We start from the raw sequence: 269,829 nt of genomic DNA, 5'->3' as shown, positions 1-269,829 counted from the left end.
TGTCAGGACGAAGGCCCACCTACTACATTCTACTTTAATCGGAAAATACTTATTGGGAGCATGTTTTCTAATACACCAGATGGAAGTGATGTCTGGACTACGATCCTGTGTATTCCCCAGTAATGTGTATATTACAGAAGCCCAGATGTCCTTGGACAGTCACATCACATACAAATACCCGCAGATTTGGGCTGTTCCCCATTCAGAGACAGACATTGCCCAGTAGCCCCATAATATTAATACAAGCCCCAGTATGCACAGTAAAAATACAGGGACATAATGAAATAACTGCTAATCCCCGGGAAATACATAGACACAGGACCATGATCACACACAATACATGTCACCCAGGTAGGGGTAGATGGACATTTATAGAGAAATGGAAGGGGGGGACATCAAGGAACAAGTGGAAAGACCACTAAATGACCCCATAGCAAATCCTGAATACGTAATAACGGCACAGCCAATATATAGTGTCTGCGACACAAGGAATTCTGGATTTACGTTCTTAAAATGTGTTTTCTCGGTGCGGCTTTCTTTTTGCAAGTTTAGGCTAAGTTCACACGTACCGGAACTGTCGCAGAAATTACCGCGAGAATTCCCGGAATTCCATTCCGCGGGAAAATCGCATTTTAAATTCCCGCGATTTTCCCGCGGAAAAATTAGAATTTTGCAAGCGTATTTAGCTTGCAAAATGCTAGCGTTTTCCAAGCGATCTGTAGCATCGCTTGGAGAACTGATTGACAGGTTGATCACACTCGTCAAACACAGTGTTTGACGAGTGTGACCAACTTTTTACTACTGAGGCCGCCTATGCAGCATCAGTAGTAAAAGATAAAATGTAAAAAAAAATAAAAAATATTGTTATTCTCACCTTCCGACGTCCCGCGCAGCCGTTCCCAGTAATCCTTTGCGAAAATGCCCGCGATGACGTCGCACGAATGACCGCGAGACTTCGCGATCCCGCGAGAACGGACGTCATCGCGGGCATTTTCGCAAAGGATTACTGGGACCGGGAGCGTGGAGAGGCGGGAAGGCTGCGCGGGACGTCGGAAGGTGACAATAACAATATTTTTTATTTTAAATTCTATTTTTTTACAGGGATATGGTACCCAGAGCTCGGAGGACAATCTCCTCTCCTCCGGACCGTGGGTACCATCCACAATTGTTCTGCTTACTTTCCGCATGTTGTGCACAGCCACATGCGGGAAGTAAGCGGAACAATGCATTCCTATGGGTGCGGGATCGCCGCGATTCCGCAAAATTAATGAGCATGCTGCGGTTTTTACCGCAAAGCAATTCCGCCGCGGTAAAAACCGCAGCATTAGCACAGCATTGCGGAATCCCATAGGAATGCATGGGATGCTTATTTTTCGCGGCAAAATCGCGCAGTTAAAACCGCCACGGAAACACAAAAAAAAGCCACGTGTGAACTCAGCCTTAGGGTCAGTGAGGGCAAGCCGACGTTGAGCGAGGGTGCCATGTCATTTTCTAGGTGCTAACCTCCGAGACAAGGTAGGGTAACTGCTAGGCCGAAATTAGAGCCAGTACCCCTATTGCTCATATCTGGGACCTATCCTTGCTTCATTATTTAACCCCCTTCCTTTTTAAATAGTTTTCTATTAAAGTTGTATATAGTGGATGCGTCTTTTTTGTGCAGTTCATTTATTTGGGACCTGTTTAGGTATTTTGATTCTTGTGCTTTTTTTTTTTAAATCTCAGACCCCATGAATTAGTGCATGAATCCAGCAGTGACAATCCCACTGGCGCCCACCACTGAGTGTCCTCTGCTGAGCCCCCCAAATGCTCTACTTCTGGAGCCACAAGTCTAAGATGTGGAACAGAGTAAGACACGGACAGATCTGACCAAAACCTACAAACCACAGGGCCAATCAAAAGTCCGCAACAACTTCAAGTACTGGAGACACTGAAGATCCATCCATGGAATAAGTAAAGAACCATCAAGATCAGATCAGCAGGATCACCATCACCTCCACCTGTGAGTGTGGCACCCCAGGGTCCGGTTGCCACGGTGATGTTGCCTCCCTCGCAGGAGGGGTATGTCATGCCTGGAAGCAGGAGGAGGTTCCCATGTCAGGTAATATACAGCATGCAACACAATTCCTACTCCAGGCCAGAAGAGGGAGCTCTACAACCCGACTGTAGGGAGCTGCTCTCTCTGGTCTGGAGAAGGTTGCTGTCATGATCCAAGGTGGATCTGACAAGTAAATGGACAAAGTGAACTTTTTTTCCTTTGGCTTGGTGCCAAAGCGGGTTGATTACCCCCCGGTGGCCATTAGAATTATTACACGTGGTGTAGTTTGTTCTAAGTTGCCCCGGTGGTGGTGAGTGGTATTACACTTTAGTTTTAATGTGGACGTATTACAAATCAGGTGCGAGGCTCTATTAAAGAGTTTCAGGTGTGTTTGATTATCGTTGGTGATATTGATAGTTCGTCATTTGGGCAGCCCAGCCAGAGGGGTTGAGTCAGCTATGGAGTCTGCATGGAGTGCTGGCATGGATTGGTGGAGTCCAACGATGGGGTCTGCAAGAAGGGCTGACATGGCGTAGTGGAGTCGCAGTTTATGGTGTCAGCAGGAAGTGCTTGCATGGCTTGGTGGAGTGGCGACTATGGTGAGAGTTGCACTCAGCATGCTGGACTTGGTTGCTGAAAGCTGGACTCAAGCATGCTTGACTTCTTGGCAGAAAAGTTGGACTCAAGCATGCTGGACTTATTGGCAGAAGCTGGACTCATCTTTGGGACTCTGTTTACTGGGCAGCTGCAACTGGTGGTGGACTCTGCTCCAAGGCTGCACTAGGGTGATGGATCCGGTTATGGTGATGGATCCGGTTGGAGAAGATGCACGCAGGTGGTGGGCTCTGTTGCTAGGAGCATACGCAACAGAGCAAAGCTAAGTGGTCCCCCTGTATTGTCATTTTCCCTTATGTGTGTTTAGTGCAGTGGTGGGATTAGTTTCTGCACCGACCAATTCCCTAGTGAGGGTTTAGGTGCAGGGCGAGTCAGGGTTTGAGGTACGCGTGCGTCGCCCGGTGCGGAACCGGCATAGGGAACAGGGAACGGCAGAAGTGCAGGGACACTGGCTCAGGGGAGTACAGGAGGTCTCCACCTCCATATTCCCTATCACAAGGCCCACCATTGTTATTGTTACCCAGGTTTCACCTTTATTATTTAAATTCGCCTTACTGGAGGCGGGGTTTCCAGACTACTGTATATATAATGTGTATTACCTAAATTCGCCAGTTGGAGGCGGTGTATCCAGCTGCATGTTTTATTATTTAAATTCGCCCTACTGGAGGCGGTGTATCCAGGGTCATGCGTGTCATGGGTTTGCCTTGTGGTACTCGCTGCGTCCAGACACACGTGACCGTGACAGTGGCAGTTCGGTCAGTTAGAGGAGTTGGTTGAAGGTGAGAGAGGAGGTGAGACAAGGGCTCTGGGGAATTCGAGTGGTGTCTGAACCGACCCCAGAGTGGAGCTCTGAACAAGAAGGATGCCAAAGTGTTAGGCTGTGTGGGTGCTGTACGCCCCGCCAGCTGAATCTGGAGGGCAGGGCCCAGGGGGCTGCAAGCCCTGTGGCCACACCGTACATCCGGAGGCATCACAGCAGATGAAGAGTCCGGGGCTGCCAGTGGTAAAGCCGTGCCCATGAGGGCTGTCTGCCATACAGGTCAGAATCAACATGCAGGAGAGGGCCGCTGTGATGACGAACAACAGCGCAAAGCACACCCTGTGCCACTAATATGTCACGATCCCACCACTGACCCAGGTGTGTCAGTGGACGGAGGGACGTGACGCACTGCCGGCACACGGCTATCACAGGCACAGTGGGGGCTTATCTTAGTTATCCCGCAACTTGTACCATGTGACAAAAATATACAGCAAGCTAATCTTGCTCTAACAATTTACTGCAGGGGGGTTATTTTTGATGCCCCACCACTACTAACAACCTTCCAAGAACTGCAGGGATTTATGTATGTCCCACTTTCTCAGCTCCACTTTGGAACTCGCAGCTCTCCGGCGCCCCCTTATCCTCAGGTCAGTCAGGGAACTGCACCTAGGATATTTAGTCGCCGGATGGGCTGCTTGTTATGCACGGGCAATTAGACTACTGCAGTAAGGGAATTATCACTGCTCTTGGCCGCGGCCACTCATCCAGCAATATAAGACCCTTCCGGACGGCCAACTAGCCTAACCAACCGCACACACCACGCTACCTCCAGCCACACTTCACTTAATCAAAGAGTTAATTAAGAGGGTCTGTGGCAAACCCCAAAATTAGTAGCGATTATCTAAAAAAGGCGCATAGTTCGTTTCTTAGAGCATGAAGGCAGACTGATAATTTTATCATTTATTCCCAAAAAGGTGGGCAGTGATTACATAAAGTTGCTATAAATTGAGACATTAAATATGTACATTACAGTATAAAACAAGAAGGATTAAGAAAACAGAGATTAACACTTACATGTGCTTAGTTGGTATTAGGCAGACCATGTGGCTGGGGGGATGGGCCGCTTAGCCAGACATCTCCAGACATTTGATCTTTCTAGCATGGAATCTGCAGCTCCAACTGAAGCACTGTAAGTGAGGGGTACCTTATAGCCCAGGGTCGGTTACATCACAAAAGGGGCAGACTGCAGAAGTTCAGCCCCCCTTTCTCCAAGTTGCCAATTAACTAAAAACTTATGATAGCCATATCTTAACGAGGGAAGCTCGTATCAATACACTGAGGGCCTCATTGGTTGTAGTTTATCAAATACAATAAAACAACATCACACATGCCATAATTAGGACACTCCATTTGGGAGCAATCCATATCTCAGTTTCTGGAGGGATCAGAGCCGTGAAAATTAGAGATTAGACAAGCTGGTTTCGTGCCCGTCGCAGAAATGTGATTATTATATCTCTGTGGTGTATGATTTTTGCAATATGACTTGTTTTAATACTTCCCATATACTTGCATCCAGCCTCGTGGCCAGAACAAAGGAATCCTTTCCCTTAACTAATTAACATTCTTTTCTGTGGCGAGGCCAAATGCTCGTAGCAGGAAGTGTCCTATTACCAATGTGGACACAGAGCTGTTAAGGCGGGGGGATGCTGCAAGCTATGTGACAAGATTTTCTCCTAGAATGGAGGACTCTGGAAGGTTCCAACAGAATCATACCTTACAGCACATTTTACATTATGGGAAGATTCTAGAAGTCATATCTTACAGACATTTTACATTACAGCCGCAGTGTAGCAACAGGCCGCAGCGTCCTGAAGAGAGTGCGCATAAGGAAGGCCTCCAATCCCACCTGACGAAGTGGACCCCAAATGCTTCCAGGTTAGCCGGACTCCTTTTATCATCTGTAACTAGTGTCCCGGATAATCATTTGCCACGAAGTAAAAAGTAAAGAAAACTGCCCTATTTTGTATCCCTTGCTTATTCACCCTCGGTCCAGCACCTCAATAGCCACCACCTGAAAGAAACTGTGCCTCTTGCCCTGGAGCACCCGCTCCACCTGTAGGGAGCCAAAACATTCTTGATGCATCACCAACTGCTCCAGCGGTCTTAGCCTGCAGCATCGGCCATTTAGGGTGAGATTCCACGTCTCGTAATTCATCCGAATATGCTGCGGTGTGACGAGTGTCAGCATACGCTGAGTCGTTTCTTCTTTGAATGAGTGGACCCTCTGGGCCGTGGCACCCATCCACCTAGGGTGAGCTGACCTAGTGAGAACCACCCCCTATACAGGGAGTGTCAGGGGCAAGACCAAGGGGGTGAGCCACCACGGCAGCTGGACCAGACGGCCGGCTCAGGGAAACAAGACAAGGCGAGATGAGGCGTTAGTTCAAAGAAAGTTCATTTAAGGAAGGCTTCAGGGATAACATCAGGTACAAACATAACCAGAACAACATAGCAAGGTGCGTGCAAGGGCACGCCAAGGTCCAAGCATGGTACGTGCAGATGGAAGGCGTAGGCACAATGACTTCAGACTCCGGACAGCAAGCGAAGATAAACCGGGATATCAGATTCTGAGGCTCTGTAGGCAATCATCAGGATCCGGACATCCGAGAGTCAGCCAGGGTTCCATGCAAGGAAACAAGACAGGGTTAACGACATGATGTGTGTCAACGGACACGCCAGGTTCGGGTTCACAGGACGAGGCCTGCGCATGCCAAGGGGCATGCCAGGGAGAGACACAAGGACGGTGGCCTGCGCGTGCGAGGGCACGCCAGGGAGAGACACAAGGACGGTGGCCTGCGCGTGCGAGGGCACGCCAGGGACAGGTACAATGGCATCGGAAACCGAGGTACTGGCATCGACAGACAGGGTCCAGGTATCTGGCTACGGACATCAGCTCCGGACATCAGGCCGCAGTCATCTAGGTCCGGACCTCTGGCAGCGGTCGGCAGGTTACAGAATCCGGCAGGCAAACTAGGGTTAAGAGCAGAGCAAAAGAGGCAAAAGGCTTTGTGCAAGAGTAGCACAAAAAGGCACAGTGTGAGAACCAGCGTGCGTGCAAGAGAGCACGGAGAACACGGCAGGGGCACTGGCAGGTGGTACCGACGATGGCAGTTGCAGGCGGGCACGACTAGAGGCGACACCGCTGCGGGGCCACACAGCCGGGAACCACTTTAGCACTGGACGGGGGCACGGTTTAGGCACATAGGCGAGCACGGCTGAGGCACACCAGGCAGGCCCAGGCACGAGGCACGGAGCCACAAGGCAGGGCTAGGCAAAGGTACAGGACAGAGACGTGTGCGATACCATACGGCAAAGCCTAGTATGAAAAGTGCAAGAGCGCACGAAACATCAGGGAAAAGACAAAGAACGAGGCAGAGACCTGCGCATGCAGAGAGCATGCCAGGGACAGTCTAGCAGTGGAGCGAAGGCCGAAGCCCAGAGCCGGGCCAAGGCAGGGCCTTGGGACTAGACAGGGTACAAAGCGAGGCCTGCACGTGTAGAGACACGCCAGGGAGAGGTTCAGAGCGGAGGCCTGCACGTGTAGAGACATGTGTTATGAATGAGTCACCGTAGGAGGAAAAAACAGAAATACAAGCTAAGTCCAGAAAACCAGAGAAGTTGGCAGCTATCGGATTGCAGACCCCTGAACCTATCAACAAAAACTAGCAGTAGCTGTGGGGGGTTCCTACGGTGCCCTAGACCCCTCGATCACAGCCGGAGAGCTAAATAGCCTAAAGACAGAAAGGGAAATCTAAACTGCCCCAGAGCAGACCCCAAAGCAATAGGCAGCCCCCAACATATAATGACGGTGAAGCAAGATGAAAAAACACTCACACAGATAGAAAGATAGGCTGAGCAAATGATGGGGCCCAAGCTAACTAAATAGGACAGGATAGAAAAGCTGCTGTCTGCAATCCGCACAAAAACCCTATCAAAACATGAGCCAACAGACTGACAGGGAAAAAAGCCCTGAAGACGCTAGGCTTCAAAAAGATTATATCAGTACTCAGGTATTTTCTGAAGACAGAGCAAAAAAGGCAAAAAGGAATTCAGCTCACCCCAGCAGGGAATGGCAGAAATCCAGAAAAACAATGCAAAACAAAACCAAAACACAAATGCAAAAAGCAGAGCAGAAAACTTAGCTTTTGAGGAGCAGGAATCAGACTGGTCTCCTAGAATCCCTCAGAGAAATCACCAGCCAGGCAGAAGGGCGTCGGCAGCCTTATATCCAGTCAGCAATTCCCGTCACCCAGTCATCATCATCCAGCTCAGGTGCTTGGTAATCAGCCTCACTACCTTCCTTCACCAGAAGAGGGAGTTCATCAGACCTCAATGGTGAAGGGGAAAATGAACTCACAACAGACATGCCAGGGAGAGGTTCAGAGTCTAGCAGTGGAGCGTAGGCCGAAGCCCAGAGCCGGGTCAAGGGAGAACCTTGGGACTAGACAGGGTACAGAGACTGAGGCCTGCACGTGTAGAGAGACACGTCAGGGACAGGGTACAGAGACGGAGGCCTGCACGTGTAAGGAGAAATGTCAGGGACAGGGTACAGAGACAGGGTACCTGAAGCCACAAAGCAAAGCGAAACAGGAAACATGGAAAGAAACACGGAACAGAATCAGAGCAAACAAGGACTACAAGGCAAAGACAAAAGATGGCACGAAGGACAAACACTAGACAAGGCACGAGACAAGAGACGGAATACGAGCACGGAGCGTGTGCAGAGACGCACGACAGGGCAGAGTGCAAGGGCACAGAATAGAGGGAGCGCCCCACAGACCAAGCAGCCATGCAGGGACACAACACAATACTCAGGCCCTGAACATAGGAAGGGGAGGTCTGATATAGGGCACATCACCTCCTCTTCCAGGTCAGGACCAGGGGAGAACTTCCTAGTTCAGATGCTCCAGGAACACAGAGCGCAGTCACATGATCAGGGTTTCAGACATGACGAGATGATCACCGAACCAGACAGTGCAGGATCCTAGGAAGGACACATGATCAGGGATTCTAGACATGATGAGATGATCACCGAACCAGACAGTGCAGGATCCTAAGAAGACACATGATCAGGGATTCTAGACATGACGAGATGATCACCGAACCAGACAGTGCAGGATCCTAGGAAGGACACATGATCGGGGATTCTAGACATGACGAGATGATTGCAGAACCAGACAGTGCAGGATCCTAGGAAAGGTCACATGATCAAGGTTTCAGACATGACGAGAAGATCACAGAAGGCAAAGCAGAAACGCAGGCATCTTGCAGCTCAGCAGACATGAGGTGAGTGTGCACACTGCTCAAGGGAACAAGCAGGATAGCAGACAAGATATGCGCATGCACATCGCTCCAGGAGTTCTTGAGACAAAACAGACATGGCAGACATGACAGACATGGCGGACATGACATGCGGATTGGATGCTGCAAACAGCCACAGCATTTAATCTGCAGCATCCAGATGGTACAGCATGCGTGCAAGAACGCGGGTGACACACCCGAAATTACGGACATGCGGCGCGTCTTTATAGACTGCAGCATGTCTATTTATCCTGCATAGACGCTCCGTCTACACAAGATAAATTACACAGTCTATGGATATGATGCGGCGATACCTCACGGTTCAATGAGCACATGTGTCATCACCGCACGTAGAAAGGGGGGCGGAGAGGGGTTTCCGCAGTGTCCAAAGTTCTGGCAATCCTGAACGTGGAAACATTCCCTACTTTTTTTATTTTTGGGGGCCGAAAACCACAGGTGGTGTCACGGTATTCTCTGTAAATAAGTGAGCTGCAGTACTGAGAACGGCCACTACGCGGTGCACAGAGCTGTGAGGAGCTGCAGTACTGAGAACGGCCACTACACAGTGTACGGAGCTGTGAGGAGCTGCACTACTGAGAACGGCCACTGCACGGTGTACGGAGCTGTGAGGAGCTGCAGTGCTGAGAACGGCCACTACACGGTGTATGGAGCTGCGAGGAGCTGCAGTACTGAGAACGGCCACAACACGGTGTATGGAGCTGTGAGGAGCTGCAGTACTGAGAACGGCCAGTACACGGTGTACGGAGCTGTGAGGAGCTGCAGTACTGAGAACATCCACTACACGGTGTATGTAGCTGCGAGGAGCTGCAGTACTGAGAACATCCACAACACGGTGTATGGAGCTGCGAGGAGCTGCTGTACTGAGAACGGCCACTACACGGTATATGGAGCTGTGAGGAGCTGCAGTACTGAGAACATCCACTACACGGTGTATGGAGCTGCGAGGAGCTGCAGTACTGAGAACGGCCACTACACGGTGTACGGAGCTGTGAGGAGCTGCAGTACTGAGAATGGCCACTGCACGGTGTACAGAGCTGTGAGGAGCTACGGTACTGAGAACAGCCACTACACGGTGTATGGAGCTGTGAGGAGCTGCAGTACTGAGAAAGGCCACTACACGGTGTACGGAGCTGTGAGGCGCAGCAGTACTGAGAACGGCCACTACACGGTGTACGGAGCTGTGAGGAGCTGCAGTACTGAGAACGGCCACTACACGGTGTACGGAGCTGTGAGGAGCTGCAGTACTGAGAACGGCCACTACATGTTGTACAGAGCTGTGAGGAGCTGCAGTACTGAGAACGGCCACTACACGGTGTACGGAGCTGTGAGGAGCTGCAGTACTGAGAATGGGCACTACACGGTGTACAGAGCTGTGAGGAGCTGCAGTACTGAGAACGGCCACTACACGGTGTACGGAGCTGTGCAGAGCTGCAGTACTGAGAACATCCACTACACGGTGTACGGAGCTGTGAGGAGCTGCAGTACTGAGAACGGCCACTACACGGTGTACGGAGCTGTGAGGAGCTGCAGTACCGAGAACGGCCACTACACGGTGTACGGAGCTGTGAGGAGCTGCAGTACTGAGAACGGCCACTACACGGTGTACAGAGCTGTGAGGAGCTGCAGTACTGAGAAAGGCCACTACACGGTGTACGGAGCTGTGAGGAGCAGCAGTACTGAGAACGGCCACTACACGGTGTACGGAGCTGTGAGGAGCTGCAGTACTGAGAACGGCCACTACACGGTGTACGGAGCTGTGAGGAGCTGCAGTACTGAGAACGGACACCACATGTTGTACAGAGCTGTGAGGAGCTGCAGTACTGAGAACGGCCACTACACGGTGTACGGAGCTGTGAGGAGCTGCAGTACTGAGAATGGCCACTACACGGTGTACAGAGCTGTGAGGAGCTGCAGTACTGAGAACGGCCACTACACGGTGTACGGAGCTGTGCAGAGCTGCAGTACTGAGAACATCCACTACACGGTGTACGGAGCTGTGAGGAGCTGCAGTACCGAGAACGGCCACTACACGGTGTACGGAGCTGTGAGGAGCTGCAGTACCGAGAACGGCCACTACACGGTGTACGGAGCTGTGAGGAGCTGCAGTACTGAGAACGGCCACTACACGGTGTACAGAGCTGTGAGGAGCTGCAGTACTGAGAACGGCCACTACACGGTGTACGGAGCTGTGAGGAGCTGCAGTACTGAGAACATCCACTACACGGTGTACGGAGCTGTGAGGAGCTGCAGTACTGAGAACATCCACTACACGGTGTACGGAGCTGTGAGGAGCTGCAGTACTGAGAACGGCCAATACATGGCGTACGGAGCTGTGAGGAGCTGCAGTACTGAGAACGGCCATTACATGGTGTATGGAGCCGTGAGGAGCTGCAGAACTGAGAACGGCCACTACACGGTGAACGGAGCTGTGAGGAGCTGCAGTACCGAGAACGGCCACTACACTGTGTGCGGAGCTGTGAGGAGCTGCAGTACTGAGAACGGCCACTACACGGTGTACAGAGCTGTGAGGAGCTGCAGTACTGAGAACGGCCACTACATGGTGTACGGAGCTGTGAGGAGCTGCAGTACTGAGAATGGCCACTACACGGTGTACGGAGCTGTGAGGAGCTGCAGTACTGAGAACGGCCACTACACGGTGTACGGAGCTGTGCAGAGCTGCAGTACTGAGAACATCCACTACACGGTGTACGGAGCTGTGAGGAGCTGCAGTACTGAGAACGGCCACTACACGGTGTACGGAGCTGTGAGGAGCTGCAGTACCGAGAACGGCCACTACACGGTGTACGGAGCTGTGAGGAGCTGCAGTACTGAGAACGGCCACTACACGGTGTACAGAGCTGTGAGGAGCTGCAGTACTGAGAAAGGCCACTACACGGTGTACGGAGCTGTGAGGAGCAGCAGTACTGAGAACGGCCACTACACGGTGTACGGAGCTGTGAGGAGCTGCAGTACTGAGAACGGCCACTACACGGTGTACGGAGCTGTGAGGAGCTGCAGTACTGAGAACGGCCACTACATGTTGTACAGAGCTGTGAGGAGCTGCAGTACTGAGAACGGCCACTACACGGTGTACGGAGCTGTGAGGAGCTGCAGTACTGAGAATGGCCACTACACGGTGTACAGAGCTGTGAGGAGCTGCAGTACTGAGAACGGCCACTACACGGTGTACGGAACTGTGCAGAGCTGCAGTACTGAGAACATCCACTACACGGTGTACGGAGCTGTGAGGAGCTGCAGTACTGAGAACGGCCACTACACGGTGTATGGAGCTGTGGGGAGCTGCAGTACCGAGAACGGCCACTACACGGTGTACGGAGCTGTGAGGAGCTGCAGTACTGAGAACGGCCACTACACGGTGTACAGAGCTGTGAGGAGCTGCAGTACTGAGAACGGCCACTACACGGTGTACGGAGCTGTGAGGAGCTGCAGTACTGAGAACATCCACTACACGGTGCATGGAGATGTGAGGAGCTGCAGTACTGAGAACATCCACTACACGGTGTACGGAGCTGTGAGGAGCTGCAGTACTGAGAACGGCCAATACACGGCGTACGGAGCTGTGAGGAGCTGCAGTACTGAGAACGGCCATTACATGGTGTATGGAGCCGTGAGGAGCTGCAGAACTGAGAACGGCCACTACACGGTGAACGGAGCTGTGAGGAGCTGCAGTACCGAGAATGGCCACTACACTGTGTGCGGAGCTGTGAGGAGCTGCAGTACTGAGAACGGCCACTACACGGTGTACGGAGCTGTGAGGAGCTGCAGTATTGAGAACGGCCACTACACGGTGTAAGGAGCTGTGAGGAACTGCAGTACTGAGAACGGCCACTACACGGTGTACGGAGCTGTGAGGAGCTGCAGTACCGAGAACGGCCACTACACTGTGTGCGGAGCTGTGAGGAGCTGCAGTACTGAGAACGGCCACTACACGGTGTACGGAGCTGTGAGGAGCTGCAGTACTGAGAACGGCCACTACACGGTGTACGGAGCTGTGAGGAGCTGCAGTACTGAGAACGGCCACTACATGGTGTAAGGAGCTGTGAGGAGCTGCAGTACTGAGAACGGCCACTACACGGTGTAAGGAGCTGTGAGGAGCTGCAGTACTTAGAACGGCCACGACACGGTGTACGGAGCTGTGAGGAGCTGCAGTACTGAGAACGGCCACTACACGGTGTACGGAGCTGCGAGGAGCTGCAGTACTGAGAACGGCCACAACACGGTGTATGGAGCTGTGTGGAGCTGCAGTACTGAGAACGGCCACTACACGGTGTATGGAGCTGTGAGGAGCTGCAGTAGTGAGAACGGCCACTGCACGGTGTAAGGAGCTGTGAGGAGCTGCAGTACTGAGAACGGCCACAACACAGTGTATGGAGCTGTGAGGAGCTGCAGTACTGAGAACGGCCACAACACAATGTATGGAGCTGTGAGGAGCTGCAGTACTGAGAACGGCCAGTACACGGTGTATGGAGCTGTGAGGAGCTGCAGTACTGAGAACATCCACTACACGGTGTATGTAGCTGCAAGGAGCTGCAGTACTGAGAACATCCACTACACGGTGTATGGAGCTGTGAGGAGCTGCTGTACTGAAAACGGCCACTACACGGTATATGGAGCTGTGAGGAGCTGCAGTACTGAAACATCCACTACACGGTGTATGGAGCTGGGAGGAGCTGCAGTACTGAGAACGGCCACTACACAGTGTACGGAGCTGTGAGGAGCTGCAGTACTGAGAACGGCCACTGCACGGTGTATGGAACTGTGAGGAGCTGCAGTACTGAGAACGGCCACTACATGGTGTATGGAGCCGTGAGGAGCTGCAGAACTGAGAACGGCCACTACACGGTGTACGGAGCCGTGAGGAACTGCAGTACCGAGAACGGCCACTACACTGTGGGCGGAGCTGTGAGGAGCTGCAGTACTGAGAACGGCCACTACACGGAGTACGGAGCTGTGAGGAGCTGCAGTACTGAGAACGGCCACTACACGGTGTACGGAGCTGTGAGGAGCTGCAGTACTGAGAACGGCCACTACACGGTGTACGGAGCTGTGAGGAGCTGCAGTACTGAGAACGGCCACTACACGGTGTACGGAGCTGTGAGGAGCTGCAGTACTGAGAACGGCCACTACACGGTGTAAGGAGCTGTGAGGAGCTGCAGTACTGAGAACGGCCACTACACGGTGCACGGAGCTGTGAGGAGATGCAGTACTTAGAATGGCCACTACACGGTGTACGGAGCTGTGAGGAGCTGCAGTACTGAGAACGGCCACTACACGGTGTACGGAGCTGCGAGGAGCTGCAGTACTGAGAACGGCCACAACACGGTGTATGGAGCTGTGTGGAGCTGCAGCACTGAGAACGGCCACAACACGGTGTACGGAGCTGTGAGGAGCTGCAGTAGTGAGAACGGCCACTGCACGGTGTAAGGAGCTGTGAGGAGCTGCAGTACTGAGAACGGCCACTACACGGAGTACGGAGCTGTGAGGAGCTGCAGTGCTGAGAACGGCCACTACACGGTGTATGGAGCTGCGAGGAGCTGCAGTACTAAGAACGGCCACAACACGGCGTATGGAGCTGCGAGTAGCTGCAGTACTGAGAACGGCCACAACACGGTGTACGGAGCTGTGAGGAGCTGCAGTACTGAGAACATCCACTACACGGTGTATGTAGCTGCGAGGAGCTGCAGTACTGAGAACATCCACTACACGGTGTATGGAGCTGCGAGGAGCTGCTGTACTGAGAACGGCCACTACACGGTATATGGAGCTGTGAGGAGCTGCAGTACTGAAACATCCACTACACGGTGTATGGAGCTGCGAGGAGCTGCAGTACTGAGAACGGCCACTACACGGTGTACGGAGCTGTGAGGAGCTGCAGTACTGAGAACGGCCACTGCACGGTGTACAGAGCTGTGAGGAGCTACAGTACTGAGAACAGCCACTACACGGTGTATGGAGCTGTGAGGAGCTGCAGTACTGAGAACGGCCACTACACGGTGTATGGAGCTGTGAGGAGCTGCAGTACTGAGAACGGCCACTACACGGTGTACGGAGCTGTGCGGAGCTGCAGTACTGAGAACGGCCACTACACGGTGTACGGAGCTGTGAGGAGCTGCAGTACTGAGAACGGCCACTACACGGTGTACGGAGCAGTGAGGAGCTGCAGTACTGTAAACGGCCACTACACGGTGTACGGAGCTGTGAGGAGCTGCAGTACTGAGAACAGCCACTACACGGTGTACGGAGCTGTGAGGAGCTGCAGTACTGAGAACGGCCACTACACGGTGTACGGAGCTGTGAGGAGCTGCAGTACTGAGAACGGCCACTACATGGTGTATGGAGCCGTGAGGAGCTGCAGAACTGAGAACGGCCACTACACGGTGTACGGAGCTGTGAGGAGCTGCAGTACCGAGAACGGCTACTACACTGTGTGCGGAGCTGTGAGGAGCTGCAGTACTGAGAACGGCCACTACACGGTGTACGGAGCTGTGAGGAGCTGCAGTAATGAGAACGTCCACTACACGGTGTAAGGAGCTGTGAGGAGCTGCAGTACTGAGAACGGCCACTACACGGTGTACGGAGCTGTGAGGAGCTGCAGTACCGAGAACGGCCACTACACTGTGTGCGGAGCTGTGAGGAGCTGCAGTACTGAGAACGGCCACTACACGGTGTACGGAGCTGTGAGGAGCTGCAGTACTGAGAACGGCCACAACACGGTGTACGGAGCTGTGAGGAGCGGCAGTACTGAGAACGGCCACTACACGGTGTACGGAGCTGTGAGGAGCTGCAGTACTGAGAACGGCCACTACACGGTGTAAGGAGCTGTGAGGAGCTGCAGTACTGAGAACGGCCACTACACGGTGTAAGGAGCTGTGAGGAGCTGCAGTACTTAGAATGGCCACTACACGGTGTACAGAGCTGAGGAGCTGCAGTACTGAGAACGGCCACTACACGGTGTACGGAGCTGCGAGGAGCTGCAGTACTGAGAACGGCCACAACACGGTGTATGGAGCTGTGTGGAGCTGCAGTACTGAGAACGGCCACTACACGGTGTACGGAGCTGTGAAGAGCTGCAGTAGTGAGAACGGCCACTGCACGGTGTAAGGAGCTGTGAGGAGCTGCAGTACTGAGAACGGCCACTACATGGAGTACGGAGCTGTGAGGTGCTGCAGTGCTGAGAACGGCCACTACACGGTGTATGGAGCTGCGAGGAGCTGCAGTACTGAGAACGGCCACAACACGGCGTATGGAGCTGCGAGTAGCTGCAGTACTGAGAACGGCCACAACACAGTGTATGGAGCTGTGAGGAGCTGCAGTACTGAGAACGGCTAGTACACGGTGTAAGGAGCTGTGAGGAGCTGCAGTACTGAGAACATCCACTACACGGTGTATGTAGCTGCGAGGAGCTGCAGTACTGAGAACATCCACTACACGGTGTATGGAGCTGCGAGGAGCTGCTGTACTGAGAACGGCCACTACACGGTGTACAGAGCTGTGAGGAGCTGCAGTACTGAAACATCCATTACACGGTGTATGGAGCTGCGAGGAGCTGCAGTACTGAGAACGGCCACTACACGGTGTACGGAGCTGTGAGGAGCTGCAGTAATGAGAACGTCCACTACACGGTGTAAGGAGCTGTGAGGAGCTGCAGTACTGAGAACGGCCACTACACGGTGTACGGAGCTGTGAGGAGCTGTAGTACCGAGAACGGCCACTACACTGTGTGCGGAGCTGTGAGGAGCTGCAGTACTGAGAACGGCCACTACACGGTGTACGGAGCTGTGAGGAGCTGCAGTACTGAGAACGGCCACAACACGGTGTACGGAGCTGTGAGGAGCGGCAGTACTGAGAACGGCCACTACACGGTGTACGGAGCTGTGAGGAGCTGCAGTACTGAGAACGGCCACTACACGGTGTAAGGAGCTGTGAGGAGCTGCAGTACTGAGAACGGCCACTACACGGTGTAAGGAGCTGTGAGGAGCTGCAGTACTTAGAATGGCCACTACACGGTGTACAGAGCTGAGGAGCTGCAGTACTGAGAACGGCCACTACACGGTGTACGGAGCTGCGAGGAGCTGCAGTACTGAGAACGGCCACAACACGGTGTATGGAGCTGTGTGGAGCTGCAGTACTGAGAACGGCCACTACACGGTGTACGGAGCTGTGAAGAGCTGCAGTAGTGAGAACGGCCACTGCACAGTGTAAAGAGCTCTGAGGAGCTGCAGTACTGAGAACGGCCACTACACGGAGTACGGAGCTGTGAGGAGCTGCAGTGCTGAGAACGGCCACTACACGGTGTATGGAGCTGCGAGGAGCTGCAGTACTGAGAACGGCCACAACACGGCGTATGGAGCTGCGAGTAGCTGCAGTACTGAGAACGGCCACAACACAGTGTATGGAGCTGTGAGGAGCTGCAGTACTGAGAACGGCTAGTACACGGTGTACGGAGCTGTGAGGAGCTGCAGTACTGAGAACATCCACTACACGGTGTATGTAGCTGCGAGGACCTGCAGTACTGAGAACATCCACTACACGGTGTATGGAGCTGCGAGGAGCTGCTGTACTGAGAACGGCCACTACACGGTATATGGAGCTGTGAGGAGCTGCAGTACTGAAACATCCATTACACGGTGTATGGAGCTGCGAGGAGCTGCAGTACTGAGAACGGCCACTACACGGTGTACGGAGCTGTGAGGAGCTGCAGTACTGAGAACGGCCACTGCACGGTGTACAGAGCTGTGAGGAGCTACAGTACTGAGAACAGCTACTACACGGTGTATGGAGCTGTGAGGAGCTGCAGTACTTAGAATGGTCACTACATGGTGTACGGAGCTGTGAGGAGCTGCAGTACTGAGAACGGCCAATACACGGCGTACGGAGCTGTGAGGAGCTGCAGTACTGAGAACAGCCACTACATGGTGTATGGAGCCGTGAGGAGCTGCAGAACTGAGAACGGCCACTACACGGTGTACGGAGCCGTGAGGAGCTACAGTACCGAGAACGGCCACTACACTGTGTGCGGAGCTGGGAGGAGCTGCAGTACTGAGAACGGCCACTACACGGAGTACGGAGCTGTGAGGAGCTGCAGTACTGAGAACGGCCACTACACGGTGTACGGAGCTGTGAGGAGCTGCAGTACTGAGAACGGCCACTACACGGTGTACGGAGCTGTGAGGAGCTGCAGTTCTGAGAACGGCCACTACACGGTGTACGGAGCTGTGAGGAGCTGCAATACTGAGAACGGCCACTACACGGTGTAAGGAGCTGTGAGGAGCTGCAGTACTGAGAACGGCCACTACACAGTGCACGGAGCTGTGAGGAGATGCAGTACTTAGAATGGCCACTACACGGTGTACGGAGCTGTGAGGAGCTGCAGTACTGAGAACGGCCACTACACGGTGTATGGAGCTGCGAGGAGCTTCAGTACTGAGAACGGCCACAACACGGTGTATGGAGCTGTGTGGAGCTGCAGCACTGAGAACGGCCACTACACGGTGTACGGAGCTGTGAGGAGCTGCAGTAGTGAGAACGGCCACTGCACGGTGTAAGGAGCTATGAGGAGCTGCAGTACTGAGAACGGCCACTACACGGAGTACGGAGCTGTGAGGAGCTGCAGTGCTGAGAACGGCCACTACACGGTGTATGGAGATGCGAGGAGCTGCAGTACTGAGAACGGCCACAACACGGCGTATGGAGCTGCGAGTAGCTGCAGTACTGAGAACGGCCACAACACGGTGTACGGAGCTGTGAGGAGCTGCAGTACTGAGAACATCCACTACACGGTGTATGTAGCTGCGAGGAGCTGCAGTACTGAGAACATCCACTACACGGTGTATGGAGCTGCGAGGAGCTGCTGTACTGAGAACGGCCACTACACGGTGTACGGAGCTGTGAGGAGCTGCAGTACCGAGAACGGCCACTACACGGTGTACGGAGCTGTGAGGAGCTGCAGTACTGAGGAGCTGCAGTACTGAGAACGGCCACTACACGGTGTACGGAGCTGTGAGGAGCTGCAGTACCGAGAACGGCCACTACACGGTGTACGGAGCTGTGAGGAGCTGCAGTACCGAGAATGGCCACTACACGGTGTATGGAGCTGTGAGGAGCTGCAGTACTGAGAACGGCCACTACACGGTGTACGGAGCTGTGAGGAGCTGCAGTACCGAGAACGGCCGCTACACGGTGTACGGAGCTGTGAGGAGCTGCAGTACTGAGGAGCTGCAGTACTGAGAACGGCCACTACACGGTGTACGGAGCTGTGAGGAGCTGCAGTACCGAGAACGGCCGCTACACGGTGTACGGAGCTGTGAGGAGTTGCAGTACTGAGAATGGCCACTACACGGTGTATGGAGCTGTGAGGAGTTGCAGTACTGAGAACATCCACTACACGGTGAACGGAGCTGTGAGGAGCTGCAGTACTTAGAATGACCACTACACAGTGTACGGAGCTGTGAGGAGTTGCAGTACTGAGAACGGCCAATACACGGCGTACGGAGCTGTGAGGAGCTGCAGTACTGAGAACGGCCACTACATGGTGTATGGAGCTGTGAGGAGCTGCAGTAATGAGAACGGCCACTACATGTTGTACGGAGCTGTGAGGAGCTGCAGTACTGAGAACGGCCACTACACGGTGTACGGAGCTGTGAGGAGCTGCAGTACTGAGACCGGCCACTACACGGTGTAAGGAGCTGTGAGGAGCTGCAGTACTGAGAACGGCCACTACACGGTGCACGGAGCTGTGAGGAGCTGCAGTACTGAGAACGGCCACTACACGGTGTACGGAGCTGTGAGGAGCTGCAGTAGTGAGAACGGCCACTGCACGGTGTAAGGAGCTGTGAGGAGCTGCAGTACTGAGAACGGCCACTACACGGTGTACGGAGCTGTGAGGAGCTGCAGTGCTGAGAACGGCCACTACACGGTGTATGGAGCTGCGAGGAGCTGCAGTACTGAGAACGGCCACAACACGGCGTATGGAGCTGCGAGTAGCTGCAGTACTGAGAACGGCCACAACACGGTGTATGGAGCTATGAGGAGCTGCAGTACTGAGAACGGCCAGTACACGGTGTATGTAGCTGCGAGGAGCTGCAGTACTGAGAACATCCACTACACGGTGTATGGAGCTGCGAGGAGCTGCTGTACTGAGAACGGCCACTACACAGTATATGGAGCTGTGAGGAGCTGCAGTACTGAAACATCCACTACACGGTGTATGGAGCTGCGAGGAGCTGCAGTACTGAGAACGGCCACTACACGGTGTACGGAGCTGTGAGGAGCTGCAGTACTGAGAATGGCCACTACACGGTGTACGGAGCTGTGAGGAGCTGCAGTACTTAGAATGGCCACTACACGGTGTACAGAGCTGTGAGGAGCTGCAGTACTGAGAACGGCCACTACACGGTGTACGGAGCTGCAAGGAGCTGCAGTACTGAGAACGGCCACAACACGGTGTATGGAGCTGTGTGGAGCTGCAGTACTGAGAACGGCCACTGCACGGTGTAAGGAGCTGTGAGGAGCTGCAGTACTGAGAACGGCCACTACACGGAGTACGGAGCTGTGAGGAGCTGCAGTGCTGAGAACGGCCACTACACGGTGTATGGAGCTGCAAGGAGCTGCAGTACTGAGAACGGCCACAACACGGTGTATGGAGCTGCGAGTAGCTGCAGTACTGAGAACGGCCACAACACGGTGTATGGACCTGTGAGGAGCTGCAGTACTGAGAACGGCCAGTACACGGTGTACGGAGCTGTGAGGAGCTGCAGTACTGAGAACATCCACTACACGGTGTATGTAGCTGCGAGGAGCTGCAGTACTGAGAACATCCACTACACGGTGTATGGAGCTGCGAGGAGCTGCTGTACTGAGAACGGCCACTACACAGTATATGGAGCTGTGAGGAGCTGCAGTACTGAAACATCCACTACACGGTGTATGTAGCTGCGAGGAGCTGCAGTACTGAGAACATCCACTACACGGTGTATGGAGCTGCGAGGAGCTGCTGTACTGAGAACGGCCACTACACAGTATATGGAGCTGTGAGGAGCTGCAGTACTGAAACATCCACTACACGGTGTATGTAGCTGCGAGGAGCTGCAGTACTGAGAACATCCACTACACGGTGTATGGAGCTGCGCGGAGCTGCTGTACTGAGAACGGCCACTACACGGTATATGGAGCTGTGAGGAGCTGCAGTACTGAAACATCCACTACACGGTGTATGGAGCTGCGAGGAGCTATAGTACTGAGAACGGCCACTACACGGTGTACGGAGCTGTGAGGAGCTGCAGTACTGAGAACGGCCACTGCACGGTGTACAGAGCTGTGAGGAGCTACAGTACTGAGAACAGCCACTACACTGTGTATGGAGCTGTGAGGAGCTGCAGTACTGAGAACGGCCACTACACCGTGTACTGAGCTGTGAGGAGCTGCAGTACTGAGAACGGCCACTCCACGGTGTACGGAGCTGTGAGGAGCTGCAGTACTGAGAACGGCCACTACACGGTGTACGGAGCTGTGAGGAGCTGCAGTACTGAGAACATCCACTACACGGTGTACGGAGCTGTGAGGAGCTGCAGTACTGAGAACGGCCACTACACGGTGTACGTAGCTGTGAGGAGCTGCAGTACCGAGAACGGCCACTACACGGTGTACGGAGCTGTGAGGTGCTGCAGTACTGAGAACGGCCACTACACGGTGTATGGAGCTGTGAGGAGCTGCAGTACTGAGAACGGTCACTACACGGTGTACGGAGCTGTGAGGAGCTGCAGTACTGAGAACATCCACTACACGGTGTACGGAGCTGTGAGGAGCTGCAGTACTTAGAATGACCACTACACGGTGTACGGAGCTGTGAGGAGCTGCAGTACTGAGAACGGCCAATACACGGCGTACGGAGCAGTGAGGAGCTGCAGTACTGAGAACGGCCACTACATGGTGTATGGAGCTGTGAGGAGCTGCAGTACTGAGAACGGCCACTACATGGTGTACAGAGCTGTGAGGAGCTGCAGTACTGAGAACGACCACTACACGGTGTACGGAGCTGTGAGGAGCTGCAGTACTGAGAACGGCCACTACACGGTGTACGGAGCAGTGAGGAGCTGCAGTACTGAGAACATCCACTACACGGTGTACGGAGCTGTGAGGAGCTGCAGTACTGAGAACGGCCACTACACGGTGTACGGAGCTGTGAGGAGCTGCAGTACCGAGAACGGCCACTACACGGTGTACGGAGCTGTGAGGAGCTGCAGTACTGAGAACGGCCACTACACGGTGTACGGAGCTGTGAGGAGCTGCAGTACTGAGAACGGCCACTACACGGTGCAAGGAGCTGTGAGGAGCTGCAGTACTGAGAATGGCCACTACACGGTGTAGGGAGCTGTAAGGAGCTGCAGTACTTAGAATAGCCACTACACGGTGTACGGAGCTGTGAGGAGCTGCAGTACTGAGAACGGCCACTACACGGTGTACGGAACTGTGAGGAGCTGCAGTACTGAGAACGGCCACTACACGGTGTACGGAGCTGTGAGGAGCTGCAGTACTGAGAACATCCACTACACGGTGTACGGAGCTGTGAGGAGCTGCAGTACTTAGAATGGCCACTACACGGTGTACGGAGCTGTGAGGAGCTGCAGTACTGAGAACGGCCAATATACGGCGTACGGAGCTGTGAGGAGCTGCAGTACTGAGAACGGCCACTACACGGTGTACGGAGCTGTGAGGAGCTGCAGTACCGAGAACGGCCACTACACGGTGTACGGAGCTGTGAGGAGCTGCAGTACTGAGAATGGCCACTACACGGTGTATGGAGCTGTGAGGAGTTGCAGTACTGAGAACATCCACTACACGGTGTACGGAGCTGTGAGGAGCTGCAGTACTTAGAATGACCACTACACAGTGTACGGAGCTGTGAGGAGTTGCAGTACTGAGAACGGCCAATACACGGCGTACGGAGCTGTGAGGAGCTGCAGTACTGAGAACGGCCACTACATGGTGTATGGAGCTGTGAGGAGCTGCAGTAATGAGAACGGCCACTACATGTTGTACGGAGCTGTGAGGAGCTGCAGTACTGAGAACGGCCACTACACGGTGTACGGAGCTGTGAGGAGCTGCAGTACTGAGAACGGCCACTACACGGTGTAAGGAGCTGTGAGGAGCTGCAGTACTGAGAACGGCCACTACACGGTGCACGGAGCTGTGAGGAGCTGCAGTACTGAGAACGGCCACTACACGGTGTACGGAGCTGTGAGGAGCTGCAGTAGTGAGAACGGCCACTGCACGGTGTAAGGAGCTGTGAGGAGCTGCAGTACTGAGAACGGCCACTACACGGTGTACGGAGCTGTGAGGAGCTGCAGTGCTGAGAACGGCCACTACACGGTGTACTGAGCTGCGAGGAGCTGCAGTACTGAGAACGGCCACAACACGGCGTATGGAGCTGCGAGTAGCTGCAGTACTGAGAACGGCCACAACACGGTTTATGGAGCTATGAGGAGCTGCAGTACTGAGAACGGCCAGTACACGGTGTGCGGAGCTGTGAGGAGCTGCAGTACTGAGAACATCCAATACACGGTGTATGTATCTGCGAGGAGCTGCAGTACTGAGAACATCCACTACACGGTGTATGGAGCTGCGAGGAGCTGCTGTACTGAGAACGGCCACTACACGGTATATGGAGCTGTGAGGAGCTGCAGTACTGAAACATCCACTACACGGTGTATGGAGCTGCGAGGAGCTGCAGTACTGAGAACGGCCACTACACGGTGTACGGAGCTGTGAGGAGCTGCAGTACTGAGAATGGCCACTACACGGTGTACGGAGCTGTGAGGAGCTGCAGTACTGAGAATGGCCACTACACGGTGCACGGAGCTGTGAGGAGCTGCAGTACTTAGAATGGCCACTACACGGTGTACAGAGCTGTGAGGAGCTGCAGTACTGAGAACGGCCACTACACGGTGTACGGAGCTGCAAGGAGCTGCAGTACTGAGAACGGCCACAACACGGTGTATGGAGCTGTGTGGAGCTGCAGTACTGAGAACGGCCACTGCACGGTGTAAGGAGCTGTGAGGAGCTGCAGTACTGAGAACGGCCACTACACGGAGTACGGAGCTGTGAGGAGCTGCAGTGCTGAGAACGGCCACTACACGGTGTATGGAGCTGCAAGGAGCTGCAGTACTGAGAACGGCCACAACACGGTGTATGGAGCTGCGAGTAGCTGCAGTACTGAGAACGGCCACAACACGGTGTATGGAGCTGTGAGGAGCTGCAGTACTGAGAACGGCCAGTACACGGTGTACGGAGCTGTGAGGAGCTGCAGTACTGAGAACATCCAGTACACGGTGTATGTAGCTGCGAGGAGCTGCAGTACTGAGAATATCCACTACACGGTGTATGGAGCTGCGAGGAGCTGCTGTACTGAGAACGGCCACTACACAGTATATGGAGCTGTGAGGAGCTGCAGTACTGAAACATCCACTACACGGTGTATGTAGCTGCGAGGAGCTGCAGTACTGAGAACATCCACTACACGGTGTATGGAGCTGCGAGGAGCTGCTGTACTGAGAACGGTCACTACACGGTATATGGAGCTGTGTGGAGCTGCAGTACTGAAACATCCACTACACGGTGTATGGAGCTGCGAGGAGCTGTAGTACTGAGAACGGCCACTACACGGTGTACGGAGCTGTGAGGAGCTGCAGTACTGAGAACGGCCACTGCACGGTGTACAGAGCTGTGAGGAGCTGCAGTACTGAGAACAGCCACTACACGGTGTATGGAGCTGTGAGGAGCTGCAGTACTGAGAACGGCCACTACACCATGTACGGAGCTGTGAGGAGCTGCAGTACTGAGAACGGCCACTCCACGGTGTACGGAGCTGTGAGGAGCTGCAGTACTGAGAACGGCCACTACACGGTGTACGGAGCTGTGAGGAGCTGCAGTACTGAGAACGGCCATTACACGGTGTACGGAGCTGTGAGGAGCTGCAGTACTGAGAACGGCCACTACACGGTGTACGGAGCTGTGAGGAGTTGCAGTACTGAGAACGGCCACTCCACGGTGTACGGAGCTGTGAGGAGCTGCAGTACTGAGAACGGCCACTACACGGTGTACGGAGCTGTGAGGAGCTGCAGTACTGAGAACGGCCATTACACGGTGTACGGAGCTGTGAGGAGCTGCAGTACTGAGAACGGCCACTACACGGTGTACGGAGCTGTGAGGAGCTGCAGTACTGAGAACGGCCACTACACGGTGTACGTAGCTGTGAGGAGCTGCAGTACCGAGAATGGCCACTACACGGTGTACGGAGCTGTGAGGTGCTGCAGTACTGAGAACGGCCACTACACGGTGTATGGAGTTGTGAGGAGCTGCAGTACTGAGAACGGTCACTACACGGTGTACGGAGCTGTGAGGAGCTGCAGTACTGAGAACATCCACTACACGGTGTACGGAGCTGTGAGGAGCTGCAGTACTTAGAATGACCACTACACGGTGTACGGAGCTGTGAGGAGCTGCAGTACTGAGAACGGCCAATACACGGCGTACGGAGCAGTGAGGAGCTGCAGTACTGAGAACGGCCACTACATGGTGTATGGAGCTGTGAGGAGCTGCAGTACTGAGAACGGCCACTACACGGTGTACAGAGCTGTGAGGAGCTGCAGTACTGAGAACGACCACTACACGGTGTACGGAGCTGTGAGGAGCTGCAGTACTGAGAACGGCCACTACACGGTGTACGGAGCAGTGAGGAGCTGCAGTACTGAGAACATCCACTACACGGTGTACAGAGCTGTGAGGAGCTGCAGTACTGAGAACGGCCACTACACGGTGTACGGAGCTGTGAGGAGCTGCAGTACCGAGAACGGCCACTACACGGTGTACGGAGCTGTGAGGAGCTGCAGTACTGAGAACGGCCACTACACGGTGTACGGAGCTGTGAGGAGCTGCAGTACTGAGAACGGCCACTACACGGTGCAAGGAGCTGTGAGGAGCTGCAGTACTGAGAACGGCCACTACACGGTGTAGGGAGCTGTAAGGAGCTGCAGTACTTAGAATGGCCACTACACGGTGTACGGAGCTGTGAGGAGCTGCAGTACTGAGAACGGCCACTACACGGTGTACGGAGCTGTGAGGAGCTGCAGTACTGAGAACGGCCACTACACGGTGTACGGAGCTGTGAGGAGCTGCAGTACTGAGAACATCCACTACACGGTGTACGGAGCTGTGAGGAGCTGCAGTACTTAGAATGGCCACTACACGGTGTACGGAGCTGTGAGGAGCTGCAGTACTGAGAACGGCCAATATACGGCGTACGGAGCTGTGAGGAGCTGCAGTACTGAGAACGGCCACTACATGGTGTATGGAGCCGTGAGGAGCTGCAGAAATGAGAATGGCCACTACACGGTGTACGGAGCTGTGAGGAGCTGCAGTACCGAGAACGGCCACTACACTGTGTGCGGAGCTGTGAGGAGCTGCAGTACTGAGAACGGCCACTACACGGAGTACGGAGCTGTGAGGAGCTGCAGTACTGAGAACGGCCACTACACTGTGTACGGAGCTGTAAGGAGCTGCAGTACTTAGAACGGCCACTACACGGTGTACGGAGCTGTGAGGAGCTGCAGTACTGAGAACATCCACTACACGGTCTACGGAGCTGTGAGGAGCTGCAGTACTGAGAACGGCCACTACACGGTGTACGGAGCTGTGAGGAGCTGCAGTACCGAGAACGGCCGGTACACGGTGTACAGAGCTGTGAGGAGCTGCATTACTGAGAACGGCCACTACACGTTGTACGGAGCTGTGAGGAGCTCCAGTATCGAGAACGGCCACTACACGGTGTACGGAGCTGTGAGGAGCTGCAGTACCGAGAACGGCCGGTACACGGTGTACAGAGCTGTGAGGAGCTGCATTACTGAGAACGGCCACTACACGGTGTACGGAGCTGTGAGGAGCTTTAGTACTGAGAACGGCCACTACACGGTGTACGGAGCTGTGAGGAGCTGCAGTACCGAGAACGGCCACTACACGGTGTACAGAGCTGTGAGGAGCTGCAGTACTGAGAACGGCCACTACACGGTGTACGGAGCTGTGAGGAGCTGCAGTACCGAGAACGGCCGGTACACGGTGTACGGAGCTGTGAGGAGCTGCAGTACTGAGAACGGCCACTACACGGTGTACGGAGCTGTGAGGAGCTGCAGTACTGAGAACATCCACTACACGGTGTACGGAGCTGTGAGGAGCTGCAGTACTGAGAATGGCCGGTACACGGTGTACGGAGCTGTGAGGAGCTGCAGTACTGAGAACGGCCACTACACGGTGTACGGAGCTGTGAGGAGCTGCAGTAATGAGAACATCCACTACACGCAGTACAGAGCTGTGAGGAGCTGCAGTATTGAGAACGGCCACTACACGGTGTACGTAGCTGTGAGGAGCTGCAGTACTGAGAACGGCCACTACACGGTGTACGGAGCTGTGAGGAGCTGCAGTACTGAGAACATCCACTACACGGTGTACAGAGCTGTGAGGAGCTGCAGTACTGAGAGCGGTCACTACATGTTGTACAGAGCTGTGAGGAGCTGCATTACTGAGAACGGCCACTACACGGTGTATGGAGCTGCGAGGAGCTGCAGAACTGAGAACGGCCACTACACGGTGTATGGAGCTGTGAGGAGCTGCAGTACTAAGAACGGCCACTACACAGAGTACAGAACTGTGAGGAGCTGCAGTACTGAGAGCGGCCACTACACGTTGTACAGAGCTGTGAGGAGCTGCAGTACTGAGAACAGCCACTACACGGTGTACGGAGCTGTGAGGAGCTGCAGTACTGAGAACGGCCACTACACGGTGTATGGAGCTGTGAGGATCTGCAGTACTGAGAACGGCCACTACACAGAGTACATAGCTGTGAGGAGCTGCATTACTGAGAACGGCCACTACACGGTGTATGGAGCTGTGAGGAGCTGCAGAACTGAGAACGGCCACTACACGGTGTATGGAGCTGTGAGGAGCTGCAGTACTGAGAACGGCCACTACACAGAGTACAGAGCTGTGAGGAGCTGCAGTACTGAGAACTGCCACTACACGGTGTACGGAGCTGTGAGGAGCTGCAGTACCGAGAACGGCCTCTACACGGTGTACGGAGCTGTGAGGAGCTGCAGTACTGAGAACGGCCACTACACGGTGTACGGAGTGAAAAAAAGTTAAATGTTCATTTTTTTTCGATTATTCAAAAAATTCCTGTGACGCACCTAAAGGGTTAATAAACTTCTTGAATGTGGTTTTGAGCACCTTAAGGGGTGCAGTTTTTAGAATGGTGTCACTTTTGGGTATTTTCTATCATATAGACCCCTCAAAATGGCTTCAAATGTGATGTGGTCCGTAAAAATAAAATGGTGTTGCAAAAATGAGAAATCGCTGGTCAATTTTTAACCCTTATAACTTCCTAACAAAAAAAAATTTTGGTTTCAAAATTCTGCTGATGTAAAGTAAACATGTGGGAAATGTTAGTTATTAGGTTTTTTGTGTGCCGTATCTCTGTGATTTAAGGGCATAAAAATTCAAAGTTGGAAAATTGCTAAATTTTCAAAATTTTCGCCAAATTTCCGTTTTTTTTCACAAATAAACACAAGTTATTTGAATGAAATTTTACCACTAACATGAAGTACAATATGTCACGAGAAAACAATGTCAGAATCACCGGGATCCATGGAAGCTCCAGAGTTATTACCTCATAAAGGGACAGTGGTCAGAATTGTAAAAATTGGCCTGGTCATTAACGTGCAAACCACCCTTGGGGCTTAAGGGGTTAAGGACAAAAATGTCCAGGAAGGATGGGAAATCTTGAAAAATGAGATTCTCAAAGCACAATTGTTAACAATTCAGAAAAGAGGGAAGAATAGGAAGCATTTAAGGAAACCAGGATGGATGAACACAGAACTTAAGCACATGCTAAAAAGGAAGAAAGAAATGTTTATAAAATGGAAAGAGGGAGGCATATCTAAAGAAGAATATAATGCTGTCTGCAGAACCTGCAGGGCACAAATCAGATTATCTAAAGCTGACAATGAATTGAGGATTGCAAGAGTTGTCAAAAGCAATAATAAAGGATTTTGGGGATATGTCAAAAGTAAAAGAAAAGTCAAAGATGCTATAGGATTTTTACAGGATGAAAATGATGAAATGGTAAGACAGGACGCTGAGAAGGCCGAACTTTTAAATTCCTATTTTGCATCTGTTTTCTCTCAGAAAGGAAATGTAACATCAACTGTTATTCACTGTCCTATTAAGGGAATAGAAGAATCCAGGATATCTCTAAACAGAAAGATAGTGAGGAAACACTTAGCTAACCTAAATGAATTCAAGTCTCCAGGTCCAGATGAATTACACCCCAGAGTACTGAAGGAGATAGCAGAAGAAATTTTTGAACCCCTCTCCATAATCTTTGAAAATTCTTGGAGAACAGGAGAAGTCCCAGAAGACTGGAGAAGAGCAAATGTTGTTCCTATCTTCAAAAAGGGGAAGAAGGTGGACCCAGGCAACTATAGGCCGGTGAGTCTGACTTCTATACCAGGAAAGATCTTTGAACAAATTATTAAACAACATGTATGTCAATACCTGGATAAGAATGAAGTGATTAAACAGAGTCAGCATGGGTTTGTAACTAATAAGTCATGTCAGACTAACTTAATTTCCTTCTATGACGGAATCACTGATTGGGTGGATCAAGGAAATGCTGTAGATATAGTATATCTTGACTTCAGCAAAGCTTTTGACAAAGTATCTCATACAATCCTTATTGAAAAAATGACTAAGTATGGAATGGACAAGGCAACTGTTAGGTGGATTCATAACTGGCTTAGTGATCGGACCCAAAGAGTGGTCGTAAATGGCTGCACATCCAGTTGGAAGAATGTCTCAAGTGGGGTACCACAGGGCTCTGTCCTGGGCCCTGTATTGTTCAACATCTTTATCAATGATTTAGATGAAGGAATTGAGGGTAAACTGATTAAATTTGCTGATGACACAAAGCTAGGAGGGATAGCTAATACTAGAGAAGAGAGAGAGAGGATTCAAAAAGATTTAAATAAACTGGATAAGTGGGCAGCAACTAACAGAATGGTTTTTAACAGGGAGAAATGCAAAGTACTACATCTGGGCAATAAAAATGATAAAAGCATATACAGAATGGGAGGAATAGGGCTAAGTGACAGCACATGTGAAAAAGACTTGGGTATACTAATAGATCACAGACTGAATATGAGTCAACAGTGTGATGCAGCAGCAAAAAAGGCAAATGCAATTCTAGGATGTATTAACAGAAGCATACAGTCTAGATCACGTGAAGTCATTATTGCCCTCTACTCCTCTTTGGTCAGACCTCATCTGGAATATTGTGTCCAGTTTTGGGCACCACATTTTAAAAAAGACATCAACAAACTGGAGCAAGTTCAGAAAAGAGCGACCAGAATGGTGACCGGTCTGCAAACCCTGTCTTATGAGGAAAGGTTGCAGGATTTGGGAATGTTTAGTTTGCAAAAGAGAAGACTGAGAGGAGACTTAATAGCTGTCTACAAATATCTAAAGGGCTGTCACATTGTAGAAGGATCAACTTTATTCTCATTTGCACAAGGAAAGACTAGAAGCAATGGGATGAAACTGAATGGGAGGAGACACAGATTAGATATTAGAAAAAACTTTTTGACAGAGTGATCAATGAGTGGAACAGGCTGCCACGAGAAGTGGTGAGTTCTCCTTCAATGGAAGTCTTCAAACAGAGGCTGGACAGACATCTGACTGGGATGATTTAGCGAATCCTGCTTTGAGCAGGGGGTTGGACCAGATGGCCCAGGAGGTCCCTTCCAACTCTACAATTCTATGATTCTACGATTCAATTTGTAGCTCACAGCTTAATTATTGGATTGAAGAGAAGCTGTGGTGCATTATATTAGGTATTGGAGGTAACAATTAGGTCATGTGAAATCTGATGACACGGTGTTTAGCTGTTTGCTGATGTGACTAGGTACACGCGGTCTATGAAGTTGCTTGCTGATTGAGTTTTCGCCTCTTCTAATGCCATGCTCTTGGGTTTATGTATTTATGGAACAGCACTGCCACCTAGTGGTTTTATAAATTATTTAGCTTCATTAGAGAAATAATTTCTCTTAGCGATATAATGTATATAATGGCACTATGCACTTTAATGAATTTTTCTGAGATAAATTTCTATGACTAAATTTAGCATACTTTGCACTTTATTATTCCACAATATAAATATACAAGAAAGTATGGTGTCATTCCAATTGTCAGTTCCGATTCCTAAAGGCTTCAATATTGTTATTATTATTATTATTATTATTATTATTATTATTATGTATTATTGTAGCGTCATTTATTCCATGGCGCTTTACATGTGAGGAGGGGTATACATAATAAAAACAAGTACAATAATGTTAAACAATACAAGTCATAACTGGTCCAGGAGGAGAGAGGACCCTGCCCGCGAGGGCTCACAATCTTCAAGGGATGGGTGAGAATACAGTAGGCGAGGGTAGAGCTGGTCGTGCAGCGGTTTGGTCGATCGGTGGTTACTGCAGGTTATAGGCTTGTCGGAAGAGGTGGGTCTTCAGGCTCTTTTTGAAGGTTTCGATGGTAGGTGAGAGTCTGATATGTTGTGGTAGAGCGTTCCAGAGTAGGGGGGAAGCACGAGAGAAATCTTGTATGCGATTGTGGGAAGAGGAGATAAGAGGGGAGTAGAGAAGGAGATCTTGTGAGGATCGGAGGTTGCGTGCAGGAAAGTACCGGGAGACGAGGTCACAGATGTATGGAGGAGACAGGTTGTGGATGGCTTTGTATGTCATGGTTAGGGTTTTGTACTGGAGTCTCTGGGCAATGGGGAGCCAGTGCAGGGATTGACAGAGGGGAGAAGCTGGGGAATAGCGGGGGGACAGGTGGATTAGTCGTGCAGCAGAGTTTAGAATAGATTGGAGGGGTGCGAGAGTGTTTGAGGGGAGGCCACAGAGCATGAGGTTGCAGTAGTCAAGGCGAGAGATGATGAGGGCATGGACTAGGGTTTTTGCAGATTTTTGGGTGAGGAATGAACGGATTCGTGAAATATTTTTGAGTTGAAGTCGGCAGGAAGTGGAAAGGGCTTGGATATGTGGTTTGAAGGAGAGATCAGTGTCAACGATCACCCTGAGGCAGCGAGCTTGTGGGACTGGGGAGAGTGGGCAGCTGTTTACTGTAATTGATAGGTTCGTAGGGGGGGTCACGTGAGATGGGGGAAAGATGATGAATTCTGTTTTGTCCATGTTGAGTTTCACAAATCTAGTGGAGAAGAAGGATGAAATAGTGGACAGACATTGAGGGATTCTGGTTAGTAGGGAGGTGATATCTGGTCCAGAGATGTAGATCTGTGTGTCATCAGCACAGAGGTGATACTGAAAGCCGTGAGATTTTATGAGCTGTCCCAGGCCAAAGGTGTAAACGGAGAAGAGCAGGGGCCCTAGGACTGAACCTTGTGGGACTCCGACAGATAGGGGGCGAGGTGAGGAGGTGGTGTGTGAGTGGGAGACGCTGAATGTCCGGTCTGTTAGGTATGATGAGATCCAGGATAGGGCCAAGTCTGTGATGCCAAGAGATGAGAGGGTCTGTAATAATAGGGAATGGTCCACTGTGTCAAAGGCAGAGGACAGGTCCAGGAGGAGGAGGACAGAGTAGTGTCGCTTGGCCTTGGCGGTTAAGAGGTCATTGGTGACCTTAGTAAGGGCAGTTTCAGTGGAGTGGTGTGACCGGAAGCCAGATTGTTCAATACCTTTTCCTGTAAAAAAATATTTTTTGAAAAAATGCTTTTAATAATTAATCAATAAACTTGTTTTATATGAAATATTTTCTTGTCACTTCAAATTATTTCTTTGTCTCAGTTTTTGAGATTTACCCAAAGAAATAGGAGGTATAATTGTCATGTGAAGTAAGTGCGGCCTGTCGATTATAGGCAATGTTTGACTATGAAGGACCTTGTGTAAAATAATCCGATTGTTGACTGGAATCGGAAAGATATTGTTACATGGGTCCTTACTGTATTGAGAAATGTCTGAAAGCTGTGCGTGTTTGCTCCGCTAGTCTGGAGGGCCTTTGTAACAATTGTGTAGGTGCTGAGGAATCTGATAGTGTGGGCTAAAACCAGTCTGAGACCAAAGCTGCAGCAAAAAGATGTATTTAGACAAAGCAGGAATGCAAACAGAACTAACACCGATATTCCTGCAATTGTAACGAGGTGCTCAGCACAGAAAATCACAGCAAACTGAAGAGCGGGACGCGACCGCTAATACGAACCAGTCCAGCAAGGATATGACGCCCCTGGGGGCGCCGCTGATCGCGATGACGTACTATCCGGTCTCCGGTCATAGGGGCCCGGGTACCGTGGACGGGATAGTACGTCAGATTTCAGAAATGGGTTAATGAAGTCTACAAAAAGGTCATATTCGCCCTTCCTCATCGCCGGCAGATGCCGGATTCTTTTTTGTTAAAAAGAAAGATGGAGGTCTCCGTCCATGCCTCGATTTCTGAGAATGAAACAAAATAGCGGTTAAAAATACTTGTCTGCTTCCACTTATCCATGATCTTTGTAATCAGCTTTCCGGGGAAAAATGGTTTTCCAAACTGGATCTTAGAGGGGCATATAATCTGATACAGATTCGTGAAGGTGATGAGTGGAAGACAGCATTTTTAATGTCTGAAGGTCTCTTTAAAAATCTCGCCATGCCTTTTGGTCTAACCAATGCACCCGCGGTTTTTCAAAATCTTATGAATGATGTTTTCTCTGATTATATCGGGAGATTTATTGCGGTTTATTTGGATGATATTCTAATTTTCTCACCTAACCTGGATTCACATTATAAACATGTTCGTTCGGTTCTTCAAAGGTTGAGAGATAATGTTTGTTTGCTAAAATTGAAAAATGTACCTTTCCTGTTCCAGAAATATAATTTTTGGGTTTCATTGTGTCAGCCTCTGGGTTTAAGTTGGATCGTGGGAAAGTTCAGGCCATCACTGATTGGGTTCAGCCCAGCGACCTCAAGGCTCTGCACCGCTTGTTAGGGTTCACAAACTTTTATAGAAAATTTATTAAAGGATTTTCTCAGATTGTCAAGCCTCTTATGGACCTCACTCTTAAAGGGGCGGAGCTACAGGTTTGGTCACCGAGAGCGGTTGGGGCATTTGAAAATTTGAAGAAATGTTTTATGTCTGCTCCTGTTCTTGTGCAACCAGACCTCCAGAGGCCGTTTATTGTGGAGGTAGATGACTCTGAGGTCGGAGTGGGGGCTGTAATGTCTCAAGGTCCTGAGACTTTAACTAACCTGCTGCCATGCGCCTTCTTCTCTAAAAAAAATTCTCTTACTGAAAGAAACTATGATGTGGGTAATCGGGAGTTACTTGCTGTCTAGTTGGCTTTTGAAGAGTGGAGACATTTTTTGGAGGGAGCCGTACATCCAGTCACCATGGTGACAGATCACAAAAATCTAGCTTATATTGAATCTGACAAGCGGTTGACACCTAGACAGGCCTGATGGGCTTTATTTTTTCACAATTTAAGTTTTCCATTACGTTCAGACCGGAGTCTAAGAACGTGAGGGCGGATGCCCTGTCTCATAGTCTTGATTCTGTGTCTCCTCCAGAACCTCCTTCCTCCATTCTTCCTCAGGGTATTGTTGTGGCTTTGGTTTCCTCGGAGCTGGAAGCTGAGATCCGTACTGCTCAGTCTTTGGCTCCTTCCAATACCCCTGAATGTAAGCTGTTTGTCCATGTGTATCTCAGATTATGCCTTACACAAGAATTCCATGATTCTGTACTGAGTGGTCATCCTGGGGTCACTGCCACCCAGAAGGCAGTTGCTAGTCTCTTTTGGTGGTCTGCTTTGCATAAGGATATTAGAGATTTTGTGTCTACTTGTGAAACATGTGCACGCACTAAAGTGCAGCATTGCCGGCAGGGGAATTGGCTCCTTTGCCAGTTCCGGAAAGACCATGGACTAATTTGTCCATGGATTTCATTTCAGACTTACCATTATCTGGGGGATGACTGCTATTTGGGTGGTAGTCGATCACTGAAACTCTCTCCAAACTGTTTATTATTAGTCATGTGGTACGTTTGCATGGGATTCAGCTAAATATTTTATCAGATAGGGGTGTACAATTCGTCTCTAGATTTTGGAGGGCTTTCTGCAAAAGATTGAGGATTGATTTGTCCTTCTCTGCTTATCACCCTGAAACTAATGGTCAGACAGAGAGGACAAATCAGTCTTTGGAGCAACTTTTAAGATGATTTGTTGCTGATCAGCAGGAGAATTGGTCATCATTTCTTCCTCTGGCTGAGTTTGCCTTTAACAGTCGGGTTAATCAGTCCATGGGGACCTCGCCATTTTTCTGTAATTAAGGGTTTCATCCTCATTTTGGTGAGTTCTTCAGGATAAGTTCTGGGTGTCCTGGGGTAGATGTCACCATTCAAGAGCTGGGGGATGTCTGGCGGAGGGTTAAAAAGAACATTGGGGTGGCTCAGCATCAGCAGAAGCCGAAGGACAATAGAAGGTGTTCATCAGGGGTCGCCTTCAAAGTGAGAGAAAAGGTATGGATATCCTCTAAGAATATTAGATTGAAGATTCCCTCGCTGAAGTTGGGTCCTAGATTCATAGGTCCGTATGAAATTCTGAAGGTGGTCAATCTAGTTGCCTTCCGGTTAAAGCTCCCTCGGTCTTTCCGTATTCCTAATGTGTTCCACAAGTCGTTGTTGAAGGAGTTTATTCCCCCTGTTTTGTCTTCTTCACCCTCGCCTCCTCCAGTGTCTATTGAGGGAAACTTGGAAGGTACAAAGGATCATTTTCCTGAATGGTCTGGAATTTCCTTCAATATCTGGTACATTGGAAGGGGTATAGACCTGATGAATGGTCCTGGGTCCCAGCTCTTTCTGTAAGGGCTGATCAGTTGGTCCAGACCTTTCATCTGAGGTTTCCTGGGAAACCTGGGGTTCCGGTGGCCCACCCTTGTAGAGGGGGTACTGTCACGATCTCCACTGTGTTTCTGTGTGATATGTTAATTTGTGTAGGGGTTGTGCTGGGTTTGTGCTGCATCAGCTGTGTTCACTTTCCATGCTAGCTACTTCCCTCTGTCAATCGTACACTTGCTGTTGCCTGTGTAACATTGACCCCTCTGCGCTCTGTGCCTGTGTGCTGTTCTACCTGGACTCTGCCCATGGGGTGAACCCAATCGTCTCAAAGCTGCCACATAGTCTGCAAGAGAAGTGGGCAGTGTGCGTTTCCAGGTACAAAAGATCACATGATGTCACCTTTCCTCCGTTCGATCAGTTCTGCAAGTTTTTCGACGAACAGGCCCAAATGAGGAAAGACCCTAGCCTAGACTTCCTGGAGTCTAACACTACAGCTCCAGCAACACCGTCATCAAGGTATGAAAGCGTCTCACATAGACACAAGGACTTGAGGAGCAGTGTAAGTGTCAGAAAGACTAACCTGCCACCACCTGCAGTAACTACCAATAAACAGTACACTATTCCATCGAGAGATAAGTCTTTCAATCATCAGTGTCCCATTCACAAAAAAACGCACTCACTGAATAAATGTAGAGGATTCAGGTCCAAAACCATGCAGGAGCGCATGAAAATCCTCAGCGAACTTGGGGTATGTTTCAAGTGCTGCGCCTCATTAGAACACATGGCCAAGGACTGTAAATCTGCCATTAAGTGTGAAGAGTGCCATAGTGACAAACACCCTTCAGCTTTGCATCCAACCTCAGCCACCAGTGATCCAGCAAGTCGCAGTTACCTCTAGTCCGGCTACAAGCCATGGCGGGGAGCCACAGAATAACGCCAAGTCTACCACGGCTGACTCCTGCTCATGCTCAGAGGTATGTGGGGAGAGCCAAAGTGATAAATGCTGTGCCAGGATATGCCTAATCAGAGTTTATCCAGAAGGGCATCCAGAGAAGGCAGTAAAAATGTATGTCATCATTGACGATCAGAGCAATCGATCCCTAGCTGGACATAAGTTCTTTGAAGCCTTTGGAATCAAGGGACCAGCAACGCCCTATACTCTGAACACTTGCTCAGGCCGCATAGAGACCAGCGGCAGGAGGGCACGAGGTTTCATTGCTTCTCCTGTCAATGGAGGCGTAGAAATTCCCTTACCTACGTTAATCGAATGCGATCAAATACCCGACCAAAGGAATGAGATTCCTACCCCGGAAGCTGCGTTCCACCAACCCCATCTAAGGCACCTAGTCAGTGTCATCCCACCTATGGACTCATGCTGAAATCCTACTTCTGCAAGGCAGAGAAAATGTAAGGATACATAAGGTCCGCCAACCGTGTAATAGTCCTGACTACACCCCCTACGCACAGAGACTCGACTTGGGGTGGGTAATCATAGGAAATGTGTGCTTGGACCGAACAAGAGTCGATTCCTTTAAGACCTATGTGCGCAGAGACGGACGAGCTACTTTCTGCAAACCATGCCCTCATCACTATGAGGTGAAAGAGAAGCCTCCAGATCCCGTACAGCTGCCTGATGTCATTCCTTCTTCCTATGCAGATGACTTGGGAAGATCGGTGTTTCATACATCTAAGGATGACAAGAATGTAGCCCCGTCAATGGAAGATAAGGAATTTGTCAGGATAATGGACAATTAGTTTTTTAAGGACGAGACCTGTTATGAATGAGTCACCGTAGGAGGCAAAAACAGAAATACTAGCTAAGTCAAGAAAACCAGAGAAGTTTGCAGCTATCGGATTGCAGACCCCTGAACCTATCAACAACAACTAGCAGTAGCCGTGGGGGGTTCCTACGGTGCCCTAGACCCCTCGATCACAGCCGGAGAACTACATAGCCTAAAGACAGAAAGGGAAATCTAAACTGCCCCAGAGCAGACCCCAAAGCAATAGGCAGCCCCCAACATATAATGACAGTGAAGCAAGATGAAAAAACACTAACACAGGCAGAAAGATAGACTAAGCAAAGACGGGGCCCAAGCTAACTAAATAGGACAGAATAGAAAAGCTGCTGTCTGCAATCCGCCAAAACCCTCTCAAAACAAGGGACAACAGGCTGATAGGGAAAAAGGCCCTGAAGACGCTAGGCTTCAAAAAGACTATATCAGCACTCAGGTATTTTCTGAAGACAGAGCAAAAAGGAATTCAACTCACCCCAGCAGCGAATGGCAGAAATTCAGAAAAACAAGGCAAAACAAAACAAAACACAAATGCAAAAAGCAGTGCAGAAAACTTAGCTTTTGAGGAGCAGGAATCAGACTGGTCTCTGTTATGAATGAGTCACCGTAGGAGGCAAATGCAGAAATACAAGCTAAGTCCAGAAAACCAGAGAAGTTGGCAACTATCAGATTGCAGACCCCTGAACCTATCAACACAACTAGCAGTAGCCGTGGGGGGTTCCTACGATGCCCTAGACCCCTCGATCACAGCCGGAGAATTACATAGGCCTAAAGAAAGAAAGGAGAAATCTAAACTGCCCCAGAGCAGACCCCAAAGCAATAGGCAGCCCCCAACATATAATGGCGGTGAAGCAAGATGAAAATACTAACACAGACAGAAAGATAGACTGAGCAAAGACGGGGCCCAAAACTACCTAGATAGGAAAGGACAGGAAGGCTGCTGTCTGCAATCTGCCAAAACCCTATCAAAGACATAAGCCAACAAGCTGATATGAAAAAGGCCCTGAAGCAGCTAGGCTTCAAAAACTAAATCAGCACTCAGGTATTTTTAGAAGACAGAGCTAAAAGAATTCAGCACACCCCAGCAGGGAATGGCAGAAATCCAGAAAAACAAAGCAAAACAAAGTCAAAGCACCAAAGCAAAAGGCCGAGCAGCAAACTTAGCTTTAGAGGAGCAGGAATTCAGACTGGTCTCCAAGGATCCCACAGAGAAATCACCCACAGGGCAGAAGGGCATTGGCAGCCTTATATCCAGTCAGTAACTCCACTCAGCCAGTCATCATCATCAGCCTCAGGTGTTTGATAATCAGGCTCACTACCTTTCTTTACCAGAAGAGGGAGTTCCTCGGGCCTCAGTAATGAAGGGGAAAATTAACTCACAACAGTACCTCCCCCTTGAGGAGGGGTCACCGAACCCTCAACTACGCCGCCAGTGCGATCAGGGTGAGCCCGATGAAAGGCACGCACCAGTCTTTTGGCATGAATATCAGAGGCAGAGACCCAGGAATTATCCTCCTGACCATAACCCTTCCACTTAACCAAATACTGGAGTCTCCGTCTAGCCAGACGAGAATCCAGTACTTTCTCTACCTCATATTCTATGTTACCTTCAACCAATACAGGGTCTGGAGGTGCCACCCCCGGAACAACAGGTTCAACAAACCTCTTCAACAAAGATTTATGGAACACATTATGGATTTTAAATGTGACAGGAAGAGCCAAACGAAAAGAGACCGGATTAATAATCTCCACAATCTTGTAAGGTCCAATAAATCTAGGTTTAAACTTAGGAGAAGCCACCTTCATAGCAATATTTTTTGATGATAACCACACCATATCACCAACCTTAAACTGGGGACCAATGGTCCTATGTCGGTTGGAAAACCGCTGGGCCTTTTCCTGGGAGAGAGATAACTTATCCACCACTTGGTCCCAGATCTGGTGCATTCTCTCCACCACAGTGTCAACACCTGGGCAGGCAGAGGGCTCCACCTGCCCTGAAGAAAATCGAGGATGAAACCCAAAGTTACAAAAAAAAGGTGACATCAAAGTGGCAGAACTAGCTCTATTATTTAAAGCAAATTCGGCCAAGGGCAAAAATGAAACCCAATCATCCTGATCAGCAGAAATAAAACATCTCAAATATGACTCCAAGGTCTGGTTTGTTCACTCTGTCTGCCCATTGGTCTGAGGGTGAAAAGCAGAGGAGAAGGACAACTGAATTCCCAGCCTGGAACAGAAAGTTCTCCAAAATCTAGACACAAACTGGACTCCTCTGTCAGATACAATGTTCTCAGGAATCCCGTGCAAACGAACCACCTGTTGTAAAAACAGGGGCACCAACTCAGAGGAAGACGGCAACTTAGGGAGTGGTACAAGATGAACCATCTTAGAGAACCTATCACAAATCACCCAAATAACAGTCATCCTCTGAGAGACAGGCATATCAGAGATGAAATCCATTGAAATATGGGTCCATGGCCTCTTGGGGACAGGCAAAGGCATCAACAACCCACTAGAGCGAGAACACGATTTAGACCGGGAGCACGTCCCACAGGACTGCACAAAATTCCTGACATCACGAGACAAGGAGGGCCACCAAAAAAACCGACTCACCAGATCTCTAGTACCAAAAATACCTGGATGACCAGCCAAAGCAGAGCAATGAACTTCAGATATCACTCTCTTCTTCCACTGGTCAGGAACATACAACTTTCCACTGGGACAACGCTCAGGTTTGTCCTCCTGGAACTCTTCCAGAGCACGTCTCAAATCGGGCGAGATGGCAGAAAGAACTACCCCTTCGCCTAAGATGGTAGCAGGCTTGGTCACCACAGGAGAATCAGCAAAGAAGCTCCTAGAGAGGGCGTCTGCCTTGACATTCTTTGTTCCAGGAAGAAAAGAAACCACAAAATCAAAACGTGTAAAAAACAAGGCCCACCTAGCCTGTCTAGGGTTCAAGCGCTTAGCCGACTCTAGGTAAATCAAATTTTTGTGGTCAGTGAGGACCACGACTTGATGCTTAGCTCCCTCCAACCAATGTCTCCACTCCTCAAATGCCCATTTCATGGCCAACAGTTCCCGATTCCCCACATCATAGTTACGTTCAGATGGAGAGAACTTTCGGGAAAAGAAAGCACAGGGATTCATTTTAGATGTTACAGGATCCTTTTGGGACAAAACAGCTCCTGCACCAATCTCAGAAGCATCCACCTCTACCTGGAATGGAAGTGAGACATCAGGTTGCCGCAAAACCGGGGCGGAGGTGAATCTTCGCTTCAGCTCCTGAAAGGAAGAAACAGCCTCCGGAGACCAATTCAACACATCAGCACCCTTTTTAGTCAAATTAGTCAATGGCTTGGCAATACTAGAAAATTTTGCTATAAATTTCCGATAAAAATTAGCAAAACCCAAAAACTTCTGGAGGGCCTTCAAAGAAGTGGGCTGAACCCAATCGTGAATGGCCTGTACCTTGGCCGGGTCCATTTCAATAGTTGACGGGGACAAAATAAATCCAAAAAATGAAATCCTCTGTACTCCAAAAAGGCATTTAGATTTGACATACAGGGAATTCTCCCTCAAGATCCGGAACACAGTCCGAATATGTTTCACATGAGAATCCCAATCCTTGGAGAAGATCAAAATATCATCCAGATAGATAATCAAAAATTTATCGACAAAATCTCGGAAAATATCGTTCATGAAGCACTGGAAGACAGAAGGGGCATTAGTGAGCCCAAAAGGCATCACCAGGTACTCAAAATGTCCCTCCGGAGTATTAAACGCCGTCTTCCATTCATCCCCATGCTTAATGCGAATAAGATTATACGCCCCCCTGAGGTCAAGCTTGGTAAACCAGCAAGCACCTTTAACTCTGGAGAATAGATCAGAAATCAGGGGTAACGGATACTGATATTTAACAGTAATTTTGTTGAGGGCACGATAATCAATACAAGGTCTTAATGATCCATCCTTTTTGGCTACAAAAAAAAAAAACGGCACCTAAGGGTGATGAGGATGGTCTAATATGACCCTTCTCCAACGCCTCCTTAATATAGGATCGCATAGCCTCGTGCTCGGGTACAGATAAATTGAAGAGCCGACCCTTGGGAAATTTACACCCCGGGCTCAGTTCAATTGCACAGTCATAACTCCTATGAGGAGGCAGAGACGCAGACTCATTCTCACTAAATACATCATAAAAGTCCGCCAAATAATCAGGAACATCATGCAAATGAGGAGAGGTGGAAAACACCGGAGCCTCACTAAAGGCACACCGACAACCCCAACTCACCACAGACACAGATTTCCAATCCAAAACTGGATTATGAATCTGTAACCAGGGAAACCCCAGAACAATAGTATCATGCAGATTATGTAACACCAAAAATCTGCAATTTTCTTGATGGTCTGTTGTGACCCGCATAACCACCTGGGTCCAAAACTGGGGTTTATTTTTAGCCAAAGGAGTAGCATCAATCCCCTCAAAGGGATAGGCGTCTGCAGAGGTGTCATCGGAAATCCACAACGTTTAGCAAAATCCAAGTCCATTAGGTTTAGGGCTGCTCCCGAATCCACAAAAGCCTTGGCGGAAAATGTGGACAGGGAGCAGATCAGAGTAATAGCCAGAAGAAACTTAGGTTGAACACCCCCAACAGAAAACGTGTGTGCAAAGCGTTTCTCTCGTTTAGGACAGACAGAAATAATATGTGAGGCATCTCCACAGAAAAAACACAACTTATTACGCCTTCTGAACTCCTGACGCTGCTCTCTGGAAAAAACTCTATCACATTGCATAGGTTCAGACATTTGTTCAACAGGTGGCAACACCTCTCGTGCAGCTTTGCGTTCGCGCAAACGCCGATCAACCTGAATGGCTAATGACATAGAATCGTCAAGACCAGAGGGAACAGGAAATCCCACCATAGTATCTTTTACGGCTTCTGACAACCCCTTCCGAAAGAGAGCAGCCAAGGCATTATCATTCCAGGTAGTAAGTACTGCCCACTTTCGGAATTTTTGACAGTACAATTCTGCAGAATCTCGACCCTGGCTCAATGCCAGCAGGGTCTTTTCAGCCTGATCAATAGCATTAGGTTCGAATCGTCATACAACAACCCCAAGGCCTGAAAAAATGCGTTCACATTAGTCAGAATAGGATCATCTGGTTTCAAAGAAAACGCCCAATCCTGGGGATCGCCACGCAGCAAAGAGATGACAATTTTAACCTGCTGCGCGGAGCTCCCTGATGAGTTAGGCTTCAAGGCAAAAAATAATTTACAATTATTTTTGAAATTCAAAAATTTAGACCGATCCCCAAAAAATACATCAGGTGTAGGAATCTTTGGTTCAGCAGCATGTGAATGAGCAAGGTAGGCGGAAATTCCCCGCACTTCCGCAGCGAGCTGCTCCACACGATCAGACAATTGCTTTATCTCCATTGAGAGAAAAAAAAATCCCCCCTACGGCCTCAGAGATATAGAGGAAAAAATATACACTTTTTGTTTTTTTTTTTTTTACAATTCTTTCCTGCTATTGAGTACCCTAGAATCTGCAGTATGGCGGGTGATTCTGTTATGAATGAGTCACCGTAGGAGGCAAAAGCAGAAATACAAGCTAAGTCCAGAAAACCAGAGAAGTTGGCAACTATCAGATTGCAGACCGCTGAACCTATCAACACAACTAGCAGTAGCCGTGGGGGGTTCCTACGATGCCCTAGACCCCTCGATCACAGCCGGAGAATTACATAGGCCTAAAGAAAGAAAGGGGAAATCTAAACTGCCCCAGAGCAGACCCCAAACCAATAGGCAGCCCCCAACATATAATGACGGTGAAGCAAGATGAAAATACTAACACAGACAGAAAGATAGACTGAGCAAAGACGGGGCCCAAAACTACCTAGATAGGAAAGGACAGGAAGGCTGCTGTCTGCAATCTGCCAAAACCCTATCAAAGACATAAGCCAACAAGCTGATATGAAAAAGGCCCTGAAGCAGCTAGGCTTCAAAAACTAAATCAGCACTCAGGTATTTTCAGAAGACAGAGCTAAAAGAATTCAGCACACCCCAGCAGGGAATGGCAGAAATCCAGAAAAACAAAGCAAAACAAAGTCAAAGCACCAAAGCAAAAGGCCGAGCAGCAAACTTAGCTTTAGAGGAGCAGGAATTCAGACTGGTCTCCAAGGATCCCACAGAGAAATCACCCGCAGGGCAGAAGGGCGTCAGCAGCCTTATATCCAGTCAGTAACTCCACTCAGCCAGTCATCATCATCAGCCTCAGGTGTTTGATAATCAGGCTCACTACCTTTCTTTACCAGAAGAGGGAGTTCCTCGGGCCTCAGTAATGAAGGGGAAAATGAACTCACAACAGGTCTCCTAGAATCCCTCAGAGAGATCACCAGCAAGGCAGAAGGGCGTCGGCTGCCTTATATCCAGTCAGCAATTCCCGTCACCCAGTCATCATCATCCTACCCAGGTGCTTGGTAATCAGCCTCACTAGCTTCCTTCACCAGAAGAGGGAGTTCATCAGACCTCAGTGGTGAAGGGGAAAATGAACTCACAACAGAGACCAATCACTGGGTTTTTCCCCTACCCTTCCAAGCTACCAGGGTAAGACTCCCGAACAATCGTGAACAAGCCTTGTCCAGATTCAACTCTCTCCAGCGCACACTTAGCAATAAACCACAGATAAAAGAACACATTGTCACCTTCATGCGCAAGATATTCCGGAATAATCATGCGGAGCCAGCGCCTCCCTTAAAGGAAAAAGAGGAGTGCTGGTACCTACCCTCATTCGGAGTATATCACCCACGGAAACCAAAGCAAATTAGAGTTGTCTTTGATTCAAGCGCCAAACATCAAGGTGTATCTCTCAACGATGTCCTCCTCATGGGTCCTAATCTTACAAACAACCTAGTAGGAATGATGATGAGGTTCCGGAAAGAGCCCATTGCCATCACCGCCGACACTGAACAGATGTTCCACTGTTTCATAGTCAGAGAGGACCATAGGAATTTCCTCAGGTTCCTGTGGTACAAGGACAATGACCCCAGCAAAGAGATGGTGGAGTATCGCATGAGGGTGCACGTATTCGGGAACAGCCCTTCCCCAGCAGTGGCAACCTATGGCCTGCGGAGAACCACACAAGAAGGAGAGGCCGAATATGGAACAGATGCCAGAGACTTTGTAGAGAAAGACTTCTAGGTAGATGATGCACTAAAATCTCTACCCACAGAAGAAGCAGCTATCGATCTACTCAAGAGGACCCAAGGTATGCTGTACCAAGCTAAGCTTAGATTGTACAAAATTGCTTCAAACAGCACAGTTGTCATGAGAGCCTTTGATTCAAGTGACCACATACCAGGATTCAAGGACATAGACCTGGGACCAGACTGTCTCCGCCTGTGCAGAGAAGCTTAGGCTTGAGGTGGAACCTGTCAGTCGACACCTTCAGTTTCCAAATAAACTGTGCAGACAAACCATTCACTAAACGAGGTGTCCTGTCAGTGGTGAATAGCTTATACGACCCACTGGGGTCCGTAGCACCAATTACCATACAAGGTAAAACCCTTCTGAGACAGCTTTCCGAAATCGTCAAGGACTGGGATGCCCCACTCCCTCCTGAGAAGGAACCGAAATGGGAAACCTGGAAGCAGTCTTTGTGTGCCTTGGATGAGATCCACATACCGAGATGCTACGCCAGAACCTCACTTGCTGCTAGCACTAGGAAGTAACTCCATGTGTTCTCGGATGCATCCACGGAGGCCATTGCAGCAGTTGCCTATCTGAAGGTGACAGGACCCGACAATCAAGATCACGTTGGATTCGTCTTCGGCAAGGTCAAGTTGGCTCCCAAGTCTGATCACGCTATTCCCAGGCTTGAACTCTGTGCGACCGTGCTTGCGGTAGAACTCGCAGACTTTATACAGCACGAGATGGACACCAACATAGATGACGTGCAATACTAAAGTGACAGTGAGGTTGTCTTAGGTTACATCTACAGCCAAACAAGGCGCTTCTACGTGTATGTCAGTAACCGCATCGAGAGAATAAGGAGGTCTTCCAAGCCTCAACAATGGCACTATGTCCCATCTGAACTTAATCCAGCTGACCATGCCACCAGACCTATGTCTATAAGGTCCTTTGATAACTATTCTTGGCTTTCAGGTCCTAAGTTTCTGTTGGAACAGAAGGGAAGTGAACGTGTCCAGGATGTCTTCAGCATCCAGGAACCGGATGGCGATCCAGAAGTCCGCTCCGAGGTCAGTGCTTTGGTGACGAACAATAAACCAACCTCCAGCCTCGGTTGCCAGCGCTTCAAATACTTCTCCAATGGGATGAAACTTCTTAAGACTGTAGCAAGGTTAGTCCACATTGCGATATCTTATCTCAGCTCATGTGGAGACAAAGACTGTCAAGTGTTATGAATGAGTCGTCGAGGAGGAAACACAAAAACAAGCTAAGCCCCAGAAAACCAGAGAGGTTGGTAACTAAGTGGATTGCAGACCCCTGATCCTATCCACACAACTAGCAGTAGCCGTGGAGCGTACCCACGATGATTCTAGACGCCTCGTCACAGTCAGAGAACTAAATAAGCCTAAAGCAAGAAAAGGGGAAATCTAAACTGCCCCAGAGCAGACCCCAAAGCAATAGACAGCCCCCAAACATGTATTGTCGGTGAGACAAGATGAAAACACAAACACAGATAGAAAAATAGGCTGAGCAAACGATGGGGCCCACACTAACTAGAAAGGACAGGAAAGGAAAGATGCTGTCTGCAATCACGCACAAAACCCTGCCAAAAAATGTCCAACACTTTCTGATAACAAAAACCCTGAAGTCGCTAGACTTCAATTCCCTATATCAGCACTCTGGTATATTCTGAAGACAGAGCAAAAAGAGACCAATCTGATCAGGGACAAAAAGCAAACTGGCATAAACAGAGACATAAGAATGGAAATTCAGCACAGCCCCAGCAGGGGCTGGCTGACCACAAAAACTGAGTAAACCAGACCAAATCTCATGTGAAAAATAGCAGAGCACACTTAGCTTGAGAAGGCAGGAACAGAACTGAAAACAAGAACCTCAGGGCAGGAGAAAATCACCAGCACAAAATTAGGGAGTCGGCTGTCTTAAATCCAGTCAGAGACTCCTGATGTCGACTCACAGTCCTCCTCAGGTGGCAGGTCTCTGCCATTTAGATCAGCTTCATTACCTGCTGTCACCACCAGAGGGAGCCCGGATGGAGAACTCACGACTCCTCTGTCAACACAGCCATCTCCACCACCCTCACCAGAAGCCAGAGGTAAACCAGAAAATGAGTTCACAGCAGTCACGGTTGGCACGTTTGCCATAAATCACTACCATTTGAGAATATTCCGGTAGGATGAATCACGAACAGAACACTGCCCTAGTGCTTCGTCCATTGGATTACCGTTGGGTCGGAGACAGTCTGGCCTAGTGTGGCTTCTCCAATCCGAAGATGGGTACCATTGGATTGTCTCAGGAACTGACTGTCATCTACCTTGCTTTGAAGTTGTTATTATTGCATGCATATTTGTGTTTCCTTTCTAGGTTATTGAACTTTATTTAAGCAAAAAACATTAATATAGTGAAATCTGTTGTGAGTTCATTTTCCCCTTCACCGTCGATGTCTGATGAACTCCCTCTTCTGGTGAAGGAAGGTAGTGAGGCTGATTACCAAACACCTGATCTTGTAGATGATGACTGGGTAACAGGAACTTCTGACTGGATATAAGGCAGCCGACGCCCTTCTGAGTCGCTGGTGATTTCTCTGCTGGATTCTTGGAGACCAGTCTGATTCCTGCTTCCCAAAGATAAGTTTTTGCTCTGCTATTGAACTTATTAGTTTTGCTTTGTTTACCTTGTTTTTTTCGAGTTCAGCCATCCCCGGTCGGGGGTGTGCTGAGTTCCATTTTTGTCTCTGATCAGTTTGTCTTTTTGCTCTGTCTTCAGAACTTACCTGAGTGCTGATATAGTATTTTTGAAGTCCTAGCGACTTCAGGGCCTGTTTTTCCTATCAGTCGGTTGGGACATTTTTTGGTAGGGTTTTTTACGGATTGCAGACAGCAGCTTTTCTTTCCTGTCCTTTTTAGTTAGCTTGGGCCCCATCGTTTGCTCAACCTATCTTTCTATCTGTGTTAGTGTTTTCATCTTGCTTCACCGTCATTATATGTTGGGGGCTGCCTATTGCTTTGGGGTCTGCTCTGGGGCAGTTTAGATTTCCCCTTTCATTCTTTAGGCCTATTTCGTTCTCCGGCTGTGATCGAGGGGTCTAGGGCACCGTAGGAACCCCCCACGGCTACTGTTAGTTGTTGTGGATAGGATCAGGGGTCTGCAGATGGGGAGTGTGCTGTTCCATCTAAGGTTATGATTGTATGCTTATATAATTGTGTTATGTTACCTTTCTTTGTATTCAGTTTTGCATTTGGTCTGCTGCCATCTGCTGTCCTTTTCTGTATAGCAGACGGCAGCTAATTAATTCTAGTACATGCCTCCCACTTCCAGGTTAGGTGACTTCTTCTCTTCCTGCCGGTGGCCATTACTAGTTTCTTTTTCACCCGGGAGAGACACGCTTACCAGGCTGTGGAAGGCATCAGGTTTTTGACCACACACAATTTGCTAACTTTGCTGAATCATCTTGCTGCATTCCTTGCTGCACACATCTTGCTGTACCACCTGGGTTGTTACACCTGCATTTCTGGAGAAGTACTGCATTACCAATCACACGCTGTATGTCCAGATTTCCTATAAACAAGTCTGGACTTCACAATATCTGGTGTATATCATCTCTCCGGACGCATGAACAGCAAAACAGCAACAATGGTCCTGTCAGCTCTGGAGGAAAACGGAAGGTAGGAATCTCTCCCAGCCCCAATCAGCTACACCTCCATTCGCCTCATGTGGGGACAGAACAGCCTGACCCAGCTTGACTAGATTCTCTTCCCGGACTCAGACCCTTTGCTTGTGACCTGACTTCTCTTGTGCCTGCTCCTTGTAATCTGTTTTGTCTCTCTGGCTTTCCTGACCTCAACTCGCGTATTGAATTTCGTCTCTGACTTGCCTTTGTCGTACTACGTCATTTCCTGGACCTGACCTAGGATTGTTTGACCTCCCTTTATTTTCAGTAAGTAATACATATTTTTATTATCTGTCATTATAGTTTTTTCTTCTCCACTTCTGGGACTATTATTTACTTTAGTGACTTGCCGTCACACTTGTACAAGATCGTGATCTTCAGCCCGGATTGGGTAAGTCACCTGCAGGAGGTGCAGGTGGTACTGGATGCTTTGATGAGGGCAGCTTTTACCATAAACTCAAAGAAGTGCACTCTTGGGAAAGAAGAGGCAAAGTACTTGGGCTATGTCGTTGGAAGGGGCGAGATAAGGCCACAAAAAGACAAGGTGGAGGTTATCCAAAAGTGGCCTCAGCCAGTCTCCAAAAAGCAGGTTAGGGTGTTTCTGGGAAGTGTTGGTTATTATCCGACATTTATCCCGAATTTCGCCATGATAGCCGCCTCCCTGACGGATCTTCTCAAAGGCACAAAATCGTCGATAGTCAAATGGTTCTCTGAAGCTGAGATGCCATTCCAGGGGTTGAAGCTAGTCCTGTGCAGACAGTCGGTCTGGGTTGCACCAGACGTCACTTAGGAATTCGTGCTTTGGACGGACGCCTCCCAGGTCGATTTGAGAGCTGTGCTATCCCAGGAAATAGATGGGGACGAACATCCAGTCCTATACTGGAGTAGGAAACTCTTCTGTGAGAAGAACTATGCCATTGTGGAGAAAGAGTGCTTGGCCATCAAGTGGGCAATCGACATCCTGACATACTTTTTGCACCACGCCAAATCCCTGCTCTGACAGGCAGGGTCTCCGGCGTGTCATTTCACTCTCCCACGCTGTGGTCGATTCCTCTCTTCCTCATGCTCTGCATGCTCCCAGCAGCACTGCCAGCTGTGTCCTTAGGGCACGTGCGCCCGCTCCCGCCCTCTTAAAGCACCAGGTCGTGCACTTGCTATTTCCTCCCCAGCCAATGGTTGATAGGAATGTATATATTGCTTCCTCTCCACTGCTGAGGTGCCTGAGCAACCTTCCTGTTTTGTAGTCTAACAGCAACAGTGCGGTCATCTGCTGAGGTTTTCCTACATCCACTATTAGGGTGCGTCACCGAGCCAAGGTTACCTGTTTAGGGGTCCACTCAGAAGAAGTTTCAACCCCCCCAAAACAAAACCCTAGCTAAGCCTCTGCTCTCCCCCTACTCCCAATTCATCACTTGCTGTCCCCAAGACCATTTAATTAATTCTATTAGAAAAATAAAGTTTGATACACTTACCTTTTATGCAATTGCCTGCAGCTCCAATTCTGGACTGGCATCTTGGCGCTCTTTCATGATGACACCTATGATGTCATAGTGTAAGCATCTTCAGCAGCACGTCACAGAAGAGTCGGAGGGACTCTCTTTAAGCTGCATGCACAGCCGTGAGAGCTCCAAGCCTCCCTGTGCCAACATGTACACTGCAGGTGGTGGCACACCGCCACATGATACCTTGGGGCCCGGTGGGCTTAAGCACAAGAGGGGAGGTCCACACCGGGTCCCCGCTATTTACTTTTATTCCCAGGCCACATACAGCAGTAAGGGCAGTAATGCCCCGACGGCGGCCCTGTTGGTCAGGCCTCATCTGGAATACGGTGTCTGTGACGAACAGCCCACGGCCGTTCGTCCACTTACGGGCGACACTAACGGGGGTCCCGCTGCCACCAAAACGCGACGGACAGCGGACCCTGTGTCACCACTATGTCACGATCCCACCACTGACACCGGTGTATCAGCGGACGGAGGGACGTGACACAATGCCGGCACACGGCTATCACAGGCGCAGTGGGGCTTATCTTAGTTATCCCACCACTGGCACCATGTGACAAAAATATCCAGCAAGCTAATCTCGCTCTACAATTTGCCGCAGGGGGAGTTTAATTTGGATGCCCCACCACTGCTATCAATCTTCCAAGTACTGCGGGGATTTATGTATATCCCACTTTCTCAGTTCCACTTTGGAACTCGCAGCTCTCCGGCGCCCCCCCTTACCCTCAGGTCAGTCAGGGAACTGCACCTAGGATAATTAGTCGCCGGACGGGCTGCCTGTTGTGAACCGGCAATTAGGCTTCTGCAGTAAGGGAATTATCAATGCTGTGGCTGAAGCCCCTTACTCAGCAATATAAGACCCTTCTAGACTGCCAGCAAGCCGTAATAGCCGTACACAACGCGCTGCCACCAGTCACGGTTACTTAATTCACAGTGTTAAATTAAGAGGGTCCGTGGCAAACCCCTTGAATTAGTAGCGATTATCTATCAAAGGCGTATAGTTCGATTCTTAGAGCATGGAGACAGATCTAAATAATTTCATTTATTTTCCGAAAGAGGACAGTGATTACAGATAAAAGTTGCTATAAAATTGAGACATAAAATATGTACAGTACAGGTATAAAATAAAAGTGGAGAAAACAAAGAGATTACACTCACAGTTCCATATTGTTCCTTAGGCAGACCATGCGGCTTTAAGGGGGGAGGAGCCACACGTCTCCATTCATCTGGAGTTCTTGTCAGCACCGACTCTGCAGCTGTTCTGAGCTGGTTTGCCCAGGAAATGCCTTATAGACTTTCCTATGTGACATCACAGAGAGGTGCATTCTGGGTTGATCCCACCTCTCTTATCCAAGTTATGTTTTGGCTACAAAACTTAGATTAGCTATAACTTTATGGGAGAAGCTGGTATGGACTCATCAGTGGTATCATGTTTCCCAGCGTAATGAGCCCATCAAGAAAACATCAAACATCTATGCGATATGACCGTCCATTTGGGCGCAAATCATATCTCAGGTTCTGGACAGGGTAGAACTTCGAAACATACGTGGTCTCGAAGCTGGGACCGCTCAGGTTACAAAAATATGATTTTCATATCTCTAGGGGGTATGGTTTTCGTAATATGACTTTTATGTTTCCCATATACCGGCATACAGCCTGTGTTTTTCCGAACAAAGGGATCCCTTCCCCCTGCTCTTCGAGAGGAAGTTGGTTTAAGGTTTCAGAGCTAGCCCAGGCAGGGGGGCACTGGTCAGTGTGTGAGTGAGCCATGGGCGAAAAGAGGAGGGGGGAAGGTGCTGCATGAGCTGACAGCCTGCATTGGCATAGAGGGCTGGATTTTTCTGGAAAGTTACAACAGAAAACATCATATTTTGTAGACAAAACCCCATACCTCACAGACATTGTACATCACACCTCCCCCCTTAAGAGGGCGCTAAGGAGGCATTACCTCTCGGTAATCGGCCATGCGCACCTCAGCGGGTTCGCCCCGGCGGGACAACCCATCGGCATTGCCGTTTTCGCTGCCCTTCCTGTGTTTTACAGTAAAATCGTACTGTTGAAGGGCAAGGCTCCAGCGGAGCAATCTTCCATTGGTTCCGGACACTGTGTGCAACCAGCTCAGAGGGTTGTGGTCGGTTACCACCGTGAAGGCGCGCCCGTACAGGTAGGGCTGCAAACGTTGCAGTGCCCACACCATGGCCAGACACTCCTTCTCGATGGTCGAGTATGCCACTTCCCTCGGCAAAAGTTTCCGGCTCAGGTACAACACGGGGTGCTCTTGGTCCCCCGAGTCGACCTGGCTAAGCACAGCACCGAGGCCAAACTCGCTGGCGTCGGTCTGTACCAGAAACGGGCGACTGCTGTCGACTGCTCTCAACACTGGAGAGTTGCACAGGGCTGCTTTCAAAGCTTGGAAAGCCGCCTCACAGTCATCTGTCCAGTTGACTGTTTGGGGTAGCCTCTGCTTGGTGAGGTCAGTCAAGGGTTTGGCAAGGGCGCTATAGTCCTGTACGAACCGCCTATAGTACCCTGCAGTGCCCAAGAAGGACTTCACCTGTTTCTTGGTCCTGGGGGTGGGCCAGGACACGATTGCGTCCACTTTTTCTGGCTCCGGACTCATGGAACCCCCGCCTACCCGGTGCTCCAGGTAGTGGACCTTGCGCATGCCTATCTGGCACTTCCCCGGCTTGATGGTCAGGCCTGCCTGGTGAAGACGCTTGAGCACCTCCTGGAGGTGCTGAAGGTGTTCCTCCCAGGTGGAACTGAAGACGGCAATATCGTCTAAGTACGCCACGGCGTACTCCTCCAGTCCCCGAAGCAGGTGGTTGACCATCCGCTGGAAAGTGGCAGGGGCATTCTTCATGCCGAAGGGCATGACCGTGGACTCGTACAGTCCAAAGGGGGTGATAAAGGCGGATTTCTCCTGCGCCTCAGGGCTCAGGGGAATCTGCCAGTATCCCCGACTCAAATCCATGATGGATATGTAGTTGGCGTTTGTCAACCGCTCGAGCAGATCCTCGATGCGCGGCATCGGGTGGGCATCAGAGGTTGTGATGGCATTGAGCCCCCTGTAGTCCACGCAGAACCGGGTGGTTCGATCCTTTTTAGGCACGAGGACTACAGGTGAAGCCCACGCACCTTTTGACCGTCGAATCACTCCCAGCCTTAACATCTCATCGACCTCTTGGCGCATGACTTGTTGCACCGTTTCAGAGATCCGATAAGGTGTTCGCCGTAATGGGGCATGATTCCCGGTGTCCACCTCATGAACCGCTAACTCCGTCCTCCCAGGACGGTTGGTGAACACGGGCCGGAAGAGTTCCAGGGTGGCCATCAACTGCAACCGCTGGGACACGGTGAGCGAACCACTTATCTCCATGTCCTCAATGGACCCATTGGCCTTGGCCTGGGCCAGCATGTCCAGGAGGGAATCTTCCTCCCCATCCTCTGGCAGATTGCAGACCGGTAGGACGCAAGCTTCACGTTCGTAGTGCGCCTTCAGCATGTTGACGTGAAAGGCCTTGCGCCTACCCCGAGCATGGTCAAGCGTGACCACGTAGGTGACCGGGTTGAGCTGTTGGTGGACGACGTACGGGCCTTCCCAGGCTGCCTGAAGCTTATCCGTTGGTACAGGGACCAGCGCCCACACCTTTTGACCCACCTGGTAGGTCCGCTCCCGGGCGTTCTGGTCGTACCAGTGCTTCTGGTCAGCCTGAGCCTGCGTCATGTTGTCATGCACCAACTGCGTCAAGGTCTGCATCTTGTCACGGAAGCGCATGACATAATCCACGATGGACACTTCTGTGGGGTTTGGCTCATCTTCCCAGGATTCTCTTATCAACCCAAGGGGTCCCCGGACTCGCCTGCCATACAGGAGCTCGAAGGGGGAGAACCCGGTCGAAGCCTGCGGAACTTCTCTGTAAGCGAACAGCAGGTGTGGGAGGTACCGCTCCCAGTCGCGCCCTTGGGTCTCAACCAGTATGCGGAGCATCTGTTTGAGGGTACCGTTGAAACGTTCACACAAACCATTAGTCTGTGGGTGATACGGACTCGATACCAGCTGCGTCACCTGCATTTTCTCACAGAGAGCCTCCATTAGGCGAGACATGAATTGGGGCCCTTGATCGGTAAGCATCTCCCTGGGAAATCCTACCCTTGAAAAGATGGTCACCAGTGCGTCAGCCACCTTTTCTGCCCTGGTTGAAGACAGAGCTACTGCCTCTGGGTACCGGGTAGCGTAGTCTACCACGGTGAGAATGTATCGCTTTCCGGAGCTGCTGGGGACGGACAGCGGTCCTACAATGTCCACCGCGATTCTCTGGAAAGGCTCCTCTATCACCGGCAAAGGAATAAGGGGAGCCTTAAGAGCAGGCCCCGCCTTACCCACTTTTTGACAGGTGGCACAGGAGCGGCAGTAGTGTGTTACATCTGTCCCCATCTTGGGCCAATAGAAGTGTTGAGACAGCCGTGCCTTTGTTTTGCTGATCCCCAAGTGTCCAGCGAGTGGAATCTCATGGGCAATCCGCAACAACTCAGTTCTGAACTGATAGGGGACGACCAGCTGTCTTTCCCTCAACCACTCCTTTTTAGGATCTCCGGGTACTGTCTCCCGGTACAACCTTCCTCGTTCCCAGAACACCCTCTCCTTATCAGACTTGGAGGTGGGCGTCTCGGCGAGACCTCTCAATTTCTCCAGGCTGGCATCTGAGTGCAGAGCAGCCTGGAACTCCATGCTGGAGGCTGCCAGAAGTGACGTCAGGGTCCCCTCTTTACTGGGACCCTCTGGAACCGGCTCTGGGTTCACCTCTGGTTCAGTCTCTCCTGTAGCAGCAGAGGGTCCAGAAGACAGTGCGTTACCTGCGATCTGGGCACTCTGACTGCGTGTGACAGTTGCTATGTATGCTGTCTCCCTGGGGATTTCTGCAGACCCACCAGCTGGTGCTGCCCTGGGCTCTACCTCCCCATCCACCCCCAACACTTTAGGAGCAGTGCTACTTATGGGCCAGTTACCTTCCTCGGTGGCACTGGTCAGCTGCATGGCATTACCTTCCTCTTGGTCCCCATGCACCTCCCCATTCTCTTGAGCACCGTTGCTTGCTCCTGCCAGGGGTTCCTCAGCCGTCTCACTCCGCAGAGTGACGGGGCTGAGCACCTCGGTACCTGTGGACACATCTACCGTTTCAAAGAAAGGGTTAACGGGTTCAGTCGGCACAGATACATCAACATCATCATTCCTAGGAAAAGAATGGTTATCAGTTTGCTTTGGTACAATCACATCAGCATCATACCTTGGGAAAGAATGGTTGTTAGTTGCATCATTACTCATCAAGGCATTAGCAGGTAACACATTCAGTTTCCCATCATCAACATCATCAGGGTTAACGTTACCCTTATTATCAGTTTGGGGAAGGGTGTCAGGGACATAGTATGCAACCATCCTCCCCAAGTCAGTCCCCAATAAAACATCAGTGGGCAAATTTTCAGACACTCCCACCTCCCTCAACCCGCTCCCAGCACCCCAATCGAGATAAACTTGTGCCACTGGCAAGGGACAACGGGTGCCTCCAATCCCGGTGACAGTCAGGGTTTTCCCCTCAACAAACTCTTCAGGGGCCGCCAGTCCAGGACGGATGAGGGTTCGTTCAGCCCCGGTGTCCTTGAGGCCTGTAGCAAGACGGGCCCCCACCTGAACAGGTTGAACGTTGTCGTCAGCCCTCCCAACCACACCTCCCACCAAAAGAACAGAGGCGTTGGGCCCGGGGGCCTTGGCTGGGGGGTTCTTCGGCCTATTCGGACAGGTGTAAGAGAAGTGACCAGGCCGCTGGCAGTGGTGACACAGGCGACTGTCAGTAGCCGGCCTGTTGTTGGCAACAGGGACAGGGCCTCCGGAGGGACGGCTAGCTGGGGCATTGGGGTTGGTTGCTGGCTTACCCCCTTTCCAGCTGGTGGTGACTGGCCTCCGCGTCTCGGGCTTCCGGTTGGCCTCGTGGTTGTCGGCGATCTGCGCCGCTTTGTCCGCGTTCGTTGGTTCGCGGTCCAGGATGAACTGTCGGACCTCAGCTGGGCAGAGATGCAGGAACTGGTCTTTGATCATCAGGTCCCGTAGCTGCTCAAAGGTTTCAACGGACAGTCCATGGATCCACTGGTCAAAGTGGGTCCTGAGTCCTTGCACCACATCACTGTAGCTATCGTGTGGGCCACGTTGGAGGTGTCGGAACTTCTTTCGGTATACCTCAGGTGTCAGCCGGTATTTGGCGATCAGCGCCTGCTTTATGGCGTCATAGTCGTCATCGGCTTCTGGCGGAAGAGAAGCAAATGCCTCCAGGGCTTTGCCCTTTAGCCCTGGGGTCAAGTACCTTGCCCATTGGTCTCTAGGCAGCTGGTACTGTCTGCAGGCTTTCTCAAAGGCTCGCAGGAACGTGTCCAAGTCCCCATCCTTTTCCATCACGGGAAAATGCTCTGGCCGGGGTTTAGGAGTCTGGACGCTGCTGGGCTCACGGCTTCGGGCTGTGGGGGCATTCCACCCCCGCTGGAGCATCTCCAGCTCATGGGCCCTCTGAGCTTCTGCATGGCGCTCAGCTCTCTCAGCCTGGGCTTGACGCTCGACCCTCTCAGCCTCAGCTTGGCGCTCACGTTCGGCTTGGGCCTCCTGCCGATATTGCTGGATCAGCCTCACCCGCCCATCCCTGTCTTCGGCGGGGAGTTCGTCCAAGGCCATTTGCAGATAGGGGTCCACCCCGTTCTGGTTGAATGTGGGGCCAGCGCTCAGGAGTGGAGCCTCTGCTGCAGCCCCATGGCAACTTGGGCCAACTTCTGCGCTCGCTGGATTCTGGTCGTTGTCCAGCTGCACTAGAGCCGCGATCATTTGATCTTTGGTTCCGCCTGCGGCGTCTATGCCTCGGTACGTGCATAACCCAGCAAGGGTGTCCTTTTTCTGCTTCTGATACCACTCCACTGTCATCGCCGCCATGGTTGCCAAATAAAAGATAGAAAAAGAAAAACGAAGAAACGGGAGGGGGATACTTGCAAGTACACACTAATGTCTCAGGACTAGTAACCACTGAGTCTGTTCTCCAAAACCTATGATGCAGGATTCCCGCAGGAACCGTGCAGGTCTTTAGTGAGAGGAATGATTGCTCAAACCAAATCACTAATGCTCTAGGATTATCCCACCGCTCTGCCACCAATATGTGACGAACAGCCCACGGCCGTTCGTCCACTTACGGGCGACACTAACGGGGGTCCCGCTGCCACCAAAACGCGACGGACAGCGGACCCTGTGTCACCACTATGTCACGATCCCACCACTGACACCGGTGTATCAGCGGACGGAGGGACGTGACACAATGCCGGCACACGGCTATCACAGGCGCAGTGGGGCTTATCTTAGTTATCCCACCACTGGCACCATGTGACAAAAATATCCAGCAAGCTAATCTCGCTCTACAATTTGCCGCAGGGGGAGTTTAATTTGGATGCCCCACCACTGCTATCAATCTTCCAAGTACTGCGGGGATTTATGTATATCCCACTTTCTCAGTTCCACTTTGGAACTCGCAGCTCTCCGGCGCCCCCCCTTACCCTCAGGTCAGTCAGGGAACTGCACCTAGGATAATTAGTCGCCGGACGGGCTGCCTGTTGTGAACCGGCAATTAGGCTTCTGCAGTAAGGGAATTATCAATGCTGTGGCTGAAGCCCCTTACTCAGCAATATAAGACCCTTCTAGACTGCCAGCAAGCCGTAATAGCCGTACACAACGCGCTGCCACCAGTCACGGTTACTTAATTCACAGTGTTAAATTAAGAGGGTCCGTGGCAAACCCCTTGAATTAGTAGCGATTATCTATCAAAGGCGTATAGTTCGATTCTTAGAGCATGGAGACAGATCTAAATAATTTCATTTATTTTCCGAAAGAGGACAGTGATTACAGATAAAAGTTGCTATAAAATTGAGACATAAAATATGTACAGTACAGGTATAAAATAAAAGTGGAGAAAACAAAGAGATTACACTCACAGTTCCATATTGTTCCTTAGGCAGACCATGCGGCTTTAAGGGGGGAGGAGCCACACGTCTCCATTCATCTGGAGTTCTTGTCAGCACCGACTCTGCAGCTGTTCTGAGCTGGTTTGCCCAGGAAATGCCTTATAGACTTTCCTATGTGACATCACAGAGAGGTGCATTCTGGGTTGATCCCACCTCTCTTATCCAAGTTATGTTTTGGCTACAAAACTTAGATTAGCTATAACTTTATGGGAGAAGCTGGTATGGACTCATCAGTGGTATCATGTTTCCCAGCGTAATGAGCCCATCAAGAAAACATCAAACATCTATGCGATATGACCGTCCATTTGGGCGCAAATCATATCTCAGGTTCTGGACAGGGTAGAACTTCGAAACATACGCGGTCTCGAAGCTGGGACCGCTCAGGTTACAAAAATATGATTTTCATATCTCTAGGGGGTATGGTTTTCGTAATATGACTTTTATGTTTCCCATATACCGGCATACAGCCTGTGTTTTTCCGAACAAAGGGATCCCTTCCCCCTGCTCTTCGAGAGGAAGTTGGTTTAAGGTTTCAGAGCTAGCCCAGGCAGGGGGGCACTGGTCAGTGTGTGAGTGAGCCATGGGCGAAAAGAGGAGGGGGGAAGGTGCTGCATGAGCTGACAGCCTGCATTGGCATAGAGGGCTGGATTTTTCTGGAAAGTTACAACAGAAAACATCATATTTTGTAGACAAAACCCCATACCTCACAGACATTGTACATCACAGTGTCCAGTTCTGGGCTCCACATTTTAAAAAAGACATCAACAAAACGGAACAAGTTCAGAAAAGAGCGACCAGAATGGTGAGCGGACTGCAAAGTATGTCCTACAAGGAACCGGTAAAGGATCTGGGAATGTTTAGCTTGCCAAATAGAAGGCTAAGAGGAGACTTAATAGTGGTCTACAAATATCTGAAGGGCTGTCACATTGTGGAATGGTCATCTTTATTCTCACATTATTCTCATCTACACATGGAAATACGAGAATCAATGGAAAATGAAATGGAGAAGATACAGATTAGATATTAGAATAAACTTTTTGACAGTGAGGGTGATCAATGAGTGGAACAGGCTGCCACGAGAGGTGGTGAGTTCTCCTTCAATGGAAGTCTTCACACAGAGGCTGGACAGACATCTGACTGAGATGGTTTAGTGATTCCTGCATTGAGCGAGGGGTTGTACATGATGACCCTTTAGGTTCCTTCCAGCTCTAACATTCTAAGATTCTATGATTCCATTATCTGGAAAAAATAATGTGGTATTGACCCAACTGTAGGACAAGAACCAAGGTGTGTGATGCAGAAGAAATAGGACAGTCTGAAAGTTTAGGTGGCTGTTGACCTGTCTGGCCTGCATTGCTGCTGGCGTTGGCTGTCACCATGTTTGCTGACACCTTGTCACAGCAGAGTTTTGTGCTGTTGACTGACAACCATCCTCAATGCATTTGTGCAGTATCTATAGACATTCATCAACATTGAAATTGGACTAAACCTGCTCCTGTGGCTTCAGTGTCTGCAGACGTCCCCAATGTGCTCGCTGAAGACATTATTGGTCAGTGATCACACGGGAGCTGCAGGCAATGTCTCCGGACGTGTCTCCTTTGAGCACATTGGGGATGCCATTAGTCGGTGATTGCGCAGGAGCTGCTGGCAGCGTTCATGATGACTTGTACATTCAGCGACAGGTAGCCCAGGTATCCAGCAGAAACAGTTCAGGTTAGGAAAGTTCCTGAAATCCAGATGACGAATCTCTAAACCGTAGCAGGGGGATCCAGCCCAGCCGGCAACCGATCTCCAAAACTCCATAGGTCATCCATCCATGGCTCTAGGACGTCATCCTTGATTCTCTCTCTTCAACGTCACTCCAGAAACTCCCTTCCAGTTAAACATTTGCTTTTAGCTCGAAGAATGAAGCATATTCTAGCATCCCATCACTTGGGATTGTATGTGAGACCCCCTGTGGTGACGGCTCCCCTAGGTCTACAATGTCCATCCACATAATGGGCAAATGGCTGGGAGAACAATGGAATGATAGAGTTCTTGGGTTTGGCCTTATACAGTATATATCTAGCCTGCATGTCTTCTTCTGCTTACTGTCACTGAATGGAAACATTGATTGCTGAGGCTAAACTGACGAGCAAGAAAACCACTAGTGAAATACAAAAATATTGACGCAACCGGTGCTCCGTGCTGGAAAAAGGCTGTGTCCCATAGAGCAGGTGGCTAACAATGCAGGAAAGCTTCCAGGAGCTCTCAACTGAGAAGGTTAACCCCTGCACTGCTAAAAGAAGCTTACACAGTTTAATATGAAGGTGAAGTGCTTCTAGTCCGTGCAGGAGTTGGAGAATTTTAAGCGCCCCTCCCCCAGCCACATGGTCTGTCTAATACCAACTACGCGCATGTGAGTGTTACTTTCTGTTCTTTCATCCACGTTGTTTTATATTTGTATTTGTAGATATGTAATGTCTCAATTTATTACAACTTTTGTATTTGTAATCACTGCCTGACTTTGGGGAATAAATCGTAAAATTATCAGTTTGACTCCATGCTCTAAGAAACGAACTATGCGCCTTTTTTAGATAATCGCTACTAATTTGGGATTTGACGCGGACCCTCTTAATTAACTCTTTGACTAAGTAAAGCGTGGCTGGTGGCAGAGTGGTGTGCGCGGCTGGCGAGGCTAGCTGGCAGTACAGAAGGGTCTTATATTGCTGAATGAGTGGTTGAGGCCACAGCATTGATAATTCCCTTGCTGCCGTAGTCTAGTTGCCCGTGCACAACAAGCAGCCCGTCCGTCGACTAATTATCCTAGGTGCAGTTCCCTGACTGACCTGAGGGTAAGGGGGGCGCTGGAGAGCTGCGAGTTCCAAAGTGGAACTGAGAAAGTGGGATATACATAAATCCCCGCAGTTCTTGGAAGGATGTTAGCAGTGGTGGGGCATCCAAAATACCCCCCTGCGGTAAATTGTTAGAGCAAGATTAGCTTGCTGCATTTTTGTCAGGTGGTGCCGGAGGTGGGATAACTAAGGTAAGCCCCCACTGTGCCTGTGATAGCCGTGTGCCGGCAGTGCGTCATGTCCCTCCGTCCGCTGACAAACCTGTGCCGGTGGTGGGATCGTGACGTTTTGGTGGCACCAGCCGCGCCGATCGTCACAATTTGGTGGCAACGGCGTGCCTCCTGCTTGCGTTCATCACATATTGATATTCCCACATGCTTTATGCATCCATTAGCCCTCTGCGTCTGTACTGTTACACACTTAACATTATGGCTGGTCCATACAATCAGGGCAACTGTTACCACCCACCTTTCGTGTCTACCTCTTTCCTCATAGACTGTAAGCTTGCGAGCAGGGCCCTCACTCCTCTTGGTATCTGTTATGATCTATGTGATTATTGTTATGCTGTAATGTCTATTGTCTGTACAAATCCCTCTGAAATGTAAAGTGCTGCGGAATATGTCGGCGCTATAGAAATAACATTTATTATTACTATTATTATTACCCTGCGGTCTTCTGGCTTCTCTCTGTAATGGTAAACCCGTGACAATACTCCCCATTCTTCGAGGGACCTCAGGACCAGGTGTATCATGGTGTGCCACATCAGATGATGGTACATGTCACAGGGTTACCGCAACAGAGAGAGGAGCCAGAAGATCGCAGCGTCTGATTGCTCATACTCCTGCACTGAAAAAAAGCACTTCATCTTCTTTTTAAATGTTAATTTCTTTTGGCAGAACTGGGGTTAATTAGCCATTTTGAGAGCTCTGGGAGTCTGAACTCTCATCTGCGCAAAGTTAGCCACTCCTATCCGGTATATACTATCTGGGTCCTGAAACACATGTTAGAGCTAGTTTATGCTGCATGGCTTGGAGCAGAGTTGTTTGGAGGTTATATGAGAAGGAGTTTGGAGGAAGTTGTCTGTGACTGTTGTGTGGGTTTGTAAGTTTATAAGGTTTGTAAGGTTTATTCCTGTTCCTTCACTCCCTGGTGCATTCATCTGTTATATGTGAGTGAATATTTGTATTTCTGGTATTTTCAGTTGCCCTTGTTCATGCTGCCTTGTTTGATTGGTGTACTGCAGTGATTGGTTGCTCCACTCTTCCCTGGGTGGGGGAAGGGAGCAGCCAGAGGGTGGATACAGGAGATATAGCAAGGTTGGTGGCCCTGGCATATTCACCTTCAGAAGTAACCTGGGTAATAGGGTGAGCTAGGGCGCCCCCTAGTGTTAGGGACAAGGTAGGAGCCCATGGTCCCGGGTCACCTGACAACCAAGTCGTGACATTAGCTCTGACCAAAACCATTTTTGATCCATTATGGATCCTATCACTGCTCTGACAGGGCCACTACAGCAGCTCAGTCTGCAGGTGGCAGATCTACGCACGGTTGTTTTGCAGTACCCTAATACTTCAAGTGTAGGAATCATGTGTCCCATGCAACCCTTAGTGGAGCCCAAGATCGCTTTGCCTGACAGGTTCTCTGGAGGCATGACAAGTTTGTTGTTTTCAGGGATAATATCAAGAAAACAGCCCTAGGTGGATCAAAAGCCACAAATCTCTCACATATACAAGATGTCAGCAATCGAGATAATATTAAAACATAACTTTTAATGTTATAGTTAATAAAAGCTAGGTTAACTCACCAAACCCTGACTAATGCACTAGCAGGATGCAGCAGACCTCCACTGATAAAGACCGGGGTAGCACAGGTGCAAACCACTGATGAGAACAGCCAGTAACCCAATATGGTCTGCCTGCCTAGTGGAAAAGATGCACAGAAATAGGGCTTGCATAGGACATCAGTCACACAGATAAGGGTGGTGCAAAGCGTCTGAACAGCCTATTAATGACGCCCATAGTATTACCAGGCGGGCTGCTCAGCACTGTATATATGCATCACACAGAAAAAACCAAGCCAACATGAAGAGGTCTAGCCGCATCCTGCAAAAATGATAAAAAGTGCAAAAAGATAAAGATATGGGGTATTAGTTACTATTTTGGCCAAAGCAGATAGGCTCGCAACACAACGTCAAGGGTCCTCAAATTTTGCGAGTCCCTAACACTAAATTTGAACAGCGCACATAAGGAAAAAAATTCCCAAAAATTAAATAACTAATACCCGATATCTTTATCTTTTTGCACTTTTTATCATTTTTGCTGGATGCAGCTAGACCTCTTCATGTTGGCTTGGTTTTCTCTGTGTGATGCATATATACAGTGCTGAGCAGCCCGCCTGCTAATACTATGGGCGTCATTAATAGGCTGTTCAGACGCTTTGCACCACCCTTATCTGTGTGACTGATGTCCTATGCAAGCCCTATTTGTGTGCATTTTTTTCCGCTAGGCAGGCAGACCATATTGGGTTACTGGCTGTTCTCATCAGTGGTTTGCACCAGTGCTGCCCCAGCCTTTATCAATGGAGGTCTGCTGCATCCTGCTAGTGCATTAGTCAGGGTTTGGTGAGATACCTTTCAAATGTGTTTTTTTGAATTTTTGGGAATTTTTTCCTTATCTGCGCTGTTCAGTTGATAAAAGCTACCAAAAGATAACGTGAAAAAGTGCAAAATATAAAACTCACTAAATCCAATTGTCACAGAGTATACGTAAAGGTGTCTGTATACAGTATATCCCACAACAGACTCCAAAACATATCTACATGAAATGACCGGACAAAAAATGTGGTCCACATAGATTAGACTGTGACCACAAAATGCCAAGGAATAACCTTCTTGTTAGAGGATATAGTAAGCCAAGATTCTAGATCTACAGGGAAAACGACCTCTGCCCTCTATGGGTCATCAAGAAGTATGAAATATTCATGCACCTTATAATGACGTCAGAAATATGAAATAAAATCCATCTGCACATACAGCTGAATGTAAAATGGAATAATCTCACCAATGTGTGTAGAAGACGTCCGCTGTCAGACGTCCCATCTCTAGAGTCAAGTTCCGTCAGGAAAAGAAGGGGAGAACAAGTCACCCTATTCAGCCCTGTCAGAGCCAACATATCCTCACCCCCATGACTCCAGCACTTACAAGGGCAGTCCACATCTGACCCTCAATTGAACAAGCCCTGTTATGTCCCTATGCATCCCAACGCGTTTCGTCACTACATGACTCTTCAGGGGACCTATTAGCACCAAATGGGCATTCTGCAAAGAAATGAGACCTCACGGGCTATCTCTATGATAGCAATCCAACCTCTTCCAGAGTGCTCTGGACCGCAGACTTGGCCAAAGGGTCACCTTTCAACAAGACAATGACCCTAACCACACAGCTAAAATAACAAAGGAGTGGCTTCAGAACAACTCTGTGACCATTCTTGACTGGCCCAGCCAGAGCCCTGACCTAAACCCAATGGAGCATCTCTGGAGAGACCGGAAAATGGCTGTCCACCAACGTTCACCATCCAACCTGACGGAACTGGAGAGGATCTGCAAGGAAGAATGGCCGAGGATCCCCAAACCCAGGGGTGAAAAACTTGTGGCATCATTCCCAAGAAGACTCATGGCTGTACTAGCTCAAAAGGTGCGTCTACTCAATACTGAGCAAAGGGGCTGAATACTTATGACCATGTGAGATTTCAGTTTTTTGTTTTAAGAAATTTGCAAAAATTTCTACATTTCTGTTTTTTCTGGCCAGAGAGGGAGAGGACACAGGGCTAAAAAATGGGGGACCATCTTGCCATGGGGAGAGAACACAGGGCTGAATAATGGGGGATCGTCCGGCCAGAGGGGGAGGACTCAGGGCTGAATAATGGGGGACCATGCGGCCAGGGGGAGGGGAAACAGGGCTGGATAATGGGGGATCATCCGGCCAGGGGGAGAGGACACTGGGCTGAATAATGTGGGATCGTCTGACCGGGGGAGAGGACACAGGGTTGGATAATGGGGGATCATCCGGCCAGGGGGAGAGGACACAGGGCTGGATAATGGGGAATCATCCGGCCAGAGGGAGAGGACACAGGGCTGAATAAAGGGGGATCATCCGGCCAGAGGGAGAGGACACAGGGCTGGATAATGGGGGATCATCCGGCCAGGGGGAAAGGACACAGGGCTGGATAATGGGGGATCATCCGGCCAAGGGGAGAGGACACAGGTTTGGATAATGGGGGATCATCCGGCCAGAGGGAGAGGACACAGGGCTGGATAATGGAGGATCATCCGGCCAGGGGGAGAGGACACAGGGCTGGATAATGGGGGATCATCTGGCCAGGGGGAGAGGACACGGGGCTGGATAATGGGGGATCATCCAGCCAGGGGGAGAGGACACAGGGCTGGATAATGGGGAATCATCCGGCCAGGGGGAGAGGACACAGGGCTGGATAATGGGGGATCATCCGGCCAGGGGGAGAGGACACAGGGCTGGATAATGGGGAATCATCCGGCCAGGGGGAGAGGACACAGGGCTGGATAATGGGGAATCATCCGGCCAGGGGGAGAGGACACAGGGCTGGATAATGGGGAATCATCCGGCCAGGGGGAGAGGACACAGGGCTGAATAATGGGGGATCGTCTGGCCAGGGAGAGAGGACACAGGGCTGGATAATGGGGGATCATCTGGCCAGGGAGAGAGGACACAGGGCTGGATAATGGGGGATCGTCTGACCAGGGGGAGAGGACACAGGGCTGGATAATGGGGGATCATCCGGCCAGGGGGAGAGGACACAGGTCTGGATAATGGGGAATCATCCGGACAGGGGAAGAGGACACAGGGCTGGATAATGGGGGATCGTCTGACCAGGGGGAGAGGACACAGGGCTGGATAATGTGGGATCGTCTCACCGGGGGAGAGGACACAGGGTTGGATAATGGGGGATCATCCGGCCAGGGGGAGAGGACACAGGGCTGGATAATGGGGAATCATCCGGCCAGAGGGAGAGGACACAGGGCTGAATAAAGGGGAATCATCCGGCCAGAGGGAGAGGACACAGGGCTGGATAATGGGGGATCATCCGGCCAGGGGGAAAGGACACAGGGCTGGATAATGGGGGATCATCCGGCCAAGGGGAGAGGACACAGGTTTGGATAATGGGGGATCATCCGGCCAGAGGGAGAGGACACAGGGCTGGATAATGGAGGATCATCCGGCCAGGGGGAGAGGACACAGGGCTGGATAATGGGGGATCATCCGGCCAGGGGGAGAGGACACGGGGCTGGATAATGGGGGATCATCCAGCCAGGGGGAGAGGACACAGGTCTGGATAATGGGGAATCATCCGGCCAGGGGGAGAGGACACAGGGCTGAATAATGGGGGATCGTCTGACCAGGGAGAGAGGACACAGGGCTGGATAATGGGGGATCATCTGGCCAGGGAGAGAGGACACAGGGCTGGATAATGGGGGATCGTCTGACCAGGGGGAGAGGACACAGGGCTGGATAATGGGGGATCATCCGGCCAGGGGGAGAGGACACAGGTCTGGATAATGGGGAATCATCCAGCCAGGGGGGAGAGGACACAGGGCTGGATAATGGAGGATCATCCGGCCAGGGGAAGAGGACACAGGGCTGGATAATGGGGGATCGTCTGACCAGGGGGAGAGGACACAGGGCTGGATAATGGGGGATCGTCTGACCAGGGGGAGAGGACACAGGGCTGGATAATGGGGGATCATCCAGCCAGAGGGAGAGGACACAGGTCTGGATATTGGGGGTTGTCTGGCCAGGGGGAGAGGACACAGGGCTGGATAATGGGGGATCATCCGGCCAGGGGGAGAGGACACAGGGCTGGATAATGGGTGATCATCCGGCCAGGGGGAGAGGACACTGGGCTGGATAATGGGGGATCATCCGGCAAGGGGGAGAGGACACAGGGCTGGATAATGGGGAATCATCCGGCCAGAGGGAGAGGACACAGGTCTGGATATTGGGGGGTTGTCTGGCCAGGGGGAGAGGACACAGGGCTGGATAATGGGGGATCGTCTGACCAGGGGGAGAGGACACAGGGCTGGATAATGGGGGATCATCCAGCCAGAGGGAGAGGACACAGGTCTGGATATTGGGGGTTGTCTGGCCAGGGGGAGAGGACACAGGGCTGGATAATGGGGGATCATCCGGCCAGGGGGAGAGGACACAGGGCTGGATAATGGGTGATCATCCGGTCAGGGGGAGAGGACACTGGGCTGGATAATGGGGAATCATCCGGCCAGGGGGAGAGGACACAGGGCTGGATAATGGGGGATCATCCGGCCAGAGGGAGAGGACACAGGTCTGGATATTGGGGGGTTGTCTGGCCAGGGGGAGAGGACACAGGGCTGGATAATGGGGGATCATCCGGCCAGAGGGAGAGGACACAGGGCTGGATATTGGGGGGTTGTCTGGCCAGGGGGAGAGGACACATGAATAAATGACAAAGGATCACTGAGGATGCCCATTAATGGTTCACTGTTAGTTTATTAAATCTTCCAATAAATCCCTGTAGCCTCCATTGTCATCACCGCAGTCTTACACTTCAGTGCTGGGGTTGCTGATTTTGTCGTTATTTATCTTGGGTGTCTGGGTCTTCGTGTGCCAAACCATAACCTGAAAACGAGTAGCAAAATGGAGTGAAGTGTTATTATTAACCCTCCGTCAGGCGCAATAGATCTGACAGGCACACAGTAATTAGTTTCACTTCTCTCTCCTTGCCCACTTATCAGAAAACCCCACCCCTCCTAGTTATCTCCTGACTCTACAGGCTCTGTGAAACCTGATATCACAGTGACTCAGCAGACCTTCTAGTGAGCAGATATCAACACTTTGGCTTCTCAGGCACATTGCGCCTGATTTCAACACAAATTGAAAGGTTAGTATTTTCTTTTTTTATTCATCACGATTGTGTATTTAGCTTGTTTTATGAAGGATTAATGCTAAGTTAGTGTACATAAGTACTGTTTTCTTAGACAAAAGGAGGGTGGCTTCTAAGGCACATTGCGCCCTAACACATACTCTTTCTCTCTTGCTTCAGATTTTCTGCTGCAATGGCCAGAAAACAGTATGATTCATCTAAACCCCTTCATTTAGAAGAAATGAAGATTTTTTTGTTAGAAGATGATGAGGAAGAACCAGCAGTAACTGAGGATTTAGAGGAATCTAGTGACATTTCATCTGAAGATGAGGTAGCAGAATGTAACACTGATTCTAGAACAGAGCAGGATGGTGATGACACTGATACAGAGGAAACAGACACAGATCTAGCTTATTATTTGGGCAAAGATAAAAATACAAAGGACGTCCCAAGGACGTTCCAGAACAAACACCGACTCTACCACCTTCTAAAAGACGCAGTTGTACTACCTGCTCATTTGTATCTGGTTTCAGAAGGCTTTCTAAATATGACTGCAAAATATGTAAAGAATCAATCTGCCTTTCCCATGCAACTTTCGTCTGCCAGCCTTGCTTTTCTAAGTGTACCTGTGCTGCTTCTGCTGCAATTGAAACCACTGAAGATGAGTAGAAAATAATTAAGTAACATCTAAGTGCAATATCCTTTAAGTTTTTTTCCATAATTTTATATTTAAGCAATAGTTAAGTAAAGATAACTGGAGCCTATTTGGCGGTACTACCGAAAAGTGGTACTTTTAGTTTTAATAAGTTTATGGTTAATAAATGTTTTTTTTTGCATCTGATTTGGTGTAATCTCTTTTAATACATTCCTATGAAGGTCACTGACTACTTCTATAGTCCTGAAATTGAAATATGTAGCTACTATAGGTGGTTTTCTGACCTGTGCTTGTCAGGCACATTGCGCATGAACTGAGGAGAATCTATATTGCGCCTGACGGAGGGTTAATAATAATAATGTTATTTCTACAGCGCCGACATATTCCGCAGCACTTTACATTTCAGAGGGGATTTGTACAGACAATAGACATTACAGCATAACAATAATCACATAGATCATAACAGATACCAAGAGGAGTGAGGGCCCTGCTCGCAAGCTTACAGTCTATGAGGAAAGAGGTAGACACGAAAGGTGGGTGGTAACTGTTGCCCTGATTGTATGGACCAGCCATAGTGTAAGAATCGGGTGTTCCTGTAATGCTGCATGAACCGGTTATCAGCCAGAATATGTAACAGTACAGACACAGAGGGCTATTAAATGCATAGTGCATGTGAGGACATGATACGAGGAACCTGGTTATAGTAAAAGATTTTGAATGTGTGTCGGGGGGGTCGACGAGGCAGAGGGTACCTGCTTGCTGGGTCTGGAACTAGAAACACTGCATCCACTGTTCCCGGGGAAAGCCTGAGGGAGGCGGATCCTGCTTTGAGCAGGGGGTTGGACCAGATGGCCCAGGAGGTCCCTTCCAACTCTACCATTCTATGATTCTATGATTCTATGATTCCCTATTGCCTGGGGGAAGCTCTAGAGAGGAGAGGCTTCCTGCTGTCGGAGGGGGGGGGGCGAAGAGTAAAAAGAAAAAGTGCAAAGCAAGAGAGTTTGATGCCCGGGCAGAGCAGTACAGAGCAGAGCCGTGCAAGCAAAGCAGAGCCATGCCAGCAGAGCGAGCCATACAGAGCAGAGCCATGCCAGTGGAGCAGAGCCATGCCAGCAGAGCAGAGCCGTGCACAGCCATGACAGCAGAGCAGAGATGTGCAGATCCGAGCCGTGCCCGTAGAGCAGAACTGTGCCAGCAGAGCAGATCCGAGCCGCGTGTTGTTTCAGCCAAAGAGAGGAGTGCTCCAGCCGGGAGCACCAGCATCAATCAGATCAGCGTCGCCAGCCGACAACAGCGGGAACCAGGGAGAGCGGGACGTGCAGTGTGTGTCCAGTGATGACAAGAGAACCAGGTGCCATATACTACGTGACTGTGGGTACCGCACATGCGCTGCCTAAGGAACACCGCACACGAGACCGACACTTGCACCCTGACGTTGCCAGCTGTTAGTTTCCCTGACCCTTGTGGCCTGACTTCATGAGCTAGGATAGTTAAGGAGCAACATTGGGCTCGTACAGGACTGTGGCCCTCAGCGTTGTTTAGCCACTACAGTATAAGGACTAGGGACAGTGGAAGATACCGGAGACCGACCACTGCCACAAGAAGACGGACCAACGACTACAGTTCCATCCTGGAGAAGGCGCTGTACCCGCCGTTGCTGGCACTATTGAGTTTGCAGCAGGAGCAGCAGTGTTAGGACTTCCTGATACGCTTGTTACCGAATTGCCGTTATTTGAACCGTTGTATTTCACTTCACTATTTATACTGTTCAACCCTTCACCTCCCTGCGTGGAGTATTCTCCTGTAAATAAACCTGTTATCCCTTGCTCTGCCTCCCGCGCCTCACTGCATCCCACATTCCTACGATTTCTACATGTGCAACACAGGGATAGTTAGGTTAATGCGTTGAGACGGTAGGCCAGTCTGAACAAATGCGTTTTTAGGGCACGCTTAAAAGTTGGGATTGGGGATTAATCATATTAACCTGGGTAGTGCATTCCAAAGAATTGGCGCAGCACATGTATAGTCTTGGAGACGGGAGAGGGAGGTTCCGATTATTGAGGATGCTAACCTCAGGTCATCAGCAGAACGGAGGGCGTGGGTAGGATGGTATACTGAAACAAGGGAGGAGATGTAGGGTGGTGCTGAGCCATGGAGAGCTTTGTGGGTGAGGGTAATAAGTTTATACTGAATTCTGGAGTGGATGGGTAGCCAGTGTAATGACTGGCACAAGGTAGAGGCATCGGTGTAACGATTGGCGAGGAATATGATCCTGGCTGCAGCATTCAAGACAGATTGGAGGGGGGAGAGTTTGGTAAGAGGGAGACCGATTAGAAGAGAGTTACAATAGTCCAGACGAGAATGAATAAGAGAAGCAGTAAGAGTTTTTGCAGACTCAAAAGTAAGAAAAGGTCGAATTCTAGAAATGTTTTTGAGGTGCAGATGACAACAGCGACCAAGTGATCGGATGTGTGTGGGGGGGGGGGTGAATGAAAGCTCGGAATCAAGTATGACCCCAAGACAGCGGGCATGTTGCTGGGGAGTAATGGTGGAACCACACATGGGAATGGCAATGTCGGGTATAGGTACATTAGTAGCGGGAGGAAACACAAGGAGTTCAGTTTTTGACAGGTTGAGTGTCAGATATAGTGAGGACATGATGTTGGACACAGCGTTTAGACAATCGCCGGTGTTTTCTAGAAAGGCTGGCGTGATGTCAGGAGAAGAAGCGTATAATTGGATGTCATCATTATAGAGATGGTACTGGAAACCAAATCTACTGATTGTTTGACCAATAGGGGCAGTATACAAAGAGAAGAGGAGGGGGCCTAGAACCGATCCTTGAGGAACCCCAACAGTAAGGGGAAGATGAGAGGAGGAGGAACCGGCAAAAGATACAGTAAAGGAGCTGTCAGAGAGATAGGAGGAGAACCAGGAGAGAACGGTGTCCTTGATGCCGATGGAGCGGAGCATAGTGAGGAGGAGCTGCTGATCCACAGTGTCGAATGCTGCAGAGAGATCCAAGAGAATTAGCATGGAGTAATGACCATTAGATTTAGCTGTTAGTAGATCATTAGAGACTTTAGTGAGGGCAGTTTCAGTGGAGTGTAAAGAGCGGAAACATGATTGGAGCAGGTTGAGAAGAGAGTAGTCAGAGAGATAGTGGATCAGACGGGAGTGGACCAGGCGTTCCAGGAGTTTAGAGATGAAGGGAAGATTAGAGACAGGTCTATAGTTAGCGGCACAGTTTTGTCCGAGGGATGGTTTTCAAAGTAGTGGATGTATGATGACATGCTTAAATGAGGAGGGAAAGATACCAGAAGAGAGAGAGCAGGGGAAAGGGACTGGAGGAGATGTGACCGAATGGGGTCACTGGTGCAAGTGGTTGGGCGAGAAGACGCAAGGAGCCTGACTACTTCTTCTGTGACTGGTTCAAAAACAGAGAGTGAGCTAGATGCAGTGGGGGAGGGAGGACAGTGCATGGTATGAGGGGATTGGGAGATAATTTCCTGCCTGATTTGGTAATTTTTTTCTTTGAAGTAATTGGCCAGATCGTCAGGGTGGAGATCTGTAGTTGGGGCCTGCACTCTTGTGTTAAGTAGTGAATAAAAAGTGTCAAAGAGACGTTTCGGGTTATTGGACAGTGAGGTGATGAGGGTGGTGAAATAGGTTTGTTTGGAGAGGTGAAGGGCAGTGTTCTATGTTTTAAGCATAAACTTATAATGGATGAAATCTTCGGGTATATTGGATTATTAAGAGGAACTCGCAGCTCAGCCTCATATCTATGCTTGTCCCTGCAGGGGTGAGTCCTAGACTACAAGTCTTTTTCTGTGGGAAAATGGGGGCTTAGAAAAGTTTAAGGTTATCCAGTGTGTATGGCGGACTTCACCCTAACCAGGACAGGAACAGCTCCGCCATAAGATGCCACTACATGAGGGGAACCCTATGATACGAGGAACGCACAGGGGCAGAACCAAGAGTCTTCTCCAGGGTAAAACCGCTAAAATTCTCGGGCACTCATCCAACGAGCTGCAGTGCGTGCAGCACCCCACTAGCAGCATCCAGGGACAATCACAGGGTCCTTTACTACAGGAAGCCTGTGAACTATATATCCCAGGAGTAGGAAGGTGATTGGTTTATTATGTGCGAGCTCTGGGGCTAGGCAGAGTGATCCATCATCTGAAGAAAATAGAGGGAGCTGAGCACCAGCATGGAGACCTTCCAGGACTACTGGAAAAGACAGCACCATCCATAAATCCTTGGTAACCGTCTACCTGCTGCAGCCTGTTCTCTAGAGCTGCAGTCATAATGCAGACAAGACAGTGCCAAGAATTAACCAAATCCAAGCCACTGGGCTCGACTCTGCACCAGGACTCTATAAGGAGGTGTTGGGGAACCTCATGTGCCTTCTCTCTCCTGGTCACTGCTCGCAAGTTTGCATGTGGCATCTCCTGGTTTATTAATGTTATATACTGTGATTACATGTACTGTAATGCAAGTGTACTATGTGTTGCTGTAATGTGTACTGCATAACATAAGAGTCAAGATAGGATCTTAGATAGTATAGAGTTAAGGGATTGAACACTTTAAAGTGATAATAGAGTACAGACGGCACAGGGGTTAATTAAATGGGAGGAACAGCAAAGAGCAGGGAAGTATAGTGAGGATACTTCCTGATTAGAGGGAGAAGTAGTGATGGGAAGTTCGGCTCTTTTTGGTGATCCGGCTCATTTGGCTCCGCTCACCATAAAGAGCCGGCTCTTTTGGCTCTTTAAACGGCTCTTTTTTTAAAATAGAAATCTGTTTTCCACAGTCCTCGTTCTAGGTCTTTGCCTGTGAAGTGAGGGCCTCATTCTCCCCCTGTGTGACACAGTGTAGACTGTTATTCAGCATTGCTGCTTCCTCAGATTGTCAGCTCTTGTGATCAAGCCCCGGCTCCTCCTCGGGTGTAGTCTTACCATGTATTGTGGCATTTTTCGTTAATGTCCTTTGTGAATTAGTGCTGTGATATGTGTCGGTGCACCTGATGCATCCTGATCCTGATGCAAACGCAGGTCCGTGCATCCCTATGTTAAGTATAGGGATCTAATCTGGATCAGGATGCATCAGGATTGCTACACATCACAACGCACCGTACCAAAACACTAGTGGGCTGTATCATACCATGCTGGGGGGGCTATATACCATGCTGGGGGGGCTATATACCATGCTGGGGGGCTATATACCATGCTGTGCTGTATTATACCATGCTGGGGGGCTATATACCATGCTGGGGGGGCTATATACCATACTGGGGGGCTATATACCATGCTGGGCTGTATCATACCATGCTGGGGGGGCTATATACCATGCTGGGGGGGGCTATATACCATGCTGGGGGTCTATATACCATGCTGGGCTGTATCATACCATGCTGGGGGGATATATACCATGCTGGGGGGGCTATATACCATGCTGGGGGGCTATATACCATGCTGTGCTGTATTATACCATGCTTGCTGGGGGGGCTATATACCATACTGGGGGGCTATATACCATGCTGGGGGGCTATATACCATGCTGGGCTGTATCATACCATGCTGGGGGGCTATATACCATGCTGTGGGGCTATATACCATGCTGTGCTGTATTATACCATGCTGGAGCCATTAACCCTCATACACTTTCAGACTCCCTACACTCATCACTGTCCCCAATCTCTTCTTTGTCCTGTCCTGATCTGGCTGTACATCACTTCAATGACACTCTTAGAAACACCCTTGACCAAGTAGCTCCCCTCACCCTCAGAACCTCCAAACACAGAGTGAAACAGCCCTGGCTCACATCACAAACCCGATTTCTCCAGCGATGCTCTAGGAGTGCTGAACGCTTATGGAGGAAAACCCGCACACCAGAAGACTTCATACACTTCAAATTTATGTTAAGCACATATAACTCTGCCCTTCACCTCGCCAAACAGACCTACATCACCACCCTGATCTCCTCACTATCCAACAACCCCAAGAAACTTTTTGACACCTTTCACTCCCTCCTCAGGCCAAAAGCACAAGCTCCTATCACAGACATTTGTGCTGATGACCTGGCCTCCCACTTTATAGAGAAAATAGACAATATCCGCCAAGAAATCCGCTCCCAATCACCAAGTTCAGTGACTCCCTTCCCTCCCTGCATTTCCCCTGGCTCACTCTCCACATTCGATCCTATCACAGAAGAAGAAGTCTCCAGGCTCCTCTCCTCTTCTCGTCCGACTACATGCACAACCGACCCCATTCCCTCACATCTCCTCCAGTCTCTCTCTCCAGTCGTCACAACTCACCTAACTACAATCTTTAATTTCTCCCTCTCCTCTGGGATTTTCCCCTCCTCCTTCAAACACTCTATCATTACTCCATTACTTAAGAAACCCACCCTCGACCCATCCTGCACAAACAACTACAGACCAGTCTCCAATCTCCCCTTCATCTCTAAACTCTTGGAGCGCCTGATATACTCCCGCCTTACCCGTTACCTCTCCACTCACTCCCTCCTAGACCCTTCACAGTCTGGTTTCCGCCCCCTACATTCGACAGAAACTGCACTCATCAAAGTGACCAATGACCTTCTGAAAGCAAAACGTAACGGTGACCACTCTCTGCTCATTCTTCTCGACCTTTCTGCAGCTTTCGACACTGTTGACCACCATCTCCTACTCTCTAGGCTCCAGTCACTAGGCATTAAGGACACTACTCTCTCCTGGTTCTCCTCCTATCTTTCTGACCGCTTCTTCAGTGTTCTGTTCTCTGGCTCCACGTAATCTCCTCTTCCTCTCACTGTCGGGGTACCTCAGGGCTCAGTCCTTGGCCCCCTTCTCTTCTCTCTCTACACGGCCCCAATTGGACAGACCATCAGCAGATTTGGCTTTCAGTACCATCTTTATGCTGATGACACACAACTATACACATCATCCCCTGACCTTACCCCCGCTGTACTACAGAACGCCACGGACTGTCTGTCTGCAGTCTCCAACATCATGTCTGCTCTCTATCTGAAACTCAACCTCTCCAAAACTGAACTTCTTCTGCTCCCGCCATCTACTAACCTCCCTAAATCTGACATTTCCCTCTCCGTGGGTGGCACCATAATAACACCCCGACAGCAGGCGCGCTGTCTGGGCGTTATGTTTGACTCCGATCTCTCCTTCACCTCCCATATACAATCTCTTGCCCGCTCGTGCCGCTTACACCTAAAGATCATCTCTAGAATCCGCCCTTTTCTCACCATGGAAACAGCAAAAACCCTCCCTGTCGCCCTGATCCACTCCCGCCTGGACTACTGTAACGCTCTATTAATTGGCCTCCCCCTCACTCGACTTGCCCCTCTCCAGTCCATCCTTAATGCAGCAGCCAGGGTTGTCCATCTGGCTAATCGTTTCTCGGACGCGTCCACTCTTCGCCAGTCCTTACACTGGCTACCCATTCATTACAGGATACAATTCAAAGTATTTGTTCTCACCCACAAAGCTCTCCACGGGGCGGCACCCCCTTACATCTCCTCCCTCATTTCTGTCTATCGGCCTAAAAGACCACTGCGCTCTGCAAATGACTTTCGACTAACCTCTGCCCTAATCCGTACCTACCACTCCCGACTCCAAGACTTCTCCCGTGCTGCGACAATCCTCTGGAATGCTCTACCCCAAGATATTAGGACCATCCACAATTTGCATAGTTTTAGGTGCTCTCTCAAAACACATTTGTTCAGAGCGGCCTATCACATTCAGTAATCAAAGTCATTTTATGCTTGTGTGTGTGTAGCCCATTCACTATCTCCATCTAACCCCCACCCCCTGAAGATGGCTGGACCATCATTGTAAATACATCATTGTAAATACAAACCTGTGCTCTGTATCTCCCCCACCTCACTGTAGAGTGTAAGCTCCCACGAGCAGGGTCGTCTTATTTCGCTTTATTGTATTAACGTTGTTACTTATGACTGTTGTGTTTGAAACTGTTCAACTGTAAAGCGCTGCGGAATATGTTGGCGCTATATAAATAAAGATTATTATTATTATTATCATGCTGGGCTGTATCATACCATGCTGGGGGGGCTATATACCATGCTGGGCTGTATTAAACCATGTTCTGGGCTATTTACCATGCTGGGCTGTATTATACCATGCTGGGGGGCTATATACCATGCTGGGCTGTATTATACCATGCTGGGGGGCTATATACCATGCTGGGCTGTATTATACCATGCTGGGGGGGCTATATACCATGTTGGGCTGTATTATACCATGATGGGGGGGTATATACCATGCTGGGCTGTATTATACCATGCTGGGGGGGCTATATACCATGCTGGGCTGTATTATACCATGCTGGGGGGGCTATATACCATGCTGTGCTGTATTAAACCATGTTCTGGGCTATTTACCATGCTGGGCTGTATTATACCATGCTGGGGGGCTATATACCATGCTGGACTGTATTATACCATGCTGGGGGGGCTATTTACCATGCTGGGCTGTATTATACCATGCTGGGGGGCTATATACCATGCTGGGCTGTATTATACCATGCTGGGGGGCTATATACCATGCTGGGCTGTATTATACCATGCTGGGGGGGCTATATACCATGTTGGGCTGTATTATACCATGATGGGGGGGTATATACCATGCTGGGCTGTATTATACCATGCTGGGGGGGCTATATACCATGCTGGGGGGGCTATATACCATGCTGGGCTGTATTATATCATGCTGGGGGGCTATATACCATGCTGGGCTGTATTATATCATGCTGGGGGGATATATACCATGCTGGGCTGTATTATATCATGCTGGGGGGCTATATACCATGCTGGGCTGCATTATACCATGCTGGGGGGCTATATACCATGCTGGGCTGTATTATACCATGCTGGGGGGGCTATATACCATGCTGGGGGGGATATACTATGCTGGGCTGTATTATACCATGCTGGGGGGGCTATATACCATGCTGGGCTGTATTATACCATGCTGGGGGCTATATACCATGCTGGGCTGTATTATATCATGCTGGGGGGCTATATACCATGCTGGGCTGTATTATATCATGCTGGGGGGATATATACCATGCTGGGCTGTATTATACCATGCTGGGGGGATATATACCATGCTGGGCTGTATTATACCTTGCTGGGCTGTATTATACCATGCTGGGGGGGCTATATACCATGTTAGGCTGTATTATACCATGCTGGGGGGCTATATACCATGCTGGGCTGTATCATACCATGCTGGGGGGACTATATACTATGCTGGGCTGTATTATACCATGATGGGGGGCTATATACCATGCTGGGCTGTATTATACCATGCTGGGGGGGCTATATACCATGCTGGGCTGTATTATACCATGCTGGGCTGTATCATACCATGCTGGGGGGCTATATACCATGCTGGGCTGTATTATACCATGCTGGGGGGCTATATACCATGCTGGGCTGTATTATACCATGCTGGGGGGCTATATGCCATGCTGGGCTGTATTATACCATGCTGGGGGGCTATATACCATGCTGGGCTGTATTATACCATGCTGGGGGGGCTATATACCATGCTGGGCTGTATTATACCATGCTGGGGGGGCTATATACCATGCTGTGGGGCTATATACCATGCTGGGCTGTATTATACCTTGCTGGGGGGGCTATATACCATGCTGGGCTGTATTATACCATGCTGGGAGGGGCTATATGCCATACTGGACTGTATTATACCATGCTGGGGGGCTATGTACCATGCTAGGGGGGCTATATACCATGCTGGGCTGTATTATGCCATGCTGGGGGGCTATATACCATGCTGGGCTGTATTATACCATGCTGGGGGAGCTATATACCATGCTGGGCTGTATTATACCATGCTGGGGTGGCTATATACCATGCTGGGCTGTATCATACCATGCTGGGCTGTATTATACCATGCTGGGGGGCTATATACCATGCTGGGCTGTATTGTACCATGATGGGGGGCTATATACCAAGCTGTGCTGTATTATACCATGCTGGGGGGGCTATATACCATGCTGGGCTGTATTATACCATGCTGGGGGGCTATATACCATGCTGGGCTGTATGATACCATGCTGGGGGGGCTATATACCATGCTGGGCTGTATCATACCATGCTGGGGGGGCTATATACCATGCTGGGCTGAATTATACCATGCTGGGGGGGGCTATATACCATGCTGGGCTGTATTATACCATGCTGGGGGGCTATATACCATGCTGGACTGTATTATACCATGCTGGGGGGCTATATACCATGCTGGGGTGTATTGTACCATGCTGGGGGGGCTATATACCATGCTGGGCTGCATTATACCATACTGGGGGGCTATATACCATTCTGGGCTGTATTATACCATGCTGGGGGGCTATATACCATGCTGGACTGTATTATACCATGCTGGGGGGCTATATACCATGCTGGGGTGTATTGTACCATGCTTGGGGGGCTATATACCATTCTGGGCTGTATTATACCATGCTGGGGGGGCTATATACCATGCTGGGCTGTATTATACCATGCTGGGGGGCTATATACCATGCTGGGCTGTATTATACCATGCTGAGCTGTATTATACCATGCTGGGGGGCTATATACCATGCTGGGCTGTATTATACCATGCTGGGGGCTATATACCATGCTGGTGGGCTATATACCATGCTGGGGGGCTATATACCATGCTGGGCTATATACCATGCTGGGCTGTATTGTACCATGCTGGGGGGGCTATATACCATGCTGGGCTATATTATACCATGCTGGGCTATATACCATGCTGGTGGGCTATATACCATGCTGGGCTGTATTATACTATGCTGGGGGGCTATATACTATGCTGGGCTGTATTGTACCATGCTGGGGGGGCTATATACCATGCTGGGGGGGCTATATACCATGCTGGGCTATATTATACCATGCTGGGCTATATACCATGCTGGTGGGCTATATACCATGCTGGGCTGTATTATACCATGCTGGGGGGGCTATATACTATGCTGGGCTGTATTATACCATGCTAGGGGGGCTATATACCATGCTGGTGGGCTATATACCATGCTGGGCTGTATTATACCATGCTGGGGGCTATATACCATTCTGGGCTGAATTATACCATGCTGGGGGGGCTATATACTATGCTGGACTGTATTATATCATGTTGGGCTATATACCATGGTGGGTTGTATACCATGTGTTGCTGGGCTATACACTATGCGGCTGTGTTATATACCATGGGGGTACATTTTACATTATATTCTATAAGGGGAGGCTGTGTTATATAATATGGGGGGGCTACATTATATTCTATGGGGAGGTGGGCTGTATTATATTCTATTTGGGGCTACATTATATTCTATGGGGAGGTGGGCTGTATTATATTCTATGGAGGGGCTTCATTATACTATATAAGGGGCTGCATTATATCCTATCAGGGGGTTGCCATATATTCTATGGGGGGCTGCATTATACTATATGGGGGGTTACGTTATATTCTATACAGATATTATATCCAGCCCTGCATAGACTCAATATTAGATAACAAATAACTTTGTTGCCCTATGAAGGGGGGGCCCACTACAGTCCATGTCCGCCCCTGCACTAGTGTGAACGCAGCCCCACTCATGCAGCCCCTAACCAGGAGCCCCCATGTCATATACGTGCTCCCAATACATTTTATTATCATTACCACACTGTAACACAGGGCACAAGCCCTTCTAGTGAGGCAGGAAAGATCCCTGTATGACAGAGCAGCAGACGGACATAGTCTTTATTATGTCTGCAGACTGGTCCCATACAGCACATCCCTCGCTCCCGAGCACGCTCAGTGTCGCAGAACGGATCCCTGCACACGGAAGCACATGGACCCGTGTTGTCCTGGCTCCGTGCTCCATAGAGCTCCATGTTAATTCCAGACGTGTAGCCGCGGATCCGTGCGTCTCCCTGCGCCTGCGTGTTTTTCAGATGACACAAAACTGCAACAAGTTGCGTTTTTGTGCATCTGATAAAATATGCAGACACAGCGATCCATGGGAAAACGGTGACAGCTGGATGCACACGCAAGTCCCATCCGTCACCACTAGTGTTGAACGATACCATCCGATACCCTAAAATATCGGATCGGATGGTATCGGCCCAATACGAAAAAAGTATCGGGTATCGCCGATTACGATACCGGAAGTCCCATTCAAGTCTATGGGACTTCCGGTATCGGAATAAGAAAAACCCTTTTCTGTCCTTGTACAGCCTCTCGGGGGGGGGGGGTGTACGGACCTTCCAGGGGTCTGTGCCGACTGCCGGGGGTCTGTACCGACTGTCCGAGGGTCTGTGCAGGCTGCGGGGGGCTGTGCCGGCCTGCCGGGGGGCTGTACCGACTGTCCGAGGGTCTGTGCAGGCTGCGGGGGGCTGTGCCGGAAATGCCGGTGGTCTGTACTGACTGTCCGGGGGTCTGTGCAGGCTGCGGGGATCTGTGCAGGATCGTCCGATGGGACTACAAGTCCCATCGGGCGATGCCTGCTGCCATGACGGTGATTGACACATTTGCCAATGATGGGACAGTAGTAGTCCCATCATCCGGCTAATGTGTTGAATGTAAAAAAAAAAAAAACACATACTACATACATACTACATATATACTACATGCATACTACATATACGACATATATACTACATGCTACATACATACTACATATATACCACATACATACTACATATATACTACATGCATGCAACATATATACTACATGCATACTACATATACGACATATATACTACATGCATGCAACATACATACTACATATATACCACATGCAACATACATACTACATATATACCACATGCAACATACATACTACATATATACCACATGCAACATACATACTACATATATACTACATGCATGCAACATACATACTACATATATACTACATATATACCACATATATACTACATGCATACTACATATACCACATATATACTACATGCATGCAACATACATACTACATATATACCACATGCAACATACATACTACATATATACCACATGCATGCAACATACATACTACATATATACTACATGCATGCAACATACATACTACATATATACCACATGCAACATACATACTACATATATACTACATATATACCACATATATACTACATGCATACTACATATACCACATATATACTACATGCATGCAACATACATACTACATATATACCACATGCAACATACATACTACATATATACTACATGCATGCAACATACATATATACTACATATACCACATATATACTACATGCATGCATAAAACCAGGGGAAGAGTCTTGAGGAGATCATTTGCATATTCCCAGTGCCTTCTGGGATAAGTGAAGAGTCTCCGCGAGCTCAACGATCACTGGGTTTTGGCTGTTGCAGCTGAAAAGAGGAAATCGGAAAGCCGCGCGCCGAATTTTGGCTCATCTTTCATCGTTTTTAAGAAATCTCAAGATGGAAGAGGCCAGGGGCCATGTGCTGAGCTGCATTTCTTGCTACATGTTCACAGATTTACCAGTGGAAAAGCCGAACTTCACATGCCACAAATGCAAGCTTGTGTCCCTGTTGGAGGAAAAGTTGCAAAGTCTCGAAGAGAGGTTAGCTACGTTGAAGATCATTAAGGAAGGCGAAGAGTTCTTGGACAGAGCAGAATTATCTCTTCATGTTACAGAAAGAGAAGAAATTCGAAGTGCACCTGAAGAAACAGAGGAATGGAGACATGTGACCCAGAGAAGCAGGAGGATCAGGAGGCAGTCAGCATCCATACTGCTCAGAAACCAGTACCAGGCTCTCACACAGGAAACCAATGAAGAAATACATCAGGATAAGACTTTGCCAACAAGCAGCAACCTTGTACGCCTTCAGAGTCCTCCTGGATGGAGAAAGAAAAATGTTGTGAAGAAGAAACGGAGAGTGGTGGTCATGGGGGATTCCCTGTTGAGAGGAACAGAGGCCGCTATCTGCAGACCGGATATAACTTCAAGAGAAATGTGCTGTCTTCCAGGTGCAAAAATTAAAGATGTGTCTGACAGGATATCAGGACTCTTCAGACCTACAGATGACTACCCATTCCTGCTACTACATGTGGGGACAAATGACACCGCAAGAAACGACCTGGAAACCATCTGCAGAGACTTTGAAAACTTAGGTAAGAAAGTGAAAGAACTGGGAGCGCAGGTGGTCTTCTCTTCCATCCTCCCAGTGGATGGCCATGGAACAAGGAGGTGGAATAAGATTCTGCAGGTGAACAACTGGCTACGTCGATGGTGCCGTCAGCAACGATTTGGATTTCTGGATCACGGAGTGAACTACTTATACGATGGACTACTTGCTAGAGATGGGGTGCACCTTACGAAGACTGGAAAGCAGGTATTTGGAAGTCGTCTTGCTACACTTGTAAGGAGAGCTTTAAACTAGAACAACATGGGAAGGGAAGCAAAAGACCAGAAAAAGCCATACACCTGACAAATGCTATTGAGAACTCTGCTATTAGAAGTGGAAAGGAAGAACAAAGACGAAAGAATCTAATTAATAAAAATATTGGAGAAAGAGAAACCAATCACAAACTAAAATGTTTCTATACTAATGCACAAAGCATGGGCAACAAACAAGGAGAATTGGAACTACTAACACAGGAAAAGAAATATGATGTCATTGGAATCACTGAAACTTAGTGGGACAATACACATGATTGGAATACAAGACTAGAAGGATACAACTTATTTGCAAGAAACAGACTTGATAAACAAGGAGGAGGTGTCGCATTGTATGTTAGAAACGCGTATATCTGCACAGAGATCCAAGCTTCAGAGACTGGGAGTTCTGTGGAATCTGTTTGGGTAAGAATACAAGGACAGAACAATGGAAAGGACACCATTGTAGGCATTTACTACAGGCCGCCTGTGCAAGCTGAAGATATGGATGAACTCTTTATGCATCAAATGGCCAAGTTCTCCAAAAAATATGACATAGTTGTCATGGGAGATTTCAACTATCCAGACATTTGTTGGGAATCTCTCTCAGGCAAAACTAACAGGTCAAGGAAATTCTTATCCTCTCTTGCTGACAACTTTATCTTCCAAAAGGTAAGGGAGAAAACAAGGGGAACTGCTACCTTGGATCTAATCCTTATAAACAGGGAGGAAATGGTTGAGGAGGTAAAAGTGGCTGGGACCCTAGGAGGTAGCGACCGTGCTATTTTAGAATTTTGGATAACTAGAGGCGGAAGACCTGTGAAGACTCAGACGTCAAGGTTAGATTTCAGAAAGGCAGATTTTAAGAGACTCAGAAAGAGAATTGGAGGGATCCAATGGCTGGATATCCTTAAAGACAAAAATGTCCAGGAAGGATGGGAAATCTTGAAAAATGAAATTCTCAAAGCACAGTTGTTAACAATTCCGAAAAGAGGGAAGAATAGGAAGCATTTAAGGAAACCAGGATGGATGAACACAGAACTTAAGCACATGCTAAAAAGGAAGAAAAAAATGTTTATAAAATGGAAAGAGGGAGGCATATCTAAAGAAGAATATAATGCTGTCTGCAGAACCTGCAGGGCACAAATCAGATTAGCTAAAGCTGAAAATGAATTGAGGCTTGCAAGAGATGTCAAAAGCAATAATAAAGGATTTTGGGGATATATCAAAAGTAAAAGAAAAGTCAAAGATGCTATAGGATTTTTACAGGATGAAAATGATGAAATGGTAAGACAGGATGTAGAGAAGGCTGAACTTTTAAATTCCTATTTTGCATCTGCTTTCTCTCAGAAAGGAAATGTAACATCAACTGTTATTCACTGTCCTATTAAGGGAATAGAAGAATCCAGGATATCTATAAACAGAAAGATAGTGAGGAAACACTTAGCTAACCTAAATGAATTCAAGTCTCCAGGTCCAGATGAATTACACCCCAGAGTACTGAAGGAGATAGCAGAAGAAATTTTTGAACCCCTCTCCATAATCTTTGAAAATTCTTGGAGAACAGGAGAAGTGCCAGAAGACTGGAGAAGAGCAAATGTTGTTCCTATCTTCAAAAAGGGGAAGAAGGTGGACCCAGGCAACTATAGGCCGGTGAGTCTGACTTCTATACCAGGAAAGATCTTTGAACAAATTATTAAACAACATGTATGTCAGTACCTAGATAAGAATGAAGTGATTAAACAGAGTCAGCATGGGTTTGTAACTAATAAGTCATGTCAGACTAACTTAATTTCCTTCTATGACGGAATCACTGATTGGGTGGATCAAGGAAATGCTGTAGATATAGTATATCTTGACTTCAGCAAAGCATTTGACAAAGTCTCTCATACAATCCTTATTGAAAAAATGACTAAGTATGGAATGGACAAGGCAACTGTTAGGTGGATTCATAACTGGCTTAGTGATCGGACCCAAAGAGTGGTCGTAAATGGCTGCACATCCAGTTGGAAGAATGTCTCAAGTGGGGTACCACAGGGCTCTGTCCTGGGCCCTGTATTGTTCAACATCTTTATCAACGATTTAGATGAAGGAATTGAGGGCAAACTGATTAAATTTGCTGATGACACAAAGCTAGGAGGGATAGCTAATACTAGAGAAGAGAGAGAGAGGATTCAAAAAGATATAAATAAACTGGAGCAGTGGGCAGCAACTAACAGAATGGTTTTTAACAGGGAGAAATGCAAAGTACTACATCTGGGCAATAAAAATGAAAAAAGCATATATAGAATGGGAGGAATAGGGCTAAGTGACAGCACATGTGAAAAAGACTTGGGTATACTAATAGATCACAGACTGAGTATGAGTCAACAGTGTGATGCAGCAGCAAAAAAGGCAAATGCAATTCTAGGATGTATTAACAGAAGCATACAGTCTAGATCACGTGAAGTCATTATTTCCCTCTACTCCTCTTTGGTCAGACCTCATCTGGAATATTGTGTTCAGTTTTGGGCACCACATTTTAAAAAACACATCAACAAACTGGAGCAAGTTCAGAAAAGAGCGACCAGAATGGTGACCGGTCTGCAAACCCTGTCTTATGAGGAAAGGTTGCAGGATTTGGGAATGTTTAGTTTGCAAAAGAGAAAACTGAGAGGAGACTTAATAGCTGTCTACAAATATCTAAAGGGCTGTCACATTGTAGAAGGATCAACTTTATTCTCATTTGCACAAGGAAAGACTAGAAGCAATGGGATGAAACTGAATGGGAGGAGACACAGATTAGATATTAGAAAAAACTTTTTGACAGTTAGAGTGATCAATGAGTGGAACAGGCTGCCACGAGAAGTGGTGAGTTCTCCTTCAATGGAAGTCTTCAAACAGAGGCTGGACAGACATCTGACTGGGATGATTTAGCGAATCCTGCTTTGAGCAGGGGGTTGGACCAGATGGCCCAGGAGGTCCCTTCCAACTCTACGATTCTATGATTCTATGATTCTATGATTCTAAGGCTGGTTTCACATTTGCGTTTTTTTTCGCGGTAATTTAGCGCTAAATAGCGCATGCGTTTTTTTTCCTATACTTTGCATGGGATGCGCTTATGTGCGCATACACATGCGTTTGTACGCGTTTTACCGCGCATGCGTTTTTTTGCGGTATGCGCTCAGGCGCACAAAATGCAACTTGTTGCATTTTTTGTGCGTCCGATTTGCCTCAAAAAAACGCATGCGCGCGCAATGCGTTTTTTAACAGCAAGACACCCATTATAAGTCTATGGTGAGCATATGTGCGCATTGGCATGCTTATGTATGCGTTTTTTTGCACATGCGTTTTTTTTTCTACCATTAGTTTAGACAATGGAATTTAGGGGTTTGGGTAAAGTTAGGGTTAGTTAAGGGGGTTTAGGGTTAGGGTTAGGGTCAGGGTTAGGGTCAGGGTTAGGGTTAAGTATGGTTTGGTTAAGGGTTAGGGTCAGGGTTAGGGTTAGGGTTAGGGTCAGGGTTAGGGTTAGGGTTAAGGTTAAGTATGGTTTGGTTAAGGTTTAGGGTCAGGGTTATGGTTAAGTATGGTTTGGTTAAGGGTTAGGGTTAGGGTTAGGGTCAGGGTTAGGGTTAGGGTTAGGGTCAGGGTTAGGGTCAGGGTTAGGGTCAGGGTTAGGGTTAAGTATGGTTTGGTTAAGGGTTAGGGTCAGGGTTAGGGTCAGGGTTAGGGTTAAGTATGGTTTGGTTAAGGGTTAGGGTTAGGGTTAGGGTTAGGGTCAGGGTTAGGGTTAGGGTTAGGGTTAAGTATGGTTTGGTTAAGGGTTAGGGTCAGGGTTAGGGTTAGGGTTAGGGTTAGGGTCAGGGTTAGGGTTAGGGTTAGGGTCAGGGTTAGGGTCAGGGTTAGGGTTAAGTATGGTTTGGTTAAGGGTTAGGGTCAGGGTTAGGGTTAGGGTTAGGGTCAGGGTTAGGGTCAGGGTTAGGGTTAAGTATGGTTTGGTTAAGGGTTAGGGTCAGGGTTAGGGTTAGGGTTAGGGTTAGGATCAGGGTTATGGTTAGGGTTAAGGTTAGTTAGGGTTTGGGTTAGGGTTAAGTATGGTTTGGTTAAGGGTTAGGGTCAGGGTTAGGGTTAAGTATGGTTTGGTTAAGGGTTAGGGTTAGGGTTAGGGTTAGGGTCAGGGTTAGGGTTAGTAAAGTCATGGTTTGGGTTAGTGTGAGGGGCCACCTAATGTTGGAAAAAAACGCAAACGCGGTAAAAACGCACTAAAAACGCATACAAACGCATAAAAACGCTGCGTTTTTTTCATGCATGCTGATAAAAATGCTTGAAAAAAACGCAGCAGTTGTATGCTTTTGTATGCGTTTTTCAATGCGTTTTTTGCGGGAAAAACGCGCTGCAAAAAAAAGCAAGTGTGAAACAGGCCTCACATATATACCACATGCAACATACATACTACATATATACTACATGCATGCAACATGCATACTACATGTATACCACATATATATTACATGCATGCAACATACATATATACTACATGCATGCAACATATATACTACATATATACCACATATATACTACATGCATGCAACATACATATATACTACATATATACTACATGCATACTACATATATACCACATATATACTACATGCATACTACATATATACCACATGCATGCAACATATATATATACACTACATATATATTACATGCAACATACATACTACATGCATGCAACATACATACTACATATATACTACATGCATACTACATATATAAGGCAATGAGAAAAAACTTTGTCCAGCTCTACGATGTAGTGAAAAATATTCTTTATTCACTCAATAGAAATGAGGTTTAAAAGCCAGCATGAGGTACAAGGCATGTGATCGATCTATGCGTTTCAAGTGGCTAAGCACTCTTAATCATGATACTTAATTAAAACAAATATAAAACAAATAGAGAGAAAACTAACAATCACAATTAAATATAACAATTTGATTCATTAAGATACAATATTATCGCCTTCAGTAACATTTGTTTTAATTAATTATTTAACCGGTGTGTAGACCGGATAGAGTATATAAGATCTACCCATGGACAAAGCTGCGTATCATGATTAAGAGTGCTTAGCCACTCGAAACGCGTAGATCGATCACATGCCTTGTAACTCATGCTGGCTTTTAAACCTCATTTCTATCGAGTGAATAAAGAATATTTTTCACTACATTGTGGAGCTGGACAAAGTTTTTTCTCATTGCCTTGGATTGTGCGCTTTGACACAGCGGTCTCGTGCTCCGATGTTGGAATGCCATGTCTGGTGAGCTGGATTTGTATCCTGATATACTACATATATACCACATGCATGCAACATACATATATACAACATATATACTACATGCGTACTACATATATACCACATATATACTACATGCATGCAACATACATACAACATGCATACTACATATATACCACATGCATGCAACATACATATATACAACATATATACTACATGCATACTACATATATACCACATATATACTACATGCATGCAACATACATACAACATGCATACTACATATATACTACATGCATGCAACATACATACATACTACATATATACCACATGCATGCAACATGCATACTACATATATACCACATATATACTACATGCATGCAACATACATATATACTACATATATACTACATGCATGCAACATACATATATACTACATATATACCACATGTATACTACATGCATACTACATATATACTACATGCATGCAACATACATATACACAACATATATACTACATGCATGCAACATGCATACTACATAAAATAATAATAATAATAATAATAATAAATTTTATTTTTATAGCGCCGACATATTCCGCAGCACTTTACATTTCAGAGGGGATTTGTACAGACAATAGACATTACAGCATAACAATAATCACATACAGTAGATTATAACAGATACCAAGAGGAGTGAGGGCCCTGCTCGCAAGCTTACAGTCTATGAGGAAAGAGGAGACACGAAAGGTGGGTGGTAACAGTTGCCCTGATTGTATGGACCAGCCATAATGTTAAGTGTGTAACAGTACGGACACAGAGGGCTAATGGATGCATAAGGCATGTGGGAGCATGATGCGGGGAACCTGGTTATGGTAAAACTTTTGGCTGTGCCACACAGGGATAGATTAGGTTAATGTGTTGAGGCGATAGGCCAGTCTGAATAAATGCGTTTTCAGGGCACGCTTAAAATTGTGGGGATTGGGGACTAATCGTATTGACCTGGGAAGTGCATTCCAAAGAATTGGCGCGGCACGTGTAAAGTCTTGGAGACGGGAGTGGGAGGTTCTGACTATTGAGGATACTAACCTCAGGTCATCAGCAGAACGGAGGGTGCGGGTAGGGTGGTATACTGAAACAAGGGAGGAGATGTAGGGTGGTGCTGAGCCATGGAGGGCTTTGTGGGTGAGGGTAATAAGTTTATACTGAATTCTGGAGTAGATGGGTAGCCAGTGTAATGACTGGCACAAGGTAGAGGCATCGGTGTAACGATTGGTGAGGAATATGATCCTGGCTGCAGCATTCAAGACAGATTGGAGGGAGGAGAGTTTGGTAAGAGGGAGACCGATTAGAAGAGAGTTACAATAGTCGAGACGAGAATGAATAAGAGAAACAGTAAGAGTTTTTGCAGAGTCAAAAGTAGGAAAAGGTCGAATTCTAGAAATGTTTTTGAGGTGCAGATGACAAGAGCGAGCCAGTGATCGAATGTGGGGGGCAAAGGAAAGCTACTACATATATACCACATGGATACTACATGCATACTACATATATACTACATGCATGCAACATGCATATATACCACATATATACTACATGCATGCAACATACATACAACATATATACTACATGCATGCAACATACATACATACTACATATATACCACATGCAACATACCTACTACATATATACTACGTATATACTACATGCATGCAACATACATATATACCACAAGTATACTACATGCATACTACATATATACTACATGCATGCAACATACATATACACAACATATATACTACATGCATGCAACATGCATACTACATGCATACTACATATATACTACATGCATGCAACATACATATACACAACATATATACTACATGCATGCAACATACATATATACTACATATATACCACATGGATACTACATGCATACTACATATATACTACATGCATGCAACATACATACATACTACATATATACCACATGCAACATACATACTACATATATACTACATATATACCACATGCAACATACATACTACATACATACTACATATATACTACATGCATGCAACATACATACTACATGCATGCAACATACATACTACATATATATAACATGCATGCAACATACATATATACTACATATATACCACATGGATACTACATGCATACTACATATATACTACATGCATGCAACATACATATACACAACATATATACCACATGCAACATGCATACTACATATATACTACATGCATGCAACATACATATACACAACATATATACTACATGCATGCAACATGCATACTACATATATACCACATATATACTACATACATGCAACATACATATATACTACATATATACCACATGCAACATACATACTACACATATACTACGTATATACTACATGCATGCAACATACATATACACAACATATATACTACATGCATGCAACATACATATACACAACATATATACTACATGCATACTACATATATACTACATGCATGCAACATACATACATACTACATATATACCACATGCATGCAACATACATAATACATATATACCACATGCAACATACCTACTACATATATACTACGTATATACTACATGCATGCAACATACATATATACCACAAGTATACTACATGCATACTACATATATACTACATGCATGCAACATACATATACACAACATATATACTACATGCATGCAACATGCATACTACATGCATACTACATATATACTACATGCATGCAACATACATATACACAACATATATACTACATGCATGCAACATATATACTACATGCATGCAACATACATATACACAACATATATACTACATGCATGCAACATACATATACACAACATATATACTACATGCATGCAACATGCATGCAACATGCATACTACATATATACTACATGCATGCAACATACATATACACAACATATATACTACATGCATGCAACATACATATATACTACATATATACCACATGGATACTACATGCATACTACATATATACTACATGCATGCAACATACATACATACTACATATATACCACATGCAACATACATACTACATATATACTACATATATACTACATGCAACATACATACTACATACATACTACATATATACTACATGCATGCAACATGCATACTACATGCATGCAACATACATACATACTACATATATACCACATGCAACATACATACTACATACATACTACATATATACTACATGCATGCAACATGCATACTACATGCATGCAACATACATACTACATATATATAACATGCATGCAACATACATATATACTACATATATACCACATGGATACTACATGCATACTACATATATACTACATGCATGCAACATACATATACACAACATATATACTACATGGATACTACATACATACTACATACATACTACATACATACTACATATATACTACATGCATGCAACATACATACATACTACATATATACCACATGCAACATACATACTACATATATACTACATATATACCACATGCAACATACATACTACATACATACTACATATATACTACATGCATGCAACATGCATACTACATGCATGCAACATGCATACCACATATATACTACATGCATGCAACATACATACATACTACATATATACCACATGCAACATACATACTACATATATACTACATATATACCACATGCAACATACATACTACATACATACTACATATATACTACATGCATGCAACATGCATACTACATGCATGCAACATGCATACCACATATATACTACATGCATGCAACGTGCATGCAACATACATACAACATATATACCACATGCATGCAACATACTACATATATACCACATGCATGCAACATACATATACACAACATATATACTACATGCATGCAACATGCATACTACATATATACCACATATATACTACATACATGCAACATACATATATACTACATATATACCACATGCAACATACATACTACACATATACTACGTATATACTACATGCATGCAACATACATATACAGAACATATATACTACATGCATGCAACATACATATACACAACATATATACTACATGCATACTACATATATACTACATGCATGCAACATACATATACACAACATATATACTACATGCATACTACATATATACTACATGCATGCAACATACATATACACAACATATATACTACATGCATGCAACATACATACATACTACATATATACCACATGCAACATACATACTACATATATACCACATGCAACATACATACTACATATATACCACATGCAACATACATACTACATATATACTACATGCATGCAACATACATACTACATATATACTACATGCAACATACATACTACATATATACTACATGCATGCAACATACATATACACAACATATATACTACATGCAACATACATACTACATATATACCACATGCATGCAACATACATAATACATATATACCACATATATACTACATGCATGCAACATACATATATACTACATATATACCACATGCATAAAACTGTTGTAGCTGTTTTCGTTCTGACCAAAGTCAACTGTCCAGATCACCAGTGAGTCCGAATTGTGAGGTTTTTCTCCCTTTCTGTTGCAAGCGCTTGGAGACAAAGGGACTCGACACACAAGCCGTGGTCAAATCACTTTATCTGACGTAATGAAATACAAGACATGTTTTTATACCATTTACAACAATATGTGACTCTATGGAGCTCATGTGGCCCCCACCATCACCTCAGGGTCGTACCTTGTTTACAATGAACCCAGAACATGTTGTTGAGAACAAATATGATAACAAGTATAGTTTCCTTGAAGACACAGACTACTAGTCTACATAAGAATAATTCTAGCAATAATAAGGCAAAAGGCAATTGAAGTCTTAAAGGCATTTAAAGGGATATAAAAGCAAACCATTAACCCTTCTATATCAATTTCCCCCTTTTGTAAATGGTATAACCTTTGCCACAGGGTCAGCTGATGTCCACAAAGGAGCTACTGTCTCGTGGGTCTAGTACCCATAAGGGGGCTTCCTCCCTGCTTCGCCCATCCACCCTCAGTGTGGACACTCACCTTCCCCATCAGCAATGGCCACCTGGGGTCTATGATACACTACAGAAGGTTCAGCCTTAGATTTTTTTTCCACACATACATTATTCAGTAGCTTAAGTAATACATATATTAGCACTTTTACGGCTACATAAAACAATAAGCAAAACAACCAACTTTGCATACAAGTCTGTATAATGCCAAAAATCCATCCTGCTAAGCTATTAAACCAATTTGCTGGATTTAGGAAAGAGAATGTGTTACCCCACCAGGAGTATCTGGTTGCACTGTGCTGCTTTAACCATTGGTCTCTGAGTTCACCTATTTTGTCTATACTGGCCCTGATCTGGAGATTGCCAGCAGGGCCGATATAATTACAACAGGAGGGACCAATTATCTGACACATTCCTCCTTCTTTTGCGGTCAGGTAATCTAGTACTATAGTATGCTGGTTAGTAACTACGATTAATTGTCTCTGTATTGTATTAGTTTCATCAAGAACTTCAAGAATCTGGAGAATCTGATCGTCCAGGTAGTCGGTGGCTTCCACTAATTTATCCCACATTTGGGTTATGAAGGGTTATATTAGCATACTACTGAATATTTTATTAGTTATCCCCATTTCTACTAGATGCGGCCTACCATGTGGCTTATTGTCTGCAGCCCTTCTATACGAGGTGTGAATTGGGACTGCTGCTGTGTCTATTTTACTATGAGGAACTATGAAAGTGGCTGGTGTCAGTTTAGCAAGAGTGCAGACCCCTCTTATGTCCGGGCTCACCCACCTGTAGGCACGATGTCCGAAAACCAAGAATACTCAGTCAGGGAGAACACAAACGTGACCGGGGTCTGTATACATTGGTATAAACTCACAAGTCCTGACATAGGCTTATGGGCGCACCAAGTATTATTCATTTGTTTTCCCCTTATACCAGATGTACATTTACCCCTTTCTTTCCTTATTATTTTACCTGTAGATGATTTACAGCCTTCAACATCATCCTGGTACATGGTCTTATTAACCTGTGTTTAACCCCACACTGCATACACAATGAGACTTGGACTCAATCTAGGTATTGGGGAAAAGATGTGCCCCGTGATATATCTGCCTCATTGGCTATAGTCGAATGGGCCGCTAATCCCTGGTTTCAGTTCAATATAACGCGGCCTAAAGGTGCAAATGTGGTGGCGGGAGTATGACTCAGATGTCGGAAAATCTGATCGTTCAGGTAGTCGGTAGCTTCCACTAATTTATCCCACAGTTGGGTTATGAAGGGGTATATTAGCATACTGCGGAATATTTGTTATCCCCATCTCTACTAGATGCGGCCTACCATTTGGCTTATTGTCTGCAGCCCTTCTATACGAGGTGTGAATTGGAACTGCTGCAGTGTCTATTTTACTATGAGGAACTATGAAAGTGGCTGGTGTCAGTTTAGCCACTGGTTTAAAGGGGGGAAATTGATATAGAAGGGTTAATGGTTTGCTTTTATATCCCTTTAAATGCCTTTAAGACTTCAATTGCCTTTTGCCTTATTATTGCTAGAATTATTCTTATGTAGACTACTAGTCTCTGTCTTCAAGGAAACTATACTTGTTATCATATTTGTTCTCAACAACATGTTCTGTGTATATTGTAAACAAGGTACGACCCTGAGGTGATGGTGGGGGCCACATGAGCTCCATAGAGTCACATATTGTTGTAAATGGTATAAAAACATGTCTTGTATTTCATTACGTCAGATAAAGTGATTTGACCACGGCTTGTGTGTAGAGTCCCTTTGTCTCCAAGCGCTTGCAACAGAAAGGGCGAAAAAACTCACAATTCGGACTCACTGGTGATCTGGCGAACTAACTTTGGTCAGAACAAAAGCAGCTACGACTAGAGTTGAGCGACTTTTGTTTTTTTATGGTCGAGTTTCGTTTCGTGAAACCCGACTTTTCCAAAAGTCGGGTCGAGCAAGATCGGCCGATTATAGGGAAAAGTCGGAGTTGTCCCGAAACACGAAACCCAATGTAAGTCAATGTGGAATAAAAGTCGGCAGTGAGAGGAGGACAGGAAACACACCTACAGTGCCCATTTGAATGCCAAAAGCATCAATTCTTCTTACTTAAGCTTGTCAACCTTAATTATCTTCATAATACAAGTTACGCACTGAAAAATGGGGGTTATTTGGCTAAAGTTGTGGGGGGGAAGGGCTGGCTCCAGGTTTTCATGTGCCCTGGGCGAAAGAGCGCCCCTTTAACACATACCACAACTCATCATGCTCCGATACGGCAGAGAAATAGCGGTATAGTACAATGAAAAATACCTCACTTTTTACATCTCATGACGAGGCCCATCTATTTCTCCATACAGAATCATTGGTCCCATATAATGTTTGAAACAGTATATGATGAGCTCCACATAATGCTACAGTATATGTTGGTCCCCATGGATGAAGCTCCACTGTCTTATGGGCCCAAATAATGCTCCAAACATAATGGGCCCCATTTCTAATGCTCTAGTGTATAATGGGCCCTGTAAATGCTGCTCCAGTGTCTGATGTCCACCTTTGGAATGTTCCAGTGTATGGTGGGCCCCATCTATCATTCTCCAGAGTATAGTGCTCCGCAAAAATTGCTGTCCCAACATTGAAAACAATGAAATAAGTCTCCTCGCTAGGGAATCCCTGTACTAGTCTGGACTCCTCGTCATCCCCATCTTCCATCTCACTGCACAGTATTTCAACCTTGCAAGTGCTGTGATCCTGAGTAAGCAGGGGGAGCCCACTCGTTGGCGACGGCACTGGCACAGGGACCCTGATAGTACGGTGGTGTGTCTGATGGCGGGTGGGCCGAACCTGCACTTTCATCTGCAGCTTCCTCTTTGTCACCGTGTAAGATGGAACTGTATATGGGAAGGGTAACCTGAGTTTCATCAGGGTCAGATTCAGGCCGGGTAGCGTGCGAGGGGAATGTAGTGGTCTGGGTCAATGTACCAGCAGATTCATCGAGCAGTGGCTGGGCATCAGTGCACTTGTGTCTCCCCCAGGAGTACGGTCGCCACAGTGGCATTACCTTCCTCCTAGGGAGTGTGATGTCATGCTTGGGAGCAACGAAGGATCTCTCTAGCAGGTTAACTGATTGGGCGTCGTTATTCCCACGAGTCATGACCCTCCAAACAGCGTTCATGAAGGCAAAGTGTTTGTTCTACGTGGGCAGTATGGTTGCAAAGCTGAACCTTAAAGGAATGTCCAGAAGGGCACCACCAGGAGTGGAGCCTACGGCGTAATTTGACTCAACACGGGCAACCTCAACCATGCCAGCTACAGAACAGATGCACACATTGCAAGCTTAATTCCGTTAACGAACGAGACTCCGTCATGCCCCGCGGTCCGAGTCCGGCTTACTAGAGGGACACGTGAGGCTCTGGCACATGAGATTGGCCAATAACTGGTGTGTCATGCCCTTACATGTCCGTGGCTGCATGTGCGCTACACTGAAAAGGCCAGCGTTTGTCGCTTACAGGTGCAGATAACCCGCTGAACAACGTTAGTGATGGGGATCACTGATTACAATTATTACCCGCGAATGATGATTTCCCAGTAAGTGCAGGTCAACCGCAATTCCGGAATTAGGCCTAACCGTCATTCCTGAAAAAATGAAAAACTTACGTGTGCAAACCACAGGTGCTGTAGCTTGCTTAAAAGCTCGCCAGCCGTTCTCACGCCCAGTATGGATTACACGTGATTGCACAAAGGTGAGAAAGGTTACCGTATCCCCGGATAACATGTATGGATAGCGTACACATTCAAAATATATGTCTATACATCAGGAGGCAGGCTCAGACGGTGTCAGGCACAGTATGGATTGCACGTGATTGCACAAAGGTGAGAAAGGGTACCGTATCCCCAGATAACATGTATGGATAGCGTACACATTCAAAAGATATGTCTATACATCAGGAGGCAGGCTCAGACGGTGTTAGGCCCAGTATGGATTGCACGTGATTGCACAAAGGTGAGAAAGGGTACCGTATCCCCGGATAACATGTATGCATAGCGTACACATTCAAAAGATATGTCTATACATCAGGAGGCAGGCTCAGACGGTGTTAGGCCCAGTATGGCTTGCACGTGATTGCACAAAGGTGAGAAAGGGTACCGTATCCCCAGATAACATGTATGGATAGCGTACACATTCAAAAGATATGTCTATACATCAGGAGGCAGGCTCAGACGGTGTTAGGCCCAGTATGGATTTGACGGCCCAGACTACACAGCGGAGGAGCAGGGAGAGGTAAAGATTGCAAATGCTGGGGCCCTGCCCAAGCAAGGGGGGCCCACTCATGGGCGTCGGTACTGGCACTGGGCCCCTCATAGTACGGCGGTGTGTCTGACGGCGGGTGTGCACCACCACCGTCAGAGACACTGGATTGCACTATGAGGGACCCTGTGCCAGTGCCCGCGCCCAAGAGCCGGCCTACCCACCTGTCCAGGGCAACGGCACTCGCACGGTGTTGTGCGCTAGGTGTTGACCCCGGCCATCGGGGGGGGAGGCAGCACAGTTAGGGAGTTTTGGAAAGTGGCATATGTTGATGTTGGACATTCAGCTGATGCAAAAGGCGAAATAGGTCAAGTCCCAGGAAGAGGTGGACCAAAGCAAGCCATTTTTCTGTCACCCTATGTGTCATCAGGGGAAGGTGGGACAAAATCCTTGGAAACCCATGCATGGTTCATTTTAATGAAGGTTAGATCATCCACATTTTGGGTTGACAGACGGGTCCTTTTTTCTGTCAGGATTGATCCAGCTGCACTGAAGACTCTTTCCGATAGCACACTTGCAGCTGGGCAAGCGAGCTCCTATAAGGCATATTGTGCCAATTCAGGCCAGGTGTCCAGTTTAGCAGCCCAATAGTCAAAGGGGAATGACCTGTGAGGGAGAACATCGATATGGGAGGAAAAGTAGTTTGTAACCATAGTTGACAACTGCTGTCTCCTGTCACTTTCCATCGATGCAGTATTACCAGTTGTGTGAGCGGTACTTGAAAAATCAGTCCACAACATTGTCATGAAACCCCTGTCTCCAACGCCACTTCTGCTGTGTGCACCATGAACACCTCTGCCAAGCTGCCCCCGGCCCGTACGGCTCGTGTGAGAACCATCACCGCTGCTGTGTGCTGGGAATGCCTCAAGCAACCGATTTACCAGAGTTGCTTGTTTATTAGCCAATATTAGGTCAAGGTTCTCCTGTGGCATGATGTTTTGTAATTTGCCTTTATAGCGTGGATCCAGGATGCTGGCCAACCAGTAGTCGTCATCGTTCATCATTTTGGCAATGCGGGGGTCCCTTTTTAGGATCCGCAAGGCATAATCTGACATGTGGGCCAATGTTCCCGGTGTCAATGATGCACTGCGAGTGCTGGTTGGAGGAGCACTTTCTGGCAAATCCACATCCCTCCAGTCACGCACAAACCCTGTACCAGACCTTGCTACGCCAACATTTTCACTTGCCCCACGAGATGCATCCTCCTCCCCTAAGTAATCATCCCCATCATCATCCTCCTCCTCCTCTTCTTCCTCCAACTCGTCCAGGAGAGGTCCCTGAGCAGACAATGGCTGAATGTCATCAAGGATTCCCTCCACCTCTTCCTCCTCGTCAACATTGGCTGCAGACGCCTGCTCCTTAAGGTGCATCAAAGTTTGCATGAGCAGACGCATAAGTGGGATGCTCATGCTTAGGATGGCGTCATCTGCGCTTACCAGCCGTGTGCATTCCTCAAAACACTGAAGGACTTTACAAAGGTCTTTCAGCTTCGACCACTGCACACTGACACCTCCATGTCTGCTCTCAAAGTGCCTGGCCGTGTATCCTCCCACAAATGCATTATGGCCTGCCTCTGCTCGCACAGCCGCTCCACCATGTGCAGGGTGGAGTTCCACCTTGTTGCAATGTCGATAATGAGGCGGTGGTTGGGAAGGTGGAGCAATCGCTGCAGCTTCTGCATACGAACGGAGTGTACAGGCGACCGGCGGATGTGCGCGCACAGTCTTCGCACCTTCTGGAGCAGGGCTGTTAACTCCGGATAATTTTTGAGGAAGCACTGCACCACCAGGTTCAAGGTGTGAGCCAAGCAAGGTATGTGGCTGAGTTTTGAAAGGGCTATGGCTGCCACAAAATTACGGCCGTTATCACTAACTACCTTGCCTGCCTCAAGATGTACACTGCCCAGCCATGACTCAGTTTGTCGCTTCAAGTACTCGGCCAGCACCTCGGCGATGTGTCTGTCGCCCAAACACATCATCTGCAACACAGCCTGCTGACGCTTTCCACTAGCTGCTCGATAGGGGGACACCTCGTGTGCAACAGTGGCAGCTGCAGATGGAGTGCTCGTACGACTGCGCTATGTGGACGAGCTTTCGCTTCTGGAGGAGGAGGGTGGAACGCCTACAGCCAACTGTTTCCTATACCGTGGGCTAGGCAGCACTGTCCCACCACCGCTGTCCCCTGTGGACCCTGCATCCACCACATTAACCCAGTGCGCAGTGATGGACACGTAACGGCCCTGGCCATGCCGACTGGACCATGCATCAGTTGTGAGGTGCACCTTTCCACTCACTGACTGCTTGAGTGCATGGACAATGCGGTCTTTCACATGATGGTGGAGGGCTGGGATGGCTTTGCGAGAGAAGAAGTGGCGACTGGGTAGGTCATAGCGTGGTACTGCATAGGCCATGAGTTCGCGGAAAGCTGTGCTTTCCACCAACCGATAGGGCATCATCTCAAACGAGATTAGTTTGGCAATGTGGGCGTTCAAACCCAGTGTACGCGGATGAGAGACTGAGTACTTTCTTGACCTACTCATAGTGTCTGGGAGGGTGAGCTGGACTTGAGAGCTGCATATGGTGGAAGTAGCGGTGGACAGGGCGGACTGAGAGAGGGTTGATGATGGTGATGGAGTTGGTGTTCTTTCTGATGGCCTAGAATCAGTCTTTCGTTGATATAACAGTGGGATTCCCTGACTGCTGTGGTCTTGCAACGACACCTCAACATTTGCTGCTGTGCTAACCGGTGGACTTACAGTGGGGGAAACAATGTAGCGTTGATGACTACCTTCGTTATGATCAGTTGCACATGTGGCACTTGAGGTTTGGTGTTGTGTCCACGCTTGCAAGTGCATGCTGGTTAAATGTCTAAGCATGCAACTGGTATTCAAATTATTCAGATTTTTCCCTCGGCTAAAGGTCTTTGCGCACTTCTTACAGATAACCTTGGCCTGATCATGAGGATTTTGTTCAAAAAAGTGCCGCACTGCACTCTTCCTACTTTGGCAGACATTTTGCGGCCTAGCACGCTGTGATCTTTTGACCCTCTGGACAAGCTGTCCAGCAACTCTTTTGATTTTTGGAACCTGTCTTTGGAGTGCACCGGGCCTTCCAGATAACAGCTGTTGCAATGTTGATGTCTGCTGTGGATGCTCCTCATCTGAGCTATTGGAAGCAGCACCCTCTTCCCCCAATGGATGCCAATCTGGGTCAACAACTGGGTCATCCATCACCTCCTCTTCTATGTCATGTGCACCTTCCTCTGTGTCACCGTGTATGGTGGTATAGTGTGCGGGAAGGGGCACCTGAGTCTCATCAGGGTCAGAATCTGGCTCTGTACACTGCGAGGACAATGTAGTGCTCTGAGTGAATGTACCAGCAGAATCATCCATCAGCGGCTGTGCATCAGTGCACTCCATGTCAGATTCATCTTGGCCTGGGTAATTCACCATTTCACTTGATAATCCAGGCATGGTATGTGAAAACAGCTCCATGGAGTAATCAGTAGTATGGCCTGCGTCATCCTTCAATCTTGGTTGGGGTGAAGGACACAAGGAAAGGTGAGGTTCATGAACATGAGCCTCCAATGACGACTCAGTGCTTTTACTTTTTACAACTGAAGAAGAGGAGGCGATAGAGCTGGAGGCTGAGTCAGCAATGTAAGACAAAACTTTTTCCTGATGCTCTGGCGTTAAAAGCGGTTTGCCAACTCCTAGAAAACTAAGCCTTTGAAGCCTTATGGAGCCAGACGATGACGCAGGCTCAACACCTCCTGCATTCGGTCCTATTTTGCTTTTGCCACTACCATCAGATCCACCACCAACACCATCATTACCAGCTGCCAACCCCCGCCCAATTCCACGGCCTCTTCCACCAGCCTTCCTCATTTTTGGTAGAAATGTAGACAAAATCCTACAAACTATATAGTAATGTAAAACAAGGTACAAGGTGTCTATAGGACAGGGGAGATTTAGATTTTCTGCAGACACTTGTGGACACTGGACACTTGGATTGTGTGAGGCCCACTGAATATCACAGCGCTATGTGACAGGCTCGATGGCACAGGTGTGAAAAAAGTGACTACAGGATAAGGGAGATTTTGAATTTCTGCACACACTTGTGGACACTGGACACTTATGGATTGTGTGAGGCCCACTGAATATCAGAGCGCTATGTCACAGGCAGAAATTGGCTAGTGTATCACAAACTACAAGGTGTATGTAGAATTGGGCAGAGTAGGAATCTCCCTAGAGTGCAGGTCTGTAAGAACGGAACAAGTCCTCCACTTATCCTTCCACAGTGACACACAGATAGCTTCACTGTGGCTGTGATAACAGCTGTTACACGGTACTGTGTGAGGAGCGTACACCGCTGTATGGTGTGAATAAATGCACGCTCAGTACCTCAGCAGAACAAAAAAAAAATTGGGATTGCTTTTATAAAAGCAGTTTGCAGAGCAGTGGGTAAACAGCAATGCAGCTGTCAGGAAGCCTTAGAAGGCAGCCTAACAACCAACACCGCTGATCCACCACAATATAGCCTCCCCTTGCACTGCACACACAGTGACTGGTGTGTTGTACAGGCAAAATCGCTAGCAGCAGAAGCAGTTTTTTTTTTTCTTCTTCCCTGCCTAACGCTCTCCCTACAGAATCAGCAACCTCTCCCTATGCTAAGATCGGCAGAAGTAAGATGGCGGTCGGCGTGCACGCCCTTTTATAACCCCTGTGACGCCCACCAAAGCAAGCCAATCACTTGCATGCCCTTCTGAAAGATGGTGGTGACCCCTGCCTATGTCATCACGTTGCCCACAGTGTCCGTGGATCCTGATTGGCTGAAAAAGAGCGCTAAACAAACTTTTGAAACGTGACTTTGGCGCGTAAGTCGCCGACCTCGTGGCCGACCTCATCCTAGGGTCGGGTTTCGTTTCATGAAACCCGACTTTGCCAAAAGTCGGCGACTTTTGAAATTGTTCGACCCGTTTCGCTCAACTCTAGTGCCCACCAAAGTCCCTGTTCCCAATCATGGTGCAAGCAGCACATGGCCCAACTCACACCTCAAAAAGTCACATGTTTGCCATGGTAGATGCCTTCTGGATCGCTCCTGGTTTCAGTTACGCAGCCGGGAAACTTGTACAATCACGCCTCATCTGTGCACAGCACAACCCAGGTAAAACAGTAAAAGTCCCTAAGAAAGCGACACCTAGGCCTCTCTACCCGCTTCAGAGACGGCAGATTGATGACATACGGCTACCAAGGTAGGAGTGTATGCAAATGTCCTAGTATGTGTAGATCTCTTCTCTGGTTGGCCGGAAGCCTAGCCGGTAAAATGTGCAAATGATAAAACGACTGCAGACAAACTGATGAAAGAACTGATCTGCAGGTATGGTGTCCCAGAAGCCACAGAAACAGATAGGGGTACACACTTCACTGGAGAAATAATGAGGGAAGTCATGCAGGCCCTGGGTGTACAGCAAACATTTCATACACCATATAGGCCACAAAGTAGTGGGAAAGTGGAAAGACTAAATGGGACACTTAAACGGAAAATTCAAAAGGCCATGGCAGACACAGGAAAGAGCTGGGTGGAGTGCTTGCCTCTTGCACTCTTTTCAGTCACACTCCAAATAGAAACACAGGCTTGTCTCCCTTTGAAGTCCTGTTGGTAGTGCACCAAAGACTGGTCTGTACTTCCCACAGGTGCTACAAATGCAACACGGTGCTATGACAGCCTACGTCCAGGCCTTGCAGGGAAGACTTAATGTGGTGCATAAACATGTGTTCTCATCCATTCCAGATCCTAATGCCAGTGCAGATGTGCACCAGCTGAATCCAGGTGATTGGGTGGTTATATGCAGACACGTGAGAAGGAGCCTGGACCCACGATTTGACGGCCCCTTCCAAGTCCAGCTGACCACATCCACCTCAGTAAAACTTGAGGGAAAGCCCACGTGGATCCACCCCAGTCACTGCAAGAAGGTCCTTTCACCAGCAGAATGACTGTACTCCTCATCACCTTGCTGGCAGTGACAGGGTTACTGCACTCTACAGAGACACAGGACAACCTCTTAAATGTTGACTGGGACAACAAACTCATTCGGCATCATGCTCTTCTTATAAAGGACATGGAAGGACAGAAACCGAAAGACTGTTGGATCTGTACACACAGCCCAGTATCCGCGAGGACTATGCCGTACTTAGCCTTACCTCTGGAGCCATGGGAGGTATTAACCCCACACTGCATACACCATGAGACTTGGACTCAATCTAGGTGTGCCCTGTGATATATCTGCCTCATTGGCTATAATCGGATGGGCCGCTTATCCCTGGTTTCAGTTTAATATAACGCGGCCTAAAGGTACAAATGTGGTGGCGGGAATATGACTCAGATGTCGGAAATATGGTCGCCAGGAGGAGGACTGAGATCCCTCACTCAGACCCCATTCCCAATGATGGACTGTGGTTCAGTCTTCAACACACTGGAGCAGACACCTGCGGTGAGGACAATAATTGCTTCCGCATATACACTCGCGATCAAACACAGGTTAATGATACGGTGTACCAAGATGGTGTTGAAGGCTGTAAATCATCTACGGGTAAAATAATAAGGAAGGAAAGGGGTGAATGTACATCTGGTGTAAGTGGAAAACCAATGAATAATACTTGGTGTGCCCATAAGCCTACAGTAGGTCAGGACTGGTGAGTTTATACCAATGTATACACAGACCCCTGGTCACGTTTGTGTTTTCCCTGACGGAGTATTCTTGGTTTGCGGACATCGTGCCTATAGGTAAAAAAAAACAAAAACAAAAAAAATACATATATACTACATATATACCACATGCATGCAACATGCATACTACATATATACCACATATATGTCATGATTTGAACAGGGTTCTTGCCCTGCACTCACAGGGTTAAGTGTTCGTGGCCTCTTTCTGGATCTGGGAGGGGTATTTATACTCACTCTTTACCAGGGTTCTCTGTCAGCTATACTGTTGTTCTGGTGTGTCTGACCCCTGGTGTGCGTGTATTCTGCGTTGCTTGTTTGATTCCCGTGTATGACCCGGCCTTTTCCTTCACTCTGTACTCCGTCTCTCGCTTTGGTACTACTGTCTTCTCCGGTTCTGACCTCCTGGCTTGGCTATCGTTACTCCGTTACAGTTTGTCCCTATTGTACCGTCTATTGCCCGTTCTGGTTTTCTGACCTATTGCTACGTCCTGACTATCCTTTCTGTCTAAACCCCGTGGTACTGTATTGCTATCTGGTGCTTTGACCCTGGCTTCGTCTGGTTTCTGTCTCTGTCTATGCCCCCTGGTAACATTGTCATGTATTTACCTTTCTAGGAGTTTCCCTGCAGCTCCTAGATCTGTGGAGCTTAGGCCACGCCCCCAGCAGTCATGTGCTTCAGGTCCTGATACTCTGAAGCACGCATCGTCACTGCTGCTGCCCTGCTCCACAGGTATCTGTGAGCACTGTCTTTGTACTCAGGACACCCGCACTGGCACAGTGAGCAAGTGCAGTGCGGTGTTCCTGACATTATAGCTGACCATTTCAGTTTTTTTTTTCCCCCTCTGAGAAAAAAAAAAAAGTGTGTTATCCTCATGGATCCCATACAAGCCTTGGCTGATCAGGTCAAGCACCTGACCCAAATGTTCCACAAACTTAATGTGGAACAGCGCACGATGGCCCAGACCCAGCAACAGTTGGTGGATACGGTACAGGGGGCTGCCTCTACAGGGGATTCTTGTGCTGGGGATAGAGATGTGTCATTGGCATTCCCAGAATCTCCGGTCAAATTGCCAGACCTTTTCTCAGGGGATAAAAAGGAGTTCAGGTCTTTCAGAGAAGGATGCAAGCTTTTTTTTTCTCTGAGATCCCGCTCTTCCGGGGATGAGTTCCAGAGCGTGGGGGTCGTCATTTCCCTACTTCGGGGGGCTCCACAGGCATGGGCTTTCTCTCTCTCTTCCTCTGCTCCTGAACGCATGTCTGTGAATTTGTTCTTTGAGGCTCTGGGGCACATTTATGATGAGCCTGATAGAGTGCGTCTGGCAGAGGATATGGTGATGAGTGTGACACAGGGAATGAACTCTGCTGAATGGTTCTGCTCTGAGTTCAGACGCTGGGCAGCGGAGGTCTCCTAGGATGATGCTGCCCTCCGGGGTTTGTTCTGTAGAGGCCTGTCCGAATGTTTGAAAGATGCCCTAGCCCTTCATCCTCCACCGGATTCTTTGGAGGACGCTATGATCCAGGCTGTCCGCATGGACCGTAGGCTGCGGGCGAGAGGGGTCATGCTGCAGGAGACCCCTTTATTCTCCAATCTGAGAGACTCTGCATCTAGTCCTGAGCCCATGGGGGTTGGTGCCACGTCATTGGAGGAAAAAGAGAGGAGACACCGAAGAAACAACCAATTGTGCTTTTACTGTGGATCCGCTGGACATTGGAGAAGGAACTGTTCTTCTTGCCCTTCTTCAGTGAAGCCGTCAGGAAAACGACTGAGTCTGGGTAACAATCGAGGAGGTTGCCCAGACTCCCAGGTACCCTTTTACTCGCTTACTAAAATTCTGCTTCCGGTGGAACTGGAACTTACAGGCGGCCCGGTTGGGACTACCGCCTTTGTTGACTGTGGTTCTTCTATTAATCTGATCGATGCCAAAGTTGTGACTTGTTTCATGACTGATACCTTTTCTCTGAAAGTGGGTTCTACTCACGTGGAAAAATTAAGATGTTTTGTCATAAATAATCTGCCGGCTGGACTGATACTGGGTATGCCTTGGCTTCAACGTCACAATCCTACTATTGACTGGGTCACAGGGGAGATCATTCCGTGGGGTTGTATGGCTAATGGTCTATGTTGTAACTTGACAACCCTTGTCACCCCAGTAAAATCTGTGTCAGTGTCGTCTGTCGATCTAGAAGGTATTCCGGAGTGCCTGAAAGATTTTCAAGACATATTTTCTGAAAGTGAGGCTGAGGCGCTACCACCACATAGACCCTTTGATTGTGCCATTAATCTAGTCCCTGGAGCCAAGTTACCCAAGGCTCGCCTGTTCAATTTGTCCGGGCCCGAACGTCTAGCCATGAAGGAATACATTACAGAGAGTCTCCGCAAAGGGCATATTAGGCCTTCTGTTTCACCTGTGGCAGCGGGCTTCTTTTTTGTTAAGAAAAAAGATGGTGGTTTGCGGCCGTGCCTCGACTTTCGGGAATTAAACAAAATTACTGTGAAAAATACATACCCTCTCCCCCTAATTCCTGATTTATGTAACCAACTCACCGGGGCCAAGTTGTTCTCTAAACTGGATTTACGTGGGGCATATAACCTTATAAGAGTCCGTGAAGGGGACGAATGGAAAACAGCATTCCTGACGACTGAAGGGCTGTTCGAAAACTTGGTTATGCCCTTTGGTCTCACCAACGCTCCTGCTGTTTTTCAGAATTTTATTAATGTAATTTTCTCTGATTTAATCGGTCATTTTGTGGTTATCTATTTGGATGACATTCTGGTGTACTCGGTGGACAGTCAATCTCACTTGCACCATTTGCGGATGGTTCTCATGAGACTGAGGGAGAATCATTTGTATGCCAAACTGGAAAAATGCTCATTTTTCATGCAAGAAGTATCCTTTCTGGGGATGATTGTATCAGGAGAGGGGTTCCGCATGGATCCTAAGAAAGTCCAGGCTGTTACGGAGTGGGTGCAACCTCATGACTTGAAAGGGTTGCAACGATTTTTGGGCTTTGCCAACTTTTATAGGAAATTTATTAAGGGCTTTTCGCAGGTGGTAAAGCCTCTAACGGACCTCACTCTCAAGGGAGCTGATGTAAAAAATTGGTCTGTAGCTGCAAAAAACTCTTTCATGACATTAAAAAAGTGCTTTTCTTCAGCCCCTGTATTGGTACAACCCGACCCGTCAAGACCTTTTGTCGTGGAGGTTGACGCCTCGGAAGTGGGGGTGGGGGCAGTTTTGTCTCAGGGCCCTCCTACCCTTACTAATCTGAGGCCTTGCGCCTTCTTCTCTAAAAAATTTTCCTCTGCTGAGAGAAATTACGATGTCGGCAATAGAGAGTTGATGGCGGTAAAGTTGGCTTTTGAAGAATGGAGGCACTTCCTGGAGGGGGCTGTTCATCCCATTACAGTCATCACTGATCACAAAAATTTGGCCTATATCGAGTCTGCCAAGAGATTGACCCCCAGACAGGCTCGGTGGGCACTTTTTTTTCTCGTTTTCAGTTTACCATCACATTCCGCCCGGGATCTAAAAACATCAAGGCTGATGCCTTATCCCGAAGCTTTGATTCGGTGTCCCCTCCAGAACCTCCCTCCTCCATTCTTCAGCCAGGAGTAGTGGTGGCCGAAATCTCATCTGAGTTACAGAGAGGGATTTTGGAGGCCCAGGCTCGGGCTCCTGGTGGTAAACCCCCGGGTAAATTGTTTGTACCGGAACGTTTCCGTCTCGGACTTATGCAGGAATTTCATGATTCTGTGTTGAGTGCTCATCCTGGGATTGCAGCTACCCGGGGGGGCAATTGCGAGGGATTTCTGGTGGCCCTCTATGGTAACAGATATTAAAAAGTTTGTGACTGCATGTGGGGTGTGCGCTCGTTCTAAAAGTTCTCAGGTCCGGCCGGCCGGGGAATTGGTGCCTTTGCCAATTCCGGATAGACCATGGACACATTTGTCCATGGATTTTATCACAAATCTTCCCCCTTCCAGGGGCAACTCGGTGATATGGGTGGTGGTGGATAGGTTTTCAAAACAAGCTCACTTTGTACCTCTCCCCGCGTTACCATCTGCTGAAACCCTGGCCCGCTTATTTATGCAGCATATCATTAGGTTGCATGGAGTGCCTATGAATGTGGTGTCAGACAGAGGGGTACAGTTTGTAGCCAGGTTCTGGAGGGCTTTTTGCAAAAAGCTGGGGATTTCGTTGTCCTTCTCCTCTGCCTACCACCCAGAGTCTAATGGACAGACGGAGCGCACGAACCAATCGTTGGAGCAGATTCTGAGATGCTTGGCCTCTTCCAGGCAGGAGGACTGGTGTGAGGTATTGCCCATGGCAGAGTTTGCATTCAACGGTCGTGTGAGTCAGTCTACTGGGAAGTCTCCTTTTCAGGTCAACTATGGCTTTAACCCACATTTTGGAGAGTTTTCCCATATGGATTCAGGTTGTCCTGGTGCTGAGGATGTGACACAACGTCTTAGAATTCTTTGGAGGGAGGTTCAGAGGAATATTTCCAAGGCCCAGGAAAACTATAAGCGGTTTGCTGACAGGAGGAGGGGGCCATGTCCAGCATTTGTAGTAGGGGAGAAGGTGTGGCTATCCACCCGCAATATCAAGCTTAAGATACCTTCTATAAAGCTGGGCCCCAAGTTTATTGGCCCATACAAAGTTGTGGAGGTTGTTAACCCAGTAGCCTACCGACTGCAGCTGCCCACCTCCTTTAAAATTTCTAATGTCTTCCACAGGTCCCTGTTAAAGCCTGTGGGGACGGTGAGAGAGGATCCCTCATCAAATGCTCCGCCAGTGCTGGTAGAGGGGCAGCTGGAGTATGAAGTAGGGTGCATTGTTGACTCCCGTTGGGTGCGCCGGAGACTCCAGTATCTGATACACTGGAAGGGGTAATCTCTGGAGGATCGGTCATGGGTGCCGGCCAGTTCGGTGCATGCCGATCGTCTGGTGCGGGCTTTCCACGCCAGATACCCAGACAAGCCTGGGGGTCCAGTGGCCCCCCATTAAGAGGGGGGTACTGTCATGGTTTGAACAGGGTTCTTGCCCTGCACTCACAGGGTTAAGTGTTCGTGGCCTCTTTCTGGATCTGGGAGGGGTATTTATACTCACTCTTTACCAGGGTTCTCTGTCAGCTATACTGTTGTTCTGGTGTGTCTGACCCCTGGTGTGCGTGTATTCTGCGTTGCTTGTTTGATTACCGTGTATGACCCGGCCTGTTCCCTCACTCTGTACTCCGTCTCTCGCTTTGGTACTACTGTCTTCTCCGGTTCTGACCTCCTGGCTTGGCTATCGTTACTCCGTTACAGTTTGTCCCTATTGTACCGTCTATTGCCCGTTCTGGTTTTCTGACCTATTGCTACGTCCTGACTATCCTTTCTGTCTAAACCCCGTGGTACTGTATTGCTATCTGGTGCTTTGACCCTGGCTTCGTCTGGTTTCTGTCTCTGTCTATGCCCCTTGGTAACATTGCCCCGTAGTTACCTTTCTAGGAGTTTCCCTGCAGCTCCTAGATCTGTGGAGCTTAGGCCACGCCCCCAGCAGTCATGTGCTTCAGGTCCTGATACTCTGAAGCACGCATCGTCACCGCTGCTGCCCTGCTCCACAGGTATCTGTGAGTACTGTCTTTGTACTCAGGACACCCGCACTGGCACAGTGAGCAAGTGCAGTGCGGTGTTCCTGACAATATATACTACATGCATGCAACATACATACATACTACATATATACCACATGCATGCAACATGCATACTACATATATACTACATATTTACTACATGCATGCAACATACATATATACTACATACAATACATTCATACAATACATACTGTACATATAGACATACAGTACATATAACATAGAGTACATACTCACCATCACTTGTCACTTTGATCCCCGAAGCCAGTGTCATATGTGGAATAAATATTAAAATAACAAACCACCAATATACTTACCCCTGATCCGCAGAAGTCCACGAGTGTCCCACGACGATCTTGTGTGGAGAACAGCAGCATCAGCTCATGCTACCATTCTCTACGGGCTCCAGGAAACCAGTGTCGGGAGGTAGGTATCCTTCCGCCCTGTATTCCTCCGCCACTGTAAAAAAAAAAAAAAAAGAAAGTCCCTAGTCTCATTTTATGGCATTGCTGTGTGAGAAATTTCCCACGCATCTTTTGCCATAAAGTGAGACTAGGGACTTTTTTTTTACAGTGGCGGAGGAATACAGAGTCCGTCAAATCTTTCTTCGGACCCATTTTGCCAAAGGAAAGGAAGTTGACTAATAATTATGCACACCTTATATAGGGTGTTGATGTCATTAGACCACACCCCTCCTCATTACAGAGATGCAAATCACCTGATTTACATAATTGGCAGTTGGCTTTCAAGCCTATACAGCTTGGAGTAGGACAACATGTATAAAAAGGATGATGTGATCAAAATACTCATTTGCCTAATAATTCTGCACCCAGTGTAAACCCCTAAGACCAGTAAATGTGCATCCAGATCTGCTCTTCTGTGCAGGGCTACTCACACAATCCACCATATTAAGATGTACTCTTTATACCCGTTTGCTAGACCTGTGCTAATGTACCAAGCTGGCAGACAGTCGCAAGCCACAATTTATGGTACCGCGAGCCACATGTGGCTCCCGAGCTACAGGTTGGGGACCTCTGCCCTACATGAAACAGTACTCTTCTCCTAGGCATACCTGCATCTCCAGATTCAGCTGCACCCGAGCACTTCCCACGCCATAACGGTCCCTCTTCTAGGCAACCCCCGTCAATGGAGACACAGTCCAAGACAGCTTTAACACTTTCTTTACTTAGGATTTCGCACGTTACATACACAGTTGGTACATCATAACATTTGCTTGCTTCCTCATCTTTCCCTTGCTCATTGTCACTTCTGTGCAGTACACGCCCGGACCGGACCGTACTAGACTGCTTCCCAGTTCCTTCCTGGCCTGACCTCGCTATAATTATTATTATTATTTATTGTTATAGCGCCATTTATTCCATGGCGCTTTACATGTGAGGGGGTATACATAAAAACAAGTACAATAATCTTAAACAATACAAGTCATAACTGGTACAGGAGGAGAGAGGACCCTGCCCGCGAGGGCTCACAATCTTCAAGGGATGGGTGATAATACAGTAGGCGAGGGTAGAGCTGGTCGTGCAGCGGTTTGGTCGATCGGTGGTTACTGCAGGTTATAGGCTTGTCGGAAGAGGTGGGTCTTCAGGCTCTTTTTGAAGGTTTCGATGGTAGGTGAGAGTCTGATATGTTGTGGTAGAGAGTTCCAGAGTAGGGGTGATGCGCGAGAGAAATCTTGTATGCGATTGTGGGAAGAGGAGATAAGAGGGGAATAGAGAAGGAGATCTTGTGAGGATCGGAGGTTGCGTGCAGGAAAGTACCGGGAGACGAGGTCACAGATGTATGGAGGAGACAAGTTGTGGATGGCTTTGTATGTCATGGTTAGGGTTTTGTAATGGAGTCTCTGGGCAATTGGGAGCCAGTGAAGGGATTGACAGAGGGGAGAAGCTGGGGAATAGCGGGGGGACAGGTGGATTAGTCGGGCAGCAGAGTTTAGAATAGATTGGAGGGGTGCGAGAGTGTTTGAGGGGAGGCCGCAGAGCATGAGGTTGCAGTAGTCAAGGCGAGAGATGATGAGGGCATGGACTAGGGTTTTTGCAGATTCTTGGGTGAGGAATGAACGGATGCGTGAAATATTTTTGAGTTGAAGTCGGCAGGAAGTGGAAAGGGTTTGGATATGTGGTTTGAAGGAGAGATCAGCATCAAGGATTACTCCGAGGCAGCGAGCTTGTGGGACTGGGGAGAGTGGGCAGTCATTTACTGTAATTGATAGGTTCGTAGGGGGGGTCACGTGAGATGGGGGAAAGATGATGAATTCTGTTTTGTCCATGTTGAGTTTCAGATATCTAGTGGAGAAGAAGGATGAAATAGTGGACAGACATTGAGGGATTCTGGTTAGTAGGGAGGTGATATCTGGTCCAGAGATGTAGATCTGTGTGTCATCAGCATAAAGATGATACTGAAAGCCATGAGATTCTATGAGCTGTCCCAGGCCAAAGGTGTAAATAGAGAACAGCAGGGACCCTAGGACTGAACCTTGTGGGACTCCGACAGATAGGGGGCGAGGTGAGGAGGTGGTGTGTGAGTGGGAGACGCTGAATGTCCGGTCTGTTAGGTATAATGAGATCCAGGAGAGGGCCAAGTCTGTGATGCCGAGGGATGAGAGGGTCTGTAATAATAGGGAATGGTCCACTGTGTCAAAGGCAGCCGACAGGTCCAGGAGGAGGAGGACAGAGTAGTGTCGCTTGCTCTTGGCAGTTAAGAGGTCATTGGTGACCTTAGTAAGGGCAGTTTCAGTGGAGTGGTGTGACCGGAAGCCAGATTGTAAGCGGTCGAAGAGGGAGCAAGAAGAGAGATGGGAGGACAGTTCAAGGTAGACGTGTTGTTCCAGTAGCTTGGAGGCGTATGGGAGAAGTGATATAGGGCGATAGCTAGATACAGAGGATGGGTCAAGAGAGGGCTTTTTGAGGATAGGTGTGATGGAGGCATGTTTAAAGCTTGAGGGGAAAACACCAGTTGTTAGTGATAGGTTGAAGAGATGGGTTAGGGTTGGGATGAAGACTGTGGTGAGGTTTGGGATGAAGTGGGATGGGATCGGGTCGAGTGCACAGGTGGTGAGATGTGATCTTGAGAGTAGAGTGGAGAGTCGATCTTCTGTAATGGTGGAGAAGTTGGTTTTGAAGGTGGAGGGCTGGGAAGTCGGGAGGAAGGGCTCTGGGGGTTGTTGACCAAAACTGTCCCTGATGTTATCAATTTTCTGCTTGAAAAATGAGGCAAAGTCTTCAGCTGAGATGAGTGGGGAGGGAGGAGGTGCTGGGGGGCGGAGGAGAGAATTGAAGGTGTTGAATAACTGTTTAGGGTTGTGAGACAGGGAGGATATGAGAGATGAGAATTAGGTTTGTTTAGCTGTGGCGAGTGTGGTCTTGAAAGTAGTGAGGGACTGTTTGAATGCGATGAAATGCTCGTTGGAGTGGGATCTTTTCCATCTGCGCTCAGCAGCCCTGGAAGCTCGCCTCAGCTCTTTGGTCAGGCTGGTGTGCCAGGGCTGTCTGTTGATTTTGCGAGTTTTGGTATGTGTAAGTGGGGCAGCGGATTCCAAAGCTACAGCTATTGTGGTGTTATATAGAGCGGCAGCGTCATTCGCATTGTGTAAGGAACTTATATCTGTAAGAGGGAGGAGGGATTCGGAGAATGAGTGTAGGTCAAGGTGTTTAAGATTCCTGCGAGGGTGTGAAAGTTTGTGGGGTGGGGATTGTAGACATGGAGTGAAGAGGGAAGAGAATGTGAGCAGGTTGTGGTCAGAGAGAGGAAGAGGTGAGTTAGAGAGGTTAGATAGGGAGCAGAGGCGGGTGAAGATGAGGTCCAGTGTGTGGCCATCTTTGTGGGTGGCTGTAGAAGACCATTGAGTGAGGCCGAAGGAGGAAGTGAGAGATAGAAGTTTAGTGGCAGCTGAGAGGGAAGTGTCAATGGGGATGTTGAAGTCGCCCATGATGATAGTAGGGATGTCCGCGGAAAGGAAATGAAGTAACCAGGTGGTGAAGTGGTCAAAGAAGGTGGTGGCTGGCCCTGGGGGGCGGTAGATGACAGCCAGTTGGAGGTTGGAGGGGGAGTAGATGCGCACAGAGTGCACCTCAAAGGAAGGGAGGGTAACAGAGGGTGGCAGTGGGATTGGGGTGAAGGAGCAGGTATCTGACAGGAGAAAACCAACTCCTCCACCATGTTTGCTGCTGGGGCGGGGGGTGTGAGAAAGGTGGAAGCCGCCATACGAAAGTGCAGCAGGAGAGGCTGTGTCAGAAGGGGTGAGCCAGGTTTCGGTGATGGCGAGGAAGGAGAGTTTGGTAGTAACAAAAAGATCATGGATGTAGGAAAGCTTGTTGCAGACAGAGCGAGCGTTCCACAGAGCTCCTGTTAGTGGGACTGGGGAAGCGGGGGCTGGGTGAATGGGTATAAGGTTGGAGAGGTTACGGAAGGTTGTGATAGAGTGTGGATGGGAGGTAGAAATGACTGTGGGAATGTGGTGAGGAGGACCAGGATTTGGAGAGATATCACCAGCAGTGAGAAGGAGCAGAGAAAGTGTTAGCAGGTGGGAGCAGGAGAGGGCATGAGGGGGCTGTCTGTGTTTGGAGACAGAGGATTGTATGTTAAGGAACAGTTTTGAGGCGGAGGTGAGGTGGATGGGGAGGATTGAAGAAGAGATGAACAGTTCCTTACTAGGAGTAGGGATTAGGGGAATTAGCAGAAAGTGAAGGATTATTGGGGTGAAAGTGAAAACAAACAGAAACATTGTTTACAGTGACTGTGTCCAGTTACCTTCAGTTCCCTTCTGGTTCAATTCTGGTTTTAATTCTTAAATTAATCTTCACATGACATCACATGACAATGACATTTCCTTCAGCCTGTTTCGCCTCCAACATGAATTCATCAATCACTATGTTTGGTGACCCCAGGTGAAGCATCCAGCCCATCTGTACCGATCTCATCGAAGCTCCAACTCCTTTTATCTCCTTAATCCAGCCACCATATGCCCTAAACGCATTGGCCCAGGTGATGAGACTCCACATCTTTCCTTTCCTGCTCTGGCCCACTGCTAAGACGCGCAGTGGCCGTGGGTAATGTGGGCTATTACGACAACGTTACATGGCTGTCGAACTGTCGGGGCCTATAGCCCATGTGGACACTTGGGCGCCCTGGCCCCGTCTGACTAAACTGCTCTTCAGCACTAACCTCAACTCCCGGCAGCCCCTCCTACATTTAACCCCCTATGAATATCCTATCAGCTATATCTATATAGCCCACTAGTATGCCCCCATCTAGTGGCCCGCAACAGAACTACACTTACCAATGACTATGTACAGTCATGGCCAAAAGTTTTGAGAATGACACAAATATTATATTTTCACATGATCTGCTGGCCTCTGGTTTTTATGTTTGTCAGATGTTTTTATCACATACAGAAATATAATTGCAATCATATTATGGGTAACAAAAGGTTATATTGACAGTTAGAATGCGTTAATGCAGCAAGTCAATATTTGCAGTGTTGACCCTTCTTCAGGACCTCAGCAATTCTCCCTGGCATGCTCTCAATCAACTTCTGGATCAAATCCTGACTGATAGCAGTCCATTCTTGCAAAATCAATGCTTTTATTTTGTCTGAATTTGAAGGTTTTTGTTTGTCCACCCGTCTCTTGATGATTGACCACAAGTTCTCAATGGGATTAAGATCTTTCCAGGCCATGGTCCCAAAATCTCTGTTTTGTTCCCTGAGCCATTTAGTTATCACCTTTTGCTTTATGGCAAGGTGCTCCATCATGTTGAAAAAGGCATTGTTGATTGCCAAACTGCTCTTGGACAGTTGGGAGAAGTTGCTCTCGGAGGACATTCTTTATTCATGGCTGTGTTTTTAGGCAAGACTGAGAGAGAGCCCATTCCCTTGGCTGAGACGCAACCCCACACATGAATGGTTTCAGGATGCTTGACAGTTTGCATGAGACAAGACTGGTGGTAGCGCTCACCTGGTCTTCTCCGAATAAGCCGTTTTCCAGATGTCCCAAACAATCGAAAAGGGGATTCATCAGAGAAAATGACTTTACCCCAGTCCTCAGCAGTCCACTCCCTGTACCTCTTGAAGAATATCAGTCTGTCCATGATGTTTTTCCTGGAGAGAAGTGGCTTCTTTGCTGCCCTCCTTGAGACCAGGCCTTGCTCCAAGAGTCTCCGCCTCACATTGCGTGCAGATGCACTCACACCTGCCTGCTGCCATTCCTGAGCAAGCTCTGCACTGCTGGTAGCCCGATCCCGCAGCTGAAACACTTTTAAGAGACAGTCCTGGCGCTTGCTGGTCTTTCTTGGGCGCCCTGGAGCCTTTTTGGCAACAAGGGAACCTCTCTCCTTGAAGTTCTTGATGATGCGATAGATTGTTGACTGAGGTGCAATCTTTCTAGCTGCGATACTCTTCCCTGTTAGGCCATTTTTCTGCAGTGCAATGATGACTGCACGTGTTTCTTTCGAGATAACCATGGTTAACAGAAGAGAAACAATGATGCCAAGCACCAGCCTCCTTTTAAAGTGTCCAGTGGTGTCATTCTTACTTAATCATGACAGATTGATCTCCAGCCCTGTCCTCATCAACACCCACACCTGTGTTAATGGAGCAATCACTGAAACGATGTTAGCTGGTCCTTTTAAGGCAGGGCTGCAATGATGTTGAAATGTGTTTTGGGGGATAAAGTTCATTTTCTAGGCAAATATTGACTTTGCAAGTAATTGCTGTTAAGCTGATCACTCTTTATAACATTCTGGAGTATATTAAAATTGCCATTAGAAAAAATGAAGCAGTAGACTTTGTAAAAATTAATATTTGTGTCATTCTCAAAACTTTTGGCCATGACTGTAAACTATATACTAAAATGCCCTCCTCTAATGTCCCCAAGAGGATGCTGTTGTGAATTCACTTTCTGGCCTACCTCTTGTTACTAGTGAAGGTAGTGGAACTGGTTGTGTTGACCGAGGGGTCGCGAGTTCTCTTTCCAGGCTCCCTCTGGTGGTTACAGGAGGTAATGGAGCTGATCTAATTAACAGAGGCCTGCCACCTGATAATGAGGAGGACGATTGGACATCTGGAGTTTTTGACTGGATTTAAGACAGCCGACTCCCTCTATCCCTGATGGTGATTTTTTCCTGCCTCCTGAGGTCTTAGTTTCCAGCTCAGTCCCTGCATGCTCAAGCTAAGTGTTCTTTTGCTATTGTTCACATTTGATTTGGTTTTGTCTATTCAGTTTTGTGTGGTCAGCCAGCCCCGGCTGGGGCTGTGCTGAATTTCCATCCTTATGTTACTGCTTGTGCCAGTTTTTTTTTGTCCCATATTAGATTGGCTTCTTTTTGCTCTGCTTTCAGAATATACCAGAGTGCTGATATAGTGGGCGAAGTTGAGTGACTTCAGTATTTTTTCTATCAGACGTGTTGGACAGTTTTTGCAGGGTTTTTTGTGTGATTGCAGACAGTGTCTTGCCTTTCCTGTCCTGTCTAGTCAGTGTGGGCCCCATCATTTGATCAGTCTATTTTCCTGCCTGTGTTTGTGCCTTCATCTTGTCTCACTGACAATACATGTGTGGAGGCTATCTATTCCTTTGGGGTCTCCTCTGGGGCAGTTTAGATTCCCCCTTTCTTGCTTTAGGCTTAGTTAGTTCTCCGGCTGTGCCGAGTCATCTAGGATCATCATAGGTACGCTCCACGGCTACTGCTAGTTGTGTGGATAGGATCAGGGGTCTGCATCCACTTAGTTACCAACCTCTTTGGTTTTCAGTGGCTTAGCCGGGTCCTGCTATCCTCCTCGGTGACCCAATCATAACAGGATGCACTAACTTACCCTAACTGTACATAGACAATAGACATAATATTATACAATACACAATGGTAACACGGACATGTGGCAATACCATTAAAGACTGGCGATAATACATATTTCTATGTAGCAGTACCACAGACATTAATCAGAAACATTATAATACAGCAATATATACATAGTAACAAAGGAGGGACAACTCTGAGGAAGGAAACAAGAAAACATCACATTTCACTTCCTTACACCGACATACTGGGTAAGTTCTTGTCACTGGTTCAATCAGATAACCCAGAAGTCCATGGGGCCAAGTATAAGGGTAACTGCCAGAGAAAGAAGACACTCCAGGTATGACTGACCCTGATTGTTCCGGTCATGCATCTCCATTTGCTGATGTTAGAAAGAGCATGAAAAAGAACAAGTCCATTGTGTTCAACAAAAATACCACAAATCTCTCGTCTCCTCCTCACTCACTATGTGTATTCTGTTTACTATGTCTCTGTGAAGGAGATCCCCTCTCCTCCTCTCACACCCTGCTTATTTTGTCTCTCTGACTGAGCTAGTCTCTAATATCCCCATATACCACAAAATTACAGGTGCATCTCCTGCTTGGGCTTTTATAGTGGCTACGAGTCATCTTTGTGACCTCTGACCTCCAGTCCCTATGATTAGGTGGCTTTGCTTCAAGAGTGGTGTAACTACAAGTCATTATGGGGAAGCTGCCAGGCTGCACCCAAGGGCATGTGACCCTGTGTTCTTCTGTGTTATTATACTTGTAACTTTGTGTGGCCATTTTATGAAATTGATCAGAATCAAATCAAAATTAATTGAATTCACAAACTCATGAATTTTGAAAAGTTCGTATCAAACTCATCTCTAGATATAATATTTGTTTCTCTGGACAAGGATTTCCTTGGAGTCTATATTCTACTTCCCTCTCTCCTTGAGAATGACCTGCAGGGAAGCTGAGCTTTGACACAATGTGTGACCTACATAAATTACAGCATCCTTTATCTCACCTTGGAACAGTTTTCAGCTTTTGGTTCCAGCTCATCGATGGTGACCAGGTCTTGAAGTAGACTGGATTCCTGGTATCCAATCTTCACATTTAGGTGAAACTTGACTTCTTGCTTCTCAAGGATCAGCTTCAACCCAACGGCAAATCCAGCCATGTCTATGGCAAATGGTCTTGAGGGGTCAAACGCCACCAGCCATCCATTAACCCTGCCTTGAGCATTGACCTTCACTGATTCATATCGCAGTCCCCCAGCAAAACCCACAGGCCACACAGACACTTTCCTAGTATAACGCATCTGAGAGGAAGAAACATTCAGACATGAAAAAGCAACAATGGACAAAGAACACAATGGCTTCAGAATAATGACAGATCATGATATATGGGATATATATATAGAAGATGTAGAGGAAGCAGTAGGGAGTGTAGATGTGGCGCCCCTGAGGGTTCAATCACCACAGAGGTACTGCACCTTAGACAGAGGTGTGGTACTCCGCTCTCAGGTAATGAGGGGGGCACCACCCAGAACCCAGACACTCACATCCAACACCAGACCTCTCAGGCGCAGGGAGGGACTGGGTAGAGGGTGTGGGTGGAGAAAGCAGCAGGGGGAGAGCTGAAGGAAGTGACAGTGAGAGAGTGAGACAGTTAGTGCTGGGGGCTGGAGCAGTGAGGAGCTTGTCCCTAGACTGGACTAGAGGAGAAAGAGAAGTGAACAGAAGGGGTCCTAGGGGCAGTGAGGAATCCACCCGTGTCGCCGGAATCCACGCTGACTTTAGTCAGGTGGAGGGACCAGGTTGCAGTAGGGAACTGGCCCCAAACTAGTGGAGAAACTAAGGACTTAGCTAGAAAACCGGAGGTTGCAGTATCTGCATGTGCTACAGCCAACTCCAAACACATTGTTGAAAAGGCAGCCTGGTAGGATCAAAGGGACTAACAGAACGTCGTCCGACTGGATCTGAGGCTGCTGGCTTGGGACACTGTGTGTGATGGCGAAGGCAGGAGAGATGGGAGCCAGCATAGTGAGACAGCCAGGAAAGGAACATCTGAAAGGGGTTCTGACATGGTGTATCCCAAGTTACCTGAGAGCTGGCTGGACCACCAACCCGGAGGACACAGCACCACGGCTGGGGATTGTAACTGGAAGAACTGTGAGTAAAAGTGTGAAGACTGCACTGCGCTGTGTCCTCTGACTTATTTTCCGTGTTACCTTCCCTGCACCACGACTACAACTACCATTATCATCTCTAACACCTATAACTGCCCTGGGGCTTAGCTCTACCCGTGGAGAGCTGTAACAACTCTGCTGCATCACCAATAACCCCAGCGGTCTCTTTTGCAGCGTCGGCTATCACCTTCCTTGCCGAACAACACGGGTGGCATCACGAATTATCCCCATCTTTATTCCCTAAAATCATAATCTTCTTTATTTTTATTGCACGCCCAGGGGTATGGACCGGGTCACTGCTGCCGTGACATCCCCTTTAAGAACTGACCGGCCCAGTGCCGAGTAACCCCGACCCTAGCAGGCGCTGCATAGATATATACCGCGCTCCACATTATGCTGCAGATTAGACGGCAGTGCCATAAACATGCAACTTTGTGTTTTTCCTATAACTTCATGGACAGTTTGTGCCTCGGGGTCTTCAGATCACAGAAATCAATCTCAGACCCCTGCGATAATTAGGTGTCATGCTCTCAAAGAAAAACACCTTAAGAAGGACGTTCTACATTATTAAGCAGCCGAAGGTTTCAAGCAATATGGGAAGGAAAAAGGATTTCTGCTGCCAAAAAGCGTCACATAATGCAATGCCTCGGACAAGGTATGGAAACATTATATATTTCACAAAACTTAAGTGCGATGATCATACTGAAGAGATTTATAGCTGATTCAGAGCACAGATGGGCTACTGCAGATAAAGGCATAATGAGGAAGGTTCCTGCCAGACTAAGTCATCGGTGTTGTGAGTTCATTTTCCCCTTCACCATTGAGGTCTGATGAACTCCCTCTTCTGGTGAAGGAAGGTAGTGAGGGTGATTACCAAGCACCTGAGCTGGATGATGATGACTGGGTGACGGGAATTACTGACTGGATATAAGGCAGCCGACGCCCTTCTGCCTTGCTGGTGATCTCTCTGAGGGATTCTAGGAGACCAGTCTGATTCCTGCTCCTCAAAAGCTAAGTTTTCTGCACTGCTTTTTGCATTTGTGTTTTGTTTTGTTTTGCCTTGTTTTTCTGAATTTATGCCATTCCCTGCTGGGGTGAGTTGAATTCCTTTTTGCTCTGTCTTCAGAAAATACCTGAGTGCTGATATAGTCTTTTTGAAGCCTAGCGTCTTCAGGGCCTTTTTCCCTATCAGCCTGTTGGCCCTTGTTTTGATAGGGTTTTTGGCGGATTGCAGACAGCAGCCTTTTTATCCTGTCTGTCCTATTTAGTTAGCTTGGGCCCCATCATTTGCTCAGCCTATCTTTCTATCTGTGTGAGTGTTTTTTCATCTTGCTTCACCGTCATTATATGTTGGGGGCTGCCTATTGCTTTGGGGTCTGCTCTGGGGCAGTTTAGATTTCCCTTTCTGTCTTTAGGCTATGTAGTTCTCAGGCTGTGATCGAGGGGTCTAGGGCACCGTAGGAACCCCCCACGGCTACTACTAGTTGTTATTGATAGGTTCAGGGGTCTGCAATCCGATAGCTGCCAACTTCTCTGGTTTTCTGGACTTAGCTAGTATTTCTGTTTTTGCCTCCTACGGTGACTCATTCATAAAAGAATCACCAGCCATACCACAGATTCTAGGGTACTCAATAGCAGGAAAGAATTGTCAAAAAAAAAAAAAAGTGTGTATATTTTTTCCTCTATATCTCTGAGGCCGTAGGGGGAATTTTTTTTCTCTCAATGGAGATAAAGCAATTGTCTGATTGTGTGGAGCAGCTCGCTGCAGAAGTGCGGGGAATTTCTGCCTACCTTGCTCATTCACATGCTGCTGAACCAAAGATCCCTACTCCTGATGTGTTTTTTGGGGATCGGTCTAAATTTTTGAATTTCAAAAATAATTGTAAATTATTTTTTGCCTTGAAGCCTAACTCGTCAGGGAGCTCCGCGCAGCAGGTTAAAATTGTCATCTCTTTGCTGCGCGGCGATCCCCAGGATTGGGCGTTTTTGTTTTTAAACCAGATGATCCTATTCTGACTAATGTGAACGCATTTTTTCAAGCCTTGGGGTTGTTGTATGACGAACTTAATGGACTTGGATTTTGCTAAACGTTGTGGATTTCCTATGACACCTCTGCAGACGCCTATCCCTTTGAGAGGGATTGATGCCACTCCTTTGGTGAAAAATAAACCCCAGTTTTAGACCCAGGTGGTAATGCGGGTCGCCCCAGACCATCAAGAAAATTGCAGATTTTTGGTGTTGCATGGTCTGCATGATGCCGTTGTTCTGGGGTTTCCCTGGTTGCAAATTCATAATCCAGTCTTGGATTGGAAATCTGTGTCTGTGGTGAGTTGGGGTTGTCGGTGTGCCCTTAGTGAGGCTCCGTTTTTTTCCACCTCTCCTCAGTCGCATGATGTTCCTGACTATTTGGCGGACTTTTATGATGTATTTAGTGAGAATGAGTCTGCGTCTTTGCCTCCTCATAGGAGTTATGACTGTGCAATTGAACTGAGCCCGGGGTGTAAATTTCCCAAGGGTCGGCTCTTCAATTTATCTGTACCCGAGCACGAGGCTATGCGATCCTATATTAAGGAGGCGTTGGAGAAGGGTCATATTAGACCATCCTCGTCACCCTTAGGTGCTGTTTTTTTTTTAATGGCCAAAAAGGATGGTTCATTAAGGCCTTGTATTGACTATCGTGCCCTCAACAAAATTACTATTAAATATCAGTATCCGTTACCCCTGATTTCGGATCTATTCTCAAGAGTTAAAGGTGCTTGCTGGTTTACCAAGCTTGACCTCAGGGGGGCGTATAATCTTATCCGCATTAAGCATGGGGATGAATGGAAGACGGCATTTAATACTCCGGAGGGACATTTTGAGTACCTGGTGATGCCTTTTGGGCTCACTAATGCCCCTTCTGTCTTCCAGTGCTTCATGAACGACATTTTCCGAGACTTTGTGGATAAATTTTTGATTATCTATCTGGATGATATTTTGATCTTCTCCAAGGATTGGGATTCTCATGTGGAACATGTTCGGACTGTGTTCCGGATCTTGAGGGAGAATTCCCTGTATGTCAAAGGATCGAAATGCCTTTTTGGGGTACAGAGGATTTCTTTTTTGGGATTTGTTTTGTCTCCGTCAACTATTGAAATGGACCCGGCCAAGGTACAGGCCATTTATGATTGGGTTCAGCCCACTTCTTTGAAGGCCCTCCAGAAGTTTTTGGGTTTTGCTAATTTTTATCGGAAATTTATAGCAAAATTTTCTAGTATTGCCTAGCCATTGACGGATCTGACTAAGAAGGGTGCTGATGTGTTGAATTGGTCTCCGGAGGCTGTTTCTTCCTTTCAGGAGCTGAAGCAAAGATTCACTTCTGCCCCAGTTTTGCGGCAACCTGATGTCTCACTCCCGTTCCAGGTAGAGGTGGACGCTTCTGAGATTGGTGCAGGAGCTGTTTTGTCCCAAAAGGATCCTGTAACATCTAAAATGAATCCCTGTGCTTTCTTTTCCCGAAAGTTCTCTCCATCTGAACGTAACTATGATGTGGGGAATCGGGAACTGTTAGCCATGAAATGGGCATTTGAGGAGTGGAGACATTGGTTGGAGGGAGCTAACATCAAGTCGTGGTCCTCACTGACCACAAAAATTTGATTTACCTGGAGTCGGCCAAACGCTTGAACCCTAGAAAGGCTAGGTGGGCCTTGTTTTTTACACGTTTTGATTTTGTGGTCTCTTTTCTTCCTGGCACTAAGAATGTCAAGGCTGACGCTCTCTCTAGGAGCTTCTTTGCTGATTCTCCTGTGGTGACCAAGCCTGCTACCATCTTAGGCGAAGGGGTAGTTCTTTCTGCCATCTCGCCCGATTTGAGACGTGCTCTGGAAGAGTTTCAGGAGGACAAACCTGAGCGTTGTCCCAGTGGAAAGTTGTATGTTCCTGACCAGTGGAAGAAGAGAGTGATGTCTGAAGTTCATTGCTCTGCATTGGCTGGTCATCCAGGTATTTTTGGTACTAGAGATCTGGTGAGTCGGTCTTTTGGTGGCCCGCCTTGTCTCGTGATGTCAGGAATTTTGTGCAGTCCTGTGGGACTTGCTCCCGGTCTAAACCTTGTTCTCGCTCTAGTGGGTTGTTGATGCCTTTGCCAGTCCCCAGGAGGCCATGGACCCATATTTCAATGGATTTCATCTCTGATATGCCTGTCTCTCAGAGAATGACTGTTATTTGGGTGATTTGTGATAGGTTCTCTAAGATGGTTCATCTTGTACCTCTCCCTAAGTTGCCATCTTCCTCTGAGATGGTGCCCCTGTTTTTGCAACAGGTGGTTCGCTTGCACGGGATTCCTGAGAACATTGTATCTGACAGAGGAGTTCAGTTTGTGTCTAGATTTTGGAGGACTTTCTGTTCCAAGCTGGGAATTCAGTTGTCCTTCTCCTCTGCTTTTCACCCTCAGACCAATGGGCAGACGGAGAGAACAAACCAGACCTTGGAGTCGTATTTGAGATGTTTTATTTCCGCTGATCAGGATGATCGGGTTTCATTTTTGCCCTTGGCCGAATTTGCTTTAAATAATAGAGCTAGTTCTGCCACTTTGATGTCACCTTTTTTTTGTAACTTTGGGTTTCATCCTCGATTTTCTTCAGGGCAGGTGGAGACTTCTGCTTGCCCAGGTGTTGACACTGTGGTGGAGAGAATGCACCAGATCTGGGACCAAGTGGTGGATAAGTTATCTCTCTCCCAGGAAAAGGCCCAGCGGTTTTCCAATCGACATTAGACCATTGGTCCCCAGTTTAAAGTGGGTGATATGGTTTGGTTGTCGTCAAAAAATATCTCTATGAAGGTTGCGTCTCCAAAGTACAAGCCTAGATTTATTGGACCTTACAAGATTTTGGAGATTATTAATCTGGTCTCTTTTCGTTTGGCTCTTCCTGTCACATTTAAAATCCATAATGTGTTTCATAAGTCCTTGTTGAAGAGGTTTGTTGAACCAGTAGTTCCTGTGGTGGCACCTCCGGACCCTGTATTGGTTGAAGGTAACATGGAATATGAGGTAGAGAAGATACTGGATTCCCGTCTGGCTAGACGGAGACTCCAGTATTTGGTTAAGTGGAAGGGTTATGGTCAGGAGGATAATTCCTGGGTCTCTGCCTCTGATATTCATGCCAAAAGATTGGTGCGTGCCTTTCATCGGGCTCACCCTGATCGCCCTGGTGGCGTGGATGAGGGTTCGGTGACCCCTCCTCAAGGGGGAGGTACTGTTGTGAGTTCATTTTCCCCTTCACCATTGAGGTCTGATGAACTCCCTCTTCTGGTGAAGGAAGGTAGTGAGGCTGATTACCAAGCACCTGAGCTGGATGATGATGACTGGGTGATGGGAATTACTGACTGGATATAAGGCAGCCGATGCCCTTCTGCCTTGCTGGTGATCTCTCTGAGGGATTCTAGGAGACCAGTCTCATTCCTGCTCCTCAAAAGCTAAGTTTCCTGCACTGCTTTTTGCATTTGTGTTTTGTTTTGTTTTGCCTTGTTTTTCTGAATTTATGCCATTCCCTGCTGGGGTGAGTTGAATTCCTTTTTGCTCTGTCTTCAGAAAATACCTGAGTGCTGATATAGTCTTTTTGAAGCCTAGCGTCTTCAGGGCCTTTTTCCCTATCTGCCTGTTGGCCCTTGTTTTGATAGGGTTTTTGGCGGATTGCAGACAGCAGCCTTTCTATCCTGTCCTATTTAGTTAGCTTGGGCCCCATCATTTGCTCAGCCTATCTTTCTAGCTGTGTGAGTGTTTTTTCATCTTGCTTCACCGTCATTATATGTTGGGGGCTGCCTATTGTTTTGGGGTCTGCTCTGGGGCAGTTTAGATTTCCCTTTCTGTCTTTAGGCTATGTAGTTCTCCTGCTGTGATCGAGGGGTCTAGGGCACCGTAGGAACACCCCACGGCTACTACTAGGTGTTGTTGATAGGTTCAGGGGTCTGCAATCCGATAGCTGCCAACTTCTCTGGTTTTCTGGACTTAGCTAGTATTTCTGTTTTTGCCTCCTACGGTGACTCATTCATAACACATCGGATTAAGAGAGAAGCTGCTAAAATGGCATCCACGAATCTCAAGTTGCAGGATCCTCCAGAGGCAGCAGTTGTACATAACCTTACTATTAGGCCACCCCTAAACTGCGCTCACAAGCAGGTAAGGCCCCGACATACATAAGACTGATTGTAGAACCGTCTTGTTTAAGGACGATGCCATGTAGCGCCATGGCATGCAAACATGAAATATGAAAAATGAATTGCATTACTGCATTAGAAATATGAAAAAATGAGAAAGCTTAGAGCATAAAATGGCCAATTTATTTCTGTATGGGGTCCCATACAGATGAAGACTTTAGTCTAAGTGAGGATTGGCATTAGGTTAGGGTTCTGGAAAATGAGAAACGCCTTACCGTGGCTTCCAGGTACACATAAATTGGCAATTTTATGCTCTAAGCCTTCTCAATTTTTCATATCTCTAATGCAGTAATGCAATTCATTTTTCATATTTCATGATTGCATGCTATGGCGCTACAGAGTGCTTCCTTTTTTGTTTACTGGATATTCATATTGTCTCTGATCTCAGGACACAATGACACAGAATGAAACCAATGAAACCTAAATTATGAAGCCACCAAGTGATATTTCAAGAGATGAGAAGAACAGATGAGGTTTCCTGCGCTGCGCGGCACCACACTCATCTGTGAGAGGGCACATGTGGTATAACCCCCAACTTTTGAAGAAGGGAAAGAGGGATAAAGGCTGCGGCGCGCGCAGCGTGCTACGCAAATTTTAGGCCATGCCCCGAGTACACCCATTTCACAATTAGTCACACCCACGTCCACGCCCAACCGCACCCATTTATCACTGCTGATCACACTGACTGGTACTGAGGGCACAGTGACTGGTATTATGGGCACAGTGGCTGGTACTGTAGGCACACTAACAAGTACTGAGGAAAAGAAAGAAAGAAAAAAGGAAACAGAGAAAAAAAGGACAGCAATAGAGAAAGAAAGAACAGAGAGAGGAAGAACAGGGAGAGAAAGAAAGAGGGGAAAGAAAGAAAGAACAGAGAGTGAAAGAAAGAACAGAGAGAGAAAGAAAGGGAAAAAAAAGAAAGAACAGAGAGAAAGAAAGACGTAAAGAAAGAAAGAAAGATCAGAGAGAAAGAAAGAGGGGAAGAAATAGAAAGGAATAAAGAGGGGAAAGAAAGAACAGAGAGAGAAAGAAAGAACAGAGAGAGAAAGAACAGAGAGAAAGAAAGAAAGAACAGAGAGAGGGAAAGAAAGAAAGAACAGAGAGAAAGAAAGAGGGTAAAGAAAGAAAGAACAAAGAGAAAGAAAGAGGGAACAGAAAAAAAGAACAGAGACAGAGAAAGAAAGGGGAAAGAAAGAAAGAGGGGAAAGAAAGAACAGAGAGAGAAAAAAAGAACAGAGAGAGAGAAAGATAGGGGAAAGAAAGAGAGAAAGAAAGAACAGAGAGAAAGAAAGAAAGAGGGGAAAGAAAGAACAGAGCGATAGAGAGAAAGAAAGAGGGGAAAGAAAGAACAGAGAGAGAAAGAGAAAAAAGAAAGAAAGAACAGAGAGAGAAAGAAAGAAAGAGGGGAAAGAACAGAAAGAACAGAGAAAGAGAAAGAAAGAGGGGAAAGAAAAAGAAATAAAGAAAGAAAAAGAAAGAGGGGAAAGAAAGAACACAGAGAGAGAGAAAGAAAGAACAGAGAGAGGGAAAGAAAGAAATAAAGAAATATTCTATAAAGATACAATAGCAGCCCGGCTCCCATTGTAATGCCCACCTGAGCCTCCCTATGCAGGACATATCATGATCCGCTCACATGGCCTGCATCCCCGATTCCAAGGACCTGGTGATGGATCTGAAGCATTCCCTGAAGTGCCTCCATGGTTCTGTCACAATCTCCTCATGAAATTACCTAATATCTGGTCAGCTTCCAACACATCACTTCCGGTGGAATGTCATTTGTGAGTTTTAAATTGCTCCTCAGGGCTCCGCCGTGTACTACTGTGTCTGCAGGAAAAGCCCGCTTTGTATGCCTCGTACACACTTGGCTCTGCTCCGTACATCCGGTACACACATGGCTCCACTCCGTACACACATGGCTCCGATCCACACGCCCCATACACACACAGCTCCGCTCCGCATACCCTATACACACGTGGCTCCGCTCCGTACACCAAGTACTCACACGACTCCGTTCCACGCACCTTGTACACACGAACTCCGCTCCACACACCTCGTACACATGCACTCCGCTCCACACACCTCGTACACATGCAGCTCCGCTCCACACACCTCGTACACACGCGGCTCCGCTCTGTACAACAAGTACTCACACGACTCTGTTCCACGCTCCTTGTACACACGCACTCCGCTCCACACACCTCGTACACACGCACTCCGCTCCACACACCTCGTACACACGCAGCTCCGCTCTGCACACCTCGTACACACGCTGCTCCACTCCGCACACCTCGTACATACATGGATCTGCTCTGTACACCCCGTATACACACGGCTCCGCTCCGTACACACACCACGTACACACACAGCTCCGCTCCGTACACCCCATACACACACGGCTCTGCTCCGTACACACGTGGCTCCGCACACCTCGTACACACGCGGCTCTGTTCTGTACACCTCGTACACACGCTGCTCTGCTCTGTACACACACCTCGTACATGTGCGGCTCCACTACGTACACACACCTCGTACACACGCGGCTCCGCTCCGTATACACACCTCGTACACGCGCGGCTCCGCTCGGTACACGCGCGGCTCCGCTTCATGCACACACCTCGTACACATGCGGCTCCGCTCTGTATACACACCTCGTACACGCGCAGCTCCACTCCGTACACCTCGTACACGCGCGGCTCCGCTCTGTACACCTCGTACACGCGTGGCTCTGCTGAAAATTTAAAGCCACGCCCCCAACCACACCCATTTCATAACTAGTCACACCCATGTCCACGCCCAACCGCACCCATTTAGCGCTGCTGATCACACTGACTAGTAATGAGGGCACAGTGGCTGGCATTATGGGCACAGTGGCAGGTACTGAGGAAAAGAAAGAAATAAAACAGAGAGAGAGAGAAAAAAGAAAACAGATAGAGAGAGAAAGAAAGGAGAGTGAGAGATAAAGAAAGAACAGAGAGAGAAACAACAGAGAGAGATGAAAGGACAGAGAGAAAGAAGAAAGAACAGAGAGAGAAAGAAAGAAGGGAAAGAAAGAAAGAACAGAGAGCAAAAGAAAGAACAGAGAGAGAGAAAGAAAGAGGGGAAGAAAGAAAGAACAGAGAGTGAAAGAAAGAACAGAAAGAGAGAAAGAAGGGGAAAGAAAGAAAGAACAGAGAAAGAGAAAGAAAAAACACAGAGAAAGAAAAAGGGGAGATAAAAAAAGAACAGAGGGAGAGCGAAAGAAAGAAAGAGGGGAAAGAAAGAAAGAACAGAGAGAGAAAGAAAGAGGGGAAAGAAATAGAAAGAATGAGGGGAAAGAAAGAACAGAGAGAGAATGAAAAAAAGAAAGATTAGAGAGAGAAAGAAAGAAAAAACAGAGAGAAAAAAAGAGAGGGAAAGAAAGAACAGAGAGAGGGTAAGAAAGAGGGGACAGAAAAAAAGAATAGAGAGAGAGAAAGAAAGAGAGGAAACAAAGAAAGAGGGGAAAGAAAGAACAGAGAGAGAAAGAAAGAGGAAAGAAGGAACAGAGAGAGAAAGAAAGAGGGGACAGAGAAAAAGAACAGAGGGAGAGTGAAAGAAAGAAAGAGGGGAAAGAAAGAACAGAGAGAGAAAGAAAGGGGAAAGAAAGAAAGAATAGAGAGTGAGAGAAAGAATGAGATAGAAAGAAAGAGAAAAAATGAAAGAAAGAGGGGAAGAAAGAACAGAGCGATAGAGAGAAAGAAAGAACAGAGCGATAGAAAGAAAGAGGGTAAAGAAAAAAAGAATAGAGAGATAGAGAGAAAGAAAGAACAGAGAGAGACAGAGAAAGAACAAATAGAGAGTAAGAAAGAAAGAAGTAAAGAAAGAAGGAGAAAGAACAGGGAGAAAGAAAGAGGGGGAAAGAAAAAAAAGAAAGAGGGGAAAGAAAAGACAGAGAAAAAACAGAGAGAGAGAGAAAGAAAAAAAGATTAGAGAAAGAAAGCACAGAGAGAGAAAGAAAGAGGGGAAATAAAGAAAGAAGAGAGAAAGAAAGACAGAAGTAAAGAAAGAAAGAGAAACAACAGAGAGAAAGAAAGAGGGGGAAGAAATAGAAAGAAAGAGGGGAAAGAAAGAACAGAGAGAAAGAAAGAACAGAGAGAGCGAATGAAAAAAAGAAAGATTAGAGAGAGAAAGAAATAACAGAGAGAAAGAAAGAAAGAGAGGGAAAGAAAGAACAGAGAGGGAAAGAAAGAACAGAGAGAAAGAAAGAGGGGAAAGAAAGAAAGAACAGAGAGAAAGAAAGAGGGGACAGAAAAAAAGAAAAGAGAGAGAGAAAGAAAGAGGGGAAAGAAAGAAAGAGCGGAAAGAAAGAGTGGAAAGAAAGAACAGAAAGAGAGAACAGATAGAACAGAGAGCGAGAAAGAAAGAGGAAAGAAAGAACAGAGAGAGAAAGAAAGAGGGGACAGAAAATAAGAACAGAGGGAGAGAAAAAGAAAGAAAGAGGGGAAAGAAAGAACAGAGAGAGAAAGAAAGGGGAAAGAAAGAGAGAGTGAGAGAAAGAAAGAGATAGAAAAAAGAAAGAAAGAGGGGAAAGAAAGAACAGAGTGATAGAGAGAAAGAAAGAACAGCGATAGAAAGAAAGAACAGAGAGAAAGAAAGAAAAAAGAAAGAAAGAACAGAGAGAGACAGAGAAAGAACAAAGAGAGAGTAAGAAAGAAAGAAGTAAAGAAAGAAGGAGAAAGAACAGGGAGAAAGAGAGAGGAAAGAAAAAGAAAGAGGGGAAAGAAAGAACAGAGAGAAAAAAGAGAGAGAGAGAAAGAAAAAAGAAAGATTAGAGAGAGAAAGAAAGAACAGAGAGAGAGAAAGAAAAAGAGAGGTAAATAAAGAACTGAGAGATAAAGAAACAGAGAGAGAAAGAACAGAGAAAGAAACAGAGAGAGAAAGAAATAATGAAATAAAGAAAGATTCTATAAAGATACTATAGCATCCCGGCTCCCATTGTAATGCCCACCTTAGCCTCCCGGTGCAGGACATATCATGATCCGCTCACATGGCCGGCATCCCTGATTCCAAGGCGATCCCGCTGTCCGCGTTGTTGGAGGAGGACATGGTGATGGATCTGAAGCATTCCCTGAAGTGCCTCCATGGTTCCATCACAATCTCCTCCCGAAATTACCTCATTTCCGGTCAGCTTCCAGCACGTCACTTCTGGTAGAACGTCATGTGTGAGTTTTAAAGTGCTCCTCAGGGCTCCGCCATGTACTCCTGTGTCCGCGGGAAAAGCCTGCTTTATATGCCTCGTACACACTTGGCTCTGCTCCGTACATCCCGTACACACATGGCTCCACTCCGTAAACACACGGCTCCGCTCCACAAATCCCATACACACGCAGCTCCACTCTGTACACCAAGTACACACATGGCTCCGCCCACCTTGTACACACACGGCTCCGCTCCATACACCTCATACACATGTGGCTCCGTACACCTTGTATACGCGCGGCTCCGCTCCGTACACCTCGTACATGCGCAGCTACGCTCCGTACTCCTCGTACACACACGGCTCTGCTCTGTACACCTCGTACACACGTGCCTCCGTACACCTCGTACACACGTGGCTCAGTACACCTTGTACACACACGTCTCTGCTCCATACACCTCGTATACACATGGCTCCGCTCCGTACACCTCATACACACACGGATCTGCTCCGTACACCTCGTACACACACGACTCTGTACACCTTGTACACACGTGGCTCCGCTCTGTACACCTCGCACACACACGACTCTAATCTGTACACCTCATACACATGGTTCCGCTCTGTACACCTTGTACACACACGGCTGTGTACAGCCCGTACACACGCAGCTCCGCTCCGTACACCTCGTACACACACGGCTCCGCTCCGTACACCTCGAACACACGCGGCTCCGCTCCGTACACCTTATACACATACATCTCTGCTCCGTATACCTCGTACACACACACATCTCCGCTCCGTACACCTCATACACACACGGCTCTGCTCCGTACACCTCGTACACACACGGCTCTGTACACCTTGTACACACGTGGCTCCGCTCTGTACACCTCGTATAGACACAGCTCTGCTCTGTACACCTTGTACACACGGCTCTGCTCTGTACACCTTGTACACACACGGCTCTGTACACCTGTACACACACGGCTCTGCTCCTTACACTTCATACACACACGGCTCTGCTCCGTACACCCCGTACACACACGGCTCCGCTCCGTACACCTCGTACACACACGACTCCGCTCCTTACACTTCATACACACACGGCTCTGCTCCTTACACTTCATACACACACGGCTCCGCTCCGTACACCTCGTACACACGCGGCTCTGCTACATCCACACTGTAAACCCCTCCTGACCCCACACAGAAATTTCACCTCGTCCAGCACCACGACAACCAGCACAGCAGAGTCCTGCAGAGTGCAGACACAACTGGCCCCTGATCATGTGACCCCTGACTCCACCCCTCTCACAGGTCCTGTGCGCACAGAACACACAGCCCAGCCACATCATTGCAGGCTGCGGTGGCTCTCTGGGATGGCGAGGATGGGGTCAGTGCATGGGGGGGCATGGCGGCTCAGTGCAATGCGGGAAAAATGGTGTCCCGGGCGGGACACACGTGGGGGGGTCAAAAATGGGACTGTCCCGCGAAAATCAGGACAGTTGGGAGATATGCAGGCTGTGACCTAGACACCCCCTCCCCTCATCAAACATGTCCCCCCGCTCATCATATCATCATACAGCACCACTATCCTAGGCAAAGTCATACCAAAAGCACTAGTGGAAGCACCATGATTTACAAAACTGTGACGGAATTTTGCCGACTTTGAGTAAAAATGCTCCAGAAACCGAACACGAATCTGATTTACGTTTGCGCCGAATGTTTTCCGAACAAGTTCGCTGATCTCTAGTCTGGAACAGAAGAGTTTTTGGAATTTGCTCTTAGTGGCATTATTGTTACTGTCCGCCCGCTGAAAAGCACAATCTCAGAGCCAAGAATTAATTTCTTAGCCGTTTGGCATTTTGGTGAAGGATGAGGAAGTCTACGTATCTCCAGGTATCCTCATGGTACGAGGGCCGTCACTAGGGAGCAGTTCTTCAGGTAAATTGGAACTCTACCAACTCTGATACAGAAAAGTGGGCCGGTGACTCGAATCGGGTCTCAGCTTTAGGGATTATTCCATAGAGGTTAAAGAGGAGGCTCGTCATACAAAAGGAGCGCAACGACTTGTGACCAGTATATAGTTGGTTTTCGGATGTGTGTTTGACCCCACGTCTGCTGCACAGAGAACAATCAGCGGGCAGAGGCAGGTTACTGAGGGTGACCCTGACCTACACCACATCGCAGTACACAAAGCCATTGTTTCATGCAGACATACTCCTGACTCACGAGCAGGATTGTGACTGCTGCTCAGAGCGCTGCCTGTTGGGCGCTAACCACAGAGGCGGCTCTGGCTCATCCTGCGGCTGCCGCCATGCACTCGGATCATCCGGCTTTTGCAGTTTGGGACTTTATTACTTGTCGCTCAGAATTTGTCCTGTTCTGTGATAAATGCCATTATGGATTTTTCCTTATGGGTGAAACCATTCCACCCCTATTTATTGGGACTATCAATGACAGACACAACGCCCTCTCCCCAGCCCTGACTAAGCATGTACGGGACCTTCACAATGGGGATTCAAGAGGATCAGCACTTCAGGGGTCATTGAGAAAAACATCCGTGGATAGAAGACATGAGGCTGCAGGAAAAAGAGGTGAATGGATCATGTGACCTGAGGCCCCTGTGCCCACATGTGCCCCACGTGTAATGTGGCCTGTACACTGTACCCACATGTGCCCCCGTGTAATGCGGCCTGTACACTATACCCACATGTGCCCCCGTGTAATGCGGCCTGTACACTATACACACATATGCCCCCGTGTAATGCGGCCTGTACACTATACACACATATGCCCCCGTGTAATGCGGCCTGTACACTATACACACATGTGCCCCCGTGTAATGCGGCCTGTACACTATACACACATGTGCCCCCCGTGTAATGCGGCCTGTACACTATACACACATGTGCCCCACGTGTAATGTGGCCTGTACACTGTACACACATGTGCCCCACGTGTAATGTGGCCTGTACACTATACACACATGTGCCCCCGTGTAATGCGGCCTGTACACTATACACACATGTGCCCCCGTGTAATGCGGCCTGTACACTATACACACATGTGCCCCCCGTGTAATGCGGCCTGTACACTATACACACATGTGCCCCCGTGTAATGCGGCCTGTACACTATACTCACATGTGCCCCCCGTGTAATGCGGCCTGTACACTATACACACATGTGCCCCCGTGTAATGCGGCCTGTACACTATACACACATGTGCCCCCCGTGTAATGCGGCCTGTACACTATACACACATGTGCCCCCGTGTAATGCGGCCTGTACACTATACACACATATGCCCCCGTGTAATGCGGCCTGTACACTATACACACATGTGCCCCCCGTGTAATGCGGCCTGTACACTATACACACATGTGCCCCACGTGTAATGTGGCCTGTACACTGTACACACATGTGCCCCCGTGTAATGCGGCCTGTACACTATACACACATAGGCCCCCGTGTAATGCGGCCTGTACACTATACACACATGTGCCCCACGTGTAATGTGGCCTGTACACTGTACACACATGTGCCCCCGTGTAATGTGGCCTGTACACTATACACACATATGCCCCCGTGTAATGTGGCCTGTACACTATACACACATGTGCCCCCGTGTAATGCGGCCTGTACACTATACACACATGTGCCCCACGTGTAATGTGGCCTGTACACTGTACACACATGTGCCCCCGTGTAATGTGGCCTGTACACTATACACACATGGGCCCCACGTGTAATGTGGCCTGTACACTATACACACATGTGCCCCCGTGTAATGCGGCCTGTACACTATACACACATGTGCCCCCGTGTAATGCGGCCTGTACACTATACACACATATGCCCCCGTGTAATGCGGCCTGTACACTATACACACATGTGCCCCCGTGTAATGTGGCCTGTACACTATACACACATGTGCCCCCGTGTAATGCGGCCTGTACACTATACACACATGTGCCCCCGTGTAATGCGGCCTGTACACTATACACACATGTGCCCCCGTGTAATGCGGCCTGTACACTATACACACATATGCCCCCGTGTAATGCGGCCTGTACACTATACACACATGTGCCCCCGTGTAATGTGGCCTGTACACTATACACACATATGCCCCCGTGTAATGCGGCCTGTACACTATACACACATGTGCCCCACGTGTAATGTGGCCTGTACACTGTACACACATGTGCCCCCGTGTAATGCGGCCTGTACACTATACCCACATGTGCCCCCGTGTAATGCGGCCTGTACACTATACACACATATGCCCCCGTGTAATGCGGCCTGTACACTATACACACATGTGCCCCCGTGTAATGTGGCCTGTACACTATACACACATGTGCCCCCGTGTAATGTGGCCTGTACACTATACACACATGGGCCCCACGTGTAATGCGGCCTGTACACTGTACACACATGTGCCCCACGTGTAATGCGGCCTGTACACTATACACACATGTGCCCCACGTGTAATGCAGCCTGTACACTATACACACATGTGCCCCACGTGTAATGTGGCCTGTACACTATACACACATGGGCCCCACGTGTAATGCGGCCTGTACACTATACCCACATGTGCCCCCGTGTAATGCGGCCTGTACACTATACCCACATGTGCCCCCGTGTAATGCAGCCTGTACACTATACACACATGTGCCCCACGTGTAATGTGGCCTGTACACTATACACACATGGGCCCCACGTGTAATGCGGCCTGTACACTATACCCACATGTGCCCCCGTGTAATGTGGCCTGTACACTATACACACATGTGCCCCCGTGTAATGTGGCCTGTACACTATACACACATGTGCCCCCGTGTAATGTGGCCTGTACACTATACACACATGGGCCCCACGTGTAATGCGGCCTGTACACTATACACACATGTGCCCCACGTGTAATGCAGCCTGTACACTATACACACATGTGCCCCACGTGTAATGTGGCCTGTACACTATACACACATGGGCCCCACGTGTAATGCGGCCTGTACACTATACCCACATGTGCCCCCGTGTAATGCGGCCTGTACACTATACACACATGTGCCCCACGTGTAATGCGGCCTGTACACTATACACACATGTGCCCCCATGTAATGCGGCCTGTACACTATACACACATGTGCCCCCCGTGTAATGTGGCCTGTACACTATACACACATGGGCCCCACGTGTAATGCGGCCTGTACACTGTACACACATGTGCCCCCCGTGTAATGCGGCCTGTACACTATACCCACATGTGCCCCCGTGTAATGCGGCCTGTACACTATACACACATGTGCCCCCGTGTAATGTGGCCTGTACACTATACACACATGTGCCCCCGTGTAATGCGGCCTGTACACTATACCCACATGTGCCCCCGTGTAATGCGGCCTGTACACTATACACACATGTGCCCCACGTGTAATGTGGCCTGTACACTATACACACATGTGCCCCCGTGTAATGCGGCCTGTACACTATACACACATGTGCCCCCGTGTAATGCGGCCTGTACACTATACACACATGGGCCCCACGTGTAATGCGGCCTGTACACTATACCCACATGTGCCCCCGTGTAATGCGGCCTGTACACTATACACACATGTGCCCCACGTGTAATGTGGCCTGTACACTATACCCACATGTGCCCCCGTGTAATGTGGCCTGTACACTATACACACATGGGCCCCACGTGTAATGCGGCCTGTACACTATACACACATGGGCCCCACGTGTAATGCGGCCTGTACACTGTACACACATGTGCCCCCCGTGTAATGCGGCCTGTACACTATACACACATGTGCCCCCGTGTAATGTGGCCTGTACACTATACACACATGTGCCCCCGTGTAATGCGGCCTGTACACTATACCCACATGTGCCCCCGTGTAATGCGGCCTGTACACTATACACACATGTGCCCCACGTGTAATGCGGCCTGTACACTGTACACACATGTGCCCCCGTGTAATGCGGCCTGTACACTATACACACATGTGCCCCCGTGTAATGTGGCCTGTACACTATACACACATGTGCCCCCGTGTAATGCGGCCTGTACACTATACCCACATGTGCCCCCGTGTAATGCGGCCTGTACACTATACACACATGTGCCCCACGTGTAATGTGGCCTGTACACTATACCCACATGTGCCCCACGTGTAATGCGGCCTGTACACTATACACACATGTGCCCCACGTGTAATGCAGCCTGTACACTATACACACATGTGCCCCACGTGTAATGTGGCCTGTACACTATACACACATGTGCCCCAGTGTAATGCGGCCTGTACACTATACCCACATGTGCCCCCGTGTAATGCGGCCTGTACACTATACCCACATGTGCCCCCGTGTAATGTGGCCTGTACACTATACACACATGGGCCCCACGTGTAATGCGGCCTGTACACTGTACACACATGTGCCCCCCGTGTAATGCGGCCTGTACACTATACCCACATGTGCCCCCGTGTAATGCGGCCTGTACACTATACACACATGTGCCCCCGTGTAATGTGGCCTGTACACTATACACACATGTGCCCCCGTGTAATGCGGCCTGTACACTATACCCACATGTGCCCCCGTGTAATGCGGCCTGTACACTATACACACATGTGCCCCCGTGTAATGTGGCCTGTACACTATACACACATGGGCCCCACGTGTAATGCGGCCTGTACACTGTACACACATGTGCCCCCCGTGTAATGTGGCCTGTACACTATACACACATGTGCCCCCGTGTAATGCGGCCTGTACACTATACACACATGTGCCCCCCGTGTAATGTGGCCTGTACACTATACACACATGTGCCCCCGTGTAATGTGGCCTGTACACTATACACACATGGCCCCCGTGTAATGCGGCCTGTACACTATACACACATGTGCCCCCGTGTAATGCGGCCTGTACACTGTACACACATGTGCCCCCGTGTAATGTGGCCTGTACACTATACACACATGTGCCCCCGTGTAATGCGGCCTGTACACTATACACACATGGGCCCCCGTGTAATGCAGTCTGTACACTATACACACATGTGCCCCCCGTGTAATGCGGCCTGTACACTATACACACATGTGCCCCCCGTGTAATGCGGCCTGTACACTATACACACATGTGCCCCACGTGTAATGCGGCCTGTACACTGTACACACATGTGCCCCCGTGTAATGTGGCCTGTACACTATACACACATGTGCCCCCGTGTAATGCGGCCTGTACACTATACACACATGGGCCCCCGTGTAATGCAGTCTGTACACTATACACACATGTGCCCCCCGTGTAATGCGGCCTGTACACTATACACACATGTGCCCCCCGTGTAATGCAGCCTGTACACTATACACACATGTGCCCCACGTGTAATGCGGCCTGTACACTGTACACACATGTGCCCCCGTGTAATGCGGCCTGTACACTATACACACATGTGCCCCCGTGTAATGTGGCCTGTACACTATACACACATGTGCCCCCGTGTAATGCGGCCTGTACACTATACCCACATGTGCCCCCGTGTAATGCGGCCTGTACACTATACACACATGTGCCCCACGTGTAATGTGGCCTGTACACTATACCCACATGTGCCCCACGTGTAATGCGGCCTGTACACTATACACACATGTGCCCCACGTGTAATGCAGCCTGTACACTATACACACATGTGCCCCACGTGTAATGTGGCCTGTACACTATACACACATGTGCCCCAGTGTAATGCGGCCTGTACACTATACCCACATGTGCCCCCGTGTAATGCGGCCTGTACACTATACCCACATGTGCCCCCGTGTAATGTGGCCTGTACACTATACACACATGGGCCCCACGTGTAATGCGGCCTGTACACTGTACACACATGTGCCCCCCGTGTAATGCGGCCTGTACACTATACCCACATGTGCCCCCGTGTAATGCGGCCTGTACACTATACACACATGTGCCCCCGTGTAATGTGGCCTGTACACTATACACACATGTGCCCCCGTGTAATGCGGCCTGTACACTATACCCACATGTGCCCCCGTGTAATGCGGCCTGTACACTATACACACATGTGCCCCCGTGTAATGTGGCCTGTACACTATACACACATGGGCCCCACGTGTAATGCGGCCTGTACACTGTACACACATGTGCCCCCCGTGTAATGTGGCCTGTACACTATACACACATGTGCCCCCGTGTAATGCGGCCTGTACACTATACACACATGTGCCCCCCGTGTAATGTGGCCTGTACACTATACACACATGTGCCCCCGTGTAATGTGGCCTGTACACTATACACACATGGCCCCCGTGTAATGCGGCCTGTACACTATACACACATGTGCCCCCGTGTAATGCGGCCTGTACACTGTACACACATGTGCCCCCGTGTAATGTGGCCTGTACACTATACACACATGTGCCCCCGTGTAATGCGGCCTGTACACTATACACACATGGGCCCCCGTGTAATGTGGCCTGTACACTATACACACATGTGCCCCCCCATGTAATGCGGCCTGTACACTATACACACATGTGCCCCCGTGTAATGCGGCCTGTACACTATACACACATGTGCCCCCCGTGTAATGCGGCCTGTACACTATACACACATGGGCCCCCGTGTAATGTGGCCTGTACAATATACACACATGTGCCCCCGTGCAATGCGGCCTGTACACTATACACACATGTGCCCCCGTGTAATGCGGCCTGTACACTATACACACATGTGCCCCCGTGTAATGCGGCCTGTACACTATACCCACATGTGCCCCCGTGTAATGCGGCCTGTACACTATACACACATAGGCCCCCGTGTAATGCGGCCTGTACACTATACACACATGTGCCCCACGTGTAATGCGACCTGTACACTATACCCACATGTGCCCCCGTGTAATGCGGCCTGTACACTATACACACATGGGCCCCCCGTGTAATGCGGCCTGTACACTATACACACATGGGCCCCACGTGTAATGCGGCCTGTACACTATACCCACATGTGCCCCCGTGTAATGCGGCCTGTACACTATACACACATGTGCCCCACGTGTAATGTGGCCTGTACACTATACCCACATGTGCCCCCGTGTAATGTGGCCTGTACACTATACACACATGTGCCCCACGTGTAATGCAGCCTGTACACTATACCCACATGTGCCCCCGTGTAATGCGGCCTGTACACTATACACACATGTCCCCCACGTGTAATGTGGCCTGTACACTATACCCACATGTGCCCCCGTGTAATGTGGCCTGTACACTATACCCACATGTGCCCCCGTGTAATGCGGCCTGTACACTATACACACATGTGCCCCACGTGTAATGCAGCCTGTACACTATACACACATGGGCCCCACGTGTAATGCGGCCTGTACACTATACCCACATGTGCCCCCGTGTAATGCGGCCTGTACACTATACACACATGTGCCCCCCGTGTAATGCGGCCTGTACACTATACCCACATGTGCCCCCGTGTAATGCGGCCTGTACACTATACACACATGTGCCCCACGTGTAATGTGGCCTGTACACTATACCCACATGTGCCCCCGTGTAATGCGGCCTGTACACTATACACACATGTGCCCCCGTGTAATGTGGCCTGTACACTATACACACATGTGCCCCCGTGTAATGCGGCCTGTACACTATACCCACATGTGCCCCCGTGTAATGCGGCCTGTACACTATACCCACATGTGCCCCCGTGTAATGCGGCCTGTACACTATACCCACATGTGCCCCCGTGTAATGCGGCCTGTACACTATACACACATGTGCCCCACGTGTAATGTGGCCTGTACACTATACCCACATGTGCCCCCGTGTAATGCGGCCTGTACACTATACACACATGTGCCCCCGTGTAATGTGGCCTGTACACTATACACACATGGGCCCCACGTGTAATGCGGCCTGTACACTATACCCACATGTGCCCCCGTGTAATGCGGCCTGTACACTATACACACATGTGCCCCACGTGTAATGCAGCCTGTACACTATACCCACATGTGCCCCCGTGTAATGCGGCCTGTACACTATACACACATGTGCCCCACGTGTAATGTGGCCTGTACACTATACCCACATGTGCCCCCGTGTAATGTGGCCTGTACACTATACCCACATGTGCCCCCGTGTAATGCGGCCTGTACACTATACACACATGTGCCCCACGTGTAATGTGGCCTGTACACTATACACACATGGGCCCCACGTGTAATGCGGCCTGTACACTATACCCACATGTGCCCCCGTGTAATGCGGCCTGTACACTATACACACATGTGCCCCCCGTGTAATGCGGCCTGTACACTATACCCACATGTGCCCCCGTGTAATGCGGCCTGTACACTATACACACATGTGCCCCCGTGTAATGTGGCCTGTACACTATACACACATGTGCCCCCGTGTAATGCGGCCTGTACACTATACCCACATGTGCCCCCGTGTAATGCGGCCTGTACACTATACACACATGTGCCCCACGTGTAATGTGGCCTGTACACTATACCCACATGTGCCCCACGTGTAATGTGGCCTGTACACTATACACACATGTGCCCCCGTGTAATGCGGCCTGTACACTATACCCACATGTGCCCCCGTGTAATGCGGCCTGTACACTATACACACATGTGCCCCCCGTGTAATGTGGCCTGTACACTATACACACATGGGCCCCACGTGTAATGCGGCCTGTACACTATACCCACATGTGCCCCCGTGTAATGCGGCCTGTACACTATACACACATGTGCCCCACGTGTAATGTGGCCTGTACACTATACCCACATGTGCCCCCGTGTAATGTGGCCTGTACACTATACACACATGGGCCCCACGTGTAATGCGGCCTGTACACTGTACACACATGTGCCCCCCGTGTAATGCGGCCTGTACACTATACCCACATGTGCCCCCGTGTAATGCGGCCTGTACACTATACCCACATGTGCCCCCGTGTAATGCGGCCTGTACACTGTACACACATGTGCCCCCCGTGTAATGCGGCCTGTACACTATACCCACATGTGCCCCCGTGTAATGCGGCCTGTACACTATACCCACATGTGCCCCCGTGTAATGCGGCCTGTACACTATACACACATGGGCCCCACGTGTAATGCGGCCTGTACACTGTACACACATGTGCCCCCCGTGTAATGCGGCCTGTACACTATACCCACATGTGCCCCCGTGTAATGTGGCCTGTACACTATACACACATGTGCCCCCGTGTAATGCGGCCTGTACACTATACCCACATGTGCCCCCGTGTAATGCGGCCTGTACACTATACCCACATGTGCCCCACGTGTAATGCGGCCTGTACACTATACACACATGTGCCCCCCGTGTAATGCAGCCTGTACACTATACCCACATGTGCCCCACGTGTAATGCGGCCTGTACACTATACACACATGTGCCCCACGTGTAATGCAGCCTGTACACTATACACACATGTGCCCCACGTGTAATGTGGCCTGTACACTATACACACATGTGCCCCCGTGTAATGCGGCCTGTACACTATACCCACATGTGCCCCCGTGTAATGCGGCCTGTACACTATACCCACATGTGCCCCCGTGTAATGTGGCCTGTACACTATACACACATGGGCCCCACGTGTAATGCGGCCTGTACACTGTACACACATGTGCCCCCCGTGTAATGCGGCCTGTACACTATACCCACATGTGCCCCCGTGTAATGCGGCCTGTACACTATACCCACATGTGCCCCCGTGTAATGTGGCCTGTACACTATACACACATGGGCCCCACGTGTAATGCGGCCTGTACACTGTACACACATGTGCCCCCCGTGTAATGCGGCCTGTACACTGTACACACATGTGCCCCCCGTGTAATGCGGCCTGTACACTGTACACACATATGCCCCCGTATAATGCGGCCTGTACACTATACACACATGTGCCCCCGTGTAATGTGGCCTGTACACTATACACACATGTGCCCCCGTGTAATGCGGCCTGTACACTATACCCACATGTGCCCCCGTGTAATGCGGCCTGTACACTATACACACATGTGCCCCCGTGTAATGTGGCCTGTACACTATACACACATGGGCCCCACGTGTAATGCGGCCTGTACACTGTACACACATGTGCCCCCCGTGTAATGTGGCCTGTACACTATACACACATGTGCCCCCGTGTAATGCGGCCTGTACACTATACACACATGTGCCCCCCGTGTAATGTGGCCTGTACACTATACACACATGTGCCCCCGTGTAATGTGGCCTGTACACTATACACACATGTGCCCCCGTGTAATGTGGCCTGTACACTATACACACATGGCCCCCGTGTAATGCGGCCTGTACACTATACACACATGTGCCCCGGTGTAATGCGGCCTGTACACTGTACACACATGTGCCCCCGTGTAATGTGGCCTGTACACTATACACACATGTGCCCCCGTGTAATGCGGCCTGTACACTATACACACATGGGCCCCCGTGTAATGCAGTCTGTACACTATACACACATGTGCCCCCCGTGTAATGCGGCCTGTACACTATACACACATGTGCCCCCCGTGTAATGCAGTCTGTACACTATACACACATGTGCCCCCCGTGTAATGCGGCCTGTACACTATACACACATGTGCCCCCGTGTAATGCGGCCTGTACACTATACACACATGTGCCCCCCGTGTAATGCGGCCTGTACACTATACACACATGGGCCCCCGTGTAATGTGGCCTGTACAATATACACACATGTGCCCCCGTGCAATGCGGCCTGTACACTATACACACATGTGCCCCCATGTAATGCGGCCTGTACACTATACACACATGTGCCCCACGTGTAATGCGACCTGTACACTATACCCACATGTGCCCCCGTGTAATGCGGCCTGTACAATATACACACATGGGCCCCCCGTGTAATGCGGCCTGTACACTATACACACATGGGCCCCCGTGCAATGCGGCCTGTACAATATACACACATGTGCCCCCGTGTACTGCGACCTGTACACTATACACACATGTGCCCCCGTGTAATGTGGCCTGTACACTATAAACACATGGGCCCCCGTGTACTGCGGCCTGTACACTATACACACATGGGCCCCCGTGTAATGCGGCCTGTACACTATAAACAAATGGGCCCCCGTGTAATGCGGCCTGTACACTATACACACATGGGCCCCCGTGTAATGCGGCCTGTACACTATACCCACATGTGCCCCCGTGTAATGTGGCCTGTACACTATACCCACATGGGCCCCACGTGTAATGCGGCCTGTACACTGTACACACATGTGCCCCCCGTGTAATGCGGCCTGTACACTATACACACATGGGCCCCCGTGTAATGTGGCCTGTACACTATACACACATGGGCCCCACGTGTAATGCGGCCTGTACACTATACACACATGGGCCCCCGTGTAATGCGGCCTGTACACTATACCCACATGTGCCCCCGTGTAATGTGGCCTGTACACTATACACACATGGGCCCCACGTGTAATGCGGCCTGTACACTGTACACACATGTGCCCCCCGTGTAATGCGGCCTGTACACTATACCCACATGTGCCCCCGTGTAATGTGGCCTGTACACTATACACACATGGGCCCCACGTGTAATGCGGCCTGTACACTATACACACATGGGCCCCCGTGTAATGCGGCCTGTACACTATACCCACATGTGCCCCCGTGTAATGTGGCCTGTGATGTACCATGTCGGCAAGATATGTTTTCTGTTGCAATGTGCTAACAAATCCTCCATCCTAGGACATTGTAAACTGTCAGTAATAGGAATTCCTTCCCCCCAGGTTTTATCAACCCTGCCACTTCCTCTGGAAGAGCAGGAATGTTAATTAGCTAGACCATCTTCCTCACACCATTCTCTGGCTTCTCTCAGCTGAAAGAGAAAAAAAAGTGCGGGAACTAAACTCTTTGTTTGAAACCAGGAGTTTGAATAAAACAATAAGGGATTGTCCCGCGAAAACCATACCCAGCAGAAATATAAAAATCATATTTCTGCGATCCGAGCAGACCCAGCTTCGCTGTGGTGCCTGTTGCAAAACTCTCGGATGTCCAGAACCTGAGATATGATTTGCGCCCAAATGGACGGTCATATCGCATAGATGTTTGATGTTTTCTTGATGGGCTCATTACGCTGGGAAACATGATACCACTGATGAGTCCATACCAGCTTCTCCCATAAAGTTATAGCTAATCTAAGTTTTGTAGCCAAAACATAACTTGGATAAGAGAGGTGGGATCAACCCAGAATGCACCTCTCTGTGATGTCACATAGGAAAGTCTATAAGGCATTCCCTGGCAGAACCAGCTCAGAACAGCTGCAGAGTCCGTGCTGACAAGAACTCAGATGAGCGGAGAAGTGCAGCTCCGCCTCCACCCACCTTAGCCGCATGGTCTGCCTAAGGAACAATATGGAACTGTGAGTGTAATCTCTTTGTTTTCTCCACTTTTATTTTATACCTGTACTGTACATATTTTATGTCTCAATTTTATAGCAACTTTTATCTGTAATCACTGTCCTCTTTCGGAAAATAAATGAAATAATTATTTAGATCTGTCTCCATGCTCTAAGACTCGAACTATACGCCTTTGATAGATAATCGCTACTAATTCAAAGGGTTTGCCACGGACCCTCTTAATTTAACACTGTGAATTAAGTAACCGTGACTGGTGGCAGCGCGTTGTGTACGGCTATTACGGCTTGCTGGCAGTACAGAAGGGTCTTATATTGCTGAATAAGGGTCTGCAGCCACAGCATTGATAATTCCCTTACTGCAGAAGCCTAATTGCCGGTTCACAACAGGCAGCCCGTCCGGCGACCAATTATCCTAGGTGCAGTTCCCTGACTGACCTGAGGGTAAGGGGGGCGCCGGAGAGCTGTGAGTTCCAAAGTGGAACTGAGAAAGTGGGATATACATAAATCCCCGCAGTACTTGGAAGATTGATAGCAGTGGTGGGGCATCCAAATTAAACTCCCCCTGCGGCAAATTGTAGAGCGAGATTAGCTTGCTGGATATTTTTGTCACATGGTGCCGGTGGTGGGATAACTAAGATAAGCCCCAACGGTGCCTGTGATAGCTGTGTGCCGGCATTGTGTCACGTCCCTCCGTCCGCTGATACACCCGTGTCAGTGGTGGGATTGTGACATAGTGGTGACACAGGGTCCGCTGTCCGTCGCGTTTTGGTGGCAGCGGGACCCCCGTTAGTATCGCCCGTAAGTAGACGAACGGCGGTGGGCTGTTCGTCACATGGCCTGTACACTATACACACATGGGCCCCACGTGTAATGCGGCCTGTACACTATACACACATGTGCCCCACGTGTAATGCGGCCTGTACACTGTACACACATGTGCCCCCCGTGTAATGCGGCCTGTACACTATACCCACATGTGCCCATGTGTAATGCGACCTGTACACTATACACACATTTGCCTCCGTGTAATGCGGCCTGTACACTATACACACATGGGCCCCCGTGTAATGTAGCCTGTACACTATACACACATGTGCCCCCGTGTAATGCGGCCTGTACACTATACACACATGGGCCCCACGTGTAATGCGGCCTGTACACTATACACACATGTGCCCCCCGTGTAATGCGGCCTGTACACTATACACACATGTGCCCACCGTGTAATGCGGCCTGTACACTATACACACATGTGCCCCACGTGTAATGTGGCCTGTACACTATACACACATGTGCCCCCGTGTAATGCGGCCTGTACACTATACACACATGTCCCCCCGTGTAATGTGGCCTGTACACTGATAGGAACTGAAGGAGTTAAATTGAGTTCTGTCTATGTTGCATTCTCTTGTTTAAAACCTTATCTGTTCTTCGAGGAGATGTCTCAGACATCTCCCTTGTGAACCAAGGTCAAATACCTCTGCTTTTTCGCCTAAATGACTTTCTTTGTCGAAAACAAGTTGTAAAATCATTTGTACTGCGCATGTCTGTAAAATGTTTAAATTCTTTACTATAAAAGACGGAAGCCTAACTGATAAGCCAGAGGCGTCTTGAGAGGCATCCCGAGTGGTATTATACAGCCGTGTCTGTGTTATCCTTCTCGACGGAGCAATTGATTAGAGACATATGGTGCTTCACACCTAAGAACATCGGTCCTTCAGATGAAAGAGTAATCTGAGGGATCCCGACAGTTTCCTGGCGCCCGAAACAGGGACCTGATATAGGCACCTCTCCAAGACTACCCGATCTACAGACCACTCCAGTTACTGATGAAATTGTGAACAGCAGACCTAAACACCTGGCCAGGTAAGAGATCAATTTTTCTCTTCTCTGCTCTTCATAATCTATCATTATAACTAAGGTCCGTATAAAGGGGAATCTAGTAGAGGAGGGGGCCGTAAAATCAGGTCCATATAAGAACTCTGAGGAAATCGGGTGTGACACGCATATGTAATTTCTGCTCGAATGAGAGGTTACTGTAGGTTCTGTGTGTGCACAGCTATTTTTAGAAAAAGAGCTGATGCAAATCAAAATGGGAGAGGTCTGACATTACGGAATATAAGGCTGGGTGAACAGTTCATACTGCGCAGCCCGGACGGACAAGTTTTTCACAATAGACGATTCCGCACTAGAAATAGAGGAGGTTGTTGAGTGACTGCCTTGATTTGAAGGACTGTGGAAAGTAGAAAAATAAGCTGCACAGTAGGTATTCGTTCAAAGAGTGGTGATATTGCCTAACTGGGTCATGTGACAGCGTCCTTTCGGGGAGGTCACCGCCTAAGCTTAAATCAACACCCTTTACGAATAAAGCTTGTGACAGATAAGAGTGTGACCGAATGAGCACAGGACCGTGAAATGAGCCTGTGACAGGATATGACTGAAGAACCCCGATAGATGGACACTTTATTTACAATCCTGTGTGTTGTGGGAGTATTTCTGTTCGGATGCTACATAGCATATAAGTACACGAAACACGTAGTACACCGAGGAACAGACACTCCATTTAGCCTGTTAGCACCTTAGGAAGAAGGTAACGAGGTATAGTAGAGCCTAGTCTTGAGCTTACCCAATACACCACCTAAGGCAGGGGACTAACAGGAAGACAACAAGAGAGACAGGATAAGAATAAAAGATAAAATGGGGAACAGTCAGGGAAAGACACCTGAAGAAGGAAATCGGTTATGTGATATAATTGAGGATAGATATGGAAGTAGTGCAGCAAAGAACCTGGAAAAAGTATTAATCAAATCCAAAGTGCAAGATAGGCAGGCTGTGTGAATCCTTGTATATATGTCTATGAGAACCTCTGAATAAGATGAGAGATGAGTAATTGAGTAAAAAAAAAAAAAAAAATCAGTGAATGAGCACGTATGAATGAATCATCACACATCATTTTTGTGTCAAGAGATTTGTGACCTTTCTAGTTGTGGTGGAATCCCGGACAGATGCGTTATAGATATTTCAAATCTACATCTGAGACTGAATGAATTGAGTAATGATATAGTTCGTGTTATATGTGGCATTACATTGTAAAGTTTCCTGAATGCATTTGGCCAGAAAAAGGGCAAGACATGGTTAATCTCATTATACAGTTATCTGCCCTTACAGTGAAATCCCGTGATTTTGAGTTTCTTTGTAGAAATTAATTTTGATAAGTCTAAAGAACTACAGAATTCTGTGAAGGACGACGCTGCATTCTGACGGGAGGGGTGAAGGATGGAGCTGCGTAGTTTTTCTTCTCCCTTCGCTCTTATCTCTGCTGAGTGTGAGCTGTGCTCAAAATTCTCTGTAATTCTATCCGTAAGGTACACGCTGAAAGATTTGTGCATTTTAAAGCAACAGTACTTAATTGAAGATTGGAAGTTAAAAGTAAGATATGGTGCCTAATTTAGAAGGGAATTGTAAGTGATTGCTTGGTCATTGTAAGTGATTGCTTGGTCATTAATGTGTTTGAACCTGCTTCTAGTTGTGTGATTGATTTGTATAGCAAATTGTGTCAAATTACAAGAGACAGAGAAGGAAGGAAGCAGTAAAACAAGTGGGACAAATATTGAAAAAGGCAAAAATACCAGAGTGTGAATGTTTGGATGTACAAAAAGGCACAGACAAGGGAAGAAAATAGCAAGTGAATAAATGATGCTTGAGAATGTGCAGCAGTGTGGAAGGTGTATTATGAATGTTTGATTGACAAAGTGTAACCAGAGACCCAGACAAAACAGATGGACTTGTAAACACTGTGGTCAGACTCAGACAAACCCAGACTAAATAGCTACTTGTGTGACCTGTGCTACTGACCTAAGAGAATTGCACTAAATCCTATCCAGACAAGATCATAAGAAGCTGACATAATAGTGTGGATAGTGGGTAGTGGGGACATTGGCCCTTGAGGAGTAAGCTGACAGTAGACATCAGACGGCCAACCCCATCAGGACCTAGAAGTGTGACTAGAATAAGAAAGATACAGGTGTATTATCCCTGGAGCCCCTCTGACCAGCTAGCTTTGCTGAAGCAGCTGCCTGCCCCTGAAGACCAACCATTCCCGTTTTACAGACACATAAAGGAAGTACAGCAGACATATAAGTGTACCTGGGCAGACCTAGAGAGGTTGGTGAGTTTAAAGGCAGGTGACGCACTAGATCATATAATTAAGACACACAGATGTGACAAAGAATCAGGCTTGGGGCATGGATGATAAATCTGCACGATCTGGGGAGACGTACTGTGAGTCACTAAGACAATGGGCTGCAGTGGAACAATCAGAGCAGTCTGTACTCCTGACTAATGTGACACAGCAAAGAGGAGAGAGGGTAGAGATATACCTTGGATGGTTACAGCTGAAATGGGCAGACATGGGGTACATTTGCATAAACCCACTTGATGTTAGAATACTGGTGAATGCATTCATTGACGGTATGAACAAAGACTTACGAGACGCAGTACAGACAGCCAGACCTGAATGGAGACATGTAGATCCGAAAGACCTCCTTAAGGTAGCTAAAGAAATTGAGCAAACAAGGACAATAAAATGACCTGTCATGTATGCTGGAGCACAAGGAAAAAAGTGGAGACGTAATAGGAAAGGCATGTGAGATGACACTGACGATCCATGCCATACTCCTACAAGTTCAACCAAAACATCTGTCTATGGCCAGACAGCTCCGACTTGAGTGTGCTCTACTAATTCCTGAGTATGTCACTCCTCAAAAGATGTAACGTTCTGAATCCAGCCACCCTCCTGCCTGTGGATTCAGAAAAGGGGGAATTGGTGACCGTATTGGCGAGTGAGGAAGGATACTGTGACATGACGCATGAACATGTCTGCATAGAACTGATGAGTCAGGAGACAGTTGGGTTTGCACACGTTCATGAAAAACCTGTTCCTAATGCAGACTTTGAGTTTCTTTTTTGTAGATGGCCCCAGATACCACCAGGATTGACGATTCTACACTGGATATGCAGTAGTATCCTCACATGAGGTAATCCGAGCGGAACCACTCTCTCCTCACATGTCGGCGCAGGAGGCAGAGTTGAAGGCACTCACTGAGGCGTGTAGAGCCGCTGCAGGTAAAGTCGCTAATATTTTCACAGATTCGAAGCCCATTAAAAATGCAGAGCTGGTGAAACAATTGATGGAGGCATTGATGTTACCAGTCCAGGTTGGCATTGTCAAGGTAAAAGCACACACAAAGGTGACTCCGTGGAGGTAGAGGGCAATAGAAGGGCGAACGAGGCTGCTAAAATAGCACAAGGCGGCCTAGAGAGAGCAGTGGACGGTGGCGGGGAGTCAGCGTATTACAGCCACATTGGGTCTAGATGTCCTGAAATCCCTCCAGCAAAAGGCTGCCCAAACAGAGAAGGTACACCGGGGGAGACTGGGAGCTGAGCTGAACTCAAATGGAGTATGGGAGAATAAGGATAAAATGTGCCCACCAAAGTCCCTGTTCCCAATCATGGCGCAAGCAGCACATGGCCCCAATCACACCTCAAAAAGTCACATGTGTGCCATGGTAGATGCCTTCTGGATCGCTCCTGGCTTCAGTTGCGCAGCCGCGAAACTTGTACAATCATGCCTCATCTGTGCACAGCACAACCCAGGTAAAACAGTAAAAGTCCCTAAGAAAGCGACACCTAGGCCTCTCTACCCGTTTCAGAGACGGCAGATTGACGACATACAGCTACCAAGGTAGGAGTGTATGCAAATATCCTAGTATGTGTAGATCTCTTCTCTGGATGGCCAGAGGCCTACCTGGTGAAAACGGCTACAGCTCGAGCCACTGCAAAGAAACTGGTGATGGAACTAGTACCACGATTCGGTGTCCCTGAAACAATTGAATCAGACAGAGGTACACACTTTACTGCTGAGGTAATGCAAAATGTAATGCAAATGATAGGTGTAGAACAGGCATTTCATACACCCTACCACCCACAGAGTTCAGGGAAGGTAGAGAGAATGAACGGGACACTGAAATTGAAAATACAGAAAACCATGGAGCAGACCCATAGACCATGGCCAGAGTGTCTCCCATTAGCATTATTCTCAGTAAGGTACACACCCACGGGGAAAACTAAACTGTCACCCTTCGAGATACTGTTTGGAAGACCACCGAACACAGGGTTGTACTACCCACAGGTCTTAACACTCAATGTGGATAATTTGACAAGTTATGTAATCCAGTTGCAAAAGCATTTACCTCAAATGCATTCTCTAGTTTTCTCTTCCATTCCAGATCCAGACAGTGTGGAAGGAATCACTGTCTACAACCTGGTGATTACGTATATGTCAAGAAACACTCCAGAAAGACCCTTGAACCCCGATATCAAGGACCTTACCAAGTACTCCTAACAACGCCTACTTCTGTTAAGTTGGAAGGACGACCAACCTGGATCCACGCATCGCATTGCAAACTAGCCACAGGAATTAACAAAGCATAAGAGTGCATAATGTTTTGGTTTGGTTTTGTTGCATTATCTGTAATAATGGTAGCTGCGTGGGACAATCTAAATTCTCCAATGTCCTTGAATAATAAGTTTATACAACATCATGAAAAATTACTGAATGATTGGTCAAATCATTTGCTGGATCTGCACACGTTCACCAGTATCAGCCACTAGTATTCCGTTCCTTGTTATTCCTATGCCACCCGAGGAATTATTTGCCTGGACCAGTTGTTCTGATACACTTGCTAATAATGCCACAAATAATGTGAAGTTATGGAACACAACTGTTGGAATACCTATTGTGGGATGGGTAGGATACCCTTGGTGGCAGGGTAATCTTTCAGGAAGTAATACATACCTTCAATATCTGGCATATAAAGGGGGGGCTTGGGTACCCAGGAATAGAACTCGATTAACCTACCTGGGGCAAATTCCAATGTATGGCCTACAAGTTAGTTTTAATGTAACTTCCCACTCTACTGATGCCTTCAAACCAATACTGCTAGAAAGAAGGTTGCATAACACGTCCTGGGAGTATTCCAATTTATTTCCCCAGGGCAATAATGAAACTTGTTTTAATATTTCAGGTAATATACCTTGCAACGAGTCATCTGGATATGAGAAAGGAACTCCCACCTGTGGAAATCCCGATGTAGGGTATTGTAGCCCTTTAGGACAACTTCCAAATTGGTGTATGGTTCAGAATGTATCTGCGTTCATAGATTTAGTTCATAGACTGGTATTACAACATTCAGCCCTATGGGACCTACCTAGTGACATGTTCTGGGTATGTGGAGACAATGCATATAAATGGTTGCCAGTAGGGGTAAAAGGTGCTTGTACTCTGGGTTGTTTGACTCCAGCTACCTTTGTTATTCCGAATGACCAGTTGAATACTCAGAGCATACCTAAACACACGTTGTACAAAAGAGCTGCTGACAGTACACCTCGCCTCTCTGGGAGACCACATATAGTGCAGATGAGTGTGGCTAATAAAATTGTCAGCTCTATTTTTATTTATCCTATGATCACTCAAATGTGGGATAAATTAGTCAGGGCTACAGATTACTTAGATGACCAAATATGGGATATATTGGATATATCGAACACCACCGTTGCTGTCCAAAATCAGCTTATTATAGCCACTAATCAGCATACCATAGTATTAGATTATTTAACTGCAGCGCAAGGAGGTATGTGTCAAGTCATCGGACCCGCTTGCTGTCATTATATAGATCCCAACAGTAGTTTAAAGTTAAAATCAAAAATAGAGGATGTTCAAAAACTTAGAGATCAGTACGATAAAGACAATGATCGTACTAAGGATAGTTGGTGGTCAGATACATTCTCCTTTCTTAATCCAGCTAATTGGTTTAAGGGTATTGGAGGCTGGATAGCTGGGATTATACTAAGTCTATTACGTATTGTTGTTTGTATCTTTGTAATATATGTGCTATTGAAACTTGTTTTTTGGTGTATCTCTGTATGCAAGAAAAGATGTAGAAATAGATAAGGAAGTTTGACTGTAAACAACAAGAATTTAACTATTATTCCTTTGAGTCCTAGATTGACATCTCATTTCTGGCATGAAGGAGCGTACTCTTGCAATGATGGACGTGGCTTCAGTATCTGGGGGATGGAGAAGGTAAAAGACCTGTCTCCCTTGGGCAACCCGTCGGCCTGGGATAGTACCTGGTGAACGAGCCACTATCCGCTGTTGTTGCAGGATCCAGTGTTCCAGATTGTGGAAAATGAAGATGTCAAAGGGGGGAATGATAGGAACTGAAGGAGTTAAATTGAGTTCTGTCTATGTTGCATTCTCTTGTTTAAAACCTTATCTGTTCTTCGAGGAGATGTCTCAGACATCTCCCTTGTGAACCAAGGTCAAATACCTCTGCTTTTTCGCCTAAATGACTTTCTTTGTCGAAAACAAGTTGTAAAATCATTTGTACTGCGCATGTCTGTAAAATGTTTATATTCTTTACTATAAAAGACGGAAGCCTAACTGATAAGCCAGAGGCGTCTTGAGAGGCATCCCGAGTGGTATTATACAGCTGTGTCTGTGTTATCCTTCTCAACGGAGCAATTGATTAGAGACATATGGTGCTTCACACCTAAGAACATCGGTCCTTCAGATGAAAGAGTAATCTGAGGGATCCCGACAACACTATACACACATGTGCCCCCCCGTGTAATGTGGCCTGTACACTATACACACATGTGCCCCCCCGTGTAATGTGGCCTGTACACTATACACACATGTGCCCCCCGTGTAATGCGGCCTGTACACTATACACACATGTGCCCCCATGTAATGCGGCCTGTACACTATACACACATGTGCCCCCGTGTAATGCGGCCTGTACACTATACACACATGGGCCCCCCGTGTAATGCGGCCTATACACTATACACACATGTGCCCCCCGTGTAATGCGGCCTGTACACTATACACACATGTGCCCCCCGTGTAATGCGGCCTGTAAACTATACACACATGTGCCCCCCCATGTAATGCGGCCTGTACACTATATACATGTGCCACCGTATAATGGCCCGTGTAATGCGGCCTGTACACTATACACACATGTGCCCCACGTGTAATGTGGCCTGTACACTATACACACATGTGCCCCCCATGTAATGCGGCCTGTACACTATACACACATGTGCCCCCGTGTAATGCGGCCTGTACACTATACACACATGTGCCCCCGTGTAATGCAGCCTGTACACTATACACACATGTGCCCCCGTGTAATGCGGCCTGTACACTATACACACATGTGCCCCCGTGTAATGCGGCCTGTACACTATACACACATGGGCCCCCGTGAAATGTGGCCTGTACACTATACACACATGGGCCCCCGTATAATGCGGCCTGTACACTATACACACATGTGCCCCCGTGTAATGCGGCCTGTACACTATACACACATGGGCCCCCCGTGTAATGCGGCCTGTACACTATACACACATGTGCCCCCCGTGTAATGCGGCCTGTACACTATACACACATGTGCCCCCCGTGTAATGCGGCCTGTACACTATACACACATGGGCCCCACGTGTAATGCGGCCTGTACACTATACACACATGTGCCCCCCGTGTAATGCGGCCTGTACACTATACACACATGTGCCCCCGTGTAATGTGGCCTGTACACTATACACACATGTGCCCCCGTGTAATGCGGCCTGTACACTATACACACATGTGCCCCCCGTGTAATGCGGCCTGTACACTATACACACATGGGCCCCCGTGTAATGTGGCCTGTACACTATACACACATGTGCCCCCGTGTAATGCGGCCTGTACACTATACACACATGTGCCCCCGTGTAATGCGGCCTGTACACTATACACACATGTGCCCCCGTGTAATGTGGCCTGTACACTATACACACATGTGCCCCACGTGTAATGTGGCCTGTACACTATACACACATGTGCCCACGTGTAATGCGGCCTGTACACTATACACACATGTGCCCCACGTGTAATGTGGCCTGTACACTATACACACATGTGCCCCACGTGTAATGTGGCCTGTACACTATACACACATGTGCCCCCGTGTAATGCGGCCTGTACACTATACACACATGTGCCCCCGTGTAATGTGGCCTGTACACTATACACACATGTGCCCCACGTGTAATGTGGCCTGTACACTATACACACATGTGCCCCCCCATGTAATGCGGCCTGTACACTATACACAAATGGGCCCCCGTGTAATGCGGCCTGTACACTATACACACATGGGCCCCCGTGTAATGTAGCCTGTACACTATACACACATGGGCCCCCGTGTAATGTAGCCTGTACACTATACACACATGTGCCCCCGTGTAATGCGGCCTGTACACTATACCCACATGGGCCCCCCGTGTAATGTGGCCTGTACACTATACACACATGTGCCCCCAGTGTAATGCGGCCTGTACACTATACACACATGTGCCCCCGTGTAATGCGGCCTGTACACTATACACACATGTTCCCCCAGTGTAATGCGGCCTGTACACTATACACATATGTGCCCCCGTGTAATGCGGCCTGTACACTATACACACATGTGCCCCACGTGTAATGCGGCCTGTACACTATACACACATGTGCCCCCGTGTAATGTGGCCTGTACACTATACCCACATGTGCCCCCGTGTAATGTGGCCTGTACACTATACCCACATGTGCCCCCGTGTAATGCGGCCTGTACACTATACACACATGTGCCCTCGTGTAATGCGGCCTGTACACTATACACACATGTGTCCCCCGTGTAATGCGGCCTGTACACTATACACACATGGGCCCCCGTGTAATGCGGCCTGTACACTATACACACATGTGCCCCCGTGTAATGCGGCCTGTACACTATACACACATGTGCCCCCGTGTAATGCGGCCTGTACACTATACACACATGTTCCCCCGTGTAATGCGGCCTGTACACTATACACACATGGGCCCCCGTGTAATGCGGCCTGTACACTATACACACATGTGCCCCCGTGTAATGCGGCCTGTACACTATACACACATGTGCCCCCATGTAATGCGGCCTGTACACTATACACACATGTTCCCCCGTGTAATGCGGCCTGTACACTATACTCACATGTGCCCCCGTGTAATGCGGCCTGTACACTATACACACATGGGCCCCCGTGTAATGCGGCCTGTACACTATACACACATGGGCCCCCGTGTAATGCGGCCTGTACACTATACACACATGTGCCCCCGTGTAATGCGGCCTGTACACTATACACACATGTGCCCCACGTGTAATGTGGCCTGTATACTATACACACATGTGCCCCACGTGTAATGTGGCCTGTACACTATACACACATGTGCCCCCGTGTAATGCGGCCTGTACACTATACACACATGTGCCCCACGTGTAATGCGGCCTGTACACTATACACACATGTGCCCCCCGTGTAATGCGGCCTGTACACTATACACACATGTGCCCCCGTGTAATGCAGCCTGTACACTATACACACATGTGCCCCCGTGTAATGCGGCCTGTACACTATACACACATGTGCCCCCGTGTAATGCGGCCTGTACACTATACACACATGGGCCCCCGTGTAATGCGGCCTGTACACTATACACACATGTGCCCCCGTGTAATGCGGCCTGTACACTATACACACATGTGCCCCCGTGTAATGCGGCCTGTACACTATACACACATGGGCCCCCGTGTAATGCGGCCTGTACACTATACACACATGTGCCCCCGTGTAATGCGGCCTGTACACTATACACACATGGGCCCCCGTGTAATGCGGCCTGTACACTATACACACATGTGCCCCCGTGTAATGCGGCCTGTACACTATACACACATGTGCCCCCGTGTAATGCGGCCTGTACACTATACACACATGGGCCCCCGTGTAATGCGGCCTGTACACTATACACACATGTGCCCCCGTGTAATGTGGCCTGTACACTATACACTTGGGCCCCCCGTGTAATGTGGCCTGTACACTATACACACATGTGCCCCCGTGTAATGTGGCCTGTACACTATACACACATGTGCCCCACGTGTAATGTGGCCTGTACACTATACACACATGTGCCCCCCCATGTAATGCGGCCTGTACACTATACACAAATGGGCCCCCGTGTAATGCGGCCTGTACACTATACACACATGGGCCCCCGTGTAATGTAGCCTGTACACTATACACACATGGGCCCCCGTGTAATGTAGCCTGTACACTATACACACATGTGCCCCCGTGTAATGCGGCCTGTACACTATACCCACATGGGCCCCCCGTGTAATGTGGCCTGTACACTATACACACATGTGCCCCCAGTGTAATGCGGCCTGTACACTATACACACATGTGCCCCCGTGTAATGCGGCCTGTACACTATACACACATGTTCCCCCAGTGTAATGCGGCCTGTACACTATACACACATGTGCCCCCGTGTAATGCGGCCTGTACACTATACACACATGTGCCCCACGTGTAATGCGGCCTGTACACTATACACACATGTGCCCCCGTGTAATGTGGCCTGTACACTATACCCACATGTGCCCCCGTGTAATGTGGCCTGTACACTATACCCACATGTGCCCCCGTGTAATGCGGCCTGTACACTATACACACATGTGCCCTCGTGTAATGCGGCCTGTACACTATACACACATGTGTCCCCCGTGTAATGCGGCCTGTACACTATACACACATGGGCCCCCGTGTAATGCGGCCTGTACACTATACACACATGTGCCCCCGTGTAATGCGGCCTGTACACTATACACACATGTGCCCCCGTGTAATGCGGCCTGTACACTATACACACATGTTCCCCCGTGTAATGCGGCCTGTACACTATACACACATGGGCCCCCGTGTAATGCGGCCTGTACACTATACACACATGTGCCCCCGTGTAATGCGGCCTGTACACTATACACACATGTGCCCCCATGTAATGCGGCCTGTACACTATACACACATGTTCCCCCGTGTAATGCGGCCTGTACACTATACTCACATGTGCCCCCGTGTAATGCGGCCTGTACACTATACACACATGGGCCCCCGTGTAATGCGGCCTGTACACTATACACACATGGGCCCCCGTGTAATGCGGCCTGTACACTATACACACATGTGCCCCCGTGTAATGCGGCCTGTACACTATACACACATGTGCCCCACGTGTAATGTGGCCTGTATACTATACACACATGTGCCCCACGTGTAATGTGGCCTGTACACTATACACACATGTGCCCCCGTGTAATGCGGCCTGTACACTATACACACATGTGCCCCACGTGTAATGCGGCCTGTACACTATACACACATGTGCCCCCCGTGTAATGCGGCCTGTACACTATACACACATGTGCCCCCGTGTAATGCAGCCTGTACACTATACACACATGTGCCCCCGTGTAATGCGGCCTGTACACTATACACACATGTGCCCCCGTGTAATGCGGCCTGTACACTATACACACATGGGCCCCCGTGTAATGCGGCCTGTACACTATACACACATGTGCCCCCGTGTAATGCGGCCTGTACACTATACACACATGTGCCCCCGTGTAATGCGGCCTGTACACTATACACACATGGGCCCCCGTGTAATGCGGCCTGTACACTATACACACATGTGCCCCCGTGTAATGTGGCCTGTACACTATACACTTGGGCCCCCCGTGTAATGTGGCCTGTACACTATACACACATGTGCCCCCGTGTAATGCGGCCTGTACACTATACACACATGTGCCCCCGTGTAATGCGGCCTGTACACTATACACACATGGGCCCCCGTGTAATGCGGCCTGTACACTATACCCACATGTGCCCCCGTGTAATGCGGCCTGTACACTATACACACATGTGCCCCCCGTGTAATGTGGCCTCTACACTATACACACATGTGCCCCCGTGTAATGTGGCCTGTACACTATACACACATGGGCCCCCGTGTAATGTGGCCTGTACACTATACACACATGTGCCCCCGTGTAATGCGGCCTGTACACTATACACACATGTGCCCCCGTGTAATGTGGCCTGTACACTATACACACATGGGCCCCACGTGTAATGCGGCCTGTACACTATACACACATGGGCCCCCGTGTAATGTGGCCTGTACACTATACCCACATGTGCCCCCGTGTAATGCGGCCTGTACACTATACACACATGTGCCCCCGTGTAATGTGGCCTGTACACTATACCCACATGGGCCCCCGTGTAATGCGGCCTGTACACTATACACACATGTGCCCCCGTGTAATGTGGCCTGTACACTATACCCACATGTGCCCCCGTGTAATGCGGCCTGTACACTATACACACATGTGCCCCCCATGTAATGCGGCCTGTACACTATACACACATGTGCCCCCGTGTAATGTGGCCTGTACACTATACACACATGTGCCCCCGTGTAATGCAGCCTGTACACTATACACACATGTGCCCCCGTGTAATGCGGCCTGTACACTATACACACATGTGCCCCCGTGTAATGCGGCCTGTACACTATACACACATGGGCCCCCGTGTAATGCGGCCTGTACACTATACACACATGTGCCCCCGTGTAATGCGGCCTGTACACTATACACACATGTGCCCCCGTGTAATGCGGCCTGTACACTATACACACATGGGCCCCCGTGTAATGCGGCCTGTACACTATACACACATGTGCCCCCGTGTAATGTGGCCTGTACACTATACACTTGGGCCCCCCGTGTAATGTGGCCTGTACACTATACACACATGTGCCCCCGTGTAATGCGGCCTGTACACTATACACACATGTGCCCCCGTGTAATGCGGCCTGTACACTATACACACATGTGCCCCCGTGTAATGCGGCCTGTACACTATACCCACATGTGCCCCCGTGTAATGCGGCCTGTACACTATACACACATGTGCCCCCCGTGTAATGTGGCCTCTACACTATACACACATGTGCCCCCGTGTAATGTGGCCTGTACACTATACACACATGGGCCCCCGTGTAATGTGGCCTGTACACTATACACACATGTGCCCCCGTGTAATGCGGCCTGTACACTATACACACATGTGCCCCCGTGTAATGTGGCCTGTACACTATACACACATGGGCCCCCGTGTAATGTGGCCTGTACACTATACCCACATGTGCCCCCGTGTAATGCGGCCTGTACACTATACACACATGTGCCCCCGTGTAATGTGGCCTGTACACTATACCCACATGGGCCCCCGTGTAATGCGGCCTGTACACTATACACACATGTGCCCCCGTGTAATGTGGCCTGTACACTATACCCACATGTGCCCCCGTGTAATGCGGCCTGTACACTATACACACATGTGCCCCCCATGTAATGCGGCCTGTACACTATACACACATGTGCCCCCGTGTAATGTGGCCTGTACACTATACACACATGGGCCCCCGTGTAATGTGGCCTGTACACTATACCCACATGTGCCCCCGTGTAATGCGGCCTGTACACTATACACACATGTGCCCCCCATGTAATGCGGCCTGTACACTATACACACATGAGCCCCCGTGTAATGCGGCCTGTACACTATACCCACATGTGCCCCCGTGTAATGCGGCCCGTACACTATACACACATGTGCCCCCGTGTAATGCAGCCTGTACACTATACACACATGTGCCCCCGTGTAATGCGACCTGTACAATGATAGGAACTGAAGGAGTTAAATTGAGTTCTGTCTATGTTGCATTCTCTTGTTTAAAACCTTATCTGTTCTTCGAGGAGATGTCTCAGACATCTCCCTTGTGAACCAAGGTCAAATACCTCTGCTTTTTCGCCTAAATGACTTTCTTTGTCGAAAACAAGTTGTAAAATCATTTGTACTGCGCATGTCTGTAAAATGTTTATATTCTTTACTATAAAAGACGGAAGCCTAACTGATAAGCCAGAGGCGTCTTGGCAGGCATCCCGAGTCGTATCATACAGCTTATGTCTGTGTTATTCTTCTCGACGGAGCAATCGATTAGAGACATATGGTGCCTCACACCTAAGAACATCGGTCCTTCAGATGAAAGAGATATCTGAGGGATCCCGACAGACCTGTACACTGTACACACATGTGCCCCCGTGTAATGCGGCCTGTACACTATTCCCACATGTGCCCCCCGTGTAATGCGGCCTGTACACTATACCCACATGTGCCCCCCGTGTAATGCGGCCTGTACACTATACACACATGTTCCCCCGTGTAATGCGGCCTGTACACTATACCCACATGTGCCCACCGTGTAATGCGGCCTGTACACTATACACACATGTGCCCCCGTGTAATGCGGCCTGTACACTATACACACATGTTCCCCCGTGTAATGCGGCCTGTACACTATACACACATGGGCCCCCCGTGTAATGCGACCTGTACACTATTCCCACATGTGCCCCCCGTGTAATGCGACCTGTACACTATACACACATGTGCCCCCCGTGTAATGTGGCCTGTACACTATACACACATGTGCCCCCCGTGTAATGTGGCCTGTACACTATACACACATGTGCCCCACGTGTAATGCGGCCTGTACACTATACCCACATGTGCCCCCCGTGTAATGTGGCCTGTACACTATACACACATGTGCCCCCGTGTAATGTGGCCTGTACACTTTACACACATGGGCCCCCCGTGTAATGCGGCCTGTACACTATACACACATGTGCCCCCCGTGTAATGCGGCCTGTACACTATACACACATGGGCCCCCCGTGTAATGCGGCCTGTACACTATACACACATGGGCCCCCCGTGTAATGTGGCCTGTACACTATACACACATGTTCCCCCGTGTAATGCGGCCTGTACACTATACACACATGGGCCCCCGTGTAATGTGGCCTGTACACTATACCCACATGTGCCCCCCCGTGTAATGCGGCCTGTACACTATACACACATGTGCCCCCCGTGTAATGCGGCCTGTACACTATACACACATGTGCCCCCCGTGTAATGCGGCCTGTACACTATACACACATGGGCCCCCCGTGTAATGCGGCCTGTACACTATACACACATGTGCCCCCCGTGTAATGCGGCCTGTACACTATACACACATGGGCCCCCCGTGTAATGCGACCTGTACACTATACACACATGGGCCCCCGTGTAATGTGGCCTGTACACTGTACACACATGGGCCCCCGTGTAATGCGGCCTGTACACTATACACACATGTGCCCCCCGTGTAATGCAGCCTGTACACTATACACACATGTGCCCCCCGTGTAATGTGGCCTGTACACTATACACATATGGGCCCCCGTGTAATGCGGCCTGTACACTATACCCACATGGGCCCCCATGTAATGCGGCCTGTACACTATACACACATGTGCCCCCCGTGTAATGTGGCCTGTACACTATACACACATGAGCCCCCGTGTAATGCGGCCTGTACACTATACACACATGTGCCCCCGTGTAATGCGGCCTGTACACTATACACACATGGGCCCCCCGTGTAATGCGACCTGTACACTATACACACATGTTCCCCCCGTGTAATGTGGCCTGTACACTATACACACATGTTCCCCCGTGTAATGCGGTCTGTACACTATACACACATGGGCCCCCGTGTAATGTGGCCTGTACACTATACCCACATGTGCCCCCCCGTGTAATGCGGCCTGTACACTATACACACATGTGCCCCCCGTGTAATGTGGCCTGTACACTTTACACACATGTTCCCCCGTGTAATGCGGCCTGTACACTATACACACATGGGCCCCCCGTGTAATGCGACCTGTACACTATACACACATGGGCCCCCGTGTAATGTGGCCTGTACACTATACACACATGTGCCCCCCGTGTAATGTGGCCTGTACACTATTCCCACATGTGCCCCCCGTGTAATGCGGCCTGTACACTATACCCACATGTTCCCCCCGTGTAATGTGGCCTGTACACTATACACACATGTTCCCCCGTGTAATGCGGTCTGTACACTATACACACATGGGCCCCCGTGTAATGTGGCCTGTACACTATACCCACATGTGCCCCCCCGTGTAATGCGGCCTGTACACTATACACACATGTGCCCCCCGTGTAATGTGGCCTGTACACTTTACACACATGTTCCCCCGTATAATGCGGCCTGTACACTGTACACACATGGGCCCCCCGTGTAATGCGACCTGTACACTATACACACATGGGCCCCCGTGTAATGTGGCCTGTACACTATACACACATGGGGCCCCGTGTAATGCGGCCTGTACACTATACCCACATGTGCCCCCCCGTGTAATGCGGCCTGTACATTATACACACATGTGCCCCCCGTGTAATGCGGCCTGTACACTATACCCACATGGGCCCCCCGTGTAATGTGGCCTGTACACTATACACACATGTTCCCCCAGTGTAATGCGGCCTGTACACTATACACACATGTGCCCCCGTGTAATGCGGCCTGTACACTATACACACATGTGCCCCCCGTGTAATGCGGCCTGTACACTATACACACATGTGCCCCCGTGTAATGCGGCCTGTACACTATACACACATGTGCCCCCGTGTAATGCGGCCTGTACACTATACCCACATGTGCCCCCGTGTAATGCGGCCTGTACACTATACACACATGGGCCCCCGTGTAATGCGGCCTGTACACTATACACACATGTGCCCCCGTGTAATGTGGCCTGTACACTATACACACATGTGCCCCCGTGTAATGCGGCCTGTACACTATACACACATGTGCCCCCCGTGTAATGCGGCCTGTACACTATACAAACATGGGCCCCCGTGTAATGCGGCCTGTACACTATACACACATGTGCCCCCCGTGTAATGCGGCCTGTACACTATACAAACATGGGCCCCCGTGTAATACGGCCTGTACACTATACCCACATGTGCCCCCCGTGTAATGCAGCCTGTACACTATACACACATGTGCCCCCGTGTAATGCAGCCTGTACACTATACACACATGTGGCCCCCGTGTAATGCGGCCTGTACACTATACAAACATGGGCCCCCGTGTATTGCGGCCTGTACACTATACCCACATGTGCCCCCGTGTAATGCGACCTGTACACTATACATACATGGGCCCCCGTGTAATGCAGCCTGTACACTATACCCACATGTGCCCCCCCGTGTAATGCGGCCTGTACACTATACACACATGTGCCCCCGTGTAATGCGGCCTGTACACTATACACACATGTGCCCCCCGTGTAATGCGGCCTGTACACTATACACACATGTGCCCCCGTGAAATGCGGCCTGTACACTATACACACATGTGCCCCCGTGTAATGCGACCTGTACACTATACACACATGGGCCCCCGTGTAATGCGGCCTGTACACTATACACACATGTGCCCCCCGTGTAATGCGGCCTGTACACTATACACACATGTGCCCCCGTGAAATGCGGCCTGTACACTATACACACATGTGCCCCCGTGTAATGCGACCTGTACACTATACACACATGGGCCCCCGTGTAATGCGGCCTGTACACTATACACACATGGGCCCCCGTGTAATGCGGCCTGTACACTATACACACATGGGCCCCCGTGTAATGCGGCCTGTACACTATACACACATGTGCCCCCCGTGTAATGCGGCCTGTACACTATACACACATGTGCCCCCCGTGTAATGCGGCCTGTACACTATACACACATGGGCCCCCGTGTAATGCGGCCTGTACACTATACACACATGTGCCCCCCGTGTAATGCGGCCTGTACACTATACACACATGTGCCCCCGTGTAATGCGGCCTGTACACTAGACACACATGTGCCCCCCGTGTAATGCGGCCTGTACACTATACACACATGTGCCCCCCGTGTAATGCGGCCTGTACACTATACACACATGGGCCCCACGTGTAATGCGGCCTGTACACTTTACACACATGGTCCCCCGTGTAATGCGGCCTGTACACTATACACACATGGGCCTCCGTGTAATGCGGCCTGTACACTATACACACATGGGCCCCCGTGTAATGCGGCCTGTACACTATACACACATGGGCCCCCGTGTAATGCGGCCTGTACACTATACACACATGGGCCCCCGTGTAATGCGGCCTGTACACTATACACACATGGGCCCCCGTGTAATGCGGCCTGTACACTATACACACATGTGCCCCCCGTGTAATGCGGCCTGTACACTATACACACATGTGCCCCCCCATGTAATGCGGCCTGTACACTATACACACATGTGCCCCCGTGTAATGCGGCCTGTACACTATACACACATGGGCCCCCCGTGTAATGCGGCCTGTACACTATACACACATGTGCCCCCCGTGTAATGTGGCCTGTACACTATACACACATGGGCCCCCGTGTAATGTGGCCTGTACACTATACCCACATGTGCCCCCCCGTGTAATGCGGCCTGTACACTATACACACATGTGCCCCCCGTGTAATGTGGCCTGTACACTTTACACACATGTTCCCCCGTGTAATGCGGCCTGTACACTATACACACATGTGCCCCCCGTGTAATGCGGCCTGTACACTATACACACATGGGCCCCCCGTGTAATGCGGCCTGTACACTATACACACATGTGCCCCCCGTGTAATGTGGCCTGTACACTATACACACATGGGCCCCCCGTGTAATGCGGCCTGTACACTATACACACATGGGCCCCCCGTGTAATGTGGCCTGTACACTATACACACATGTTCCCCCGTGTAATGCGGCCTGTACACTATACACACATGTGCCCCCCGTGTAATGCGGCCTGTACACTATACACACATGGGCCCCCCGTGTAATGCGGCCTGTACACTATACACACATGGGCCCCCCGTGTAATGTGGCCTGTACACTATACACACATGTTCCCCCGTGTAATGCGGCCTGTACACTATACACACATGGGCCCCCGTGTAATGTGGCCTGTACACTATACCCACATGTGCCCCCCCGTGTAATGCGGCCTGTACACTATACACACATGTGCCCCCGTGTAATGTGGCCTGTACACTTTACACACATGTTCCCCCGTGTAATGCGGCCTGTACACTATACACACATGGGCCCCCCGTGTAATGCGACCTGTACACTATACACACATGGGCCCCCGTGTAATGTGGCCTGTACACTATACACACATGGGCCCCCGTGTAATGCGGCCTGTACACTATACACACATGTGCCCCCCGTGTAATGCAGCCTGTACACTATACACACATGTGCCCCCCGTGTAATGTGGCCTGTACACTATACACACATGGGCCCCCGTGTAATGCGGCCTGTACACTATACCCACATGGGCCCCCATGTAATGCGGCCTGTACACTATACACACATGTGCCCCCCGTGTAATGTGGCCTGTACACTATACACACATGAGCCCCCGTGTAATGCGGCCTGTACACTATACACACATGTGCCCCCGTGTAATGCGGCCTGTACACTATACACACATGGGCCCCCCGTGTAATGCGACCTGTACACTATACACACATGTTCCCCCCGTGTAATGTGGCCTGTACACTATACACACATGTTCCCCCGTGTAATGCGGTCTGTACACTATACACACATGGGCCCCCGTGTAATGTGGCCTGTACACTATACCCACATGTGCCCCCCCGTGTAATGCGGCCTGTACACTATACACACATGTGCCCCCCGTGTAATGCGACCTGTACACTATACACACATGGGCCCCCGTGTAATGTGGCCTGTACACTATACACACATGTGCCCCCCGTGTAATGTGGCCTGTACACTATACACACATGGGCCCCCGTGTAATGTGGCCTGTACACTATACCCACATGTGCCCCCCCGTGTAATGCGGCCTGTACACTATACACACATGTGCCCCCCGTGTAATGTGGCCTGTACACTTTACACAAATGTTCCCCCGTGTAATGCGGCCTGTACACTATACACACATGTGCCCCCCGTGTAATGCGGCCTGTACACTATACACACATGGGCCCCCCGTGTAATGCGGCCTGTACACTATACACACATGTGCCCCCCGTGTAATGTGGCCTGTACACTATACACACATGGGCCCCCCGTGTAATGCGGCCTGTACACTATACACACATGGGCCCCCCGTGTAATGTGGCCTGTACACTATACACACATGTTCCCCCGTGTAATGCGGCCTGTACACTATACACACATGTGCCCCCCGTGTAATGCGGCCTGTACACTATACACACATGGGCCCCCCGTGTAATGCGGCCTGTACACTATACACACATGGGCCCCCCGTGTAATGTGGCCTGTACACTATACACACATGTTCCCCCGTGTAATGCGGCCTGTACACTATACACACATGGGCCCCCGTGTAATGTGGCCTGTACACTATACCCACATGTGCCCCCCCGTGTAATGCGGCCTGTACACTATACACACATGTGCCCCCGTGTAATGTGGCCTGTACACTTTACACACATGTTCCCCCGTGTAATGCGGCCTGTACACTATACACACATGGGCCCCCCGTGTAATGCGACCTGTACACTATACACACATGGGCCCCCGTGTAATGTGGCCTGTACACTATACACACATGGGCCCCCGTGTAATGCGGCCTGTACACTATACACACATGTGCCCCCCGTGTAATGCAGCCTGTACACTATACACACATGTGCCCCCCGTGTAATGTGGCCTGTACACTATACACACATGGGCCCCCGTGTAATGCGGCCTGTACACTATACCCACATGGGCCCCCATGTAATGCGGCCTGTACACTATACACACATGTGCCCCCCGTGTAATGTGGCCTGTACACTATACACACATGAGCCCCCGTGTAATGCGGCCTGTACACTATACACACATGTGCCCCCGTGTAATGCGGCCTGTACACTATACACACATGTGCCCCCCGTGTAATGCAGCCTGTACACTGTACACACATGTGCCCCCCGTGTAATGTGGCCTGTACACTATACACACATGGGCCCCCGTGTAATGCGGCCTGTACACTATACCCACATGGGCCCCCATGTAATGCGGCCTGTACACTATACACACATGTGCCCCCCGTGTAATGTGGCCTGTACACTATACACACATGAGCCCCCGTGTAATGCGGCCTGTACACTATACACACATGTGCCCCCGTGTAATGCGGCCTGTACACTATACACACATGGGCCCCCCGTGTAATGCGACCTGTACACTATACACACATGTTCCCCCCGTGTAATGTGGCCTGTACACTATACACACATGTTCCCCCGTGTAATGCGGTCTGTACACTATACACACATGGGCCCCCGTGTAATGTGGCCTGTACACTATACCCACATGTGCCCCCCCGTGTAATGCGGCCTGTACACTATACACACATGTGCCCCCCGTGTAATGTGGCCTGTACACTTTACACACATGTTCCCCCGTGTAATGCGGCCTGTACACTATACACACATGGGCCCCCCGTGTAATGCGACCTGTACACTATACACACATGGGCCCCCGTGTAATGTGGCCTGTACACTATACACACATGGGGCCCCGTGTAATGTGGCCTGTACACTATTCCCACATGTGCCCCCCGTGTAATGTGGCCTGTACACTATACCCACATGTTCCCCCCGTGTAATGTGGCCTGTACACTATACACACATGTTCCCCCGTGTAATGCGGTCTGTACACTATACACACATGGGCCCCCGTGTAATGTGGCCTGTATACTATACCCACATGTGCCCCCCCGTGTAATGCGGCCTGTACACTATACACACATGTGCCCCCCGTGTAATGTGGCCTGTACACTTTACACACATGTTCCCCCGTATAATGCGGCCTGTACACTGTACACACATGGGCCCCCCGTGTAATGCGACCTTTACACTATACACACATGGGCCCCCGTGTAATGTGGCCTGTACACTATACACACATGGGGCCCCGTGTAATGCGGCCTGTACACTATACCCACATGTGCCCCCCCGTGTAATGCGGCCTGTACATTATACACACATGTGCCCCCCGTGTAATGCGGCCTGTACACTATACCCACATGGGCCCCCCCGTGTAATGTGGCCTGTACACTATACACACATGTTCCCCCAGTGTAATGCGGCCTGTACACTATACACACATGTGCCCCCGTGTAATGCGGCCTGTACACTATACACACATGTGCCCCCCGTGTAATGCGGCCTGTACACTATACACACATGTGCCCCCGTGTAATGCGGCCTGTACACTATACACACATGTGCCCCCGTGTAATGCGGCCTGTACACTATACCCACATGTGCCCCCGTGTAATGCGGCCTGTACACTATACACACATGGGCCCCCGTGTAATGCGGCCTGTACACTATACACACATGTGCCCCCGTGTAATGTGGCCTGTACACTATACACACATGTGCCCCCGTGTAATGCGGCCTGTACACTATACACACATGTGCCCCCCGTGTAATGCGGCCTGTACACTATACAAACATGGGCCCCCGTGTAATGCGGCCTGTACACTATACACACATGTGCCCCCCGTGTAATGCGGCCTGTACACTATACAAACATGGGCCCCCGTGTAATACGGCCTGTACACTATACCCACATGTGCCCCCCGTGTAATGCAGCCTGTACACTATACACACATGTGCCCCCGTGTAATGCAGCCTGTACACTATACACACATGTGCCCCCCGTGTAATGCGGCCTGTACACTATACAAACATGGGCCCCCGTGTATTGCGGCCTGTACACTATACCCACATGTGCCCCCATGTAATGCGACCTGTACACTATACATACATGGGCCCCCGTGTAATGCAGCCTGTACACTATACCCACATGTGCCCCCCCGTGTAATGCGGCCTGTACACTATACACACATGTGCCCCCGTGTAATGCGGCCTGTACACTATACACACATGTGCCCCCCGTGTAATGCGGCCTGTACACTATACACACATGTGCCCCCGTGAAATGCGGCCTGTACACTATACACACATGTGCCCCCGTGTAATGCGACCTGTACACTATACACACATGTGCCCCCCGTGTAATGCGGCCTGTACACTATACACACATGGGCCCCCGTGTAATGCGGCCTGTACACTATACACACATGGGCCCCCGTGTAATGCGGCCTGTACACTATACACACATGGGCCCCCGTGTAATGCGGCCTGTACACTATACACACATGTGCCCCCCGTGTAATGCGGCCTGTACACTATACACACATGTGCCCCCCGTGTAATGCGGCCTGTACACTATACACACATGGGCCCCCGTGTAATGCGGCCTGTACACTATACACACATGTGCCCCCGTGTAATGCGGCCTGTACACTAGACACACATGTGCCCCCCGTGTAATGCGGCCTGTACACTATACACACATGTGCCCCCCGTGTAATGCGGCCTGTACACTATACACACATGTGCCCCCCGTGTAATGCGGCCTGTACACTATACACACATGGGCCCCACGTGTAATGCGGCCTGTACACTTTACACACATGGTCCCCCGTGTAATGCGGCCTGTACACTATACACACATGGGCCCCCGTGTAATGCGGCCTGTACACTATACACACATGGGCCCCCGTGTAATGCGGCCTGTACACTATACACACATGGGCCCCCGTGTAATGCGGCCTGTACACTATACACACATGGGCCCCCGTGTAATGCGGCCTGTACACTATACACACATGGGCCCCCGTGTAATGCGGCCTGTAAACTATACACACATGTGCCCCCCGTGTAATGCGGCCTGTACACTATACACACATGTGCCCCCCCATGTAATGCGGCCTGTACACTATACACACATGTGCCCCCGTGTAATGCGGCCTGTACACTATACACACATGGGCCCCCGTGTAATGCGGCCTGTACACTATACACACATGTGCCCCCCGTGTAATGCGACCTGTACACTGTACACACATGGGCCCTCGTGTAATGCGGCCTGTACACTATACACACATGGGCCCCCGTGTAATGCGGCCTGTACACTATACACACATGGCCCCCGTGTAATGCGGCCTGTACACTATACACACATGTGCCCCTCGTGTAATGCGGCCTGTACACTATACACACATGTGCCCCTCGTGTAATGCGGCCTGTACACTATACACACATGGGCCCCCGTGTAATGCGGCCTGTACACTATACACACATGGCCCCCGTGTAATGTGGCCTGTACACTATACACACATGAGCCCCCGTGTAATGCGGCCTGTACACTGTACATACATGGCCCCCGTGTAATGCGGCCTGTACACTGTACACACATGGGCCCCCGTGTAATGCGGCCTGTACACTATGCACACATGGCCCCCGTGTAATGCGGCCTGTACACTGTACACACATGTGCCCCCCGTGTAATGTGGCCTGTACACTATACACACATGTGCCCCCGTGTAATGCGGCCTGTACACTATACACACATGTGCCCCCCGTGTAATGCGGCCTGTACACTATACACACATGTGCCCCCCCTGTAATGCGGCCTGTACACTGTACACACATGGGCCCCCGTGTAATGCGGCCTGTACACTATACACACATGTGCCCCCGTGTAATGCGGCCTGTACACTATACACACATGTCCCCCCCGTGTAATGCGGCCTGTACACTATACACACATGTGCCCCCCGTGTAATGCGGCCTGTACACTGTACACACATGGGCCCCCGTGTAATGCGGCCTGTACACTACACACACATGGGCCCCCCGTGTAATGCGGCCTGTACACTATACAAACATGTGCCCCCGTGTAATGCGGCCTGTACACTATACACACATGTGCCCCCCGTGTAATGCGGCCTGTACACTGTACACACATGGGCCCCCGTGTAATGCGGCCTGTACACTATACACACATGTGCCCCCCGTGTAATGTGGCCTGTACACTATACACACATGGGCCCCCGTGTAATGCGGCCTGTACACTATACACACATGTGCCCCCCGTGTAATGCGGCCTGTACACTATACACACATGTGCCCCCCGTGTAATGCGGCCTGTACACTATACACACAAGGGCCCCCGTGTAATGTGGCCTGTACACTGTACACACATGGGCCCCCGTGTAATGCGGCCTGTACACTATACACACATGTGCCCCCCGTGTAATGTGGCCTGTACACTATACACACATGTGCCCCCCGTGTAATGCGGCCTGTACACTATACACACATGTGCCCCCGTGTAATGCGACCTGTACACTATACACACATGTGCCCCCCGTGTAATGCGGCCTGTACACTATACACACATGGGCCCCCGTGTAATGCGGCCTGTACACTATACACACATGGGCCCCCGTGTAATGCGGCCTGTACACTATACACACATGGGCCCCCGTGTAATGCGGCCTGTACACTATACACACATGTGCCCCCCGTGTAATGTGGCCTGTACACTATACACACATGTGCCCCCCGTGTAATGCGGCCTGTACACTATACACACATGTGCCCCCCGTGTAATGCGGCCTGTACACTATACACACATGGGCCCCCGTGTAATGCGGCCTGTACACTATACACACATGGGCCCCCGTGTAATGCGGCCTGTACACTATACACACATGGGCCCCCGTGTAATGCGGCCTGTACACTATACACACATGTGCCCCCCGTGTAATGCGGCCTGTACACTATACACACATGTGCCCCCCGTGTAATGCGGCCTGTACACTATACACACATGGGCCCCCGTGTAATGCGGCCTGTACACTATACACACATGTGCCCCCCGTGTAATGTGGCCTGTACACTATACACACATGGGCCCCCGTGTAATGCGGCCTGTACACTATACACACATGTGCCCCCCGTGTAATGCCGCCTGTACACTATACACACATGTGCCCCCCGTGTAATGCGGCCTGTACACTATACACACATGGGCCCCCGTGTAATGCGGCCTGTACACTATACACACATGTGCCCCCCGTGTAATGTGGCCTGTACACTATACACACATGTGCCCCCCGTGTAATGCGGCCTGTACACTATACACACATGGGCCCCCGTGTAATGCGGCCTGTACACTATACACACATGTGCCCCCCGTGTAATGCGGCCTGTACACTATACACATATGGGCCCCCGTGTAATGCGGCCTGTACACTATACACACATGGGCCCCCGTGTAATGCGGCCTGTACACTATACACACATGGGCCCCCGTGTAATGCGGCCTGTACACTATACACACATGTGCCCCCCGTGTAATGCGGCCTGTACACTATACACACATGTGCCCCCCGTGTAATGCGGCCTGTACACTATACACACATGGGCCCCCGTGTAATGCGGCCTGTACACTATACACACATGTGCCCCCGTGTAATGCGGCCTGTACACTATACACACATGTGCCCCCCGTGTAATGCGGCCTGTACACTATACACACATGTGCCCCCCGTGTAATGCGGCCTGTACACTATACACACATGTGCCCCCCGTGTAATGCGGCCTGTACACTATACACACATGGGCCCCACGTGTAATGCGGCCTGTACACTTTACACACATGGTCCCCCGTGTAATGCGGCCTGTACACTATACACACATGGGCCCCCGTGTAATGCGGCCTGTACACTATACACACATGGGCCCCCGTGTAATGCGGCCTGTACACTATACACACATGGGCCCCCGTGTAATGCGGCCTGTACACTATACACACATGGGCCCCCGTGTAATGCGGCCTGTACACTATACACACATGGGCCCCCGTGTAATGCGGCCTGTACACTATACACACATGTGCCCCCCCATGTAATGCGGCCTGTACACTATACACACATGGGCCCCCGTGTAATGCGGCCTGTACACTATACACACATGGGCCCCCGTGTAATGCGGCCTGTACACTATACACACATGGGCCCCCGTGTAATGCGGCCTGTACACTATACACACATGTGCCCCCCGTGTAATGCGGCCTGTACACTATACACACATGTGCCCCCGTGTAATGCGGCCTGTACACTATACACACATGTGCCCCCGTGTAATGCGGCCTGTACACTATACACACATGGGCCCCCGTGTAATGCGGCCTGTACACTATACACACATGTGCCCCCGTGTAATGCGGCCTGTACACTATACACACATGTGCCCCCCGTGTAATGCGGCCTGTACACTATACACACATGTGCCCCCCGTGTAATGCGGCCTGTACACTATACACACATGTGCCCCCCGTGTAATGCGGCCTGTACACTATACACACATGGGCCCCACGTGTAATGCGGCCTGTACACTTTACACACATGGTCCCCCGTGTAATGCGGCCTGTACACTATACACACATGGGCCCCCGTGTAATGCGGCCTGTACACTATACACACATGGGCCCCCGTGTAATGCGGCCTGTACACTATACACACATGGGCCCCCGTGTAATGCGGCCTGTACACTATACACACATGGGCCCCCGTGTAATGCGGCCTGTACACTATACACACATGGGCCCCCGTGTAATGCGGCCTGTACACTATACACACATGTGCCCCCCGTGTAATGCGGCCTGTACACTATACACACATGTGCCCCCCCATGTAATGCGGCCTGTACACTATACACACATGTGCCCCCGTGTAATGCGGCCTGTACACTATACACACATGGGCCCCCGTGTAATGCGGCCTGTACACTATACACACATGTGCCCCCCCATGTAATGCGGCCTGTACACTATACACACATGGGCCCCCGTGTAATGCGGCCTGTACACTATACACACATGTGCCCCCCCGTGTAATGCGGCCTGTACACTATACACACATGTGCCCCCCCATGTAATGCGGCCTGTACACTATACACACATGTGCCCCCGTGTAATGCGGCCTGTACACTATACACACATGGGCCCCCGTGTAATGCGGCCTGTACACTATACACACATGTGCCCCCCGTGTAATGCGACCTGTACACTGTACACACATGGGCCCCCGTGTAATGCGGCCTGTACACTATACACACATGGCCCCCGTGTAATGTGGCCTGTACACTATACACACATGTGCCCCTCGTGTAATGCGGCCTGTACACTATACACACATGTGCCCCTCGTGTAATGCGGCCTGTACACTATACACACATGGGCCCCCGTGTAATGCGGCCTGTACACTATACACACATGGCCCCCGTGTAATGTGGCCTGTACACTATACACACATGAGCCCCCGTGTAATGCGGCCTGTACACTGTACATACATGGCCCCCGTGTATTGCGGCCTGTACACTGTACACACATGGGCCCCCGTGTAATGCTGCCTGTACACTATACACACATGTGCCCCCGTGTAATGTGGCCTGTACACTATACACACATGTGCCCCCGTGTAATGTGGCCTGTACACTATGCACACATGGCCCCCGTGTAATGCGGCCTGTACACTGTACACACATGTGCCCCCCGTGTAATGTGGCCTGTACACTATACACACATGTGCCCCCGTGTAATGCGGCCTGTACACTATACACACATGTGCCCCCCGTGTAATGCGGCCTGTACACTATACACACATGTGCCCCCCGTGTAATGCGGCCTGTACACTGTACACACATGGGCCCCCGTGTAATGCGGCCTGTACACTATACACACATGTGCCCCCGTGTAATGCGGCCTGTACACTATACACACATGTCCCCCCCGTGTAATGCGGCCTGTACACTATACACACATGTGCCCCCGTGTAATGTGGCCTGTACACTATACACACATGTGCCCCCCCGTGTAATGTGGCCTGTACACTATACACACATGTGCCCCCGTGTAATGCAGCCTGTACACTATACACACATGTGCCCCCGTGTAATGTGGCCTGTACACTATACACACATGGGCCCCCCGTGTAATGTGGCCTGTACACTATACACACATGGGCCCCCGTGTAATGTGGCCTGTACACTATACACACATGTGCCCCTGTGTAATGCGGCCTGTACACTATACACACATGTGCCCCCCGTGTAATGCGGCCTGTACACTATACACACATGTGCCCCCGTGTAATGTGGCCTGTACACTATACACACATGGGCCCCCCGTGTAATGTGGCCTGTACACTATACACACATGGGCCCCCGTGTAATGTGGCCTGTACACTATACACACATGTGCCCCCGTGTAATGCGGCCTGTACACTATACACACATGTGCCCCCGTGTAATGCGGCCTGTACACTATACACACATGTGCCCCCGTGTAATGCGGCCTGTACACTATACACACATGTGCCCCCCCGTGTAATGCGGCCTGTACACTATACACACATGTGCCCCCGTGTAATGCAGCCTGTACACTATACACACATGTGCCCCCGTGTAATGTGGCCTGTACACTATACACACATGGGCCCCCCGTGTAATGTGGCCTGTACACTATACACACATGGGCCCCCGTGTAATGCGGCCTGTACACTATACACACATGTGCCCCCGTGTAATGCGGCCTGTACACTATACACACATGTGCCCCCGTGTAATGCGGCCTGTACACTATACCCACATGTGCCCCCGTGTAATTTGGCCTGTACACTATACACACATGGCCCCCGTGTAATGCGGCCTGTACACTATACACACATGTGCCCCCGTGTAATGCGGCCTGTACACTATACACACATGGGCCCCCGTGTAATGCGGCCTGTACACTATACACACATGGCCCCCGTGTAATGCGGCCTGTACACTATACACACATGTGCCCCCGTGTAATGCGGCCTGTACACTATACACACATGGCCCCCGTGTAATGCGGCCTGTACACTATACACACATGGGCCCCCGTGTAATGCGGCCTGTACACTATACACACATGGGCCCCTGTGTAATGTGGCCTGTACACTATACACACATGGCCCCCGTGTAATGCGGCCTGTACACTATACACACATGTGCCCCCGTGTAATGCGGCCTGTACACTATACACACATGGCCCCCGTGTAATGCGGCCTGTACACTATACACACATGGGCCCCTGTGTAATGTGGCCTGTACACTATACACACATGGGCCCCTGTGTAATGCGGCCTGTACACTATACACACATGTGCCCCCGTGTAATGCGGCCTGTACACTATACACACATGTGCCCCCGTGTAATGCGGCCTGTACACTATACACACATGTGCCCCCGTGTAATGCGGCCTGTACACTATACACACATGTGCCCCCGTGTAATGTGGCCTGTACACTATACACACATGGGGCCCCGTGTAATGCGGCCTGTACACTATACCCACATGTGCCCCCCCGTGTAATGCGGCCTGTACATTATACACACATGTGCCCCCCGTGTAATGCGGCCTGTACACTATACCCACATGGGCCCCCCGTGTAATGTGGCCTGTACACTATACACACATGTTCCCCCAGTGTAATGCGGCCTGTACACTATACACACATGTGCCCCCGTGTAATGCGGCCTGTACACTATACACACATGTGCCCCCCGTGTAATGCGGCCTGTACACTATACACACATGTGCCCCCGTGTAATGCGGCCTGTACACTATACACACATGTGCCCCCGTGTAATGCGGCCTGTACACTATACCCACATGTGCCCCCTTGTAATGCGGCCTGTACACTATACACACATGGGCCCCCGTGTAATGCGGCCTGTACACTATACACACATGTGCCCCCGTGTAATGTGGCCTGTACACTATACACACATGTGCCCCCGTGTAATGCGGCCTGTACACTATACACACATGTGCCCCCCGTGTAATGCGGCCTGTACACTATACAAACATGGGCCCCCGTGTAATGCGGCCTGTACACTATACACACATGTGCCCCCCGTGTAATGCGGCCTGTACACTATACAAACATGGGCCCCCGTGTAATACGGCCTGTACACTATACCCACATGTGCCCCCCGTGTAATGCAGCCTGTACACTATACACACATGTGCCCCCGTGTAATGCAGCCTGTACACTATACACACATGTGCCCCCCGTGTAATGCGGCCTGTACACTATACAAACATGGGCCCCCGTGTATTGCGGCCTGTACACTATACCCACATGTGCCCCCGTGTAATGTGACCTGTACACTATACATACATGGGCCCCCGTGTAATGCAGCCTGTACACTATACCCACATGTGCCCCCCCGTGTAATGCGGCCTGTACACTATACACACATGTGCCCCCGTGTAATGCGGCCTGTACACTATACACACATGTGCCCCCCGTGTAATGCGGCCTGTACACTATACACACATGTGCCCCCGTGAAATGCGGCCTGTACACTATACACACATGTGCCCCCGTGTAATGCGACCTGTACACTATACACACATGTGCCCCCCGTGTAATGCAGCCTGTACACTATACACACATGGGCCCCCGTGTAATGCGGCCTGTACACTATACACACATGGGCCCCCGTGTAATGCGGCCTGTACACTATACACACATGGGCCCCCGTGTAATGCGGCCTGTACACTATACACACATGTGCCCCCCGTGTAATGCGGCCTGTACACTATACACACATGTGCCCCCCGTGTAATGCGGCCTGTACACTATACACACATGGGCCCCCGTGTAATGCGGCCTGTACACTATACACACATGTGCCCCCGTGTAATGCGGCCTGTACACTAGACACACATGTGCCCCCCGTGTAATGCGGCCTGTACTCTATACACACATGTGCCCCCCGTGTAATGCGGCCTGTACACTATACACACATGTGCCCCCCGTGTAATGCGGCCTGTACACTATACACACATGGGCCCCACGTGTAATGCGGCCTGTACACTTTACACACATGGTCCCCCGTGTAATGCGGCCTGTACACTATACACACATGGGCCCCCGTGTAATGCGGCCTGTACACTATACACACATGGGCCCCCGTGTAATGCGGCCTGTACACTATACACACATGGGCCCCCGTGTAATGCGGCCTGTACACTATACACACATGGGCCCCCGTGTAATGCGGCCTGTACACTATACACACATGGGCCCCCGTGTAATGCGGCCTGTACACTATACACACATGTGCCCCCCGTGTAATGCGGCCTGTACACTATACACACATGTGCCCCCCCATGTAATGCGGCCTGTACACTATACACACATGTGCCCCCGTGTAATGCGGCCTGTACACTATACACACATGGGCCCCCGTGTAATGCGGCCTGTACACTATACACACATGTGCCCCCCGTGTAATGCGACCTGTACACTGTACACACATGGGCCCTCGTGTAATGCGGCCTGTACACTATACACACATGGGCCCCCGTGTAATGCGGCCTGTACACTATACACACATGGCCCCCGTGTAATGCGGCCTGTACACTATACACACATGTGCCCCTCGTGTAATGCGGCCTGTACACTATACACACATGTGCCCCTCGTGTAATGCGGCCTGTACACTATACACACATGGGCCCCCGTGTAATGCGGCCTGTACACTATACACACATGGCCCCCGTGTAATGTGGCCTGTACACTATACACACATGAGCCCCCGTGTAATGCGGCCTGTACACTGTACATACATGGCCCCCGTGTAATGCGGCCTGTACACTGTACACACATGGGCCCCCGTGTAATGCGGCCTGTACACTATGCACACATGGCCCCCGTGTAATGCGGCCTGTACACTGTACACACATGTGCCCCCCGTGTAATGTGGCCTGTACACTATACACACATGTGCCCCCGTGTAATGCGGCCTGTACACTATACACACATGTGCCCCCAGTGTAATGCGGCCTGTACACTATACACACATGTGCCCCCCGTGTAATGCGGCCTGTACACTGTACACACATGGGCCCCCGTGTAATGCGGCCTGTACACTATACACACATGTGCCCCCGTGTAATGCGGCCTGTACACTATACACACATGTCCCCCCCGTGTAATGCGGCCTGTACACTATACACACATGTGCCCCCCGTGTAATGCGGCCTGTACACTGTACACACATGGGCCCCCGTGTAATGCGGCCTGTACACTACACACACATGGGCCCCCCGTGTAATGCGGCCTGTACACTATACAAACATGTGCCCCCGTGTAATGCGGCCTGTACACTATACACACATGTGCCCCCCGTGTAATGCGGCCTGTACACTGTACACACATGGGCCCCCGTGTAATGCGGCCTGTACACTATACACACATGTGCCCCCCGTGTAATGTGGCCTGTACACTATACACACATGGGCCCCCGTGTAATGCGGCCTGTACACTATACACACATGTGCCCCCCGTGTAATGCGGCCTGTACACTATACACACATGTGCCCCCCGTGTAATGCGGCCTGTACACTATACACACAAGGGCCCCCGTGTAATGTGGCCTGTACACTGTACACACATGGGCCCCCGTGTAATGCGGCCTGTACACTGTACACACATGGGCCCCCGTGTAATGCGGCCTGTACACTACACACACATGGGCCCCCCGTGTAATGCGGCCTGTACACTATACAAACATGTGCCCCCGTGTAATGCGGCCTGTACACTATACACACATGTGCCCCCCGTGTAATGCGGCCTGTACACTGTACACACATGGGCCCCCGTGTAATGCGGCCTGTACACTATACACACATGTGCCCCCCGTGTAATGTGGCCTGTACACTATACACACATGTGCCCCCCGTGTAATGCGGCCTGTACACTATACACACATGTCCCCCCCGTGTAATGCGGCCTGTACACTATACACACATGTGCCCCCCGTGTAATGCGGCCTGTACACTGTACACACATGGGCCCCCGTGTAATGCGGCCTGTACACTACACACACATGGGCCCCCCGTGTAATGCGGCCTGTACACTATACAAACATGTGCCCCCGTGTAATGCGGCCTGTACACTATACACACATGTGCCCCCCGTGTAATGCGGCCTGTACACTGTACACACATGGGCCCCCGTGTAATGCGGCCTGTACACTATACACACATGTGCCCCCCGTGTAATGTGGCCTGTACACTATACACACATGGGCCCCCGTGTAATGCGGCCTGTACACTATACACACATGTGCCCCCCGTGTAATGCGGCCTGTACACTATACACACATGTGCCCCCCGTGTAATGCGGCCTGTACACTATACACACAAGGGCCCCCGTGTAATGTGGCCTGTACACTATACACACATGTGCCCCCCGTGTAATGCGGCCTGTACACTATACACACATGTGCCCCCGTGTAATGCGACCTGTACACTATACACACATGTGCCCCCCGTGTAATGCGGCCTGTACACTATACACACATGGGCCCCCGTGTAATGCGGCCTGTACACTATACACACATGGGCCCCCGTGTAATGCGGCCTGTACACTATACACACATGGGCCCCCGTGTAATGCGGCCTGTACACTATACACACATGTGCCCCCCGTGTAATGTGGCCTGTACACTATACACACATGTGCCCCCGTGTAATGCGACCTGTACACTATACACACATGTGCCCCCCGTGTAATGCGGCCTGTACACTATACACACATGGGCCCCCGTGTAATGCGGCCTGTACACTATACACACATGGGCCCCCGTGTAATGCGGCCTGTACACTATACACACATGGGCCCCCGTGTAATGCGGCCTGTACACTATACACACATGTGCCCCCCGTGTAATGCGGCCTGTACACTATACACACATGTGCCCCCGTGTAATGCGACCTGTACACTATACACACATGTGCCCCCCGTGTAATGCGGCCTGTACACTATACACACATGGGCCCCCGTGTAATGCGGCCTGTACACTATACACACATGGGCCCCCGTGTAATGCGGCCTGTACACTATACACACATGGGCCCCCGTGTAATGCGGCCTGTACACTATACACACATGTGCCCCCCGTGTAATGTGGCCTGTACACTATACACACATGTGCCCCCCGTGTAATGCGGCCTGTACACTATACACACATGTGCCCCCCGTGTAATGCGGCCTGTACACTATACACACATGGGCCCCCGTGTAATGCGGCCTGTACACTATACACACATGGGCCCCCGTGTAATGCGGCCTGTACACTATACACACATGGGCCCCCGTGTAATGCGGCCTGTACACTATACACACATGTGCCCCCCGTGTAATGCGGCCTGTACACTATACACACATGTGCCCCCCGTGTAATGCGGCCTGTACACTATACACACATGGGCCCCCGTGTAATGCGGCCTGTACACTATACACACATGTGCCCCCCGTGTAATGTGGCCTGTACACTATACACACATGGGCCCCCGTGTAATGCGGCCTGTACACTATACACACATGTGCCCCCCGTGTAATGCGGCCTGTACACTATACACACATGTGCCCCCCGTGTAATGCGGCCTGTACACTATACACACATGGGCCCCCGTGTAATGCGGCCTGTACACTATACACACATGTGCCCCCCGTGTAATGTGGCCTGTACACTATACACACATGTGCCCCCCGTGTAATGCGGCCTGTACACTATACACACATGGGCCCCCGTGTAATGCGGCCTGTACACTATACACACATGTGCCCCCCGTGTAATGCGGCCTGTACACTATACACATATGGGCCCCCGTGTAATGCGGCCTGTACACTATACACACATGGGCCCCCGTGTAATGCGGCCTGTACACTATACACACATGGGCCCCCGTGTAATGCGGCCTGTACACTATACACACATGTGCCCCCCGTGTAATGCGGCCTGTACACTATACACACATGTGCCCCCCGTGTAATGCGGCCTGTACACTATACACACATGGGCCCCCGTGTAATGCGGCCTGTACACTATACACACATGTGCCCCCGTGTAATGCGGCCTGTACACTATACACACATGTGCCCCCCGTGTAATGCGGCCTGTACACTATACACACATGTGCCCCCCGTGTAATGCGGCCTGTACACTATACACACATGTGCCCCCCGTGTAATGCGGCCTGTACACTATACACACATGGGCCCCACGTGTAATGCGGCCTGTACACTTTACACACATGGTCCCCCGTGTAATGCGGCCTGTACACTATACACACATGGGCCCCCGTGTAATGCGGCCTGTACACTATACACACATGGGCCCCCGTGTAATGCGGCCTGTACACTATACACACATGGGCCCCCGTGTAATGCGGCCTGTACACTATACACACATGGGCCCCCGTGTAATGCGGCCTGTACACTATACACACATGGGCCCCCGTGTAATGCGGCCTGTACACTATACACACATGTGCCCCCCCATGTAATGCGGCCTGTACACTATACACACATGGGCCCCCGTGTAATGCGGCCTGTACACTATACACACATGGGCCCCCGTGTAATGCGGCCTGTACACTATACACACATGGGCCCCCGTGTAATGCGGCCTGTACACTATACACACATGTGCCCCCCGTGTAATGCGGCCTGTACACTATACACACATGGGCCCCCGTGTAATGCGGCCTGTACACTATACACACATGTGCCCCCGTGTAATGCGGCCTGTACACTATACACACATGTGCCCCCCGTGTAATGCGGCCTGTACACTATACACACATGTGCCCCCCGTGTAATGCGGCCTGTACACTATACACACATGTGCCCCCCGTGTAATGCGGCCTGTACACTATACACACATGGGCCCCACGTGTAATGCGGCCTGTACACTTTACACACATGGTCCCCCGTGTAATGCGGCCTGTACACTATACACACATGGGCCCCCGTGTAATGCGGCCTGTACACTATACACACATGGGCCCCCGTGTAATGCGGCCTGTACACTATACACACATGGGCCCCCGTGTAATGCGGCCTGTACACTATACACACATGGGCCCCCGTGTAATGCGGCCTGTACACTATACACACATGGGCCCCCGTGTAATGCGGCCTGTACACTATACACACATGTGCCCCCCGTGTAATGCGGCCTGTACACTATACACACATGTGCCCCCCCATGTAATGCGGCCTGTACACTATACACACATGTGCCCCCGTGTAATGCGGCCTGTACACTATACACACATGGGCCCCCGTGTAATGCGGCCTGTACACTATACACACATGTGCCCCCCCATGTAATGCGGCCTGTACACTATACACACATGGGCCCCCGTGTAATGCGGCCTGTACACTATACACACATGTGCCCCCCCGTGTAATGCGGCCTGTACACTATACACACATGTGCCCCCCCATGTAATGCGGCCTGTACACTATACACACATGTGCCCCCGTGTAATGCGGCCTGTACACTATACACACATGGGCCCCCGTGTAATGCGGCCTGTACACTATACACACATGTGCCCCCCGTGTAATGCGACCTGTACACTGTACACACATGGGCCCCCGTGTAATGCGGCCTGTACACTATACACACATGGCCCCCGTGTAATGTGGCCTGTACACTATACACACATGTGCCCCTCGTGTAATGCGGCCTGTACACTATACACACATGTGCCCCTCGTGTAATGCGGCCTGTACACTATACACACATGGGCCCCCGTGTAATGCGGCCTGTACACTATACACACATGGCCCCCGTGTAATGTGGCCTGTACACTATACACACATGAGCCCCCGTGTAATGCGGCCTGTACACTGTACATACATGGCCCCCGTGTATTGCGGCCTGTACACTGTACACACATGGGCCCCCGTGTAATGCTGCCTGTACACTATACACACATGTGCCCCCGTGTAATGTGGCCTGTACACTATACACACATGTGCCCCCGTGTAATGTGGCCTGTACACTATGCACACATGGCCCCCGTGTAATGCGGCCTGTACACTGTACACACATGTGCCCCCCGTGTAATGTGGCCTGTACACTATACACACATGTGCCCCCGTGTAATGCGGCCTGTACACTATACACACATGTGCCCCCCGTGTAATGCGGCCTGTACACTATACACACATGTGCCCCCCGTGTAATGCGGCCTGTACACTGTACACACATGGGCCCCCGTGTAATGCGGCCTGTACACTATACACACATGTGCCCCCGTGTAATGCGGCCTGTACACTATACACACATGTCCCCCCCGTGTAATGCGGCCTGTACACTATACACACATGTGCCCCCGTGTAATGTGGCCTGTACACTATACACACATGTGCCCCCCCGTGTAATGTGGCCTGTACACTATACACACATGTGCCCCCGTGTAATGCAGCCTGTACACTATACACACATGTGCCCCCGTGTAATGTGGCCTGTACACTATACACACATGGGCCCCCCGTGTAATGTGGCCTGTACACTATACACACATGGGCCCCCGTGTAATGTGGCCTGTACACTATACACACATGTGCCCCCGTGTAATGCGGCCTGTACACTATACACACATGGGCCCCCGTGTAATGTGGCCTGTACACTATACACACATGTGCCCCCGTGTAATGCGGCCTGTACACTATACACACATGTGCCCCCCGTGTAATGCGGCCTGTACACTATACACACATGTGCCCCCGTGTAATGTGGCCTGTACACTATACACACATGTGCCCCCCGTGTAATGCGGCCTGTACACTATACACACATGGGCCCCCCGTGTAATGTGGCCTGTACACTATACACACATGGGCCCCCGTGTAATGTGGCCTGTACACTATACACACATGTGCCCCCGTGTAATGCGGCCTGTACACTATACACACATGTGCCCCCGTGTAATGCGGCCTGTACACTATACACACATGTGCCCCCGTGTAATGCGGCCTGTACACTATACACACATGTGCCCCCCCGTGTAATGTGGCCTGTACACTATACACACATGTGCCCCCGTGTAATGCAGCCTGTACACTATACACACATGTGCCCCCGTGTAATGTGGCCTGTACACTATACACACATGGGCCCCCCGTGTAATGTGGCCTGTACACTATACACACATGGGCCCCCGTGTAATGCGGCCTGTACACTATACACACATGTGCCCCCGTGTAATGCGGCCTGTACACTATACACACATGTGCCCCCGTGTAATGCGGCCTGTACACTATACCCACATGTGCCCCCGTGTAATTTGGCCTGTACACTATACACACATGGCCCCCGTGTAATGCGGCCTGTACACTATACACACATGTGCCCCCGTGTAATGCGGCCTGTACACTATACACACATGGGCCCCCGTGTAATGCGGCCTGTACACTATACACACATGGCCCCCGTGTAATGCGGCCTGTACACTATACACACATGTGCCCCCGTGTAATGCGGCCTGTACACTATACACACATGGCCCCCGTGTAATGCGGCCTGTACACTATACACACATGGGCCCCCGTGTAATGCGGCCTGTACACTATACACACATGGGCCCCTGTGTAATGTGGCCTGTACACTATACACACATGGCCCCCGTGTAATGCGGCCTGTACACTATACACACATGTGCCCCCGTGTAATGCGGCCTGTACACTATACACACATGGCCCCCGTGTAATGCGGCCTGTACACTATACACACATGGGCCCCTGTGTAATGTGGCCTGTACACTATACACACATGGGCCCCCGTGTAATGCGGCCTGTACACTATACACACATGGCCCCCGTGTAATGCGGCCTGTACACTATACACACATGGGCCCCTGTGTAATGTGGCCTGTACACTATACACACATGGGCCCCCGTGTAATGCGGCCTGTACACTATACACACATGTGCCCCCGTGTAATGCGGCCTGTACACTATACACACATGGCCCCCGTGTAATGCGGCCTGTACACTATACACACATGGGCCCCCGTGTAATGCGGCCTGTACACTATACACACATGGGCCCCTGTGTAATGTGGCCTGTACACTATACACACATGGCCCCCGTGTAATGCGGCCTGTACACTATACACACATGTGCCCCCGTGTAATGCGGCCTGTACACTATACACACATGGCCCCCGTGTAATGCGGCCTGTACACTATACACACATGTGCCCCCGTGTAATGCGGCCTGTACACTATACACACATGTGCCCCCGTGTAATGCGGCCTGTACACTATACACACATGTGCCCCCGTGTAATGCGGCCTGTACACTATACACACATGTGCCCCCGTGTAATGTGGCCTGTACACTATACACACATGGGGCCCCGTGTAATGCGGCCTGTACACTATACCCACATGTGCCCCCCCGTGTAATGCGGCCTGTACATTATACACACATGTGCCCCCCGTGTAATGCGGCCTGTACACTATACCCACATGGGACCCCCGTGTAATGTGGCCTGTACACTATACACACATGTTCCCCCAGTGTAATGCGGCCTGTACACTATACACACATGTGCCCCCGTGTAATGCGGCCTGTACACTATACACACATGTGCCCCCCGTGTAATGCGGCCTGTACACTATACACACATGTGCCCCCGTGTAATGCGGGCTGTACACTATACACACATGTGCCCCCGTGTAATGCGGCCTGTACACTATACACACATGTGCCCCCGTGTAATGCGGCCTGTACACTATACCCACATGTGCCCCCGTGTAATGCGGCCTGTACACTATACACACATGGGCCCCCGTGTAATGCGGCCTGTACACTATACACACATGTGCCCCCGTGTAATGTGGCCTGTACACTATACACACATGTGCCCCCGTGTAATGCGGCCTGTACACTATACACACATGTGCCCCCCGTGTAATGCGGCCTGTACACTATACAAACATGGGCCCCCGTGTAATGCGGCCTGTACACTATACACACATGTGCCCCCCGTGTAATGCGGCCTGTACACTATACAAACATGGGCCCCCGTGTAATACGGCCTGTACACTATACCCACATGTGCCCCCCGTGTAATGCAGCCTGTACACTATACACACATGTGCCCCCCGTGTAATGCGGCCTGTACACTATACAAACATGGGCCCCCGTGTATTGCGGCCTGTACACTATACCCACATGTGCCCCCGTGTAATGCGAGCTGTACACTATACATACATGGGCCCCCGTGTAATGCAGCCTGTACACTATACCCACATGTGCCCCCCCGTGTAATGCGGCCTGTACACTATACACACATGTGCCCCCGTGTAATGCGGCCTGTACACTATACACACATGTGCCCCCCGTGTAATGCGGCCTGTACACTATACACACATGTGCCCCCGTGAAATGCGGCCTGTACACTATACACACATGTGCCCCCGTGTAATGCGACCTGTACACTATACACACATGTGCCCCCCGTGTAATGCGGCCTGTACACTATACACACATGGGCCCCCGTGTAATGCGGCCTGTACACTATACACACATGGGCCCCCGTGTAATGCGGCCTGTACACTATACACACATGGGCCCCCGTGTAATGCGGCCTGTACACTATACACACATGTGCCCCCCGTGTAATGCGGCCTGTACACTATACACACATGTGCCCCCCGTGTAATGCGGCCTGTACACTATACACACATGGGCCCCCGTGTAATGCGGCCTGTACACTATACACACATGTGCCCCCGTGTAATGCGGCCTGTACACTAGACACACATGTGCCCCCCGTGTAATGCGGCCTGTACACTATACACACATGTGCCCCCCGTGTAATGCGGCCTGTACACTATACACACATGTGCCCCCCGTGTAATGCGGCCTGTACACTATACACACATGGGCCCCACGTGTAATGCGGCCTGTACACTTTACACACATGGTCCCCCGTGTAATGCGGCCTGTACACTATACACACATGGGCCCCCGTGTAATGCGGCCTGTACACTATACACACATGGGCCCCCGTGTAATGCGGCCTGTACACTATACACACATGGGCCCCCGTGTAATGCGGCCTGTACACTATACACACATGGGCCCCCGTGTAATGCGGCCTGTACACTATACACACATGGGCCCCCGTGTAATGCGGCCTGTACACTATACACACATGTGCCCCCCGTGTAATGCGGCCTGTACACTATACACACATGTGCCCCCCCATGTAATGCGGCCTGTACACTATACACACATGTGCCCCCGTGTAATGCGGCCTGTACACTATACACACATGGGCCCCCGTGTAATGCGGCCTGTACACTATACACACATGTGCCCCCCGTGTAATGCGACCTGTACACTGTACACACATGGGCCCTCGTGTAATGCGGCCTGTACACTATACACACATGGGCCCCCGTGTAATGCGGCCTGTACACTATACACACATGGCCCCCGTGTAATGCGGCCTGTACACTATACACACATGTGCCCCTCGTGTAATGCGGCCTGTACACTATACACACATGTGCCCCTCGTGTAATGCGGCCTGTACACTATACACACATGGGCCCCCGTGTAATGCGGCCTGTACACTATACACACATGGCCCCCGTGTAATGTGGCCTGTACACTATACACACATGAGCCCCCGTGTAATGCGGCCTGTACACTGTACATACATGGCCCCCGTGTAATGCGGCCTGTACACTGTACACACATGGGCCCCCCGTGTAATGTGGCCTGTACACTATACACACATGTGCCCCCGTGTAATGCGGCCTGTACACTATACACACATGTGCCCCCCGTGTAATGCGGCCTGTACACTATACACACATGTGCCCCCCGTGTAATGCGGCCTGTACACTGTACACACATGGGCCCCCGTGTAATGCGGCCTGTACACTATACACACATGTGCCCCCGTGTAATGCGGCCTGTACACTGTACACACATGGGCCCCCGTGTAATGCGGCCTGTACACTATACACACATGTGCCCCCCGTGTAATGCGGCCTGTACACTGTACACACATGGGCCCCCGTGTAATGCGGCCTGTACACTATACACACATGTGCCCCCGTGTAATGCGGCCTGTACACTATACACACATGTCCCCCCCGTGTAATGCGGCCTGTACACTATACACACATGTGCCCCCCGTGTAATGCGGCCTGTACACTGTACACACATGGGCCCCCGTGTAATGCGGCCTGTACACTACACACACATGGGCCCCCCGTGTAATGCGGCCTGTACACTATACAAACATGTGCCCCCGTGTAATGCGGCCTGTACACTATACACACATGTGCCCCCCGTGTAATGCGGCCTGTACACTGTACACACATGGGCCCCCGTGTAATGCGGCCTGTACACTATACACACATGTGCCCCCCGTGTAATGTGGCCTGTACACTATACACACATGGGCCCCCGTGTAATGCGGCCTGTACACTATACACACATGTGCCCCCCGTGTAATGCGGCCTGTACACTATACACACATGTGCCCCCCGTGTAATGCGGCCTGTACACTATACACACAAGGGCCCCCGTGTAATGTGGCCTGTACACTGTACACACATGGGCCCCCGTGTAATGCGGCCTGTACACTATACACACATGTGCCCCCCGTGTAATGTGGCCTGTACACTATACACACATGTGCCCCCCGTGTAATGCGGCCTGTACACTATACACACATGTGCCCCCGTGTAATGCGACCTGTACACTATACACACATGTGCCCCCCGTGTAATGCGGCCTGTACACTATACACACATGGGCCCCCGTGTAATGCGGCCTGTACACTATACACACATGGGCCCCCGTGTAATGCGGCCTGTACACTATACACACATGGGCCCCCGTGTAATGCGGCCTGTACACTATACACACATGTGCCCCCCGTGTAATGTGGCCTGTACACTATACACACATGTGCCCCCCGTGTAATGCGGCCTGTACACTATACACACATGTGCCCCCCGTGTAATGCGGCCTGTACACTATACACACATGGGCCCCCGTGTAATGCGGCCTGTACACTATACACACATGGGCCCCCGTGTAATGCGGCCTGTACACTATACACACATGGGCCCCCGTGTAATGCGGCCTGTACACTATACACACATGTGCCCCCCGTGTAATGCGGCCTGTACACTATACACACATGTGCCCCCCGTGTAATGCGGCCTGTACACTATACACACATGGGCCCCCGTGTAATGCGGCCTGTACACTATACACACATGTGCCCCCCGTGTAATGTGGCCTGTACACTATACACACATGGGCCCCCGTGTAATGCGGCCTGTACACTATACACACATGTGCCCCCCGTGTAATGCGGCCTGTACACTATACACACATGTGCCCCCCGTGTAATGCGGCCTGTACACTATACACACATGGGCCCCCGTGTAATGCGGCCTGTACACTATACACACATGTGCCCCCCGTGTAATGTGGCCTGTACACTATACACACATGTGCCCCCCGTGTAATGCGGCCTGTACACTATACACACATGGGCCCCCGTGTAATGCGGCCTGTACACTATACACACATGTGCCCCCCGTGTAATGCGGCCTGTACACTATACACATATGGGCCCCCGTGTAATGCGGCCTGTACACTATACACACATGGGCCCCCGTGTAATGCGGCCTGTACACTATACACACATGGGCCCCCGTGTAATGCGGCCTGTACACTATACACACATGTGCCCCCCGTGTAATGCGGCCTGTACACTATACACACATGTGCCCCCCGTGTAATGCGGCCTGTACACTATACACACATGGGCCCCCGTGTAATGCGGCCTGTACACTATACACACATGTGCCCCCGTGTAATGCGGCCTGTACACTATACACACATGTGCCCCCCGTGTAATGCGGCCTGTACACTATACACACATGTGCCCCCCGTGTAATGCGGCCTGTACACTATACACACATGTGCCCCCCGTGTAATGCGGCCTGTACACTATACACACATGGGCCCCCGTGTAATGCGGCCTGTACACTATACACACATGGGCCCCCGTGTAATGCGGCCTGTACACTATACACACATGGGCCCCCGTGTAATGCGGCCTGTACACTATACACACATGGGCCCCCGTGTAATGCGGCCTGTACACTATACACACATGGGCCCCCGTGTAATGCGGCCTGTACACTATACACACATGTGCCCCCCGTGTAATGCGGCCTGTACACTATACACACATGTGCCCCCCCATGTAATGCGGCCTGTACACTATACACACATGTGCCCCCGTGTAATGCGGCCTGTACACTATACACACATGGGCCCCCGTGTAATGCGGCCTGTACACTATACACACATGTGCCCCCCGTGTAATGCGACCTGTACACTGTACACACATGGGCCCTCGTGTAATGCGGCCTGTACACTATACACACATGGGCCCCCGTGTAATGCGGCCTGTACACTATACACACATGTGCCCCCCGTGTAATGCGGCCTGTACACTATACACACATGGGCCCCCGTGTAATGTGGCCTGTACACTATACACACATGGCCCCCGTGTAATGCGGCCTGTACACTATACACACATGTGCCCCTCGTGTAATGCGGCCTGTACACTATACACACATGTGCCCCTCGTGTAATGCGGCCTGTACACTATACACACATGGGCCCCCGTGTAATGCGGCCTGTACACTATACACACATGGCCCCCGTGTAATGTGGCCTGTACACTATACACACATGAGCCCCCATGTAATGCGGCCTGTACACTGTACATACATGGCCCCCGTGTAATGCGGCCTGTACACTGTACACACATGGGCCCCCGTGTAATGCGGCCTGTACACTATGCACACATGGCCCCCGTGTAATGCGGCCTGTACACTGTACACACATGTGCCCCCCGTGTAATGTGGCCTGTACACTATACACACATGTGCCCCCGTGTAATGCGGCCTGTACACTATACACACATGTGCCCCCCGTGTAATGCGGCCTGTACACTATACACACATGTGCCCCCCGTGTAATGCGGCCTGTACACTGTACACACATGGGCCCCCGTGTAATGCGGCCTGTACACTATACACACATGTGCCCCCGTGTTATGCGGCCTGTACACTATACACACATGTCCCCCCCGTGTAATGCGGCCTGTACACTATACACACATGTGCCCCCCGTGTAATGCGGCCTGTACACTGTACACACATGGGCCCCCGTGTAATGCGGCCTGTACACTACACACACATGGGCCCCCCGTGTAATGCGGCCTGTACACTATACAAACATGTGCCCCCGTGTAATGCGGCCTGTACACTATACACACATGTGCCCCCCGTGTAATGCGGCCTGTACACTGTACACACATGGGCCCCCGTGTAATGCGGCCTGTACACTATACACACATGTGCCCCCCGTGTAATGTGGCCTGTACACTATACACACATGGGCCCCCGTGTAATGCGGCCTGTACACTATACACACATGTGCCCCCCGTGTAATGCGGCCTGTACACTATACACACATGTGCCCCCCGTGTAATGCGGCCTGTACACTATACACACAAGGGCCCCCGTGTAATGTGGCCTGTACACTGTACACACATGGGCCCCCGTGTAATGCGGCCTGTACACTATACACACATGTGCCCCCCGTGTAATGTGGCCTGTACACTATACACACATGTGCCCCCCGTGTAATGCGGCCTGTACACTATACACACATGTGCCCCCGTGTAATGCGACCTGTACACTATACACACATGTGCCCCCCGTGTAATGCGGCCTGTACACTATACACACATGGGCCCCCGTGTAATGCGGCCTGTACACTATACACACATGGGCCCCCGTGTAATGCGGCCTGTACACTATACACACATGGGCCCCCGTGTAATGCGGCCTGTACACTATACACACATGTGCCCCCCGTGTAATGTGGCCTGTACACTATACACACATGTGCCCCCCGTGTAATGCGGCCTGTACACTATACACACATGTGCCCCCCGTGTAATGCGGCCTGTACACTATACACACATGGGCCCCCGTGTAATGCGGCCTGTACACTATACACACATGGGCCCCCGTGTAATGCGGCCTGTACACTATACACACATGGGCCCCCGTGTAATGCGGCCTGTACACTATACACACATGTGCCCCCCGTGTAATGCGGCCTGTACACTATACACACATGTGCCCCCCGTGTAATGCGGCCTGTACACTATACACACATGGGCCCCCGTGTAATGCGGCCTGTACACTATACACACATGGGCCCCCGTGTAATGCGGCCTGTACACTATACACACATGTGCCCCCCGTGTAATGCGGCCTGTACACTATACACACATGGGCCCCCGTGTAATGCGGCCTGTACACTATACACACATGTGCCCCCCGTGTAATGTGGCCTGTACACTATACACACATGTGCCCCCCGTGTAATGCGGCCTGTACACTATACACACATGGGCCCCCGTGTAATGCGGCCTGTACACTATACACACATGTGCCCCCCGTGTAATGCGGCCTGTACACTATACACATATGGGCCCCCGTGTAATGCGGCCTGTACACTATACACACATGGGCCCCCGTGTAATGCGGCCTGTACACTATACACACATGGGCCCCCGTGTAATGCGGCCTGTACACTATACACACATGTGCCCCCCGTGTAATGCGGCCTGTACACTATACACACATGTGCCCCCCGTGTAATGCGGCCTGTACACTATACACACATGGGCCCCCGTGTAATGCGGCCTGTACACTATACACACATGTGCCCCCGTGTAATGCGGCCTGTACACTATACACACATGTGCCCCCCGTGTAATGCGGCCTGTACACTATACACACATGTGCCCCCCGTGTAATGCGGCCTGTACACTATACACACATGTGCCCCCCGTGTAATGCGGCCTGTACACTATACACACATGGGCCCCACGTGTAATGCGGCCTGTACACTTTACACACATGGTCCCCCGTGTAATGCGGCCTGTACACTATACACACATGGGCCCCCGTGTAATGCGGCCTGTACACTATACACACATGGGCCCCCGTGTAATGCGGCCTGTACACTATACACACATGGGCCCCCGTGTAATGCGGCCTGTACACTATACACACATGGGCCCCCGTGTAATGCGGCCTGTACACTATACACACATGGGCCCCCGTGTAATGCGGCCTGTACACTATACACACATGTGCCCCCCGTGTAATGCGGCCTGTACACTATACACACATGTGCCCCCCCATGTAATGCGGCCTGTACACTATACACACATGTGCCCCCGTGTAATGCGGCCTGTACACTATACACACATGTGCCCCCCCATGTAATGCGGCCTGTACACTATACACACATGGGCCCCCGTGTAATGCGGCCTGTACACTATACACACATGTGCCCCCCCGTGTAATGCGGCCTGTACACTATACACACATGTGCCCCCCCATGTAATGCGGCCTGTACACTATACACACATGTGCCCCCGTGTAATGCGGCCTGTACACTATACACACATGGGCCCCCGTGTAATGCGGCCTGTACACTATACACACATGTGCCCCCCGTGTAATGCGACCTGTACACTGTACACACATGGGCCCCCGTGTAATGCGGCCTGTACACTATACACACATGGCCCCCGTGTAATGTGGCCTGTACACTATACACACATGTGCCCCTCGTGTAATGCGGCCTGTACACTATACACACATGTGCCCCTCGTGTAATGCGGCCTGTACACTATACACACATGGGCCCCCGTGTAATGCGGCCTGTACACTATACACACATGGCCCCCGTGTAATGTGGCCTGTACACTATACACACATGAGCCCCCGTGTAATGCGGCCTGTACACTGTACATACATGGCCCCCGTGTAATGCGGCCTGTACACTGTACACACATGGGCCCCCGTGTAATGCTGCCTGTACACTATGCACACATGGCCCCCGTGTAATGCGGCCTGTACACTGTACACACATGTGCCCCCCGTGTAATGTGGCCTGTACACTATACACACATGTGCCCCCGTGTAATGCGGCCTGTACACTATACACACATGTGCCCCCCGTGTAATGCGGCCTGTACACTATACACACATGTGCCCCCCGTGTAATGCGGCCTGTACACTGTACACACATGGGCCCCCGTGTAATGCGGCCTGTACACTATACACACATGTGCCCCCGTGTAATGCGGCCTGTACACTATACACACATGTCCCCCCCGTGTAATGCGGCCTGTACACTATACACACATGTGCCCCCGTGTAATGTGGCCTGTACACTATACACACATGTGCCCCCCCTTGTAATGTGGCCTGTACACTATACACACATGTGCCCCCGTGTAATGCAGCCTGTACACTATACACACATGTGCCCCCGTGTAATGTGGCCTGTACACTATACACACATGGGCCCCCCGTGTAATGTGGCCTGTACACTATACACACATGGGCCCCCGTGTAATGTGGCCTGTACACTATACACACATGTGCCCCCGTGTAATGCGGCCTGTACACTATACACACATGTGCCCCCCGTGTAATGCGGCCTGTACACTATACACACATGTGCCCCCGTGTAATGTGGCCTGTACACTATACACACATGGGCCCCCCGTGTAATGTGGCCTGTACACTATACACACATGGGCCCCCGTGTAATGCGGCCTGTACACTATACACACATGTGCCCCCGTGTAATGCGGCCTGTACACTATACACACATGTGCCCCCGTGTAATGCGGCCTGTACACTATACACACATGTGCCCCCGTGTAATGCGGCCTGTACACTATACACACATGTGCCCCCCCGTGTAATGTGGCCTGTACACTATACACACATGTGCCCCCGTGTAATGCAGCCTGTACACTATACACACATGTGCCCCCGTGTAATGTGGCCTGTACACTATACACACATGGGCCCCCCGTGTAATGTGGCCTGTACACTATACACACATGGGCCCCCGTGTAATGCGGCCTGTACACTATACACACATGTGCCCCCGTGTAATGCGGCCTGTACACTATACACACATGTGCCCCCGTGTAATGCGGCCTGTACACTATACCCACATGTGCCCCCGTGTAATTTGGCCTGTACACTATACACACATGGCCCCCGTGTAATGCGGCCTGTACACTATACACACATGTGCCCCCGTGTAATGCGGCCTGTACACTATACACACATGGGCCCCCGTGTAATGCGGCCTGTACACTATACACACATGGCCCCCGTGTAATGCGGCCTGTACACTATACACACATGTGCCCCCGTGTAATGCGGCCTGTACACTATACACACATGGCCCCCGTGTAATGCGGCCTGTACACTATACACACATGGGCCCCCGTGTAATGCGGCCTGTACACTATACACACATGGGCCCCTGTGTAATGTGGCCTGTACACTATACACACATGGCCCCCGTGTAATGCGGCCTGTACACTATACACACATGTGCCCCCGTGTAATGCGGCCTGTACACTATACACACATGGCCCCCGTGTAATGCGGCCTGTACACTATACACACATGGGCCCCTGTGTAATGTGGCCTGTACACTATACACACATGGGCCCCTGTGTAATGCGGCCTGTACACTATACACACATGTGCCCCCGTGTAATGTGGCCTGTACACTATACACACATGGGACCCCCGTGTAATGCGGCCTGTACACTATACACACATGTGCCCCCGTGTAATGCGGCCTGTACACTATACACACATGTGCCCCCGTGTAATGCGGCCTGTACACTATACACACATGTGCCCCCGTGTAATGTGGCCTGTACACTATACCCACATGTGCCCCCGTGTAATGCGGCCTGTACACTATACACACATGTGCCCCCGTGTAATGCGGCCTGTACACTATACACACATGTGCCCCCGTGTAATGTGGCCTGTACACTATACCCACATGTGCCCCCGTGCAATGTGGCCTGTACACTATACCCACATGTGCCCCCGTGTAATGCGGCCTGTACACTATACACACATGTGCCCCCGTGTAATGCGGCCTGTACACTATACACACATGTGCCCCCGTGTAATGCGGCCTGTACACTATACACACATGTGCCCCCGTGTAATGCGGCCTGTACACTATACACACATGGGCCCCCGTGTAATGCGGCCTGTACACTATACACACATGTGCCCCCGTGTAATGCGGCCTGTACACTATACACACATGTGCCCCCGTGTAATGCGGCCTGTACACTATACACACATGTGCCCCCGTGTAATGCGGCCTGTACACTATACACACGGGCCCCCGTGTAATGCGGCCTGTACACTATACACACATGTGCCCCCGTGTAATGCGGCCTGTACACTATACACACATGTGCCCCCGTGTAATGCGGCCTGTACACTATACACACATGTGCCCCCGTGTAATGCGGCCTGTACACTATACACACATGTGCCCCCGTGTAATGCGGCCTGTACACTATACACACATGGGCCCCCGTGTAATGTGGCCTGTACACTATACACACATGTGCCCCCGTGTAATGCGGCCTGTACACTATACACACATGGGCCCCACGTGTAATGCGGCCTGTACACTATACACACATGTGCCCCCGTGTAATGCGGCCTGTACACTATACACACATGGGCCCCACGTGTAATGCGGCCTGTACACTATACACACATGGGCCCCACGTGTAATGCGGCCTGTACACTATACACACATGGGCCCCACGTGTAATGCGGCCTGTACACTATACACACATGTGCCCCCGTGTAATGCGGCCTGTACACTATACACACATGTGCCCCCGTGTAATGCGGCCTGTACACTGTACACACATGCGCCCCCGTGTAATGCGGCCTGTACACTATACACACATGTGCCCCACGTGTAATGCGGCCTGTACACTATACACACATGTGCCCCCGTGTAATGCGGCCTGTACACTATACACACATGTGCCCCCGTGTAATGCGGCCTGTACACTATACACACATGGGCCCCCGTGTAATGCGGCCTGTACACTATACACACATGTGCCCCCGTGTAATGCGGCCTGTACACTATACACACATGGGCCCCACGTGTAATGCGGCCTGTACACTATATACACATGGGCCCCACGTGTAATGCGGCCTGTACACTATACACACATGTGCCCCCGTGTAATGCGGCCTGTACACTATACACACATGTGCCCCCGTGTAATGCGGCCTGTACACTGTACACACATGTGCCCCCGTGTAATGCGGCCTGTACACTATACACACATGTGCCCCACGTGTAATGCGGCCTGTACACTATACACACATGTGCCCCCGTGTAATGCGGCCTGTACACTATACACACATGTGCCCCCGTGTAATGCGGCCTGTACACTATACACACATGGGCCCCCGTGTAATGCGGCCTGTACACTATACCCACATGTGCCCCCGTGTAATGCGGCCTGTACACTATACACACATGTGCCCCCGTGTAATGCGGCCTGTACACTATACACACATGGGCCCCCGTGTAATGCGGCCTGTACACTATACACACATGTGCCCCCGTGTAATGCGGCCTGTACACTATACACACATGTGCCCCCGTGTAATGTGGCATGTACACTATACACACATGGGCCCCCATGTAATGCGGCCTGTACACTATACACACATGTGCCCCCCGTGTAATGCGGCCTGTACACTATACACACATGGGCCCCCGTGTAATGTGGCCTGTACACTATACACACATGTGCCCCCGTGTAATGCGGCCTGTACACTATACACACATGTGCCCCCCGTGTAATGTGGCCTGTACACTATACACACATGGGCCCCCGTGTAATGTGGCCTGTACACTATACACACATGTGCCCCCGTGTAATGCGGCCTGTACACAATACACACATGGGCCCCCCGTGTAATGTGGCCTGTACACTATACACACATGTGCCCCCGTGTAATGCGGCCTGTACACTATACACACATGTGCCCCCGTGTAATGCGGCCTGTACACTATACACACATGTGCCCCCGTGTAATGCGGCCTGTACACTATACACACATGTGCCCCCGTGTAATGTGGCCTGTACACTATACACACATGGGCCCCCGTGTAATGCGGCCTGTACACTATACACACATGTGCCCCCGTGTAATGCGGCCTGTACACTATACACACATGGGCCCCCCGTGTAATGTGGCCTGTACACTATACACACATGTGCCCCCGTGTAATGTGGCCTGTACACTATACACACATGGGCCCCCCGTGTAATGTGGCCTGTACACTATACACACATGTGCCCCCGTGTAATGCGGCCTGTACACTATACACACATGGGCCCCCGTGTAATGCGGCCTGTACACTATACACACATGTGCCCCGTGTAATGCGGCCTGTACACTATACACACATGTGCCCCCCCGTGTAATGTGGCCTGTACACTATACACACATGGGCCCCCCGTGTAATGTGGCCTGTACACTATACACACATGTGCCCCCGTGTAATGTGGCCTGTACACTATACACACATGTGCCCCCGTGTAATGCGGCCTGTACACTATACACACATGTGCCCCCGTGTAATGCGGCCTGTACACTATACACACATGGGCCCCCGTGTAATGCGGCCTGTACACTATACACACATGTGCCCCCGTGTAATGCGGCCTGTACACTATACACACATGTGCCCCCGTGTAATGCGGCCTGTACACTATACACACATGTGCCCCCGTGTAATGCGGCCTGTACACTATACACACATGTGCCCCCGTGTAATGCGGCCTGTACACTATACACACATGGGCCCCCCGTGTAATGTGGCCTGTACACTATACACACATGTGCCCCCGTGTAATGTGGCCTGTACACTATACACACATGTGCCCCCGTGTAATGTGGCCTGTACACTATACACACATGTGCCCCCGTGTAATGCGGCCTGTACACTATACACACATGTGCCCCGTGTAATGTGGCCTGTACACTATACACACATGTGCCCCCCCGTGTAATGTGGCCTGTACACTATACACACATGGGCCCCCCGTGTAATGTGGCCTGTACACTATACACACATGTGCCCCCGTGTAATGTGGCCTGTACACTATACACACATGTGCCCCCGTGTAATGCGGCCTGTACACTATACACACATGTGCCCCCGTGTAATGCGGCCTGTACACTATACACACATGGGCCCCCGTGTAATGCGGCCTGTACACTATACACACATGTGCCCCCCGTGTAATGCGGCCTGTACACTATACACACATGGGCCCCCGTGTAATGTGGCCTGTACACTATACACACATGTGCCCCCGTGTAATGCGGCCTGTACACTATACACACATGTGCCCCCCGTGTAATGTGGCCTGTACACTAAACACACATGGGCCCCCGTGTAATGTGGCCTGTACACTATACACACATGTGCCCCCGTGTAATGCGGCCTGTACACAATACACACATGTGCCCCCGTGTAATGTGGCCTGTACACTATACACACATGGGCCCCCGTGTAATGTGGCCTGTACACTATACACACATGTGCCCCCGTGTAATGCGGCCTGTACACTATACACACATGTGCCCCCCGTGTAATGCGGCCTGTACACTATACACACATGGGCCCCCGTGTAATGTGGCCTGTACACAATACACACATGTGCCCCCGTGTAATGCGGCCTGTACACTATACACACATGTGCCCCCCGTGTAATGTGGCCTGTACACTAAACACACATGGGCCCCCGTGTAATGTGGCCTGTACACTATACACACATGTGCCCCCGTGTAATGCGGCCTGTACACAATACACACATGTGCCCCCGTGTAATGTGGCCTGTACACTATACACACATGGGCCCCCGTGTAATGTGGCCTGTACACTATACACACATGTGCCCCCGTGTAATGCGGCCTGTACACTATACACACATGTGCCCCCCGTGTAATGCGGCCTGTACACTATACACACATGTGCCCCCGTGTAATGCGGCCTGTACACAATACACACATGTGCCCCCGTGTAATGTGGCCTGTACACTATACACACATGGGCCCCCCGTGTAATGCGGCCTGTACACTATAAACACATGTGCCCCCGTGTAATGTAGCCTGTACACTATACACACATGTGCCCCCGTGTAATGCGGCCTGTAAACAATACACACATGTGCCCCCGTGTAATGCGGCCTGTACACTATACACACATGTGCCCCCCGTGTAATGCGGCCTGTACACTATACACACATGTGCCCCCGTGTAATGTGGCCTGTACACTATACACACATGGCCCCCGTGTAATGCGGCCTGTACACTATACACACATGTGCCCCCGTGTAATGCGGCCTGTACACTATACACACATGTGCCCCAGTGTAATGCGGCCTGTACACTATACACACATGTGCCCCCCGTGTAATGTGGCCTCTACACTATACACACATGGCCCCCGTGTAATGTGGCCTGTACACTATACACACATGTGCCCCCGTGTAATGTGGCCTGTACACTATACACACATGTGCCCCCGTGTAATGCGGCCTGTACACTATACCCACATGTGCCCCCCGTGTAATGCGGCCTGTACACTATACACACATGTGCCCCCGTGTAATGCGGCCTGTACACTATACACACATGGCCCCCGTGTAATGCGGCCTGTACACTATACACACATGGCCCCCGTGTAATGCGGCCTGTACACTATACACACATGTGTCCCCGTGTAATGCGGCCTGTACACTATACACACATGGCCCCCGTGTAATGCGGCCTGTACACTATACACACATGGCCCCCGTGTAATGTGGCCTGTACACTATACACACATGTGCCCCCGTGTAATGCGGCCTGTACACTATACACACATGTGCCCCCCGTGTAATGCGGCCTGTACACTATACACACATGTGCCCCCGTGTAATGTGGCCTGTACACTATACACACATGGCCCCCGTGTAATGCGGCCTGTACACTATACACACATGTGCCCCCGTGTAATGCGGCCTGTACACTATACACACATGGCCCCCGTGTAATGCGGCCTGTACACTATACACACATGGTCCCCGTGTAATGCGGCCTGTACACTATACACACATGTGCCCCCGTGTAATGTGGCCTGTACACTATACACACATGGCCCCCGTGTAATGCGGCCTGTACACTATACACACATGGGCCCCCGTGTAATGTGGCCTGTACACTATACACACATGTGCCCCCCGTGTAATGCGGCCTGTACACTATACACACATGTGCCCCCCGTGTAATGTGGCCTCTACACTATACACACATGGCCCCCGTGTAATGCGGCCTGTACACTACACACACATGTTCCCCCCGTGTAATGCGGCCTGTACACTATACCCACATGTTCCCCCCGTGTAATGTAGCCTGTACACTATACACACATGGCCCCCGTGTAATGCGGCCTGTACACTATACACACATGTTCCCCCGTGTAATGCGGCCTGTACACTATACACACATGGGCCCCCGTGTAATGCGGCCTGTACACTATACCCACATGTGCCCCCGTGTAATGCGGCCTGTACACTATACACACATGTGCCCCCGTGTAATGTGGCCTGTACACTATACACACATGGGCCCCCGTGTAATGCGGCCTGTACACTATACCCACATGTGCCCCCGTGTAATGCGGCCTGTACACAATACACACATGTGCCCCCGTGTAATGCGGCCTGTACACTATACACACATGTGCCCCCGTGTAATGCGGCCTGTACACAATACACACATGTGCCCCCGTGTAATGCGGCCTGTACACTATACACACATGTGCCCCCCGTGTAATGCGGCCTGTACACTATACACACATGTGCCCCCCGTGTAATGCGGCCTGTACACTATACACACATGTGCCCCCGTGTAATGCGGCCTGTACACTATACACACATGTGCCCCCGTGTAATGCGGCCTGTACACAATACACACATGGGCCCCACGTGTAATGTGGCCTGTACACTATACACACATGGGCCCCCGTGTAATGCGGCCTGTACACTATACACACATGTGCCCCCGTGTAATGCGGCCTGTACACTATACACACATGTGCCCCCCGTGTAATGCGGCCTGTACACTATACACACATGTGCCCCCCGTGTAATGCGGCCTGTACACTATACACACATGTGCCCCCCGTGTAATGCGGCCTGTACACTATACACACATGTGCCCCCGTGTAATGCGGCCTGTACACTATACACACATGTGCCCCCGTGTAATGCGGCCTGTACACTATACACACATGTGCCCCCGTGTAATGTGGCCTGTACACTATACACACATGTGCCCCCGTGTAATGCGGCCTGTACACTATACACACATGTGCCCCCCGTGTAATGCGGCCTGTACACTATACACACATGTGCCCCCCGTGTAATGTGGCCTCTACACTATACACACATGGCCCCCGTGTAATGCGGCCTGTACACTATACCCACATGTTCCCCCCGTGTAATGCGGCCTGTACACTATACACACATGTTCCCCCCGTGTAATGTAGCCTGTACACTATACACACATGGCCCCCGTGTAATGCGGTCTGTACACTATACACACATGTGCCCCCGTGTAATGCGGCCTGTACACTATACACACATGTGCCCCCGTGTAATGCGGCCTGTACACTATACACACATGTGCCCCCGTGTAATGCGGCCTGTACACAATACACACATGTGCCCCCGTGTAATGCGGCCTCTATACTATACACACATGGCCCCCGTGTAATGCGGCCTGTACACTATACACACATGTGCCCCCGTGTAATGCGGCCTGTACACTATACACACATGTGCCCCCGTGTAATGTGGCCTGTACACTATACACACATGTGCCCCCGTGTAATGCGGCCTGTACACTATACACACATGTGCCCCCCGTGTAATGCGGCCTGTACACTATACACACATGTGCCCCCCGTGTAATGTGGCCTCTACACTATACACACATGGCCCCCGTGTAATGCGGCCTGTACACTATACACACATGTGCCCCCCGTGTAATGTGGCCTCTACACTATACACACATGGCCCCCGTGTAATGTGGCCTCTACACTATACACACATGGCCCCCGTGTAATGCGGCCTGTACACTATACACACATGTGCCCCCGTGTAATGCGGCCTGTACACTATACACACATGTGCCCCCGTGTAATGTGGCCTCTACACTATACACACATGGCCCCCCGTGTAATGCGGCCTGTACACTATACACACATGGCCCCCGTGTAATGTGGCCTGTACACTATACACACATGTGCCCCACGTGTAATGTGGCCTGTACACTATACACACATGGCCCCCGTGTAATGCGGCCTGTACACTATACACACATGTGCCCCCCGTGTAATGTGGCCTCTACACTATACACACATGGCCCCCGTGTAATGTGGCCTCTACACTATACACACATGTGCCCCCCGTGTAATGTGGCCTGTACACTATACACACATGTGCCCCCGTGTAATGCGGCCTGTACACTATACACACATGTGCCCCCGTGTAATGTGGCCTCTACACTATACACACATGGCCCCCGTGTAATGTGGCCTGTACACTATACACACATGGCCCCCGTGTAATGCGGCCTGTACACTATACACACATGTGCCCCCGTGTAATGCGGCCTGTACACTATACACACATGGGCCCCCGTGTAATGTGGCCTGTACACTATACACACATGGCCCCCGTGTAATGCGGCCTGTACACTATACACACATGTGCCCCCGTGTAATGCGGCCTGTACACTATACACACATGTGCCCCCGTGTAATGTGGCCTCTACACTATACACACATGGCCCCCGTGTAATGTGGCCTGTACACTATACACACATGGCCCCCGTGTAATGCGGCCTGTACACTATACACACATGTGCCCCCGTGTAATGTGGCCTGTACACTATACACACATGGCCCCCGTGTAATGCGGCCTGTACACTATACACACATGGCCCCCGTGTAATGCGGCCTGTACACTATACACACATGTGCCCCCGTGTAATGCGGCCTGTACACTATACACACATGTGCCCCCGTGTAATGCGGCCTGTACACTATACACACATGTGCCCCCGTGTAATGCGGCCTGTACACTATACACACATGTGCCCCCGTGTAATGCGGCCTGTACACTATACACACATGTGCCCCGTGTAATGTGGCCTGTACACTATACACACATGTGCCCCCGTGTAATGCGGCCTGTACACTATACACACATGTGCCCCACGTGTAATGTGGCCTCTACACTATACACACATGGCCCCCGTGTAATGCGGCCTGTACACTATACACACATGTGCCCCCGTGTAATGCGGCCTGTACACTATACACACATGGGCCCCCGTGTAATGTGGCCTGTACACTATACACACATGTGCCCCCGTGTAATGTGGCCTGTACACTATACACACATGTGCCCCCCCGTGTAATGTGGCCTGTACACTATACACACATGTGCCCCCGTGTAATGCGGCCTGTACACTATACCCACATGTGCCCCCGTGTAATGCGGCCTGTACACTATACACACATGTGCCCCCGTGTAATGCGGCCTGTACACTATACACACATGTGCCCCCGTGTAATGTGGCCTGTACACTATACACACATGGCCCCCGTGTAATGCGGCCTGTACACTATACACACATGTGCCCCCCGGTGTAATGTGGCCTGTACACTATACACACATGTGCCCCCGTGTAATGTGGCCTGTACACTATACACACATGTGCCCCCGTGTAATGTGGCCTGTACACTATACACACATGTGCCCCCCCGTGTAATGCGGCCTGTACACTATACACACATGTGCCCCCGTGTAATGCGGCCTGTACACTATACCCACATGTGCCCCCGTGTAATGCGGCCTGTACACTATACACACATGTGCCCCCGTGTAATGCGGCCTGTACACTATACACACATGTGCCCCCGTGTAATGTGGCCTGTACACTATACACACATGGCCCCCGTGTAATGCGGCCTGTACACTATACACACATGTGCCCCCCGTGTAATGCGGCCTGTACACTATACACACATGTGCCCCCCGTGTAATGTGGCCTGTACACTATACACACATGTGCCCCCGTGTAATGCGGCCTGTACACTATACACACATGTGCCCCCGTGTAATGTGGCCTGTACACTATACACACATGGCCCCCGTGTAATGCGGCCTGTACACTATACACACATGTTCCCCCGTGTAATGTGGCCTGTACACTATACACACATGTGCCCCCGTGTAATGCGGCCTGTACACTATACACACATGGGCCCCCGTGTAATGCGGCCTGTACACTATACACACATGGGCCCCCGTGTAATGCGGCCTGTACACTATACACACATGTGCCCCCCGTGTAATGCGGCCTGTACACTATACACACATGTGCCCCCGTGTAATGCGGCCTGTACACTATACACACATGTGCCCCCCGTGTAATGCGGCCTGTACACTATACACACATGGGCCCCCGTGTAATGTGGCCTGTACACTATACACACATGTGCCCCCGTGTAATGCGGCCTGTACACTATACACACATGGGCCCCCGTGTAATGCGGCCTGTACACTATACACACATGGGCCCCCCGTGTAATGCGGTCTGTACACTATACACACATGGCCCCCGTGTAATGCGGCCTGTACACTATACACACATGGCCCCCGTGTAATGCGGCCTGTACACTATACACACATGGGCCCCCGTGTAATGCGGCCTGTACACTATACACACATGTGCCCCCGTGTAATGTGGCCTGTACACTATACACACATGGCCCACGTGTAATGCGGCCTGTACACTATACCCACATGTGCCCCCGTGTAATGCGGCCTGTACACTATACACACATGTGCCCCCGTGTAATGTGGCCTGTACACTATACACACATGTTCCCCCGTGTAATGCAGCCTGTACACTATACACACATGTGCCCCCGTGTAATGCGGCCTGTACACTATACCCACATGTGCCTCCGTGTAATGCGGCCTGTACACTATACACACATGTGCCCCCGTGTAATGCGGCCTGTACACTATACACACATGGGCCCCCGTGTAATGCGGCCTGTACACTATACACACATGGGCCCCCGTGTAATGTGGCCTGTACACTATACACACATGGCCCCCGTGTAATGCGGCCTGTACACTATACACACATGTGCCCCCCGTGTAATGCGGCCTGTACACTATACACACATGTGCCCCACGTGTAATGTGGCCTGTACACTATACACACATGGCCCCCGTGTAATGCGGCCTGTACACTATACACACATGGGCCCCCGTGTAATGCGGTCTGTACACTATACACACATGGCCCCCGTGTAATGCGGCCTGTACACTATACACACATGGGCCCCCGTGTAATGCGGCCTGTACACTATACCCACATGTGCCCCCGTGTAATGCGGCCTGTACACTATACACACATGGGCCCCACGTGTAATGCGGCCTGTACACTATACACACATGGGCCCCCGTGTAATGCGGCCTGTACACTATACACACATGTGCCCCCGTGTAATGCGGCCTGTACACTATACACACATGGGCCCCACGTGTAATGCGGCCTGTACACTATACACACATGTGCCCCCGTGTAATGCGGCCTGTACACTATACACACATGGGCCCCCGTGTAATGCGGCCTGTACACTATACACACATGTGCCCCACGTGTAATGCGGCCTGTACACTATACACACATGTGCCCCCGTGTAATGCGGCCTGTACACTATACACACATGGGCCCCCGTGTAATGCGGCCTGTACACTATACACACATGTGCCCCCGTGTAATGCGGCCTGTACACTATACACACATGGGCCCCACGTGTAATGCGGCCTGTACACTATACACACATGTGCCCCCGTGTAATGCGGCCTGTACACTATACACACATGGGCCCCCGTGTAATGCGGCCTGTACACTATACACACATGTGCCCCACGTGTAATGCGGCCTGTACACTATACACACATGTGCCCCCGTGTAATGCGGCCTGTACACTATACACACATGGGCCCCCGTGTAATGCGGCCTGTACACTATACACACATGGGCCCCCGTGTAATGCGGCCTGTACACTATACACACATGGGCCCCACGTGTAATGCGGCCTGTACACTATACACACATGTGCCCCCGTGTAATGCGGCCTGTACACTATACACACATGGGCCCCCGTGTAATGCGGCCTGTACACTATACACACATGTGCCCCCGTGTAATGCGGCCTGTACACTATACACACATGGGCCCCCGTGTAATGCGGCCTGTACACTATACACACATGTGCCCCCGTGTAATGCGGCCTGTACACTATACACACATTTGCCAGAGCTGATAGGTATGGCAAGTGGCCCTATGATATCCAAAGCCACCAGCTGGAAGGGCTCATCGATCACTGACAGTGGTTTCAATGGGGCTTTCCGTATATCCCCTGACTTTCCAACTCTCTGACAAGCTACGCAGGATGGACAGTAGTTGGCTATATCTGTCCCCATCTTGGGCCAATAACAGTTATGTGTCAGGTGAGCTTTAGGCTTTTGTGTTCCAGCCAGAGGAATTTCATGAGCAATTCTCAATAATTTTTCACTAAATGGATAAGGAACGACCAGCCGCTTTTCACAGTCCCGAGGTTCTGTAGTATCTGTGGGGAGAGTCTCTTTATACAGTCTGCCCTGCTCCCAGGATTTTCTCTCTTTGTTAGAAGCAGTAGGGGTTAATCTGCAAGGCATCTGAGCTACTCCAGACTGACATCTGTCCACAGGGCCTCCTGGAAGCTCTGACTGTCAGTCTGCAGCCCCTGGCCTAGTGTGACTGTAGGGTCGGTGGGCCGGGCTGGGGGGTGGTCCCTCTTTATGCCGCGCAGAGATGTAACAGAGACAAGATGGAGGCAGATTCTGGGTGCAACAGGTCCAAGCTTTATTGTTCACCGTCCGACTGACGGCCCTCGCAGCACACCGCAATATCTCTCTCTCTCACAGCCCTCCGTGTCCAGGGCCGCTTCAAACACCGTACGTTACACTAGGGACGTATTTATACGTACCGCTCCTTCTCACGCTGTGACAATCCTGACAGCTCAGTCACTGTGGCCGCCTCAGGCCCGTGCACCATCAGCACTTTACTGGCCAGTTTCGTCGTTACACATACAGTGTCCTTCACCCAGAGCCTCATCTATACTGCGGTATTCCTGTCAGGACCACCCCCCTGACGTTCACTCTCCTCAGTCCCCCTGGTCTGGATTCACCTCACAGCGCACAGACTGTAGCATTCCTCCTGTCACTGGAGCTCCCCCTGGGGACTGGAACCTTCTGGAACCCTCCCTCAGAATTTATAGCTCTCCCGGTCCCCTGTCACTGTAACTCCGCCCCCATGACCAACGGTTTCCTAAGCTGATGTCAAGTCCTTTGCTCACACTCCTCCCTGCCATCTAATGGTCAACCCAAGGTACTGCACGTCCACTACACTTTCTCAGCTGTTTCCCCACTGTAATAACTGACACCTACCTACACTGTGCAAACCTTTCCTTCTTCACTCTGACTAGTCCGTCCGTCAGGTCACCTTCCCTACATGACTGCCAGGCTCTGGTCTGAAGCTGAGTCTTCATTGTCGGTTCTCAGGGACCTTGTTGGGTCTGCCATGTGAGGAGGCTGCGTGGTCACAGTATGGCCCTCCTGTTCAGGCAGTTCTATTTGAGACTCATCCTCTAATCTCTGGGGTTGAGTCTGAGCCGCAGCCTGACTCCGGGTCACAGCAGCCACATACATACTTTCCTGTGTATTTTCCCTCCTTGCACGGTATCTCAGGTGGGTCACTTGCTTCCACCTTCTCTGTAGCATTTACTTGTAAGGGAGGGATATAGTGGGACACCATCCTCCCCAAGTCTGCGCCTAGCAACACATTGGTGGGAATAGCCTCTGATACTCCAACCTCTCTCAGTCCTTTCCCTGCCCCCCAGTCCAGGTACACACGGGCCACGGGCACGGCAGGGCTGACACCTCCAATTCCGGTTGCAGACATAGCCTTTCCTGGTATGCTATCGGCAGGGGTTACCATAGTTGGGCGCACCAGAGTCACCTCTGCCCCAGTGTCTCTGAGGCTAATGGTGACTTTATTGCCAGCAGTGACAGATGACAGTTCTCATTGGTCCTCACATCAGAGCCGGCCACAAAGAGGACAGACGGTGGGGACCCAGACGGCTTTAGGGTTGTAGTTGGTCGTTTCTCCCTATCAGGGCAGACTGCGCTCACATGTCCCACTTTGTTGCAGGTGAAGCATCAGCGTTTATCGCCTAGAGAAGGTCTATTCCCCGGGACCCCATAGGAGGTGGGCTTGGACAGCACTGGTGATGGGCCGACAGAGGGAGAAGGGTCTCCGTTTAGCTTACCTCCCTTCCAGCTGGATCCCAGTGGCTTCCGCACCTCAGGCATCCTGTTAGCCACATAGCAGTCAGCAATCTTTGCAGCCTGATCCACAGTTTGTGGCTCTCGATCACACACAAATTGTCATACATCCGTGGGGCATAAGATCCATTAAGTCCTCCAAAACTGTTAACAGAAAATCCCCTGATCCATTTGTAAGGAGGTCAAGGGCTTCGACCTGCAAATGTTGATGTTGTTATATTATCTGTGTGTTGTATGTATGTTGTGTGTGTGTGTGTGTGTTTGCGTCCACACAACATTAGCTACATAATTAGGTGTTATATTAGAAAAGGGCCTCTAGATGGGGGCACTGAGCTCAACTAGTGAGAAGACCGTTAGAAGGGTTAACTTAGAGGAGTGGCCAGATAGGAGAAAAGGAGATAGTTTTCTCTCCATTAGAGTTGAGCGAAACGGGTCGAAAAAATTCAAAAGTCGCCGACTTTTGGCAAAGTCGGGTTTCATGAAACGAAACCCGACCCTAGGATGAGGTCGGCCACGAGGTCGGCGACTTACGCGCCAAAGTCGCGTTTCAAAAGTTTGTTTTGCGCTCTTTTTCAGCCAATCAGGATCCACGGACACTGTGGGCAACATGATGACATAGGCAGGGGTCACCACCATCTTTCAGAAGGGCATGCAAGTGATTGGCTTGCTTTGGTGGGCGTCACAGGGGGTAAAAAAGGGCGTGCACGCCGACCGCCATCTTACTTCTGCCGATCTCAGTATAGGGAGAGGTTGCTGCTGATTCTGTAGGGAGAGCGTTAGGCAGGGAAGAAGACCAAAAAACTGCTTCTGCTGCTAGCGATTTTTGCCTGTACAACACACCAGTCACTGTGTGTGCAGTGCAAGGGGAGGCTATATAGTGGTGTATCAGTGGTGTTGGTTGTTGGGCTGCCTTCTAAGGCTTCCTGACAGCTGCATTGCTGTTTACCCACTGCTCCGCAAACTGCTTTTTTAAAAGCAATCCAATCTCCCTTATCCTCTAGTCACTTTGGTCACAGCTGTGCCATCGAGCCTGTCACATAGCGCTCAGATATTCATTGGGCCTCAAACTGCTTTTTTAAAAGCAATCCCAATTTTTTTTTTTTGTCCTGCTGAGAAGGAAAAAAAAACTGCTTCTGCTGCTGATAGCAATTTGGCCAGCACAACATACCAGTCACTGTGTGTGCAGTGCAAGGGGAGGCTATATAGTGGTGTATCAGTGGTGTTGGTTGTTGGGCTGCCTTTTAAGGCTTCCTGACAGGCTGGCATTGCTGTTTACCCACTGCTCCGCAAACTGCTTTTTTAAAAGCAATCCAATCTCCCTTATCCTCTAGTCACTTAGGTCACAGCTGTGCCATCGAGCTTGTCACATAGCGCTCAGATATTCATTGGGCCTCACACAATCCAAAAGTGTCCAGTGTCCAAAAGTGTGTGCAGAGATTCAAAATCTCACTTATCCTCTAGTCACTTAGGTCACAGCTGTGCCATCAAGCCTGTCACATAGCGCTCAGATATCAGTGGGCCTCACACAATCCAAAAGTGTCCAGTGTCCAAAAGTGTGTGCAGAGATTCAAAATCTCACTTATCCTCTAGTCACTTAGGTCACAGCTGTGCCATCGAGCCTGTCACATAGCGCTCAGATATCAGTGGGCCTCACACAATCCAAAAGTGTCCAGTGTCCAAAAGTGTGTGCAGAGATTCAAAATCTCACTTATCCTCTAGTCACTTAGGTCACAGCTGTGCCATCAAGCCTGTCACATAGCGCTCAGATATCAGTGGGCCTCACACAATCCAAAAGTGTCCAGTGTCCAAAAGTGTGTGCAGAGATTCAAAATCTCACTTATCCTCTATTCACTTAGGTCACAGCTGTGCCATCGAGCCTGTCACATAGCGCTCAGATATTCATTGGGCCTCACACAATCCAAAAGTGTCCAGTGTCCAAAAGTGTGTGCAGAGATTCAAAATCTCACTTATCCTCTAGTCACTTAGGTCACAGCTGTGCCATCGAGCCTGTCACATAGCGCTCAGATATCAGTGGGCCTCACACAATCCAAAAGTGTCCAGTGTCCAAAAGTGTGTGCAGAGATTCAAAATCTCACTTATCCTCTAGTCACTTAGGTCACAGCTGTGCCATCGAGCCTGTCACATAGCGCTCAGATATTCATTGGGCCTCACACAATCCAAAAGTGTCCAGTGTCCAAAAGTGTGTGCAGAAATTCAAAATCTCCCCTGTCCTATAGACACCTTGTACCTTGTTTTACATACTATATAGTTTGTTGGATTTTGTCTACATTTCTACCAAAAATGAGGAAGGCTGGTGGAAGAGGCCGTGGAATTGGGCGGGGGTTGGCAGCTGGTAATGATGGTGTTGGTGGTGGATCTGATGGTAGTGGCAAGAGCAAAATAGGACCGAATGCAGGAGGTGTTGAGCCTGCGTCATCGTCTGGCTACATAAGGCCTCGAACGCTTAGTTTTCTAGGAGTTGGCAAACCGCTTTTAAAGCCAGAGCATCAGGAAAAAGTTTTGTCTTACATTGCTGACTCAGCCTCCAGCTCTATCGCCTCCTCTTCTTCAGTTGTAAAAAGTAAAAGCACTGAGTCGTCATTGGAGGCTCATGTTCATGAACCACACCTTTCCTTGTGTCCTTCACCCCAACCAAGATTGAAGGATGACGCAGGCCATACTACTGATTACTCCATGGAGCTGTTTTCACATACCATGCCTGGATTATCAAGTGAAATGGTGAATTACCCAGGCCAAGATGAATCTGACATGGAGTGCACTGATGCACAGCCGCTGATGGATGATTCTGCTGGTACATTCACTCAGAGCACTACATTGTCCTCGCAGTGTACAGAGCCAGATTCTGACCCTGATGAGACTCAGGTGCCCCTTCCCGCACACTATACCACCATACACGGTGACACAGAGGAAGGTGCACATGACATAGAAGAGGAGGTGATGGATGACCCAGTTGTTGACCCAGATTGGCATCCATTGGGGGAAGAGGGTGCTGCTTCCAATAGCTCAGATGAGGAGCATCCACAGCAGACATCGACATCGCAACAGCTGTTATCTGGCAGGCCCGGAGCACTCCAAAGACAGGTTCCAAACATCAAAAGAGTTGCTGGACAGCTTGTCCAGAGGGTCAAAAGATCACAGCGTGCTAGGCCGCAAAATGTCTGCCAAAGTAGGAAGAGTGCAGTGTGGCACTTTTTTGAACAAAATCCTCATGATCAGGCCAAGGTTATCTGTAAGAAGTGCGCAAAGACCTTTAGCCGAGGGAAAAATCTGAAAAATTTGAATACCAGTTGCATGCTTAGACATTTAACCAGCATGCACTTGCAAGCGTGAACACAACACCAAACCTCAAGTGCCACATGTGCAACTGATCACAACGAAGGTAGTCATCAACGCTACATTGTTTCCCCCACTGTAAGCCCACCGGTTAGCACAGCAGCAAATGTTGAGGTGTCGTTGCAAGGCCACAGCAGTCAGGGAATCCCACTGTTATATCAACGAAAGACTGATTCTAGGCCATCAGAAAGAACACCAACTCCATCACCATCATCAACCCTCTCTCAGTCCGCCCTGTCCACCGCTACTTCCACCATATGCAGCTCTCAAGTCCAGCTCATTCTCCCAGACACTATGAGTAGGTCAAGAAAGTACTCAGTCTCTCATCCGCGTACACTGGGTTTGAACGCCCACATTGCCAAACTAATCTCGTTTGAGATGATGCCCTTTCGGTTGGTGGAAAGCACAGCTTTCCGCGAACTCATGGCCTATGCAGTACAACGCTATGACCTACCCAGTCGCCACTTCTTCTCTCGCAAAGCCATCCCAGCCCTCCACCATCATGTGAAAGACCGCATTGTCCATGCACTCAAGCAGTCAGTGAGCGGAAAGGTGCACCTCACAACTGATGCATGGTCCAGTCGGCATGGCCAGGGCCGTTACGTGTCCATCACTGCGCACTGGGTTAATGTGGTGGATGCAGGGTCCACAGGGGACAGCGGTGGTGGGACAGTGCTGCCTAGCCCACGGTATAGGAAACAGTTGGCTGTAGGCGTTCCACCCTCCTCCTCCTCCTCCTCCTCCAGAAGCGAAAGCTCGTCCACAGAGCGCAGTCGTACGAGCACTCCATCTGCAGCTGCCACTGTTGCACACGATGTGTCCCCCTATCGAGCAGCTAGTGGAAAGCGTCAGCAGGCTGTGTTGCAGATGATGTGTTTGGGCGACAGACATACCGCCGAGGTGCTGGCCGAGTACTTGAAGCGACAAACTGAGTCATGGCTGGGCAGTGTACATCTTGAGGCAGGCAAGGTAGTTAGTGATAACGGCCGTAATTTTGTGGCAGCCATAGCCCTTTCAAAACTCAGCCACATACCTTGCTTGGCTCACACCTTGAACCTGGTGGTGCAGTGCTTCCTCAAAAATTATCCGGAGTTAACAGCCCTGCTCCAGAAGGTGCGAAGACTGTGCGCGCACATCCGCCGGTCGCCTGTACACTCCGTTCGTATGCAGAAGCTGCAGCGATTGCTCCACCTTCCCAACCACCGCCTCATTATCGACATTGCAACAAGGTGGAACTCCACCCTGCACATGGTGGAGCGGCTGTGCGAGCTGAGGCAGGCCATAATGCATTTGTGGGAGGATACACGGCCAGGCACTTTGAGAGCAGACATGGAGTTGACAGGTGTGCAGTGGTCGAAGCTGAAAGACCTCTGTAAAGTCCTTCAGTGTTTTGAGGAATGCACACGGCTGGTAAGCGCAGACGACGCCATCCTAAGCATGAGCATCCCACTTATGCGTCTGCTCATGCAAACTTTGACGCACCTTAAGGAGCAGGCGTCTGCAGCCAATGTTGATGAGGAGGAAGAGGAGGAGGGAATCCTTGATGACATTCAGCCATTGTCTGCTCAGGGACCTCTCCTGGACGAGGTGGAGGAAGAAGAGGAGGAGGAGGAGGATGATGGGGATGATTACTTAGGGGAGGAGGATGCATCTCGTGGGGCAAGTGAAAATGTTGGCGTGGCAAGGTCTGGTACAGGGTTTGTGCGTGACTGGAGGGATGTGGATTTGCCAGAAAGTGCTCCTCCACCCAGCACTCGCAGTGCATCATTGACACCGGGAACATTGGCCCACATGTCAGATTATGCCTTGCGGATCCTAAAAAGGTACCCCCGCATTGCCAAAATGATGAACGATGACGACTACTGGTTGGCCAGCATCCTGGATCCACGCTATAAAGGCAAATTACAAAACATCATGCCACAGGAGAACCTTGACCTAATATTGGCTAATAAACAAGCAACTCTGGTAAATCGGTTGCTTGAGGCATTCCCAGCACACAGCAGCGGTGATGGTTCTCACACGAGCCGTACGGGCCGGGGGCAGCTTGGCAGAGGTGTTCGTGGTGCACACAGCAGAAGTGGCGTTGGAGACAGGGGTTTCATGACCATGTTGTGGACTGATTTTTCAAATACCGCTCACACAACTGGTAATACTGCATCGATGGAAAGTGACAGGAGACAGCAGTTGTCAACCATGGTTACAAACTACTTTTCCTCCCATATCGATGTTCTCCCACACAGGTCATTCCCCTTTGACTACTGGGCCGCTAAACTGGACACCTGGCCTGAATTGGCCCAATATGCCTTACAGGAGCTCGCTTGCCCAGCTGCAAGTGTGCTATCGGAAAGAATCTTCAGTGCAGCTGGATCAATCCTGACAGAAAAAAGGACCCGTCTGTCAACCCAAAATGTGGATGATCTAACCTTCATTAAAATGAACCATGCATGGGTTTCCAAGGATTTTGTCCCACCTTCCCCTGATGACACATAGGGTGACAGAAAAATGGCTTGCTTTGGTCCACCTCTTCCTGGGACTTGACCTATTTCGCCTTTTGCATCAGCTGAATGTCCAACATCAACATATGCCACTTTCTAAAACTCCCTAACTGTGCTGCCTCCCCCCCCATGGCCGGGGTCACCACCTAGCGCACGACACCGTGCGAGTGCCGTTGCCCTGGACAGGTGGGTAGGCCGACTCTTGGGCGCGGGCACTGGCACAGGGTCCCTCATAGTGCAATCAAGTGTCTCTGACGGTGGTGGTGCACACCCGCCGTCAGACACACCGCTGTACTATGAGGGGCCCAGTGCCAGTACCGACGCCCACGAGTGGGCCCCCCTTGCTTGGGCAGGGCCCCAGCATTTGCAATCTTTACCTCTCCCTGCTCCTCCGCTGTGTAATCTGGGCCGTCAAATCCATACTGTGCCTGACACCGTCTGAGCCTGCCTCCTGAGACATATATTTTGAATGTGTACGCTATCCATACATGTTATCCGGGGATGCGGTACCCTTTCTAACCTTTGTGCAATCACGTGCAATCCATACTGAGCCTAACACCGTCTGAGCCTGCCTCCTGAGACATATATTTTGAATGTGTACGCTATCCATACATGTTATCTGGGGATACGGTACCCTTTCTAACCTTTGTGCAATCACGTGCAATCCATACTGGGCCTAACACCGTCTGAGCCTGCCTCCTGAGACATATATTTTGAATGTGTACGCTATCCATACATGTTATCCGGGGATACGGTACCCTTTCTAACCTTTGTGCAATCACGTGCAATCCATACTGGGCCTAACACCGTCTGAGCCTGCCTCCTGATATATTGACATATATTTTGAATGTGTACGCTATCCATACATGTTATCCGGGGATACGGTACCCTTTCTAACCTTTGTGCAATCACGTGCAATCCATACTGGGCCTAACACCGTCTGAGCCTGCCTCCTGATGTATAGACATATATTTTGAATGTGTACGCTATCCATACATGTTATCCGGTGATACGGTACCCTTTCTAACCTTTGTGCAATCACGTGTAATCCATACTGGGCGTGAGAACGGCTGGCGAGCTGTTAAGCAAGCTACAGCACCTGTGGTTTGCACACGTAAGTTTTTAATTTTTTCAGGAATGACGGTTAGGCCTAATTCCGGAACTGCGGTTGACCTGCACTTACTGGGAAATCATCGTTCGTGGGTAATAATTGTAATCAGTGATCCCCATCACTAACGTTGTTCAGCGGGTTATCTGCAGCTGTAAGCGACAAACGCTGGCCTTTTCAGAGTAGCGCACATGCAGCCACGGACATGTAAGGGCATGACACACCAGTTATTGGCCAATCTCATGTTCCAGAGCCTCACGTGTCCCTCTAGTAAGCCGGACTCGGACCGCGGGGCATGACGGAGTCTCGTTCGTTAACGGAATTAAGCTTGCAATGTGTGCATCTGTTCTGTAGCTGGCATGGTTGAGGTTTCCCAGGTGGAGTCGAATTTAACCGTAGGCTCCACTCCTGGTGGTGCCCTTCTGGACATTCCTTTAAGGTTCAGCTTTGCAACCATACTGCCCACGTAAAACAAACACTTTGCCTTCATGAACGCTGTTTGGAGGGTCATGACTCGTGGGAATAACGCCGCCCAATCAGTTAACCTGCTAGAGAGATCCTTCGTTGCTCCCAAGCATGACATCACACTCCCTAGGAGGAAGGTAATGCCACTGTGGCGACCGTACTCCTGGGGGCGACACAAGTGCACTGATGCCCAGCCACTGCTCGATGAATCTGCTGGTACATTGACCCAGACCACTACATTCCCCTCGCACGCTACCCGACCTGAATCTGACCCTGATGAAACTCAGGTTACCCTTCCCATATACAGTTCCATCTTACACGGTGACAAAGAGGAAGCTGCAGATGAAAGTGCAGGTTCGGCCCACCCGCCATCAGACACACCACCGTACTATCAGAGGCCCTGTGCCAGTGCCGTCGCCAACGAGTGTGCCCCCCCTGCTTGCTCAGGATCACAGCACTTGCAAGGATGAAATACTGTGCAGTGAGATGGAAGATGGGGACGACGAGGAGTCCAGACTAGTACAGGGATTCCCTAGCGAGGAGACTTATTTGATTGTTTTCAATGTTGGGACAGCAATTTTTGGGGAGCACTATACTCTGGAGAATGATAGATGGAGCCCACCATACACTGGAGCATTCCAAAGGTGGACATCAGACACTGGAGCAGCATTTACAGGGCCCATTATACACTAGAGCATTAGAAATGGGGCCCATTATGTTTGGAGCATTATTTGGGCCCATAAGACAGTGGAGCTTCATCCATGGGGACCAACATATACTGTAGCATTATGTGGAGCTCATCATATACTGTTTCAAACATTATATGGGACCAATGATTCTGTATGGAGAAATAGATGGGCCTTGTCATGAGATGTAAAAAGTGAAGTATTTTTCATTGTACTATACCGCTATTTCTCTGCCGTATCGGAGCATGATGAGTTGTGGTATGTGTTAAAGGGGCGCTCTTTCGCCCAGGGCACATGAAAACCTGGAGCCAGCCCCCCCCCCACAACTTTAGCCAAATAACCCCCATTTTTCAGTGCGTAACTTGTATTATGAAGTTAATTAAGGTTGACAAGCTTAAGTAAGAAGAATTGATGCTTTTGGCATTCAAATGGGCACTGTAGGTGTGTTTCCTGTCCTCCTCTCACTGCCGACTTTTATTCCCCATTGACTTACATTGGGTTTCGTGTTTCGGGACGACCCCGACTTTTCCCTATAATCGGACGATCTTGCTCGACCCGACTTTTGGAAAAGTCGGGTTTCACGAAACGAAACACGACCCTAAAAAACCAAAAGTCGCTCAACTCTACTCTCCATGAGTCAGTTGAGCCAGGGGTAGCTGGACTGGACAGAAGTCAACACAGTGAATGCCTACAGCAGTAGCCAGCACGTAGTGGTGCTGGAGGTCCTGTAGTTAGAGACGGGGCTGCAGGAATAGGGAGACCAAAGAAGGAGTTTCAAGTCAGCTAGCAAGGAAGAGCTGAAGTGACAACCAAGCCAGTCTATTGAGCCCAGCCCATGTCTGGAGAATTGCAAGCCAGGGAGGTCTGTGGGAGAGCCCCTGTGGGAGTAGCATTTGGAGCACGGGAGCTTTGTGGAGAGTCTAGTGAGCTGCGAACCTAGGGCACGAACAGGAGCAACAGTGCCGTAAAGGGGTGAGCTGTAACGGATAAGTCAGGTACCTTTGTGGGCTGAAGTCGGGCTTTGAAAGAAGGGAAGTGTTCCGTGTTCACCGTGCTCCGTGTGACGAGTCAGCTTGTCTGTGTGGTTCATACGTGTGAAGTGATGGAAGACGTGACGTACTGCTGTAGAGGAAGATGTATTGCTGTTACCGAGTAAAGAGTCCTGTGGACGTGCTGTGCCCTGAAGAGAATAAAGCTGAGTTGTTAAAGTTGTTTCCAGTTTCAGTCTGCAGTCAATTGGGTACCCAAAGTGGACAGCATATGGGTGACGAAACAGCCTCCAGCACAGTGAGTACTGGAGCGGCCACAGAAGCTACCCCTTGGCAGCCATGGTATTACACATTGGTGGAACGTGGTCCTCAAGGTGCTCACGACATCCGCATAGCTGTCAGTTGATCCACGTTGTAGATTCCGGAACTTTCTCCGATACACTTCTGGGGTTAGGTTGTATTTCCGGATCAGGGCCTCTTTTATGGCCTCATAGTTCCCATCTAGCTCTGGTGGGAGGCCAGCAAAAACTTCCAGGGCTTTGCCTCTCAACCCTGGGGTTAGATACTGCGCCCACTGCTCACGAGGTAGATGGTATTGCTGCAGTTTTTTTTCAAAACCCCGAAGAAAAGTATCTAAGTCCGTATCCTTCTCCATCACAGGGAAGTTTTCCAGATGTGGTTTCCTTGGATTTATGTCCTGCAGGGGGTCAGCTGTGAACTGTTACCCCTTTCTATTTGAGCCATCTGAAGCTTAAAAGCTCTCTCCTCCCTGAGTTCTGCAGTCTCTCTCTCTTCCCGGCGTTCTGCAGCTTCTCTCTCCTCCCGGCGTTCTGCAGCCTCTCTCCTCCCGGCGTTCTGCAGCCTCTCACTCCTCCCGGTGTTCTGCAGCCAATCTCTCCTCCCGGTGTTCTGCAGCCTCTCGCTCCTCCCTGCATTCTGAAGCCTCTCGCTCCTCTCGGCGTTCTGCTCCTCTCCCGGCGTTCTGCAGCCTCTCTCCTGGCGTTCTGCAGCCTCTCTCTCTTCCCGGTGTTCTGCAGCCTCTCTCTCCTCCTGGCGTTCTGCAGCCTCTCTCTCTTCCCGGCGTTCTGCAGCCTCTCTCTCCGCTTGGTGTTCTGCAGCCTCTCTCTCCTGGTGTTCTGCAGCCTCTCTCTCCTCCCGGCATTCTGCACCCTCTCTCTCCTCCCGGTGTCCTCTCTCTCCTCCCGGCGTTCTGCAGCCTCTCTCTCTTCCCGGCGTTCTGCAGCCTCTCTCTCTCCTCCCGGTGTTCTGCAGTCTCTCAGCCTCACGTTCTGCAGCCTCTCTCCTCCTTGCGTCCTGCTCCTCTCCCGGCGTTCTGCAGCCTCTCTCCTGGCGTTCTGCAGCCTCTCTCTCCTCCCGGCGTTCTGCAGCCTCTCTCTCCTCCCGGCGTTCTGCAGCCTCTCTCTCTTCCCGGCGTTCTGCAGCCTCTCTTTCTCCTCCCGGCGTTCCGCAGCCTCTCAGCCTTATGTTCTGCAGCCTCTCTCCTCCTGGCGTCCTGCTCCTCACTCCCGGCGTTCTGCAGCCTCTCTCTCCTCCTGGCTTTCTGCAGCCTCTCTCTCCTCCCAGCGTTCTGCAGCCTCTCTCTCCTCCCGGCGTTCTGCAGCCTCTCTCTCCTCCCGGCGTTCTGCAGCCTCTCTCTCCTCCCAGCGTTCTGCAGCCTCTCTCTCCTCCCGGCGTTCTGCAGCCTCTCTCTTCCCGACGTTCTGCAGCCTCTCTCTTCCCGGCGTTCTGCAGCCTCTCTCTCCTCCCGGTGTTCTGCAGCCTCTCTCTCCTGCCGGCGTTCTGCAGCCTCTCTCCTGGCGTTCTGCAGCCTCTCTCTCCTCCCGGCGTTCTGCAGCCTCTCTCTCCTCCCGGCGTTCTGCAGCCTCTTTCTCCTCCCGGCGTTCTGCAGCCTCTCTCTCCTCCCGGTGTTCTGTAGCCTCTCTCTCTTCCCGGCGTTCTGCAGCCTCTCTCCTCCCGGCGTTCTGCAGCCTCTCTCTCTCCTCCCGGTGTTCTGCAGCCTCTCTCTCCTCCCGGCGTTCTGCAGCCTCTCGCTCCTCCCGGCGTTCTGCTCCTCTCCCGGCATTCTGCAGCCTCTCTCCTGGCGTTCTGCAGCCTCTCTCTCTTCCCGGTGTTCTGCAGCCTCTCTCTCCTCCCAGCGTTCTGCAGCCTCTCTCTCCTCCCGACATTCTGCAGCCTCTTTCTCCTCCCGGTGTCCTCTCTCTCCTCCCGGCGTTCTGCAGCCTCTCTCTCTTCCCGGCGTTCTGCAGCCTCTCTCTCTTCCCAGCGTTCTGCAGCCTCTCTCTCTCCTCCTGGCGTTCTGCAGTCTCTCAGCCTCACGTTTTGCAGCCTCTCTCCTCCTTGTGTCCTGCTCCTCTCCCGGCGTTCTGCAGCCTCTCTCCTGGCGTTCTGCAGCCTCTCTCTCCTCCCGGAGTTCTGCAGCCTCTCTCTCTTCCCGGCGTTCTGCAGCCTCTCTCTCTCCTCCTGGCGTCCTGCTCCTCTCTCCCGGCGTTCTGCAGCCTCTCTCTCCTCCTGGCGTTCTGCAGCCTCTCTCTCTCCTCCCGGCGTTCTGCAGCCTCTCTCTCCTCCCGGCGTTCTGCAGCCTCTCTCTCAGCCTGGCGGTCTGCAGCCTCTCTCTCAGCCTGGCGGTCTGTAGATTAAGCTGCAGGCGCAGATTGGGATCATTTGTTCCCAGCTGTTGTAAGTCCATTAGTAAAGTAGAGTCCATGGTCTCCTCAGCACTGACATTACTGGCACCTCCAGAGGGTATCTCCGGTGCAAGAGCTGGCATTGCTGGGTCTCTCTGAGGTGGACTCTCTCTCTTTGACCAGGTGCTTCAGTATTTCGCTCTGTCCTGCTCGGCCAAGGCGCGTATCAGCAGTTCCTTGGATCTGTCGGCTGCCTCTATTCCTCTCTGCTCACAGAGGTTGGTCAGAGCCTCTCTGCTCTGCTTCTTGTACAGGGCTGCCATATCGATGAACAGCCTTTGCCAAATAAAAGACAAAGAAAAACCGGGAAGGGAAACTGTTTGCAAGTATGTGTAAGTAAGCACCGAGCTGAACCTTGTAGGACTGGTGCACTGCTCGCAATTCTTTAGTACAGGGAGTAATTGCTTACACCATGCACTAATGCTCTAATAGAAATACATTCTATCCCACCGCTGCCACCAGTTGTCACGTACCCACTTCTCAGCACGTGACTTGGATTAACCCCTGCAGGTGCAACCCTATCTCCTCTCACTCAGTCCAGCATTCACCCTCTGTCCTATGCTGCAGTGGGAGCATAAATCACACCCCGACACAGACCACGCACCCCGCTCATACACGCTGCCACCACTCCCCGAACACACGGGCGATGAGTCCCGGAGATATTACTACTGTCTGCCAATCACCAGGAGCGCACACTCTAAGGCTACTTTCACACATCAGTTTTTTGCCGTCAGGCATGATCCGGCTTTTTTTAGAAAAAACGGATCCGGCATAAATTTTGGAGAACTGTAGAAACGGATCCGTTTTTTTGCTGGATCCGTCTCTGTTCCTGGAGGCTGGCCAATTGGATCTGAGCATGCGCAGACTTAAAAAAACCGGATCCGGTTGCTGGATCCGTCTTTTTCTGGATCCGGCGCATTCCGGCGCCCATAGACTTTCATTGTAGCAAAAAGCTGGAAGCGCCGGATCCGGCGCTTCCGGCTTTTTCGCCGGAGACAAAAAACGTTACAGTAGACGTTTTTTCAAGACGCCGGAATGAGACAAGTTGCCGTATCCGGCAAAAAACAGATGAAACACAATGCCATCCGGCACGATCCGGCGCTAATGCAAGTCAATGGGGAAAAACCGGATCCGGCATTGCATTTTGCCGGATCCGTTTTTTCCAAAAAAAGCCGGATCGCGCCTGAAGGCAAAAAACTGATGTGTGAAAGAGGCCTAAGGATATGGATTCTTTACAGCAGCAAGGTTCAGACTTAAAGCTTTAATAGAAAAGGTGCAGCGCTTACAATAAAAGGATAAAAGAATATGGAAATAAAAAGTGACATACAAATATGCAAAACAGTTATAAAAATAAGTGAGACACTTACAGTCCATACTTAATGCAGCAGCCAGGGTCATCTATCTGACTAATCGTTTCTCGGACGCGTCCGCTCTTCGTCAGTCATTACACTGGCTGCCCATTCACTATAGGATCCAATTCACAGTACTTGTTCTCACCCACAAAGCTCTCCACGGTGCGGCACCCCCCTACATCTCCTCCATCATTTCTGTCTATCGGCCTAACCAATCGCTGTACTCTGCAAATAACTTTCGACTAACCTCTGCACTAATCCACACCTCCCACTCTCGACTCCACGATTTCTCCCGTGCTGCGCCAATCCTCTGGAATGCGCTACCCCAAGAAATTAGGACTATCCACAATTTGCATAGTTTTAGGCGCTCCCTCAAAACACATCTGTTCAGAGCGGCCTATCACATTCAGTAATCAAAGTCATTCTATGTGTAAGTGTGCCTGTGTAGCCCATTCCCTATATCCATCCATCCTTCACTCCCTCAAGATGGCCGAACGATCACTGTAAATACACCCCTGTGCTCTGTATCTCCCCCACCTCACTGTAGAGTGTAAGCTCTCACCAGCAGGGGCGGCTGATTGGGCTTTATTGTATTGTTAACGTTCTTACTTATGACTTGTGTCTCGAAACTGTTAAACTGTAAAGCGCTCCGGAATATGTTGGCGCTATATAAAGATTATTATTATTATTATTAGAAACTAGCTGAAGAGCCTGGCGCTGCCCGGGCATAGTAACTAACTGTGGTTAGTTATAGCAAATTATAATTATCCTCCATCCCATAGTCCCGTGCCCATATACCCATCATACATATCCTCCATCACATAGTCCTGTGCCCATATACCCATCACACATCCTCCATCCCATAGTCCCGTGCCTATATACCCATCATACATCCTCCATCCCATAGTCCCGTGCCCATATACCCATCATACATATCCTCCATCCCATAGTCCCGTGCCCATATACCCATCATACATCCTCCATCCCATAGTCCCGTGCCCATATACCCATCACACATCCTCCATCCCATAGTCCCGTGCCCATATACCCATCATACATATCCTCCATCCCATAGTCCAGTGCCCATATACCCATCATACACATCCTCCATCCCATAGTCCCGTGCCCATATACCCATCATACATATCCTCCATCCCATAGTCCAGTGCCCATATACCCATCATACATCCTCCATCTCATAGTCCCGTGCCCATATACCCATCATACATATCCTCCATCCCATAGTCCAGTGCCCATATACCCATCATACATATCCTCCATCCCATAGTCCCGTGCCCATATACCCATCATACATATCCTCCATCCCATAGTCCCGTGCCCATATACCCATCATACATCCTCCATCTCATAGTCCCGTGCCCATATACCCATCATACATATCCTCCATCCCATAGTCCAGTGCCCATATACCCATCATACATATCCTCCATCCCATAGTCCCGTGCCCATATACCCATCATACATATCCTCCATCCCATAGTCCCGTGCCCATATACCCATCATACATATCCACGATCCCATAGTCCCGTGCCCATATACCCATCATACATATCCTCCATCCCATAGTCTCGTGCCCATATACCCATCATACATATCCTCCATCCCATAGTCCCATGCCCATATACCCATCATACATATCCTCCATCCCATAGTCCCGTGCCCATATACCCATCATACATATTCTCCATCCCATAGTCCCATGCCCATATACCCATCCTACATATCCTCCATCCCATAGTCCAGTGCCCATATACCCATCACACATCTTCCATCCCATAGTCAACCATTATGACATCATAGTGAGCGGAGGGGCTTGCAACCAATGATGACATCAGCGTCGCCATGGCAACCATTATGACATCATAATGAGGGGCGGGGCTTGATACACACACACTTTTTCCCCATTATGTAGATAGGGGCAAAATTGTTTGGTGAATTGGAACGCGCGGGGTTAAAATTTCACCTCACAACATAGCCTAGGACGCTCTCGGGGTCCAGACGTGTGACTGTGCCAAATTTTGTGGCTGTAGCTGCGACGGTGCGGATGCCTATCCCGGACATACACACACACACAAATACATACACACATACACACATACACACATACATACATACACACATACACACATACATACATATACACACACACACATACATACACACACTTACATACATACACACACATACATACACACACATACATACACACACACATACACACACATACACACACACATACATACACATACATACATACATACACACATACATACATACACACATATACATACACACACATACATACACACACTTACATACATACACACACATACATACATACACACACATACACACACACATACATACACATACATACATACATACACACATACATACATACACACATACATACGTACATACGCACATACACACACATACATACACACATACATACATGCACACATACTTACATACACATACATACACACATACATACATACACACACATACATACATACATGCACATACATACATACACACACATACATACACACACACATACATACACACATACATACTTACATACACATACTTACATACACATACATACAATACATACATACATACACACATACATACATACACATACATACACACATACATACATACGTACATACACACATACACATACATACACACATACATACATACGTACACATACATACACACATACATACGTACATACACACACACATACATGCACACATACATACATACACACATACATACATACATACATACACACATACATACATACATACACACATACATACATACATACACACATACATACATACATACATACACACATACATACATACACACATACATACATACTGTGGTGTAATGACCACTGTGTCCACGAGGGGGCGCTGTGTGGATGTCTCAAGAGTGTGAGTGGTTGAAGAGCCATTATGTATCTCAAGGTGGGTGACCTTGAGATAGAGACATATGTATGTTTATGAATGCTATTGTAAAGTATATATGTCTGTGTGAAGGACCTGTGGTGAGGTCATAGTCATGTGACCCGGTGGGCGTGGCTATGGACCATATAATGTGGCCAGGTTAGGTCACATGGGGTGAATGCTGGGACCTGATTGGTCCAGTTTGGAAGGTCCCGTGAGGAGAAGGATCTCCTCACTAACAGCAGCCTGTGGAGCGGCTGTGTGTGTAATGGCGGCCAGTATCTGAGAGTCCCTGAGGAGTGAGTGGACTTCTGCGGCCTGGAGAAACAGCCATACGGGAACCCTGACGTGGGTGAGATAACCCTGGGGCTAAATAGCCTGTATAATGGACGCTCTCCTGTAATGCTGTGTATATTGCTGCTGGAGGTTTATGAAGGATGAATAAACCTCATAGACTATGATTTGTTGGAAAATCCTGTGCCGGATGTGTTTTTCGATCGCTGCAAGCGAGAACCCCTTACTTACATGACAGCGCTACCTCACATATGGTGGAGAAAGCAAAGAGCAATATTGTAGCCTTGTTGCTAGGGGCAACGGAAAAGGGCTGCAGATTCGGTTGCTGGGGGCAACGCTGAGCCAGGAGGGCTGACGGTCTTAAAGCCATGTGATGTGCTGACAGGAGTCAGTGGCAAAGACTTATAGGATACCTCTGCGGTAGAGAGGTCCGAGAACCTGCGCGGCCAGCAGGTGCCGGTCGGGAAAGAAGGAGGAAAAAAAAAAAAAAAGGTGTTTTACTGACCTGGGTCAGTGGTAAAGACTGTGTTCCTGAAGGGTTCAGTGAGCAAGGTCCTGGAGGGTCAGTGTTGGGAAGAGCCCTGAAGCACATGCTATGACCTTGGACCTGGTGAGGCCGGTGTGTTGGGCAGTCTCAGGTGGAGACGGATGTCCTGAAGAGCACCCGCTGAGCCCCTGGACCTGGTGAGGCCGGTGTGTTGGGAGACCCTGGGAGGAGGGCAGCTCCCTGAATCTCACCCGGTGCGCCCTGTGTGTTGGACGGTCTCAGGTGGAGACAGGAGTGTCCTGAATAGCGCACAGTCAGGACACGTGAGTTTTTTTTGTGGTGTGTTTTTTTTTCTTTTTCTCGACTCAGCCTGCGGTGGCTCAGTGGGAGTCAAGAAGGTGACAAGCGGCTTGATGTGGCTCAGTGGGGTTACGAAGGTGACAAGCGGCTTCCGGTGGATCGGCGGGTCCACGAAGATGGCGCAGCAGGAGCTGCAGTGACACCAGCCGCTGTGTGTGTGTGAACAGCAGCCGGAGGTGCCGGTGATCAGTGACAGCAGGAGCTGTGGTGGTGCCAACAAAGACTTGTGTGGTATCGTTAAAAGACAAACTGTACTGTGTGAACTGTGGCATAAGAAGTTCTGCAGAACGGACATGGGGAAATCCCAAAAGGGGGCGGTGACCCAAAAGGGAGTGGTAACCAAAAAAGGGGTGGAGTCCCAAAAGGGGGCGGTGACACAAATTGGAGTGGTAACCCAAAAAGGGGTGGAGTCACAAAAGGGGGCGGTGACCCAAATTGGAGTGGTAACCCAAAAAGGGGTGGGGTCCCAAAAGGGGGCGGTGACCCAAATTGGAGTGGCAACCCAAAGTGGGGTGGTGGTCCAGAAAGTGGCCAAGTGTGAAGAAGTGACAGCACTGGGTGACTCAGTAGGTATGTCTGGAGTACCGCAGTGTATGTGCAGGTCTTTTTCAGAATGTGGAATATCCTTTCCAGGTAGTAATGATGGGCCACAGATGTGTACAGTGATGCTGCACCGGGAAGGAGCCTTTGGTCGGCTGGACTCAGAGAGTCAGGTGACTCTGACAGGAACGCCTCTCGTTTTCTCTCTGACCGAGAAAAACGTCAGGGTTCGCTGTAAACACGGGGTCACGGTGAACTACGCAGTAGACAGAGTAGTGTTTGAGGGGACCAAAGGTGGTGAGTGCCAAGGTAGAGGAATACCACGGGACTTAGTCTATGCCTGGGAGAGGGGCCAGGACTTTCTTTTGTTTGATGACGTTTGGTCTGACGATGGAGATGCTTCGACTGTGGGACAAGCAGACACTGAGACAGTGACGGCTCCTGACATGGACAGGTCAGAGGTAGAACTGACCAGAGGAAGAAGTACGTCTGCCCAACTGACGGACCTGACGTCTCGTGATAAGACAGATGGTGGGCTGGGAGATGAGACTACTGGACTAGACACATTGGTGCTGGACGGTAACTGGAGGGTTCACTCGACTGGTGTGACTGACCCAGTGGTACCCTTTAACGATATAATTAAAGAGGTAGTAGTGAGACACGTGATGGACAAAAGAGAGCAGGATCGTGAGATACAGCTGATAAAGGAGACTGTAACAGAACATGTTGAACGGGAAAGAGTCCTAAGGCAAGCAGCTGAGCACAGAGTGGATGAGCTGGAGAAGGAAGTCTCTGAGCTCAGAGGTCACCTGTCAGCGTGTAAAACCATGAACAAGACCCTGTTGGAAGATATGGAGGTGCTCAGAGAGTCCCAAGAGAAGCATCAACAGGAGATTCTCAGGAGAGAGGATCAGCGTCGCTACCTGGCAGAGGAGCGAGATAAAGTTCTGCAAGAACTCAGTGGAGTAGTAAAAGGTCTTCTACAGGAGAAGAAGTGGATGGGCGAAGACGTACAGCGGCCTTGCCCAACTGATAGCAAGGCAGAACTGCCAAAGCCCATCTTGGAAAAGGGTCTTGAGGACTGTAAATCTCAAGAAGATGGTGAGCCAAGAGCTGCACAAGACAGTCACCCGGTCTTGGCAGATACCTTGAGGGAAGTGTCCGTGGGGAACCCAGAGCCATCTGTCCAGGATGAGAGCAAGTCCACGACCTTCAAGGTTGTAATTGATGTACCAGAAGACATGCAAGAAGCCTGTGCTGAGGAAGGTGTGCATGAGGCTTTCAAAGAGGCGGTCAAAGCGTGTAAGGTGCACTGGGCACCTGAGACTCGGCAGTTGGTGATAGTATCAGCTAGGGAAAACACATCAAACCGAGTAGCTGTCCTGAAAGAGATGCATTTGCAGTGTCTACGTGTCAAACAATTGCTTAGGCGGAGTAATATGAAGGCTGCTCGATGCCTAGAGATAGCAAGAGAGGCTATGGATCGGTTGGGTTTGAGGAAAGATGTGGTTCCGGTACCCAAAGCTCTGATTGGGAGAATCATTGGAAGGTCCGGGAAGGTGATGCAGGACCTTGTGAATGTCTCCGGTGTGGTGAGGGTGAGGATCCCTCCTGATGACGAAGACCAGGTGTCTGGTGAAGTGGGAAGGATTCCCATGATGGTGGTTGGCTCCATGGAAAGCCTGAGGAACTTTCAATTGCTCTTGGAGTATAGAGTGGGGTACCTGCAAGAGATTGAACAGTTGAAGCTGGACAGCCAGCGGATTAATAAAGAAGTGCGGAATACCAGGTGGCGGCCGCCTTCATACCAAGATGTAAGGACCCCAGGGGTACCGCCAAGAAGTGACATGGCAGATGGCCGAAGAATGTCAGCGAGTGGCAATTCGACAGACCGTACGAGGTTGAAGGGCTGTAGTTCCTGTGAGACATTGACTGAGTCAGACTCGTGCCAGACAGCAGGATCGACTAAGACTTATGACCGCACCAACCGAGAGAGACGGTCAATGAGAGAAAGATCAGGTGACAAGGGGCACTGTAACAGTGTGGTGACTAAACAGTGTCTGATGATGCAGACAGACCGTGACTGGAGGGTCAAAGACAATGACCGGTATTATGACCGCTGGGGGCGGGGGAGGCCTAATGTAGAGATGAGGCCGTATGACAAATGGAGACAGTTCTCTCGACCTGTGGGGCAAGGTGCAATACGTGCCCGGTCTCGAGACCCTGGTGTGATGTTGTGTGTTCAACCCCACAAGTTTGAACATAGGGGGGAGGTATGTGGTGTAATGACCACTGTGTCCACGAGGGGGCGCTGTGTGGATGTCTCAAGAGTGTGAGTGGTTGAAGAGCCATTATGTATCTCAAGGTGGGTGACCTTGAGATAGAGACATATGTATGTTTATGAATGCTATTGTAAAGTATATATGTCTGTGTGAAGGACCTGTGGTGAGGTCATAGTCATGTGACCCTGTGGGCGTGGCTATGGACCATATAATGTGGCCAGGTTAGGTCACATGGAGTGAATGCTGAGACCTGATTGGTCCAGTTTGGAAGGTCCCGTGAGAAGGATCTCCTCACTAACAGCAGCCTGTGGAGCGGCTGTGTGTGTAATGGCGGCCAGTATCTGAGAGTCCCTGAGGAGTGAGTGGACTTCTGCGGCCTGGAGAAACAGCCATATGGGAACCCTGACGTGGGTGAGATAACCCTGGGGCTAAATAGCCTGTATAATGGACGCTCTCCTGTAATGCTTTGTATATTGCTGCTGGAGGTTTATGAAGGATGAATAAACCTCATAGACTATGATTTGTTGGAAAATCCTGTGCCGGATGTGTTTTTCGATCGCTGCAAGCGAGAACCCCTTACTTACATCACAGCGCTACCTCACAATACACACACACATACATACATACACACATACATACACACATACATACATACACACACATACATACATACGTATACATACATACATGCATACACACATACATAAACACACATACATACATACACACATACATACATACATACATAAATACATACACACATACATACGTACACATACATACATGCATACACACATACATAAACACACATACATACACATACACACATACATATACACACACACATACAAACACACACATACATACATACACACACACACACACACACACACACACATTGAGCTTTATATATTAGATATTTAAACTTTGCAGTCTGGTATTCTGTTCCCTGAGGGGGGGATGAATATGGAAGGGCTCATACCAGCTTGGCTGCCCCTCAGACTGTGAACAGCTTTCTATGTGTAAAGGCCTAATTTAAAGATTTAACCTCGAGATCAGATTTCTTGACCAGCCTCTCATGTTAATATTGCTGGTCTGTGACTGGATCATGGTGACTCTACCAATGAATATATTATTTTTCTCTGAAAGATGTCAGGCTGCAATTTGGCATCTCCCCATCAAAGACACTAGGAGGTGTAAAATGTTTCCAATTCTGTGTGTGTTCTCAGGAAGCCCCCTGGGGTTGAGACCAGGAAAACTGTCTTTTTCTCAGGATAACATAGGTCATGACCTTTGTGAAGAGCTGCAGCCTAAGAACAGATGCTAAGTTACTGCTGGTCATACAGTACATCCATACAAATACATATTTCACTAAATGCAATATCCAAGCTGAGTCGTTTTGATGGCTGTATGTGCCCTAGGTCACGTGATTGGCTGTATCTGCACCGTATCATGTCGTTAGCTGCGTGTGGATTCGATCATGTCGCCAGCTGTATCTGCACATGGTTGCTTCATTTCCTGTAAATGCCCAGGTCCATGTGACTGACTGTTTCTGCACTGGGACTTGTTGTCAGCTGTATCTGCAATGGTTTGTGCAATCAGCCGTATCCACGCCAGGTTGTACTGTCAGCTGTATCTGTGCTGGTTCGTGTAATCGTCTGTATCCGCACTAGGTTGTGATGTCAGTTGTATGTGTGCCAGTTCATGTGATCAGCTGTATCAGCAATGGGTTGCATTGTCGGCTGTATGCACGCCAGGTTGTACTGTCTGCTGTATCTGTGCTGGTTCGTGTAATCGTCTGTATCCGCACTAGGTTGTGATGTCAGTTGTATGTGTGCCAGTTCATGTGATCAGCTGTATCAGCAATGAGTTGCATTGTCGGCTGTATGCACGCCAGGTTGTACTGTCTGCTGTATCTGTGCTGGTTCGTGTAATCGTCTGTATCCGCACTAGGTTGTGATGTCAGTTGTATGTGTGCCAGTTCATGTGATCAGCTGTATCAGCAATGGGTTGCATTGTCGGCTGTATGCACGCCAGGTCGTGTCTCTAGCCGTATCCCCTCCAGGACATGTGATAGACTGTATCCACATCAAATTGCGTTGTTGACTGTTTCTGTGCCAGGTCATGTTGTAGGATGCATAACTAAAGGTTGTCTCATAAAGCCCCCTTCACCTGCCCTGTAAGGACATTATGGAGGCACCTCTAGAGAAAGCTAATAGCAGTGAGCTCCTCGCTCTTCTGGACCCTGCCGCTTTATTACATGGTAATACATGGTTACATCCCTCAATGTCTGTCCACTATTTCATCCTTCTTCTCCACTAGATATCTGAAACTCAACATGGACAAAACAGAATTCATCATCTTTCCCCCATCTCACGTGACCCCCCCTACGAACCTATCAATTACAGTAAATGACTGCCCACTCTCCCCAGTCCCACAAGCTCGCTGCCTCGGAGTAATCCTTGACGCTGATCTCTCCTTCAAACCACATATCCAAACCCTTTCCACTTCCTGCCGACTTCAACTCAAAAATATTTCACGCATCCATTCATTCCTCACCCAAGAATCTGCAAAAACCCTAGTCCATGCCCTCATCATCTCTCGCCTTGACTACTGCAACCTCATGCTCTGTGGCCTCCCCTCAAACACTCTCGCACCCCTCCAATCTATTCTAAACTCTGCTGCCCGACTAATTCACCTGTCCCCCCGCTATTCCCCAGCTTCTCCCCTCTGTCAATCCCTTCACTGGCTCCCAATTGCCCAGAGACTCCATTACAAAACCCTAACCATGACATACAAAGCAATCCACAACCTGTCTCCTCCATACATCTGTGACCTCGTCTCCCGGTACTTTCCTGCACGCAACCTCCGATCCTCACAAGATCTCCTTCTTTACTCCCCTCTTATCTCCTCTTCCCACAATCGCATACAAGATTTCTCTCGCGCATCACCCCTACTCTGGAACTCTCTACCACAACATATCAGACTCTCACCTACCATCGAAACCTTCAAAAAGAGCCTGAAGACCCACCTCTTCCGACAAGCCTATAACCTGCAGTAACCACCGATTGACCAAACCGCTGCACGACCAGCTCTACCCTCGCCTACTGTATTATCACCCATCCCTTGAAGATTGTGAGCCCTCGCGGGCAGGGTCCTCTCTCCTCCTGTACCAGTTATGACTTGTATTGTTTAAGATTATTGTACTTGTTTTTATGTATACCCCTCCTCACATGTAAAGCGCCATGGAATAAATGGCGCTATAACAATAAATAATAATAATAATAATAATAATAATGGTAAGCAGTATGTAGTTAGGCTTCCATTTCCCTGCAATATTCCTCTGTGCAAATGACGGGAAAACCCATAGAAGAAAAAATAGGAAGAGGACATGAGGAGGAGAGAGAACCTGGATGAGTCTGGGTCCTCACCAGGAGAACACGTCCTCACCTCCTCAAAGATTTCGAGGCTGTAGGTGTTGTCATCATCAGCGAAGTACACCACTCCAGTGGGAGCATCTTCTGGACGAAAAGTTCTCCGCAACCATTCTAGACCAAGGTTGCGCTGAAGGGTCCCCCGAGATTTTGTCACCCCTTTCGGTGTTCTCACACACAGCTGAGTGTGAGGAATCAGTGACTTCATCAGGACGTTGGTCACCAGCTTAGAGCTCTCATTTGCATCCTCTACCACAATCCAGTGAAGAGCAGGTACTTGGCGGAAAGTGTTGGCAATACGAATGAGCTCGGCCTTCTGCAGCAGACGGGCGTAGGTCGGGGTGATGGCAAAGATTGTGGGGAGAGGAGACTGCGCTGAGAAACCCGACAGAAGTTTCACTGCTGAAAACAAGAAGTATTCATCAATGAGTTCATCATTGGCAGACACAAACAGAAAAGTCCACCCACTGTACGAGAACAGTATATACAGCCAACAGCTCATCACAATGAACAACGCTACTTGTTTTGGAGTTAGAAATGGGCTCCCTGACTGCACAAGTTACACCAATGATATGTCCGCCCCTGGAGATACTAATCTAAAGGACACCATGCAAGTCACACAGCGTACCACTGAGCGAGCTCCTCCGAGGACACACGTGCTCCACACTACACCGCTCAGCAAGCTTGATGCAGGTCACAAGCACATCACTCAACGAGCTCAATTCGTAACACATAGCATACCACTCAGCAATCACCACAGAGATGGTCGGATGCAGAAAGGTTGCTCAGTAGAAAACTAGTCTGAGAAGGAGTTTCTTATCTAAAAACCACTCTCAAACTTGCCTCAAAGACAATGGCAACTGGCAAATGGAAAAGAGGAGCAAGGACAAGAAAGAAAAAAGGGGAGCGAAACAGACAGAAGAGAAGAAAGGGGTGAGGAGAGGAAAAAAGAGACAAAGGAGGAGTAAGAAGAGGAGAAAAAGAGAGAAGTGAAGAAAGGTGAAAGGAGATGAACGAGGAGAGGAAGAAAGAGGAGAGGAGGAAGGGGAGGAAAAAGGAGAAAAGAGGAGTGAGGAGAGCGAGGAGAGGAAAAAGAGACAAGAGGATAAGAGTGAGGAGAGGAAGAGGTCAAGAGGGGAAAAAAGAGAGGAAAGAGGTGTGGAGGGTGAAAAAGACAAAAGAGGAGTGAGGAGAGGAGGAAAGGAAAAGGAAAGGAAAAAGAGAACAGGAGTAAGGAGACAAAAATGAGAGGAAAGAAGAGAAGAAAAAAGGAGTGAGAAGAGAAAGAAAGAGAGGAGAGGAAAAAGGTGAGGAGGGGAAGAAAGAGACAAAGGAGGAATGAGGAGAAGAGGAAAGAGAAGAGAGAAGTGAGGAAAGAATAGAGAGTAGATGAGTGTGGAAAGGAAGAAAGAAAAGAAAAAGGACAGGAAGAAAGGGAAGAGTTGTAAGGAGTGAAGAGAGGAAGGAAGAAAGGATCAATTAGTGAGAAGAGGGGAAAAAAGGCTGAGAGGAGTGGTTAAAGGAAGAAAGGCAGTGTCTTTCGGCAATTCTGGGTAGATGGTCACAACGCAATATCCCCAGTCCACAAAATCCCATCCTGAGTAGAGTTGAGCGATACCGTCCGATACTTCAAAATATCGGATCGGAATGGATCGGCCGATCTTTAAAAAAGTATCGGTATCGCCGATGCCGATACCGGAAGTCCCATTCAAGTCTATGAGACTTCCGGTATCGGAATTTCCCACACAGCTTTTACCATAAAGTGAGACTAGGGATTTTTTTTTTTTAAGTGGCGGAGGAATACAGTGCGGAAGGATACCTACCTTCCGTCATTGGATTCCTGCAGCCCATAGAGAGCGGCAGCATCAGCTGATGCTGCAGTTCTCTACCCAAGATCGTCGTGGGACACACTCGTGGACTGCTTCGGATCATGGGTGAGTATTTTTGTGGTTTGTTATGTTAATATTTATTCCGTAGATGACAATGGCTTCGGGGAACAATGTGACAAGTATTGGTAAGTATGTTACTCTATGTTATATGTACTGTATGTCTATGTATGTATTGTATGAATGTATTGTATGTAGCATGCATGTAGTATGTATGTAGCATGTAGTATGTATGTAGTATATATGTATGTAGTATATATGTATGTAGCATGTATGCAGCATGCATGTAGTATATATGTGGTATGTATGTAGCATGTAGTATGTATGTAGCATGTAGCATGTATGTAGTATGTATGTAGTATATATGTGGTATGTATGTAGTATGTATGTAGTATGTATGTAGTATGTATGTAGCATGTATGTAGCATGCATGTAGTATATATGTGGTATGTATGTAGCATGTAGCATGTAGCATGCATGTAGTATGTATGTAGCATGTAGCATGTATGTAGCATGCATGTAGTATATATGTGGTATGTATGTAGCATGTAGTATGTATGTAGCATGCATGTAGTATGTATATAGTATGTATGTAGTTTTTTTTTTTTTTTTTTTAAACATTTAACACATTAGCCGGATGATGGGACTACTACTGTCCCATCATTGGCTAATGTGTCAATCACTGTCATGGTAGCAGGCATCGCCAGATGGGACTTGTAGTCCCATCGGACGATGCCTGCACAGACCCCCGGACATCAGCACAGCCCCCCGGCAGGCCGGTACAGACCCCCACAGGGTGCACAGACCACCGGCAGGCCGGCACAGCCCCCCGGCAGGCCGGTACAGAGCCCGGGCAGTCCACACAGCCCCCCGGCAGGCCGGCACAGCCCCCCGGCAGGCCGGCAGAGACCCCCGGAAGGCCCGAAATGACGGCGCATCATGATGCGCACACACCGCGCATCATGATGACGTCATTTCGGCTGTCAATCAACTTTGAACTTCCGATTCGGTGGCTCAGTGGTTAGCGCTGCAGCCTTGCAGCGCTGGGGTCCTGGGTTCGAATCCCACCAAGGACAACATCTGCAAGGAGTTTGTATGTTCTCCCCGTGTTTGCGTGGGTTTCCTCCGGGCACTCTGGTTTCCTCCCACATTCTAAAGACATACTAATAGGGAATTTAGATTGTGAGCCCCATCGGGGACAGTGATGATGATGTGTGCAAAAATGTAAAGCGCTGCGGAATATGTTAGCGCTATATAAAAAAAAATAAAAGATTAAAAAAAAATAAAAGATTAAAAGATTAAAGATTAAGATTCCGATGCCCGATATTGAAAAAATATCGGATGTCGGTATCGGAATTCCGATACAGCAAGTATCGGCCGATACCCGATACTTGCGGTATCGGAATGCTCAACACTAATCCTGAGGCCAAAAGTCCCACTGCCCCCGCACCAGGAGATAGCCACCGTCTCCCACCTTTTTAGTGACCCTCAGCTTTTGTATCTCCCGCCAGTATAGTCTGTAACTAACAAATGAAGTAGCACTCTGTGGCGCTATAGCATGCAAACATGAAATATATGAAATTTAAACTTCATTACTGCTCTAGAAAATTAGGTTGAGAATACACATGAATTGGCCAGTTTATGTAGTAAGTATTCTCAACCTTTCTAATTTTTTAGAGCAGTAATGAAGTTTAAATTTCATATATTTCTTGTTTGCATGCTATAGCGCTACAGAGTGCTACTACATGTCAGGATCGGCAACTGCCACGGCTGAGCAGGGTGACTTACCCACACTGCGGGAGAGCACGGGGCCCAATACGGTAGTGAAGGTTTAAGCAGACAGGACCTGAGGCACGGAAAATAGTAAGGAGTACCAGGACCTACGATCATGTGACTGCAGGGGGCTGGGCTTAGCATCCTACTACTGCAGATGATGTAATGTACCTACTGCAGGAATACTGTGGTAGAGGAGAGGAAAACGCAGGTCAGACAAGCAGAGGTCATACACGAGAGGGCGGTGTGGTACAAAAGGGATGAGCAGAGAATAGTCAAGTCACAAGCAGAGAGTCATACACAAGAAGGGCGGTGCGGTACAAGAGGGACAGGCAGAACTCACTCGTAACAGGGACAGAACCGGATCAAAACCAAACAAGCAAAAAGTTATCAGGCACAAGGCACACGTACAGAAGAAGTCAACTAACTCAGCCGAGGGCAGGAGTATAACTGACACCGGACCTAGGTCCAGTGAGCATTAAATAGCCACCCTCTGCCAGGGAGAGGCAGAAACAATTAACCCCCTGTCTGACCAGGACAGGCCAAAGCGAAACCCCGTCCTGGATCATGACAGTACCCTCCTCTCAATGGGGGCCACTGGACCCCCAGGTCTCTCAGGATACTTGGCGCAAAAGGCCCGGACCAACCGATCCGCATGAACCGATCGAGCAGGAACCCACGACCGTTCTTCAGGACCGTAGCCTTTCCAATGTACCAGATATTGAAGGGCAGAACGGACCAACCTAGAGTCGACAATTCGTTCCACCTCGTACTCAGACTGCTCGTCTACCAAAACCGGTGGCGGGGAAGCTGATGATCCCTCCCCATCGGACCTCACAGGTTTCAAAAGGGCCCTATGGAAAACATTGGGGATCCGTAGAGATGGCGGGAGACGCAACCGAAAAGCCACTGGGTTAACCGCTTCGGTAATTTCATAGGGACCTATAAACTTGGGTCCAAGCTTCGCAGAGGGGACCTTGAGCCTTATATTCTTGGTAGATAACCATACCTTATCCCCAATCTGAAACACCGGTCCCGCGGATCGTTTTTTGTCTGCAAAACTTTTAAATTTATCCTGGGCCTTTGTAATGTTACTTTGGACCTCCCGCCATACCTCCCCCAACCGCTGGATAGTCTCATCCGCCCCAGGACACCCAGAGTTCTAACGGGAAAATTCTCCAAAATGAGGATGAAACCCATAGTTGCAGAAAATGGGAGATGTACCCGTAGACTGGTTAATGCGGTAGTTAAACGCAAACTCGGCCAACGGTAACACAGAACACCAATCATCCTGTCGGGCTGAGGTCAAGCAGCGCAGAATTTGCTCCAGAGACTGATTGGTCCGCTAGGTCTGCCCATTAGTCTCTGGATGATAAGCGGATGAAAAGGACAGACCAACACCCAACCTCTTACAAAAAGCCCTCCAAAATCTGGAAACAAATTGCACTCCTCTATCAGACACCACATTCAAGGGTACCCCATGCAACTGCAACACATTATCAACAAACAATCTGGACAATGTTTCCGCATTAGGTAGAGCTGCCAAAGGTACAAAATGTGCCTGCTTACTAAACCTGTCCACCACAACCCAAACAACGGTATTACCCTTGGAGGGGGGAAGATTGGTGATGACATCCATGGACAAATGAGTCCATGGTCTCTCAGGAATTGGCAGTGGTACCAATTCCCCGGCCGGCCGGTTATGGGGGGTTTTTGCACGGGCACAAACATCACATGCAGACACATATTCTCCAACATCAGAGGCTAAAGAAGACCACCAGAATACTCTAGCAATGGCCTTCCGGGTAGCCGAGATCCCTGGATGTCCAACCAGAACTGAGTCATGGAACTCCCGGAGGACCTTGAGATGAAACTGAGCTGGCACAAAAAGTTTATCGACCGGCTTAGCCGGAGGTGCAAGAGACTGGGCTTCCCGAATCTCCCGTTCCAACATATTAGAAACACCTGCCACCACCACCCCAGGCTGAAGAATGGAGGATGGAGGTTCGGGGGGGGGGGACACCGGATCTAGACTGCGTGACAAGGCATCAGCTCTGACATTTTTGGATCCTGGCCGAAAAGTGATCGAGAAGTTTAATCGGGAAAAAAAAAGTGACCATCTAGCCTGTCTGGGAGTCAACCTTTTAGCTGACTCAATGTAAGCTAGGATTTTGTGGTCCGTAATTACGGTTATAGGATGGACAGCCCCCTCCAAAAAATGCCTCCATTCTTCAAAGGCCAACTTTACGGCCAGAAGTTCTCGATTCCCAACATCATAGTTTCTTTCCGCAGGGGAGAATTTCTTGGAGAAAAAGGCGCAAGGTCTCAAATTGGTCAAAGTGGCGGGTCCCTGGGACAATACCGCCCCCACCCCCTCCTCTGAGGCGTCCACCTCAACAATAAATGGTTCAGACAGGTCCGGTTGATTAAGAACCAGAGCAGACATGAAACATTTTTTTAAAAACTGAAACGCCGCTATCGCTGTGGCTGACCAATTCTTGATATCGGCCCCCTTTTGAGTCATGTCTGTGAGGGGTTTAACCCCCTTATAAATTTACGATAATAATTGGCGAATCCTAGGAAACGCTGCAGAGCCTTCAAATCACAAGGTTGAACCCACTCGACAATGGCCTGCACCTTATTAGGATCCATGCGATACCCTTCAGCAGACACAATGAACCACAGAAAAGACAGTTCCTGAGCAAAAAATAAACATTTCTCTAGTTTAGCAAAGAGACAGTTCTCCCGAAGCCTTTGGAGAACTGCCCGAATATGACCAATGTGAGCCTGTTTATCAGGAGAGTAGATCAATATGTCATCCAAATACACCACCATAAAACGTCCAATAAAATCAGAGAACACGTGATGCATGAAATTTTGGAAGACCGCTGGAGCATTGGTCAGACCGAAAGGCATGACCAAATTTTCAAACAACCCTTCAGTAGTGAGAAAAGCGGTTTTCCACTCATCTCCTTCCCGGACTCGGATAAGGTTATACGCTCCCTGTAGATCTACTTTCGAAAACCACTTAGCTCCGGACAACTGGTTTTATAAATCAGGAATACGTGGGAGGGTATACGTATTTCTCACACTTGTCTTATTTAACTCACAAAAATCGAGGCATGGGCGTAAACCGCCATCTTTTTTCTTTACTAAAAAGAACCCCGCCGCCACGGGAGAAACAAAAGGACGAATGTGTCCCTTACGGAAATGTATTCCTTCATCGCAGCCTGTTCTGGACCTGAAAGGTTATACAAGCGGGCCTTGGGCAATTTAGCACCTGGAACCATGTCAATGGCACAATCAAATGGGCAGTGTGGTGGTAAAACCTCAGCCTCTTTTTCGGAGAAAACGTCCGTATAGTCTTTTAGGTACTCCGGAATACCTTCCAGACCCACGGACCACACAGACACAGTAACAAGACATTTTTCAGAACAATAGGGACCCCATTTAACAATGTCCCGAGATTCCCAATTAATCAAAGGATTATGTAATTGTAACAAGGGGAACCCCAACACCAGTTCCGCAGGCAGGTTGTCCATAACAAAACATGAAATATGTTCCTGGTGTAAGGAACTCACTTTAAGGAGAAACTCTTCTGTACGAAATGTGACATCATTCTTAGCCAGTGGTGTTTTGTCAATGGCAACAACGTGAATAGGAGTCTCCAACCTAACTGTCCCTAACTTACACCTGGACACCAAGTCAGAGTCAATAAAGTTCAACGACGATCCACAAACCACGAAAGCAGAAGTGGTTGTGGAGACACTCCCACAACAAAGTTCCACTTGTACCAACATTTTAGAAAATGGAGAAAAGGGTACCTGAGAGCCTGGGTGACCTCCACGACAATCACCTGGGCTCAGTCGCTTGCAGGTTGGTGGTCAAGAAGGGCAATCCTTTTTCCAATGTCCGGAATCCCCACAGAAAAAACAGCACTTTCCCAAGCGCCGTTGTCTCTTTCCTTTGTCCTTGAAGTCGATGGTTCCCATCTCCATGGTTTCCAATGTAAGACTGGCTCCCCTTCCTTGAGAAAATAATGGGGTTTCAACCTGCATCACTCCCCTGGCCCGTAGTCTGCGATCCATTCGGACGGCTTGTGTCATAGCCTCCTCCAGGGAATCAGGCAGAGGGTAGAGAGACAAGACATATTTTAGATGTTCAGACAGGCCTCTACGGAACAAACCCTGGAGGGCGGCATCATTCCAGCAGACCTCAGCTGCCCAGGGTCTGAACTCTGAGCAGAACCACTCGGCTGAGTGCTTCCCCTGACACACACTCATCACCCTGTCCTCAGCCATACGCATCCGATCAGGCTCATCATAAATATGCCCCAAGGCCTCAAAAAATGCATCCACAGTCATACGCTCAGGGGCAGTAGTAGGAAGGGAGAAAGCCCAAGCCTGGGGGGCTCCCCTTAACAGAGACATAATGACCCCTGCTCTCTGAATTTCATCCCCCGAAGAGTGTGGTCTCAATGAAAAAAAAAAAAGCTTACAGCCCTCCTTGAACACTTTGAATTCCCTTCTATCTCCAGAAAAAGTATCCGGTAACTTAACCGGAGATTCAAGGGAAATTACTGTAACCTCCCGAGCCCCTGATGATAAAACCCCCTGCACAGTGTCAGCGATCAGCTGCTGAGACTGAGCCAGGGCTAGTTGGTCTCTGAGACATCTGAGTCAGGTGCTTTAACTGCTCAGAAAGAGCGTGCATAGGATCCATCACACACACAGGAGAAGGGGAGCAGAGAAAAAAAAATGGTAACGGTCAGTTATAATGTCAGGATCCTGTCAGCGTCGGCTATTGCCACGGCTAAACAGGGTCACTTACCCACACTGCGGGAGAGCATGGGGCCCAATACGGTAGTGAATGTTTATGCAGACAGGACCTGAGGCACGGAAAATAGTAAGGAGTACCAGGACCTACGATCATGTGACTGCAGGGGGCAGGGCTTAGCGTCCTACTACTGCAGATGATGTAATGTACCTACTGCAGGAATACTGTAGTAGAGGAGAGGAAAACACAGGTCAGACAAGCAGAGGTCATACACAAGAGGGCGGTGTGGTACAAAAGAGATGAGCAAAGAATAGTCAAGTCACAAGCAGAGAGTCATACACGAGAGGGTGGTGCGGTACAAGAGGGACAGGCAGAACTCGTAACAGGGATAGAACCGGATCAAAACCAAACAAGCAACAAGCTATCAGGCACAAGGCACACGTACAGAAGAAGTCAACTAACTCAGCCGAGGGCAGGAGTATAACTGACACCGGACCTAGGTCCAGTGAGCATTAAATAGCCACCCTCTGCCAGAGAGAGGCAGAAACAATTAACCCCCTGTCTGACCAGGACGGCCAAAGCGAAACCCCATCCTGAATCATGACACTTCATTTGTTGATTATATCTGGAGATAGCTACTCTTACTAAGCACCTGTTCACACCTGATTTCTATTTGCAAGTGACGATATAGTCTGTAGACACAGTCCATGCTCCTCCAGATGAAGCATATCATGAATGTAGTAAGCCAGTCCACAATGAAGAAAATAAATATCCGGCACCATTCTGTCGGGAAGATACCCCAATAGCATGCACACGTAATTCTCAGTCCACAAAAACATAGAGCACCTTAATCCCTTATTGAACGGGTGCTCAATCCTGTGTAGAAAAAAGCAGCAAACTACATAATGAATGGAGAAAAAATAGGATGGCACTCACCGTTCATCAAATCACTTTATTTCATATACATCGGGCATAGGCATTGGCCTAGGACCTGTTGAAGCGCATTCAGCGCGAAACGGCTGTTGTCCGTCTCACAGCACGCTGTTCCCGTGCCAATGCCTATGCCCGATGTATATGAAATAAAGTGATTTGATGAACGGTGAGAGCCATCCTATTTTTTCTCCATTCATCATGAATGTAGTATATGTATCCCACTCCAGCCTATATCACAACCGTAGCACGTGTATCCGGATGCAGCTGACAGCAACATATAGCCCAGTCTCAAATGAGGTTCTCCAAACATCTTTGTGGTTTCATTGATGGGCACCAGATGGAGCCATGGGGTCTCGGGCTAGTGCTTAAGACAGACTCTGCATAAGGAGCCATTGACTTTATACCCACAGCTCCCATTCAGGACATTCTTCCAAGGGTTTTTTGGAAGGGGGGGGAGGTGATCTTTCTTTGCTCAATTGTTCAGTTGATTTGCATATTTGTTCTAAGTTGTGTAGATTAGTAAACTGCAGTGGGTTGAATGTAATACATACTCAGCAGGCATTCACAAATTAACACGCAAGATGTCAGGGTCCTGACAGCGCCGGCGTACAGCCTCCGCTGAGCAAGACTCACCCGCACCGTAGGGACCCCTGGGGACAAGAACAGCCAGAAAATAAAGATGCACAGGACCTGAATGTAGAAGTTTAGCAAGCCAGCACAGGACCTACGGTCATGTGAACGGTCATGTGACTGCAAGGGGGCGGGGCTTAGTGTCCTGCTTTCAAAGAAGGTAGAAAACTCAAAGTCGGGCAAAACGGGGGTCATGCACAGTACAGGCAAGCAAGGTACAGGAGGGATGAACAGACGGGAGGTCAGACAAAGCCAAAGGTCATACACAAGATATCAGTAAAGTACCAGGGATGAGACAGAACGGATAGTCAGGGCTAAGCAGAGATCAAAACCAAACAGACGTAGAAGGTACCAGGCTGAATCCAAAGCAAAATCCAGAGAACAGACTGAGTCGTACACAGAGAATCAAGCAACCAGAACACAGCACAAACACACTCAGGGGTCACCACACAATGCCAAGGGCGAAAGTATAACTGACGGGGGATGGGAGCTTCCTGATGCTATAAGAAGCCTCCCCAGAACCAATGAGAGGCCACCATAATAGGTCCCAGGTGTGCAGGTGAGAGTCTGCACTGAGGTCAGAACATTAACCCCAGCAGTGCCGGTCGCCCAGCACTAGTATCATGACACAAGAGTCAACGTATAGTCTCATTTGAAACAATGGTTCCGTTGAGGCCTCTGAGACACTAACAAGAGAAATGGAATGATTGCTTCACCTGATTACCAACCTCGTGTCTGGTCTTAGGTATACATAAGATCCATCCTGCACGTCTTCCTCTGCTTACTGTCACTGAATAGAAACATTGATTCCTGAGGATGAACTGACAAGCAAGCAAATCACTAATCCAATGGTCCAATAGTCTTTAGAAAGTGGCCAGCTGCTCACACAAAGGAAAGAGAGAGGGAAAAATAAGAGGATAGGAGTGAAGAGAAGTAGAAAGAGAAGTAAGAAAGAAGAAAGGAAAGGAAAAAGTAGAAGAAGGGCTGAGAAGAAAGGTGGAGTAAGAGTAGGTATGAGAATGAAGAAAGAGAGGAGTGGAAGAAAGGAACAAAAGAGACAAGTAAAGAGGGAAAAAAGAAAGGAGTGAGGAGAGGAGAAGAAGAAGAAAGAAGAATAAGAGGAAAAAAGAGAGGCATGGAAAGAGGAGAGAGGTGCGGTGTAAGAAAAGGAGGAAAGGGGTGTAATGAGAGGAAGAAAGAACCAAAATAGGAGAGAAATGAGGAAAACAAAAGACGAGTGATGATAGGAGAAGAATACAAGAGGACAAAAGCATGAGGAAAGGAAGAGAGGAGAGGAGTAGAGTATGGGGAGAAGTGGAGTGAGCAAAGTGTAGCGCCGGGGCCCGTACCTCCGCGGGGTTCCCATCGGGGCCCATGCTCTCGGTCCGCTCCCTGCTGCCCAGCCTCGGTCCCTGGCTCTCCTCCTGCTGCTGCTTCATGGCGCACAGCCAGCAGGTCTCCGGGTATGACTCTGAGGGTGCGCGCTCCCGGTCGCCTTAATGAGACAGTGCGCATTTTTCAAATATGCTCTGAACCAATGATAGAACAGTGAATATTATTTCTGGCTCCTCTGCCATAGAGGAGGCGCCGGAGCAACAAGTGTTTCCTGTTGCTAGCTTCCGGTTCCTTGTACTGTCGTGCCTGCGTTCTGTCTGTGTACCGCCAGTGTCCAGCCAGTATCCTACTAACACTGTTTCTCTTCTCAGACTGTCTATTGCTCGTTACTTTGTTACCCAGGACGATACCGGTGCTGCCTGTGCCAGTTCCGTTTCGCGCAACCGCTCGTCACTCCGTCACCCAAGACGACGTCTGTACTGCCTGTGCCAGTTCCGTTTCGCTCCTCCGTTCATCACCCAGGTCGATGTCTGTACTGCCTGTGCCAGTTCCGTTTGGCTCAGCCGCTCGTTACTCCGTCACCCAGGACGAGGTCTGTACTGCCTGTGCCAGTTCCGTTTCGCTCAGCCGCTCGTCACTCCATCGCCCAAGACGAGGTCTGTACTGCCTGTGCCAGTTCCGTTTTGCTCAGCCGTTCGTCACCCAGGTCGATGTCTGTACTGCCTGTGCCAGTTCCGTTTGGCTCAGCCGCTCGATACTCCGTCACCCAGGACGAGGTCTGTACTGCCTGTGCCAGTTCCGTTTCGCTCAGCCGCTCGTCACTCCATCGCCCAAGACGAGGTCTGTACTGCCTGTGCCAGTTCCGTTTTGCTCAGCCGCTCGTCACCCAGGACGATGTCTGTACTGCCTGTGCCAGTTCCGTCTTGCTCAGCCGCTCGTGACTCCGTCACCCAGGACAGGGTCTGTACTGCCTGTGCCAGTTCCATTTGGCTCAGCCGCTCGATACTCCGTCACCCAGGACGAGGTCTGTACTGCCTGTGCCAGTTCCGTTTCGCTCAGCCGCTCGTCACTCCATCGCCCAAGACGAGGTCTCTACTGCCTGTGCCAGTTCCGTTTTGCTCAGCCGCTTGTCACCCAGGACGATGTCTGTACTGCCTGTGCCAGTTCCGTCTTGCTCAGCCGCTCGTGACTCCGTCACCCAGGACGGGGTCTGTACTGCCTGTGCCAGTTCCGTTTGGCTCAGCTGCTCGATACTCCATCGCCCAAGACGAGGTCAGTACTGCCTGTGCCAGTTCCATCTTGCTCAGCCGCTTGCCGTTGCTCAACCCCACCGCTACCTGCTATCTTGGCCAGTCCACCTGTTCTACTGGGTCAGCTCCCATGTGTCTGGGGTCTAACTTGAGGTAGCACCTGCGTCCCTCGGACATCCCAATCTGACCCTGCTCAAGGGGTCTTACAACGGGGGTCTGGGGCTCACATAGTCACGCCCCCTTTGGAGCCTCCCGACCCGTGGTCTGTGGTTCCACTAAAATAGCACTTCACCATCTGTGCCTCCGCTTCCATTCGATACAGAAAGGAGGAAAGAGAAGAGAGCGGATAGGGATGAGGAGCAGGAAGAAAGAATTAAACTAAGATGGAGTGAAGTACGTAATAAGGAGGGAAAGTAGAGAAGTAAGGAGTGGCAGAGCCCCGGCAAGTAAAGGCTCCATTGTTAGTTACGCTTCACAAATGCTGTTTTTTTTTAATAGTTTTGAACTTTGATCTTCATATTTTATATAACTGTAAAAAGTCTCTGCGCTCCGAAGTTCAAACCCTCTGAGAAGGCGGAAAGATCGAGGAGAAAGACTCCGCTCCACCCGGTGTGCAACAAAAGAATAACCGGAGGTATCTGTGGCCTCCGAGACCACCACAATTACCTACCAAGAAGCCATACAGTGCTGGTGTATACTAATGTCTAGGAGTATATGGCCCCGGTATATACTGATGTCTGGGAGTATACAGCCCCGGTATATACAGATGTCTGGGAGTATACAGCCCCGGTATACACTGATGTCTGAGAGTATACAGCCCCGATATATACTGATGTCTGGGAGTATACAGCCCTGGTATATACAAATGTCTGGAAGTATACAGCCCCGGTATATACTGATGTCTGGGAGTATACAGCCCCGGTATACACTGATGTCTGGGAGTATACAGCCCCAGTATATACTGATGTCTGGGAGTATACAGACCCGGTATATACAGATGTGTGGGAGTATACGGCCCCGGTATACATTGATGTCTGGGAGTATACGGCCCCTGTATATACAGATGTCTGGGAGTATACAGCCACGGTATACACTGATGTCTGGGAGTATACAGCCCCGGTATACACTGATGTCCGGGAGTATACGGACCCGGTATACACCGATGTCTCTGAGTATACGGCCCCGGTAAATACTGATGTCTGGGAGTATACGGCCCCGATATATTGTGACGGGGTATACGACAGAGCAAGAAGGGACAACAGGCCGAGGGACGATCCAACGAGATTTATTAAGGCAGGGAGCATACAACATCAAGTATCCATAATGTCCTTGGAGTCCATGAGAAGTCCACAATAAGTCCACACAATGGAAACAAATCCGGGCACCTCACGATAGTCCTTGTGCCAGATACGATAACAATAATCCTTGCAATAGTCCACAGGATTCCACACAATCCCACGAATGTCACGAGCTGGCCTCAACTCAGTTCGTGACTCCTTCCACCTCTGCACTCAAATCACAACTGATCTTGAAAGAAGAATGTATTGTCAGGGCTCCTGGGATCAGCCCATCTGAAGGGGGGTAGGGGTCACACCTACTATTCAATGGTTTGGTCCATCAGAAGATTCTAGAAATGTAAGGGCTCCACTGAGTCTACAGGATGTGTATTGTAGGTTATCTTCTGCTTAGGAAAACAATAGCCAAAGTTCCACTAGCTGTTGACACAATCCTAAATTAGATTATGGTCCAGGTACATCACAAGACATTGCAAGTATTGGGGGAAGGAGACATGGTTAATTTACAGCAAATACAACCAGAGGAAAGTTAAATGACATATTATACAAAATACAGGACAGGGCAAAACTACACATCATGACAATCCCTTCCCCTCCCAATTTGTGTACGTACTAGGGACCTCTACAGGTCGCTTGTTAAGTACACACAGGCATGGCTGACCAGACTCAGGGCTCCTCCTGCCTGGACAGTCTATCTGCATTTTGGTGTTGGCTGCCTCTTCTATACTGTATGGTAAAGTTATAGGGCTGCAGTGCCAGGCTCCATCGTAGTAAGCGTCCATTGTCCCCAGAGACTCGGTTCAGCCAGGTGAGGGGATTGTGATCAGTAATGACAGTGAATTCTCGTCCATACAGATACGGCCTTAGTTTCCTAAGGGCCCACACTACAGCCAGACATTCTTTTTCAACAGTTGCATAGGCCACTTCTCGGTCCAGCAGTTTCCGGCTGAGGTAGGCAATGGGGTGCTCGTCCCCAGCTGCATTCACCTGGCTGAGGACAGCTCCCAGTCCATAAGCAGAGGCGTCCGTCTGCACAATGAATCTCCTCTTGTAATCTGGAGCAGCCAGAACAGGGTCGCAGACCAGGGCGTCCTTCAGCCGGTTAAAAGCCTCATCACAGGCTGGAGTCCAGATCACCAGCTGGGGCATCGTTTTCTTGGTCAGGTCGGTAAGAGGCTTGGCCACAGTGCTGAAATGCGAAACAAATTTTCGGTAATAACTGGCAGTGCCCAAAAAAGCCATAACTTGTTTCTTAGTTTGGGGTACAGGCCAGTCTCTAATAGCCTGGATTTTGGCAGGTTCAGGACGGAGCTTCCCTCCTCCTACTCTATGCCCTAGGTACTGGACTTCACCCATCCCCATTTGGCATTTATCGGGTCGAATGGTTAGGCCGGCTTCAAGAATCAGGTCAAGAATAATGGCTACTTGATTCAGATGTTCCTCCCACGTCTGGCTGAAGATGGCGATATCATCCAAGTAGGCACAATCAAAGTCACCACATCCCCGGGGGATCTGGTCCACCATTCTCTGGAAGGCTGCCGGGGCATTCTTCATTCCAAAAGGCATGCTTAGAAATTCATACAGACCAAAGGGGATTATAAAAGCGGACCGTTCTCTCCCTTCCTCCGTGAGAGGGATTTGCCAGTATCCCTTACTGAGATCCAAGGTAGTGACATATCGGGACCCAGCCAGTCTGTCTAGAAGTTCGTCAATACGGGGCATTGGTTAAGGATCACTGACGGTATGGTCGTTTAGTCGTCGATAGTCCACACAAAATCGAGTACTCCCATCCTTCTTGGGTACTAACACCACAGGAGAGGCCCAAGGGCTATGGGAGGCCTGGATTACCTCAAGCTGTAACATCTCCTCCAGTTCATGCTGCATGGTGTTTCAAACAGATTCAGGTACCCGGTAAGGAGCCTGTTGTATGGGATGGATACCCTGAGTGTCCACATGATGTTGGGTGACGGTGGTTCGACCTGGTTGGGTTGAGAAAGCATCCCGTCTCTGTTGAAGCACTCCCAGCATCTGGTTTTTCTGCAAGGAATCCAGGTGATCTCCCAGAGGAACCTGTTCCACAGTGGATGGGGCTCTCGCTGCTTCCACGAGATCAGGTAGGGAGTCCTCATCCTCTTGACCGTCTTCTGAAGCTAGCCCACAACTTGCTATCATTGGAAGGTTCCGGTCATGGTACTCCTTAATCATATTCACATGGACAGTCTTTTGTCTTAGTCCCTGATCATGTAAAGCAAGAAGATAATTGGTATCATTTAGTTTTCTGAGAACCCGGAAGGGACCCTCCCATGTTGTCTGCAGTTTATTCTGCCAATGGGGAACAATCATTAAGACCTGTTGTCCTTCTACAAACTCCCGATAGCATGCTTTACGGTCATACTATGTCTTCTGTCTGGTTTGAGCCATACGCACATGACTCTGGGCTAAACTAGCGAGTTGAGCCAGGGTTTCTCGCAGCTTTAGGACATAAGGGACAACAGGAGCTCCTGTATCTTCAACTTGTCCCTCCCAATATTCTTTTAGCAGGGTTAAGGGTCCTCGGACCTTTTTTCCATAGAGTAGTTCAAAGGGGGAAAACCCGGTGGACTCCTGGGTAACTTGCCGATAGGCAAACAAGAGATGGGGTAGGTACTTCTCACAGTTTGAATCTCTGTCAGTGAAGGCCCTCAGCATATTCTTCAGAGTGCCTTTGAATCGTTCACAAAGTCCATTTGTTTGGGGATGATACGGGGTCGTGCGGATCGCTCGTACTCCACAGGTGCGCCACAGACACTGGACCAGCTCTGACATGAACTGGGAGCCTTGGTCTGACAAGATCTCACTGGGGAATCCTACTCTGGTGAAAATGGTAACCAGGGCCCTGGCCACCTTGGCTGCAGAAATACTTGACAAGGCCACAGCTTCTGGATATCGGGGGGCATAGTCCACAACAGTGAGGATGTACTGCTTTCCAGATTTACTTGGTTTAGCCAGAGGTCCAATGATATCAACAGCTACTCTTTGAAAGGGTTCTTCTATTATAGGGAGCGGTTGCAGGGGTGCCTTTGGGTGATCTCCGGGTCGCCCTCTACGCTGACATATGTCGCAAGTTCGGCAGAAATGCGCTACGGCTTGGGAAATCCCAGGCCAATAGAAAGATTGAGTCAATCGTCTCTCAGTGCGGGTTTTGCCTTGATGGCCAGCAGTAGGAATGTCATGAGCAAGGTGTAATAGGGGAATTCTGTGTTTCTGAGGAACAATCAGCTGTTTGCTATGTCCAGGGCTTATCTAGGGAGTCGGCATTGGTAACCCGATACAGAAGTCCATTTTCTCTGATAATTCTTTCCCGTTCTCCCCCAACTGCCCTATCTCAGCTCGAGCTCTAAAACTAGCTACGGTGGGGTCAGTATCTACCTCTTGTCTAAACTGAACTTTATCCCAAGTAACACTCACATTGTCCCCACAAGAAGAATCTCTCACCGGCTGTGACGGCAGTTCTGGTGGCCTCATTTCCATGGATGGGTTGTACACGTCCACATTAGCTGCTCTCTTGGCTTGACTTCTGGTTACCGCACCGACAAAGTGGCAATGAAGATTTCCCACATCATTTCCTAGAAGAACGTCTGCAGGGACTGAATCTAGCTCTTCTCCTGGTGAGGACAGAGACTAGTAGTCTACATAAGAATAACACATAGCAATAATAGGCAAAAGGCATTTGAAGTCTTAAAGGTAATTAAAGGGATATAAAGCAAACCATTAACTCTTCTATATCACTACCCACATCTATAACATCTGCGCTCTGGGATTCTTCCTCCATAGAATCATAGAATCATAGAATCGTAGAGTTGGAAGGGACCTCCTGGGCCATCTGGTCCAACCCCCTGCTCAAAGCAGGATTCGCTAAATCATCCCAGTCAGATGTCTGTCCAGCCTCTGTTTGAAGACTTCCATTGAAGGAGAACTCACCACTTCTCATGGCAGCCTGTTCCACTCATTGATCACTCTGTCAAAAAGTTTTTTCTAATATCTAATCTGTGTCTCCTCCCATTCAGTTTCATCCCATTGCTTCTAGTCTTTCCTTGTGCAAATGAGAATAAAGTTGATCCTTCTACAATGTGACAGCCCTTTAGATATTTGTAGACAGCTATTAAGTCTCCTCTCAGTCTTCTCTTTTGCAAACTAAACATTCCCAAATCCTGCAACCTTTCCTCATAAGACAGGGTTTGCAGACCGGTCACCATTCTGGTCGCTCTTTTCTGAACTTGCTCCAGTTTGTTGATGTCTTTTTTAAAATGTGGTGCCCAAAACTGGACACAATATTCCAGATGAGGTCTGACCAAAGAGGAGTAGAGGGAAATAATGACTTCACGTGATCTAGACTGTATGCTTCTGTTAATACATCCTAGAATTGCATTTGCCTTTTTTGCTGCTGCATCACACTGTTGACTCATATTCAGTCTGTGATCTATTAGTATACCCAAGTCTCTTTCACATGTGCTGTCACTTAGCCCTATTCCTCCCATTCTATATATGCTTTTATCATTTTTATTGCCCAGATGTAGTACTTTGCATTTCTCCCTGTTAAAAACCATTCTGTTAGTTGCTGCCCACTTCTCCAGTTTATTTAAATCTTTTTGAATCCTCTCTCTCTCTTCTCTAGTATTACCTATCCCTCCTAGCTTTCTGTCATCAGCAAATTTAATCAGTTTACCCTCAATTCCTTCATCTAAATCATTGATAAAGATGTTGAACAATACAGGGCCCAGGACAGAGCCCTGTGGTACCCCACTTGAGACATTCTTCCAACTGGATGTGCAGCCATTTACGACCACTCTTTGGGTCCGATCGCTAAGCCAGTTATGAATCCACCTAACAGTTGCCTTGTCCATTCCATACTTAGTCATTTTTTCAATAAGGATTGTATGAGAGACTTTGTCAAATGCTTTGCTGAAGTCAAGATATACTATATCTACAGCATTTCCTTGTTCCACCCAATCAGTGATTCCGTCATAGAAGGAAATTAAGTTAGTCTGACATGACTTATTAGTTACAAACCCATGCTGACTCTGTTTAATCACTTCATTCTTATCCAGGTACTGACATACATGTTGTTTAATAATTTGTTCAAAGATCTTTCCTGGTATAGAAGTCAGACTCACCGGCCTATAGTTGCCTGGGTCCACCTTCTTCCCCTTTTTGAAGATAGGAACAACATTTGCTCTTCTCCAGTCTTCTAGCACTTCTCCTGTTCTCCAAGAATTTTCAAAGATTATGGAGAGGGGTTCAAAAATTTCTTCTGCTATCTCCTTCAGTACTCTGGGGTGTAATTCATCTGGACCTGGAGACTTGAATTCATTTAGGTTAGCTAAGTGTTTCCTCACTATCTTTCTGTTTATAGATATCCTGGATTCTTCTATTCCCTTAACAGGACAGTGAATAACAGTTGACGTTACATTTCCTTTCTAAGAGAAAACAGATGCAAAATAGGAATTTAAAAGTTCAGCCTTCTCAACATCCTGTCTTACCATTTCATCATTTTCATCCTGTAAAAATCCTATAGCATCTTTGACTTTTCTTTTACTTTTGACATATCCCCAAAATCCTTTATTATTGCTTTTGACATCTCTTGCAAGCCTCAATTCATTTTCAGCTTTAGCTAATCTGATCTGTGCACTGCAGGTTCTGCAGACAGCTTTATATTCTTCTTTAGATATGCCTCCCTCTTTCCATTTTGTAAACATTTTTTTCTTCCTTTTTAGCATGTGCTTAAGTTCTGTGTTCATCCATCCTGGTTTCCTTAAATGCTTCCTATTCTTCCCTCTTTTTGGAATTGTTAACAACTGTGCTTTGAGAATTTCATTTTTCAAGATTTCCCATCCTTCCTGGACATTTTTGTCTTTAAGGATATCCAGCCATTGGATCCCTCCAATTCTCTTTCTGAATCCCTTAAAATCTGCCTTTCTGAAATCTAACCTTGACGTCTGAGTCTTCACAGGTCTTCCGCCTCTAGTTATCCAAAATTCTAAAATAGCACGGTCGCTACCTCCTAGGGTCCCAGCCACTTTTACCTCCTCAACCATTTCCTCCCTGTTTATGAGGATTAGATCCAAGGTAGCAGTTCCCCTTGTTTTCTCCCCTACCTTTTGGAAGATAAAGTTGTCAGCAAGAGAGGATAAGAATTTCCTTGACCTGTTAGTTTTGCCTGAGAGAGATTCCCAACAAATGTCTGGATAGTTGAAATCTCCCATGACAACTATGTCATATTTTTTGGAGAACTTGGCCATTTGATGCATAAAGAGTTCATCCATATCTTCAGCTTGCACAGGCGGCCTGTAGTAAATGCCTACAATGGTGTCCTTTCCATTGTTCTGTCCTTGTATTCTTACCCAAACAGTTTCCACAGAACTCCCAGTCTCTGAAGCTTCAATCTCTGTGCAGATATACGCGTTTCTAACATACAATGCGACACCCCCTCCTCGTTTATCAAGTCTGTTTCTTGCAAATAAGTTGTATCCTTCTAGTCTTGTATTCCAATCATGTGTATTGTCCCACCAAGTTTCAGTGATTCCAATGACATCATGTCGTAGTCCCGAAGGTGGAGCAGGAGTAATGCGAGGCACAGTCACACGAAGGTCACCATGAGTTGATGGTCTAGTGGGATGGTGAATATTGGAGGCCGAAGGACCAGGGGCCGCCAGCGTTGGGGGGCTGGTAGTTTTTTTCTCACTGAGTAGTAGTTTTTTCCACTGAGGCTTGATGGTGAGAGCCTCATCAGCTAGAGCTGCAGCTTCCTCCACAGTGGCTGGTCTCCTTTCACGCACCCATTCCCGGATCTCAGCTGGGCACTTGAAGTAAAACTGCTCTTTTAGGATGACTTGGAGGAAGGTCTCCCAAGTTAAGGCCTCCTCTCCCTCCAGCCAGCGATGACATATTTGTTTGAGTCTGTGGGCATACATCTTGAAGGACACTTCCTCATCACAGGCTAAAGTACGGAACTGGGTCCTGTAAGTGTCTGGGGTCACAGCATAATGTTCTAGAATAGTCTGTTTAATCTCCGCATACTCACAGTTCCACCGAGGGTCCATAGCTCTATAGGCTGCGGCAGCTCCACCCTCTAAGAGCCCCACCAGATGTCGGACTCGCTCCCTTTCCGGGACTTCCATTAATCGACACTGATGCTCAAAGTCCTGGAAGAAGCCCTCAATGTCACCTGAAGCCTCATTAAACGGCTTGAATTCTTTGCGGGGCACTCTGGGGAGTTCCCTCATGGTGGGTGCTGGGGTTACAGTCTGTCTGGAGCTTCTAGCTGCTTCCACAGCGAGCTGCCTCTCCAGCAATGCCCTCTCTTGAGCTCTATGAATGGCCTCCCTCTTATCTTCTATGGTAGTATCTTCTCCCAGCAATGCCATCTGCCTCTCCAGCAATGCCCTCTCCTTAGCTCCGCGCATGACCTCCCTCTTATCTTCTATGGTAGCCTCTTCTCTCAGCAATGCCAACTCCTCCTCGTACCACACAACCCACTGACTTTTTTGGGTATTTACCTCCGGCTGCAGTCTTTCCTCCGTTTGCAGTGGAGATCCTTCCTCAGCGTCATCTTGCAGGCGAACTCCTTCCAAAGCCTCAATCAGCTGCTCCTTGAAGCTGACTCCCAGTTCACGGGCCTTTGTTTGTAGATTCACTGCAGTCCAGTTCTTGTACTCTGCGGTGCTGGTTCCAGATGTTGATGGGCCATTGTCCTCCATTCCTTCTGCTCTGATCCCACTGCTGCCACCAGTTTGTGACGGGGTATACGACAGAGCAAGAAGGGACAACAGGCCGAGGGACGATCCAACGAGATTTATTAAGGTAGGGAGCATACATCAAATATCCATAATGTCCTTGCAGTCCATGAGAAGTCCACAATAAGTCCAGACAATGGAAACAAATCCGGGCACCTCACGATAGTCCTTGTGCCTGATGCGATAACAATAATCCTTGCAATAGTCCACAGGATTCCACACAATCCCACGAATGTCACGAGCTGGCCTCAACTCAGTTCGTGACTCCTTCCACCTCTGCACTCAAATCACAACTGATCTTGAAAGAAGAATGTATTGTCAGGGCTCCTGGGATCAGCCCATCTGAAGGGGGGTAGGGGTCACACCTACTATTCAATGGTTTGGTCCATCAGAAGATTCTAGAAATGTAAGGGCTCCACTGAGTCTACAGAATGTGTATTGTAGGTTATCTTCTGCTTAGGAAAACAATAACCACAGTTCCACTAGCTGTTGACACAAGCCTAAATTAGATTATGGTCCAGGTACATCACAAGACATTGCAAATTATTGGGGAAGGAGACATGGTTAATTTACAGCAAATACAACCAGAGAAAAGTTACATGACATATTATACAAAATACAGGACAGGGCAAAACTACAAATCATGACAATATACTTATGTCTGGGAGTGTACAGACCCGGTATATACTGGTGTCTGGAAGTAAACAGAACCAGTATACACTAATCTCTGGGAGTATACAGCCCCAGCATACACTGATGTCTGGGACTATACGGCCCCGGTATATACTGATGTCTGGGAGTATACAGCACCAGTATACACTGATTTCTGGGAGTATACAGCCCCAGTATACGCTGATGTCTGGGAGTAAACAGCCCCAGTATACAATGATGTCTGGGAGAATACGGCCCCGGTATATACTGGTGTCTGGAAGTAAACAGCCCCAGTATACTCTGATAGCTGGGAGTATACGGCCCCGGTATATACTGATGTCTGGGAGTATACAGCCCAGAATACACTGATGTCTGGGAGTATACAGCCCCAGTATACACTGATGTCTGGGAGTAAACAGCCCCAGTATACACCGATGTCTGGGAGTATACAGCCCCATTATATACTGATGTCTGGGAGTATACAGCCCCAGTATACACTGATGTCTGGGAGTATACAGCCCCAGTATACACTGATGTCTGGGAGTATACGGCCCCGGTATATACTGGTGTCTGGAAGTAAACAGCCCCAGTATACTCTGATAGCTGGGAGTATACAGCCCCGGTATATACTGATGCCTGGGAGTATACAGCCCCAGTTTACACTGATGTCTGGGAGTATACAGCCCCAGTATACACTGATGTCTGGTAGTACACGGCCCCGGTATACACTGATGTCTGGGAGTATACAGCCCCGTATACACTGATGTCTGGGAGTATACAGCCCCATTATATACTGATGTTTGGAAGTATACAGACCCAATAAACACTGATGTCTGGGAGTATACAACCCCGGTATATACAGATGTCTGGGAGTATACGGCCCTGGTATACACTGATGTCTGGGAGTATACTGCCCCGGTATACACTGATGTCTGGGAGTATACAGCCCTGGTATACACTGATGTCTGGGAGTATATGGCCCCGGTATACACTGATGTCAGGGAGTATACGGCCCCAGTATACACTGATGTCAGGGAGTATACGGCCCCGGTATATACTGATCAGGGTGGATAAAAATCAATGTTTTTTTTTTAAAAATCAAAAAAATCGGATTTTTTTTATTTAAATCGGATTTTTTTCAATAAACTGCTTTTTGAGGAAAATATTTTACCATCCAAAGGTTCTTCCATCATGAGATAAAGCTGAGTTGTTTAACTCAGTAGAATAAAGGCTGTATATGTGTAACACTGAATTTGACTCCGCAGAGGTCCCAGCCTCTTCTTCACGGCAAAAATGTTACAACATGAACAGAGTTGAGAAAAAGACCTTAATCCTATTGTTCTACAAACCTATGAATACAGAATCAACCCCTTCAGTGCCAAGTCCAAGAAGTTAGACAATATGTTTCTGATTGTTTGGAGTGGAATAGATCTTCACAACACAAGAAGAATGTGAATCTAAGTGTGAGGAGGAGGAAGGGCAAGCAGACAAGAAAATGAAAGTGAAACTTTGAGCACAATACTGCAGCATAGCCACAGACAGACAAGCCTGGATCTGTTTGTGTGTACGATCTGAGGTTTATTACATTCTTTCCTTATAATGGCAGCAGGCCGTAAAAGAGACCCAGTTTGGGAATATTTTAATGAAGCTCCTTCGCCTATCGGTAAGGCAGGCATGCGTGCAAAATGCAAACGATGCAACAAAGAGATGCAAGGCCTGGTGGCGCGAATGAGGCAACATCATGAGAAGTGCGGTGATGAAGATGACCAAAGAAACACTTCTGAACAGGCAGGATCTTCAGGTTGGTAAACATTTTTATTGAATCCTATTTCTAAAGACTGAACTGTCATGTGTGAGAAGAATTATATTTCTTATTATTACTGCATGTTACTGTCATTTGGTACAGTTATGAAGAAAAACAAATATTCCTTTTGGGGCAGGGGCAGTGATGTGTTGTGTACAATAAGCAGAAATTGTATAAACAATAAAATAACAGCATTGACTTTTTTTGTTTAGGGGAATTCATGGATTCTGGAAACTATCCACCTCCAAGATCACCATCATCCTGTTCTACAGTTTCAGAGTTATCCATCCAGGATAGTGCTTCATTAGCAGCAGCAGCATCATCATCAGACACCCACAGCCACATATCACCATCACCCAAAAGGAAGAAAAAACCTTTACCTCCTGGAACCACCATAGATAGGTTTGTGATAAGAACTAGCAGATTAGAAAAAGAGTTGATTGATGAAAAAATTGCCCAGTTTATTTATGCAACGAACTCTTCTTTCCGTCTGACTGAGAACCCACATTTCATTAATATGGTTCAGTCACTGAGACCAGGATACAGTCCACCCAGCAGAGCTGATGTTGCAGGGAAACTGCTGGATCAAGTGTATGACAGAGAAATGGAGCAATGTGCAACAGCTCTGGAGGGTAAAATTGTTAACCTAAGTATTGATGGGTGGAGTAATGTCCACAATGATCCTATTGTATGTGCTTGTATAACAACAGAAGAAGGTAAAGTCTTCCTTGCACAAACAACTGATACGTCAGGAAATGCACACACAGCAGAATACTTACAAGAAGTGGCAGTAAAAGCTATAACGACATGTGAACAAAAATTCAAATGTCTAGTACGCAGTTTGGTCACTGACAATGCTGCAAACGTATCCAAGATGAGAATAGATTTAGAAGAGCAGGGAGGGAATACAAAGCTGCTAATAACATATGGTTGCAGTGCTCATTTGCTGCACCTCTTAGCCAAAGACTTAAGTGTTCCAGAAATAAAGGCTAATGTTGTTGAAATTGCTAAATACTTCCGTAATAATCATTTTGCTGCAGCAGCTCTGAAAAGGATGGGTGGAACCAAGCTAACGCTCCCACAAGATGTTAGATGGCACTCTGTGGTGGACTGTTTTGAGCAGTATATCAAAAACTGGCCTATTCTGATGACACTTTGTGAAGAAAATCGAGATAAAATAGATGGCACTGTCACGGCCAAAATCCTCAACATTGGGCTTAAGAGAAATGTTGAACATATGCTGAGCTTCCTGAAACCCATCTCTCAAGCTTTAAACAAAATACAGAAAAATAGCTGTTTTATTGCGGATGCTGTTGAAATTTGGAAGGAACTGAGTGAACACTTAAAAACAGAACTACACATGGACAGAATTAAATTACAAGCAGTAAACAAACGAATGGGACAAGCACTGACTCCAGCTCATTTTTTGGCAAATATTGTCAATATCCAATATCAGGGTCAAAACCTAAGTGCTGAGGAAGAGGAGTTAGCTATGACATGGGTATCCAGCAATCATCCATCTTTAATGCCAACTATAATAAACTTCAGAGCTAAGGGGGAACCATTCAAGAAATATATGTTTGCTGAAGATATTTTAAGGAAGGTCACACCAGTAAACTGGTGGAAGTCACTTAAGCGCTTGGATTTAGAGACTGTTCAAGTAATGATTTCACTTTTAACAGCAGTAGCTTCTTCTGCAGGCGTTGAAAGAATATTCTCTTCCTTTGGACTCATTCATTCTAAATTGAGAAATCGGTTGGGACCCAATAAAGCAGGAAAGCTTGTTTTTCTTTTCCAGATTATGAATAGGAACAAAGAAGAAGATGATGATGAAGATGACGACAAGTGAGCTACAGAGGACAGCAGGGACAGTAGTATTTAAGTTTTTCATGTGTCGGCTGGGCTGACAGTCTAAGTTTCTTAAAATATATATAAATTAGTTAACAAACATGGATGTTTGTTTAAGCAAATAACTTATGCTGTAATGTTGTTATTGTTTCAGTTGAAAAAATCTATTTAAATTGTTATTAAGGTCAGGATTATTTTTCTCCTTCCTAAGTACAACAGAACAGTGGTGTCCAAATATGAATGATTAACCCATTAAACTGGGGAGAAAAAAGTAATATAAAAAGTGATTCTAAAAATCTTCATCTACTTGCATGTTAAAGTAGCAAGAACTAGTTTAGGTAGAAACTTTGATTTAAATCACTGATTTAAATCAAGCCTTACTGACTAGTGATTTAAATCGTGATTTAAATCGTGATTTAAATCAGTTAGATTTAAATCAAATCCACCCTGATACTGATGTCAGGAAATATACGGCCCCGGTATACACTAATGTCACGGAGTATACGGCCCCGGTATACACTGATGTCAGGGAGTATACGGACCCGGTATACACTGATGTCTGGGAGTATACGGTCCCGGTATACACTGATGTCTGGGAGTATACGGCCCCGGTATACACTGATGTCTGGGAGTATACGGTCCCGGTATACACTGATGTCTGGGAGTATACGGCCCCGGTATACACTGATGTCTGGGAGTATACGGTCCCGGTATACACTGATGTCTGGGAGTAAACGGCCCCAGTATACACTGATGTCAGGGAGTATACGGCCCCGATATATACTGATGTCTGGGAGTATACAGACCCGGTATATACTGGTGTCTGGAAGTAAACAGCCCCAGTATACACTAATGTCTGGGAGTATACGGCCCCGGTATATACTGATGTGGGGGAGTATACGGCCACGGTATATACTGATGTCTGGGAGTATACAGCCCCAGTATACAATGATGTCTGGGAGTAAATAGCCCCAGTATACACTGATGTCTGGGATTATAAGGACCCGGTATATACTGATGTCGGGGAGTATACGGCCCCGGTATATACTGATGTCTGGGAGTAAACAGCCCCAGTATACACTGATGTCTGGGAGTATACTGCCCCAGTATACACTGATGTCTGGGAGTGCACGGCCCCGGTATACACTGATGTCTGGGAGTATACAGCCCCAGTAGACACTGATGTCTGGGAGTATACAGACCCGGTATACACTGATGTCTGGGGGTATACGGCCCCGGTATACACTGATGTCTGGGAGTATACAGCCCCAGTAGACAGTGATGTCTGGGAGTATACAGACCCGGTATACACTGATGTCTGGGAGTATACGGCCTCGGTATATACTGATGTCTGGGAATATACAACCCCGGTATACACTGATGTCTGGGAGTATACAGCCCCGGTAGACACTGATGTCTGGGAGTATACAGCCCCGGTATACACTGATGTCTGGGAGTAAACAGCCCCAGTATACACTGATGTCTGGGAGTATACAGCCCCGGTATACACTGATGTCTGGGAGTACACGGCCCCGGTATATACTGATGTCTGGGAGTATACTGCCCCACTATACACTGATGTCTGGGAGTATACGGCCCCAGTATATACTGATGTCTGGGAGTATACGGCCCCGGTATACACTGATGTCTGGGAGTATACAGCCCCGGTAGACACTGATGTCTGGGAGTATACAGCCCCGGTAGACACTGATGTCTGGGAGTATACAGCCCCGGTATACACTGATGTCTGGGAGTATACTGCCCCGGTATATACTGATGTCTGGGAGTATACGGCCTCGGTATATACTGATGTCTGGGAGTATACAGCCCCGGTATATACTGATGTCTGGGAATATACAGCCCCGGTATACACTGATGTCTGGGAGTATACAGACCCGGTATACACTGATGTCTGGGAGTATGCAGCCCCGGTATACACTGATGTCTGGGAGTATACAGCCCCGGTATATACTGATGTCAGGGAGTATATGGCCCCGGTATACACTGATGTCAGGGAGAATACGGCCCCGGTATACACTGATGTCTGGGAGTGTACGGCCCCGGTATACACTGATGTCTGGGAGTACAAGGACCCAGTATACACGGTTGTCAGGGAGTATACGGCCCCGATATATACTGATGTCTGGGATTATACAGCCCCAGTATACACTGATGTCTGGGAGTAAACAGCCCCAGTATACACTGATGTCTGGGAGTAAACAGCTCCAGTATACACTGATGTCTGGGAGTATACGGCCCCGGTATAAACTGATGTCTGGGAGTATACGGCCCTGGTATATACTGGTGTCTGGAAGTAAACAGCCCCAGTGTACTCTGATAGCTGGGAGTATACGGCCCCGGGTATATACTGATGTCTGGGAGTATACATCCCCAGTATACACTGATGTCTGGGAGTATACAGCCCTGGTAGACACTGATGTCTGGGAGTATACAGACCTGGTATACACTGATGTCTGGGAGTATACGGCCCCGGTATACACTGATGTCTGGGAGTATACGGCCCCGGTTCATACTGATGTCTGGGAGTATACAGCCACGGTATATACTGATGTCTGGGAATATACAGCCCCGGTATAAACTGATGTCTGGGAGTATACAGCCTCAGTATACACTGATGTCTGGGAGTAAACAGCCCCAGTATACACTGATGTCTGGGAGTAAACAGCTCCAGTATACACTGATGTCTGGGAGTATACGGCCCCAGTATACACTGATGTCTGGGAGTACACGGCCCCGGTATACACTGATGTCTGGGAGTATACGGCCCCGGTGTACACTGATGTCTGGGAGTATACAGCCCCGGTAGACACTGATGTCTGGGAGTATACAGACCCGGTATACACTGATGTCTGGGAGTATACGGCTCCAGTAAATACTGATGTCTGGGAGTATACAGCCCCGGTATATACTGATGTCTGGGAATATACAGTCCCGGTATACACTGATGTCTGGGAGTATACAGCCCCGGTATACACTGATGTCTGGGAGTATACGGTCCCGGTATACACTGATGTCTGGGAGTATACAGCCCCGGTATATACTGATGTCAGGGAGTATACAGCCCCGGTATATACTGATGTCAGGGAGTATACAGACCCGGTATACACTGATGTCTGGGAGTATACGGCTCCAGTAAATACTGATGTCTGGGAGTATACAGCCCCGGTATATACTGATGTCTGGGAATATACAGTCCCGGTATACACTGATGTCTGGGAGTATACAGCCCCGGTATACACTGATGTCTGGGAGTATACGGTCCCGGTATACACTGATGTCTGGGAGTATACGGCCCCGGTATACACTGATGTCTGGGAGTGTACGGCCCCGGTATACACTGATGTCTGGGAGTACACGGCCCCGATATATACTGATGTCTGGGAGTAAACAGCTCCAGTATACACTGATGTCTGGGAGTAAACAGCTCCAGTATACACTGATGTCTGGGAGTATACGGCCCCGGTATATACTGGTGTCTGGAAGTAAACAGCCCGAGTATACTCTGATAGCTGGGAGTATACGGCCCCGGGCATATACTGATGTCTGGGAGTATACATCCCCAGTAAACACTGATGTCTGCGTGTATACTGCCCCAGTATACACTGATGTCTGGGAGTACACGGCCCCGGTATACACTGATATCTGGGAGTATACGGCCCCGGTATACACTGATGTCTGGGAGTATACGGCCCCGGTATACACTGATGTCTGGGAGTATACGGCCCCGGTTCATACTGATGTCTGGGAGTATACAGCCCCGGTATATACTGATGTCTGGGAATATACAGCCTCAGTATACACTGATGTCTGGGAGTAAACAGCCCCGGTATACACTGATGTCTGGGAGTATACAGCCTCAGTATACACTGATGTCTGGGAGTATATGGCCCCGGTATACACTGATGTCTGGGAGTACACGGCCCCGGTATACACTGATGTCTGGGAGTATACGGCCCCGGTATACACTGATGTCTGGGAGTATACAGACCCGGTATACACTGATGTCTGGGAATATACTGCCCCGGTATATACTGATGTCTGGGAGTATACAGCCCCGGTATATACTGATGCCTGGGAATATACAGCCCCGGTATACACTGATGTCTGGGAGTATAAGGCCCCAGTATACACTGATGTCTGGGAGTATACGGCCCCGGTATATACTGATGTCTGGGAGTATACGGCTCCAGTAAATACTGATGTCTGGGAGTATACAGCCCCGATATATACTGATGTCTGGGAATATACAGTCCCGATATACACTGATGTCTGGGAGTATACGGCCCCGGTATATACTGATGTCTGGGAGTATACGTCCCCGGTATATACTGATGTCTGGGAGTATACGGCCCCGGTATACACTGATGTCTGGGAGTATACGGCCCTGGTATATACTGATGTCTGGGAGTATACTGCCCTGGTATACACTGATGTCAGGGAGTATACAGCCCCGGTATATACTAATGTCTGGGAGTATACGGCCCCGGTAGATACTGATGTCTGGGAGTATACGGCCCCGGTATATACTGATGTCTGGGAGTATACAGCCCCGGTATATACTGATGTCTGGGAGTATACGGCCCCGGTGTATACTGATGTCTGGGAGTATACGGCCCCGGTATATACTGATGTCTGGGAGTATACGGCCCCGGTATATACTGATGTCTGGGAGTATACGGCCCCGGTATATACTGATGTCTGGGAGTATACGTCCCCGGTATATACTGATGTCTGGGAGTATACGGCCCCGGTATACACTGATGTCTGGGAGTATACGGCCCTGGTATATACTGATGTCTGGGAGTATACTGCCCTGGTATACACTGATGTCAGGGAGTATACAGCCCCGGTATACACTGATGTCAGGGAGTAAGATTCAAAGATTCAAAGAAGCTTTATTGGCAGGACTAAATACACATTAGTTTTGCCAAAGCAGGTGTACAGAAGGGAATAGGGGAATAGGGATAGGGACTGTAGGGATGTTGGGAAGGGGCTGTAGGAAAGGTGGATGGGGCAGATCCAGGATGGGGCTATAGAAGTCCATGGCATAGGGAAGGTGGATGGGGGCATGGGGGCAGATCCAGGATGAGGCAATAGAAGTCCATGGCAATGGGAAGGTGGATGGGGGATTGGGGCTATCCAGGGTGGGGGCCATAGAAGTCCATGGCATAGGGAATTTGGATGCGGGGTTGGGGCATATCCAGGGTGGGAGCCATAGAAGTCCATGGCATATCATAGTTCTCTTCCTCGCAGTCTATGGCATTCGCTCACATATTGCGCTGCTATCTCCACTGCTCTCTCTTCTTCCCCCAGCAGGATGTATGTTTTCTCTTCCTCCTTCATGGTGGTGAAATCCGGGAAGAGATGTGAGAGTCTCCTGAAGTGAGAGTCCCTCACTGCTGAGTACTTGGAGCAGTGTAGCAGGAAGTGGGTCTCATCCTCCAGGGCCTCCTGGTCACAGTGTTGGCACACTCTTTCCTCCCTGGGCTTGTAGCTCTGCCTGTGTCGGCCGGATTCGATGGCCAGACTGTGGGCACTGAGTCTATACCGGCTCAGGATCTTGCGGTCTTTGGGGTCCGGGAGTTTCTCCAGGTATGGAGCCAGTCTGTAGTCTCTCTGTAGACTCTGGTACATGGTCAGTTTCTGTGAGCTGATGATGTCGTTCTTCCAGTCACTTACGTACCTCTCCTGGCCTTCGTCTACCGTCTTCCTGATACCGGCTTTTGTCAGGTTGTTGTGATTGGTTTTCTGGTCAGGTTGGGTTTGGGTGAGTTGTTCCGAGGGTCCTGGTTTTTCTCTTTCCCCTACATGTGTCAGGGCTTTATGGTGATGGGAGCTTGGATTGCTCCTACGTAGGTGAGCCCAGAATGACAGTGCCCTCTTTAGAACCGTTAGGTGTAGAGGGAATCTGCCCAGCTCGGCCCGGCAAGCACTGTTGGAGGTGCTCCGATGGACTTGGAGAAGGTGCTTGCAGAATTCCAGGTGGAATATTTCTGTTGGGCTTGAATCCCACCTTGACCAGTCTGGGTAGGTGTGAGGACCCCAGACTTCGCTGCCATACAGGAGGATTGGGGCGATGATAGAGTCGAAGATTTTTAACCAGACCCTCACTGGTGGCTTTAGATGATAGAGTTTCCTTCGGATGGCATAGAAGGTTTTGCATGCCTTGTCTTTCAGGGTCTCTATGGCTTGTTTGAAGCTCCCTGATCGGTGAATCTCTAGGCCCAGATAGGTATATTTGTCCGTTCCTGTAAGGGCGCAGTTGTTGAGGATAAATGAAGGGTGCTGGTCTGATTTTCTCTCTCTCTTCTGGAACACCATGATGTTGGTTTTCTTTAGGTTGACCGGTAGAGCCCAGGTGGAGCTGAATTTCTCTAAGATTTTCAGGTTGTCTTGGAGGCCTTTCTCGGTTGGTGACAGAAGCAGCAAGTCATCTGCATACAGCAGGAATTTCACCTGCGCGTCGTGGAGGGTGAGACCTGGTGCTGTGGAAGATTCCAGAGCGGTAGCCAGCTCATTGATGTAAATGTTGAAGAGCGTTGGGCTTAGGCTGCAGCCTTGTCTGACTCCCCGGCTCTGCTGGAAATAAGTCGTTCTTCTGCCGTTCACACTCACACTGCAGAGGTTCTCGGTGTAGGAGCTTTTGATAACATCATAGGTCTTTCCTCCTATTCCGCTCTCCAGCAGTTTCAGGAATAAGCCTGGGTGCCACACCGAATCAAAGGCCTTTTTAAAGTCCACAAAACAGGCGTATATCTTCCCGTTCTTTGTATTGTGGACGTGGCTCTGAATGAGGCTGTGCAGGGTGTAGATGTGGTCAGTAGTGCAGTGGTTTGGCATGAAGCCTGCTTGGCTCTTGCTGAGGACGTTGTGCTCGGTGAGGAAACTGAGGATCCTCTTGTTCAGGATGCTGTTGAACAGTTTTCCCAGGTTGCTGCTGACACATATTCCTCTGTAGTTGGCTGGGTCATACCTGTCCCCATTCTTGTGGATGGGTGTGATGAGGCCTTGATTCCAGGTAGGAGGGAAGTAGCCGGCACTTAGCACAATATTGAAGAGTTTAACCATTGCGGCCTGTATTTCTGGTGGGCTGTACTTCAGCATTTCTGGTAGGATTCCATCCAGGCCACCGGCTTTTCTACATCTTATGGAAGAGATTCTCTCTGCTACTTCCTGTGATGTAATAGGTGCATCCACGGGGTTTTGGAAATTTTTTACTTTTTCCTCCATTGCTTTTAGTTTTGCCATTATGTTTTCCTGTTCTTGGCTTAGTTCTTCCTTTGGAATGTCTTTATAGAGGTCTCTGAAGTACTGGAGCCAGATGTTGCCATTTTGGATATGGATGTTGTTTTTCTTGTCTTTTGTGCCCATGTGGTTCCATAGTTCCCAGAAGGAGTTGTCTTGGAGGGCGTCTTGGAGTTGGTTAAGTTTGGTGGAGATGTAACTCTGCTTCTTCCTCCTGAGGATGGTTTTGTACTGCCTTTGTATGGTTTCATAGGCTTCCCTCAGACCCGGGTGGTTGGGGTCTCTGTGTTTCTTGTTTGAGGCTGTTCTCAGGGTCTTCCGTACAGCTTTACATTCTCTGTCAAACCATCCATTGATCTGTTTTTCTTTTGGTCTCTTGTAGTTGACTTTTTTAAGGTCGGACAGTCTGGCCATTGCATAGAATATATTGTTGAGGTCTTTTGCAGCTTGACTCACTCCCTTTGGGTTAGGCTGGTACTCGTAGTTGTAGAAGTGGTGGAGCATCCGCTGTATTTCAGGTCTGCTGGGAACCTCTTTATACTTTAATGCCGACGTTTTGTGCCATTTATAGGATGGAGGCCGGGTGAAGAGGCCGCTCTGCTGAGGCTTTTGAGTGGATGGTTTCTCTGTAGATTTCAGGTACAGAAGAAGTTGGTTGTGGTCTGACAGGTGCGTTTGTGGGGAGACTATGAAGGCGCTGATATTTGCCAGGTTCATATCTGTAATGGCATAATCTACTACACTCCTCCCTACATGGGAGTTTAGTGTGCACCTCCCTAAGGAGTCTCCTTTGGTTTGTCCGTTAAGAATATGAAGTCCTAAACTTCTGCATACGTTCAGGAGCTTTTTACCACTTTTGTTGACTGTACTGTCATAGCTGTTTCTCTCTGTGACTACT

At 49.5% G+C, this 269,829-nt stretch overlaps 1 protein-coding gene and 1 pseudogene across 1 annotated transcript; both read right to left on the bottom strand.

Annotated features, from left to right (window-relative positions):
- Nucleotides 1-118,008: 118,008 nt before the first annotated feature.
- On the bottom strand, nt 118,009-236,446 carry LOC141077403 (galactosylgalactosylxylosylprotein 3-beta-glucuronosyltransferase 1-like). The gene is made up of 4 exons (XM_073564312.1): nt 236,341-236,446; nt 235,729-236,114; nt 118,746-119,039; nt 118,009-118,116 (listed from the first exon to the last, which is right to left on the bottom strand). The coding sequence occupies exons 1-4, from the start codon at nt 236,444-236,446 to the stop codon at nt 118,009-118,011; spliced, it is 894 nt and encodes a 297-aa protein (XP_073420413.1).
- On the bottom strand, nt 211,471-221,961 carry LOC141077410 (uncharacterized; annotated as a pseudogene).
- Nucleotides 236,447-269,829: the final 33,383 nt, after the last annotated feature.

Source organism: Dendrobates tinctorius, unplaced genomic scaffold, assembly GCF_039654945.1.
Source record: "Dendrobates tinctorius isolate UK_male_01 unplaced genomic scaffold, ASM3965494v1 ptg000449l, whole genome shotgun sequence".
In the NCBI taxonomy this organism is placed as follows: domain Eukaryota; kingdom Metazoa; phylum Chordata; class Amphibia; order Anura; family Dendrobatidae; genus Dendrobates; species Dendrobates tinctorius.
This window is presented reverse-complemented; position numbering and strand designations above follow the sequence as displayed.

What these genes read in the sequence shown, in the direction of transcription:
- LOC141077403 (XM_073564312.1), bottom strand. Translation starts at nt 236,446, where the DNA reads ATGTGTTACGAATTGAGCTCGTTGAGTGATGTGCTTGTGACCTGCATC. An exon ending in GCCTCGAAATCTTTGAGGAG is followed by an intron (nt 119,040 to 235,728) that starts GTGAGGACGTGT and finishes TCTTCCTCTCAG; the next exon opens with ATGCGTTATACTAGGAAAGT. An exon ending in AAGCTGAAAACTGTTCCAAG is followed by an intron (nt 118,117 to 118,745) that starts GTGAGATAAAGG and finishes TTCTAACATCAG; the next exon opens with CAAATGGAGATGCATGACCG.